At 40.9% G+C, this 237,023-nt stretch overlaps 5 protein-coding genes and 2 long non-coding RNA genes across 7 annotated transcripts; all 7 read left to right on the top strand.

Moving 5' to 3' along the window:
• Positions 1–16,958: 16,958 nt before the first annotated feature.
• On the top strand, positions 16,959–41,208 carry LOC119796603. Its single transcript, XM_038305230.1, has 6 exons — positions 16,959–16,998; positions 19,450–19,719; positions 24,185–24,487; positions 39,546–39,812; positions 40,649–40,897; positions 41,075–41,208. The coding sequence occupies exons 1-6, from the start codon at positions 16,959–16,961 to the stop codon at positions 41,206–41,208; spliced, it is 1,263 nt and encodes a 420-aa protein (XP_038161158.1).
• Positions 41,209–78,526: 37,318 nt separating this feature from the next.
• Positions 78,527–210,239, top strand: LOC119796602 (Fc receptor-like protein 5). The gene is made up of 9 exons (XM_038305229.1): positions 78,527–78,605; positions 188,484–188,735; positions 199,786–200,058; positions 201,597–201,899; positions 204,365–204,631; positions 205,512–205,760; positions 205,938–206,057; positions 207,949–207,999; positions 210,124–210,239. Exons 1-9 carry the CDS (start codon positions 78,527–78,529, stop codon positions 210,237–210,239), a joined length of 1,710 nt encoding a protein of 569 aa, XP_038161157.1.
• LOC119796618 lies at positions 138,216–139,825 on the top strand. Its single transcript, XR_005282494.1, has 3 exons — positions 138,216–138,308; positions 138,512–138,544; positions 139,765–139,825. It is a non-coding gene; the product is annotated as an uncharacterized LOC119796618 (long non-coding RNA).
• LOC119796614 lies at positions 161,034–164,028 on the top strand. Its single transcript, XM_038305243.1, has 7 exons — positions 161,034–161,296; positions 162,465–162,713; positions 162,890–163,006; positions 163,152–163,167; positions 163,254–163,345; positions 163,610–163,660; positions 163,806–164,028. The coding sequence occupies exons 1-7, from the start codon at positions 161,179–161,181 to the stop codon at positions 163,877–163,879; spliced, it is 717 nt and encodes a 238-aa protein (XP_038161171.1). The 5' UTR covers positions 161,034–161,178; the 3' UTR covers positions 163,880–164,028.
• LOC119796611 lies at positions 189,886–192,029 on the top strand. Its single transcript, XM_038305241.1, has 2 exons — positions 189,886–190,178; positions 190,396–192,029. The coding sequence occupies exons 1-2, from the start codon at positions 189,950–189,952 to the stop codon at positions 191,766–191,768; spliced, it is 1,602 nt and encodes a 533-aa protein (XP_038161169.1). The 5' UTR covers positions 189,886–189,949; the 3' UTR covers positions 191,769–192,029.
• Positions 196,523–198,578, top strand: LOC119796615. The gene is made up of 2 exons (XR_005282491.1): positions 196,523–196,658; positions 198,013–198,578. It is a non-coding gene; the product is annotated as an uncharacterized LOC119796615 (long non-coding RNA).
• A 16,288-nt stretch (positions 210,240–226,527) lies between the features above and the next one.
• LOC119796601 lies at positions 226,528–235,821 on the top strand. The gene is made up of 10 exons (XM_038305228.1): positions 226,528–226,552; positions 226,633–226,902; positions 227,752–228,054; positions 229,924–230,190; positions 231,065–231,313; positions 231,491–231,604; positions 234,292–234,342; positions 234,419–234,481; positions 234,562–234,624; positions 235,040–235,821. The coding sequence occupies exons 1-10, from the start codon at positions 226,528–226,530 to the stop codon at positions 235,123–235,125; spliced, it is 1,491 nt and encodes a 496-aa protein (XP_038161156.1). The 3' UTR covers positions 235,126–235,821.
• The last annotated feature ends 1,202 nt before the right edge of the window (positions 235,822–237,023 follow it).

Raw genomic sequence — 237,023 nt, 5'->3', positions numbered from 1 at the left:
GCCCTGCGACAGATTGTTGATCTATCCATAGTGGACCACGCCTTCCGCTTGTAGACCAATTGAGCTGGAGCTGGCTGGTTGGCTGACTAGCTGGCTGGCTGGCTAGCTAATATTAACATATTATTTATAATATTAACATAATTCTCATATGTATGTAGATGTAAAGTGATTGCCCTTGACCCATCCACTCCCACCTCCTCCTCAATCCCCCAACAAACAAAGTTCTATATCTTTCTATTAATAAGACAATTTTATTTTCTCCCTTTGTTTGAAGAGTCAGGATGCGGTTGACTGCTTCACTACAAGTCCTGGAATAACTATCTGTACCATTAGCTCATTTGCGCATGCACATCTAGATACACATTCGGGACCTCGATTTTACAGTATTTTGTAGAAAAGACCTAAGTTACGTTTTTCCTTCCCCCAAAATAGTAAGTGTACTAAAATATAATTTGTTAAAGGTTAATTTTTTATCTATTGTAATTACACTGTCACAAGTGCAGAGCAACCAAATGAACTCTCTCCACTTAGAGAGATTGGGCTGCCAATGTGCAGCGCCCCGGGGGCAGTATGGGTTTAAGGGTCTTTGCTCATGGACCCAGAGTGGCAGTCCGTGGGAGTGGGGCTTGAACTCAAACCCTCAGGATTCTGATCACAATGCCCTAACAATAGGCCGCCACTCCCCAAAGCAGGCCTTAGCATGAAGGGTCTTGCCTGAGGACCCACACTTGTAGCACATTCCCCCCAGCTGGGATTTGAACCTAGGCCTCCTGTTGGCAGGACGAGTCTTACCACTTGAGCTAGCCGGTTATAATCACATTTTCCTTGAAAAAAAAACAACCTTTAAATCCTTTCTGTTTTATCAGTCATCTGTACCCGATTTGCACTGGAAGTGGGAACCTATGCTACTTCATGGAGCTAACATTTTCGGCTTTGAATATAGACTAAATCTAGTCTTTTTGAGTTGTATGTTTTCCTTTTGTGTTAGCATTATGGTATATAGTGTGTAATCTAAAGAAAAAAACAACTAAAATGCAGATAAACATGGTTTAATCATATTTTACCGGACTGCTCTTTGCATGTCTGATGATGACGTCAGACAATCAGTTTAATGGAGAAAATGTAATAAGCATCAAAATTGTCTCAGAAAATTCATAAAACATTTTTAAAGATCCTGAGTTCATTGTTCATTCATTCATTCTAGTTATTAGATCCACCTTATTGTGATGGGGGTTATTATGTTATAAAGGCGCCATTGTATTTTAACTGTTGGTCTTTTTTGTGGTTATTTTTATACAGTAAACGTTTCATCACTCAGGCCAGATCCACCCTCCTTTGGTTAACATTTGAATGGACAGAGACAACTTCTTTGGTTGGTGATTAATAAGTGTTTATAGCCATTGTCTAAATAACTAAATTGGTGGATACAACAGGATTTTAACAGCCAATCCTGGAGTCCAGTCTTTATCTAAAACATTTGTGTTTTTTCCATGAACATTTTAGGCTGGGTAAAATGTCAGTTGTGATTCCAGTTAGCATTGCTTTTGCTCTTCTGATTGTTTTTGTGAACTTGGTGTTGTCATATCACTAGGCATTGATTAAATATAGTCAGGTTTAAAGGGCTGTATTTTATTTTATTTTTGTTCTATTATTATTCTTCTTATGGTGCACGTAAGTGTGCACAACTGCTTGTCCTGCCTTGCTTTCACAGGTCCAACTTTACATCACGTTTTTGTTTACTTTTGGATCTGATAAGTCCAAGGAGCACATTACTTGTACTTGTTAATTCCTATTTTTGGAAGCACAATCCGTACCATTAGGTCATTTGCGCATGTGCATCCTGATATACATTTGGGTCGCCCACGATTTTATTTTGTAAAAAAGACCTAAATTATGTTTTTCCCTACCTCAAAAGTAGTAAGTTTACTAAAATATAAAGTATTAAAGGTTCATTTTTTAATCTATTGTCATTATACTGTCACAAGTACAGAGCAACCAAATTAATACTCTGCACTTAACCCATGCCCAAGGAGATTGGGCTGCCAATGTGCGGCGCCAAGGGAGCAGTGTAGGGTTATAGGGTCTTTGCTCAGGGACCCAGAGTGGCAGTCTGTGGGAGTGGGGCTTGAATTCAGAACCTCAGGATTCTGAGCACAATGCCCTAACCAATAGGCTGCCGCTCCCCAAATCAGGCCTTAGATTGAAGGGTCTTGCCTGAGAACCCACATTTGCAGCTCATTCCCCCCAGCTGGGATACGAACCCAGGTCTCCTGTTGGTAGACAAGTGACTTACCACTTGAGCTAGCCAGTTGCTAATAATGTATTATCTGAGAAAATTAATCTCTTAAAATCCTTTCATTTTTATCAGTCATCTGTGCCCGATCTGCACGGAAATGGGATGTTATGCTACTTCTTGGAGCTTACTTTTTCAGCAATTAATATAAACTGAATCTAGTCTTTTTGAGTTTTATGTTTTACTTTCTTGTTAACATTATGGTATATAGTGTGTAATCTAAAGAAAAAAACAACTAAAATGCAGATAAACATGGTTTAATCATATTTTACCGGACTGCTCTTGGCATGTCTGATGATGACGTCAGACAAGCAGTTTAATGCAGAAAATGTAATAAGCATCAAAATTGTCTCAGTAAATTCATAAAACATTTTTTTAAAGATGTGTATTAGCATTCTTTAGAGTGTTAATGATAGAAATAAATAACTTTACTACCATAATTACATAATTTATGGACACCTGGAGGTAGATCAGTTTGTGCATGCAACAATGAGCTGATTGTAAGTATTATGCTTTCGGGACGGATCAGGTGGTGCCAGAGTGGCTAGCATCGTTAGCTGTTAAATACCTCATTGCCAGCCACATGGTAGCATCTGTTTTTTGAGTTCTCTAACCATTTTGTTCTAACTGGGCCCACCCCGGTACAGGACCTACTGGGCCTTCTGACCTAGCCCATTATGTCCTAGTTTTGTTACAATTTAATAGATTCCTGAGTCATTGTTCATTTTTCACTGTAAAACTGAATAAAACTTCACAGTTTTAATTGTATTACAAATCTGTGCAAAAGGGTTATTCTGGTAATTATGTGCTGTTATTTTAAATGTCATCTTGAATGGATTAAGCTTTAAAACTTGAAAATTCCTCAGAGACTCTGGAACGGACTCTTAAAACCTCTTTCCCCCTTTTTTTTTGCTTTTATTTACTTGCGTTTATTTTCAATAGTGTTTACTGTTTGCATCGCCAGACCTAGTAGTGATGCCAGTCGTCACCAGCTGTTGCGACTTCAGTCGTCTCCAGGTTTGGCGATGCTAGCAGCCATCAGGTGTTGTGATGGAAGTCTCTAACTCGATATGGTGACAGCAGTCACCATCAAGTGTGAACAAGCAAGTTCCCACCTAGTATGGCCACTGCAAGGTTTCACGCTCCTACCCGATGTCAGATGAACTTCATTAACCCCATGAAGCCTTTGGCGCCAGTCCAAATATTACGCACACATGAGTATGCAACAAGGGGGAGTAACTTCAAAACTTTACTTCGGGAAATTTCCTTCCTTGTAGTTATTAAATACAATCTTATTGTGATGGGGGTTATTATGTTATAAAAGTACCATTGTTTTTTAACCAGTGGTCTTTTGTGTGTTTTTGTACAGTAAAGATTTTATCACTCAGGCCTAGGGTTGTCACAATACTAAACTTTTCAACTCGATACCGATACTAAGGAAAATATTCGATACTCAATACCATTTTCAATACCACAAGGATAAAGACTCCAAAATTCTACAGAAATATTTTCATTAATAAATAAAATACAATAAAGGTTGTATGCTGTGCACAATATTAAGCAAGCTTGATAAAAAACTTAGAAAATTAAAATTAAGTATTGCTTCCTTGGCTATGCTTTGCACACATAACAATGACACTGACTGCTTAGGTGCCACTGGTGCTAGCACTGTATCGATACTTTTAAAAACGAGTATTGTATCCGGATACAACGTTTCAGTATCGATAGTTTTTTGAGTATCGATACTTTTGACAACCCTACTCAGGCAAAATCCACCCTCTTTTGGTTAACATTTTAATGGACAGAGACAACTTCTTTGGTTGGTGATTATTAACTGTTGATAGCCATAGTCTAAATTACTTAATTGGTGGATGCAATCGGATACAAGCGGCTGAAATTAGTTTTCTCTGTAGTGTGACTGGGCTCTCCCATAGAGATAGGGTGAGGAGCTCAGTCATCCAGGGAGGACTCAAAGTAGAGCCGCTGCTCCTCCACATGGAGAGGAGCCAGTTGAGGTGGCTCGGGCATCTGATTAGGATGCCTCCTGGACGTCTCCCTGGTGAGGTGTTCCAGACACGTCCCACGGCGAGGAGGGCCAGGGGGACACCCAGGACACGCTGGAGGGACTATGTTTCTCGGCTGGCCTGGGAGTGCCTTGGGATTCCCCCAGAGGAGCTGGCCTAAGTGGCTGGGGAGAGGGACGTCTGGACGTCTGGAAGGATGGATGGTATTAGATTATTTGAGAACAAAATCCATAATCAATTGAGTCTTAAACTGTAGTCTTGTCAAAGAAAACATCAGAGTCAGAATATGAAAAATCAAAGAAAATAAGAATTTATTCAGAGAGGCTCAGGTTGCAGTCACATCTGCTTATTGAATTTCAAAAACTCCCTTTGGGGTTCCCACCATGAAATGTAGGCACTTTAATATAAGTTAAATGACTTTGAGCTTAAACCTTCAACGTGTACAAAATAAATAAAATAAATGAATAAATAAAGACAAAAGTATAACTTGCCATTTCTGTATTACTTATGTCTTTTACTGATTCTTTTATGTATTATGTGTTCATCTAGTTCAGGGGTCGGCAACCCGCGGCTCCGGAGCCGCATGCGGCTCTTTAGCGTTCCTCTTGCGGCTCCCTGGAGCCTTTTCGAAAATTTCTGAAAATCAAGCTTTTTTTTTTCTTTTTTTTTAATATGGTGTGCAGGAGGTAAAACAAAGATTATGTTTTCCAATGCTGTAAACATTTGTATTCAAAGGATAGACCGAATCATTTTCTTTCATTATCAATGCGGAACGATTGCCTGCGTTTTTGCTTGGTAATGAGCAGCGGCGTAGGAAGCGGGGGGGACGGGGGGGACATGTCCCCCCCCAATATAAAAGCCAGGTGGATATGTCCCTTCCAAAAAATTGTACCGCAAAATATTAGATTTTGACTTTTTTTTAACTAGCGTGCTTTTATTTTGAAGGCGCAGCATAGCGTTACGTCACTGTACTCCCCTCCCCTCTCTGAACTGTTGAGCGTTTGAGCACTCAGAAGGGAGGGAAACAGCGACACAGAAGTCAGAAACTTGTGAATGAGGTAAAATGGTCTGTCGGGATGCTGCTATGAATATTGCCTATTTATAACGTCTTGTCAGTTCACTTTCATATATAGAAACTGAATATGTTTGGGTTTAGTCATCTTAGTCTTGTACAGAAGAGGATTAGGGCCAGTAGAAAAAAAAAAAAAAGTTAACTGATAAAAAAAAAAAAAAAATCAGTTTAACATGGGGAAAAAGTCAGAATTCTGACTTTTTTCTCAGAATTCTGACTTTAATCTCAGAATTCTGACTTTTTTCTTCTGACTTTTTTCTCAGAATTCTGACTTTAATCTCATACTTCTGACTTTTTTCTCAAAATTCTGACTTTAATCTCAGAATTCTGACAGATAACAAACATGTTAGCATCAAGCCATAGCCATGTCTGTTTTAGAGACTAGCTCTCTTGTTTTAATGACCTTCTGCTCCTCCATTAATAAGGAGGCACGTAAAAACTTTCCTAATTCTGTAATTTTCCACCAATGTGTCACTGGCCACCTCAAACAGCTCACATCTTTGTCAGTGAAGCTGAGTGCTCCCACATCTCTTCCTTCATGGTGCCCATCTACATTAAGATCCAAAATTCTGAAATTAAAGTCAGAATTCATATTAAACTGAAATAAAATTTAAAAATATCTTTTTTTTTTTTTTTTTTTTTTTTTTTCCAGTGGCCCTAATCCTCTTCCGTAGTCTTGGGATGATCTCTCATCCAATATTTAACTGCTAACTTTCTCTAGACGTTTGCTACGCTAGCCAAAATGTTTTTTTGTTTTTTTTTATATCTCATTTCAGTACAATGCCACCACCAACTAAAAGGCTGAAACAGCAGCAGGACTTACTCAGCTTTTTTAAAAAGAGAAACGTCAGTGTGAGTAACCTGTGTTGCCCTTGTGTTGAAATTAGCCCGGTCTTGGCGTGCGTTTTACAAGGATTTTTAATTTTTTGCGTGGTTTTGTTTCGCCGAAATGGACAGCTGTTATACCTGCCGTGCTCCTGATTGTTAGTTAAAACCACAGGGAGAGTTAATTTTAATTCTTAGCAGCGGCAGCCGCATTGGTTGTGCAGCGGACTGCTGCACAACCACTAATTAACCAACTAATTAACTTCTGCATCTTTATTTCCTCAAATAAACCGCTGGCTCCTCTTTTTATACTATAAACAGGTTAACATTGACAACTCTGTAGTTTTCTCTGTTCTGTACTGCAAACTGGAATTAAAGGCGCCATTTCTACCAAAGGTCTGGACAGACTGGCGACTTGTCTAGGGTGTATCCCGCACCAGCACCTCCCGACCCCACTAAGGGACAGGGTGTACAGAAAATGGAAGGATAGATGGATTTCTACCAAAGGTTTAGAATGCGTTTTTGAACCAGATGCTTCAAAGCGCCCTGTCCATAATTCTTCAACACACTGTCAGCTCCCTCTGTCAGAAAGACTTTAGTTCAGAGTCCATGAGATAATACTCTGAAAGGATTTTAATCGATTAATTTTTTTGCCTCTGCGATTAACTCTGCGCGTAAAGTCTGTAATGTGAAAAATTAAATGTTTAGTTTTATTTAAAATTGGCCATGTTAGGCTCAAGAGCTGTACCTCATTTCTGAAACGATCTCATATGTTTAGGAGCAACAGTGCAGGGACAGCACAAAGGAAACAGGAAAAGGAGAGGATAGTGCAGCTGGGCTAGAGGCAGGAAGTCCGAGTGAGGGAGATACAGGAGTGGAGCAACAGGTAAAATAGAGTAACTCATACCAGTAGATACTTCATGAGAGTCCACAAAAAAAGTTGAAAAATTAAATCTTTTGCTTGTAGTAAGTGTAGTTCAGTGGCATTGAGTGACATTGTAAGTTTTCCTTCTAGGGTGTTCAGACTAGCGACACACAGCTGAGAGACTCTGAAGTCAGTGGAAAGAGAACAGAGCCAAATCAGCCACATCCAAAATTCATAGACCCTCAAGTTCTAGCCAACAGAATTTTACATTTCCAAGAAAAGTGGTACAAGGAATTTCCCTGGCTACATTATGATGCATTGAAAAAGGGCATTTTGTGTTTTTACTGCATGGCAATTTACCAGGACAAACTCACACCATTTGGTGCAAAATCTGAACCCGCCTTTATCACTTCTGGATTTAAAAATTGGAAAAAAGCATTCCAAAAATTTAAAGCACATGAACATAGTCACACACATCGTCATGCTGTTTCTGTGACTACACAAGAAAGTCATCCTATAAATGCCCAATTATCCAGTGCTTTGGCAACTCAGCAAGGTGACAATAGGCACTGTCTGGAGAAAATTGTGAGCTCCATAAAATATTTGGCACGGCAGGGACAAGCTTTGAGAGGGCATGACGATGATGACAGCAATTTGTATCAACTGTTGAAAAATCTGGCAGAAGATGATGCCCTTTTGGCTAAGTGGTTGCTGAGGTCTCAGAAAGACTACCTAAGTCCACAGATACAGAATGAAATCTTGTGTTCTATGAGCAATAGTATTGTCAGTGAAATAGCAAATACAATCAGAAACCTACCAATTTTTGAGTTTGCAATTATTATGGATGGAACACAGGACATTTCTGGGAAAGAACAAGAAAGCATTTGTCTGTGTTACATTGACAATGACATGAAGCCCCATGAAGAGTTTATTGGCTTGTACTCAGTTTCTGAAACAACAGGAAAAAGCCTTGCTGCTGTTGTTAAAGATGTGCTGCTCAGATTAAACTTACTAATGCATGGTTTACGAGGTCAAACTTATGATGGAGCAGCCAATATGTCTGGGAAGCATGCAGGTGCACAGGCACTGATAAAGCAAGAGCAGCCACTAGCACTTTTTGTTCATTGCGGAGCACACTGTACTAATTTAATTGCACAGAAAGCTTGCTTAGCCTCAGTTCTGATCAGAGACGCATTGGATTGGGTGAACCAGCTTGGAGTTCTTTTCTCTCAGTCAGGGAAGTTTAAGGCCATCCATGCAGCAACAGCACATACAGAGAATCCATCGTGCACTGCAATAAAACCCCTCTGTCCCACAAGATGGGCAGTACGGAGCAAAGCAATCAGAGATGTTTTGTCACAGTATGGGTCAGTGCTGGCTAGCTGCAGGAGACGGCTTCTGGTGCCTCAAACACAGCATCCACTGCTAATGGACTGCTGGGGCAGTTTAGGAAAGGTAAAACAGTTTTGGGTCTCATCCTTGCCTCACCTGTGATTGATGAGCTTGAATGCCTGAGCATCTCTTTCCAGAAGAGAACTGAAACCATTGCTGGAATGAGGACTGCTGTGAAAGTTGTTCAGACTTCACTTAAGGCTAAAAGAAATCAAGAAAGTTTCAACACTCTGTTTGAAAAGGCGATGGCTGAGGTTCAGTCTTTGGGTGTTAAACCCATCACGGTTACACAGCGAAGGCCACCACCAAAACGCTTCACTGAAGGAGCTAAGACACCTCAACCTGAATGTGCCAAGGACCACTACAGAGGTGAATTCTTTAAAGTATTGGATGTTGTAGATGCACAGCTCACTGGGCTATTTAACCAGGATGACTTGCTGACTTTGCAAAAGTTGGAAGAGACACTTCTCAGTGGAACGATTGATGCTGCAGTCATTGGGAAATACCCAGAGTTGAATAGAGAGTTACTTTCAGTGCAACTTTCTATGTTTAGACTGAACTACTCATTTAGCAACAGCGCAGAGGCTGCAGGGATCATCGGTGGACTGCCTGGAGAGGTCCGTAGACTTTTTGGGCAAGTGGAAACTCTGGTCAGGTTGCTTTTGGTAGTCCCAGTTTCCTCCTCTGAGGCAGAGAGAAGTTTCAGTGCGCTTCGAAGACTGAAAACGTGGCTCCGGTCTACAATGACTCAAAACAGGCTTAATCATGTTGCTGTCTGTCATGTACATAAAGATAAACTTGATTTACTGGACAAGAAGTCAATTTGCAAGCAATTTGTGGCTGCAAATGAAAGACGGAAAAAACATTTTGGCTCTTTTGCCTAAGCCAGTGTTTGCCATCCTTTTATGTGTCCGGCACATTTTTGGCGACTTAAAAACCCATGGCTGTAAAGTGCAATTGTTCAGAAGCACAGAGGTGTTGATCTCTACCGAGGGTTATGTAGCCTATAAACAAATGAAACAAAATAAAATCAACAATGCTTCGTAAACTGAATATCTCTTTGCTAACTGCTTTTCCAACAGTTAAAGCTCACTGTAGTCAGTGAGATAAAAAGCTTGTCTATTAAATGTGTATTTATTGTTGGTAAATATTTCTTCATTTTTGATTTGGTTTAGTTAGTCATACTGTTCAACAAACTGAATAAGCATATTTTGATTGTATTTTCTTGTTTTACTTAATGTTAAAAGTGTGAATAATTTGTTCACTACATTATCTGTGAGGGCTCTTTCATCTCAGAATTTGTTTAATCAAAGAGATGGCTCTATGGTCAGTCAACCTATATAAATTAGTTTTTGACCAGTATTGCAAGTTTGACAAAATAAAACATATCAAACTTTGCACTTGTGTGGCCTACTGAGTTGTTTTTAATCCAACTGAAATATTTGATTTTCTAGTGCGTATGCAGACACTAAATATGCCAAGGGCTGAAGCCCTTGGAAGACATCACCCACTCACTACCTGACATTCTGAAGTAATTCACTATTCAGATTATGCTAAACCGTCGAAAAAAATGATTTGTTAGGTAAGTTGTGTATCAATTTTGGTCATCATTATTCTCCAGGCTGCTACCGGCTACAAATGCCCAAACTGTCAGTTTCAGTTCAGCAGAAAGAAGCCTTATCGTCCTGATCACTGAAAGATCTCATACCTTATGTTTTCAGTGCTGTAGCTCAATCTTGCAGCACTTCCTTCAGAGGGTCTGACTGCTATAATCTGCTTATTATACCTATGTTTTTTCTGCATGTGTTGATGAATTATTTCAACCAAACAAATAAAGCAACTCTAGTTATAATAGGCATATAATAACTGCTATATTAAAAATTAATTATCTTCAGTGTAACCTCTCAGAAGAAGAAATCTGATTCTACTTAATGCTCAAGTTACAAGTATTTATTTGATGCTGTTAACTTTGGAGTGTTTGGAGCTTTTTTCTTTTTCTGATATTGAAAGCCTGTTTACATCTATCTTTCTGATCTATTATGAAGAAATAGAACTTCCTTTATTTTGATGCTTTAACTTGACACCCTAACAACCTGAACAGAAATAATGTTGAGCATCATAAGTCAACTATTTGTTATCAACTAAAGTAAATAATTTCAGTTTGAGCTGCGTTCTCTTAAACTGCTTTCTAATTATCATTGTGATCTAGAATGTTCCGTGAGTCAAGACCTGCTGGTTATTAACAGACCTATTTAGCCCACCCAGTGCATAAACACAGAGAGAGAGATAACCCACTTGAGGTTGATGGTTTATCATTTAGCTACTGTGCACATAAAAATAGTCTGCTAAAGAAGATATGATGACAATTTTAGAAATGCAGGATTGAAAAGAGGATAACTTTAACAATCCTTGAGGAGAGACGAATTCAGTCGCACCCAACCTATTCTTACCCTTTCTAAAATCTGTCATTGTTTTTTTGTTTTTTGTTTTGATAATCATTTTACAAATGCAAAAATCTTTCTGTAGTCGACAGGAAGTATAACCCACCAATAGCTGCAGTCAAAGCTGCTGCTGTGCAACGAACTTTGATAAAAACAGAAGGAAACCACAGGCTTCATTGTTTAGCATGCAGGTGTCATATATGTGAGATGTAACTTCTCCTTCATTATAGTTAAAATACAGTTGAAGCCTTTCTGATGAGCTGTGCAGCAGGTCTGGATGTAAGGATGAAGAACGTTCTGCTCTGCATGCTGGGCTTTTTCTGTAAGGAAATATCTGTGTTTCTGTTCAGTGATCAAAAACAATATTTTTTTGCATGCTGGACATAGAGTTTATCAATGTTTGATGTGTTTCTCTGCCATCTGGAAGAGAAGAGTTGTTTGTTTATTTTAAAATCATTACTTTAATCATCTATTACCATAGTCTTGTCAAATAAATGCCTTTGATGTTTAGTTTTTATTGATTTTTCATATTTTATCTCTTGACCTTTATTTTTAGAACCAAAACAGTCTAACCTAAATGCTCTCTTTTATAAATATGTTAAAATTTATCTTTTGTTCTTCATTGTAGTGCTCGTTGCTTGTTTTTTTTGTAACCAACTGAAATCTTTCTACATAATTTGAATTGGACTACATTTGATGCATTTTTTCTAGAGATTATTGGACTCAATCAATAACTCTGTATTTTAATTTGTGTTGAGTGTAAAATTCAGAAATTCAGAAATCAATGTACGGTGAATGAGTTTTGTTTCTCTGTTTTTAATTATCTTGACAGATGAGAGTGAAACAGTGGAGGGAACTACTAGAGATATGGCAAAGGAATCTTCCCAAGGACTAAATGGTAGAGTCAGATCTGTGTTTTTAAATGATGTCTACCCCAGGATCTTTTATTACCACATATATCTTAACACTAGATGTCCCGGAGAATTCCAGTTCTCCTGCAAGCCCCCCTCCCCTCTTCAAGTTTGTGTATTCACTCTACCTTCCTCACTGTCCTTGTTGTAATGAAAATAACCTGTGACATGACCAGCCCTTCTACATGAGACTGGATAAAGGCTGAAACAAACTGGCATCAGAACAAGAGCATGCTCCAAACACTTTTCATTACCTGCCCCTGCAACATCAGACCTTTTTGCAGGAATAATTTGATAAGTCATATCTAAATCTTTTATTTAGGCAAACCTATTAAACAACCAGATATCATAGGGGTCCTAGTTCCTGAGCTGAGAACAGGTCATAACTATGCTTTTCCAACAAGGGAAGGCAGAGCCTATTTACATTGTCCATTCACCAACAGACTCATTTATATTGCAAAGCTCACTATGTGAAAGAAAGAACAACTTGGAGAATAATTGTATTTTGTCTGTTCTCGCCTTTTCATGTGATTCAACATTTCTGTAACACGCACTGAAGCTTGGACCCAATATTAGGCAGACAAACAGAAAGTTTTAGAACAGGTTTATTTAAAAAATAACAGAAAGAGGACGATGGAAATTCCTCAGACTGGGTTCTCTGATTTTCTGCTGAGACAGGAAACTCAGGTCAGTGACAAGAATGAAGAGTGGAGAAGACAACAAAAAGTCACTGACCTGGTTGAGAGTTCAGTCCGAAACTCAGAGACGAGAAATCCGGGGGGAGACAGTCCACTTCTTGCGGTTGTTAACGCTTCAGAGAACAGTGTGCGGGGAAGCCGGCGCCACCCGACGCAGAGCGAGCTTCTGTGTCCGTGAGGGATCATGCGAAGCCGAAAACCAGTCCAGTGCAGTGTCAGAAACCAGGTGATCTGAGAGCCGAAGAGGTATCCAGGGAGAATCCAAGCAGAGGTCAGAAAACAGGCAGAATCCAGGCTGTCAGGCCAAAAACCAAACTGAACAGGGCAGACAGGGAAAAAGGCAAAAACAAGAAAAACATGGACAAAAATCTGAGAAGAATTCCCCAGAACAGAACACTTACTTTGACAACTTGGGTAACTCACACAGACACAGGTTGAATAATCTGACGCTGATGGCTGGAAAGCAAACAGCCTACATAGCTGCAGGGACTAGGTGAATCAGATTGGCAGTAATCAGCCACAGGGCCAATTAGGCAGGTGAGTAGGAGCAGAGGAAAAAAAAAACAACCATCAGCGCCAGGATTATGACTATTTCAGCTTAGAGAATGGCAACAGTATGATTTAAGTATAGCAGTAACATTTATTTCACCCAAGGAAAAGCACTACATATGAAGCTACAATTGTCCCATTTAGCAGTTTTTACAAACCCAAGGTGAGTCCTTCCTGCATTTGTGACAGGTATACTTTGTGCAGAGCACACAACGCTCAGTGCTGTGGTACCTGTTGCAGAGATTGCACACCTGGCTTGCTTATAATAACAATGAAAGAAATCTAAAATTTTGGGTTTGGTACGCGTTCCCAAAGTAAGAGTTGTAGTCTGAACTAGTTAAGGTTATCTATGTGTGCTACAAGTTTTGTGGCACTACAATGATCTATAGTGTAATTATTGGCTATTATATGCTTATAATAACGAATAAATCTCCAAAAATACAGTTTGGCCTATCTTCCCAAAGTAACAAAAAAAGAGAATGTTAGAACTGTAAATATACAGTCATATTTATATAACTATTTTTTTGAATGTATTTGTTATTGTTTTCAAGGCTGCACTTTGAAATATGAAATTCTCTAGAGCTGTTCTAAACGAAATTTCTTTTTGTTTACACTTGTGTATACAAAATGACAAAATAAATCTGTCTAAGTCATAAGTAATTATTGGCGTGTATATGCTTATAATAACAATGACAAATCTAAAAAAAAAGAGTACATTTAGAAAACATATTTCCCCAAAGTAAGAGTTGTAGTGTGAACTAGATGAGGTTATCTATTTTTGGAGGCACTACAATGATCTATAGTGTAATTATTGGCTATTATATGCTTATAATAACAAAGAAGAGATCTCCAAAAATACAGTTTGGCCTATCTTCCCAAAGTAAGAGTTTTAGTATGATCCAGATGAGGTTATCTGTGTATCCTACAAGTTTGGAGGCACTGCAATGATCTATAGTGTAGTCATTGCCCATTTTATACTTATTGTAATAATAAAACAGAGGTACTATTTATCACTTAGGCTTTTGGAAATTCCTCAGAAAAGTATTATTTGCAAATCCAATACATGTGATAATAATCCACCTCTCCTTGGTAACGCTTTTGAATGTTCCTCTGATTATTTTGCGATTTGCAGAGCACGCTCCTCCTGCACATTTTTGGAGCGGCGAGCTTCCCATAGGGTCCAATGTAATTCTCCCAGCGTGATAGGATACTCGCTTTTAGGAAACTACGGTTGTAGCTCAGTCTGCCTTGCTCTGGTTGTGGAGATGTGTCTGTTTTGTAGAATAAATTATCCGCAGACCAGTTATTAATCCGGAAAAGCCGAATCTGTGCATATTTTGCAAACTTTACTGCAGTTTCCCGATGCTGTTTTGGCTGCAGCGGAGGAGAGTGAGAGGAGAGATCGCTTGAGTTATACTTCCCCCCAAATAAATAATGGTCATTATTGTATAACTATTGTTGCTTTCTACAGTGTTCCAGCTCATGCAGCTTTTTTTTTTACAGATCGGTTATCATCTGATCGCTACCCTGGTGGCTCAGCTGAAATCATTTCGGTGTTGTTGACACTGATGACCTAGACCTAGTTATATTTTCTCTTTGCCATTTGAAGAAACATAGATCAATCCAAGTGGCAAGATCCTCTAGTTTTTTTTAGAGTTTGAGTAGTCACAGGTGGAAAGTTCATCTTTTATCTTTTCGTTAAGCCCATAAATAACTACATCCATGAGGGCTTCCTTATTCCAGGAAGACTGAAGATACTAGGAAGTCTACAATATACTCTGGCACAGAGCCATCTCCCTGTCTAAATGACAGAACTCCTCTTCAAGGCTCACTACTGGGAACAACTGGGCTGAACATTTCGATTAGTTCTTACCAAAAGGCACTGTAAGAGCTACATAAACTAGGGTTTTTCTGCCATACAGAAGTTCCCCACAGCTTTTCTTTGCCGGCCAGAAGTGAAATAAAACAGTCTACCTTGGGCCTATCTGAACTGTAAGCTGAAGGCTGAATTTCACATTGAGTGAGAAAAGCCTGACACTGTGCGGCATCACCCTTAAACAATTCAGGGGATGACAGACGCGGCTTCTAACCTACAGGTCTGAGAGCAGGTGACGTAGATGTGGAAGCTGTCGTTGGCCGAAGCTGTCGTTGCCCCTCGCTCCGTTGGTCGGAGCGAGGGGCATTCATTTTCCCTCTACGTTCTTCCTGGGTGCAGTGCAGCACTGACTTAATTTGATTCCACTTGCTGTTTGTCCAATAATGGTTTCAATGAGATAGGCCTACAGGTACTGGAGAATCAATTCCCAAGTCACCCTTTTTTTAAGCTATGGCAACTAGCGAAGCCCAGAGTTTTAAGCAGTGAGCCTATAGGCTTCATCCTTAAAGCCTATCCCTGTTTTGTCAAAAGCAGAGCAGAAAGAATTCTATATACATCCGTCTAGATCATAAACCGTTGGGGGTTTCCATTCCTCGGTCAGAACCTGTTATTGTTTCCACTCCTCAGGCAGATTCACTTAGCGCTTCTGCTCAGACACAGATCCCCTATTTTAGCCTGCTCTGTGCCATCCAGAGACCCCTGAACCACAGGAAGGATCTAATGGGGAAACTGAGAACTGTGAGAGCTCCAAAGTGGTGAAACTTCCAAGGCCCCTTTGCAGTCACATCATGCCTAAAAGGCTCCTCTGCGGATGCTCCATGCTTTCAAGGCCCCTCAAGGGGTGCTCTATGCCTCGAAGGGCCCTCTGCGGTCGCTTTGCCTCCGTCTAGGTTCCTGTGGCATCGTTGGTTGGCCCCAAGGTTCCTGTGGTGGGGTTGGTGGCCCCCAGGGTTCCTGCTACAGAGACGCCATCCTCCAGAGGTCCTCCTTCGTTGCTATCCTCCAGATGTCCTCTTTCGTCGCTGTCCTCCACAGGTCCTTCTCCGTCGCCATCTGCACTGCCATTCTCAAGAGGTCCTCCTTCATAGCCGGCCTCTCGGCCGTCCAACGGATGTCTTCCTCAATCGCCAACCTCTTCCTTGCCTCTGGCCTCATGGCAGTCCTCCATAGTCTGTGCCTGGCCTCTGCCCTCATGGCTGTCCTCCAGAGATTGTGCCTTGCCTCCAGGCTCGAGGACAGTCTCCAGAGACTATGCCTCACCTCTGGCCTCATGGCCAGCCTCCAGAGACTGTGCCTCACCTCTGACCTCAAGGCCAGCCTCCAGAGACTGGCCTACGTAGACTCTTTGGCTTTAGGCTTCTTTGTTGCCCATCTCTAGCCTCATAGCTGGCCTCCAGAGACTGTGCTTCACCTCCGGCCTCATGGCCGGGCTCCATAGACTGTTCGTCGATGCCAGCTTTATGGCCTGCCTCCATAGACTTCTTCATCTCCAGCCTAATAGCTGGCCTACATAGAATCTTTGGCTTTAGGCTTCTTTGTTGCCCACCTTTGGTGGTTGTTTTGGACTCTGGTTTTTGTTTTTATTTCCTGCCCTCCTTCCTAGGCCCCTGTCCACCCACCCTGGGTGGGTTGTTTTGTGTTTTGTTTTATTTTGGTTTTTGGATTATGTTTATGTCTGGGCTCAAAGAGCGTCTTGTATCCATCCTTTAGAGGGGTTATTGCTGTGGTTCTTCCCTCTTGAACTCTGAGTTTTTAGTAATAGGTTATCAGCAATTCTGTTTTGTTGATCTTTGGTTTATGTTCCATTATATTCAAGCAGTCTTTAGTTACTCTCTGTTGCCCCCTTGTGCTTTCTTCCATTCCCCTTGACTCCCTTTTTGTTAGTTTGTTTTCTGTTCCTCTTATATTCCTCTTATATACACCACCTATATATATATATATATATATATATATATATATATATATATATATATATATATATATATATCATAGTGGCTAAGATGAATAGGCACATGGCTCAATACATGCACCCTTTCCAAAAGGGAATAGGCAGTAACACCAGAGGAGCCAAGCACCAGCTACTAGGGGATAGAGCAGTCACTCAAGACTGTAAAACCAGGCAGACAAATCTGTGCACTGCCTGGATTGACTATAAGAAAGCCTATGACTCAATGCCACATACATGGATACTGGAATGCTTGGAAATGTACAAGATCAACAGGACTCTAATAGCCTTCATCAAAAACTCAATGAAGCTGTGGAAAACAAGTCTGGAAGCCAATGCAAAGCCAATAGCACAAGTCACCATCAAGTGCGGCATATACCAGGGTGATGCACTATCCCCGCTTCTGTTCTGCATAGGCTTGAACCCCCTCAGCCAGGTCATCACAAAGACTGGCTACGGATACCAATTCCGAAGTGGAACAATCATCAGTCACCTCCTCTACATGGATGACATCAAGCTGTATGCCAGGAGTGAGCAAGACATCGACTCACTGATCCACACTACCAGGATCTACAGCAACGACATTGGGATGTCATTCGGACTGGACAAGTGCGGTCGCATGGTCTCAAAGAGAGGGAAGATGATCAGAACCGAGGGGGTTGAACTACCAGAAGGCCACATTACAGATGTGCAGGACAGCTACAAATACCTTGGGGTGCCACAGGCTAACGGAAACCGCGAGGAGATGGCAAGAAAGACTGCCACAGCTAAATACCTACAAAGAGTAAGGCAGGTCCTGAAAAGTCAGCTTAATTGGAAAAAACAAGATCCAAGCCATCAACACATATGCCCTACCAGTCATCAGATACCCCGCTGGTATTATAAACTGGCCAAAGGAGGAGATAGAGGCTACTGACATCAAGACGAGAAAGCTCCTCACAATGCATGGAGGGTTCCACCCCAAATCCAGCACTCTGACACTGTATACCAAGCGTAGTGGGGGAGGCCGAGGGCTAGTGAGTGTCAAGACCACTGTCCAGGATGAAACAACTAAGATCCAGGAGTACATCAGAAAGATGGCCCCCAAAGACAAATGGCTTGGTGAATACCTTAGGCAGGAGAAAACCGAAAGTGAGGACAAGAAAGAGGAAGGAGAACCATCATGGAGGGACAAGCCGCTGCACGGCGTATACCACAGACAAATAGAAGAAGTGGCTGATATCAAAAAATCCTACTAGTGGCTGGAAAAGGCTGGACTGAAGGACAGCACAGAGGCACTAATCATGGCAGCACAAGAACAGGCACTCAGTACAAGATCAATAGAGGCCAGGGTCTACCACACCAGGCAGGACCCCCGATGCAGACTGTGCAAAGATGCCTCTGAAACAATACAGCACATAACAGCAGGGTGTAAAATACAGGCAGGAAGTGCATACATGGAATGCCACAACCAGGTAGCTGTCATAGTGTACAGGAACATCTGCCATGAGTATGGGCTGGAAGTCCCAAGGTCAAAATGGAAGACACCTCCTAAGGTAGTTGAGAATGACCGAGCTAAGATCCTATGGGACTTCAAGATCCAGACTGACAAACAGGTGATGGCTAATCAACCAGACATTGTGTTGATCGACAAACAGCAGAAGAAGGCAGTAGTGGTAGATGTGGCAATCCCAAGCGACAGTAACATCAAGAAGAAAGAACACGAGAAGCTTGAGAAATACCAAGGGCTGAAGGAGGAGCTAGAAAAGATGTGTAAAGTAAGAGCAGCAGTGGTGCCAGTGGTAATTGGAGCACTGGGGACTGTGACCCCCAAACTGGCAGCAGATTCCAGGTAAAACATCAGAGGTCTCTGTCCAGAACAGCTAAGATACTGCGCAGAACCGTCAAATTCCCAGGCCTCTGGTAGAGGACCCGAGCTTGAGGATGACACATACCACCCCACGAGGGGTGAGAAAACAGTTTATATATATATATATATATATATATATATATATATATATATATATATATATATATATATATATATATATATATATAAAACAGATATATAACTTTCGCTATTGTACCTCTGATGTGGGCTTTTAACGGCAAAGCCAATTTCCAGTCCAGTTTTCCAAAACAGTACAGAACAGTTTACAAAATGTTCTGACTTTACTCACCTTTTTGGGAAAACATTGGATAAAAAATATTTTCCTTAATTGAACAGCAATATTTTTCTGTGAATATTATCGGGAACAAGACGAGCACAAATAACATTGTAAAGCCAGTATTGTTTATAATTTTAAAATAAAAACAACAGATGCTCTTAATTGCGTAATTATGTAAGTCAGATAAACTATAAATTGGATTTACTATACAAAATATGAAAAAATATATGTTGGTCAACAAAAACTTGATCCATTGTTTACATTAATTGTGGCTTTAAAATCTCAAAGGATCATACGTCACATTTATTCTAGTAGCTTAATCCGAGATTTAGTGTGAGAAAACACTTTACTCATTACATTACACGATATATTTTTCACATGTACTTGTTTTTCTTTTTCACTCAATTGCAGAAAAACCAAGAGCCAAACTGACGGCAAAAGAAACGATCATACCAGCAGGGGGCAGTATAACACTGAACTGCTCTGTGTCTAGCTCTGCTGGATGGAAGTTTGACTGGTTCAGACAGGAGGTAGAGGATCATGCGGCTCATTTAATCAGAAACAATGAACCAGATGGAGTCCTCAGAGTCTCAGAGGGAGGTGTGTACAGCTGCAGAGGAGAAAGAGGAAATCCAGATTTCTACACTAAAAACAGCAATAAGGTCTCTGTGTGGAAAACTGGTAAGTTTAGTTTCTGTTCATCATTGAAATAAAAAAATATTTCAAATTTGCTAAGTGGTTGAGTATCTTATTTGGAAACCTAAAATGATTTCATAATGGTGTCAGAAAACTGAACATACAGTACTTAAAATAACAAAAAAAATACATGAAGATAGAAAGACTGTATCAAATCGTTTAATGATTCATGCTGATAACAGATTTAAGATAAAAGTTTGATCCTTTTATTTAATTTTCTAAATATAGTTGTGATGTTTTTCTAGTCCAATACCGTTCACCTCTATTTAATTAAATTATTCATTGTTTTATGTAGGATTTTAGATTTCTGTATTTTATCATTATCTCCTAAATAGCTTGAGTCATAATAAACCTAAAGGAAACAGGTTCTCCAGAAGAACAAAGTCTAATTTTAAGCATATAGGGGAATGAGGGGAATTTTAAGCTTCAATCATTAAAGCCATGGTGCTCTTCTTTGCATTAATTGGAGTATTCATCTCTATTATCATAACATTCCTACACTATTTGTTTTTCTTTATTCCAACTTAAATATTCCTGAAATGATTCATGTCAGCTGTGTGTTTGCTGTCGGTGTGTAGAATTTTATTACCAAAACAAGTTCCTCATGACTATAACAAAGCATTTTTAAAATTCTTACTAAAAGGTGATTTTTCTAATACTCTCAATTTGATAAACTCTGAGGAAAAAGGTTTCAGAAAAGCTGAAATCAGTTACATCTCCTGCTACAAAAATTACTGAAATGTCCTTTTTTAAATATATATATATATATATATATATATATATATATATATATATATATATATATATATATATATATATATATATATATATATATATATAAAAAAAAAAAAACTGTTTTCTCAACCCTCGTGGGGTGGTATGTGTCATCCTCAAGCTCGGGTCCTCTACCAGAGGCCTGGGAGTTTGAGGGTTCTGCGCAGTATCTTAGCTGTTCCTAGGACTGCGCTCTTCTGGACAGAGACTTCTGATGTTTTGCCTGGGATCTGCTGTAGCCACTCTCCCAGTTTGGGGGTCACAGCCCCCAGTGCTCCAATTACCACTGGCACCACTGCTGCTCTTACTTTCCACATCTTTTCTAGCTCCTCTTTGAGCCCTTGGTATTTCTCAAGCTTCTCGTGTTCTTTCTTCTTGATGTTACTGTCGATTGGGATTGCCACATCTATCACTACTGCCTTCTTCTGCTGTTTGTCGATCAACACGATGTCTGGTTGGTTAGCCATCACCTGTTTGTCAGTCTGGATCTTGAAGTCCCATAGGATCTTAGCTCGGTCATTCTCAACTACCTTAGGAGGTGTCTTCCATTTTGACCTTGGGACTTCCAGCCCATACTCATGGCAGATGTTCCTGTACACTATGACAGCTACCTGGTTGTGGCGTTCCATGTATGCACTTCCTGCCTGCATTTTACACCCTGCTGTTATGTGCTGTATTGTTTCAGAGGCATCTTTGCACAGTCTACATCGGGGGTCCTGCCTGGTGTGGTAGACCCTGGCCTCTATTGATCTTGTACTGAGTGCCTGTTCTTGTGCTGCCATGATTAGTGCCTCTGTGCTGTCCTTCAGTCCAGCCTTTTCCAGCCACTGGTAGGATTTTTTGATATCAGCCACTTCTTCTATTTGTCTGTGGTATATGCCGTGCAGTGGCTTGTCCCTCCATGAGGGTTCTCCTTCCTCTTTCTTGTCCTTGCTTTCGGTTTTCTCCTGCCTGAGGTATTCACCAAGCCATTTGTCTTTGGGGGCCATCTTTCTGATGTACTCCTGGGTCTTAGTTGTTTCATCCTGGACAGTGGTCTTGACACTCACTAGCCCTCGGCCTCCCTCGCTACGCTTGGTATACAGTCTCAGGGTGCTGGATTTGGGGTGGAACCCTCCATGCATTGTGAGGAGCTTTCTTGTCTTGATGTCAGTGGCCTCTATCTCCTCCTTTGGCCAGTTTATTATACCAGCGGGGTATCTGATGACTGGTAGGGCATATGTGTTGATGGCTTGGATCTTGTTTTTCCCATTCAGCTGACTTTTCAGGACCTGCCTTACTCTTTGTAGGTATTTAGCTGTGGCAGTCTTTCTTGCCATCTCCTCGTGATTTCCGTTAGCCTGTGGCACCCAAAGGTATTTGTAACTGTCCTGCACATCTGTAATGTGGCCTTCTGGTAGTTCAACCCCCTCGGTTCTGATCATCTTCCCTCTCTTTGAGACCATGCGACCGCACTAGTCCAGTCCGAATGACATCCCAATGTCGTTGCTGTAAATCCTGGTAGTGTGGATCAGTGAGTCGATGTCTCGCTCACTCCTGGCATACAGCTTGATGTCATCCATGTAGAGGAGGTGACTGATGATTGTTCCACTTCGGCATTGGTATCCGTAGCCAGTCTTTGTGATGATCTGGCTGAGAGGGTTCAGGCCTATGCAGAACAGCAGTGGGGATAGCGCATCGCCCTGGTATATGCCAGAGTTGTTTTCCACAGCTTCATTGAGTTCTTGATGAAGGCTTTGGTGTCCTGTTGATCTTGTACATTTCCAAGCATTCCAGTATCCATGTATGTGGCATTGAGTTGTAGGCTTTGTTTTAGTCAATCCAGGCAGTGCACAGATTTGTCTGACTGGTCTTACAGTCTTGAGTGACTGCTCTATCCACTAGTAGCTGGTGCTTGGCTCCTCTGGTGTTACTGCCTATTCCCTTCTGGGAAGGGTGCATGTATTGAGCCATGTGCCTACTCATCTTAGCCGCTATGATGCCTGACAGGAGCTTCCATGTTGTACATAGGCAAGTTATTGGCTGGTAGTTAGATGGGATAGTTCCCTTCTGGGGATCCTTCATGATCAGAATTGTCTGTCCTTGGGTTAACCATTCTGGGTGGGTCCCATCCATCAGCAGTTGGTTCATTTGTGCTGCAAGGCATGCATGAATTGTGGTTAGTTTTTTCAGCCAGTAGGTGTGGATCATGTCAGGGCCTGGTGCTGTCCAGCTCTTCATACCTGCCACTCTTTCTTGGACGTCTGCTGTTGTTACGGTAACTTGTTCTTTTTCTGGGAGATTGCTGTGATCTGTTCTTAGATCCTCTAGCCACTGTGCATTGGTGAGCATGCCTCCTTCTCCCATATGTTCCTCCAGTACTGTTCAGTCTCAGCCCTGGGTGGATCTGATTTTGAATTATTACCCTGTCACTGTGAGTACACTTTGGATGGGTTGGTGGAGAACACCTGGTTTATTCTCCTGGCTTCTACATCTCCCTTGTATCTCTTTAGGTGGGTCGCCAGGGTGGTGAGTCTTTGTTTGGCAGTTTCTAGAGCCTCAGGAATCGACAGCTTGTACTTTGGTAACCTCTTCCCTACACCTTTCTGCAGGTCTGAGAGCTGACTAACCTCTCTTCGTGTTGCCTTGACCTTGGCTTCCAGCCTTCTCCTCCATGGGGGATAATGCTCTGCTTTGTGGCCTGTGATGTTTATCTTATAGCCAAGTATCTCTAGGATAACTGTAGCTGTGGCGTAGGTCAGCTCATCGGTCTCAGTTATGTCTTTAGTAGGGATAGTATGTAGCGCTGCATTTACATCTTCTAGAAGACTTTCAGAGGGTACTCTGTCACTTAGCCTTGGCAGTCCTGGTCATCATACTAGGGGGTCCAGTTTGGTTATGATCGTAGGTCAGCCGCCCTTACGTTTAGTGGGCTTGTTGTTGTTGTTGAGGCTGGGGACCCAATCTCTGAGTGTTGGGATGATGATGATTATATCTCCCTATTGACCTGTTGTCCTGACTCCCCCTTGCCGCAGCATGTCAGTTGTACCTCATCAATTTCTAGTTGTGATAGGAGCTGCCGTTTGCGGATGTTAGAACACTGAGTTAGTAGTTTTTTCTTTGTCAGTGTCGATGATGGATTTTGAAGCTGCCAAATCTCCCATAATCTCTGCATGTAACCTCTCTCACTGGGGTCGCTTGTTTAGTAGCATTTCATCAGTTCCAAGTTTCCTGCTCTAGTCCATCTATGTCTTGTTCCAGTAGCCAATTTGTCATCAAGTTGCCCTGGTTCCCTAGCAGCTGACACGGATGTTGTTAACCCGGGCGACGTCCGAGCCGGTATGGCTCTTGTATTTGCGGTTTCACTCATGCATGAGGTAGGCCACTAAGCACTAAGGGTCCACCTGGATGTCCATGCCGGGAATCGATATATATATATATATATATATATATATATATATATATATATATATATATATATATATATATATATATATATATAGTTATAATACACTTATGTTAACTTATGTTAAACTACCATTGAATTAATGTTGATTAAATGTTGGTATCACAACATTGTTTCTATTTAATTTACTCCAAACCCACATTACATTAATAATGAATTTTAGGATCTAACATTTCAATCAAAGTCACATTCCTCCATCATAGTGCTGATGCTGCCTAATGATTCCAACAGGTGACCTTCTCCCTGTCCTCTCTGTGTCTCCATCATGGCTGAGTCCTGGAGCCTCAGTGACTCTGAGCTGTGAGGTTGAACCTCAGTCTGCCGGATGGAGGTTCTTCTGGTATAAAGCTGTTCCTGAGTTATCATCCAGATCCTACAGCTTAGAGCTGCTGCCTAATATCTCCAGCAGAACTGAACAGAACTCCTACATCCTTCATGGACAAACTCACACAGCAGGATATGTGTGCAGAGGAGGAAGAGGAGATCCAGTAGATTTAACTGCTTACAGTGAAGTTAAGTTTTTCTGGTCTGCAGGTCAGTCTTTTTCTCGTTATGCTATAAATAACTAGGAGCTGTAGTTGTTTGTTTATCCATACATGAACAAAAAGTAACAGAGGGAAGATAATTCTTATATTATCTGTTCCTATAAACACACAACTCAAGTGCTACCCACTGCTCAGTGGACCAAAAAACACTAACTTTTGCTTAGATGCCAATGACATTGGAATTTGTCTTGATGGACGCACACCTCAGTTAGCATTGGTTCTAACAATTTAATATTGTACAGCAAATCTATTCAGTCCTAAATTTAGGGCAAAAACAACAGATATTTGTCTTGTTTTCCAAGTCTTGTTTTATGTCTTAGAATTTCCCATCTTTTACCACTCTTTTGTATAAAGATTTCTTACTGTTTGTATAGAAATGTATTCTAATGGGCCTCTTTTCACATGAAATATTTTTCAAAAAACTAAAGCTAAAATTCTGTTATTTTTATCTTTTGAGCGTCAATACGTGCTGCTCAGTGAAGCAATGGCCAGCAGTGCTGCCTTGCAGCAAGAAGGCTCAGGGTTTGATTCCCAGCCTGGGGTTTTTTTGCATGGAGTTTGCATGTTCTCCTTGAGCCTGCGTGGGTACTCCGGCTTCCTCTCACAGTCCAATAACATGACTTTACCCTGCCTCTCCCCCTTAGACAGCTGGAGATAGGCACCACCACTCTTTGTGACCCATGCTTGGGATAAGCGTGTCAGAAAATGGATGGATTGATGGGAAAAAAAATCTATGAGATTTCACATCATTCCACACCAGGTCACAAAACAAAATCAGCATCATTCAGCATCATTCATCTTATAATTACAGATTTTTCATTCATAATCTCTGTCACCCTTCATATTAATAATTCTATTTGCTCTTTTTTGCAGCAGGAACAAGGGCTCAGTGGAACTGGTATATGTGTTACCCCAGACTAGGGCTGGGCGATAATTCAATAACGATATACATCGATCGATAGACGTGTGGCGCAATAGAAAAAAAGAGGGTCGATAAAAGTTCGATAAAAAAGAAACGCAGTTTTCCTTCCTTCTCACTGTAGCCTAGCATGTAGGTTTATGCTAGTCACTGCTTCCTCCCAACCAATCACAATCGCGGACCCAGGCATGCCCTCACCAAGCGCCGCCCTCTCAAACCACAACACAGAGTACATGAAGATGTCGCAGCAAGGAGAGTCGGAGGAAACTGTTCCAAACAAGGGTTTTTGTAGTTCGGCAGTCTGGCAGTATTTCGGTCATGGCAAGTCGGACAAAAAACAAACCACAATCATCTGTAAAATGTGTCGGGAACCAGTGAAAACGAAGTCTGATAACACAACCAACTTTTTTTTTTTTATCATCTCAGCCGCTCACAGCCGCAGGAGTACAAGCTGTGTAATCCCCGACGCGGCTCTCCTCTGAGGAATCTTCGGGAATTTCGGGAAAAAAAAAATATATATATATATATATATATATATATATATATATATATATATATATATATATATATATTCAGTTCTGGGCAGTTTCCCACATAGTTCTAACAATTGAGAGAAAAATGCTGAGGGGCCAGCAACTTCAAAGTAAAAACTCAGGTTAAAGCAGGAAACGGGGGCGGCGGTGGGGGGGCATTTATTTATTTGTTATATTTATTTTGGTCACTTTTCTGGTCACTTTAGTTTATTCTTTGTCAGTATTTAATAACATAACCCAGGTCTCTTAAGTTATTTTTTTTTTAAACAATTATGTTATGGTTAAAAAAGTTGGTTAAATAAAGATTTAATTCGAAGTCTGTGTTTGTGTTTTTTATTAAAATTATATCATTTAGCAATATTATAAAAAGTCCAGGCAGAGCTGCACATAAAATATGGTTTCAAATCTTTTAAATAATTATCGATATCGATCAATATGCATTTTTTTTTATCGATAAGCTTTTTTTCTATATCGCCCAGCCCTACCCCAGACCTCAGTTCAATAACTGAAATATGGGAGAGTTATTGAGGAGTATAGCATATTCAAGGAGTTACAATCAAACAAGTCCCTAACTTTATATAAAATGCCAATACTTTTGCTGACGTTTCAGTATATGTTTTCCAGTTTAAATTTTTATCTCAAACAACACCAGAAACTAAACTTCCTCACTCTTTTTTACTGTGTCTATCAATTGTAATTTTCACATTATCAATTTTGCTGTGACTCCTGAAAATCATATAGTATGTTTAGTCCCAGTTTAAAGATAACTTATATTTGTTAAACCAATTTTGCACATTTAATATTTCTTCTCCAATTCTTCCCAATAACTCCGACAAATAACTGCCTGATTGAAATATACTGGTGCCATCGACAAACAACAAAACATTTAACCTGTTTTTTGAGTTCCAAGAGTCTTTTTTACTGGCCTCTGGGATTGTCCAAGGTAGGCTAAATGTCAAAACATTCAATGGTGTCCGAGTGGAGTAGCAGCAAAAGCTAAAAATGGTTAATGTTTACAAATGTATTAACAAAATAGCAGTGTGGCACAGCAAAATCTTGAGTAATAAGCAAGATGGTTGAACCCTGTCATGTGGTGAAAGGGGGAGGAACAACACTGGAAATCTACTGGGGAGTGTGAATCACAAAATGGCTGACCCTATCATGTGACCTGGAGGGGAGGGTTGGACTACAAAGGTGGGTGTATCTTAGCTCGTATAACTCATTAAAGGGCCGCTCCTATCACAAAATAAGTAGGTTGGACTACAAAAACGGCAGACAATAGATTTAAGAACTCATAAATGGCCACCCAAACCATGTGATTGCATACAGTTAAACAGAGACAGATCCTCTATTACACTACCCTCAGGAAAGAAAGACAAGAAGAGCAAGATGAAAGAAACACAAAAGTCACTAGCAGCTAGTCACACCACATTCATTCAAACAATTAAACCAGAGCTCTTTTCAAACCCGTTCAAATGAAACATCAGCATAAAGAGTCCCAAAGTTCAAATCAAAGCTTTGCAAAACCTGACTTAACTATCTCACCCAAGCTTGGCATCTCATTTAAAGCATCAGATTGATTAAAGAAAGGTTTTGCTGTGAAATGCTTTGCAGTCCAGGTGAGGGGAAATGGGAAAGCAGCTTCAGATGTCGGCTTCACACAAGTTTGTCTCAAAACTGGGTCGATTCTCGGGAGAATATTAGATCAGTCTGATGCTAACAGCAGAGGAATCTAATGGGCTTTAATCAACTTGATTCTTCAGCAATGTGACATCCCAACAATCTCGTGATTTATGGAGTCAATAAGCGCAAGGCTTCTTGATCTTTGTGAAGGGAATCCAAACTGTTTTTCAGTGATTAATTGATGTTTATCTAAAAAGTTTGTTAATTTTTGAGAAAACCATTTCTCAATGACTTTACAAAACAGTGAGATCAGTTGCACTGATCTGTAATTGTTAAATGCATGCTTGTCCCCATTTTTGAACAAGTTTGTGTTGACAGATTACAAATGAAAATCAATGGTTTAACAATGCAGTCAGTAGTTCTTTCAATAATCGTCATGTCTAGTCCATCACTGTCTATGGAGGTTTTGTATTTCATCTGTTTACAATAGATTTGATATCATATTCGCTTATCTCTCCATTATAAAAGGACTTCATAATTCTGCTTTCCATTTCATATATTTTAATTCCGCTAGTTACATTGATGCAATTTTCAATATTGGCTCCCATGTTAAGTCCCAAGTTAAATTCATTAGCACTAATTTTGCTGTTATTATGCACAACATCATGCTCAGTGAAATGATCTGGTATATTTTCTTGTCTAGAGTCAGGTTTTATTACTTTATTAAATACATTCCATGTTGCTTTCATGTTTCTATAATTTTCTCTCAGTTTTCTGTTATAACAGTCCTTCTCTGCATTTTTTATAATAGTGGTTAATTTATTGTTAAATGCTCTGTATTTGATCTTACTGTCAGGAATCCGTTTTTTATTGGTTTTTATACAGTTAGTTTTTCATTTGGCATGCTCTAAGTATTCCTTTAGTAAACCAAGTTTTTTCATTTTAGAAAGCTTCATTGGACACTCTTTGTTATATGTTTGTTATAAAGTGACAAATGTTTAAAAAAGATCTTTAGGCCTCACTTACATCAGCTGCATAAACCTCATACCAGTCTTGCTTTTAAAGTTCACTTCTAAATCCATTAATCATTTCCTCAGTTGTGACTGAAGTATGTGGACTGATTTAAGCTCTCATGTTTTGCAGGCTAAAAATAAAAAGAAAGTGAAAGCATCTCTAAATTTCTTTGGAAAGATAAACCCCCTCGTATCACCTTAAAGACACTATGGAAAACTAAAGATAGAGGGGGACTACATCTGCCTAACTTCCAAAGCTACTACTTAGCAAATAGACTACAATACATCTCTAAATGGATAAAACATAATCCTTTAGATGAGCTCTGGATAGACACAGAACAGGAAATATGTAGTAATATCATAATTTCAGGTTTGCCGTTTATTAGATCAAATATAAAACAGCATTCATGCTTTAAAAATATTAACATCAGCTCTTCCCTGACAGCATGGTGGGAGTTTCTTAAAATTACAAAGTCATCACTTATCCTATGCAGTCGTACACCCATCTGGAATAATTCTGACATCCTCCAAAATAATAATAGTGGTTGAGTTGGCCCTGGTGAGCTGTTGGCTCGCGGGTCCTGCCCCCCTCTCTGGGGTGCCTATTGTAGCCAGTACTGTAGCTGGCTCCCTGGACTTCCTATCCCCGGACTCCTGCCTCTCCTGCTCCATCACACTGCCACACATGTAGGACCTTGGGGAGGGGGTTGTTACTGGAGGGTCCATTCTTCTGATGACGTCCCCCACCCCAATTTTATTTTGCATTTTAGATCATTTCATTAACAACAGTTTCAGAACACACATCTATGTGGGGCAATGTCTGGGGGGTAAGGACACCTGGGGGGGCTTATTGTTTGGGCCTCGTCTCGCATTTAGACTTTGAGGGTTTTGGGTTGTTGCACTGGCACCAGAAACCTTCCAGAGGGGGGGTGGACTTTGCCGGTCACCCCCTTTGGTACTCCCAGTTTTAATTACATTCGAGAACAACACACCATTTCAGCGGGAGCAGGGAGGATAGGGTCTCTTTCACATCCCTGTTCTCTGGTTGCCACCTGGAGTCTGTGGCCTGGAAGAAGAGCGGGCCACCTGGTCTGTGGTGTAGGCAGGGGTTTGTTGCAGGGCCTCGGTGGCCTGCTGGTGCCAGGGCTGACATTTCTGCTCTCCCCAAAAAGGGGTGGGGGGAGAGGTGGCTAGGGTAAGAAGGGTTAGGAAGGGTTCATGTGAGGACAGGACATGTTGGCCCTGGGGGGCTTGTGCCGGGGGTCGTCTGGTCCAGGTGCTGAATGTGAGTCCGGGTCCGAAGCAGGAACTAGATGGGTTAGTGTGGCGGTGACACCGCTCCCCTCCCCAGGGTTCACCTACTGGGTCATCCGGTAATCCCGGGACCAGGCAAAGGCGCCGCTGGGTCCTCAGTCCTGGGATCATTGGATGTTAAAATGTGCGTCCACACAGAGTCTGTGTGCTGCAAGTGGGGGAAATAGGGTGGGAAGTTATGATTTAGACTGTATATCTTTTATATATATTTTTCTACTTGTCAGGTTTGGGTCTTAACTGCTCCCTCCTGGCCCCTCAGAGCATGTTCGGGGCTCCCGCCGGGGGGCGAGGTGCCCCTCTGGCCTCGTATCCCTGGAGCCCATCGCCAATTCCACTTCGGGGTGGTTGGCTGCCAGCGGAGCCCACAGCCTCGTCCATGCGGCCCCTGGGTGTTGGGATCCTCAGGCTTGCCCATCAGAGGGCGCCGAGGATCCTCTTCTGCTCTTTGTTATTTTCTTTTAAGGACTGGAGTTACTGTTGGGATCTGGAGATTACCCCCTGTCTCCAGCAGAGTGCGCCGTGGGTCTTCTGGAGCTGGAACCTTCCAGCACACCTGATTTCTATCTACTCATCAGGAGACCTCGCCTTTATAAACTCCTGCCAGACCTTGCTTCCACGCCGCAGTGATGATCTTAGTTGGTTAGCTTCCTAAGCCTCTGTTACAGATTGACTCTTGGTTGTCTCTAGTGTGAGATCTGATTCTAATCTCTCCTTTGTCTGTGCCTCACAGGAAACCTGTCTCTGGTCTGAAGCTCAGGAAGAGCTACCTCTCTGGAAACCAGTCTCTGGTCTGAAGCTCAGGAAGAGCTGCCTCACTGGAACCCTGTCTCTGGTCTGAAGCTCTGGGAGAGCTGCATCACAGGAAACCAGTCTCAAGCCTGAAGCTCTAGGAGAGCTTAACTTGCTAATCTGCCCTGGTGAGCCAACCTGAAGGTTCCTATGTGGAACAACTCTGAAGAATCCTATGTGGATATTCCCTGTTGTTCTCTGCAATTAGCTGGAAGCTCACCCTGAAGATTCCTTTGTGAATATTCCCTGTTCTCTGCAATGAGCTGGAAGCTCAGCCTGAGCAATCCTATGTGGATATTCCCTGTTCTCTGCAATGAGCTGGAAGCTCAGATCAAGGTCTGCCATGCTAAGCCTGAAGCTAGACGCTTAGCTTCCAATGAACTCTGCTAATCAACAGTCTCCAGTCCCAGTCAATACTTCAGTGAAACATTCTCAGAACTGTTTATTCTCTCGTGTTCAGAACCTTTAATAAACATTTGAACTTTTTCCCTGCCTCCTCCGTGTGTGTTCTGCATCTTGGGCTTAATTCTGATACCCATCATGACAGAACACTGCGGCCAAACACAAAGCCCAGCAGATCACCTCCGTCGTTGGATTGAGGAACGGGACGCTCAGATCCATGGACATACACAAACCCTCCGTGAGTTACAGCAGAATCAAACACTCGCTAGCTACTTGGATAATGCTAACGCCACGTCAGCGGCACGTCCTGCTCCGAATTCATTTCCGTCTCCTAGGTCACCAACAATGACGTCACTTCCAAGTCAAGATAATAACCTTCCTTTCTGGTCAGAACCCAGCCCGTCGTTTTCTTCACTCAGCCCTTCTGTGCCTGAGAGATTTTCCGGCAATCCAAGTAAGCTCAGGAGATTTCTATTTCAGTGTCAGTTATTTTTTGGATTTCATGAGTCTAGTTTTCTTTATGACAAGGATAGGATAGCTTTTGTCGTTTCTTTTCTGTCCGGGGAAGCCCTTGAATGGGCGGAGACCAGATTTCCGCCTAAAACTAGAGTTAACTATACATACGAAAAATTCCTCCAGGAGTTTGAAAGGACCTTTAATCAGGTCACAAATAAATCCTGTGTTTCGAGTGGACTTTTTGAATCTAAACAGGGTAATAGATCCGTTGCCGAGTTTTCTTCCGAGTTCCAGGGAAAAGCAGCCGTTTCCGGGTGGAACGAGTCTGCACTCAAGACCGCTTATCTCTTAGCTCTGAATGAACCCGTCAGAAACAAGCTTTCATTTTACGCTGAGCCAGCTAACTTGGAGGACCTCATAGAGCTAGCTAGAGGGCTAGATATAGCACTGCAAACCAGATCCAGACCCGTCCAGCATCAGACTCAGGATTCCAGTTCCCTTCTGCGCCAGGTTAGTCTCAGCTCTCATTTACATGATCGTCATATTTCTCCATCCACTAAGAAACTTAAGATAGGTCCAGTATTTTCACCCCGAAGCGTAGGAGCTCCCCTCATCCATGAGTCAGATCTCTGGAATTATTTTTATGGGGATAGAGAGGATATCTTCCCCTTCAAGCCACCACATTCAGCTCCACGCCAGTCAGATCCAGTTCCAGAACCAGAAAATAACCCAGTTAGTCTTAAACCTGACCCCATGCCTGATTTTTTAGCCTCTGAACCAGTAATCCATTCTGGAACTCTTATCTTTCAACCAGTTAATCTTTTGCCTGAATCAGCCGGTAATCCTGTTTGTTTAGCTCCAAAGACCCCTCGGCGTAAGAAACGGCGTCGCCTTAAATCAGCTCCGGCCGTCTAGAGACCCCTGGGTCAGCTCTGTGCCGTCTAGAGACCCCTGAGTCAGCTCTGTGCCATCTAGAAACCCCTGAGTCTGCTCTGTGCCGTCCAGAGACCCCTGAGCCTGCCCTGTGCCATCCAGAGACCCCTGAGCTTAAACTTATGAGGGCTTCAGAATTTGGAGTTGGTGATAATATGCCTCCAAGAGCCTCTCAGCAGGGGCCACAAACCGCCAAGAGCCCTCTACAGACGCTTCAAGCCACCTCAGAGACTGAACATGTGCATCCATCGTTGGCTTCCCCTGTTCCTGAGGTGGAACCACAGTCGGTGGTTTCTCCAGTTCCTGAGGTGGAACCACAGTCGGTGGTCGCCCCTGTTACTGACCGGGAGCCACAGTTGGTGGTCGCCCCTGTTCCTGACCGGGAGCGGCAATCGGCGGGCTCCCCTGTTCCAGATCCGGAGCCGCAATCGGCGGGCTCCCCTGTTCCAGATCCAGAGCCGCAATCGGCGGGCTCCCCTGTTCCAGATCCGGAGCCGCAATCCGCGGGCTCCCCTGTTTCAGATCCGGAGCCGCAATCGGCGGGCTTCCCTGTTCCAAACCCGGAGCCGCAATCGGCGGGCTCCACTGTTCCAGACCCGGAGCCGCAATCGGCGGGCTCCCCTGTTCCAGACCCGGAGCCGCAATTGGCGGGCTCCCCTGTTCTAGACCGGGAGCCGCAATCGGCGGGCTCCCCTGTTCCAGATCCGGAGCCGCAATCGGCGGGCTCCCCTGTTCCAGATCCAGAGCCGCAATCGGCGGGCTCCCCTGTTCCAGACCCGGAGCCGGAATCGGCGGGCTCCACTGTTCCAGACCCGGAGCCGCAATCGGCGGGCTCCCCTGTTCCAGAGCCGGAGCCGCAATCGGCGGGCTCCCCTGTTCTAGACCCGGAGCCGCAATCGGCGGGCTCCCCTGTTCCAGACCCAGAGCCGCAATCGGCGGGCCCCCCTGTTCCAGTCCGAGGGCTGCTGTCGGCGGTCTCCTCAGAGACTGTTCCAGCGCCGCAGTCGGCGGTCTCCTCAGAGCTTCCTCCAGAGCCGCAGTCAGCGGTCGCCACAGAGCCTGTTCCTGAGCCGCCGAAGAGGGGACGGGGTACCCCGTGGGGGTACCTACTGAAGGTTGGGCGTCATCCTCCTGAGAAGCTGCTTCGCCTCCGGCCCCACGGCCGGCCCCCAAAGTGTCGGTTTCGCCTCCGGCCCCGCAGCAGACCCCCGGAGCGTCAGCTTCGCCGCCGACCCTGCGGCAGACCCCCAGAGCGTCAGCTTCGCCTCCGACCCCGCAGCCGGCCACCTAAGACTCTGCTCCGTTGCCGGATCCTCGGCCGGCCTCCAGAACCTCTGCTATGCCTCCGGCCCGGCGGTGGTCCCCCTAAGACGCTGCTTCTTCTCCAGCCCTGCGGTCGGCCTCCTGAGCATCTGTCTCGCTTCCGGCCCAGCGGTAGACCCCCTGAGAATCGGTCTCGCCTCCGTCCCAACGGTCGACCTCCTGAGCATCTGCTTCGCCTCCGGCCCCGCTGCCGGCCCCACGGCAGGCCACCTGAGACTGTGTCCCGCTGCCGGCCCCACGGCAGGCCACCTGAGACTCTGTCCCGCTGCCGATCCCTCGGCCGGCCACCTGAGACTCTGTCCCGCTGCCGGTCCCTCGGCCGGCCACCTGAGACTCAGTCCTGCTGCCGGTCCCACGACCGGCCACCTGAGACGTTGCACAAGAAATTTTCGGGGGTTTTTGTTGTTTTCATCCACCGTAAGTGGATCGTTTTCTGTTCTGGACTCTGTTTTTGTTTTTGCCCTCCTGGCTTGTTTTCCCCTTCGCCCACTCTGGGTGGGTTGTTTTTTGTTTTCTGGACTGTTTTTTGTTGTTCCTGGCCCTCCTTGCCTTAGTGCCCCCTCCGCCCACCCTGGGTGGGTTGTTTTTTGTTTATTTTTTGGACTTTTTCAGGGGGCGTCTGGAATCCGCCCTTGAGGGGGGGGGCTCTGTTGGGATCCTCAGGCTTGCCCATCAGAGGGCGCCGAGGATCCTCTTCTGCTCTTTGTTATTTTCTTTTAAGGACTGGAGTTACTGTTGGGATCTGGAGATTACCCCCTGTCTCCAGCAGAGTGCGCCGTGGGTCTTCTGGAGCTGGAACCTTCCAGCACACCTGATTTCTATCTACTCATCAGGAGACCTCCCCTTTATAAACTCCTGCCAGACCTTGCTTCCACGCCGCAGTGATGATCTTAGTTGGTTAGCTTCCTAAGCCTCTGTTACAGATTGACTCTTGGTTGTCTCTAGTGTGAGATCTGATTCTAATCTCTCCTTTGTCTGTGCCTCACAGGAAACCTGTCTCTGGTCTGAAGCTCAGGAAGAGCTGCCTCACTGGAACCCTGTCTCTGGTCTGAAGCTCTGGGAGAGCTGCATCACAGGAAACCAGTCTCAAGCCTGAAGCTCTAGGAGAGCTTAACCTGCTAATCTGCCCTGGTGAGCCAACCTGAAGGTTCCTATGTGGAACCACTCTGAAGAAACCTATGTGGATATTCCCTGTTGTTCTCTGCAATTAGCTGGAAGCTCACCCTGAAGATTCCTTTGTGAATATTCCCTGTTCTCTGCAATGAGCTGGAAGCTCAGCCTGAGCAATCCTATGTGGATATTCCCTGTTCTCTGCAATGAGCTGGAAGCTCAGATCAAGGTCTGCCATGCTAAGCCTGAAGCTAGACGCTTAGCTTCCAATGAACTCTGCTAATCAACAGTCTCCAGTCCCAGTCAATACTTCAGTGAAACATTCTCAGAACTGTTTATTCTCTCGTGTTCAGAACCTTTAATAAACATTTGAACTTTTTCCCTGCCTCCTCCGTGTGTGTTCTGCATCTTGGGCTTAATTCTGATACCCATCATGACACTGGGGGCTTTAGCATTATGGCAACTGGGATACTTCCACGGTGCCATCTCTCCTCTTCCCTTGGTGGGTAGGCGGATTTCCCGGGTTGGCCCCTCATGGGCGCCTTTGCTCTGGGGATCCCTTTGGGCATCTTGGGTTTGGGGCATCTGGGGGGGTGGGTATTTGGCTTTTCACAAGCACTATTGAGCATTTTTTCTTTGGATACATTTTATGTGCTCTCTCACAAACAACTACAGGTGCTTGGTTCCAGGTACTTAGAGATTCACTTCCATACAGAAAGCCCGTATTCTTATATGTTCATGTCTTATGTGTCCACATAAGCGGATCACTATGGCGATAGCCGTACTGCTCCACTTGTGAAAGCAAAATCTGTTGGGCCCCTTTTTGGCATCAAGACAATTATTCTTATTGCCACATTGCCAGACAGGACGCTGTAAAAAAAAAAAAAAAAAAGGGAAACAGGGAAGTGATTGCTAATGTCAGCTACTAACAAGCCACTTTGGACAATATGATCTACATCGTTTATGAAAATATTGTCAATTAGTGCAATAGAAGAAGTGGTGATTCTGCTTGGATGTGAAATCATTGGATAAAGTGACCATGAAAATAATGCACCAAAGAAATCAGAGGTGACTTTGGATTTATAAGGATTCAAAAAATCTTTACTGAAGTCTGTTCTGGATATCCACTAAACTTTCAAAACTATTCTGAAAAGCATCGACATTTTAATCTTGTGTTCTGTAAATGCACGCAGCAGTCACATTCCTACCCTTCTTCATCTCAATTTCAACAGTCCAAAAATTCCAAAATTCCATCTATAGCAATATACATTGTTTCAGTAACTTTGCATTTCAAAATATTATCAAAAATACAAAGCCACACCTGTCCTAGGCTGTTTGTATAATACAAGTTGTATCGATCTATTTCAAAATTTGAGACTTTCTCATTATTATGCCATGTTTCGAATAGAGCATTTCTTTTATATTGGCAGGCAAGTGTATTCAACTAATCATTAGTGTTACTGGAATTAGCATAAAGGCTTCTAACATTAAAATGAACAAAAGATAAGCCTCTACCACCACATAAATGAAAATGTAAATTAAATTCATCCTCAGTATAATATTTGCAAGTCCTACCAATATCGTTCCACAAGTGGCTATCGGGGTCCAGATCAATGTCAAAGTCATGAATTCTATGTCCCCATAAGTCATTGTTTTCCATTGATGAATATTCCTGAGTAGCCCGCATGCAGCCTTTTACATACCTGACTGGTGTTGTGCCAAGGTAGTTATCCCCGCCAGAATTTGTTTCCCCTCGCCGGGAGCATGTACGGCGTAGGAGCTGATCGAGTTCCCTCCGCATCAATTCCTTAAGGGTAGTACAAATTACAGACACTGTAAGTCATATAAAACACAAAACACTAAATATGACAAAGGGTAAACTAATATTCCTACTGGGTCTAGCCTTAGTGTGTACAGGTACACTCCATTTACTATTTAATTGTTATTATAAGAATATGTTTGACAAAAGTTTTCAATGAGATGAGAACATTCAGACACTTTCATAAAGATACCACTTCTCCTCCAAGATACCACTGGTTATATTTTCAAAGTCGAGATGAAGTTTTCTGCCTAGCTTACTTCATCAAACATATAGTCTGCATTTTTTTTGTAAGTTTGTTGTTTGTTCGTTGGAAACAGGAGGAAAGATTGTGATCCTCTTACACGTGCTTCATACATCACTCTAATACATGCTTTACGACTCTTGACGATGGTCTCACTGTAATTCACAGCAAACTTGAGCTGAATTTTGGCCACCTCCGAGGAATGCTTCCTAGACTCTTTGAGAATGCCATCTCTGTCCATATACCAGAGCCAGTTGACGATCAGCAGACGAGGGTGACGAGGCTTACCGTGGATACAGGCCTCCTGTTACCACCAAAGTCGGTGACATTTCATTAGCCTCTAGCAGGCATTAGCAGAGTTTGGGAACCATTTGGCAACAGTGGCACCACCAAGAGGTGGCCAGGTGCAATGCCCTGGCCACCTCACTCACCAGTGTAAATTGCAGTAGTATCATTTTAGCATTTCATCCTGTTATGCACAGCCAATGACGTAACATGAAAAATCCCACAATAAACTAAGATATGAGTAGGTGTTTACTTAAGTCATTATGATTTCTACAGACAGGTTTGCCACAATAGTAGATTTAAACACTGAAATCATGGCTTTTAGTTTCATTGTGCCACCCCAAGATTTTTAGTGGTCCCATTTGGCCAGCCCTATGAAACATTGCTGTAGGCACCACTGTTTGGGAAGATTCTTCATCAGGTAGCTCAGGTTATTTGGGCCCTTGACCCCTTTTTAAAGTTGATTATGAGAAAGATGTCTCTCTACGATCTTCCAATTCGTTTATGTTTCGGTGCTGATGTTTGATCTGTAGCCATCATTGTTTTCTGAGAATATTAATATGAATGCTTGGTATCGACTGTCATCTTTAACTAAGAATTCAATAAAATTTTAAATATTAATCAGATTTATAATAGTCTTTATCAGACAAATCTTTAAAATTTCAGATCACCGCTTTCTATTTTTATGCATCATATTTTAAAAACAAGTCAGTCTGTTCAGTATTCTTTAAATATACTGTACGTCTAAAACTATTTTACTAAAACAATTTTATCCAGTAAATTGTATTCATACACACCATCATCCAAAATTTTCTTCTTCTTTTTTGATGCTATTCCAGTTTGTTTTTTTTGCAGTTTATTCTAGTTATTGTTTGTTTTGTGGGTTTCCCCCTAAGTCTTCTCTTCAGGAGGTTATATGCATGATCTATTGGGTTAAGATCTGGTGAATGACTGGCATTTCTAAAACTTTCCACTTTTTCCCCTGATGAAGTCCTTTGATTTGTTAGCAGTGTGCTTTGGGTCATTGTCCTGCTGGATTATAAAAAATGCTTCCTGATTAGTTTGGATGCATTTTTCTGAAAATTAGTAGACAGAATGTTTCTGTACATTTCAAGATTCATTGAGCTGATACCATCATCAGTTAGGCCATCAATAAATATTATTGAGCCTTTTCCAGAAGCTGCCATATATAGCATGAAATTAATCTACTATTCATTAAATGACCTCCAACATGCTTCACAGATGAGCTTATATGCTTCAGATCAGTGGCTCATTTTTTCTCTACACTTTGGTAGAGATTAATCTTGGTCTCAATGTGTTGCAGAATTTCCGGGGCTTAACTCTTAATAAATTTCAATCTCACTTTAGACATTGCTTATGAAATTACTACTTAAATTGTCCTTTGCTCAAGGTCCTTTGTATTTGGTGACCTATTCAGCCATTTTAGTTTTAATGTTCCTTCTGTTATAAAAATTTCCCCCTGAGTATGTTCTCATAACCTTTAAATAGCAATTCTTTCATTGTATTTTTTATAAAGCATTGTTAAAGGCTTTACACAATCCAGAGAAAACCCCAATATGATCTGAGTTTCACAAATCCAACACAGATTAAAACAGTAATAAAGAACTTTAGACTCTTGTGGTTGTTTTAAACTTTTTATGTCCAATAAATAAGAAGGCGATGCAGGTTTTATTGATCTGATTTGATTAAAAAGCTAAAAAAAATCTATGAAAACTAAAAAGATTTCGGGTAAATTATTTTCTCTTTAAGCCCTGCACAATCCTGTCCTATGTGTAAAGAGTGGGAAGGGGTGGAAATATAAGGAGGTATGCAATGCCATAGCCATATAGCCATCTCTAGCCAAGCATTGGCCACCCCTGATGCGACTGATTGGTTAGACCTGTGTAGATCCTGGATTATGGGATCCACATATGCCTCTTATCCTTTCTTCAAAGCTTATTATTCAATACATTTTGGACCGGTCCTGTTTGTAGATAAGAACCAAACCACAGAGATGGATGAACATAAAACAGACTGAAGGATGGAGGTATAGAAAATGATCAGCTGCTGCTGTGGAAGGTTGTTCTTTCTGAGTTTCTGCAGGAAGTACAGTCTGAGATTCACTTAAATATTGGATTTAAAGGACAGATATGACAGTTTGATCACTTTGTTTAAATGTCTGCACTCATCTTAATTATTAAAGATGTTCAGAAAATCCATAATAATCCTTCGACCTGTTGTTTCTGTGCTGGACTTTGAGCCTAAATCCTGTGTTGTTTTCCAGATCCTCATCCAGCAGCGTCTCTCTCAGTGAGTCCTGACAGAGTTCAACACTTCAACTCTGACTCTGTGTCTCTGAGCTGTGAGGGAAACTCTGCTGAATGGAGAGTGAAGTGGATTACAGAAACAGGTTTATTGTATGACTGCTTCTACTGGAGGAACATGAGCAGGTCTACATGTACCATCAGCTTACGCTCCTACCATAGTGGAGTGTACTGGTGTGAGTCTGAACCAGGACTCTTCAGCAACATCGTCAACATCACTGTAAAGGGTAGGTTATGATTTATCATGTTTATCTTTCTCTTCTTATTTTCAACATGAACACATTTCAGTGTATTTAATGTTTTTGTACAAATTGTAACCTCTAACTTTAATATTTGTGTTCTTGATAAATTATTTTTCCTTAAATCATCACATCTATATAATTCTATCATCAAGGTTAAACGTTTAAAAACGAAATAATCTTTGCTCAGTTTTAGAGTAATTTCTCATCTATAGCTACTATTCACATTGAGTTTTAGAGAAAAATGTTCCTCAACATTTCTAAATAAGATAGTATAACTGTCCGATATGTTTAATAACATGATCATATTGATGGATCCATAAATGTTTCAGAGCTGCTCTGAACCATCAGTGCTTTAAATTTCAGAGCTGCAGATTTATTCTGATGTTAATCATCATTGTTTATTTCTTATATTTTATATGTTATTTTATTGCTATTTTTATCTTCATAGAAACTTATTCTCACCTAAATCCTGGATTATATTATCTTCTCCAACACAGCTGATTATTTGTTGTCCTCTATTGATCATCTTTCTGAGACCTCTCTCAGATGAACAGTTGATGAAATCTCAATAAAATCTAGAAAATAAAAAGTGAAAAGAACATCCTCAGCCTCCATTAATGTCGCTCTAGGAACCATTCTGTGTTTAATCTGATATCCCAGTGAGGTCACAGGGTGATGCTTTGTGTTGGTAGATCAGTTTATAAATAAAAACTTCTGTTCAAAGTGATCAAACTGAAGGGAAAGGCATATTTTCAAGGTTTTTACAGTTCTAATCCCAGCAATCTCTGATGAAATGTTCATGTTCTCTGATTGTTTTACAGAAGATATTAATGGTATTATCCTGGTGAGCCCTGTCCATCCTGTGACTGAGGGAGATCCTTTTACTCTGAGCTGCAGAGATAAAGAACAAAAACTTCTCTCCAATGTGTTTTTCTATCACAATAACAAACTGATCCACAATGACAGCAGAGAGGAGCTGAAGATCTCTGCAGTGTCAAAGTCAGATGAAGGTTTCTACAAGTGTGAACATTCAGGAAAGGAGTCACCACAGAGCTGGATGGCTGTTAGAGGTGAGAGGATGAAAACATTTGATAGATTTTATTCAGGAAAACCATTCAAGTTTAATCTATGGATAAGGTGAACTCTAATAATGTTAATGTGAATGTGCTGTGGGTTTCTGTCCATGTTTACAATCACATAACATCTGTAGATTAATAACATGGCTTTCTAATATTTATTTTCTCCAGTGCCTCTCACCAGTCCTGTCAGCTCTTCACTTCCTGTGCTGCTGATCGCTGGAATATTTATTGGACTCATTCTCATTATTCTCCTGATTTTTTTGTGTTGCTGCAGATGGTCTAAGGGTGAGACCTTTTCATGAACGATGAATTATTTAACTTATAGCTGCTTTAACTATTGCAACAAAAACAAATAATGAATAATAAAATAAAAAAAATGTTCACAGGTCTATACTGCATCAGGTGAGTTAGTCACATTTTTTATTTTTTTTATCTCACCATCATAAATTAATTCAATTGACTTTTCCTTAACAACCTGTTTGTATCAATTATTAGATCAAGGGTCTCAGAGAGCAGGAGTCAGAGCTACACAAACCAGACTGAAGGTCAGAACTACAGCTTCTTGTTTCAGGGTCAGATCTTCATTTATACCCTATTCTTACAAATTCAGTTTTTTTTTTTCAACCTCAATAGTGTTATCATAGATTGATGTTTCCATTGGTAACTTCGTACTTGTGATTCAGACTCCAGCTGCAGAGTTTGTGTAAGTGTTTAAGGATGCAGCAAAACTTTAAAAAGAAAAAGACACAAGCTAGATAAAAACACTCCATCACTATTTTCCTTAAAGAATCTATTTACACCCTTCCTACAAGACAGTCTAAGACAGACTTTGTAATCACTGCTTATTTATTCCCAGCATGATTCTGATGAAATGCTTATTATAAAGTGATTTTGTGAGCCAGTCATTTTTGTCTGTATGCTCTGATCCAAAACCATGAAGGAGTTCAGCACAGTTCCCAACAGTAACAATAAATATTATTCAACTTTTTACGAAAGGGTAACATGTTTGGCTGAAATGTTCTCTCTGACTTAAGGAGGGTAAAATAAGATGTACACATCCAGTTATAATTGTATTGGTCTTGTAATTTTATGCGACATATATATATTTTTTTCTTCTATATTTTTAAATAATTCTTTTTATAGCTTCTTCCCCAAATATCATGTTATTAATCTGCTGGTGCTGTTTAGACCACTGTGTTCATCTCAAACAAGGTTCTATGAATCAGATTTTCAAGGTTTCAATCATTTGTTGAAAATTACATTGGTTAATTCTCAGTAAATTCTTGATATTTTTATTTTTCTTTCACTATAGGTAATGCTCATCTCTATCACATAGTCAACTCTGCTAAAATGGCTGGAAATGGTAAGCTATATCTTTTAAAGCATACAATTATGTCATTTACAGTCAACTAAATCATAAAAAAAATCTGCATTATTTCAGAAGGAGATGAACCCAGGGAAATTATATACTCTGTCATTAAAATAAAATCCTCTAAGAAAGAGGGTGAGTTTGACATTTCTACAATTTTAAACATGAGAAACTGACTCTGAGTGGTTTTATCCTTCATATTTGATGATCTTTACAGGGAGACATCATAGACCACCAGAGGAGAGCGCTGTTTACTCTGAAGTTAAAATAAGAGCTGCAGGTACAATCTGTCTTTTTGGCAATATTTAATGTCATCATTACTCTAAAACTGATTACATCTCAGCAAAGAGTTCAGTTTATAATCTGTCTTGCTTAATATCTGCAAGCTAATAAGATGTCAGTGTCCTTTAAAAGAAGAATGAGGTGGCCAGATTTCTGAAATCCAGTCTGGGGACATTTCAGGCTCGTAGATAAAAATAAATACATCTCATCAAGATAAAAATTTAGCAACCTGGGACAGAAATGCTTTCATTTGTTTTTAAATATTTATTCATATTTAAACAACAAAACTAAGGAGTCAGCAATGCCTCCCCACACTGTTATTATTTCCTAAAATTAATACAATGAATAAATTAATAGTGTTATTAATAGAAAGCTATAGAACTTTTTCTTTGGGTTGGGGGCGGGGGGAGAGGATTAGGGCGGTCAAGGTTAATAAATATTCATTCTGTTGATATCTACATAACTATGAGAATTAGGTTTTCCTGTGTAAATGTGGATCAAAAATAAGTAGAGGTCAAGCCTGCAGGTAAAGGAAGATTTATGTTTATTACTTTTAACTGACCTAATCAGGGGCATGTGCATCTCAAAGAAGCAGATGGATTTCTCCCAGTAATGCGCAACAGCTCCACTACTTCCTAAACTTCAGCAGCTCCTTTGTTGCCTATCTTTCATTACTGGACAATCTGATTAATCCAGGCATGTCTTGCTGGTTACTGAGGTCCTTTTCTTTCTAGCCCTCTTCTGACTTCTGCCTGCTCTCTGCTTTACTATTCTAAGTTGATTTTTCTATCTTCTCTTCAACTGAAAACTTACAGTTTAAAAGTAAAAAAATAATTATTCTTTCACAGGTTGGTCATTATTAGATGAGATACTGGGGTTATTTTGGAATATACATACATTGTCAGATTGGGTGGAGGTTTTGAGGACCCAAATGCAGAGAGGAGTAGGCACGGATGATTTTGGAGGCTGTTCAGTGGGGCAGTGGGTAGCACTGCTGCCTTGCAGCAAGAAGGCTCTGGGTTTGATTCCCTCCCAGACAATAATGATGGATGGAGTTTGGATGGTTTAATGTAAGTCCAAGGGAAACAGAGGTAAAAATCCAAAGTACAGAAAACCAATATACATCAGGAAAAATACTCGAGGGAAGCAAGAGACTAGGAAGCAACTAAACATCTACAGCACACAAGAAACCAGCCCTGAATGAAGGCTCTGGTGCTCCTTTAAGCCCAGGACTATTTTTATAAAGAAAAAGGTTTTAAAAGTGCAACAGCAGTCTCTGTGGATGCAAGGCCAGGTTGAACCTTGATAGTGTTCCAGCAGAACAGCTTCAATGGCGTGGCTGAACTTGCAGGACTTGCACTGCATTCATTTAATCTGGAAAACAAAGATGACAATTTGCTAGGGATTAGGGAAGCAAAAATGTTAAAAATATTACCAATTTAATGACAATACAAAGAATAGATTGGATATTAAGGTTGACAAGAGTGGAAATGTAATATTCTGTCTGTTTTTTTTTCTTTTAAATAAGTTGTATTGCAATAAGATGATTTAAAATTAGCATATATTATTTAAGGGCACTACTTAACCAACCAACACTTATAACAGTCGAGCTTAAGAAAGTCAACAGTCAGTAAAAAAAAGCAGTCAATAAACCAGTGACACATAAAGGGGAATTGGTCTTTCCTAACCCAACACTATTATCATGATATTAACTCTGATATGAAATAATCCTTATCACATAAATCCTAACCCTGTACCAACCACACGATAACATGCTCACCCTGTTTTATGGGACTTGCACAGACAAGCTAGCGACTAACTTATGCAGCGCTATTAACATCAGTTAGCCGCTAGCTTCCGTGACTATAGAGCTGTTGGTGTTTAAATGTTAAAAATGTGTATGTCGCCTTCTTCATTAAACGACGTGTAGTACTGCACAACACAACTTAGAATAAAATTTGATTCTAACCTAATTTAATTAAAGGTTACTTACCAGTGTGGACTTCAGCTCACGGCAGCACAGCCACAATGAGACTTGAAGTGCTAAGTGTCAACTCGGAAAGTTGGCTTTCCCGCATTTCACAACAAAGAAATAAGAGTTTGCAGAAATGTTGTCCCTTGGATTGAACTCCAACTTAAAGATTTACGTATTACCAACTCACCAAACTGTTTTAAAGTACACAACTGGCTTGTTTTGTTGTGCTAACTATTTTTATTGCCTCAAATGTCTATAATTTATATTTTCAAGTTTAACCAACTTAAATGACTGTTTTAGGCCAAAAAATATAAGTTAGCTTTTTTTGCAGTGAGCCCTGCCATACAACATTCCACTAATTAACATTTGATGTCCCAGATAATTTCAGTTTTCCTGGAAGCCCCCCTCCCCTCTTTAAGTTTGTGTACTCACTCTACCTTGCTAACTGTCCTTGTTGTAATGCAAATAACCTGTGATATGACCAGCCCATGTACATGAGACTGGATAAAGGCTGAAACAAACTGGCATCAGAACAAGAGCATGCTCCAAACACTTTTCATTACCTGCCCCTGCAACATTACACCTTTTTGCAGAATAATTTGATAAGTTATATCTAAATCTTTTATTTAGGCAAATCTATTGCACAACCAGATATCATACGGGTCCTAGTTCCTGATCTGAGAACAGATCATAACCATGCTTTTCCAACAAGGCAAGGCAGAGCCTATTTATATTGTCCAGTCACTAACAGACTCATTTATATTGCAAAGCGTACTATGTGAAAGACAGGTAGAGAATAATTGTATTTTGTCTTGTCTAACCTTTTCACGTCATTCAACATTTCAGCTTAGAGAATGACAAACAGTATGATTTCAGTATAGCAGTAACATTAATTTCACCCAAGGAAAAGCACTACATATGAAGCTACAATTGTCCCATTTAGCAGTTTTTACAAACCCAAGGTGAGTCCTTCCTGCATTTGTGACAGGTATACTTTGTGCAGTTCACACAATGTCTAGTGCTGTGGTTCCTGTTGGAGAGATTGCACACCTGGCCTGCTTTTAATAACAATGAAAAAATCTCAAAAATAGAATTTATAATATTTTCCCAAATTAAGAGTTGTAGTATGAACTAGATGAGGTTATCTACACTGTAAAAAAAAAGCTGTCGTTTTTACAGGAAAACGCTGGCAGCTGTGGTTACCATAGAATTCCTGTAAAAAATACAGCAGTACAGTAGACAAATTAACAGCTCATGTATGTAAAATGATTTACAATGAGTGAAATCACATCTGAATTCCACAAAAAAAATGTTACATTAACAAAAAAAGTGTTAATTTTGCATAATTGTGTTGTATATAAATACCTATTTCCTGTTTTGTTTATGACTAATAATTGCTTATTATACATTAATAAATGGTTAAATTAACAGGAAAATACTAAACAAATAACAATTTAAACTATGCATTTCAAAAGGAAATATCTGTATTTTACACATAAAATCTACTCATAACATACTGTATATTTATGTTTTCATAATAAAGTTATATTGTAAAATTTACTTGTTAACCTGCAAAATAACCTACACCAAAACATGCAAAAATTCATCTTCAGAGAAAAAAAAAAATAGGTAAGACATCGATTTATTGAACAGCCAGCATCAAAAGTTAACAAGTGATGCATTGTTAGTTAACATCAATATACATGTTAAATGTAGACATGCTTATGACACTTAAAAGTTTTTGTTGCATAAAACTAGAATTCAAGTCTGTGGTGAAATCCTTTACTTCTAACTGAAGAAAAGCAAGACAGTGTCATGATGGGTAATCTAGGCAAGCCCAAGATGCAGAACACACACGGAGGAGGCAGGGAAAAAGTTCAAATGTTTAATAAAGTTCTGAAACACGAGGGGATAACAAGTTCAGAGAATATGTCACTGAAGTCTTGACTGGGACTGGAGACTGTTGGTTAGCAGAGTTCATGAGAGGCTAAGCATCTAGCTTCAGGCTTAGCATGGCAGACCTAGATTTGAGCTTCCAGCTCACTGCAGAGAACAACAGGAAATAACCACATAGGATTCTTCAGGCTGAGCTTCCAGCTCATTGCAGAGAACAACAGGGGAATTTCCACATAGGATTCTTCAGGCTGATTCCACATAGGAACCTTCAGGTAAACTCCACATAGAAGTCTTGGCTCACCAGGGCAGATAGCAGGTTAAGCTCTCCTAGAGCTTCAGGCTAGATACAGGTTTCCTGTGATGCAGCTCTCCTAGAGCTGCAGGCCAGAGACAGGTTACCAGTGGGGCAGCTCTTCCAGAGCTTCACGAGGAGACAGGAGGTTAAGCTCATCCAGAGCTTCACGAGGAGACAGGAGGTTAAGCTCATCCAGAGCTTCACGAGGAGACAGGAGGTTAAGCTCATCCAGAGCTTCACGAGGAGACAGGAGGTTAAGCTCATCCAGAGCTTCACGAAGAGACAGGATTCCTGTGAGGCAGAAGCAAGGAAGAGTTAGAATCTGATCTCACACTAGAGATAACCAAGATTCTTCAAGTAACAGAGGCTCAGGTTGCTAACCAACTAAGATCAACACTGCGGCGTGGAAGCAAGGTCTGGCAGGAGCTTATAAAGGGGGGGGGTCTCCTGATGAGTAGATGGAAATCAGGTGTGCTAGAAGGTTCCAGCTCCAGAAGATCCACGGCGCACTCTGCTGGAGACAAAGGGTAATCTCCAGATCCCAACAGCAACTCCAGCCCTAAGGAGAAAATACAAAGAGCAAAAGAGGATCCTCGGCGCCCTCTGGTGGGCAAGCCTGAGGATCCCAACAGAGCCCCCCCCTCAAGGGCGGATTCCAGACGCCCCCTGAAAAAGTCCAAAAAACAAACACAAAATTCAACCCACCCAGGGCGGGCGGAGGGGGCACTAGGGCGAGGAGGGCCAGAACCAACAGAAAAAAAAAAGTCCAAAAAACAACCCACCCAGGGTGGGCGAAGGGGGAAACAGGCCAGGAGGGCAGAAAACAAAATCAGAGTCCAGAACAAAAAACGATCCACTAATGGTGGACGAAAACAAAAGAAACCCCAGAAAATTTCTTGGGCAACGTCTCAGGTGGCCGGTCGTGGGACCGGCAGAGGGACAGAGTCTCAGGGGGCCGGCCGAGGGACCGGCAGCGGGACAGAGTCTCAGGGGGCCGGCTGAGGGACCGACAGCGGGACAGAGTCTCAGGGGGCCGGCCGAGGGACCGGCAGTGGGACAGAGTCTCAGGTGGCCGGCCGAGGGACCGGCAGCGGAGGCGTAGCAGATGCTCAGGAAGCCGACCGTTGGGACGGAGGCGAGGCCGATTCTCAGGGGGCCTACCGCTGGGCCGGAGGTGAGACAGATGCTCAGGAGGCCGACCACGGGGCTGGGGACGAAGCAGCGTCTTAGGGGAACCACCGCCGGGCCGGAGGCATGGCAGAGGTTCTGGAGGCCGGCCGAGGATCCGGTAACGGAGCAGAGTCTTAGGTGGCCGGCTGCGGGGTCGGAGGCAAAGCTGACACTCTGGGAGTCTGCCGCGGGGCCGGAGGCGAAGCCGACGCTCCGGGGGTCTGCCGCGGGGCCGGAGGCGAAGCCGACGCTCCGGGGGTCTGCCGCGGGGCCGGAAGCGAAGCCGACGCTCCGGGGGTCTGCCGCGGGGCTGGAAGCGAAACAGCTTCTCAGGAGGATAACGCCCAAACTTCAGCAGGTACCCCACGGGGTACCCCGTCCCCTCCTCGGCAGCTCAGGAACAGGCTCAGTAGTGACCGCCGACTGCGGCTCTGGAGGAGGCTCTGAGGAGACCGCCGACTGCGGCTCTGGAGGAGGCTCTGAGGAGACCGCCAACTGCGGCTCTGGAACAGGGTCTGGAACAGGAGAGCCCGCCAATTGCGGCTCTCGGTCTGGAACAGGGGAGCCCGCCGATTGCGGCTCCGGGTCTGGAACTGGGGAGCCCGCCGATTGCGGCTCCGGGTCTGGAACTGGAGAGCCCGCCGATTGCGGCTCCGGATCTGGAACAGGGGAGCCCGCCGATTGCGGCTCCCGGTCAGGAACAGGGGAGCCCGCCGATTGCGGCTCCCGGTCAGGAACAGGGAGGACCACTGACCGTGTCCCAGGAACAGGCCCACAGGAGACCGCCACCTGTGGCTCCTGGACAGGAACTGAGGAGCCCGCCGACTGCGGCTCCACATCTGGAACAGGAGAGACCACCGACAGTGGCTCCACATCTGGAACATGAGAAACCACCGACTGTGGTTCCGCCTCAGGAACTGGGGAGGCCACCGACTGTGGCTCCACCTCAGGAACTGGAGACACCACCGGCTGTGGTTCCACCTCAGGAACTGGGGGGACCACCGACTGTGGCTCCACCTCAGGAACTGGAGGGACCACCGACTGTGGTTCCACCTCGGGAACTGGAGAGACCACCGACTGTGGTTCCACCTCAGGAACTGGAGAAACCACCGACTGTGGCTCCACCTCAGGAACTGGAGAAACCACCGACTGTGGTTCCACCTCAGGAACTGGAGAGACCACCGACCGTGGCTCCGTCTCAGGAACAGGGGAAAACACCCATGGAGGCACATGTTCAGTCTCTAACGCAATAGTTACTTTTACTAGTAACTAGTTACTTTTATTGTGGAGTAACTTAGTTAGTAACTCAGTTACTTTTTGGGAGAAGTAACTAGTAACTATAACTAATTACTTTTTCAAAGTAACGTGCCCAACACTGATCATCATACATCTCAACTCCTATGGACTGCAAGTGCTCCACCAGGATGTTTTTGTTTACTGCTGGAAGTTCTGGTAGGACCTCCATGATTGCGACATCTAGGAAGGTTTGCTCTGAGTCATTCATATTTGTCATGAAGAAATGGCACCTTCAAACAGAACAGAAAAATAATGCAAAATATTACATATAACAGAACAGGGACATCATGTAACATTCAATGTCAAACTATTTACAGTCAGAGGTAAACAAGCTACAATGGGCTTTATTGTACGATACCAAAAAATAGAAATCGGGCAAGTCATTAATGTTAACACAGTGCAACCCAAGACTGTCTTTTGTCACAGAATACAGGTGGTATTCTGAAAGGAAGATGCCTTTGTGGATATCCATCAGCACATACACAGATCCATCAGGACATCCACGGACTGGACATGACACAGACCTGCCCTCTCCGATGTGATCACTTAACCCTTTAAAGCCTGATCCAAGAATAAAACAAAACAGAAAATTGCTATTTTTTGGTTTGAATGCCTTATTTGCCCTTTTGACAAAATATGTAAAAAGAAAAAACAGAAATACATTTTTGATATTTATAATTTATTACTATGCGATAAGTCAAGATTAATTTTTGTGTAGTCTTCTACTGCCTGTTATCAAGTATATCTGATTGTGTACAATAGGATTTTGAGCAAAGTTTTTACCATTAAATTATGCAATAGGTGTCAGATGCAAAACAATATGGAGGAGGATTAGGGACAGTGGAAAAGTCAGAATTCTGACTTTAATCTCAGAATTCTGAGAAAAAAGTCAGGATTCTGAGAAAAAAGTCAGAATTCTGACTTTTTTCCCATGTTAAACTGAAATAAAATGTAAAAATCTAGTAACTTTTTTTTTTTTTCAGTGGCCCTAATCCTCTTCCGTAAAAACATTTTAGAAACCGTATGTATCAAATATGATACATTTGGCATTATAGGGTTAAGTGAGACATGAGCTCTTTCACTGTGTGAAGGCCGGGCACATGACGAAACTGCACATTTAAAATCGGCAACAACAGCTTTTGCAGCAGCCTGCGGTGCAGGGACATTGTGCAGACGATAAAAAATGGCCCTTGAAAGCTGAGTAAGTCGTAAAAGTTTGACTACAGTTAGCACCAACACATTTAAATAAACAACGAGGCTCATTTCTATGCACTCTACAGTGTAGTATATAACGTGTCCAATTTCTTCCTGCAGAAGACGCAGGTGATCATTTTAGGATTCTGAGTGTCTGAAAAGCACAGGCTAAGTTATCACAAAATAATCTGGACTAAAATATCAACTACTAGCATATACCTTGTGTTTATCTGTAGAGATTTTCACTTGCTCAAAAAGGTAAGAAAGAAAAAGAAGGACGTTTGAATCTTACCGTGTAAACTTTTGATTTTCTGGTTGAAATGAACAGCCAAAGATCCTCAAAATATATGTTAAATCGTAAAATGTTCGTCTTTAAACGGCCAAAATGATCCAAAGATTGATCCGCTCCTGTAGTCTCTGCTCCGAAGACCGCTTAGCTCTTGCCAGCTCGGAGGCCAACGGCTTCATCAGCCGTCCAATCAGGGATGAGCATTTCGAACTTGAAAACAGTCTCTGTTGCGTCCAAAAATAAAGCTAGAAAAGAGGGATCATCATGCCCAAAGTCCGTCGACCACCCAAATATCCCACCAGAACCCGCTTAAATCAACTGACAAGGTTGAACTGTTTGATCTGTGCGTTCAGGGAGTGTCGGCTTTCTGCAATGACTGAAATTTTTCTTAAACAAAATCTTTAATGTCAGATTTACAAATATTTTTTTCAGAGGACATTTTTATTACATCTGGTACGGAAGAGGATTAGGGCCACTGAAAAAAAAAAAGTTTACTGATTTTAAAATTTTATTTTAATTTAGTATTCTGACTTTAATCTCAGAATTCTGACTTTAAACTCAGAATTCTGACTTTAATCTCAGAATTCTGACTGAATTCTGACAATTAAAAAAGTCAGAATTCTGAGAAAAAAGTCAGAATTCTAAAATTAAGGTCAGAATTCTGACATTAAAGTCAGAATTCAGAGATTAAAGTCAGAATTCTGACTTTTTTCACATACTATACTGAAAGAAAATAAAAAAAATCAGTTAACTTTTTTTTTTCCAGTGGCCCTAATCCTCTTCCGTATTTTAAAACCATTTGAATTACTTTGAAAAATATTTCTTGTGTAAATGTAGCTGGTCATAATAGAGCTCTATGTAATAATGGCATGAAACAACATTTTTACAACATTTGCATGTTAAATTAACAAAATTGTTTTGACATGAGTATTACACTATTTCTTTGTTTAAATTATCAATGGTTTTAGCTTTAACAAATAAATTTGATTATTATCACACAATGTTGCTGTAAATATCACAAAAATCTTCTGTGTAATACTTTACAAAGGCTTGCTGTGATTTAAACAAAAAATATGTGTTTTGGGGTTTACAAACCTATTCTGTCGGGATTTTACATAGCTTTTATGTAAATTTCACGGTCTTTTTTTACAGTGTATGTGTGCTACAAGTTTGGTGGCACTACAATGATCTATAGTGTAATTATTGGTTATTATATGCTTATAATAACAATGAATGAATCTAAAAAAATACAGTTTGGCCTATCTTCACAACGTAAGAAAGAAAATAATGTTAGAACTGTAAATATACAGTCATATGTTTATATAACTATTTTTTATGTATTTATCACTGTTTTCAAAGCTACACTTTAAAATATGAAATTGTCTAGAGCTGTTCTAAACGAAATTTCTTTTTGTTTACACTTGTGTACAAAATGACAAAATAAATCGGTCTAAATCATAAGTAATTATTGGCTTTTATATTCTTATAATAACAATGAAAAATCTAAAAAAAAAATAGAGTTTAGCACATTTTCCCAAAGTAAGAATTGTAGTCTAAACTAGATGAGGTTATCTATGTTTGGAGGCACTGCAGTGATCTATAGTGTAATTATTGGCTATTATATGCTTACAATAACAAAGACAAAATAAAATAATCTATAGTGTAGTCATTGCTCATTTTATACTTATTCTAATAATATAATAGAGGTGCCATTTTTCATTTAGGCTTTAGAAATTCCTCAGAAAAGTATTATTTTTGAATCCAATACATGTGATAATAATGTACCTCTCCTTGGTGACGCTCTTGAATATTCTCTCTGATTATTTTGCAACTTGCAGAGGTCGCTCCTCCTGCACATTTTTGGAGCAGCGAGCTCCCCGTTGAGTCCAATGTAATTCTCTCAGTGCGATAGGAGACTCATTTTGAGGAAATTACGGTTGTAGCTCACTGTCTGCCTTGCTGTGGTTGCAGAGAGTTGTTTGTTTTGTAGAACAAATAATCCGCCGACGAGTTATTAATCCGGAAAAGCAGAATCTGTGACTATATTACCAACTTTACTGCTGTTTCACGATGCTGTCTGCACAGCTGCAGCGAAGGAGAGAGGGGAGAGAGAGGAGAGATTGCGTGAGTTATATTTATCCCCAAATAAATCAGCCAGATGCTCATTATTGTATAAATATTGTTGCTTTCTACAGCGTTCCAGCTCATGCAGCTATTTTCATTGTACAGATCAGTTATCGTGTGATCGCTGCGCTGGTGGCTCCGCTGAAATCATGTTGGTGTTGGCAACACTGATGACGTAGACCTAGTTATATTTAATTACAAATATGATTTTCTTTCCCCCCTGCTCTCAGGTAAAACACTCTCAAAGAGAGAGATTTTAGCTGAAACCAAAACTGAAGGAGGTGGAATGGTTCTCCAGCCACAGCGCTAATGGGGTACTTACATCTGAAAAGGGATTCATGAGTTGATACTGTTTGGGGGACTGGAGGCTGACGATAATTCTTGTATCTCTGGGCTTTATAGTGTTAAGACACACCTGTTCAAAACATAGCTTGATTCTCCATAGGACCTTTTCTTATTGTTGCTAAATTCAAGTGTATAATCAAGTAAAAACGTAAATAGGGGTCAATCAGAACATGCTAAGTTGTGTTGCGTGCAGCACTAAGATATGAGAAGCTAAATCAGTTCTCACAGCTTTTGAATATTTGTGCTACATTGGTGATTGTGATAGAAGATTTAGTTTAATGAATCGATCTGAACAGCATCCAGAAAGCTCTTAAAGTTGCATTTAATGAGAACCATTGGGGTAATGAGAACAACAGATGTGAGAAATATATGAAATTTAAGTCAGATTTGTTCATATTCTAGTAACAGTTATTAAGATTTTATGGATGATATTGATTAGGAAATGCTTATACAATAAAAAATGTATATTGGTTAAAACACACAAAAAAACAAACTGTGTAATAAAGAGTTACAGGGAGAGACAAAGGGCTAGAGAAATTTATACTGTATCACATGTTTAAGGACATTTCATTGTACAAAATGGTAATATTTTTATGTAAACAAAAAAGTTATCTCTGAAAGGTGTAACATCTAATTTCTTCCAGAGTGGAACCCTCAACCTTTTTTTTTATTTTAACTGGGCAAAATCACTTATATTAAAAGTAAACAAATGGAAATGACAACTTAGTGTGTATGCGCAGACATGAAAAATTAGAGGGAACATTAATCATTGGTTTTATTCCCTAGAGCAGCGATTCAAAGAGTAAGGTTCAGGAACCTCCGGGAGGTCAATAAATACCAATGGGGGGTCATGGGAGAGTTTTCCCAGTCAATGTGAGTCACAGCCAGGGTGAGACAGGAGACAGGGGTTCACTCAATCTATGATAGGAAGAGAGAGGTTAGACAGCGCACTGAGAGAGGCGTTAAGCTTACCACAGACCTCGGAAAGCTGACCGGGGAGGTGTGTTGTGCCATGTGCCATGATCATGGTTTTTGGACATTGGGAACCAGTGTCCATATTTCATCTTGACATGATGACCAGAGCAGTGGACGCAGCTTTGGTGAATAACAGATGGGGGACCTCTGTGCCCCCCCTTTTCAGCCAAGGCCTCCACAGGCAAGTTACATGGCAACCCACAGAGGTGTGTCCAACCACCCCCCTCTGTGTGAGGAAAGCACACAGAATTCTGCCTCCTCGCCCATGAAGCTGGGGTCCGCTCCAGCAGGATCTCCGACGAGAGGGAGATCCAAGGCCCAGGGGCAACCAAATCTCCAGAATCATCAATGATAGGTCAGAACCTTTCAGGACCAAACTGCAAAACAGACCTTTGCAACACATTTCTATTGAGTTGTAGAACTTATAGAGCCAGACTGGACGAGAAAGCCTGCCTTGATGTCAGGGACTGAGACAAAGAGGACGCCTTCTGATAGCCACTGAGACAAAGAGACTGCCTAGCTGTAGCATCCCTGCTAAACTCCAGCTGGATGGAAACTCAACCTTTCCAAATGGACATGGACAAAAAGGCGGTTTTGAGGTAGCCAAGGTCCAGATGATCACAGGTTACTCGGATCCCTCAAGCCAGTGACGTCACTCCTCCAGTGACGTCACTCCTCCAGGGCGAGTTTGCTCAGTGGGCATCAGTCATTGGGGGAAAAAGGCGTAGGGGTGGAGCTTCTGATCGTGGTCCTAGCACTGGTCCTAGCACTGGGAAAGGAGTGTGCTCACACCTGTGTCAGAGGAATCTATCTCAACAGTGAATTGTCTTGCAGGATCTGGGTGAATGAGAAAGGGGGCTTGGGAAAACCTTTCCTTCAATGCGGTGAACGCAGAGCCGGCTTCAGGATTCAAGATAAAGGGGGTCTTAGGTGATGTAAGAGTGTGGAGGGGGGCCGCGATCTGACTATAGCCTGTGATGAAGCGACGGTAAAAGTTGGGAAGCCAAGAAAGCGTTGGAATTGCTTCCGTGTCTCCGGTACCAGCCAATAGAGGACTGCCTTGATCTTTTCCGGGTCATATCGGACTCGACCCCCCTCCAGGATGTGACCAAGGAAGGTAACTGAGGACTTGTAGAATTCAATTTTTTCGGCCTTAACGAATAAGCGGTTCTCCAGGAGCCATTGGAGAACCAGCCGCACATGGTGTTGCTCGGAGATATTTTGAGAATTAATACGGTTGTCATCTAGGTAGATGAAGGCAAAAATATTCAGTAAGTTTCCAAGGATGGCATTTACAAGGGCCTGGAAGACTGACAGAGTATTGCACAGGGCATAACCAGCTATTCAAAGTGGCCAAGTGGGGTCTTGAACGGGGTTTTCCGGGGTTTTCCACTCATCCACCTGGCAAATCCGAACTAAGTGGTCTAGAACCATCACTGTTTATGTCATTCATTGTTGTAGTATTTAAAATCATCTGCTTCAAGTGTATTGATTTAACATTTTGTACTAAAAAATATCTCCTCACTGACAGGAAAGTCAAGTCCAGCAGCAGAGGATGCAGAAGTTTATTCTGAAATCAAATACCTACCAATTCTGGAGGACAATGCTGACATGTAGACTGAAGGCTCTGATGTTTTTTTTAATTTATTATATTTCATGTTAAATATAAGAATATCTTCTTCAGTCAGTTAACTTTTTCTCTCTTCTATGAAAAACAATTCTAAAACAGACACTGTATTCCAATATAAAGTACAATAGTCTGGATTGCAGATAAGCTTAATCTTTCTATGGATATTATGTCAAATTTTATAAAGGCTTTATTTTATTTTTCCCATTACCTACTACTGAACTTCTAATTATTAAATTCTAAAAATTTGGTGGATTATAAACTGAATAAGTTGGACCTGTTTTGTTTAATGTTCACTGATGCTACAGTTTAGTATCATGACTTATATAAATAAATAAAACTGAATTTATAAGAAATCAATGCTGTGTGCCAAAACTTGATGTGGAAAACACAATATTTTTTGTCTGGCTTCAAATATAGTTTACAGGGCAATTTTGCTCATTTCAATTCTTTTTTAAATCAGTTCTGTTCTTCCACATTGTTTTCCACCTTATTTATGCTTTGTTAGCTTTAGCTATTCTCTGGATTATTTAACGGCTTGCTTTAGATTGTGACAAAAACCCCAAATATGATTGGCTGATTATTCTTTGTGAACATGTTAATATGGGCGTATGGTTTTAGTATCACTGTTTTGTATTAATGAATCCTGCTGTGTAGAGATATAGAGTGAAAATGAAACCTGTGTTGGACAGTTAAGCTGAAACCTTTCAATCTTAGATTTCCTTTGTTTCTTTGCTATAAAACCTTTAGCTTAACAGTACTATTATCAAGTAGACTTGAAACACACATCTGAATGGAAAGGTTTTTTGGTAAAGTTAAGATACTTTAATCAGCTTTAAAGTATCTCAGTATCTGTGGTATTTCAAGCAATGTATCATAGTGCCTAACATATCAAATAAATAATAAAGATTGTAAAATGAGTTTATGTGCTTTTTTACACGAAATAATCATCTCACAGCTCAACTGCCTCCCAAACAAAAATTGATCTTTGGGCATTGATGGTCATTGATGTGCACTGCAGTTCCATAGCCTACCACTAGAGTCTTGTATTGCAATTATAAATTGATATTGCTTTTAATAAAAGGTCCTTATTTATATTTCTGATGAGCAACACTTACCAAATGTGATACCTTACCTTTGAGTTCTGTGCAATAAAGGCTTAGTTTAAGAAAAAGACATGCTGCTTGAACATATTAGCTTAAAGTTTTAGGAAATAATTTAAAAAGTGGAATAATGGGTGGAAAAAACTTACACAAACATCAGGGTTCTACAATCTCACTTTGGTGGGAATAGAAAAAAAAATGTGTTTGGTTGTTTTACTCTTCTGACAGTCAAACCTAATCCTAAACTAATGAATCCAACATATTAGTGACATACCAGAGCCCATTTGATTTGGAATTAACATTTTAATTGAAAGAAATTAAACTTCAACAGATCTATTAGAAGAATATAGGCACAGATCAGGAGCTCCTAGACTTACTTCCAGCATAAATAAAGAAAAAAACGAAAAAATTATTTCATTTGATTGAAAAATGAATAAACAGAAAAGACAGTGAAGTTCTATTGATTTATAGTTACCAGCTTGAACCGAATCAACTTATGATCAGGTTTTTTCATAAAAAAGGTGAGCATGGATAGACATTTTTCTTGAAATTTTTTCTTGGAAAACCAGTTGATTGCATGGACTCATCAACTCGAAGGAACTCCCTCACACTAAGCATGCTTGTTGCAACAGTGGAGAGGAAAAGCAGGAAGAAACCTCCAGCAGAAACAGGTTCAGTGTGAGCGGCCGTCTGCCGAGGCCGACTGAGTTTAAGGAGACAGAAGCATGTATACTGAAAGAAGCAGAGATACAAAAAGCAACTGTAAAAGGCGGCCCCCGTTCCAGGAAACACACTGCCAGGAAGACAAGGTCTGAGCCAGCTCCCATGTCAGAGGATGAAGAGAGCACATCCAGCCAGTCACAGTCAGAGAAACAGGACTACACTGGAAAACAGGCAGATCTCCAACATCTATAACAAAGGTGTTGATGGCAGCAGCACAGCTGATATTTCTCCCCAGAGTACAGTCACAGCCAAACAGGAACAGAGGAGACGCAGCTACAATGAGAAAAAGCAGAGAGAGCATAACGTTAGAGATTAAACCAACAGATTCTGCAGAATGGGAGAATAAAGATAGAATGAAGCAGAATGATAAAATAGGGGTCCTTCAGAAGTCAAAGCCTATAGTAGTATTAGCTCTAAGTATTAGCTTTATAAAAAAGGAAAGCCAACTGTGATATTAAATTATAGTCTTGATTTAACAGCCAATGAAGAGAAGCTAGAATAGGATAGATATGATATATCTTATTAATTTTCATCAGAACTCTGCCTGCAGCACATTGGATCAGCTAAAGGCTTTTAAATACAGTTTGTGGACTTCCTGATAGTAAAGAATCACAATAGTCCAGGCTTGACATATGCATGGACTAGTTTCACAGCATCACCCTCTGGACAGGATAATTCAAATTCTTGCAATATTCCACAGATGAAAGAAGGAAATTCTAGAATCTTCTTTGATATGGGATTTAAATCACCAATCCTGATCAAAAATAACACCAATGTTTTTTCCTTTACTATCTGAGATCAATTTAATCCAAACCAAATTAAGTGACTCTGGTCCAGAGACTATAACTTCTGTTTTGTCTGCATTCAAGAGCAGAAAGAATCATCTGGGATTTGATGTCTTCAAGGCACACCTGTAATGGGTTAGCTACATAGATTTATAGACAGATATAGCTGAGTATTATCAGCACAATAATTTAAATTAATCCCATTCTGTCTAATAATTATACCAATTGGGAGCATATATATATTAAAGAGAATTGGTCCTAGCACTGATCCCTGTGGTACTCCACAGGTAACCTTTGAGCATGAGGAAGTTTGGTCATTAATGTGAACAAACTGAAATCGATCAGATAGGTATGATTTAAACCAGTCTAGAGCTGTTCCTTTAATTCCTACAAAGTGTTGAAGTCTCTCTAAAACAATTACATAACAATTATTATAATAATGATTATGGATTAAAATTGACAGAACCATCGACACAGATGCTATATTCAATTGATTAAATTAGGATTGTAGGTCTGATTTTATTTCAATTTTCTGGTCCCAATCTGCAGGAGCTGTAGTATTTACAATAACAGAAACTTTTTCCCCCCTTTTTTTCTAATAAAGGTTTAAGTTACAAGTACCCCTTTGATACAGTTAATTTAGAAATATATTATTAAAACCACAGAGAGATGTGAACTATGCTAAATTGATTGATTTAAAAACAAACCAAAAAATAGTTAAAAGGGAAATACAATGTTTTATCCCGACTCTGAGGATATGATAATACTGTTGGGATCTGGAGCTGTACCATCTTCCTCCAGCAGAGTGCGCCGTGGGTCCTCCTGAGCTGAGCCTCCAACACACCTGTGGCACATCTCATCATCAGAGGACCCACTCCTATATAAGCTGACTTCAGACCTTGCCTCAACGCCGCAGTGTTGATCTAGTTTGGAATCCTGTCTCTTCGTGAAGCTCTGGATGAGCTTAACCTGCCTAGCCTGCCCTCGTGAGCCAAACCTGAAGACTCTTCTCTGGATTCCCTTGCAGCTCTTGGCTAAGAGCTGGAAACCCAAATCAAGGTCTGCCCTCAAAGTCAGAAGTAAGACGCTGAAGCAGTTATTGGACTCTGCTGAACAAACAGTCTCTGGACCCAACAGTTTCCTCTCTCAAAGAGAAACTCGGACTCCTTCAAGGTATTCATCAGCAAACTTAAAGACTAATAACCCTTCAGTCCATGTGCTAACTGAACTGTCATCCCTGCAGACTCCAGTGAACCTGCCCCCAGGCCCGAACCAGTTCCTGTGCAATATTCATGTGCTTGTTTTAACAATAAACCTTTTTAAACTTTTCATCAGCCTCCGTGTGTGTTATGCATATTGGGTTTACTCTGTAACCAATCATGACAAATACAGTAGGGGAAATAAGTATTTGACCCCTTGCTGATTGTGCAGGTTTGCCCACTTACAAAGAATGCAACAATCTACAATTTTAATCATATGTACGTTCTAACAGTGAGAGACAGAATCCCAAAGAAAATTCCAGAAATTCACATTGTTAGGTTTATTCTTTATTCATCATGTGCATTATTACTTTGTTAGTCAGATTAGACAGATTAGAAGGCCTTCCTTCACATTGTGGATGTCAGGGTGTGTACGGAGGTCATCTAATCAGGACAGCCTTTGTGTCTTTAAGAATAGGCTACACAGGATATGGGCACATCTTGGAGCCGGTCTGATAGAGGATAGCTATCTGCAACCCTGAAGTATAAAAGCAAGCTGCATGGAGTTCAAGACATGGATGGCGTGTAAGTTTTTGATACGGCCAGCTCAACATCAACATGATGCAACACATAGACAGATGAGCTATAAGAAGCAGATGATGACCTTGTTCGGGGCTCAAACTTTGGCGGACGCTCGCGGACGTGATTTTTTAAAACAACAGCTGTGTAAGCTCTAAGCATTTTTCTCTGTCCTGTAACGACCTGATCTGGAATAAACTCTGTCATTTTTTACTCCTGTTTTTATAGTCTTTTTTATATGGTTTAACCCAGTTTCAGTTAAGAGAAGTAAATAACTTTCTCCCAGGAAAAGAACCGGTGAGAATCCGGTGAGGTTGAGCATCTGCTCTTGATAATGCAAGCGTAGAAGAAGAAATGTGCTGTTTACCTGTGCTGTTTACCTGTGCAAAGAAAGAAACAACGAACGAAAAATGTCTGAGGACTTCAGTGTTGAGGAAGAGCATGAGTTCTTTGCCGAGCTGAATGCGCACTTTCGTCTGGTTTGGTCTGCCGCGGTTTCTGTAGGCTCGTGAACTCGCAGGCGCGCGCTGTTAGGAAATCCTACACACTACTGTTTATGCTCTAAAAACATTTTAAATGACTTTGTTTCGAGTAAATTATGGACGCTACCCACTCAGGACACTTGGAATACATTGGACGAGCAGTATGGAGGAATATTGACACGTTTTTTGTGGACTTTTATGGACCTTTCTGCCTCGGGCACCATAGACCTCCATTATTTGAATGCCAGCAGACAGCAAGAAGCCTCCCAGATCTCCAGATGCATTTGAGATATCAAAAAAAGTACTCCAGAGTGTTGTTCAGCATGGGAGTGAGTAAAAAATGAAGGCTAATCATGTTTTGGGTGTACTATTCCTTTAAGCTCAAAGTTCATCTTCTGTCGTAATTTGACACTTATCCTTAATCCGAACCCATTCGTGCTGCAGATCACTTCATTGCTGTTAAACTCCCTGATTAAAGTTACAGTTAAACAACGAGAAGGTTAAAACAGCAACAGATCTAGTGAAAGAGCAGAAAACAGTAGGAGGTTTCAGAAAGGGTCAGGCATGAGTCACTTAAATGCACCACCAACTTCATTAAGGCCAACTGGTTCCCATGAAGATAAGGTATCTTCTTGGGGTGAGGGTTAGATATAGGATTAAGGTCTGAACTGAGTTTAAAACAGGTTTAGGGTAAGTTATGTATTCTTCAGGCAGCTACAGGCTAAAAATATTTTCCATTCAGCAGGAAGCAACCTTATCTTCCTCATCACTGAATGATATCATACCATAACTTTTTGGTGCTGTAGCTCCGCTTTGCAGCACTTTCTTCACAGTATCTGACTGCTCTTATCTACTCATTACAGCTTAGTTATTCCTGCATGTGTTGATTAAATAATTCACACTATGATGGTTCATTAGATACAAAGAGGAACTTTAAAGTTGCAAACCTCTCTTTCTGTCTATCCTCACAGCCCAAAAACCAAACACAAAAAAAAGCAACTCTAGCTATAATCATTGCTGCTGGACTGAAAATGTAACTGTATTTTAACTGAAAAAAAGGTTTCTACTTAATTTATTAGAAATGTATTACTTAAATCCCAGACAAATGCAAAGGGTGCTAAATGAACTTGATTTAAAAAGAAACAAAAAACTGGATAAAATAGGGAAGTACCATGTTTTAGCCCGACTCTTAGGATACAATAAATCAAAATCATACAGACACAATATAAAACACAAAACAATGACCACTGATCAGAGATTCCTCTGGCCTTTTTCCTGACCCTACCCTGTACTAATCCTGGATGGAGGGAAGGTACTTCTAGAGTTGCAGAAGGAAGTCCAGTCTGTGACTGGCCTCCATCTAGTACTTCTATGTGTGACGACCACCTGAGGTTCAGAGAAAGGCTGGTTCCTAGGAATCACAATAGATCCTCAGTCAGAACAGTGTTGTTCAGGATGGTGAGGGTTAGGGTTAAGTCCACCATCATCTACACCATCTTGAACATGTTAAGCTTCAGGTGGTTTTGACCTCACCAGTAGACCAGCCTATCCACCTACTGCCTGTGTGCAAATTGGTCTTTATCCTGAATCAGAGCAATGACAGTGGTGACATCTGAAGACCTCAGGAGTTTCATGGACAGCTGGTGGGTTCACTTAGGTTCTGTTATTGGTGTTAGAAGGAGAAGAGGAGGGGAGAGAGAACAAACAAGTGGAAAGGTGGTGGTGTGACAGCTCTTGTGCAGCAGAAGATGCTCCCCAGCTTCACCTGCTGCTGCTCCTCAGTCAGGAAGCTGATGGTCCAATGACAGTGAAGGCCGTCAGTATCCCAACTGATGGGGTCAGGATTTGGTTATGGAGTGTTGACCCAAAAGAAGACGCTGGAAGGCAGAGGTGAATTTCTTTAGATTTAGTGAAAGGGAACCTGAATACAAATGCAGGTTATCCAAAAATCCAATAATGAAAACGAGGTCCAAACTAACATGAAACCAGGAGTCCAAAAATCCAAAAGAATCAAACATAAAAACTAGTCAAAATGAACCAGAAACCATGGAGACATCAGGGGAATCACTGTCACAACGAGGAAGACTCAGGAAGATGGATTTGGAGGAAGTTTGACGAAGTAGGCAGTGTTGATGAGGACCCAGCACAGGGGAACTGAAGAGAGAGGGCTTTTAAAGGAGACTGAGACAAAGAGGGGGCTAATGAGGAAACTGGGAGCAGGTGTGCACAGAACAAGAGAGGGAAAGAGCTAGGGAAGAAGGAGAACATAAGAGGGCAGCAGAGAACAACAAATAGAAACCTGGAAGACTGGAAATAACAACAAAATGTTAATTAAATTATTAGGACTATAAAACATGGAGAAAAGAAAACTAAACACTCAAAAGAAAACATAACAGAACCCAGACTAGGACAGTAACTGGAAAAAACAAAAGAACACAGCAATGACCCTGGGTGGTCAAGGATGGTTGCAGGATGGTTGCAGAATGGTGTAGGGCAGGCCCAAGATGACTGCATCATCTGCTACACTTTTTGTTAAATAAAACTGCAGAGGATCCAGAAGGTGTCATGTCCTTCAGATGCTTTAACATCAATAAAAGCTTTCTACATATATTTAAGGATGATAGGTCTGTAGCTTAAGCCCATTATGGAGCTTTTCTTGGGTACCAGGATGATGGTGGAGCTTTTGAAGCTTTTTTCTTTTTCTCATATTGGAAGACCCTGTTCACATCTACCTTTCTGATCGATTATGGATAAATATAAGGGAATTTGTTTTGATGCTTTAGCGTGTAATAAAATAAAGGTGAGCAACTTCAGTCACCTACTTGTTAGTGACTGAAGTAATTCATTTCATGAAGCTACGTTCTCTTCAGCTCCTTTCTGATTATCATTGTGATTCTCAATGTTCCACGAGACATGAACTACTGGTTATTAACAGACTGATTTATCCCATCACAGTGCATAACCAGAAAGAGAAAGATAACCAGTGTTGGGTAAGTTACTTTAAAAATGTAATCCGTTACAGTTACAAGTTACCTTGTTTAAAATGTAATTGTAATGTAACTTTTTGGATTACTTTTAAAAAGTAATTAAACTAATTACTTTTGATTACTTTTTGATTACTTTAAGGTTTTAATGAGTATTGACCCATGTTCAACATTTAATTTTTGAGAACTGAATGTGAACCTTAATAAAGCACTAAGCTGAGAGGGAACTGCTGACAGGCAATCACAGGATGTCCACAAGAAGAGATGCCAGCACCAGGCATGTAAGATTTTCTCAGACTCCTCTCATCGGGCCATACTCTTTTCTGTTCCTCCCCCAGGCTCTACCATTTATGCAGTTTGCAGACTAACACAAGCAGGTTTAGAAACCTCCTTAAAGCTGAAATCTGTAAGTTTTTAAAAATCACTTTTTTGTCATATTGGCTAAAATTGTCCCTATGCCCAGACAGCAGTACATGTGATATGTAACCTGTGAAAAAAACTGCTTCAATTGGTCCCGCCTACTACTTGTATTGCAATCTGGAAAGAATATTTCGGGACGAGACAAAACAACCAATCACAGCCAGAGGAGCGTCTGATGGAGTGTCAATCACAGCTCACACACGCTGAATCCCGTCCCCTCCCTCTCACCGCTGAACCTGCCGCTGCCGCCCAGCTGCTTCAGTCAGGAGGACGCGCGTGGAAGTCATGGCGGAGCGACAGCCACCAGCGAAAGAGAAACTGCCCTTACTGCCCCTGCCGACAACTGCTTACACGGCAAAGACTTCAAAAATGAAGATGTCAATGGAAGAGCTGCCCGCGCATGCGGTAGCCGCGCAGATGCTGTGAGAGGGTTGGAGCTTGGAGGTGGGGCATGAGTGAAGCAGAGAGGGTGGGGGAATGGCGTGAAACCTGTTTTTCTTCAAATTTTCAGTCAAAGTCTGCTCTCTTCTCAATGTAACAGACTGCAGCTTTAAATTTCCAGTGCTGGACGGCTGTCATTTTTGATGCGTTGTTTGAGCTGAAATAGCACCGTCCGCTCGCTTGCTGTTCCTTCACAGGATGGATCATCAGAGTGGCAAATATGATAGAGACAAGTAGCCGTAGCGGGAAACGGCGATACAGGGCTCGAAGCAATAAAATATCATTACATATTTCGCAAAGGTTTTTCTTTATATTTTTACAAAAATTTAACTAACTTTGTAATTCTTAATATTTTCGTAAGTAACTAACTGAATTACATATTTTCTCATTGTAACTGTAACAAATTGCAGTTACTCTTTTTTTGTAATTAAATTACGTAACGTCGTTACATGTAATCCGTTACTCCGCAACACTGAAGTTGATAGTGCATCGTTGAGCTAAGTCAGCAGAAGTAGGTGTGAACAAAAACTTTAGAAATGCAGGAACCAAAAAGCAGCTCTTTAACAATCATTAAGGAAAACAAAGGTTTAATTTCACAAATGCATTTCCGAACTATAATTTGCATTAACCCTTTCTAGAATCTGTCTTTATTTTTCTTATAATCGTTTAAATCTGCATATCACAAAGACTAAAATCTTTCTGCAGTGGACAGGAAGTATAACTCACCAATGGCTGCAGTCAAAGCTGCTGCTGTGGGACGAACTTTGGTAAAAATGGAAGGAAACACACAGGCTGTATTTAGAGGTGTTTATCATACTGGTGTCATATGTGATGTGTAACTTCTCATTCTTCTTTATAGTTCAAATACAGTAGAAGCCTTTCTGATGAGCTGTGCAGCAGGTCTGAATGTGAGGATGAAGAACGCTCTGCTCTGCATGCTGGTCTTTTTCTGTGAGGACATATCCGACTTCAGACTGTTCAGAGATGCAACCGGATTAAGATCAAAAACAATATTTCTGCATGTTGCATATCACCTTAGTGAAATTAAAGAAATGCTTTTGATATTTAGTGTTTATTGATTTTGCATATTTTATCTCTTTACCAGTCTAACCTGAAAACTCTCTGTTATAAACATGTATTTGTTATAATTTAGCTTTTGTTCTTCATTGCAGTGCTTTGGTCTTTCATATCTGCACAATATTATGGTAAGAATCTGTTTTTTTCTGTTCTAGTAACTAACTGACATTTTTGTACACAATTTGAATTTGAATACTTTCATGGTATATTTTCTGGAAATTATCAGCTTGAATCAAACACTCTGTATTTTATTCTGTGCTGAATGTAAAATTCAGAAATTCAGATCTAAACGTTCAGTGCATGAGTTTTCTCATGAGTTTTCCATTTGACCGTCTCAAAACATCAAAATGAAACAGTGGATGAAACTATTACAAATAGTGAAGATTTATCCCCATGAGTCAATGGTATAGTCAGATCAGTGTTTTTAAATCATATCTGCCCTAGGGCCTTCTACTATGACATATAGTCTAAAAGTGAACCGTTATATGAGTAAAAATGTAAAGAAGAAAATGTTTGCCTTTTTGAAATGGTTCAAAAGTTTCCTCTCTTCAGCACCATCTGCTGTCAGAGATCTGAAGGCAGAAAATGGTGTGTACGATAAATGTTATTATTTTTCTTTTTTTACTGTGCAATAGTGTTAATTTTAGCAGCCATTTTTAAATTTAGTTTTAGTTTTAGTCCAGTTTCAGCATCGCTTTTTAGTTTTTATCACATTTAGTCGACATCATCCCATTTTTATTTAGTCTACTTTTAGTCGACTATAAGTCAGAGCATTTTAGTCTTTATTTTAGTCCAAGAAAACAATTTTATTAGTTTAGTTTTAGTCAACAAAAACCGTCAACATTTTAGTCTAGTTTTAGTCAGGACATAATTTTATCCTTTTACTTTTTTGTCAGCAGATAATATTTAACATTTCCTAAAATTATTTCACATTTCCTCATCTTTTTGATAAAAAAACAACAACACAATGTTAAGGAACACATGCAGACATGGAAGATGTTCTGACAATATTTGCATATTTATTTTGAACATTGCTAAGGTTCAAAGACACAAACACAAATGCTTGCATTAAAACAAATAAAATACACCTGACAAAGGAAACAAATAAATTAAATAAAGTGTCTTATGAACTTAACACAAGTGCTGGCTGTTTAAAGCTAGTTCACATAGAATAATAACATAAATAGATTTGAGGTCAATGTTGTGAGAAAAAAAAAACTCCAACTGATAAAACAAAAGTGCTTTCATGCCAGCTAGTTCACATGGTATATAAAGGTACAGTATTAAAGGTGAAACAAGGCATAGCTTGCTAGTCCTGAGAGACAGCTTTGTATTTGGTGTTAGAAATGAAGGAAGCTTGTATAGCTGGTCTGTCATTGTTTCTGGGTGAACCTAACTTTTATATGAGTAAAAATGTAAGGAGGAGGTAAGTTTCTACCTCTGCAATGGTTCAAACGTTTTTGTTGTTTTCAGCACCATCTGCTGTCAGAGATCTGAAGGCAGAAACTGGTGTGTACTATAAATGTTATTATTTTTTTTTTTTTTTACTGTGCAATTTATGAGTTTTGTAATTGGAAATGAATTAGGGGAAAATGGAAAATAAAATGATTTTCTCACACTAAGCTCTTAATTTACCAGACCATAATTTATCTATAGTTTATCTATAATTTATTTTAGTTTATCTATAGCAAACATTTCAGTGGCAAGACAATTCAGTGAGCTGTACGTGAGAAGAAAAAGAAAAGAAAATTAAATTGAAGTGGCATCAAAAATAATTAAGGAGAGTAAAATCTAATCATCTAATCATTAAAATACGAGTTATTTTAAAAAAATAAATAAAAAACAATAATTGCACCAAAAATGTTAAAGCTCCTCTAAACAATAGCTTTTTTAACCTCTCATCTGTATTATCATACAGTATTACTTAGTTCTAACACTAACAGGGAGATTCAGCTGTGTGTGGAAAATGACACTCTAGACTAGAGTCTGATTAATATTGATTATGAATTAAAGTTTTTTCAGATACATACACAGTTTCTGCTTAAGGTGTCAAGGCTTAGAACAGAGAACCCAGTATTAAAGGTAGAGAGACAGTTAGATTTCTCCAAAAGCATATATTTAAAAAAAAAAACTGATTGTCAGTGGGCAGCTAAGGCATCTACGACAGAAACCTCTGCATGAGGGAAACACAGGTTAGAGACCATGTTAATCTGACAAAGCATGATTACAAAAGTGTTAGTTAGTATCTGGTCTTATACTTCATTCCATGCCCAGAGTAAGAGGTGGATTACAACTGAACAGCTGACAACAAAACCTGGCCAACACTGCCCAGATAGTTCCAGGCACTGAATCCTTGAAGACTGTATATCTGGCAGGAGATCAGATCCAAACAGACGGAGGAAGGCAAGGACAATCCAGAGGACAAAGCCAGAGCCGGTGTTGATTAGCTTCACAGGAGTCCGGGCCAGAAGATCAGAGATCTAAAACGTGCCAAAGGGAAATCTTGGTTGGTGTTAGGAAGCAGTTCCAGAGTCGTCAACAGGCAGAATCCATCAGGAGTGTTGGGAGCTGGAGAAATTCAACCTTTCTCCAGCAGAGTCCGCTGTGGATCCTCTGAGGGAGCCTCCTGCACAGCTGCAGCTTGTCAGATCATCAGAGGATCCACTACTTAAGCTGTCTTCAGACCTTGCCTCAACGCCGCAGTGTTGTTCCAGTTGGTCAGCGCTTAAGCCAAGATTCTCTGAGTTATTCCATGACTTTGAATCCAGCTTGGATTCTAACCCCTGTGTCTGTTTTCCAGGAAACCTGTGCCTCCTCTGTGAAAGCTCTGGAAGAGCTAACCTGCCGAGCCGACCCTCTGAGCCAAACCTGAAGATTCACAGAGAACCTCCAAGCAGCTCTGGACTAGAGCTGGGAAACACTAAGCCAAGGTCTGTCCTAATTAGACGCGAGACGCTGAAGCAGCAAACGGACTCTGCTGATGAACTCTTCTCCAGAACCAACAGTGACTCTCCCAAAGCTAACCTCAAGAACCCTCAAGGTATAATCAGTGAACTTCAGAGAATCAAACCTCTGTCGACAACGCTAACTGAACTGTCTCTCACGCAGACTCCGGTGAACCAGAATCCAGGCCCCGAACCTGATCCAGTATTTTCTATGTGCTTGTGCATAAATAAACTATTAAACTTTCATCCTTGTGTCCATCAGTGGTGTTCTGCATTATTGGGTCGCTTTCAGTGAACCCATCATGACAGAACACTGCAGCCAAACTCTAGGCCCAGCAGAACATCTCCGTCAATTATTGGAGGAGCGGGATGCCCAAATCCACAGACAAGTTCAAGCTCTGAGTGAGTTAAACTCCCGCATAGATTTCCAAGATCATGTTGTCCAAAATTTCACCAGTCGTTTGAACAATGCTAACGCTACACTAGTACCACAACCATTTCCGGGTCCAGTTCCACCTCCGAGGTCACCAGCAGTGACGTCATCTGAGTTCCGCCCTTGTCTACCAGAAAGATTTTCTGGTAACATGAAAGATTGCAAAGGATTTTTATTTCAGTGTCGTTTGATTTTTATGAACTCCCCTGGCAGCTTTCCCACAGACTACAAGAAGATAACTTTTATTCTCTCTCAGCTAACAGGAAGAGCCTTGGAGTGGGCTCAGGCAAGATTTGCCACCGACGATAGCTTAAACTGCTATTACTCTGACTTCATCTCTGAATTTAACCAGGTATTCAACCAAGAAACTGACCAAACTATTGATTCCAGAGCTCTTTTCAATCTAAAACAGGGAAACTCTTCGGTGGCTGAATTTTCTATTAACTTCCGGGTTAAAGCGGCAGCTTCCGGATGGAACCAAAGCGCTCTAAAGGGAGCCTTTTTCATGGCATTAAATGAGCACATTAAAGATGAGCTAGCAACCCTCGACGAACCTGCTACCCTCGAAGATTTAATTCGCCTCACCATTAGATTGGATAATAGAATTCGTGCCAGAAACAGTTCAAGGAAACAGGGTACGCTTTCCTCTGCCTCACATAACGTGACTGTGTGTTCTTCCTCTACAGAGCAGCAGCCCATTCAGAGACCTAAGTCCCAGTCTCCATCGTTGCCTTCCCAGGCCTCTCATTCGGGCAAAAGGGATGTCGAACCCATGCAGGTGGGACACACTAGGCTCACTCCAGAGGAGAGGCAAAGGCGACTGCTAAGCAAACTATGTATCTACTGTGGTGAGAGTGGACATTTCATCGCTTCCTGCCCGGCTAAATCAAGAAGCCAGGGCCCGCCAGAGGATCTGAGGAGTCTGGCGGGCCAGATAAACACTACTCTCCTCGACTGTTACTGCCTGCCACACTTTTCTGTGCTAACCAGAGCCTCCCTTTCTCTGCATTCATCGATTCAGGCTGTGAATGTAACCTAATCGATTCTAACCTCGTCCAGCAACTTCAAATTGAAACCATTCCTCTTACTCAGCCCCTCAGTGTTTCCGCTATTGATGGAAGAAGACTCCATCAAGTTACCCATCAAACTCAGCCCCTCGAGCTACTTCTGTCAGGTAACCACCGAGAGACTATAAAATTTTTTGTTTTTCCCTCTGCATGTTCCCCGCTGGTGCTCGGCTTCGAATGGTTGGAGAGGCATAATCCTCACATAAACTGGGCTAAACGTCACCTGGAATCATGGTCCATCTCATGCCACGAAACATGCCTGCGTTCAGCTGCCCCCCTGGTGGGGTCTCCTAGAGGTGGGGGGGAGATGGACTCTCCTGACCTTTCTTCAGTTCCTCCTGAGTACCATGATCTCGCCCCTGTCTTCAGTAAGGTCAGTGCGACGTCCCTACCTCCACACAGACCATACGATTGCGCCATTGAGCTGTTACCTGGTGCTCTCTTACCTAGCAGTAGATTGTATAACATCTCCAAGCCCGAAAGGGAAACAATGGAAAAGTACATCAACGAATCATTAGCAGCTGGAATAATTCGCCCTTCATCTTCTCCATTGGGCGCCGGGTTCTTCTTCGTAGGAAAGAAGGATGGTTCCCTGAGACCCTGTATTGACTATCGAGGTTTGAACCAGATCACTATTAAGAACAAATACCCACTGCCTCTTCTCGCCTCTGCTTTTGAGCCCGTACAGGGAGCTACTGTATTTTCTAAACTGGATTTAAGAAACGCTTATCATCTCCTTAGGATCCGTGAAGGCGACGAGTGGAAAACTGCCTTCAAAACACCCTTGGGCCAATTCGAATACCTGGTTATGCCCTTTGGACTAACCAACGCTCCAGCCTGCTTCCAGGCCCTTGTTAACGATGTTCTAAGAGACTTTCTCAACGTCTTTGTTTTTGTGTACATTGATGACATTCTCATTTACTCCAAGGACCTCGACGAACATAAAAGACATGTCTTGTTTTACAGAGACTGCTGGAGAACAAACTGTTCGTGAAAGCCGAGAAGTGCGAATTTCATCAACCTTCAGTCACCTTTTTGGGGTTTGTCCACCATATTCACTATTGTTGACCGCTTCTCGAAGTCCTGCCATCTTATTCCCCTCAGAAAACTTCCCACGACCTTCCAGACTGCCCAGCTTCTCATTAAGCATGTTTTTCGGTTACACGGCATTCCCCAAGAGATCCTCTCGGACAGAGGCCCGCAATTCATCTCCCAGGTCTGGAAGGCTTTCTGTTCTGCTCTCGGCTGCAAACCTTCTCTCACCTCTGGTTATCACCCCCAATCGAATGGTCAGACTGAACGCATGAATCAGCAATTGGAATCCACCCTTCGCTGCCTTACGTCTAACAACCCCGTGGATTGGAGCCAATTTCTGCCATGGATAGAATACGCCCATAACTCCCTCAGATCTGCATCCACTGGACAATCCCCATTCCAGGTCAGTCTCGGCTATCAACCACCTCTTTTTCCCGCAGACGAGAGAGAGATTTCGGTGCAGTCCGTTAACCATCACATCCGCCGTTGCCAAAGGATCTGGAGGGAAACCATCGCCACTCTCAACCAGTCATCAGAAGCGACTAAGCTCTGATGACTCAAGGGGATGTCTCGAAAGCTCTCCCCTAGACTCATCGGACCCTACAGGATCACTCGAGTCATCAACCCTTCAGCCGTCCGTCTCCAGTTACCTCAGTCCTTCCGGATCCACCCCACCTTCCACGTGTCCCAGATCAAGCCTGTCTCCTCGAGCCCTCTGTGCCCACCGTCCGACTCCCCACCACCCGCCCACTCAACGCCCATTCAACCTTTCTCCAGCAGAGTCCGCTGTGGATCCTCTGAGGGAGCCTCCTGCACAGCTGCAGCTCGTCAGATCATCAGAGGATCCACTACTTAAGCTGTCTTCAGACCTTGCCTCAACGCCGCAGTGTTGTTCCAGTTGGTCAGCGCTTAAGCCAAGATTCTCTGAGTTATTCCATGACTTTGAATCCAGCTTGGATTCTAACCCCTGTGTCTGTTTTCCAGGAAACCTGTGCCTCCTCTGTGAAAGCTCTGGAAGAGCTAACCTGCCGAGCCGACCCTCTGAGCCAAACCTGAAGATTCACAGAGAACCTCCAAGCAGCTCTGGACTAGAGCTGGGAAACCCTAAGCCAAGGTCTGTCCTAATTAGACGCGAGACGCTGAAGCAGCAAACGGACTCTGCTGATGAACTCTTCTCCAGAACCAACAGTGACTCTCCCAAAGCTAACCTCAAGAACCCTCAAGGTATAATCAGTGAACTTCAGAGAATCAAACCTCTGTCGACAACGCTAACTGAACTGTCTCTCACGCAGACTCCGGTGAACCAGAATCCAGGCCCCGAACCTGATCCAGTATTTTCTATGTGCTTGTGCATAAATAAACTATTAAACTTTCATCCTTGTGTCCATCAGTGGTGTTCTGCATTATTGGGTCGCTTTCAGTGAACCCATCATGACAAGGAGTCCAAATACAGGTCAGGCAAACAGATCAGAATAGGAACAGGCAGAATCAGAGGCCCAAAGACAGAACAGGCCAGGATCAGGCAATCAGAAAAAACTATGACTAACAAAAAGACTATCACGAAAGGCTCGAAAAATCTAGCCCTGATGACTGGAGGCAGACAGGTTAAATAGAGACTGAAGCAGGTGATGCAGATGAATTGTGATGAGAAACTGGGTGGAGCAAGGCGGGTGAATGGAATGAACAATCAAGCCAGTCATCAGCACCAAGATCATGACAGGATGAACACAGGACACATGAAAAGTAGGATGGATTTTCATGGAATGAGGGAGCTGGGGGTAAACAGCCACCAGGTTTACCACTTTAGTAGTGGGAAACGGCCTGATAAAATGAGGTTCCAGCCTCCTATTCTCCACCCTCAAAGGCAGGTCTTTGGTGGAGAGCACAACCTTCTGGACTTCCTGGTATTCGGGTGCCAGAGTACTCTGGCGTTTAGCAGCTTTGACTTGACTATCCAACGTAGTGCAAACAGCTCTCCTAGCCCTTCTCCAGGGTCATTGGCACCTAAGAGCAAATAAGCAGGCCAAAAGAACTTCAGAAAACTTTTCCTGAATGGTAAACACTGTAGGCTGAAGCCCAAACAGAGTGGTGCTAGAAGGGGCAAAATTGATAGCATGCTTGAGCCAGGGAAGTTGGATAACCCACTTAGTGTGAGCTAATTCACACAAAATGTGTAACCTCGTTTCTATCTCCCAATTGGCCCTTTCTGTCTGACCATCCTTCTGGGGATGGAAACCTGACACAGGCTAACAATGATCCCCAACAACCTCATGAGTTGGGATTTCTCCCATTTCTTTAGCGGATGGGAGTTTGGGTATTGGAACCAAATGGACCACCTTAGAAAATCTGTTAAGGATAGTGAGGATGATGGTTTTATCTTCAGAAAAGGGTAGCCCAGTAATGAAGTCCATGGCAATATTTGAACATGGTCGGGACGGGATGGATAAAGGTTGAAGAAAACCAGATGGGGGTCTTCTGGATGTTTTGGACTGATTGCAAAGAGGGTAAGCTGCTACAAACTCCAGCACATCTTAGGACAAGGAAGGCCACCAGAATTGTGCACAAATAATGTTTATGGTTTTAGACACTCCAGGATGACAAAACAAATGGGAACCACGACAGAACTCCAAGACCCCTTTTCTTAAAAAAAATTCAGGCACAAACACATAATGATTAAGAAAATCCTCTGGGGTTTGATGATTACAGAGAACATCTCTCACTTCCTTCTCTAAATCAACCATAGTGACAGAGCATCTCACTGACTCAGGTACCACATACTCCTTTGTACCACCGGAACTCTGTTCATCTGACTCAAATGCCCTGGACCAAGCATCAAGTTTAACATCCCTGGTGTGTAAGACAATAAAAAGTTTAAATGCCCAAAAAAGTGCCAACCTTGCCTGTCTGGGGTTAAGTCTCTTAGCCAACTTCTGGTATTCAAAGTCAAAATCACAACATTAATCTTGGACCCCTCCAACCACTGTCTCCATTCCTCCAGAACCAGCTTTATCGTCATAGCTCCCGTTCTCCCACATCATAGTTCCACTCTGCGCTTGAAAGTCCCTTGGAGAAGAAAACACAGGAGTCAATCTTGTTATCCCTGGCTTCTTGGCAAAGGACCACCCCAACTCCAGTACTGGAGGCATTCACCTTCACAATAAATTGTCTTTTTCAATCGTGGAAAACCAAAACAGGTGCAAAAGTAAACACATTTTTGAGTCTCTGAAAGGCTCCATCAGCCTGTCCATTCCAAAAGAACTTAATCTTATCTGAAATGAAGGCATGACGGAGTGCAGGTATCTGACTGTTGGTAATGGTGCTTACATATGGTACTTGGCAATCTGATCAGGGGAAACCACAAAACCCAGGAATGACATAGTTTCAAAATAAAATTGGTATTTCTCTGTTTTAACAAAGAGCTGATTCTGCTAGAGGTGCTAGAAAAGCTCTGACATGCTTCTTATGGTAATCCCAATCCTAAGAGTACATAAGAATGTAATCCAGATATACAAAACACAATGTACCACAATTTCCCTGAGTACCTCATTGACTAAATGTCAGAAAACAGCTGCAGCGTTACTGATGCGGAAAGGCATGACCAAATATTGGTAATGTCTTGTTGGAGTGTTGAATGCTGTTTTTCACTCATCGCCCTTGCGAATACGTACCAAATGGTACGCATTGCGGAGATCCAGTTTTGTAAAGATCTTGCCTAACTGAATCTCGTTTCAAGGACAGGTGATTTGAGGAATAGGGCAGCGGTTCTTAACCTTAATTTAATAAAAACCTCGGAAATCAATGTAGAGTCTGAGAGAACCGTCGTTCTTGCCCTCAAAAAAGAAACCCACACCAGCGGGGGGAGAGGAAGGGTGAATAATCCCTGCCTTCAGAGAATCTGAAATGTATTTCTTCACTGCCTGTGATTCAGGGGCCGATAAGGAATACAACTTCCCCCTAGGGGGTTTAGTACCCAGTGGTAAGTCAATCCCACAATTACAAAGTCTATGCAGAAGAATTGCATTGTTCCTCCATTTATTGAATACCTCCTTTAGGTCATGATACTCCTCAGAGACCTTTGGCAGGTCTGGATAATATTCATCCTCCTCCTTTTCAGCCAACAGCTCTGGTTTAGCAGAACGTAGGCGGGAACCAGAGCAAAAGGTAGCCCAGTCCAAAACCTACATTTGCTGCCAGTCAATATGCAGGTAATGTTTAAGTAACTAAGTTAAACCTTGAACAATAGTGACCTGATGGGAATCAGAAAAGATAGCTGTGTAACATGATTACCCCCCACCACTAGTTCAACTGGTTCAAAATGGCCATCCAAGGCTATTACCTTGTGGGAATCCAGCAATGGAAGAAGCCTTATATCCAGTGGTCTGGCAAAGTCCCCATCCATAAATTCAGAATCAGTACCAGAGTCCACGAATGCAGATAGGTTATGACTGCAGGAATTAACTGACAAAGTTACAGGAAGCAGAAGATCTGAGGAGACAAAATGTTTGGTGTGGTTCAGCAGGATATATTCTGTATATTCCAGTACAGATCCATCTCCCTGAATACTTTTTCCAACTGTTTTTTATAAATTTTGTATGTAGTTTTTTTTTAATGTTTTGTCTCTCTTTCTTAATTTCCTACAAAGTTTCCATGACTCTGCAATCCAACAGGTCCAATTAGAAGAGATAGTAACTCAGATATATGAGATTCAGGGAGGTGGAGGATATCAGTGCATGTAGAACTGGAGAACAACCAGCAGAAGCTCTCAAACATCTAGTAAATCCAGGATCAGCAGAGCTCCTCAATCCTACAGTGGAGAAAACAGCAGCAGGGCTAGAAGAGACTATGAGCTAACAGGGTGGAATGATATCTTCACGGTGTGTTCAAATTAAAGATGAACTATTTGCCTTGAGCAAACAATTTACATGTATTGTAGAGGGCAGTACAAATGGACTGGACAAATTCCAAACTGACCCCTAAACACAACCCCTATGCACTAATCTCTGCTTTTGGTTTTCCTGCGGAGGCTGGGTAGGGTAAGAGGACTGTTCACCCATTAAATCTGAATCAGTGCAGACTCGCTGGAATTTGGTTGTGGGAGAAACACCTTCATTTAAGTCTTAGTTCCACTGGTGTGCTGTATCTCTGCCACACTGACAGAAACCCAGAAGTTATGAAAAAGAAAAATAACTTACTATTTCCAAAAGGGGAATTCTACTTTAAATAGTTGCAATTTACCCTATCAATTTATTTTCCAGAAAGGGGCAAATGCTTGAATTCATGTCAACCCAGTGAACAGTTTTTATGTGTTTGTTTGTGAAACAATGAAGCTGACAGATTTCATCCTGAGTGCAGCTCAGCACTGATTCAATTTTATTCCAACAAACACTTGCTGATTGGCAAATAATGGTTTCAATGAGTAGGCCTACCGGTACTGAAGAATCGACTCCTAAGTTATACTTTTTTTTTTTCAATTTTAAGGGATGAGCCTATAGGCCCTCTCTTAGAACCTATTGCTGTTTGGTTAAAGACAGAGCAGAATGAATTCTATATACATCTGACCAGAGCACAAAAAAATGTTTATAACTCAGAGTTAGACTTAGACAACTATTTCGTTTTGTATCCCTTTCAGACAGTAAATGATGATAATACAATTCTAATAATATGGTCCCTTTTCTGTACTTAAACAGAAACTGAAAGACATGGCATTTCTAAGTTTCCAGATGCCATGTGTGAAAATTACCTAATTTATCTACTTTAAAAATGATATGCAACATGGAACCTCAAGAACATATATAGAGAGAGTTTTGATAGGAGCAACTGAGACTTTGTAGATTATTAATGTTGCTCCCCATAAGGATGTAAACAAGCAATATATTTTGGATTTTTTTTTTTATCAATTCCTGGCATAGAGAGCATGTGCTGCTCCCATGGGAGCAAATGGGACAGTGACATGAAGCATCAGCGACAGGACCAAGCATGTGCATTTTTAGATTATCTGCCAGTCACAGACCTATGAGACATTTCACCTGTTCTGTGATGGCAGCCTTTATCAAAATTAATACATAATTTAACATCACAACGTTAAATGATCTATTAGTCTAAGCAACAATAATATGAGAGTAAAAAGCTTATTTACTGGTGTATTTGCTTCACATTCATTATTAAATGCTATTTTCTACTGAAAGGAATCTAAATATTTTATCTCCTAATTATGTTCAAAATAAAATTTTACATGATGTTAGCCTTTTTCAGACGTCAGTTTTAATGTTTTGAATTCACTATGTTGTTAATATTTCTATTTTTTTGGATTGCTGTAATAATATTTAATTTCTCTTATGCTATTACGTCAATGTACCGATTTACTGATTTCATTTTTTAAGTTAAACAGACTTTTTTGTTCTAAATGTTTCTGTTCTAATCAGATATTTCTTTATGTGAGCAGTTTCCATTAAACCCACTGTGACTCTGCAACACAACTGGTCTCCAATATTCAGAGGAGAGACAGTCACTCTGAGATGTGAGATCCATGGAGGTGGAGGAACTGAGTGGACGTATGAATGGAGAACAACCAAGAGAAACTCTGCAACATTCAGTGAATCCAGGACCATAAGAGCAGACAGTGACTCCTACAGCTGCAGAGGAAGAAGAAACTATGAGTTAACTCAATGGAGTGATTCTTTTTCATTAACTGTTTGTGAGTTATCCCTGTATTTTAGAAAATAGGTGATTATCTGAAATGTTTCAATTAGTTTTATCTAAACATTTTTTTTCTATTAAAACATTCAACTTTGAGCTGTTGCTTTTCGAAATATTTTATTTTATTTGTTTTAAAGTTTATGCTTAAAGTTTAAAGCAAATATTTCATAACATTAAGGATCTTATCAGCTTTGTTAGTGTCTAATATGATCACAACGTTGCTACAGGTGAGCCAGATTATGTTGACCAGTAGAGAACAGTTTAGGAAATGTTCTAACTTTACTCTTTTGTTTTAGATCATCATAGATTAAATCACATTTTTTAATAAAAAAATATTTTTCAGTGAATACTTTCAAGAACACCACATACATAAACACATAAACATTGTAAAGTTAATATTGGCTATACCTGGAAAATGAAAAAATAAAAAAATGCATAGTTGCCTACATAAATATGGTCAACAAAAAGTTGATCAATTGTTTATGTAAAATGTGGTTTTCAATTCTCAGGGGATCATGTATCTGATTTATTCTACTAGCTAAATGCGAGATTTATGGAGTTAAAATACTTCATTAAACAATATTCTTGAGATTTACTTGTTTTTGTTTTTCCCTCAATAGCAGAAAAACCAAGAGCCAAACTGACAGCAGAGGAAACAATCATACCAGCAGGGGGCAGTATAACACTGACCTGCTCTGTGCGCAGCTCTGCTGGATGGAAGTTTGACTGGTTCAGACACAGGTTATGGGATCCTTTAGAACAGTCCATCAGAGATTATGAACCTGATGGATTTCTCAGAGTCTCAGAGGGAGGTATGTACAGCTGCAGAGGAGGAAGAGGAGATCCAGTTTTCTACACTGAAGGCAGCAATAAAGTCTCTGTAAGGAAAACTGGTGAGTTTTGTTTCTGTTCACCATTGAAACAAAAAGTGATTTCAGATTTGTTCAATGATAGGGTATCTTTTTTTTTAAACCTAATAATGGTGTTCAGCGAAAAAAAAAAAAGTATACATTACTTACTGTGTTAAGTATCTTTATGATCCAAAAAGCATGATATTCCTCCTGCTGACAGATTCAAGATAAATGGTTGGTCTTTGATTAACTAAATATAATTGTTATGTTTTTTTTTTTTCTAATCTCACCTATATTGACATAAATTTGTCAAATTTTTTTCTTTCATTAGTTAGTATTTTATATTTCTTTATTTCATCAGTATTTCCTAGTAACTTGAGTCATAATAAAGCTAAAGGAAAGCAGCTTGTACAGAGGAACAAAGTCGAACTTTAAGCTTCAATCATCAAAGCCATGATGCTCTTTCTTTGCATTAGTTGGACTATTTATCTCTAGTTATCTTTTAGTTGTCAGATTTACTGTTTACTAATTAAAATACATGTATGTTAAACTAATATTCAATTAAAATTCATTAGGTTTTGGCATCACAACATTGTTTATATTTAACTGACTCCAAACACATATTACATTAATAATGAATTTTAAGATCTAACATTTCAATCAAAGTCTAATTCCTCCATCATAGTGCTGATGCTGCCTAATGATTGATTTCAACAGGCAGAGGTGTCAAGTAGCGAAGTACAAATACTTCACTACTGTACTTAAGTAAACTTTTTAGGTATCTATACTTTACTCCATTAATTATTTTCTTCCTACTTCTGACTTCTACTCATCACATTTTCACACCAGTATCTGTGTTTTCTATTCCTTACATTTTTAAAACAAACGTTACTCATTACTAGGGGTGTGGGAAATAATCGTTTTGGCGATATATCGTGATCTTCGGCTGCCCAATATAATATCGATCTTTCACTTCTTAGTATCGATTTTCAACAAAAAAAAATGGTTACATAAAACATTGATGGGAAAATGGGGTACCTCTGCACCACCACTCTGGCAGAAAGAGCTGTGGAGCCCTTTAACTGTGTGTGCAGCACCAAATCTGTATTTGAAGCAGTCACAGTGGAAGAAAAACCCCAAACAATATGGATAATAATACCTTATCAATATTTTCTGATGAAAATATACAGCACTTGCTGTTTTATCTCATCATTTGGTTTTGATAGCTCAGGAAAATATGGCAATATATAGTGATACTGCTGTATCGTGATAATATCATATCATGACCCAAGTATCGCAACATGTATCGAATCGCAACACTCATGCCAATACTCACCTCTAGGGTTGGGAATTGAAAAGATTTTCACGATTCCGATTCCCTTTTCGATTCTATGAAACGATTCGATTCTTAATCGATTCTTTTTTCGATTCCAATTTGGGGGAAAAAGGAGAACAAACAGTTTGATTATCAGAATCAACTTTGTTTACTTAACTATTGCACAATCTTACAAACTCAAAAAGATCAAGATGTCCACAGGAAATGTGAAACTGGAGTAACATCTGTGTTTAAATGAAAAATGAATACAAGAACAAACTTAATAACCAACAATGTCTAATAACAAATGATGGGATAATAACCTATTTTAAATAACAAAAAATACTAATTATAAAACAGTAGTAGGGAAAATTAACAGTTCTTTTGCAGAAAGATGAGCATATCTGCTTTTTCTGGAAGGATACGGGATCTTTCAGCGCTTATGGTGTCTCCAGCCGTGGAGAACACCCTCTCAGATGGGGTGGAGGAAGCCTGCACACAGAGGTAGTTTTCAGCCAGTCCAGATAGCAAGGGCAGCGTATCTTGCTTGTTCCACCACCACAGTGTGGCGCTATCCCTGCAGGGGATGGAGGGCAAGCTTTTATAGAGCTGGATTTCCTGATCTACCCTCTGGGCTAAGGAAAGACGGGGCTTTGATTCACAAAGTGACCGCAGCACGTTGTCTTCCTCCTCGAATAGTTCTTCCAACTTGCGTAACTTGCGTAACTTGCGTAAGTTGCGTAACTTACGTAAAAAACGTGACGTAAGTCGTGCTCCCCAGAGCCGGCGCTCTCGGCTCTGGTGCTGCGGGAATCGAAAAAAGAATCATTCAGCGAGCTGCCAAACGATGCCATGGAATCGAAAAATACGGAACCGGTTCTGAACAGGAACCGGTTTTCGATTCCCATCCCTACTCACCTCTACTCATTACTCTTGGCTTCAGTTTTATGTTTATAAATATTTATTTCATGTCATGTGTGCCATCCAATGCAGATCATTGGCGCCATCCACATCTAGTGAAAACGAGTGTAATTGGATGAATCATATAACGCAAACACTCATTGGTTAGCTAAAGGAAATCATCAGAAGCAAGCAGGTGTTCTTCAAACTGCAAATGTGAATTGTCTGTGCCATGTTACAATGTTGGATTCAGAAAAAGATTTTGAAATGTCTGAAAGGTCGGACACAGGCGAGACCAATAAGACCTCCCTCATCCTTGGCCCTATTTCAAAGAATTTTTGGAAATAGTCGAAAAATTTGCTTTCGATTCATATAGTGACATTTGGCTGTTATTTTTTAAAGGTTACTTTATGTCATGTTGGCTTTCAGGGATCTAACCCACATGCAGAACACTCAGAGGCTGGGAAAAAGTTCACAAAGTTTATTGAAGATAAATCACCATAAAGAACAACGATTTCTGGGATAACTGGGTCCGGGTCTGGTCACGACTGGTTTTCACTGCAGAGGAGGGACAGATTCAATTCAATTCAATTCAGTTTATTTATATAGCGCCAAATTCACAACACATGTCATCTCAAGGCACTTTACAGTTCAACCAGATCATACAGTCAAATTGATACAAAGTTTTCTATCTAAGGAAAACCAGTTGATTGCATTGACTCATTGACTCAAATACAATCCCCCACACTAAGCATGCTTGTAGCGACAGTGGAGAGGAAAAACTCCCTTTTAACAGGAAGAAACCTCCAGCAGAACCAGGCTCAGTGTGAGCGGCCATCTGCCGAGGCCGACTGGGGTTCAAGGAGACAGAAGCAGAGATACAAAAAGCAGCTGTAAAAGGCGGCCCCGTCCAGGAAACACACAGCCAGGCAGACGAGCTCCAAGGCAGCTCCCATGCCAGAGGACGAAGAAAGCACATCCACTCAGTCACGGTCAGAGAAACAGGACCACACTGGAAAACAGGCCGATCTCCAACATCTATAAACAAGGGTGTTGATAGAAGCAGCACAGCTGATGTTTCTTTCCAGGATGACGTCACAGCCAAACAGGAACAGACGAGGCAAAGCTACTCTGAGGAAAAGCAGAGAGAGCAGAAGGTTAGAGATTGAACTAACAGATTCTGCAGAATAGGAGAACAGAGAGAGAATGAAGCAGAATGATGAAATGGGGGTCCCCATGTCCTCCAAAAGTCTAAGCCTATAGCAGCATAACTATAGAGATAGCTCAGGATAACCTGAGCCACTCTAACTATAAGCTTTATCAAAAAGGAAAGTTTTAAGCCTAGCCTTAAAAGTAGACAGGGTGTCTGCCTCACGGACTAAAACTGGTAGTTGGTTCCACAGGAGAGGAGCCTGATAACTAAAAGATCTGCCTCCCATTCTACTTTTAGAAATTCTAGGAACCACTAGTAAACCTGCAGATTGAGAGCGAAGTGCTCTGTTAGGAACATAAGGAACAATCAGATCTCTGATATAAGATGGAGCTTGGCCATTTAAGGCTTTATATGTGAGAAGGAAGATTTTAAATTCTATTTGATTCGATTGGTTAGCAGTCTTTCAGTGAACTAGCTGGTTGGGTGTTTGCAGATCTATACCTGATCAGAGATGAGCAGAGCGGTAGAAGGGGGGAACCAGGAGGGTCCAGAGGCTGAAGGCAGGCAGAGATTCAGACAGGCAGGTTGGCTCAGGCATGCTAACCATAACTGGCAAACACTCTGGCATCGGATTGTAGCTCTGCCCCTCCTTAAATGCTGGTCTCCTGATGAGCTAGTGAGCCGCAGGTGTGGTGGTCAGCTTTCGCCCCAGGAGACCTAGAACGCCCTCTGCTGGAGAAAGGTGGACAAACCACCAGATCCCAACAGAACCCCCTCCCTCAACGACCGCCTCCTGGCGGTCCACAAGATGTAGATGGCAGAGACTCACGTTAGTCGTCAATCAAGGTGGGGTCTAAGATGAAGGACCCAGGGAGCCAAGTGTGGTCCTCTGGACCGTAGCCCTCCCAGTCGACCAGGTACTGCCAACCGCGGCCTCGGCGACGGGAGTCCACCATCCGGCGAACGCTGAAGGCAGGGTGACCATCAATGTCCCGGGCGGGTGGAGGGGAGTCAGACACAAAGGACTGGTGAGAACAGGCTTGATTTGGGATACATGGAAGGTCGGGTGGATACGGAGTGAGGGTGGCAGATGCAGGCGGATGGCAGACAGGTTGATGATGGAATCAATCTTGTAGGGACCGATGAACCTAGGGGAGAGTTTACGGGACATGGATCTGAGAGGAATGTCACGAGTAGATAACCAGACCTGTTGACCGGGAGAGTAGATGGGAGCTGGACGTCGCTTGCGATCATAGTATCTCTTATTCTGAGCCGATGTTCGATTTAGTGCTGAAATGGTTTCTTTCCAGAGCCTCTGGCAGCTGCGTATGTGATGGTGAATGGAGGGTACGGAGATTTCTCTTTCATCTTTTGGAAACAGGGGTGGTTGATAGCCTAGCGATACTTGGAATGGAGACAGACCAGTAGCGGATGAAATTTGAGTGTTGTGAGCGTACTCTACCCAGGGGAGGAACTGACTCCAGTCGGTAGGATTGGTGGACGTCAGACAGCGAAGGGTGGATTCCATTTCCTGGTTCATACGTTCAGTCTGCCCGTTGGACTGAGGATGATAACCTGAAGACAACTATACTTTGGTGTTCAGAGCTGAGTAGAAGTGTTTCCATACCTGAGAGGTGAACTGAGGGCCTCTATCAGAGAGGATCTCCTGGGGAATGCCATGGAGTCTGAAAACATGTTTGACCAACAGTTGAGCCGTTTGGAAGGCTGTCGGGAGCTTCCTGAGAGGGACAAGATGACATGTTTTAGAAAAGCGATCTATAATGGTAAGGATTGTTGTCATACCCTTGGAGATTGGCAGGCCGGTAACAAAATCCACAGCAACGTGGGACGAGGGGGCTGATGAGAAGGTTTGTTTCTAGCACAAACTGGACATGCTAGAACGTATTCTTTTATGTCTCTATGAAGGGACGGCCACCAGAAACGACGAGTAATAAGGGCAATAGTTCTGCTCACACTAGGATGGGCAGAAAACTTGGCAGAATGCGGGCCATTTCCAGGGTCAGGTTCTGAAGCTTGGGCTTCTTTAATCAGGTCGGTGATCTCCCAGGAAACGGCTGCCACCGTGCAGCTGGCAGGTAGGACGGATTCAGGAGTTTCGGGCTTGTCAGATGAGTACAGGAGAGAGATAGAATCAGGTTTGACATTCTTTGAACCAGGTCTGTAGGAAATAATCAGATTGAAGCGGGAGAAAAACAGAGACCAACGGGACTGACGGGGATTTGATATTTTAACTGATTGTATGTATGACAGATTCTTGTGGTCGGTCCATACCAATACAGGATGTTCTGCGCCCTCTAGCCAATGCCGCCACTCTTCCAGTGCGAGTTTGATTGCCAGAAGTTCTCTGTCACCGACATCATAATTTTGTTCAGCTGGAGAGAGTCTGCGGGAGAAAAAGGCGCATGGGTGAGTTTTATGATCAGAGTCCGATAGTTGTGATAAAACTGCTCCCACTCCAGAATCAGATGCATCCAACTCCAGTATAAATTGTTTGGAGGGATCAGGTTGGATGATAATGGGTGCGCTGGAAAAAAGAGCCTTGAGCTTTTTTAATGCGAAGTCAGCCTCTTCAGACCAGTGAAACTTTCTCTTAACGCAGGTCAGGCCTGTGAATGGTTGGGCTGTCTGGCTGTAATTTCTGATGAAACGTCTGTAAAAATTAGCAAAGCCCAAAAACCTCTGTAGCTGCTTGCGATTCTCGGGGGTAGGCCAGTCCAAAACTGCCTTAATCTTGTCCTCGGATGGCTTCACCTGCCCGCTCTCGAGCACGAATCCTAGGAAGGTAACAGAGGGTTGGTGAAACTCACATTTTTCAGCCTTGACGAAGAGCTTATTTTCCAGAAGCCTATGGAGAACCAAACGAACATGTTTCTTATGGTCAGACAGATTCTTAGAGTAAATCAGGATATCGTCAATATAGACGAAGACAAAAATGTTGAGGAAATCTCTCAAAACATTGTTAAACAGGGCTTGAAAACAGGCAGGAGCGTTAGTCAGACCAAAGGGCATAACCAGGTACTCGAACTGGCCTAGAGGAGTTTTAAAAGCCGTCTTCCACTCACCTCCCTCTCTGATTCTGAGGAGATTGTGGGCATTTCTTAGATCCAATTTTGAGAAAACTGTGGCCCCTTGAACAGGTTCAAAGGCGGATGCGAGCAGAGGCAGGGGGTATTTGTTCTTAATGGTTATTTGGTTGAGTCCTCTATAATCAATACAGGGCCGGAGAGATCCATCCTTCTTGCCTACGAAGAAAAAAACGGCACCAAGAGGAGATGAGGAGGGCCGAATAATACCGGCGGCTAAGGACTCATTAATATACTTCTCCATGGTTTCTCTTTCAGGCTTGGAGATATTAAAAAGTCGACTACTGGGAAGTGGAGCCCCAGGTAAAAGGTCAATGGCACAATCGTATGGTCTGTGAGGAGGAAGTGACAAAGCACTGACCTTACTGAAGACAGGTGCTAGATCATGGTAGTCAGGAGGTACATTGGATAAATCAGGCGGATTAGCTTCCTGATGACTGGCTGGGGAGTGAACAGACGGAGCTGCAGAGCGGAGACATGAGACATGGCAGGAGGAAGACCAGGACTCGATGTGTTTCTTAGCCCAATTAATGTGTGGGTTATGACGCTCCAGCCACTCATATCCTAGAACTAGAGGAGAACAGGCAGATGGAAAAACGAAAAATGAAACTGTCTCTCTGTGGTTACCGGAGACCTGCAGTTCGAGTGGCTGAGTCTGATGAGTAACTTGAGGTAATCTCTTCCCATCCAGGGCTGAAACTCTGAGAGGACTTTTCAACGGAGAGATCTTGATGTTTAGTTGTTGAACCAGGTTTGAGTCAATTAAGTTTCTCTCACAACTAGAGTCTATGAAGGCGGATAAGGTGAGAGACTGATCCGAGGTAAAAAGAGTAGCAGGTAACAGCAGATGAGGAGATTTTTCAGACTGCAGATGGTCCACCAGACTCCTCATATCCTCTAGCGGACCCCGGCTTTTACCTTAGCTGGGCAGGTTGAGACGAAGTGGCCGGGTTCTCCACAGTACATGCACAGGTTCTCCTTAACTCTCCTTTGCCTCTCTTCTGTCGAGAGTCTGGTGTGACCGATTTGCATGGGCTCGACTTCGGAAACCTCTGTGGGTGGAGAGACATGATGAGTTTTAGAAGAAAAAGCGGAAGCAGGCTGATTTCGGCTCCTAGATCTGGAGTCAGGTTCAGAGGACAAGGAACAAACAGACGTGGCATTGAAGTTGTTTGCAGGGGCAGAAACAGAACAAACGTGAGATCTTACTTTTGATCTTTGTCTGGCTCGCAGCCTATTATCCAGACGAATGGTTAATCTTATTAAATCCTCCAAGGTCGCTGGTTCATCTATAGTAGCCAGTTCAGCCTTTATTGTTTCATTTAGAGCCTTGAAATAAGCGCTTTTAAGCGCGGGTTCATTCCATCCGGAAGCAGTGGCTCTGACCCGGAAGTCAATCGAAAAATCGGCTACAGACCTATTTCCTTGTTTGAGGTCTAATAAACCACGAGATTCAGTACATTGGTCAGAGTCATGGTTAAAAACTATAGAGAATTCCTTTAAGAATTGCTCGAATGTGCAGGAAAAACTGGATTCTGAAAGAAATCGGGCCTCTGCCCAATCAAGGGCTCTTCCAGATAACTGAGATATGATAAAGGCTATTTTTATCTTGTCGTTGGGAAAACTGGCAGGAGAGTGTTCAAGAATCAGCTTACATTGAAAAAGAAATCCTTTGCACTTAGTTGGTAAGCCAGAGAATTTTTCCGGAAGTGAGGGGCGGAATTCCGGAAATGACGGACTGGGTTCTGATCTGAGAGGCGGATTAGCCTCCGGAACCGGAAGTTGAGCTGGCTCCGCTCTGGGAGTAGCTTCGGGGAGATAGCCGGCTAACTCCTGCAAAGTTTGGTTGGTTTGATCAACTCGGATATTAAACTCACGGAGAGCTGTGTCATGGCCTTGGATGAGCGCTCCTTCATGGTCCAAAATCCTCCGAAGTGTGTCTGCTCGGTTTGCTTGTTGGCCAGAGTGTTCTGTCATGTTGGCTTTCAGGGATCTAACCCACATGCAGAACACTCAGAGGCTGGGAAAAAGTTCACAAAGTTTATTGAAGATAAATCACCATAAAGAACAACGATTTCTGGGATAACTGGGTCCGGGTCTGGTCACGACTGGTTTTCACTGCAGAGGAGGGACAGATTGGTTAGCAGTCTTTCAGTGAACTAGCTGGTTGGGTGTTTGCAGGTCTATACCTGATCAAAGATGAGCGGAGCGGTAGAAGGGGGGAGCCAGGAGGGTCCAGAGGCTGAAGGCAGGCAGAGGACTAGGCAGAGGCAGGGCAGAGCAGACAATCTTACTGAGCAGGTTCAGAGCTTCTCCCTCAGCTCTTGCTGAGAGCGGGCAGGCAGGTTTCAGACTGAGTTGGATTTCCAGGATTCTTCTGAGAACAGACAGCTTTGTTTCACGCAAGCAGAGAGGACAAAAGCAGATTAGGTTCAGGTTCGGGCTTCAGGGGAGTCAGAGATTCAGACAGGCAGGTTGGCTCAGGCTTGCTAACCATAACTGGCAAACACTCTGGCATCGGATTGTAGCTCTGCCCCTCCTTAAATGCTGGTCTCCTGATGAGCTCATGAGCCGCAGATGTGGTGGTCAGCTTCAGCCCCAGGAGACCTAGAACGCCCTCTGCTGGAGAAAGGTGGACAGACCTCCAGATCCCAACACTTTATACTTCTGCACTTTAAGTACTTTTTGAAGCACATACTTTTTCACTTTTACTTGAGTAAAGACGTCAAGTTGATACTTCAACTTTTAAGTTGAAATCTTGCAGGAAAAAAAGAAGAAACTAAAAAAAAATCACAAAATCAGAGGTAAAAAAACGCAAGTTGAGACTCCACATAAGAAGAAAATGCTCCTGAGAATTTGTTGAAGTAAAAGTTGTTTTTGAACTGCAGTATCTATACTTCTATTTAAGTAACAAATGTGTGTACTTTTGAAACCACTGCCAACAGGTGACCTTTGCCCTGTCCTCTCTGTGTCTCCATTATGGCTGAGTCCTGGAGCCTTAGTGACTCTGAGCTGTGAGGTTGAACCTCAGTCTGCAGGATGGAGGTTCTTCTGGTATAAAGCTGTTCCTGATTTATCATCCAGATCCTACAGCTTTGAGCTGCTGCCTAACATCACCAACAGAACTCAACTGAACTCTTACATCCTTCATGGACAAAATCACACAGCAGGATATGTGTGCAGAGGAGGAAGAGAAGATCCAGCAGATTTCACTGCTTACAGTGAACCAAAGTTGATCTGGTCTGCAGGTCAGTATTTTCCTCTCTATGCAATAATTAAACAGGAGCCATAGTTATATGTTCAATCTGTAACCATCATTATCTAAGAACATTCATATGAATGCTTTGTATCGACTGTCATGTTTTACAAGGAATTCAAATAACTGTTAGATATGAATCAGATTTATTATAGTATTTACCAGTTAAAGTTAATATGGATTCCTGCTGTACTTTTATCTTACTTAATGTACTTTTGTCTATAGCTGTAGAGTGAGAAAAGGATGTTGTTCAGAGACATCTTTTAAATTTTAATTCATCCTCTTTCATTTTTATTTATTACATTTTTAAAACAAGTCAATCTGATCATTGTTCTTTAAAGATAAGCCTAAAACTACATTACTTAAACAATGATATGCAGTAAAATGTATAAATACACATAAACATCCAAACTGTTGATTCTTCTTCTGTGATGCTATTCCAGGTTTTTACTGCAGCTTCTTTCAGTTCTTGTTTATTTTGGGGGTTTCTCTCTCAGTCTCCTCTTCAGGAGGTGTAATGCATGATCTGTTTGGTGAAGGTCTGGTGATTGACTGGCTTTTCTAAAACCTTCCACTTTCTGCCCTGATGGAGACCTTTCCTTTGTTAGCAGTGTGCTTTGGGTCATTGTCCTGCTGCATGATAAAATTCCTCCAGATTATTTTGGATGAATCTTTTCTTAAAATTAGCTGTCAGAAAGTTTCTGTTCATTTCAGGATTCATTCAGCTGATACCATCATCAGTTACGTCATCAATAAATATTAATGATCCTGTTCCAGAAGCTGCCATGTAGCCCAAAGCATGAAATTAAACCAACACTCATTAAATAATCACCACCGTACTTCACATACGAGCTTATCAGCTTCACATCATAAGTGGCTCATTATTTCTCCACTGTTTTTCCATCACTTTGGTAGAGATTAATCTTGATCTCAGTACATAACATTGTGTTGTAGAACTTTTGGGGCTCATCTATTTATTAATTTCAACTACACTTTAGACATTGCTTATCAAATTACTCGTTAAAATGTCTTTTATTCCATGTCCTGTGTTTTTGGTGACCCATTAAACTCTGTTAGTTTCAATGTTCCTGCTTTAATTAACATTTTTCTCCGAATATGCTCTCATAACCTTTAAACCGCAGTTGTTCCATAAAGTAATTTTAAAGGTTTTCACACAGTCCAGAGAAAACCCCAATATGATCAGAGTCTAAACAATCCACCACAGATTAAAATGATAAAAAAGAACTTAAGACTCTTTGAAGGTTGTTTTAAACTTCATATGTTCAATAAATAAGCAGGTGATACAGGTTTTATTGATCTGATTGGCTTAAAAAGCTCAAAACTATTAAAACTAAACAGATTTAGGGTAAATTATTTTCTGTTTAATCCCTTCACAATCTTGCTCTATGAGTAGAGTAAGCAGGGGTGGAAATAGAGGGGGGTAAGCGATGCCATAACCAGGTAGGTATAGAAAATGATCAGCTGCTGCTGTGGAAGGTTGAGCTTCCTGAGTTTCTGCAGGAAGTACAATCTGAGATTCACTAATATATTGGATTTAAAGGACAGATATCACCAGAGGCATAGCCAGAAAATTTTAATAGGGGTGGTGAGTCAAAAACCAATGTAAACTGAGGGGTGGCCAAAAGCAGATAGTGCCAGAACCTCAGAGTCCATCTACACTGTTCCAACAGGAACGAGCACAGCATCCATATTTTCTAAATAAAGACAAACTATACTTTCCTACAGCCTTTTGATTACAAATAGATGCATATATTTAAACATCCATGCTGTCTAAAAGGTATAATGGACAAAATGTCTGGGGAAATCATATTTTCCATTGTCATTACTTACCCACTTTAATCAAAAATTGTTCTGCATAGCATTAATATGACATGTACTAATATCTACATTAAATGGATTTTGAAGTTATTATTAAAGTAGTTATCTATGATTTCACTGAAAACTCCTTGATGACTAGCAGAGACATCATTTTCTCTTTACCCCATATAACACAAAATTAGGGTCTTAAAAGAGCATGAATTCTGTATATATAAAGTTTGATGTTAGTATTTTGATGCACATAATTAACCACAGCGTTTTAGTTGTCAAGTAGCTATTAATATATGAAAAATGTATATGTTTAATAAGTTTAAACATTCCTCTTTATAGTATTACCGCTGCCACTGTCTGTATTAGAGCGCAAGGAAAAAATGATACGGGTGGCCACAGGGGTGGCCAATGAGTGGCTAAGAGTGGCCATTGCCTCTCCTGGCCCCCCATCTAGCTCCGCCCCTGGATATCACAGTTTGATCACTTTGTTAAAATGTTTGCAGTCATATTTATTATTAAAGATGTTCAAAAAGAAAATCCATAATAATCCTTTGACCTGTTGTTTCTGTGCTCAGCCTAAATCCTGTGTTGTTTTCCAGATCCTCATCCAGCAGCGTCTCTCTCAGTGAGTCCTGACAGAGTTCAACACTTCAACTCTGACTCTGTGTCTCTGAGCTGTGAGGGAAACTCTACTAAATGGATAGTGAAGTGGATTAGAGAAACAGGTTCAATGATTGACTGCTTCCTCTTTGACATCATGAACAGATCTACATGCAGCATCAACTTATACTGGTATGATAGTGGAGTGTACTGGTGTGAGTCTGGATCAGGACACTTCAGCAACACTGTAAACATCACTGTACAGAGTAGGTTATGATTTATCATGTTTTTCTTTCTCTTTCCTTATTTTTAACATTAACACATTTCAGTATATTTAATGTTTAATACGTACTGTAACCTCTAATTTAAATATTTGCTCCTTGATAAAATATTCTCCTTAAATTCTCACATCTATATAATTCTATCATCAAGGTTGTTCAACAAGTTATTTATCAGAAGGTTTAAAAACTAAATTACCATTGTTCAGTTTTAAAGTAAATTTACTTTAACTTTCTACAGTAGAAAGTAAAACTGTCTGATATTAAACTGAATTCATTTAAAATAACATGATCATATTTATGGACCCATTTAATGTTTCAGAGCTGCTCTGAACCATCAGTGCTTTAAATTTCAGAGCTGCAGATTTATTCTGATGTTAATCATCATTGTTTATTTCTTCTATTTTCATCTTCATAGAAAACTATTCTCATATAAATTCTGGACAATAACTATATTATCTCCTCCAATACAGCTGATTATTTGTTGTCCTCTAGTGCGGCGGTTTTCAAAGTGTGAGGCGCGCCTCCCCTGGGGGGCGTCAGAGCACCTTAGGGGAGGCGCGGTGCGAGGGAAAAAAATAAATATGGATTTAGGACCAAGTTGGAACTGTGGGGTGCGCGTTTGGAGCGGGGATCAGTGGAAATGTTTCCCATCTTAGAGGATGTTTTGGCCAGAGCGGGGCTGAAGGTGGAGTTTTTACAGCAGGCTGTCTGCGCGCATTTGGAGGGGATGCGCGAGCAGTTTGGAGAGGAGACAATGACAAACCAGTGGGTGAGAAACCCATTTTCCTTCCCCGTGACACTCAAAGATGGACTTTCAGCAGGAGAGGAAGAGGCTCTGGCTGAGCTGAGCTGTGACATGGACTTGAAACAGAAGATGAGTGACGTGTCACTTGCGCACTTTTGGCTGTCAGTAGGGACTGAATTTCCACAGCTCTCAATGAAGATCTGATCAAAATGTTTTTATTAAGATGTGAAAACACTGTTGGTATCTCAAACATTAAACTCAGAATCTCAGATGTAACGTTTGTTGGAGAAAACAGTTGAAAAGTGAGTTTGGGGTTGTTCTTATCATTAGAAAAATGAAAAAGGGCGTATTTGCCATACAAAGGCCCCGATAAAATAATTAAAATGGGAGGAAATGTTTTAAAATGTTCATGTGTTAAATTTCATTCAGATAGTATCATTTTAAAAGATGAGATGGTTCCAAAATAAAAGCAATTACAAGGTGTTTTTTTTTGGAGGGGGGGGGGGGGGGGGGGGGGCAGCAGGCATAGTGCTCCCTGGAGGGGGGCTCACCCTTTCATGCTTTGAAAACCCCTGCTCTAGTGATCATCTTTCTGAGACCTCTCTCAGAGGAACAGTTGATGAAATCTCAATAAAATCTAGAAAATAAAAGTAAAGAGAACATCCTCAGCCTCCAATAATGTTGCTTGCTATAGGAACCATTCTGTGTTTAATCTGATATCCCAGTGAGGTCACAGGGTGACCATTTTGTGTTGGTAGATCAGTTTATAAATAAAAACTTCTGTTGAAAGTGATCAAACTGAAGGAAAAGGCATCTTTTCAAGGTTTTTACAGTTCTAATCCCAAAAATCTCTGATGAAATGTTCATGTTCTCTGATTGTTTTATAGAAGACATTAATGGTATTATCCTGGTGAGCCCCGTCCATCCTGTGACTGAGGGAGATCCTGTTACTCTGAGCTGCAGAGATAAAGAACAAAAACTTCTCTCCAATGTATTTTTCTATCATAATAACAAACTGATCCACAATGACAGCAGAGAGGAGCTGAAGATCTCTGCAGTGTCAAAGTCAGATGAAGGTTTCTACAAGTGTGAACATTCAGGAAAGGAGTCACCACAGAGCTGGATGGCTGTTGGAGGTGAGAGAATGAAAACATTTGATAGATTTTATTCAGGAAAACCATTCAAGTTTAATCTATGAACAAGGTGAACTCTAATAATGTGAATGTGCTGTGGGTTTCTGTCCATGTTTACAATCACATAACATCTTCAGATTAATAACATGGCTTTCTAAAATTTATTTTCTCCAGTGCCTCTCACCAGTCCTGTCAGCTCTTCACTTCCTGTGCTGCTGATCATTGGACCAGTTATTGGACTCATTCTCATTATTCTCCTGATGTTGTTGTGTTGCTGCAGACGGTCCAAGGGTGAGACAGCCCCTTTTTTTTTTTTTTAGCTCATATTGAATCCGATTCAGTTAAAAGCTTTATTTCCTCAAAAGGTTCTGATTTGTTTTGATGTTTTAACATGAATAAGCAAAGGACAATTTTCACTGCAAATCATTACCTTTCCTTTCTCATCACAGGTTTAAGCTGTATCAGGTGAGTACTAAACATTTGTTCTCTCTCTCTGAACATGCATCAAAAATATATATATTTTTTTAAATTAAGTTTTCTATAATTTTAGTTTGAACCAATCAGAGGGCAGTAATCAAACCTCAGCCGCCAATTATGGAGTGACCCAGACTGATGGTCCTGTTTACAGCTCTTTGCTTCATGGTTAGTAGCAGATTAATCACCCTGATTAGTAATCTGATGTTTCATTACTTTGTAGATTGTTTTCCTTTTTAATAAATCTATAATTATAATTTTTCTATATTCCAGCTCTAATATCCAGTTATTGTCCCACAATACTGTAAACTAAATTAATGAAAAACAGCTAAAGGCAAAAACTATTCCAACCTTTTTGTAGTAAAACATTAAAGTAGTGATAATCTGATTTATTTCCAAATATTAACATTGACCTTGGTTTATTGTCTGTAGAGGACCTTTCCATCTATGAGACAATCCAACCCCTCAGAGCCTCTGGAAATGGTAAAGTTTTTTCTTATAAGCTCAAAGTAAGAACTAAAACTGTTCTAAAATAGAATACAAGAAATGAGATTTTTCTTCTCACTATATTTTCTCTATTTGTGTATTTTCTATTTTATTCATGTGACAGACCCAGCAGAGAGGCCTCATCGTTCGGCGAAGGATTCTAATTAGGCTAATGTTAAACCCCGTAATTAAAGCTGAACATGGAGTTCAGATGGTTAACATCTACATACTGACACTAGACATCAGAGACACAGCTGAGGACTGTTGGATTAATGGCTTGTTTATTCTGCTGTATATCGTCTGAGATAACTTTGGTTTATAATAGTATTGGTTTCCAAATATCAGACCTGCCTTTATAGTCTTTGTTTTAGCAGGAAGCTGTCTTTCACTTGTGCTGATTGTTATTCATCAGGTTAGGGAAATATAACAAAAATAAACTATATTAATCTTTGTTATGTTTAATGCTATTGTTGCAACTTAAAGATGTATGGTTTTTTAGACACCCTTTCTCTGAGTGGCCAAAATATATTGCAAACATTACCAAGCTTCCATCTAAGTTCTAATATTATTTTCTGTCTACATAGATTGACAGAACAGTTATTGACTGCATGGATGATGGTGCTCTCTCTGGTTACATCCTAACATATGGGGATTGCATAGCAGCATCAGGCTTCTATTAGGAAAGTTAAGGTAAACATTAGGGCTCAGCAAGTAGACTATATTAAGCTGAATTGACTCATATCTGGACAAACAATTGCAAAAAAATTCACAAATTATATTACTAACTGTAGTTATGCACTCTACCAGTAGGTGGTGACATGTTCACATGAATTCTCATGAACTGTGGGGATCATTGAAGCAATTTGGCCAAACGGTTCAATGCCTCATGAGGCTTCACCACCATCACTACCAGTTTCGTTTTTAGTGAGTTTCAAAAGGCTCAAACACACATCGACTTTTCAATGGAAGGGACACCTAAAAGCTGAGAGCCATACCAATGAGTGTCATGGCAGTCAAGATGGAAAATATTTACTTTAAGTCGGCTAATTGGCTACCTGCAGCAGCTCCATACAGTCACCATCTCCACACAAACTACAATGTAACAGTGCGCAGCCATACTCATTAAACTCACTTTGAAACTCTCAACTTGAGTCCACTTGGTCTTAGACATACTGCCCAATTAAGAAGTAAGCTGAAGTATTAATAATTTTGTTATTAATATTTTTCAATTTTGAGCTGACAGGAGCTAACAGACTTAAAGGTTTTTGATGCAACATACTTCCAGCTTTATTAACGCTAGCAAAGTCATACAACATGTAGCGTTTAGCCTATGTTAGGGATTGTATGGTCTACATTTGACGTTATTGCTTATCAAAATGATCTGCTCCATCACTCACATATGCATACTTAAGATAACTTTTGCTTGCCATTCCTGTTGCATTACAGTAACGTTACTTTGTTCAAACTAGCATTAACGTTACCGTCTTTCAGTACCCACTTAGACCCCTACCAGTTACCATCTCTCTCTTAAACTTTTAAACGCAGTATGTTATTTGACAAATGGAAGCTTTTTTCATGTTCACAGAACAATAGTTCATAAAATCTATATTTTATGTTGCCATACCTTAAGTTATATAGAATTGATTGCAGCATGCACCTAAAGTGACATGGCAACTGCTCATAAGTGTCCAAAGATTATAGCAACACCAGAGAAACCAAAAAGGAATAGTTATAAATCAAATAAAATATATTAATTTTACCTCTGCTAGCCATACAATATAAATGTTTTCTTGGTCATATAAAAGTCCTACATAATCAGTATGTAGCCTTTGTTTGGAGTTAGATATGTATAGTATAAGCCTACTAAAAGTGCTGCATTGTTTAAATACTGCATACATATAGTTAGGTGGAACATTCTATATTAATAATAATACAGCTTAAGTCACCATTGTTACTAATGCATTTTGGGAAGATATATAAATTATATTGTTCTACACTGAAGCTCCATATTGTTTCAATCAGTAAAACTAGCAAAGCCTGAACATCAGATAAAAAATCTTCCTACTTTAGCTGCATCTTCAAAAATAAAGAAATACATCTCCAAGTATGGCTGCACAATTTTAATTACTTTTCCGCCCAGATCCATAAGGGCTGAGAATCTGTCAGAAATTGTGACTTTCCTGAGAGGTCGAGGTGCATCAGAAGAAACAATCAGCTGGATTGAGTAGAAAAGGTTACAGCTACAAGTACAAGATGAACAGGTTAATTAAGATCACTAGTTTCCCCGCTTTCTTAAGCAACACTAACAGGAATCTTCCAAATACATTTTTTTTGCCATAATTAACCACGTTTTGCAATACTTTTTCTCCAACTAACAGCTATGTTTTATTACTGGCTAGAATAAGAATAGAATAAGAATAAAAAAAGTTTTAAAAGGCTGTACAGTAAAGGACCAAAATGAATCTCAAAATAAATGTGCAACATATTTGGGAGATCAGAAACCCACAAAAGTACGTACTGCACGTAATATCATCGCAGCCCCAGCTCCTGTACAGGGGAGCGGAGGCCCTTGCCTATTCAGCCAGGCCAACAATTACCTTTAACGCCCTCCCTTTGAGACACTTACAGTAGACGGGTATGGGACATTGCAGGATAACAAAAGGGGTGGACAACTTCGTCCATTTCAATTTGCATGTTTTCAAAACAAGAAAAAAGGCTTTGTTGGGCTACTGGATATAACCTCAAACTCAACTCTATTCCTAACATTTTGAATTGGAAAGCTTCCTGGATGGGAAGCCAAACGTTTTCAAAGTCCAGTGGATTGTTTTTACATTTCTTTTTTTTGGAATTAATTTATAACGTTTGGTCTTTGATCACACCAAGCTGATGTTTTACCATGAGGAATTTCACCTGAGGTGCAGCAATCTGTCACAGAAGGAGCTATACATTTCTGAAACAGCATCATTTATATGCTGAGCAACATTGTCTCGCATTGATGTCATTTTGTTACTGTCCTCTTTTCTCCTCCACCTGCACTGTGTTCAGGATGGAGCAGGCCCTCTAGCCTACGTTTATAATAGGGTTTCTTTATTGATTTTTAGTTCATTCATATTAGTATTATTTTCATATTTATTAGCGGGGTTCCAGTTATTATATTCCCTTAAAGAGCATTGAAATCAGAAAAAATGTTTTGCTGTCTGGAAACAATTGTATTTAACAGAATTTTTTAGATTAATTTCTCTTCTCCTATTGGCTTCCTGTTTATTTTCCTGTTACATCTTTATTTAAAAGATATATGTCTTTTCTATTTACAGATTGACCAAGAGGTCATCCTGCTAATGGAAGATGCTCAGCTAGCAAACTATCTTCCATCATACAGAGACAGGATTGCTTTGATCAACTTTTGCGATCATAAAACACAAGCAGGGACTTTTTGAAAAGCTATGGGAGAAGCTCAAGCTTGGAAAGAAAAACCCAACTGGAGAAGAGGAGCCAGAAACTTCGAACAAAATAAAAAAAGCTAGAGTAAAAACATCAACAAGAAATATTGAAATAGGATGGGTTCACAATGATGGCAAAAGAGCAAAACAGGTCAGAGCAAAGCAAGGAGGGGGCACAAGGAAGATCTCTATAAATATTCATGCACAATGTAATAAGATACTAAAAGAAGGAAAGTCACTATTCTTTCCAGGTGGAAAATCCAGCAAAGATCAGGTTTGGGATTTCAAGCCAAATCCTTTTCCCAAGGATGTCACAATTGAAATGTTATACAATACAGTTAAACTCCATTTCTGCTCTTCTATACATCAACTCAACATCAAATCAAAGTTAAGTGAGGAGTCTGATGGTAAGAACCATGCCTGTGCCAAAGCTGCTCCTCAGCCTGATGTACCAGATATTGAGGCCATTGAAGAACCATCAGTGGAAATACAATATTGCCAGGATCCAACAGATGAGGTCCATTTTCTCTGAAGAAGTTCTCACAGATTTTTCAGCAACCTGAGGATATTCTGCGAACTAAAGTCAAGAAACAAGAAAAGTTGTCAGTATCGATTCCATAACCTTTTACAGTGGTTATGGAATTGATAATTATGTTTCTATTGCGGATGACTCTGACCCTGACATCAATTTTGGTCTTCTTTCTGATTACTCAGCAGTGTTGGGCACATTACTTTGAAAAGGTAATTAGTAATAGTTACTAGTTACTTCTCCTAAAAAGTAACTGAGTTACTCAAAAATTAAAGTATCTAGTTACTAGTAAAAGTAACTATTGCATTACTTTTGTGTTTCTCGCCCCCGTAACCCTCACCACCCAGCATTGCAGAGAGTTTTGCATTTATTGCAACTCAAATTACATCCGGGGGAACGGTATCTGATGGGCTTCTAAACCCCGTCAGATAGCGTTCCCCCTGTCTAATATGGGGGAACGGTATCATGAAAAAAAGGTTAATTGTGTAGTAACGTGCAGTAACGGGTTAGTCAGCAGTGGTAACTGCGTTATAGTTACAGTCAAAGTAATTAGTTAGATTACTTGTTACTAAAAAAGGTAATGGCGCTAGAAACACCGTTACTTTCAACGCTGTTACTCCCATCACTGTAACTCAGTAGAGGTAGCGGATCTGGTGTAATCAGAGATGTCTACAGCAGCTTCTGGGCAGAGTTTTACGAACGTGGTAGGCTTGGAACAACTTTTAAAGAGCCTTTTCTTAGGCATGATTTCTGTGCTGCCTCTTGGAAAGCAGTTGGGGGAATTCTTCTGAAAGGATTTCAAATTCGCCAGTCAATTAAACTTACTCCTCCTTTCCTTGAGGAGATATTTTATGGGGAGGTGCCCAGTGACCTGGCGAAAAGCTTTCTGATGTTTGTGAGCACACAAGAATGCATTAGATCATTTTGACTCTGTTGATGATGATAACCATTTTGAAGAGCTTGACAGATATGAATGCAGGAAGAGAGTCACTGCTGCTACTCTTACAGAACTTTTGAATGAAATATCCCAAAAGGCATTTTGAAGAAACCAATGTTCGTCATCCACAGCTGGAAGGAGGTTACACAGCCCCTGATTAATCTAAAATATGGGGAATTGACCAAAATGTATAGTGATTTCAAGGCCACTCTAAAGAGAGTAGTAGAAATATTACATTTTCCTACAGAGATGACATCCAAGCAGACAGAAATGGACAAACACCTGAAAAGATACATCAGGGAGCTTAACAAGGAAAAGCTTGGAAGATGTTTGAGGTTGTGCACCGGCTCTGATTTATTGGTATCTGGAGTTATTAAGGTTTAGTTTACAGTTCAGACCAGTTTCACAAGGAGGCCAATTGGACATACATGTGGGATGCTCCTAGAAGTGTCTGACAGCTATGATACGTTTCCTGACTTCCACAGTGATTTCAGTTCCATTCTAGTAAGCAATGTTTGGGTAATGGATATTCGGTAGGCAGAAGTTATGTCTGAATTCTTTCCTTACAGTTTTTCTCACGAACACATAGAATAATTAAAGGGATTGCTAAGTTCTTTGTTTAAACCCACAATAGGCCAAACACATGCTTGATGAAAAAGCTTGAGCTTTTTTTTTTTATACTCATTCATTCTCAAGGATTATAAAGTTTTCAAAAGTTGAATTTCTTTCGGTCATTTGCAAAGTCATTCTGGAAGGTAGTTTTATAATTAATGACTGCTTTTGTACAATTTAAAAGTTTGTAATAAATATTTTTTAAAGTTTCATAGTTGACTAATATTTTGGGATTTATCTGTGAAAATTATCAGAGAAAGATTTGAAATGTTTGTTCTGTGTTCTTTAGAGGTACTTTCACTCAGACACAATGTTCACTTAGATACCAATTTCAGTTACTTTAAATTAGAATTAAAGATACATACTACTTGTTTCTTAAAATCTATGTAAAACCAGAGGGAAATAGTTTCACAGCTTACAAGGGATTTTTTATTTATCATGTGAACATTTAGATTTTATACTTACAGTACTTTTTTCTAAAGATAAAAACGTGTACTTGGGGGATATTTTCAAATAATGGATTAATATTAAGTTGGTTTATACTATTTTTACAAAATTGAAGGGTGTGAGTTCACCTTTTCAGGCAGAATCAATATAGGAAGGTGATGATTAATGTTACAGTAAGTTTAAGATTTTCCAGTATGTCATTTGTTAGTATTGAATATACAGGTGCTGGTCATAAAATTAGAATATCATGAAAAGGTAGATTGATTTCAGTAATTCCATTTAAAAAGTGAAACTTGTATATTATATTCATACATTACATACAAACTCATATATTTCAGATGTTTATTTTGTTTAATTTTGATGATTACAAATGACAACAAATGAAAATCTCAAATTCATCATATCAGAAAATTAGAATATTACTGAAGACCAATAAAAACAAAGGATTTATAGAAATGTTGGCCAACTGAAAAGTATGAACATGAAAAGTATGAGCATGTACAGCACTCAGTATTTAGTTGGGCCTCCTTTGGCCTGTATTACTGCAGCAATGCGGCGTGGCATGGAGTCGATCAGTCTGTGGCACTGCTCAGGTGTTATGATAGCCCAGGTTGCTCTAATAGTGGCTTTTAGCTCTTCTGAATTGTTGGGTCTGGTGTATTGCATCTTCTTCTTCACAATACCCCATAGATTTTCTATGGGGTTAAGGTCAGGAGAGTTTGCTGGCCAATTAAGAACAGGGATACCATGGTCCTTCAACCAGGTACTGGTAGCTTTGGCACTGTGTGCAGGTGCCAAGTCCTGTTGGAAAATGAAATCTGCATCTCCAAAAAGTTGGTCAGCTGCAGGAAGCATGAAGTGCTCTAAAACTTCCTGGTATGTGGCTGCGTTGACCCTGGACCTCAGAAAACACAATGGACCAACACCAGCAGATGACATGGCACCCCAAACCATCACTGACTGTGGAAATATTACACTGGACTTCAAGCAACGTGGATGAAGTGCCTCTCTTCTTTTCCTCCAGACTCTGGGACCTTGATTTCCAAAGGAAATGCAAAATTTACTTTCATCAGAGAACATGACTTTGGACCACTCACCAGCAGTCCAGTCCTGTTTCTCTTTAGACGCTGTCTGTGGTTCAAGAGTGGCTTGACACAAGGAATGCGACAGCAGAAACCCATGTCTTTCATACGTCTGTGTGTGGTGGTTCTTGAAGCACTCACTCCAGTATGAGAGCTTTCTAGTAGCGTGTATGAGAGCTTTCTAATAGTGTATATGAGAGCGTTCTAATAGTGTATATGAGAGCGTTCTAATAGTGTTTATGAGAGCGTTCTAATAGTGTTTATGAGAGCGTTCTAATAGTGTATATGAGAGCGTTCTAATAGTGTATATGAGAGCGTTCTAATAGTGTATATGAGAGCGTTCTAATAGTGTATATGAGAGCATTCTAGTAGTGTATATGAGAGCATTCTAAAGGTGTATATGAGAGCGTTCTAATAGTGTTTATGAGAGCGTTCTAATAGTGTATATGAGAGCGTTCTAATAGTGTTTATGAGAGCGTTCTAATAGTGTATATGAGAGCTTTCTAATAGTGTATATGAGAGCGTTCTAATAGTGTTTATGAGAGCGTTCTAATAGTGTATATGAGAGCGTTCTAATAGTGTTTATGAGAGCGTTCTAATAGTGTTTATGAGAGCGTTCTAATAGTGTTTATGAGAGCTTTCTAATAGTGTTTATGAGAGCGTTCTAATAGTGTATATGAGAGCTTTCTAATAGTGTATATGAGAGCTTTCTAATAGTGTATATGAGAGCGTTCTAATAGTGTTTATGAGAGCGTTCTAATAGTGTATATGAGAGCTTTCTAATAGTGTATATGAGAGCTTTCTAATAGTGTATATGAGAGCGTTCTAATAGTGTTTATGAGAGCTTTCTAATAGTGTATATGAGAGCGTTCTAATAGTGTTTATGAGAGCGTTCTAATAGTGTTTATGAGAGCGTTCTAATAGTGTATATGAGAGCGTTCTAATAGTGTTTATGAGAGTGTTCTAATAGTGTTTATGAGAGCGTTCTAATAGTGTTTATGAGAGCGTTCTAATAGTGTATATGAGAGCGTTCTAATAGTGTATATGAGAGCATTCTAAAGGTGTATATGAGAGCGTTCTAATAGTGTTTATGAGAGCGTTCTAATAGTGTATATGAGAGCGTTCTAATAGTGTTTATGAGAGCGTTCTAATGGTGTATATGAGAGCGTTCTAATAGTGTTTATGAGAGCGTTCTAATAGTGTTTATGAGAGCGTTCTAATAGTGTTTATGAGAGCGTTCTAATAGTGTATATGAGAGCGTTCTAATAGTGTTTATGAGAGCGTTCTAATAGTGTTTATGAGAGCGTTCTAATAGTGTATATGAGAGCGTTCTAATAGTGTTTATGAGAGCGTTCTAATAGTGTATATGAGAGCTTTCTAATAGTGTATTTGAGAGCTTTCTAATAGTGTATATGAGAGCTTTCTAATAGTGTATATGAGAGCGTTCTAGTGTATATGAGAGCTTTTTAATAGTGTATATGAAAGCTTTCTAGTAGTGTGTATGAAAGGTAAAGCTTTTCACCAGTTTATATGAACAGTTCTCACTACTTTGTATGAGAGCTTTTGAGTAGATTATATAAGAGGACAATGTTTTCACTAGTTTATGTGAGAGCTTTTTACTAGTGTTTGTGTGAGGTTTTCAGTATATTATATGGAAGAGTGTAATTTAATGTGTATATGCAAGTTAATTCTGATTTATGTCCCTGGGGGCACTTCATACTTCCCAGCCATTTTCGTCCATAAGAAGGATGCAAAGCTCAAAACAAGTTTAATTGCAGAGGTGCTGCCCTTTTCGGATGCAGTCCTCCTTGCTAACAGCTATATCCTCCAGAACAGGTTGGAGTTTGTCTTCTGCTGCGTTCAGCTGTGGCATGCTACAGTACACATGAGAATAGGGCGTCCTCCAGGTGTCCCATGGATGGGCCTTGTTCTTATTAAGTGTGTATTCCATGTTTTTACAGCCTTGTCCAGTTCATCCTCTGACAATAAATATTCGATTAAAATGCTTGCCACCAACAAGACCTCTTTACATAATTAAAATGATAATTTATTTTATTTAATGTTTGCAATCTATAGACTGATATGAAATGCAAAAGCCCTCACAATGGGATATGGCAGTTACAAACATAAAATATCTGGAGATATTTTTGCTGGGAGTAAATATTGAATTACTTCATCAAACAAGACGGCTTCTTTTAAAAGGGGAGAAAAGTGAAGAGAGACAAAATTCTGTACTTGAGTTTGTTGTGTTTTTTCCATGTACATTTTAGGCTGGGTAAAATGTCAGTTGTGATTCCAGTTAGCACTGCTTTTGCTGTTCTGATTGTTTTTGTGAACTTGGTGTTGTCATATCACTGGGCATTGATTAACTATAGTCAGGTTGAAAGGGCTGTATTTTATTTTATTTTTGTTCTATTATTCTTCTTATTACGGTGCACTTTTAAATGTGCACAGCTGCTTGTCCTGTCTTGCTTTCACAGGTCCAAGTTTACCTTACATTTTTGTTTAGTTTTGGATCTGATAAGTCCAAGGATCACATTGACTACTTGTTAATTCCTATTTTTGTTGGGATCTGGAGCTGTACCACCTTCCTCCAGCAGAGTGCGCAGTGGGTCCTCCAGAACTGGAACCTTCCAACACACCTGAGGCGCATCTCCTCATCAGAAGACATGCCTATATAACCTGCTTCCAGACCTTGCTTCGAAGCCGCAGTGTTGACCTAGTTTGGTTAGCGACCTGAGCCTTGTACCTGAGAATCTTTACTATCTCATTGATTCAATTCAATTCAGTTTATTTATATAGCGCCAAATTCACAACACATGTCATCTCAAGGCACTTTACAGTTCAACCAGATCATACAGTCAAATTGATACAATCCCTCACACTAAGCATGCTTGTAGCGACAGTGGATAGGAAAAACTCCCTTTTAACAGGAAGAAACCTCCAGCACACTGCAAAAACAATCCAGAAATCAGTAAAAAATGGCTTAAATTAAGTATATTTAGCCTTAATTTGAGCAGGTAAATAAGATGATTTGCCAATGGAATGAGTATTTCTACTCTTAAAATAAGATAGTTAGATAATATTTACTTGAAATAAGACGATAAAATAGTTTTTTCTTATTTTAAAAGGAAATTGTCTTGTTCCATTGGCAAAGTGTCTTACTTACCTCCTCAAATCAAGGAAAAACACACTTATTTTAAGAAAAAATAACTTATTGAGATTTCTATTTTTTGCAGTGCAGAACCAGGCTCAGTGTGAGTGGCCATCTGCCGAGGCCGACTGGGGTTCAAGGAGACGGAAGCAGAGACACAAAAAGCAGCTGTAAAAGGCGGCCCCGTCCAGGAAACACACAGCCAGGCAGACGAGCTCCGAGCCAGCTCCCATTCCAGAGGACGAAGAGAGCACATCCACTCAGTCACGGTCAGAGAAACAGGACCACACTGGAAAACAGGCTGATCTCCAACATCTATAAACAAGGGTGTTGATGGAAGCAGCACAGCTGATGTTTCTTTCCAGGATGACGTCACAGCCAAACAGGAACAGACGAGGCAAAGCTACTCTGAGGAAAAGCAGAGAGAGCAGAAGGTTAGAGATTGAACTAACAGATTCTGCAGAATAGGAGAACAGAGAGAGAATGAAGCAGAATGATGAAATGGGGGTCCCTATGTCCTCCAAAAGTCTAAGCCTATAGCAGCATAACTATAGAGATAGCTCAGGATAAACTGAGCCACCCTAACTATAAGCTTTATCAAAAAGGAAAGTTTTAAGCCTAGCCTTAAAAGTAGACAGGGTGTCTGCCTCACGGACTAAAACTGGTAGTTGGTTCCACAGGAGAGGAGCCTGATGACTAAAAGATCTGTCTCCCATTCTACTTTTATTAATTCTAGGAACCACTAGTAAACCTGCAGATTGAGAGCGAAGTGCTCTGTTAGGAACATAAGGAACAATTAGATCTCTGATATAAGATGGAGCTTGGCCCTTTAAGGCTTTATATGTGAGAAGGAGGATTTTAAATTCTATTCTTGATTTAACAGGAAGCCAATGAAGAGAAGCCAGGATAGGCGAGATATGATCTCTCTTTTTAATTTTCATTAGAACTCTGGCTGCAGCATTTTGGATCAGCTGAAGGCTTTTAACTACAGTTTGTGGACTTGCTGATAGTAAAGAATTACAATAGTCCAGCCTTGAAGTAACAAATGCATGGACTAGTTTCTCAGCATCACCCCTGGACAGGAGAATTCTAATTTTTGCAATGTTCCTCAGATGAAAGAAGGATATTCTAGAAACCTCTTTGATATGGGATTTAAATGACAGGTCCTGATCAAAAACAACACCAAGGTTTTTTACTTTATTATCTGAAATCAGTTTAATCCCATCCAAATGAAGTGACTGGCTAATCAGCTTCTTTTTCAGAGACTCTGGTCCAAAGACTATAACTTCTGTTTTGTCTGCATTCAGAAGCAGAAAGTTAAGAGTCATCCAGGTTTTTATGTCTTCAAGACATGCCTGTAATCTATGTAATGGGTTAGCTTCATCTGGATTTATAGACAGATATAGCTGGGTATCATCAGCATAACAGTGGAAATTAATCCCATGCTGTCTAATAACTCTACCAATTGGGAGCATGTATAAAGTAAAGATAATTGGTCCTAGCACCGATCCCTGTGGTACTCCACAGGTAACCTGTGAGCATGTGGAAGATTTGTCATTAACATGAACAAACTGAATTCGATCAGATAGATAAGATTTAAACCAGTCTAGTGCTGTTCCTTTAATTCCAACAAAATATTCAAGTCTTTCTAAAAGAATATTATGGTCAACTGTATCAAATGCAGCACTAAGATCTAACAGGACGAGCACAGATACAAGTCCATTATCTGAGGCCATGAGAATATCATTAGTGACTTTCACCAGAGCTGTTTCAGTGCTATGATGAGCTCTAAAGCCAGACTGAAACTCTTCAAAAAGTTCATTATGGTGTAAGTGATCGCAAACTTGTTTGGCAACTACTTTCTCAAGAATTTTGGATAAGAAAGGAAGATTGGATATAGGTCTATAATTAACCAAGTCATCTGGGTCAAGAGACGGTTTCTTAAGCAGAGGTTTAATTACAGCAACCTTAAAAGCTTTAGGTACATATCCCTGTAACAGAGATAGATTAATCACATCTAAAATGGAGGAGGAGATCAAAGGGAATACCTCCTTAAATAACCTGGTTGGAACTGGATCTAACATACAAGTTGAAGGCTTAGATGAAGACAATAATTTTGCTAATTCAGAAAGTTCAACTTGATGAGATTAGATTCTAATTCTCCCTTGTTTTGTGCCTCACAGGAAACCTCTCTCTACCTGAGGCTCTGGATGAGCTTAACCTGCTGTGATTGCCCTCGTGAGCCAAACCTGAAGATTCTTCTGTGGATTCCCCTGCAGCTCTTGGATAAGAGCTGGAAACTCAGATTAAGGTCTGCAATCAAAATCAGAAGCAAGACGCTGAAGCAACCCTTGGACTCTGCTGAACTAACAGTCTCTGGACCCATCAAGTGCCCTCTCTCTCAAAGAGAAAACCTGACCACTTCAAGGTATTCATCTGAATATTCCAAGACTCATAACTCTTCAGTTCATTTGCTAATCAAACCATCATCTCTGCAGACTCCAGTGAACCAGTTCCTGACCAGTTCCCGTGCCAGTACTTTATCCTTGTGTTTATTCTCAATAAACTCTGTTAAACTTTTATTCTGCCTCCGTGTGTGTTCTGCATTTTGGGCTAGCTCTGATACCCATCATGACAGAACACTGCGGCCAAACACAAAGCCCAGCAGATCACCTCCGTCTGAGGCTTGAGGAGCAAGACGCCCAGATTCATGGACATGCGCAAACCCTTTGTGAGTTACATACCATGATTGATTATCAAAACCAAATGTTTCAAACACATGCTAGCTACATTGGCAGAGCTAACGCCGCGTCAGCGGCACGTCAAGTTCCGGATCCACTTCTCCCTCCAAGGTCACCAGCCGTGACGTCATTTCCTGAGTTCCGTCCCAGTCTCCCTGAAAAGTTCTCAGGTAATCAGAAGAATTGTAAGGGATTTTTGTTTCAATGTCGTCTTATTTTTGAAAACTCTCCTGGCAGTTTCCCTTCAGATAAGAAAAAGATCATCGTGACAATTTTTGCTTTATACTTAATTAATGATACATTGTAAAGCATATAATTGTATACATTTTGGAAAATAAACTGCTTTAATTTAATCAATATCATTTTGCGGAATAATATTATTGTTTGTAGTGTAACTCTTTATATATTGACCACCAAAAATAATACCTTGCCACCCCTGTTTCAAAAGTCTAGCTCCACCACTGGTATCCCATCTAAAAATAATCAACCTCCAATAGGTGTGTGAAACAAAAATCACATTTTAACTTTTAAACTGTAAGTTTTCATTTCATATATTCTAATGTTTTTGGAAAGGATTGCTATTACATTATGTCTCTGTTATGAATAGAGTAGAGTAGAATAGAGGAGAGAGGAAGAGGATAGAAAGACTGAGAGTGAAGCATCATAGGAACACTGATGGTAAGAGAATGTTCGAGACAAGAGAGAAAAATCGATTTAGAATAGTAAAGCAAGGAGCAGGTAGAAGTCAGAAGAGGGCTAAAAATAAAAGGACCTCAGTAATCAGCTGGACACACTTGGATTAACTAGCTTGTCCAGAAATGAAATAAGTAAACAAAGGAGCTGGCTGAAGTTCAGGAAGTAGTGAAGTTGTTGTGCATTAGTGAGAGAAATTCATCTGCTTCTTTGAGATGCACAAGCCCCTGGTGCGGTCAGTGTGAAACATTAATCATCCTTAACATGCAGGTTTGACCTCTACTTGTTTTTGATCCATGTTAATGCAGGAAAAGCTAATTCTCATGTGTATGTAGATGTGAAGAGAATGAATATTTGTTGCCCTGGACCCATCCACTCCCACCTCCTCCTCATCGTCCCCCCAAAGTTATAGACAAAGTTCTATATTTTAGTAAGTTTACTAAAATACTAAATATAAAGTATTAAAGGTTAATTTTTTAATCTATTGTCATTATACTGTCACAAGTACAGAGCAACCAAATGAACTCTCTGCATTTAACCCATGCCCTCAAGGAGATTGGGCTGCCATTGTGCAGCGCCAAGGGAGCAGTGTGGGGTTATAGGGTCTTTGCTCAGGGAGCCAGAGTGGCAGTCCATGGGAGTGGGGCTTGAACTCAGAACCTCAGGATTCTCAGCACAATGCCCTAACCTATAGGCCGCCACTCCCCAAATCAGGCCTTAGATTGAAGGGTCTTGCCTGAGGACCCACAGTTGCAGCTCATTCCCCCAGGCTGGGATATGAACCCAGGCCTCCCGTTGGCAGGACGGGTGACTTACCACTTGAGCAAGCGAGTTGCTGATAATGTATTCCCTGAGAAAATTAATCTCTTAAAATCCTTTCATTTTTATCAGTAGTCTGTGCCTAATCTGCACTGGAAATGGGGTCCTATTCTACTTCATGGAGCTAACTTTTTTGGCTTTGAATAAATGGAATCTAGTCTTTTTGAGTTTTATGAGGTAGATCAGGTTGTGCATGCGCTAATGAGCTGATGGTATGAATTATGCTTTCAGGACGGATCAGGTGGTTACAGAGAGGCTAGCATCGTTAGCTCTTTAATACCTCATTGTGAGCTACATGGTAGCATCCATTTTGTCAGTTCTCTAACCCTTTGTTTTTAGCCGGAACAGGACCTGCTGGGCATTCTGACCTAGCCCATTATGACCTAGTTTTGTTACAATTTAATAGATTCCTGAGTCACTGTTCATTTTTCACTGTAAACCGAATAAAACTTCACAGTTTTGATTGTATTAAGAATCTCTGTATCAGGGTTACTCTGGTTATTATCTGCTATTATTTTAAAGATCACCTTGAATGGATTAAGCTTTAAAACTTGAAAATTCCTCAGAGACTCTTGAACGGACTCTTAAAACCTCTTTCCCTTTTTTATTTGCTTTTATTTACTTGCGATCATTTTCCATAGTATTTAGTGCTTGTATCGTCAGACATAGTGGTGATGCCAGTCGTCACCAGCTATTGTGAGTTTAGTGGTCTCTAGGTTTGGGGACGCTAGCAGCCATCAGGTCTTGTGATGCAAGTCCCTAACTAGATACTGTATGGTGACAACAGTCACCATCAAGTGTGAACAAGCAAGTTGCCACCTACAGTAGTATGGCCGCTGCAAGGTTTCTCACTCCTACCCGATATCAGATGAACCCATTTTTATACAGTTAACATTTTATCCCTCAGGCCAGATCCACCCTACTTTGGTTAACATTTGAATGGACAGAGATAACTTTTTTTGTTGGTGATTAATAACTGTTTATAGCCATAATCTAAATTTCTAAATTGGTGGATGCAACAGGATTCTAACAGCCAATCGAGCAGCCGAATCTTTATCTAAAACATTTAGAACACTGGTGAGTAAGCAACTTACAGTTACAATAATTGAACCTATAAGCATTAATTGCTTTTACATGCAATTTGAATTACCTATAAATTAGCTGATACTTTCTGTTCAAGTTATTTGAATATATATATAATGCTCGGTCAAAATTGCATAATATCACTATTATTATTTTACGAGGATTGTATTAGATTATTTAAGAACAAAATACATCATCAGTTGAGTCTTAAACTGTAGTATTATCAAATAAAACATCAGAGTCAGAATCTGAATAATCAAAGAAGATAAGAATTTATTCAGAGTCTCCGGTTGCAGTCACATCTGCTAATTTAATTTCAAAAACTCCCTTTTGGGTTCCTACCAAGAAATATCAACGTTTAATTTAAGTAAAATGACTTAAAGCTTTGTGTTCTTCAGCTGACTAATTAGGGCACATTGATTCATATGTAAGCCTACCATGTGTACAAAACAAAAAAGTTTTTATGGTTCTTATTTATTGTGACTCTGAGTTTTCAGTTTTCTGTTATCAGTTGTTTTGTTATTATTTTCCATGATCTTCAAGCATTTTTTAGTTACTCTCTGTTGCCCCCTTGTGATTGTTTTCTTTTCCCTTGGATTCCCTCTTGCCAGTTCCACCCACACCTGCTCCCCATTCAGCTTGTTAGTCCATCCTTTTGTTTGGTTGTCCTTAAATACTCCACCTCTGCAGTCTCTCAGTGCTGGTTCCTTCTTGTTGCTGTATAATCTACTCTGCTCGTCTCTCCTCGGTTCCTCAGATTCGTTTTTCGCCTGATGTCTCCATGATTTTGGTTTGTTTTATATTTTAAGTTGGATTTCTGGATTTCTGCCTCTGCTACCGATTGTCTGCTATTAAACCTCTCAGAACTCATCTCTGCTTCCCTTGTCTCTGCATCTGGGTCCTCAAGCAACCTCACCACCCATTGTTGACAGAAGGAACCACCCAACATGGACCCAGCAGAGTCAAACTTGGCAGGAAGCATGACACACTTCCTGGAGAACTGTCGGTTCACACTGGACAGGATTGCCACTCTCAGCCCTCCCTGGAGACGGGTATGTGCTGCAGCCAACCTAAAAAGGATTTTAACCCCCCAAACAACTCTCCTGTCATCCCTAGGGTTTCTGGACATTTTAGAAGAGGTGGAGTGGAACCACAAGGCGGCTTTAGCCCAGCTATTAAATAAACCTCCTCCACCTCAACCACAATCACCTGCAGCAGCTGCCTGTTCAACCTCTGTTTCTCCCCTGCCAACTGCTCCCTCCAGGCGTAAGCGTTGCCGGGGGAAGAAGTCCACTCCCTCTCCGGAGGGTCAGCCTGACGCCTCCTCTCCCTCTCCGGAGGGTCAGCCTGACGCCTCCACTCCCTCTCCGGCGGGTCAGCCTGACGCCTTCACTCCCTCTCCGGCGGGTCAGCCTAACGCCTCCATTCCCTCTACGGCGGGTCAGCCTGATACCTCCAATCCCTTGGGTCAGCCAGCTGCTAGCCTTAGCTTCTCCCATAACCAGGTCAGTGTCTCCCATAGTCTCAGTCGTCACCTCTATGGCCAACAGCTAACCCCATCTTCTAAAAAACTCAAACCAGGTCCACGTATTACACCCTCTGCAGTTAGAGCTCCCCATATTGAGGAGTTTCAGTTAAGGCACTACTTTTATGGGGAGAGGGAAGATCTTTTTCCTTTCCTGCCACCTGCATCAGCTCCTAGCCAGCCAAATCCCCTAGCTCCAGAATCCATTAGCGGTCCAGTTTCCCTAGCTCCAGAACCCATTAGTGGTCCAGTTTCCCTAGCTCCAGAACCCATTAGCGGTCCAGCTTCAACAGTGCCTGAGCCCATTAGCGGGGCAGCTTACCCAGTGTCTGAGCCCATTAGCAGGGCAGCTTCCCCAGTGCCTGAGCCCATTAGCGGGGCAGCTTCCCCAGTGCCTGAGCCCATTAGCGGGGCAGCTTCCCCAGTGCCTGAGCCCATTAGCGGGGCAGCTTCCCCAGTGCCTGAGCCCATTAGCGGGGCAGCTTCCCCAGTGCCTGAGCCCATTAGCGGGGCAGCTTCCCCAGTGCCTGAGCCCATTAGCGGGGCGTTTAGCCTAGCGCCAGAGACTCATGAGCCCATTAGCGGGCCGTTTAGCCTAGCGCCAGAGACTCCTGAGCCCATTAGCGGGCCGTTTAGCCTAGCGCCAGAGACTCCTGAGCCCATTAGCGGGCCGTTTAGCCTAGCGCCAGAGACTCCTGAGCCCATTAGCGGGCCGTTTAGCCTAGCGCCTGAGAGTCCTGAGACCATTAGCAGGCCGTTTAGCCTAGTGCCTGAGACCCCTGAGCCCACTAGTAAAAGGCTATCTGAAATAAAGCTAAGCGGGCGCTCCAAGCCTCCACGGCCCCTCAGCGGGCGCTCCAAGCCTCCACGGCCCCTCAGCGGGATTTTCCAAGCCTCCACGGCCCCTCAGCGGGATTTTCCAAGCCTCCACGGCCCCTCAGCGGGCGCTCCAAGCCTCCACGGCCCCTCAGCGGGCGCTCCAAGCCTCCACGGCCCCTCAGCGGGCGCTCCAAGCCTCCACGGCCCCTCAGCGGGATTTTCAAGCCTCCACGGCCCCTCAGCGGGCGCTCCAAGCCCCCTCTGAGGCTGCTCCAGTGCCGCAGTCGGCGGCCCCCTCTGAGGCTGCTCCAGTGCCGCAGTCGGCGGCCCCCTCTGAGGCTGCTCCAGTGCCGCAGTCGGCGGCCCCCTCTGAGGCTGTTCCTGTGCCGCAGTCGGCGGCCCCCTCTGAGGCTGTTCCTGTGCCACAGTCGGCGTCCCCCAAGGTTCCTGCAGCTGCGTATGAGACGGCTGTGTCTGAGACGGCGTCCCCCAAGGTTCCTGCAGCTGCGTCTGAGACGGCTGCTTCTGAGACGGCGTCCCCCAAGGTTCCTGGAGCTGTGTCTGAGACGGCGTCCCCCAAGGTTCCTAGAGCTGCGTCTGAGACGGCGTCCCCCAAGGTTCCTGGAGCTGCGTCTGAGACGGCGTCCCTCTCCAAAGGTTCCCCTTCTTCAGAGACGGCGTCGCCGGCGTCCTCCAGAGGCCCACCTTTGTCCTCCAGAGGCCCGCCTTCGTCCCCGCCTCCGGCCCCACGGCCGTCCTCCAGAGGCCCACCTTCGTCCCCGCCTCCGGCCCCACGGCCGTCCTCCAGAGGCCCACCTTCGTCCCCGCCTCCGGCCCCACGGCCGTCCTCCAGAGGCCCACCTTCGTCCTCGCCTCCGGCCCCACGGCCGTCCTCCAGAGGCCCTGTCACCTCGCCTCCGGCCCCACGGCCGTCCTCCAGAGGCCCTGTCACCTCGCCTCCGGCCTCACGGCCGTCCTCCAGAGACTCTGTCACCTCGCCTCCGGCCACACGGCCGGCCTCCAGAGACTCTTTCTCCTCCCCGGCCACACGGGTGAATTCTAGAGACTTTAGGTTGCCCTCGCCCGCCTTTTCTGGGTTGTTTTGTTTTTGGACTCTGTTTTGTTTTTGGTTTCTTGCCCTCCTTCCTGGTTTCCCCCTCCGCCCACTCTGGGTGGGTTGTTTTGTGTTTGGGCTCCAAGAGCGTCTGGTATCTGCCCTTGAGGGGGGGTACTGTTATGGTTCTTATTTTTTGTGACTCTGAGTTTTCAGTTTTCTGTTATCAGTTGTTTTGTTATTATTTTCCATGATCTTCCAAGCATTCTTTAGTTACTCTCTGTTGCCCCCTTGTGATTGTTTTCTGTTCCCTTGGATTCCCTCTTGCCAGTTCCACCCACACCTGCTCCCCATTCAGCTCGTTAGTCCATCCTTTTGTTTGGTTGTTCTTAAATACTCCACCTCTGCAGTCTCTCAGTGCTGGTTCCTTCTTGTTGCTGTATAATCTACTCTGATGGTCTCTCCTCGGTTCCTCAGATTCGTTTTTTCCCTGATGTCTCCATGATTTTGGTTTGTTTTATATTTTAAGTTGGATTTCTGCCTCTGCTACCGATTGTCTGCTATTAAACCTCTCAGAACTCATCTCTGCTTCCCTTGTCTCTGCATCTGGGTCCTCAAGCAACCTCACCACCCATTGTTGACAAAAGTTAAATAAATAAACACAGATGTATAACTCAGCATTTCTGTATTACTTATCATGTCTTTTACTGATTCGTTCATGTATTGTGTGTTTATTCCAGTAGTTTATAGTGTGTGTCTAGTTAACTAAACATAACTAAAAGTTTGAGTCATAACTAATCTTGTACCATTTTGTGGTTTGGGAGTTAAAAAGTTCTGGACCATCTGCTTTAAAGTGGGAAATATGTTGCATTGTCCTTTAACCACCACTAGATGGAAGTGAGAAGTTCAATATTTTAAACATGAAGCTGATAGTTCATCTACTGTCGTAATTTGACACTTATCCTTAATCCGAACCCATTCATGCTGCAGATCACTTCATTGCTGTTAATAAGAATCAGAAATACTTTAATAATCCCAGAGGGAAATTCTTTTTGTTACACGCTCCAGTTACAGTTTTATATAATATATACACACATCCAACTACACAACATAATAAAGATAAAAAGTTAGAATAAAAAGAGATCAAATATATACACATATAGTTCTTCTGTATATATATGTGGGTATATCTATGCATATGTAAAAACGAAATCAAAATAAAGTGAAAATCCAAGGAAAGTGATACATGGCGCTCTGTGGTGCATCTGGGTAGGAGGAGTCTTCTGCTGAAGGAACTCGTCTGCTGGACTAGTGTGTCGTGGAGAGGATGTGAGTCATTGTCTAATATGGACTGAAACCTGGACAGCATCCTCCTCTCTGCCACGGTGGTCAGGGTGTCCAGCTGCTCCCCCACAACATCACCGGCCCTCTTGATCAGTTTGTTCAGTCTGTTGTTTTCAGCGACCCTCAGCCCACTGCCCCAGCATGTGACAGCAAAGAAGAACATGCTAGCAACAACAGACTCATAAAACATCCTCAGCATCATCCCACAGATGTTAAAGGACTTCAGCCTCCTCAGGAAGAATAGTCGGCTTTGGCCCTTTTTGTAGACCGCCTCGGTGTTTCTAGTCCAGTCCAACTTATTGTTAAAGTACACTCCCAGGTACTTATACTCCTCCACAGTGTCAACAGGAACCCCCTGGATGGAAACAGGGGTCACAGGTGTTTTTGTCCTCCTCAGATCCACTATTAGCTCCTTAGTCTTTGTCACGTTGAGCTGCAGGTGGTTCAGCTCACTCCAAGTGACAAAGTTGCCCACCACAGTCCTGTCCCCTGAGGGGCCCCAGTGTTGCTGACCACCCTGTCAGACACTCAATTCTGTAGGCGTACATACTGTGGTCTGCCCGTCAGGTAATCAAGAATCGAGGACACGATGGGGGCCTCCACCTGCATCGCAGTCATCTTCTCACCTAGTAGAGCCGGGCGGATGGTGTTGAAGGAACTGAAGAAATGAAAGAACATGATTCTCACTGTGCTTGCCAGCTTGTCCAGGAGATTGTAGACTCTGCTCAGCAGGAAGATGATGCTGTCCTCAACTTCTAGGCGGGGCTGGTAGGCGAACTGTAGTGGATCAGTGAAGGGCCTGACCATGGGCCTTAGCTGCTCCAGGACTAGCCTCTCAAAGGTCTTCATGATATGGGATGTCAGTGCTACCGGTCTGTAGTCCTGAGGGTCGCTAGGGCGCGACGTCTTTGGCACCGGAACAAGGCAGGACGTCAAAGACGTCGCGCACTGGCGACCCTCAGGATTGCAGACCGGTAGCACTGACATCCCATATCATGAAGACCTTTGAGAGACTACTCCTACTAGTCCCTAGTTAAACTCACGGATATCCCACAGTTAAACAACTAGAAGGTTAAAACAGCAACAGATGCAGTGAAAGAGCAGAAAACAGTAGGAGCTTTCAGAAAGGGTCTGGTATGAGTCACTTAAATGCACCACCAACTTCATTAAGGCCAACTGGTTCCCATGAAGATTAGGTATCTTCTTGGGGTGGGGGTTAGATTTAGGATTGAGGTCTGAACTGAGTTCAGGACAGGTTTAGGGTTATGTATCAGTTTTGGTCATTATTATTCTTCAGGCTGCTACAGGCTACAAATATAATTTTCCGTTCAGCAGAAAGCAGCCTTATTTTCCTCATCTCTGAATGATCTCATACCTTAACTGTGGTGAATGGGCATAGTTTTGATCACGTGGTGTCAGCGGTGATTGGTAAAATCACCTGTTCTGTTCACCTGGTGTTTGTGTCAGAGAGTGGGTGATGGGGGATGTCTACATTTTGCTGACCGCTTTAAGTTTTGGAGTTTATTGTTGCGCCTGATCACGGCTCCAACCTGTGGATTTGTTTGTATGCTGCCTGCATGTTTTTTTTTGAAGATCAATAAAAGGATCTGAACAGCATATTGGACTGGACCTTTTGAGCGCGTCAACAAGGATTCCCCTAATCAGCCGCTCGGCGACTTAGTTGTTTTGACTGTCGCCAACAATTGTCAGCAAAATAAGATAAAGAAACGACAGCAACGGAGCTTCTAGCACACAGGAACGGACGCGAGCCCACACTACACCTACGGAAATGGATAACTTCATAAAGAAGGTGAAGACGATGGGGGTATGTAATCGGCATGTTTGTGCTGTTTAAATCCAGTTTGCTTCTGTTTGGTGAAGCTGTCGTGACACGCCCCCTGCTACGTTTGCTGTTGGACTCTGGCTGCAGGATTTGATGCGCGCGTGTGTGTGTGTGTGGCTCTGCGTAATCTCTGCAAGCTGGTGCTTTGAAGTTTCCTGTGATTTGGATTTTTGGCAACTAAATGACGCAAAATGAGTGGATCATCTACAGTATCTGTTGGTGAAAAACCTGAAAAGGATAAAAGAACTATCATTCTCACTGAGAAGGCTCTTGCAAATAAAATTGAAACTATCCAAACAGAACGGAAAAGGCATGTAAATAAAATGAAAGGTCTAATTGCTTCTCTCAAAGATCTAATGAAAGGTGATGAAAATTATTCACAAGTAAAGTTACAGTTGGATGAGTTAAGGCGCCTCTCTAAGGATGCCAATGCATTGCATGAATCTCTGTTGACTTTAATTCCATCTGATGAACAACATCAGCAAAACACATGGTTCTCAAGCATCACAAAATACAATAAAGGGTTTACTGAGGATGTTGAAATATGGCTTTCTGAAATTAATAAATGCTCAAGCAGGCCATCCTCCGACATGCTACAGTCAGAGAAATCTCCTGTAGGAGGAAAAGTGGAGGTTCAACAGCACATGGAACACAGAAAGTCTGTTAATCTCCAGCATGATAACCAGGAGGATGTGTTGCCATCTGATAGTATTTCAAATCAAGGGAGCAGGTCAAGCTCCAAAGTATCATCCACTGCATCTGCACGTCTTAGGGCTGAAGCTGAAATGGCAGCCTTGCTCACGCGTCAAAATATGCTGAAAGAAAAACATGCTCTGGAAGAACAAGAGGAGCAACTGAGGAAAAGGAAAGAACAGCTTCAACTTGAAGCAGAAATAGCTGCAACTGCTGCAAAAGTAAATGTGCTGAAAACTGGATCTGCAGTGCAAAGCACAGCTTCACAGAAATCCAATGGAATGGAATCATATTTCAAAACAAAAGGAAAAGCTCTTGAGATTCTTAAAGCAGACGCAAAGACTTTTGTTCCACAGACACTTCCAAAGAGAAATACAGTTTTTGGAAATGCAGAGCTGCAAGTAAAAACAATGCAACAGAATGCGACAGGGGAAAAAACTACACCTCTTTTTACGAGGCCTTCCGATCATCTAACAAAGAAACCTTCATATATGCCTCTCCAGGAAGCTGCTCAACCAGTAGCCAATGAAACCCTGTTGTCCATCATGGACAAACAAAATGAATTAACTTGTATGTTAGTACGTCAACAAAGCCTTTCTTCTCTACCTAGAAGAGACATTCAACCTTTTGATGGTGATCCTCTTCACTTCCAGGCTTTTATGCGTACATTTGAACAGGTTATTGAAGCAAAGACTGATAATCCTGACGATTGCCTGCATTATCTTGCACAATACACTAGGGGTCAGCCCTGCCAACTTGTCAAAAGCTGTCAACATACACTATATTGCCAAAAGTATTTGCTCACCCATCCAAATTATTGGAATCAGGTGTTCCAATCACTTCCATGGCCACAGGTGTATAAATTCAAGCACCTAGGCATGCAGACTGTTTTTACAAACATTTGTGAAAGAATGGGTCGCTCTCAGGAGCTCAGTGAATTCCAGCGTGGAACTGTGATAGGATGCCACCTGTGCAACAAATCCAGTCGTGAAATTTCCTCGCTCCTAAATATTCCACAGTCAACTGTCAGCTGTATTATAAGAAAATGGAAGTGTTTGGGAACGACAGCAACTCAGCCACGAAGTGGTAGGCCACGTAAACTGACGGAGCGGGGTCAGCGGATGCTGATGCGCATAGTGCGAAGAGGTCGCCAACTTTCTGCAGAGTCAATCACTACAGACCTCCAAACTTCATGTGGCCTTCAGATTAGCTCAAGAACAGTGCGCAGAGAGCTTCATGGAATGGGTTTCCATGGTCGAGCAGCTGCATCCAAGCCATACATCACCAAGTGCAATGCAAAGCGTCGGATGCGGTGGTGTAAAGCACGCCGCCACTGGACTCTAGAGCAGTGGAGACGCGTTCTCTGGAGTGACGAATCGCGCTTCTCCATCTGGCAATCTGATGGACGGGTCTGGGTTTGGCGGTTGCCAGGAGAACGGTACTTGTCTGACTGCATTGTGCCAAGTGTAAAGTTTGGTGTAGGGGGGATTATGGTGTGGGGTTGTTTTTCAGGAGCTGGGCTTGGCCCCTTAGTTCCAGTGAAAGGAACTCTGAATGCTTCAGCATACCAAGACATTTTGGACAATTCCATGCTCCCAACTTTGTGGGAACAGTTTGGAGCTGGCCCCTTCCTCTTCCAACATGACTGTGCACCAGTGCACAAAGCAAGGTCCATAAAGACATGGATGACAGAGTCTGGTGTGGATGAACTTGACTGGCCTGCACAGAGTCCTGACCTCAACCCGATAGAACACCTTTGGGATGAATTAGAGCGGAGACTGAGAGCCAGGCCTTCTCGTCCAACATCAGTGTGCGACCTCACAAATGCGCTTCTGGAAGAATGGTCAAAAATTCCCATAAACACACTCCTAAACCTTGTGGACAGCCTTCCCAGAAGAGTTGAAGCTGTTCTAGCTGCAAAGGGTGGACCGACGTCATATTGAACCCTATGGATTAGGAACGGGATGTCACTTAAGCTCATATGTGAGTCAAGGCAGGTGAGCAAATACTTTTGGCAATATAGTGTATGTCTGATGGTGCTGGATATATAAAAGCAAAGACTATGTTGTATGAGCATTTTGGGAATGGACATGTCATTGCATCTGCTTATCTGAATAAAATACACTCATGGCCTTTGATTAAATCAGAAGATGGAAAAGCTCTTCAGGCATACTGTTTGTTCTTACTTTGATGTTGCAATGCGATGGAGGATGTTTATGATCTTTCAGAATTAAATACACCTGCCAATATGCTTGCTGTAATTAGAAGATTGCCTTATAAGTTGAAAGATAAATGGCGCACAGCAGCATGCGACATCCAAGAGAAGCAGCATCGCAGAGCTACATTTACTGACATTGTTTTCTTCCTTGAACGTCAAGTTAAAATTATTACAGATCCTGTCTTTGGAAATCTATGTGATGCTCCAACATACTTAACAGTCAAGAATAGTGATGGTGAGAAACGTTCTCCTCGTCTAAGAACTCGAGGGAGTAGCTTTGGTACAACCATATCTGCTGTGGGGAGAAATAATTTTTCAGAGGCTCAAGAACATCAGACTGCTGTGAAGATTTGTTTGTTTTGCAAAGGTGGACACACATTGGATTTATGTTCTCTGTAGCATATCTGTAAAAAACAGTATATTATATTTTAAATTAATGCAAATGGCTCATAACAAATAAGTTCAATAGGCTAGTTCTCAGAATATAGGTACGACTCATGAAACAGCAGACAGAGACTAGAAGTTTGCAGTTGCGAGTGCTTTGTATTTATAGTGAGGAAAATTTTATACATATTTACAACATCATTGAATAATCCGAATGGCCATATAAAATGCGCAGAAAAAGAAAGAAAACAAAACAATAAAGAGGAAAAAGAAAAACAAAATTAATCAATTCCACAATTAATGAAACCACATCCCTTCAGTCCATTCACCCCAAGCTGGGGTTGATTAAAGGTCCCAAGCAAATTCCTCTTTAAAGTGCTTGGTACAGTGCAGGTTGTGGACTGACAAAAGTCAGAGCAAAGTGGAAACAAAATTGTTCGTTGGCTGCAAGGAGCCTCCTACCAGCCTGGCAGGAGATCCAAAGTCTTTGTGCACCCAAAGTGCAATCTTTCTTGGGCTCTAGGCCTGGACCTTCAGCTCGCCATCAACACCTGGCCTGAATAATAAAACAGGACCATTTTCTCAATATATATATATAATCAAAACATTCTAGTGTGCACACAAATTCAGTTAGTGGTACTCTTTGCACTACAAATAATTCCAAACAATTTTCAATCAATATGCATATTCAATAAATATAAAGTTCCATATAAATTACATTCATGAAAAATCCAATAAATATGCACTATATAAATTAGTCAACATGAAATGTAAAAACAACTAATACAAACAAGTGCTCAATAAATATTTAAGGCACCTCATTGTCCACATAGGATTCTTCAAAGCTAGTCTGGACATCTGTTTGTATAATCAGCAATTTAGCAGCTAGACAACAAACAAAGACATAATGAGCTAATATTAAGCCACACAAGAGAAACACTCACCAATTCCATAGTTTGTATGTAACACAAACAGTTTTTTTTCCATGTCATCTCGGCTAAGTAGTTAGCTCCTGCAGCTCTGCTTCTCCCAACATGCCATAGTCTTTCAAACTTCCCCACTCCAACTAATATACCTAACTGATAGGCTGTTGCACATGTGACCCTGATACTCAACAGCAATTGGCTGTGTAGCAATGAGGGGATTGAAGTGAAAAGAAATATACACAGAATGATCACTGCAATCTTTCTCAATTATCTAAACTTGCAAATGAAAAATCACTGGGATTTACACCCGGGTTACACCCTCCCCCCTTAAATCCATGCAACACCGGTGCATGCTATATTATCTGGACACTAGAACATACAGGAGCATCTGAGACAGGCTCAGTGAACATTTCACCATAAGCAGTAGCTAAGCTATGCAAAAGGGTTTGCACTACAGAGATTAATGGGTTGCCTAAAGCAGCATACTGAAGGCGCTTGATTGGTTTTGGCTGTCGACTAGAGCGACGAACTGGCTGTTCAGTTTCTACACTATCACTGGCCTGAGAAACAACTGTAGGTGCTTCAGTGGAATTTGGTAATGTCTCTACTGGGCCATGGAACTCCAAATTTTCTTCAGATGGGCTCACCTCAGGAAGCTGTTCAGGCTCAAGTGAAATTCCTGGGTCTGTTTGATCTTCCAAAGGAACTTCTTCCAGTGCTGGAAATGGATCCATAGCATCAGACAGTAGAGATGACTTTTCCACATCAGGTAAGGGATTCTGTCTTTCCGTTTCATACATTAGAACTCTGTTCATGGGCTGGTTAGGGATTGTACCCTCATCACTGACCTTCACAGTTGGCAAAACTGAAAACCTAGGTGCACTCCACTCCTCTTCCTCATCTGGGCTCCCCTCCAGTTCTTCCACTGGTTCCGGAAGACTGCGGGTCTGAGGCCTACGAGCAGGTGTGGAAACTGGCTGTTCAACTTTGACCTGAGGAAGAAATCCACAAGGGAGAAGAAGGTCACGGTGCAGATTTCGGGTCCCTCCAGCGGGATCAGTTTCTGGTCTTACAATATACACAGGGAGATCACCCACACGACCAATCATCACATAGATGTTCGTCTCCCACTTATCCTCCAGTTTATGCTTGCCTCTGAGCCTCACATTTCTGACCAATACTCGGTCACCTTCTTCAAGACGGGCTGGTTTCACTCTTTGGTCAAAATAGATCTTGTTTCTTCTTGCCATCTTTTCTGCATTTTTGGAAGCTAGCTGAAAACTTTCCTTCAGCCGAGAATGCAAATTCTGCACATATTGAGAGTGTGATTGAGATGATAAATCTCTGACAGGTAAGTTGAAGGCTATGTCAACAGGGAGTCTTGGACAGCGACCAAACATCAACTCATATGGAGTAAAACCTGTAACCTAATTTCGAGTGCAATTATAAGCATGAACAAGTGGCTTGACATACTCTTTCCACCTAGTCTTCTGCTCTGGCTCCAGTGTACCCAACATGCTGAGCAAGGTTCTATTGAACCTCTCAACCGGGTTCCCACGGGGATGGTATGGCGTGGTGTGTGACTTTTTAATGCCAGCAATGTTGCAGAGCTCTTTAATGATATGAGACTCAAAATCAGGCCCTTGGTCTGTGTGCAGCAGTGACGTGCGGTCAGGGGAGGCAGGTGAGGCAGTGCCTCACCAGCCATCATGGAAAGAAAGAAAATATATAATCATAAAGTAATTTAAATTGTTATATTCATCCGGTGGTTTGTACTAAAAAATATTCATTTTTCATGTAGCTTCACCAATTTCGATTTTTATTTGTTCAAAATCGCTGAATTTTCTTATTTTCCCATTCAAATGCTTGGAAGCGATGCCGGTGAGGCAGCAGCGAGCTCTGCCTCACCTTGGATTGCGCAACCCCTGGCTCTGCGCTGGCTGCAAAGCGGAGAGAGCATGTTGCTGTACGGCGTCAATAAAATGGTTTAAACAAATGTAATATGTGAACTTATTTCTAATAATTTGGCTTATGTATATAATGTACAGAGCTTTTTGTCACCAACTGTGTTTGTGTAACGTGTTTCGTGTAATGAGCGATTATAAACGGCAGAGAACAAGTTCGAGGTGAGGCAGGCAGTTCTCTTGCCTCATGGCAGGGGGTGCTCAAGAGACTGAAAACATAAGGCAGGAACAGGACGGATCAAGGAAGGCTTTCTTCCCTGGCAGTGATCTCCATTGAGACAGAGAGACTTTTAAAACTGAAGGAAGATAAGGAGGACTTCTATTCATTTATAAGTAAAGGTAAGACAGTAATAACATTTATTTTGTTTTGTTTTTTAAGGAAATGTGTGTTTTGTGAGCTACAGTTTGTATGTGTAAGGATGCAGAAGTGAAACATAACCTGTAAACTGCTGTCAATCTATGCATCTATTTGCAAATCTGATTCTGATGACGTCAGTGCCTCACCAGCTATGAACCTCACCGCACGTCACTGGTGTGCAGGCGCTCTGGAAATCCATAATGCACAACAAAATTCTCCCACAGACATTTTGCAATGGTTTTTGCCTTTTGATTGGCTGTCAGAAAAGCCATAGCATACTTGGTGAAATGGTCTGTGAGGACAAGAATGTTTTTAGTGTTGCTTTTATCAGGTTCAATTGATAGATAATCCATGCACAGAAGCTCCAGTGGCCGACTGGTCTGAATGTTCACCAATGGTGCAGCTCGTTCTGGCAAAGCTTTCCGGCGAACGCAGCGATTGCAGGTTTTAATCTTGGTTTCAACATCTACAGACATGCGTGGCCAGAAAAATCTAGATCTTACAAGGTCAAGTGTTCTTTCAATCCCCATGTGTCCCATATCATCATGAAGGCTTGAAAGGACAACAGAGCGACATTCCGCTGGCAACACAAGCTGAAATGATAGGACCTCAACATCCTGCCTTCTTCTATAGAGAATGCCATCTTTTAGTTCAAGGCGCTTCCATTCTCTCATCACCAGAGGAAGGTCAGGAAGCTCAGCCCTGGCAGTTGGAGGGATTTTCTCTCCTGTTTCAAGCTGATGAATAACTTCTCTCAAAACAGGATCAGCTCTCTGTTTCTCCCTGATATCATGTAGAGACAGTGATGGAAGCACTGGCAACCCTTGAGACTCATCGATGTACAAATCAGGGAGAACTGTTGGGGTCATACTCATAGTTTCAACCAGAGTAATGTTTCTTTCCAAAGGACCATCAGAACTTTGGCCTCTCAGCAGGCAGCTGTGGCAAATGGTTTTGACCACATCTGGGGTGAGTTCTGTAGCATCCTCTACTTCAGTCATATGTGCAGTGATGAACTGTTGCACCATAGCCCATTCTCTCTGTGGATCAGGTGTCTGGGGGTGTGGTCTCCTGGAGAGGGCATCAGCATCTCTGTTTTGGCTGCCTGCACGGTACTGCAATTTAAAGTCATATGTGGACAATGCAGCAAGCCATCGATGACTAGCAGCATCAAGTTTAGCAGAGGTCAGGATATACGTTAGTGGATTGTTATCGGTAACAACAGTGAAGCTGGAGCCGTAGAGATAGTCATGGAATTTTTCAGTAATGCTCCATTTTAAGGCTAAAAATTCCAATTTATGGGCTGGATACCTAGCTTCACTAGCAGACAACCCACGGCTAGCATATGCTATAACTCGTAGCTTCCCCTCTTGCTCTTGATAAAGAGCAGCTCCAAGCCCAATAGTGCTGGCGTCTGTATGCAGAATGTAAGGTTGACTTGGGTTGGCAAAACCGAGTACTGGGGCTGTCGTCAATCTGTCAATCAATGTATTAAAAGCAGAATGACATTGTGCAGTCCACCTTTCTTTAAAAGGCTGCTTTACATCATGGCTTTTCATTGTGATGGCTGCTTTGCTGCCACGTTTACGGGCAGGAGGGTACCCTTTCGTCAGGTCATTTAAAGGTTTAGCAATAGCAGCATAGCCATTAATGAACCTGCGGTAATACCCTGCAAAACCAAGAAATGATCGCAGTTCTTTTAAAGTCTGAGGAACTGGCCAGGATTTTAAGGCACTAATCTTTTCTGGATCTGTTTCAACCCCATATTCAGAAACTATGTGGCCTAAATAACGCACAGAAGTTTGGAAAAACTTACATTTCTGTGGTGATAATTTAAGACCATAATCTCTAAGTCGATGCAACACTCTTATCAACCTACTCTCATGTTCTTCTAGGGTGTCAGAGAAGATAATCAAATCATCCAAGAAAACCAAAACTTCTTTTAAATGCAAATCTCCCATGCACTTCTCCATAAGACGCTGGAAAGTACTGGGTGCATTAGTCACACCTTGGGGCATTCTGTTGAATTCCCAAAACCCGAGTGGAGTCACAAATGCAGTTTTGGGCTTATCACCTTCTTCCATTTCTATCTGATAGTATCCTGACTTCAGATCAAGAACACTGAACCAACGTGAACCAGTGAGAGCTGAAAATGACTCCTCCAAATTGGGTAATGCATAAGCATCCTTTACAGTTTGTAGGTTCAACTTTCTATAATCTATACAAAGCCGAACACTTCCATCCTTCTTCCGAACAACTACAATCGGTGAAGAGAATGGTGACTCTGATTCTCTTATTACCCCCGTCTCTAGAAGATCTCGCAAATGATTGCGAACAGCTTCAATATCATTTGGATGGATAGGGCGAGCACGATGTTTAAATGGAGTCTCATCATGAAGATGGATGTGATGCTTCACCCGATCAGTACATCCAAAGTCGAGGTCATGATGGGAAAACACTTCTGGTATTTCTTTGAGTTTAGCAATAATGCGTTCTTTCCAATCAGGAGGAATCGGAGAATCTCCAAATTCAAACTGGAGATCAACTTTGTCAGTGTTCCTGACCTGTGCATTACAGCAGGAAACCTCAGCCAGAAGCTGTGGTGATACTGTGACTTCTGCAATAATAGCAGGCGGGTGACAATATTATGCTCTGTTTTGACTCATTTGTGATAACCACTGGGATCTTATGCAGTGTTTGATTTGACAGTGACACCAGACAATTTTTCACACACAATCCTCCTGGCAAGGAAGTGGATGGCTGCTCAACTAATGCCCAATCGCTAACTGGCATTGAGCTGGTACAGGCATAGCCCTCTAGAACCATGGTATGGCCTGCTGGGAAAACAACAGGTGACTCACTATCAAGTGCTACATCACACTGGGCTCTTGATTCTGCTGGTGACGCAACTGAAGCAGCTGAAGAACTGCTTTGTAGCCATGCTTGGCTGGTCTAAAGCTAACACTTTCATCTTTCAGATGTTTGTCATATAATGAATCAAGAGTGTTCATTCCAATCAGTACTTGGGACTGAGTTCCACTTTTAACATCTGGAACCACAAGCGCCAGAGTACAAACATCCAAATCTGTTCCAATAAACTCTTTAGGAAAAATGACTTTCATTTCTATGTAACCCAAGTATGGGACAGCTTGGCCTGCAGCTCCCTCTACTTGTAACAGCTCATTTAATGGTCTCACAGGTTTATGGGAAAAGTACTGATTGTAAAACGAAACTGGTATTGTGGTAACTTGTGATCCTGTATCTAACAGGCATTGAACTTGCTGACCAGCTATTGTTACTTGACCAGTGCATTTTGAGCCAATTAACCCTCGTGGCAATTCTGTAGCCTCATGAGTTACATGAGACAGATTGGTGCATCTTATCGGTGTCTGCTTGGTGGGACTTTGTTGGTCCTCTACAGTTCCCGTTTGCCCCTCAACGAGAACCTGTCTCAGTTTAAAGATGGGGCACTATGAGAGTTCATTTTCTGCCACTTCTTCTGCTTTTCAATTAACTGTTTCTTCTTAGCAGCAACCAGTGTAGGATTAGGAGGATTGTCACACTTAGTCTTTATATGTCCATCTTCCCCACAGTTGTAGCAGTAACCTGGCTTGGGTGGTAAATTAGCATTTTTGTGAGAAGGTTGAGATGCACATTTACTTATCTGTGGGGGCTGACTGAACTTAGAAACATGCGTAGTTTTTGGAAAAACAGACTGTTTCTGGCCGGACTGAGCAGATGTAAGAGCAACCAACTGTTGTTGTACATCAGCTAACTGCTTGGCAAGTTGTTTGGTGATGACAGTCAAATTATCATAAGCACTCTTTTCTTCAACTGATGCATAAGCATGATGTAAATTCACACTAGCTCTTGGTCTACTGGAACCCAGGTGCTGTTTCATACGCTGAGCTTTAGCAGCTTCTCTGTCTTCTTCTGTTCTTAACAACAACAAAAGTTCTGCAAAAGATGGTGGTTTTGACTTGCGCTGCTTAAGCTGGAGCTCAGAGATTAAGATGTTATCCCAGCAACCACGACAGAACTGATTCAGCAGATGCTTTTCAAAATCAGCAGGCAATACTCCGCCTCTCCTTACAGCATTGTTTAAAGTCACTTGCAGGCGTTGTAAATAAACTGATGGCTTTTCACCTGCATCTTGAAACTGCTCCATAAATTTTGCATACAGTTCATCACCATCTTGGACTGTTCCATAGGCAGAGTCAAGGATTTTGAGGTAACTTTCAGGAGGTGCATCTGGTTGAAGATGTTTAACCATGTCTGCAGCTGGTGGTAAAAGACTGTCAAATATCTTTCTAGAACGGTGTAGTTCTGAAACAGCAGGATCCTTTAACAGAAGGTCAACACCAGACCGCCAAGCTTCATAATCCATTTCGTATTGTGGTCTTGGAGTTCGACCAGAAAATGATCTAAGTTTTAATGAAGACATGTGCATTGCATTGTCATCACTTTTCATGATATGCTCAACCACATACCTTTGCACTCCAGGTGGGTTGATATCTAAGAAAGACTTAGGTGGCAAGGGTCCAGAAGGTTGTGATGTGTAGCGTGCTGTGGGATCAGGTTGGACGTGTGGTAGCTCCCCGTCTTCTGCAGTGACATCTTCTGGTTTAATAGGAATAGCACCTTTGGTTGCCATCTGTGATGTGCGAGAAGCAGCTATGGCCGAATCCTCTTCATCTGAAGGTGTCTTCAAAAAAGAGGGTGCTGGACAGAGTTCAGTAATGGATTGGCCCAGTAAAGACACCACGCTCTTGAGGACATCTGTGTAATTCTGACCTGTAAGCTTAGCCATGTGTTTCATTTCATTCAGGTAAGTTTGAGTTTTTATCTTGGTTTCTAACTCAGAACAAACCACTGACAGTTCTTCAATTTCATAAGTAATTTTTTTAGTTTGGCAAAGATAAATGTACGGCAAGATTTCACGCAACCCCTCTAATGCACTCCCTGACGCAAACTCAAAAATTATGCAATTATAAAAATCTGAGTCAGAATCAGTTATAATTTCAGACTTTTCCATTAACCCGTAACCTGTCAGAAAATCAGCAACTTCATTATCAGTTTCTGTGTTTGTTGCATATTTAATCAACAAGGCATTGGGTATTTTAACCCCATATTTCACCAAGATGTCCATAATAGCATCAAAATAGCAAACTGCAATACTTCAGCTCTGTACAAACTGCTCCTGGCTAGCTCGCCATAAATTAATGTAGCATATCTGTAAAAAACAGTATATTATATTTTAAATTAATGCAAATGGCTCATAACAAATAAGTTCAATAGGCTAGTTCTCAGAATATAGGTACGACTCATGAAACAGCAGACAGAGACTAGAAGTTTGCAGTTGCGAGTGCTTTGTATTTATAGTGAGGAAAATTTTATACATATTTACAACATCATTGAATAATCCGAATGGCCATATAAAATGCGCAGAAAAAGAAAGAAAACAAAACAATAAAGAGGAAAAAGAAAAACAAAATTAATCAATTCCACAATTAATGAAACCACATCCCTTCAGTCCATTCACCCCAAGCTGGGGTTGATTAAAGGTCCCAAGCAAATTCCTCTTTAAAGTGCTTGGTACAGTGCAGGTTGTGGACTGACAAAAGTCAGAGCAAAGTGGAAACAAAATTGTTCGTTGGCTGCAAGGAGCCTCCTACCAGCCTGGCAGGAGATACAAAGTCTTTGTGCACCCAAAGTGCAATCTTTCTTGGGCTCTAGGCCTGGACCTTCAGCTCGCCATCAACACCTGGCCTGAATAATAAAACAGGACCATTTTCTCAATATATATATATAATCAAAACATTCAATCAATATGCATATTCAATAAATATAAAGTTCCATATAAATTACATTCATGAAAAATCCAATAAATATGCACTATATAAATGAGTCAACATGAAATGTAAAAACAACTAATACAAACAAGTGCTCAATAAATATTTAAGGCACCTCATTGTCCACATAGGATTCTTCAAAGCTAGTCTGGACATCTGTTTGTATAATCAGCAATTTAGCAGCTAGACAACAAACAAAGACATAATGAGCTAATATTAAGCCACACAAGAGAAACACTCACCAATTCCATAGTTTGTATGTAACACAAACAGTTTTTTTTCCATGTCATCTCGGCTAAGTAGTTAGCTCCTGCAGCTCTGCTTCTCCCAACATGCCATAGTCTTTCAAACTTCCCCACTCCAACTAATATACCTAACTGATAGGCTGTTGCACATGTGACCCTGATACTCAACAGCAATTGGCTGTGTAGCAATGAGGGGATTGAAGTGAAAAGAAATATACACAGAATGATCACTGCAATCTTTCTCAATTATCTAAACTTGCAAATGAAAAATCACTGGGATTTACACCCGGGTTACATCTCTGTTTGGTAATAAACCTCATAATGAGAAGATTTCATATTTTATGAAGAATAATGTCTGTTTTGGTTGCTTGGGCACAGGACACATCAGCAAGGAATGCAGAAATCGCCTTTCATGCAAAATCTGTGGTTTTAGACATCCAAGTATACTTCATATCCACGACAAGAAGAACCGGGCCAAACTTGACACTGAGGCAGACAACACTCCTGTCACAGTCCAGACTAGTGGTCTTACTGGGGCCGGGGAACAAGATTGTAAGCTTTCAATTGTGCCTGTCAAAGTGAAATCAAAGAAAGGTCAAATAATAGTGGAAACCTATGCCTTTCTGGACCAAGGGAGTTCAGCATCCTTTTGTACAGTGGGTCTTATGGACAAGTTGAATCTCACTGGGAGGAAAACAAAGATTCTTTTGCGCACCATGGGACAAGAGAAAGTGATGGACAGCTTTATTGTGCCTGAACTTGAAATTGCTGGATTGGACAGCATTATGTATTGTGACATGCCTGACCTCTTCACTCAGCACAGAATGCCTGTAGACCAAGGTAACATCCCGAAGCAACGCGACTTGGATAAATGGCCACATTTGAAGCGTGTTCATTTGCCTGAGATAAAAGCTCAGGTGGAGCTTCTGATTGGCCTAAACATGCCCAAAGCTTTAGAACCTTTGGAGGTCATCAGAATTGAATGTGATGGACCCTTTGCCATTAAAACGATGCTCGGTTGGACAGTGAATGGGCCACTCGAACAAGAATGCTGTGGAAAACCAAATTGTCTGTCAACAGTTACTACCAATAGGATTTCTGCTATTACATTGGACAAGTTATGGAAGCAACAGTTCAAGATTGACTTCCCTGAGAGCAGCTATGATGAGCATGTGGGGATGTCACAGGAAGACTCTGAGTTTCTGAAGTTAGTTAATAAGACAGCCACCTTAAAGGATGGACATTACAGCATAGCCCTGCCTTTGAAAGACAGAGAAATAAAAATGCCTGATAACCGAGTAATTGCTGAACAACGTGCCTTAAGCTTGAAAAGGAGGTTCATCAGAGATAAAGACTTCCATAAAGACTACACTGCCTTCATGAAAGATCTTCTATTCAGAGATTATGCAAAAAGAGTGCCAATTGCAGACTTGGAGCGACATTATGGGAAGGGCATTTCTCTTAATGCACAGCTCCATGGTGGTTCCTGTACCGCAGTGGGCGGCTCCCTCCATGGTGGTTCCTGTGCCGCAGTGGGCGGCCCCCTCCGAGTCTGTTCCTGTGCCGCAGTGTGCGGCCCCTTCCGAGTCTGTTCCTGTGCCGCAGTGGGCGGCCCCCTCCGAGTCTGTTCCTGTGCCGCAGTGGGCGGCCCCCCTCCGAGTCTGTTCCTGTGCCGCAGTGGGCGGCCCCCTCCGAGTGTGTTCCTGTGCCGCAGTGGGCGGCCCCCTCCGAGTCTGTTCCTGTGCCGCAGTGGGCGGCCCCCGCCGAGTCTGTTCCCGAGCCGCAGTGGGCGGCCCCCTTCCAGGTCCTGGATTAAGACTCCAACCAGCCATCTATGCAGACCCATCACAAAGATATGCCTTCTTCAGGAAAGTTCCGACCAATGAAGACACTTTTGTACCTAGTTTGACTTGACTCTTTGACTTGACCTTAATACTACTTGATGTACATCACAGACTGACTATAAGGCTAAGTGCTGGTAACCTCTGGCCTATGACTGACTAACTACTCTATATGGACAAAAGAAGAAAGGAGGAAATGACGTCTATGGACTCTTTGAACGTACAATGTCTCATTCAGTGTTCTGATATAATGTATATCTCAGCATATGTGTGTTGGATGTGTAATTATTACCTTGTAGTGAAGTAATAATTAGGGGCCGGAATGTGGTGAATGGGCATAGTTTTGATCACGTGGTGTCAGCGGTGATTGGTAAAATCACCTGTTCTGTTCACCTGGTGTTTGTGTCAGAGAGTGGGTGATGGGGGATGTCTACATTTTGCTGACCGCTTTAAGTTTTGGAGTTTATTGTTGCGCCTGATCACGGCTCCAACCTGTGGATTTGTTTGTATGCTGCCTGCATGTTTTTTTTTGAAGATCAATAAAAGGATCTGAACAACATATTGGACTGGACCTTTTGAGCGCGTCAACAAGGATTCCCCTAATCAGCCGCTCGGCGACTTAGTTGTTTTGACTGTCGCCAACATTAACTTTTTGGTGCTGTAGCTCAGCTTTGCAGCACATCGTTCACAGTGTCTGACTGCTCTTATCTGCTCATTACAGCTTAGTTATTTCTGCATGTGTTGATGAAATAATTCACACTATGATCTTTAGACACAAACAGGAACATTGAAGTTGCAAACCTCTCTGTCTACCTGTCCTCACAGCCCAGAAACCAAACACAAAAAATAAGCAACTCTAGCTATAATCATTGCTGCTGGACTGAAAACCTTTTATCTCCAAAATGTAACTGTATTTTAACTGAAAATGGTTTCTACTTGATGTATTAAAAAAAGTATTGTTAAAATCACAGACAAATGCAAAGGGTGCTAAATGGAGTTAATTAAAAAGAAATAAAAAACTTGTAAAATAGGGAAGTACCATGTTTTAGCCTGATACAATCATAGAAAAACATGCGAACACCCTATAAAACACAAAACAGAGGGCTTGATGTGCTCTTAAGTCGAGGAAGATTGATTCTGTGGAGGCAATCGGCGGGAAGCGTCATCCGGCCGATCCTCACAAAAAAGGGGAAAAACACACAGCTCCCAGGCTTCTGTCTCCCCAGTTGGCGCAGCCGCTATGCACGATGGAACACTGCGATCTGTGACTTTTGATGCAGGAAAAACGAAAGCTACTTCCAGTTAGCTTTCTTCTGTTATTTCATGTATAATGAGCCTCCCCTTTTGGGCCGTGACCCACGGAAAAGAGGAAGAAGGTCTGTCGCGGGAACACTTCCTGTCGGAGAGTCGGCTGATTGGTCTGTGCCATGAGTGACGTGGGGGCACTTCCTGCTGGAGTATCAGCTGATTGGTCCATTTGAGTTGGCCTTCTCACATAGTGGGTCGGGTCTGCTTTTTTCTTGTTTTGGCGGGGACTCTTTGTTTTCCTTTGTGGAGAAGAGGAGGGGGATGGTTTCAGATCATCCAACTGATTTTGGCTCCATTTTGTTAATATACTGTATCCCAACATATTCCCCCCTTTTTGCTTTGAAGATTGGGTATCCATCTCAGTCTTTAAAGCTAACTGAGTCCATTAACCCGTATTGCCACAAGATCCTGTTTGGGCCTCCAATGGGTAACTTGGCAGTTCGTTAGAAGTGGGTGCTGGCTCGGGGAGAGCAGGTTGGCGCTCGGCGAGTTTATTTCTAGCTAGCTAACTAATGTCATTACAATGTAACCAAACATTGAGAAGTAGCCATCTGTTGTACATTCACCATACTTTTAGCATTCTTGATTCAGTGTTCATGCTTAAGTAAGAGAAGATAGGAAAGAAGCATGCAGAGAGGACAGAGATAGATGAACAATACTAATTATGATTCATAGCTCTTTCTTTCAGGGGTTCTGAATCTGTGACGCTATGAATCCAGGGGAAAAAGGGTGAAGGTGTCTAGTTTCTAGTTCTTATTGCCTAGCACGCTGTGTGTGCCATCGTCTAAGTAAGACCCATTTTCTGATCTTACATCCTGAGAAATGTTACTGACTTCGCGGCAGGGATGTTTTTCTGAGTGGGGATTGGTCTTCTCTGAAAAGAGTTGGACCAAAATAAAGGTTTTTCCTTAAGAGATCTGAGGGGATTCTGGGGGCTTACCACCTGGACCTTTCTTTTCCACTAAGTGTAATAAGGAAGCTGTGGAAGGTAAGTCCCCGCCTAGTCATGCTGATGGAGGCTTCGGGTCAGGTTTTCCTGGAGGATTTCCATGTTCAGCTGGGTTATGAGAGGGGATGTTGATCTGACGGACCATTTCTGTTAACAACCTACGGAGGTTAGCTTCCATCTCCTTCATGGCTGACTGCTCTAGCTTCTCATCCTGATCTCTCCCTTCACACTCCTTCTTAAGCTTCCTCTGGTCAGGCTGTCTGTCATATCGGCTCATCTCTGATCTGTACCTCGTTTGGAACCCACTGTCCTCTCTATTCTGTGAACTCCTCCAATCCTGGAAAGCTCTCCTTTCTTGTGGGCCGGTATCACGATTGCGTGATCCCTTTTTAAGTCTGGATTTGGAAGGAGGAACCTCTTGTCCCTCCAACTCTAACTTTCTCCCTGATTCTGCCTGAACCTGTAGGACTCTGTGTTCGTTATCTGTACCCTTGCTGGTGCAGACGCGCGTTTCCCATGCAATCTGTGCATATTTCCTTATTTCTTGCATGGTGAGGGTTTTAGTTCGGCAGTACATGGTAACATCATATCTTATGCTGTCGTGAAGATTGTGGAGGAAAAGATATTTTAGTGAGTGGTCTTCCTCCAGCCCAGGGGCGCAGCACCCCTGAAAATATGCGGCTCGCAACCGACGGTAATAATCTATCGGCGATTCATTTCTTTTCTGTTGGATGCCGAGGGCACTTAACATCGCGGAGCCCGGATCAGTGTGCACTGAATATTCCTCTCTTAGTGCTTGACAAAGAGAGGAATAGCGGTCTCGAACAGAGGGCTGGAGGCTCTCTATGAACACATGCACGCTTCTTGAAGTAGTTTTCCAGATTAACTTTAACTTCTCCCGGGCGGAGGGATGGGGTAAGTCTAAAAGACAGTGTTCTACCTCTCTAAGGTAGTCTTCAATGGTGGATTCAGTGTTGCTGGGGTCAAAACGCTCTATGTCGTGGGTGAGGGATTCAAGTTGTAGCATCCGTAATCCATGTTCTGGGACTGGGGCTGGACCGTCTGAATCCTCATCTGAGAGCTCTAGCCAGCTACGGTCACGGTAGGGTGGAAAGCTCTGCTCTGACCTCCTTGGAGGCAGGTGAGACCGCTCATGGTACACTGGTGAGACTGTTGCTCCGTAGCACTTAGGCCATGGCCGTGGCTCAGGGCGGTAACGCTGACCAGTGTCCCACGGTTGGCTGTACAGCTGCCTTTGTGGCAAGGGTGTGTCATAGCAGATCGTGCTTCATGTTTGGTCTGACCTGCTTGTCGCTCTACAACTGGGACCTGGCATGCCGCTCAGGTCCAGCATCCTCTGCGGTCTAAAGCTGCTCTGCTGGGTTGGACTATACATTACACTACCGAACCTTCCCTGCTCCCTCATGCTAGCTCTCTGCTCTGTGGCTGCCAGAGGAGGATCTCCCCTGGTACCCCTTCTATCAACCCTATCCAAAGCAGGGGTAGGTTCGCTTTCTTCTCTCTTCTGGGAACCTTCTGTTCTTTCTTCTGATCCTTCGTCTGATCCTTCATCTGACCCTTCGTCCTGCGGGCAGGGAGCAACGCCCCTTTGCCATTCTTTCAGGACGTTGGAGGTCGCCATCCTATTCTCTTCTGCCTTCCTTGCCCTTTCTTCAGCTTCTAAACACAGTTCTTCGGCTTCTAGACGCAGTTCTTCGGCCTTCAGGTGCAGTTCTGTTTCTAACTGGGACTTTCTCTGGTACAGCATTGCAAGTTGACCAAACACGTTTGCAATAAGCATATCTTTCCCTGGCTTCCTAGTTGACTCAATTAGTTTCTGAATCTCTCTGTCACAAGCCTCTAGATCAAGACTACCAAGCGCTCTGTGTTCGTCTTCTGACAATGAAATCACTGAGCTTATTAAGTTCTGGGCTTCCATTTCGATGGAGGCCGCAGAAGCTTCCACTGCTTGCTGATCCTGATCCCTTTCCATTTAATTCGTTAGGGGAAAAACGAAGCAGGAAACACAGCACACTGGCTAGAAATTGCTAACCTTGTTAGCACTACAAGCACTAAACAAACGCACTCCGTTTACTGTAGGTTTGTTACCTATACGGCAGTTGTAGAACATGCGGATAAAAAAAACGATACGCAGGTTGCTTTCATCTTGCGACCTCCTCTTTAATTTGACAGGTTGCCGATTTGCTTTTAAATCTGTGGGTTTCTAACGTTTGAATCACTCACCTTTCAGTAAGATTGGCTGGGTTTGATAGTGTGTATATGTATATTGATGTGTGCGTGTGTATGTATATATGTGTAGAACACTGTTAATAAACAACTTTTGCACACAAAATGGATAATGCAGTGTTAGAAAACCTGGCAGAAGTGGTAAAAGGTGGCAGCAGCTGCACAATTAAACCTGAGGTTTTGTTTCTTTATTCCTGCAGTTTAAGTTTAACCACTCTCCAATTGTTAAAACACTGTTTGTCCACAGTACAGAGAGCAATAGTGAAACAGCATAAAAGAAAGAAAAATAAGAAAAAAAAAACAAGTCACGCCTTCTCTACACCATTCAGTTGCAATTTCAGAAGCAACCACCAGGGGGAGACAAGGTACCTTCGCCTGGGAATTTTCAAACTGTGGTTGCAATAACCCGCCTACGCCACCAGATGGCGCCAAAGAGAACACTACACAATTTGGATCTCAAAACACTGGACCAGCTGAGTAGTTGTAATTACACAAGCTACCACTAGGGGGAGATGACAATCTCTGCCAACGTGGCCTACACTGACCCAGTCGCTGTGACTTTAAGAACTCTTTGTGCTGTACCAATCCACAATTTGATCTCACGGCTTCAGAATAGCAGCAACCAACAAACAACGCAGCCGAAGTCCCAAATCACCAATTCTCTATAGGATTATAAGTCTGAGATTCAATTAACTGGGGTTAAATCTACTCAAACCCACTGGACTCCGCCGCTGCAACACCACAAATACACCCGGTCTATTTTCAGCAGTAGTAGTGTTTTTAGCTATTTAATTAAAAGCAGTCTGGATGATTTATCTGTTATTCATATAACGGAAGTTTCAGTCTCAGGCCCACCCAGGGACGCAACTATGTTGTGCAAAATAATGTCCTGCAAGTAATGAATAGATGGTTAACTAGAACTGGAGTTATAGTTAATTATTTATCCTATTCAAAATCTAAGGCAAAATCAATTTAGTGTACTTAGGTGGATAATTGTAGCCTTGAATTATCTACTTACCGGGTTGCGGATTCACCTCTGGAGGGTTCCTGGACCGGCTGTTAAAATCCAGGTATCCACCAGTCTAGTGTCCCAGGTTAAGTTATCAGCAAAGCTATTACATTTTTAATAAAAAACCTTCTATCTCTGTTTATTCGCACTATTACCAAAAGGCGTGGATCCAACCTGAGTGATAAACCCTCCGTTATGTGAACGGCCAAAACCACTACAGATTAACCAATGATGTCTTTATTCGAATAATTCAGGATTACAGAAAACCTAACATCTATGCAAAACACTACACGCTACTAGAAAAATAAACACGAGGTAGATTAAAATGACTAGTTTAACGAAATTGAAAATAAGGAATAAAGCGAGATAGAAAACAAAGAAATAAAACCATAAGAGTCCGTTTACTGGCGTCTGAGATTGTCCAAAATACAGATATTAATACATTCGCTAATGTCCGTTAGCAGCAGGTATGATGATGACAGTGCAATTACTCATGTAAAATGAATACATCCAGCTTAATATTGGTAAAATTGTTAAAAATGTATTAACAATAGCAGCAGAAGTCGTTTAGCAAAACACATTAACAGACAATGTAGCTGTGTGTGTGAAGGAATGTAGCTAAATGAGGGACTCCCCCCCTTTCTCCACGTGGTGAGAGGAACAAAGAAAAATGGGGGAGGAACAGTCTGTAATCAAGATGGCTCCGACCGCATGGCCGAACGCGTGGCCGATCCTGACAAAAAGGGGAAAAACACACAGCTCCCAGGCTTCTGTCTCCCCAGTTGGCGCAGCCACTATGCACGATGGAACACCGCGATCCGTGACTTTTGACACAGGAAAAACGAAAGCTACTTCCAGTTAGCTTTCTTCTGTTATTTCACGTGAAATGAGCCTCCCCTTTTGGGCCGTGACCCACGGAAAAGAGGAAGAAGGTTTTTAAAGCATGAGTGACGCGGCAGCACTTCCTGTCGGAGTGTCGGCTGATTGGTCTGTGCCATTAGTGACGTGGGGGCACTTCCTGCTGGAGTATCGGCTGATTGGTCCATTTGAGGTGGCTGCCTCCCACAGTGGGCCAGGTCTTCTTTGTTCTTGTTTTGGCGGGAACTCTTTGTTCTCCTTTGTGGAGAAGAGGAGGGGGGCTGTTTCAGATCATCCAACTGATTTTGGCTCCATTTTGTTAATATATCCCAACACCAGTCTCACTTGAGTTGCTGGTCAGTCAGGAAGCTGATGTTCCACTGACAGGTGAAGGCCATCACTTTGAGCTGAGTGAACTTCTGTTGGATATCTGAGTTGATGGGGTTGAAGGCTGAGCTGATCCAGGAACAGGATCCTGGTGGATGACCCTGGGGGGTCAAGGTGTTGCAGGATGATCCAAAGTTGACTGCATCATCTGCTGACTTTTCGTTCAATTATTAAACTGCAGGGGATCCAGGAGGTGGCCTGTCATGTCCTTCAGATGCTTTCACATCAATAAAAGCTTTCTACATATATTTAAGGGTGACAGGTCTGTAGATTAACCCCATTATAAAGTTTTTCTTGGGTACCAGGATGATGGTGGAGCTTTTGAAGCTTTTTTTCTTTTTCTTATGTTAGAAGACTCTGTTTACATCTAGCTTTCTGATCTATTATGGATAAATAGAACTTCATTTATGTTGGTGCTTTAACTTGTAATAAAATAAAGGTGAGCAGGTCACCTACTTGTTACCAACTGAAGTAATTCATTTCAATTGGAGCTGCGTTCTCTTCAACTTCTTTCTGATTATCATTGTGATCATCAATGTTCCATGAGTCATGAACTAATGATTATTAACAGATCGCTTTAGCCTATCCCAGTGCATAAGCACAGAGCGAAAGATAACCTACCAGAGGTTGATAGTTTATCATTGAGCTGCTGTGCAGATAAAAATAAGTCAGCTGAAGTAGGTGTGAACAACAATTTAAGAAATGCAGGAACCAAAAGAGCAGATCTTTAACAATCATTAAGGAAAACATAGGTTTAATTGCACAAATGCATTCCCAAACTGTGATTTGTATTAACCCTTTCTAAAATCTGTCTTTGTTTTTCTTATAATCATTTAAATTTGCACATCACAAAGACTAAAATCTTTCTGCAGTGGACAGGAAGTATCACCCACAAATGGCTGCAGTCAAAGCTGCTGCTGTGGGACAAAGTTTGAAATGAAAGGAAATACACACCCCGTATTTAGAGGTGTTTATTAGCATGCAAGTGTCATCTCTAACTTCTTCTTCATTATAGTTCAAATACAGTTGAAGCCTTTCTGATGAGCTGTGCAGCAGGTCTGGATGTGAGGATGAAGAACGCTCTGCTCTGCATGCTGGGCTTTTTCTGTAAGGACATATCTGACTTTCTGTTCAGAGATGAAAAACAATCATTTCTGCATGTTGCATGTCACCTTAGTGTGATTAAAGAAATGCTTTTGAAATTTAGTGTTTATTCATTTTGCATATTTTATCTCTTTACTAGTCTAACCTGAAAATTCTCTGTTATTAACATGTATTTGTTATAATTTAGCTTTTGTTCTTCATTGCAGCGCTCTGGTCTTTCATATCTGCACGGTATTATGGTGAGAATCTGTTTTTTTCTTCTGTTTTAGTAACGAACTGACATTTTCCTACACAATTTGAATTTGAATACATTCATTGTATTTTTTCTGAAAATGATCAGATTAAATCAACAACTTTGTATTTTAATCTGTGCTGAATGTAAAATTCAGAAGGTCAGATCTAAACCTACAGTGCATGTGTTTTCTCATGAGTTCTCCATTTGATCGTCTCAACACATCAAAGTGAAACAGTGGATGAAACTACTGCAAATAGTAAAGATTCATCCCCAGGAGTAAACGGTATAGTCAGATCAGTGTTTTTAAATCATATCTGCCCTAGGACCTTCTACTATGCATCGGCGTAGGAAGCGTCCCCCCCAATATTGAAGCCAGGTGGATATGTCCCCCCCAAAAAAATTGTACCGCAAAATATTGGATTTTGACATTTTTTTAACTAGCGTGCTTTTATTTTGAAGGCGCAGCATAGCGTTACGTCACTGTACTCCCCCTCCCCTCTCTGAACTGCTGAGTGTTTGAGCACTCAAAAGTGAGGGAAACAGCGACACAGAAGTCAGAAACTTGTGAATGAGTTAAAATGGTCTGTCGGGACTGTTGCTATGAATATTGCTTATTTATAACATCTTGTTGTCAGTTCACTTTCATATATAGAAACTGAATCTTTCTGGTTTAGTCATCTTAGTCTTGGGATGATCTTCTGAACTTCTGCACCTTTATTTCCTCAAATAAACCGCTGGCTCCTCCTTTTAGGCTATAAATAAATTGACACAACATTGACAACTCTGTAGTTTTCTCTGTTCTGTACTGCAAACTGGAATTAAAGGCGCCATTTCTACCAAAGTTCTGGACAGACTGGCGACCTGTCTAGGGTGTACCACGCACCAGCACCTCCCGACCCCACTAAGGGACAAGGGTGTACAGAAAATGGAAGGATAGATAGATTTCTACCAAAGGTTTAGAATGCGTTTTTGAACCAGATGCTTCGAAGCGCCTTGTCCATAATTCTTCAACACACTGTCAGCTCCCTGTCAGAAAGACTTCAGTTCAGAGTCCATGAGATAATACTCTGAAAGGATTTTAATCGATTGATTTTATTTGCCTCTGCGAATAACTCTGCGCGTAAAGTCTGAAATATGACAAATAAAATGTTTTGTTTGATTAAAAATTGGCCATGTTAGGCTCAAGAGCTGTACCTCATTTCTGAAACCATCTCATATGTTTAGGAGCAACAATGCAGGGACAGCACAAAGGAGACAGGAAAAGGAGAGGATAGTGCAACTGGGCTAGAGGCAGGAAGGCCGAGTGAGGGAGAGAGCAACAGGTAAGATAGAGTAACTCATTCCAGTAGATACTTCATGAGAGTCCACAAAAAAGTAGAAAATTTTATATTTTGCTTGTAATAAGTGTAGTTCAGGGGCATTAAGTGACATTGTAACTTTTCCTTCTAGGGAGTTCAGACTAGGGACACACAGCTGAGAGACTCTGAAGTCAGTGGACAGAGAACAGAGCCAAATCAGCCACATCCAAAATTCATAGACCCTCAAGCTCTAGCCAACAGAACTTTACATTTCCAAGAAAAGTGGTACAAGGAATTTCCCTGGCTACATCATGATGCAGTGAAAAGGGGCATTTAAAGCACACTGTAGTCAGTCAGTTAAAAAGCTTGTCTATTAAATGTGTATTTATTGTTGCTAAATATTTCTTCATTTTTGATTTGGTGTAATTAGTCATACAGTTCGACAAACTGAATAAGCATATTTTGATTGATTTTCTTTTCTTCTTTTACTTAATGTTAAAAGTGTGAATAATTTGTTCACTACATTATCTGTGAGGGCTCTTTCATCTCAAAATTTTGTTTAATCAAAGAGATGGTTCTATGGTCAGCCAACCTATATAAATTCATTTTTGACCATTATTGCAAGTTTGACAAAATAAAACATATCAAACTTTGCACTTGAGTGGCCTACTGAATTTTTTTTAATCCAACTGAAATATTTGATTTTCTGGTGCGTATAAGGACACTAAACATGCCAAGGGCTGAAGCCCTTGAAAGACATCTCCCTTTGCTTAATAAGACTCCAGTCATTTTGTTAGGTGATATGCTCACATCTTATGAACAAATGCATTATGTAAATTTTAAATGCATTATTTTTGCAAGACACATTTATAAAGGAATAAAGTAAAAGATTAAATAGCCTTTTTTTAAGTAGCGTACTTAAGATATATTTCTGTTCAATATTTACGGATCTCAGATTTCTGACATGTGTCCCCCCCAATTGTAAACTTATTCCTACGCCCTTGCTACTATGACATATATTCTAAAACTGAACCTTTATGTGAATAAAATGTAAAGAAGAAAATGTTTCTGCCTCTTTGCAATGGTTAAAAAGTTTCTCTCTTAAGCACCATCTGCTGTCAGAGATCTGAAGGCAGAAACTGGTGTGTAGAATAAATGTTATGTAAATGTTGTAAAATCAAATTATTTTCTCGTAGTCTAAAACTGAACCTAACCTTTGAATGAATGAAAATGTAAGGGGGAGGAAAATGTTTTTACCTCATTTCAATGGTTCAAACGGTTTTGTTCTCTTCAGCACCATCTGCTGTCAGAGATCTGTAGGCAGAAACTGGTGTGTACTATAAAGGTTATTTTCCTTTTTTTACTGTGCAATTTATGAATTTTGTAGTTGGAAATGAATTAGGGGAAGATGGAAAATCAAATTATTTTCTCACACCAAGCTCTTAATTGACCACTCACCAACATTTATTGCATCCATAATTTATCTATAGTTTATCTATAATTTATCTAAGTTTATCTGTAGAGAACATTTCATTGGCAAGACAATTCAATGAGCAGTACGCGAGAAGAAAAAAAAAAGAAAATTAAATTGAAGTGGCATCAAAAATAATTAAAGAGAGTAAAATCTAATCATCTGATCATTAAAATAAGAGTTATTTAAAAAAAACAAAATAAAAAGTTTTAAAAAATGAAACAAAAATTTAACTGAAAATGTTACTAATCGTGTTAGAAAACACAGCCAAAGCTCCTCTAAATAATAGCTTTTTTATCTCTCATCAGTATTATCATTTAGTATTACTTATTACTAACACTAACAGGGAGAATCAGCTGCTGGTGGAAAATTACACTCTAGACTAGAGTCTGATTAGTATGATTGTGAATTTAAGTTTTTTCAGATACATACAGTTTCTGCGTAAGGTGTCAAGGCTCAGAACAGAGGACCCAATATTAAAGGTAGACAGACAGATTTCTCCAAAAGCATATATTTAAAAAAAAAAAAAAAAAACTGATTGGCAGTGGGCAGCTAGGGCGGATTAACATGATAAGTGACCATGTTAATCTGGCGGAGCATGATTACAAAGGTGTTAGTTACTATCTGGTCTTATAGTTAATTCCATGCCCAGAGTAAGAGGTGGATTACAACCAAACAGCTGACAACACGACTTGGCCAGCGCTGCCCAGAGTTCCAGGAACTGAAAGCCTTGAAGACTGTATATCTGGCAGGAGATCAGATCCAAGCAGACGGAGGAAGGCAAGACAATCCAGAGGACAAAGCCATAGCCTGTGTTGATTAGCTTCACAGGAATCCTGGCCAGAAGATCAGAGATCTTAATGGTGCCAAAGAGAAATCCAGGTCAGTGAAGGAAGCAGTTCCAGAGTCGTCAACAATCAGAATCCATCAGTAGTCCGAATACAGGTCAGGCAAACAGATCAGAATAGGAACAGGCAGAATCAGAGGTCCAAAGACAGAACATGCCGGGATCAGGCAATCAGAAAACACTATGACTCGCAAGAAGACTATCACAAAAGGCTCGAATAATCTAGCCCTGATGACTGGAAGTAGACAGGTTTAATAGAGACTGAAGCAGGTGACACAGATGAAAGGTGATCAGAAGCTGGGTGGAGCAAGGCAGGTGAATGGAATGAATGATCAAGTCAGTCATGGCACATGGGACACATGGGAAGTAGGATGGATTTTTTAATGGAATCAGGAAGCTGGGGGTAAACAGCCACCAGGTTTACCACTTTTGTAGTGGGAAACGGCCTGATAAAATGAGGTTCCAGCTTCCTATTCTCCACCCTCAAAGGTGGGTCTTTAGTGGAGAGCTCAGACATCTGGACTTCCCGGCAATGAGTTGCCAGAGTACTCTGGCGTTTAGCAGCCTCGGCTTGACTATCCAACTTACTGCAAACAGCTCTAACCCTAACCCTTCTCCAGGCTCAGTGGCACCTAAGAGCAGATAACCAGGCCAACAGAACTTCAGAAACCTTTTTCTGTATGGTAAACACTGGAGGATGAAGCCCAAACAAAGAGAGTCCAGTGGTGCTAGAAGTGGCAGAATTGATAGCATGCTTGTCCCAGGGAAGTTGGCTGACTTAGATATGTCAATGATAGTGTGGATGACGGTGCTACCTTCAGAAAAAGGTAACCTGGGACGGGTTGATAAAGGTTGCAGAAAACCAGTTGGGGGTCTTCTGGGTGTTTTGGACTGATTGCAAAGGGGTAAGCTGCTACAAACTCCTGCACATCTGAGGACAGGGAAGGCCACCAGAATTGTGCCCAAATAATGTTGATGGTTTTAGACAATCCAGGAAGACAAAAAAAGTGGGAACCGTGACAGAACTCCAAGACACCTTTTCTCAAAAATTGCAGGCACAAACACACAGAGATTAAGAAGATCCTCCGGGTTTCATGATTACAGAGCTTATTTCTCACTTCCTTCTCTAAATCAACCATAGTGACAGAACATCTCACAGACTCAGGTACCTCATACTCCTCTGTACCACCAGAGCTCTGTTCAACTGGTTCAAATGACCTGGACCAAGCATCAAGTTTAACATCACTTGTCTGTAGACAATGACAAGTTTAAGTGCCCAAAAAAGTGCCAACCTTGCTAGTCTGGGGTTAAGTCTCTTAGCCAACTTCTGGTATTCAAAGTCAAAATCACAACATTAATCTTGGACCCCTCCAACCACTGTCTCCATTCCTCCAGAACCAGCTTTATCGCCGTAGCTCCCGATCCCCCACATCATTGTTCCACTCTGCGCTTGAAAGTCTCTTGGAGAAGAAGACACAGGAGTTAATCTTGTTATCCCTGGCTTCTTGGCTGAGGACCACCCCAACTCCAGTACTATAGGCATTGACCTCCAGAATAAATTGTCTTTCTTGATCGTGAGAAGACAAAACAGGTGCAAAAGCCTGTTCATTTCAACAGAACTTAATCTTATCTGAAGTGAAGGCATGAAGGGGTGCAGTTATCTGACTTATGTTTCTGATTAACTTTCTGTAGAAATTAGCAAACCATGGTCCATGGCAATCTGATCAGGGGAAACCACAAAACCCAGGAATGACATAGTTTCAACATGAAATTCACATTTCTCAGCTTTAAGAAACAGCTGATTCTGCTAGAGGTGCAATAGAAAAGCTCTGAGAGTACATAGGAATGTAATCCAGATATACAAAAACACAATATACCACAATGTCCCCATTGACTAAATGTCAGAAAGCAGCTGCAGCGTTACTGAGGCTGAAAGGCATGACCAAATATTCGTAATGACCTGTTGGAGTGTTGAATGCTGTCTCCCACTCATTGCCTTCGCGAATACATACCAAATGGTACGCATTGCAGAGATCTAGTTTTGTAAAGATCTTGTTTTCATAAAACCTCGAAAATCAATGTAGAGTCTGAGAGAACCGTCCTTCCTGCCCTCAAAAAAAAAAAAAAAACACACCAGCAGGGGGAGAAGAAGGGCGAATAATCCCTGCCTTCAGAGAATCTTAAATATATTTCTTTACTGCCTGTGATTCAGGGGCCGATAACGAATACAACTCCCCCATAGGGGGTTTAGTACCTGGTGGTAAGTCAATCCCACAATTATAAGGTCTATGCGGAAGAAATGCGTTGTTCCTGCATTTATAGAATACCTCCTTGAGGTCATGATACTCCTCAGAGACGTTTGGCAGGTCTGGATAATATTCATCCTCCTCCTTTTCAGCCAACAGCTCTGGTTTAGCAGAATGTAGGTGGGAACATGAACAAGATGTAGCCCAGTCAAAAACCTCCACTCTCTGCCAGTCAATGTGGGTAATGTTTGAGTAACTAAATTTAATCTTGAACAATATGGACCTGAGGGGAATCAATAATCAGAAAAGTTAGCTGTTCAACATGGTTAACCCCCACCACTTGTTCAACTGGTTCAAATAGCCATCCAAGGCTATTACCTTGTGGGAATCCATCAATGGATAGAAGCCTTATACCCAGTGGTCTGGCAAAGTCCCCATCCATAAGTTCATTATCTTCACCAGAGTCCACGAATGGAGACAGATTATGACTGCAGGAATTAACAATGTTACAGGAAGCAGAAGATCTCAGGGGACAAAAAGTTTGGTGTGGTTCAGCAGGATATATTCTATATATTTCAGTACAGATCCATCTCCCTGTATTAGTGACAGAAGTCCTCTAGAAGCCTCCCGTCTGGAGAGAACTAGGCAGAAAAACCGGATTACATATTTTAAAAAGGCACTACTAGCTACATGAACTAGAAACTAAATATATCTTTAAGAAAGAGGCAAATGCTGGATTTCATGTCAGCCCAGTGAACAATTTTTGTTTGTTTGGGAAACACTGGAGCTGACAGATTTCATCCTGAGTGCAGCTAAACACTGACTCAATTTTTTTCCAACAAACACTTGCTGTTTGGCAAAAAAAAAGTTTAAATGATTAGGACTACTGGTACTGGAGAATCGACTCCTAAGTCATACTTTTTTTTCAAGCTATGGAAACCAGTGAGGCCCAGAATTTTAAGGGATAAGCCTATAGGCCCTTTCTTTGAACCTATTGCTGTTGGGTTAAAGTCAGAGCAGAATGGATTCTATATACATCTGACCAGAACACAAAAACATTTTTATAACTTAGAGTTAGACTTAGACAACTATTTTGCTTTGTATCCCTTTCAGTCAGTAAATGATGATAATAAAATTATATTAATATAGTCCCATTTTGGTACTTAAACAGAAACAGAAGGGCATGGCATTTTTAAGTTTCCAGATGCTATGTGCAACAAAATAACCTAATTTATCTACTTTAAAAAAAATCTGCAACATGGGACCCCGTTAACTTATATAGAGAGAGTTTTGATAGGAGCACATGAGACTGTGTAGATTATAAATAGTGCTCCTCATAAACAGACAAGCAATATATAAATATACATATATTTTTTATCAATTTCTGGCATAGAGAACATGTGCTGCTCCCATGGGAGCAAATGGCACATTGACATGAAGCATCAGCCACAGGACCAAACAGGTGCATTTTTAGATTTTGGGCCAGTCACACACCTGAGATATTTCACCTGTTCTGTGATGGCAGCCTTTATCAAGATTAATAAATAATTTAACATCGCAATGTTAAATTATTTATTAGTCTTGGCAACAACAATGTGACAGTAAAAAGCCTCTTTACTGGTGTATTTTCTCAAATTCATTATCCAATGCTATATTCTCCTGAAAAGAAGTATAATATTTTATCACATAATTATATGTTATATGGCAGCGTTTTTCAGACCTCAGTTTTAATGTTTTGAATTCACTATGTAGTTAATATTTCTATTTTTTTGGATTGCTGTAATGATATTTATTTTTTCTTATTAGGTCAATGTACCGATTTACTGATTTCATTTTTTAAGTTAAACAGACTTTTTTGTTCTAAATGTTTCTGTTCTAACCAGATATTTCTTTATGTGAGCAGTTTCCATTAAAACTACTGTGACTCTGCAACACAAGTGGCTTCCAATATTCAGAGGAGAGACAGTCACTCTGAGATGTGAGATCCATGGAGGTGGAGGAACTGAGTGGACGTATGAATGGAGAACAACCAGCAGATACTCTGAAACATTCAGTGAATCCAGCAACATAACAGCAAACAGTGACTCCTACAGCTGCAGAGGAAGAGGAAAATATGAGCTAACTCAATGGAGTGATTCTTTTTCATTAACTGTTTGTGAGTTACCCTGTATTTCAGAAAATAGGTGATTATTTGAAATGTATCAATTAGTTTTATCTATCTAGTTTTTCTATTAAAACATTCAACTTTGAGCTGTTGTTTTTCGAAATATTTTTGTGTATTTGTTATAAAGTTTATGCTTAAAGTTTGAATTAAATATTTTGTAGCAGTATTTTGTATATTTTGTAGCAGATAGCAGAAATATTTGTAGCAGAAATATTTTGTAGCAGATATTACTGGTTGTTCCAGTAATATCTATTACTGGAACAACCCACACCGACTGGATTCAAAGAAAGACACCTTTTTCTGGAAAAGTGAGTCCTGTTGCCTTTATTCCCTTTTTCAAATCAGAGACACAAATTTCCCTCTTAGCCTGAACTAACCACAGTATCTTCCCCTTCACTTTTCAGTTCCGGATCGCCAGTGTTCAAAGCAGCACTGGACTCCTCTCTACCAACTCACAATAAACCTGTTAAACCTTCCCCTGGTCTCTCTGTTTGGTTTTCTGCATGTGGGTCAGATCTTTGGATTAAATCATGACAGAACACTCTGGCCAAACTGTTGACCCCGCAGAAGCCATTCAGAGAGCCATTAACCGGCAGCAAGCTGCTTTGTCCAGACACGACAACACCCTGGTTGAACTGGTCAATCAGCAGACTGAATTGAATTGCCGAGTAACCGACCTAACCGAGGCTGTCCGTTTTTCTCTCCAGGCTACGGGCCCAGCCGGTGAGCTAGCCCTGCATCAAGCTAACCAAGCCGTTTTTGCTTCCCCCCATTCTGAGTGTCAGCTGGCTAAGCCTCTCAGGTCTAATGGAGATCCCAAGAAGTTCTGTGGATTCCTCATGCAATGTGTAGTTCAGTTCAACCATGCACCGAGTAAGTTTCACCTGGATTCTACAAAGATCTCTTATATTATCTCTCATCTTACTGACCGAGCTCTGGATTGGGCAGAGGTAAGATTTTCCTCATCCTCTAATTATGGCTGCACTTATGATCAAATGATCAAGGAATTCAAACTAACTTTTAACCAAGATTCTGACAAGACTCTAATCTCTCGTGAGCTACTAAAATTAAAACAGGGACACAGATCAGTGTCTGATTTCGCTATTGATTTCCGCATTATGGCTTCTGCTTCAGGTTGGGAAAAACCACCCTTAAGGGGGTTTTCTCTAACGCACTAAATGACTCAATTAAGGACGAACTAGCCACCCCCAATGAACCTGAAACTCTCGAAGAGCTGGTCAATCTCTGTGCTTGTTGCCCGTTTTAAGGAAAGAGGTTGTAGAACAGCCCCTTCAAAACCTCAGATAACTAACAGTAACTCCACTGACAATCCAACCAACCCTTCTCCACCTGAACCTATGCAGATTGGCAGCGTTCGTTTAAGCCCTGAGCAAAAGCAGCACCATATGCTGGCTAAACTTTGTCTGTACTGTGGAGAAGCAGGTCACTTTGTTGCCACATGTCCTCTTTTGGGAAAAGCCAGGGTCCACCAGTAGAGCGGGGGCTACTGGTGTACCAGAAGATACCCCCCTCCTCACCATGTCTACTCCGCCCCACATCCCTGTTGATAAATAAGAGATCCATCTCTTTATCAGCTCTAATTGATTCTGGTTGTGAACAGAATCTTATTGTATTAACACTGCCTTCGCTCAACAGATGGGGATTAATCTTATCCCTCTACAGAACCCCCTTCGTGTTTTTGCCTTGGATGACAGAGACCTGCCTCAGATAACCCACCCGACTATTCCAACTAACTGTTTCTGGGAATCACATTGAAAACATTTCTTACTACGTTTTCCCCACAGCCAACTCTGCTTTAACTTTGGGTTTCGATTGGCTCCAGTGTCATAATCCCACCATTAATTGGACAAGCAGACATGTTGATTCTTGGCCTGTTTATTGTCACTCTTAGTGTCTTAGATCTGCTGTTCCCCCAGTTGTACTACCACCAGAGTTAAGTGAGGCAGATGCCATTGATCTCTCTTTCGTTCCTGCCACCTACCACCACTTCTCCCAGGTATTTAGCAAATACAAAGCCTGTTCTCTGCCTCCCCACAGACCATATGACTGTGCCATTTACCTGCTTCCTGGAGTCCCCTTGCCCAGCAGTCGTATTTTCAATATTTCAAAGCCAGAAAGGGAGGCAATGGAGAAATATATTAAGGAGTCCTTGGCAACCGGCACCATCTGCCCCTCATCTTCACCTCTTGGAGCAGGATTCTTCTTTGTGGGGAAAAAGGATGGCTCACTTCGGCCCTGTATAGACTACAGAGGTTTGAATCTAATAACTGTTAAAAACAAATAACCATTGCCCCTGCTGTCATTAGCTTTTGAACCCGTTCAAGGAGCCACTGTCTTCACAAAACTGGACCTCAGAAACGCATACCGCCTGCTCTGAATAATGGAGGGAGACGAGTGGAAAACCACCTTAAAAACTCCAATTGATTACTTTGGGTATCTGGTCATGCCTTTTGGTTTAACTAACGCTCCTGCTGGTTTCCAGGCCCTGGTCAATGACGTTCTGAGGGATTTTTTGAATATTTTTGTTTTTGTATACATTGATGATATCCTCATTTTTTCCAAGAACCTTTCAGAGCACAAGATCCATGTCCGCCAAGTCCTACAGCATCTGCTTGAGAACAAGCTTTTTGTCAAGGCTGAGAAATGTGAGTTCCACAAACCTTTAGTTTCCTTCCTTGGATTCGTCCTTAAGGGCGGACAGGTAAGACCCACTAAGAAAAAAATTAAGGCTGTTCAGGACTGGTCCACACCTGAGACCCAAAAGCAGCTTCAACGTTTTCTGGGTTTTGATAGTTTTTACCGCAGGTTTATTATTTAAGCCTGTCAGGGCGCTGGGACTGAAAAAATTTCTTTTGATCTTCATGAATTGGAATTACAGCTTGAACTCCATCGTCTGGATCTCAGACAATGGGAATTGGATCATGAGTTTCAGCTGTGTAAATTGGAAACTGAAGCAAATAAAGAAGTTCGCTTGAAGGAGCTTGAGGTGAGCAGCTCGACTGCCCCGTGGGGTTCTAACTTTGATATAAGCAAGTGCATTTGTTTGATACCACCCTTTTCCGAAAAGGATGTGGACATGTATTTTGTCCTGTTTGAGAGATTGGCTACATCATTACAATGGCCAAAACACTTTCGGCCATTATTATTGCAGTGCGTATTTACGGGGAAAGCTCAGCAGGTTTATGCTTCACTTCCGTCTGTCGTCAGTGTGAATTATGATTCAGTGAAATCAGCTGTTCTCAAAGCATATGAACTAGTGCCGGAAGCATATAGGCAAAAGTTCTGCGGTCTTGTTAAAGCTGAAGGTCAGAGTTATGTAGAATTTGCCCATGATAAGGAGGCCCTCTTTGATCGTTGGTGTCTGGCACTGGGCGTGGAAAATTTCAGTCAGTTACGTGATCTGATCCTGCTGGAAGAATTTAAGAACTGCTTAACAAAGCAGATTTTAACATAAATAAATGAACAGAAGGTTGTTGAAATTTCCAAGGCGGCTGTATTGGCGGATGAGTATGTTTTGATTCATAAAAATGTATTTGATAGGCAGCCTTGTGTGCCGCTGCGTAGTGCCCCGCCTCCTGCAAAGCCCAACGTTGAGGTGGAACGCCGCTTTGAAAGTGGAGTTGGTAGGGGGCCAGTTTGCGCTCACTGCAATAAGCGTGGTCATATTATGGCCAACTGTTTTTTGCTTAACAAGAAGCCTTTTTCAGCTACAGCGGCCACGGCAGCTAAGTCACCCCCAGTTTTAGTTTCCTGCGAGCCGGGGAACGTAGAGCTGGGAATTTATGCACCTTTTCTCATGACAGGGAGTGTCTCCATAGTGGGTGGAGAAAGAGTACCTGTAACAATCTTGAGGGACACGGCAGCTTCTAGATCTATTATTCTTGATAGCGTTCTGTCGTTAAATCATGAGACTTTTTTAAATTCACATGAGTTGGTGCAAGGTCTTGGGATGGATTTTTTACGTATCCCTCTTTATCGAATCTGTTTGAATTCGAAGTTGGTTTCTGGTGAGGTGGTGGTGGCCGCAAGTCCAGTTTTCCCAATTAAAGGGGTTGATTTTCTTCTGGGAAACGATTTGGCCGGGGCTAAAATTCTGATTAATCCGGAAGTCACGGCAGTTCCAGTGGTTTCAGATGCATCAGATGAGTTGCAGAGAGGATATCCAAAGGTGTTCCCCGTGTGTGCGGTTACCAGAGATGGGAAGTAACGAAGTACAAATACTTAGTTACTGTACTCAAGTAGATTTTTCTGATATTTTTACTTTACTTTACTACTTATTTTTATGGCGACTTTTTACTTCTACTCCTTACATTTTTACACAAATATCTGTACTTTCTACTCCTTACATTTTTAAAAATTGTCTCGTTACTTTAGTTTTGAATAATTTCAATGGAGTTACCGTTATTATTTTTCACGTCATCAATACCAAATTCAATCTAATTGGATGGGAATCTACGTTGCATTTGACGCACCGCTACCAGATGAATCGACAGATTCGGCGGTATTCATTGGCGGCAAATCATTGCAGCTTGGTGGCGGTGGCGTTAGCATAGTAGCATGGACGACGAGATGATTGAAAATGAGATGACTGAAAACCACAGAAATTTCGTCTTGCCATCTTAAGTCTTGCTCATGACAATCCTATTGCTGGTCACATGGGGGTGACCATAACATATGACCGCATTTTGCTGCAATTTTTTTGGCCGGGATTAAAAAAAGATGTGAGGAAATATTGTAAAACCTGCGGGGTGTGCCAAATTTCCGGGAAGCCTAATCAAACAATTGCACCGCATCCTTTACATCCTATTCCTGCTGTGGATGCACCTTTTAACCGTGTTTTGGTGGATTGTGTTAGCCCTTTTCCAAGAACCAAATCTGGTCATAAGTTTTTGCTAACAGTGATGTGTGCATCAACCCGGTTTCCATAAGCTATACCATTGCGCAAAATAACTGCGCCGTCAGTGGTGTCTGCCTTGGGGAAATTTTTCTCCTTGTTTGGTTTGCCAAGAGTAGTGCAGACGGATCAGGGATCCAACTTTATGTCACGCATCTTTAAGCAAGTTTTGAAACAGCTTGACATCACACATTGCAGTTCCAGTGCTTATCACCCGGAGAGCCAGGGCGCACTGGAGCAGTTTCATCAGACCTTAAAGAGCATGCTCCGTGCATACTGCCTGGAGTTTGACAGAAACTGGGATGAAGGAGTTCATCTGCTGCTTTTTGCAGCACGTGAGGTGGTGCAGGAATCACTCGGCTTTAGCCCAGCAGATCTTGTTTTTGCCCATTCTGTCCATGGCCCATTGAAATTGTTAAAAGAGAAGTGGATGGGCACTGATTCACAGAACGTTATTGACTACGTTAGTGCATTTCGCTTTCGTCTTCATCGGGCATGTGAATTGGCTAGAGAAAATCTTCAAGCCGCTCAAAGCAAAATGAAGGGCTGGTTTGATATTAAGACTAGTAACAGGCAATTTCAACCGGGAGATAAAGTTTTGGTGTTTTTGCCTGTTGAAGGTGCTAGTCTGCAGGCGCGCTACAGCGGACCGTACGTGATTATACTGTACGTAAAGTGAGTGACACAGATTACATAATTTCTACTCCTGACCGTGTGCACTGCAGCCGCTTGTGTCACATAAACATGCTGAAAGAATATCATGAATGAGGTGAAAACCACTCTGTTGCCTTGAGTTTATCTTCTGGTGACATGCCCCTACCTACAGATCCACCCGCGGCACAGTCGGTTGAGGCGAGTTCCTCGAAGGAGCTGTCCAGTCCTGAATCCGTTGTTGACCACCCAGGTGAGGCTATGCAGCAGGGTCGATTAAAAAATTCTGAGATGCTGGTTAACTTGGGTGCTTGTTTGTCGCATTTGTCTGATGATCAACAACAGAACATGGTGGACCTTATTCATTCATACCATGGTTTGTTTTCAGATGTGCCCTCCCAAACTCATGTGTTGGAACATGATATAAATGTCAGTGATTCTTCCCCTATTAAGCAGCATCCCTATAGGGTGAATCCAGATAAAAGAAAATGCCTACAAAATCAAATTGAATACAGGTTGGTAAATGGCATTGCTGAGCCCAGTTGTAGTGTGTGAAGTTCACCGCGCTTGCTGGCAGTTAAGTCGGATGGGTCTGACCGCTTTTTCACTGATTTTAGAAAGGTTAACCGAGTCACAAAACCAGATTACCACCCACTTCCTCGGATGGAGGATTGTGTAGATCGGGTAGGCTCCGCAGTGTTTGTGACAAAGTTAGATCTTCTGAAAGGCTATTGGCAGGTCCCGCTGACAGAGCGAGCCAAGGAAATCACTGCATTTGTGACTCCAGATGCATTCTTGCAGTACACCGTGATGCCATTTGGCGTGCTTAACGCGCCGGCAACTTTTCAGCGTCTGGTAAACAAGGTTTTGTCTGGTGTGAAGGGGTGTGAGGCTTATTTAGATGACATTGTCATTTCTTCAGATTCTTGGGAGGAACATCTAGAACAGGTAAAAACTGTGTTTCAGAAATTAAATGAAGCCCATCTAACTGTTAATCTCACAAAATGTGAGTGTGGTCGTGCCACTGTGGTTTATTTGGGTAAAATGGTGGGTAATGGACACGTGAGACCGGTGGGTTCAAAAATAGAGGCTATTTCAGCATTTCCTATTCCTTCCTCACAACGTGAGTTACAGCGCTTTCTTGGAATGGCTGGGTATTACAGGAGTTTCTGTAAGAACTTTTCCGCCGTCGCTTCTCCTCTCACTGACTTGATGAGTCCAAAGGTTCGATTCAAGTGGTCACTGGAGTGCCAACATGCATTTGAATGCGTCAAAGCACTCCTGTGTAATGCGCCGGTGCTTGCCGCACCAGTGTACACGGTCCCCTTTAAACTGGCAGTGGATGCCAGTGATACAGGAGCTGGTGCAGTTCTTTTGCAAGACAGCTCAGATGGGATAAAACACCCTGTGTGTTATTTCTCAAAGAAATTTAATAGGCACCAAAAGGTGTACTCTACAAGAGAAAAGGAGGCACTGGCGCTGATTATGGCTTTGAAGCACTTCGAGGTCTACGTGGGCTCCTTTAGTGGAGCCCACCAATTGTGGTTTACACTGATCATAACCCGCTCGTCTTTATTCAACAAATGCGTAACTCCAATCAACGGCTGATGCGGTGGGCCCTTTATCTTCAGTCCTTCTGTTTAGATGTAAAGCATATAAAGGGTAAGGATAGCATCTTGGCTGACACTCTCATTCCTACTACTGATGCTGCATGGTGACCCAAAGTTCCCATGCAGCTTTTAGGGGTGGAGGCGTGACGGGCTCCTGTCACTGTTGTGAATGAATCCCTGTTTAATTGCTGTTTTCTTCTTGCAGTTGATTGGCTGGGGAGAGTTTAAAGGGATCAAGCCCCACCCACCAGGGGAAGCGAGGAAGTTTGGGAGAACTCCTGGTTGGTGGCGTGTCTCCAAGCCTCGCTCCCGCTCCTTCGATGTGTGTTTCTGTTTGTTAACTTTCCCTCGGGTTGTTAGGTCTGGGGATCGTTGGCCAAGCTGAGGTTTTCCGGTTTTTGGTAGTAGGGTGAGTGATCCGGCAAGGCAGGGTGAGGGGAGCGGCCCGAATCCGACGGTCAACTGCTGGCTGGTTCGTGAATGCTCCCACCCTTTTGTTTATTTGCCACGATTCCCCAGTACCTCTATCTCCAGCCACAGTCTGAATAAAACCTTTTGTTTGTGTATCTTGGTCTGGACTTCGTATGTTGTGTGCCCTGTGCGGGCCGTAACAGCAACTACAGCCAAACTGCTCTTCCTCTGATTGCCCTTACTTCCACCAAGGTTCCCTTTGTTTGGTCCCCAGAGGCTGAGGCAGCTTTTGTCCGTTTAAAGATACTCTTCGCTAATGCTCCTGTTCTCATCCAGCCAGATCTCTCCAGACAGTTTGTGGTGTAGGTTGATGCCTTAGATTCTGGAGTTGGACCCATTCCCTCCCAAGTTTCCAGTACGGATGATAAGTTACACCCTTGTGCCTTTTTCTCTTGCAGAATGGTGGCCACCATCCTAACCATCATAGACAATTTCTCCAAGGCCTGCCATCTTGTTCCTCTGAGAAAACTCCCTACAGCTATGCAAACAGCCCAGCCTCTGGTCATGCATGTTTTTCGTCTCCATGAAATCCCATGGCTCTACGGGCCAAGGTCTCTCTCACTTCTGGTTACCACCCCCAATTCAAAGGCCAGGTGGAGCATATGAATCAAGTGTTGGAAGCCAACCTCAGATGTCCCACTGCTACTGATCCCTCTGAGTGGAGTCAATTCCTTCCGTGGGTAGAATACGGACACGACACTAGCATCTCCTCTGCTACTGGACTATCCCCTTTCGAGGCTTTGATTGGGTACCAGCCACCCCTCTTTCCGGCCGAAGAGGCAGCCATTGCCGTACCCTCCGTTCAGCACCACATCTACCATTGCCAGACCTTCTGGAACCGGGCCTTGACGGCTCTGGGAGGGACCTCCGAGCAAAACCAGAGACGGGCCAATCACAGTAGGAGGATTTACCCTTCCTATCGCCTGGGCCAGAAGCTCTGTCTCTCAACCTGTGACATCCCCCTCAAATCCATGTCTCGCAAGTTGTCCCCCAGATTCATTGGCCTATATGAGATAGAGAGGACCATAGGGGAATCTGCCATCCATCTCCCTTCCTCTCTCCGTATTCATCTCACCTTCCACGTTTCTCAAGTTAAGCCTGTCTCATTGAGCCCCTTGTGCCCACCCGCTGAGCCCTCTCCCCCCTTGGACATTGATGGCCACCCTGCCTACACCGTCCGTCGCATTGTTGATGCTCGTCCCTGTGGGCGTGGGTGGCAATACCTCGTCGATTGGGAGGGTTAGGGTCCCTGGGTCCTTGGATCATTTATTTTGGACCCCTCTCTCATTACGGACTTCCGCCTCTCTCAGCCCTCTGCTTCTTCTGGACCGCTGGGTGGCGGTCATTGTGGGGGGGTACTGTTAGGAATCCAGTTTGTGTGGGTTGTGTTTTTTGTTTGTTTTCCTCCACCACCAGGTGGTGCCTCGTTCTCGTTGGCCTTCTCACACACCTGCGGATGGTTGCCTCATTACCGGAGGACTCTTAAGACAGAGTGTTTGCCAGTTTTGGGAAGTCATCCTGCAAACCGGATGTTTTGGACCTTTTCCCCGCTGGAAGGATTCTCTGAGTGTCAAACTGAGCTGAGGATTCAAACTGGTGGTTTGAATCAACTTTTTCCCCAAGGTTTGTTTCGGCTTCTCTCTGAGCTGGGGATTCGTCTCCACAAGAAACCGTTCAAGTACCGCAAGAAATATAAGTGGCAGTCAGCACCTCTGTACCTCAAGGAAACACCTCAACCTGGTTAAACCCTGTCTGTCCTCCAATGAACAAGTCTATTACTGGAACAACCCAAACCAACTGGATTCAAAGAAAGACACCTTTTTCTGGAAATGTGAGTCCTGCTGCCTTTATTCCCTTTTTCAAATCAGAGACACAAATTTCCCACTGAGCCTGAACTAACCGCTTCCCCTTCACTTTTCAGTTCAAGATCGCCAGTGTTCAGAGCAGCACTGGACTCCTCTCTACCAACTCACAATAAACCTGTTAAACCTTACCCTGGTCTCTCTGTTTGGTTTCGTGCATGTGGGTCAGATCTTTGGATAAATTATGACAAAAACATTCATATGAATACTTTGTATCGACTGTCATGTTTTACTAAAAATTCAAATACACGTTAGATATGAATTACATTTACTATAGTTTTTACCAGGTAAAGTTAATATGCACTGGAAAAAGTGTAGCACAGAGTTGTTCATTCAAGCTAATAACTACCATTGAATACAATGTAAAATAATTGACTTGGTTGTGAAAGTCTATTTTTTTGCATTCTGAGGTGTCAATTTTGATTCAGACTGAATTAATAACAATTCTGAAGGGAAGAAAGCAAATATTTTGGTTCCTCTCAAAACGTGATTGAGTCACGTGACTCAATCTGAGTCACGTGAGAAGAAGTTGGGGAGAAGTGCTTGGAGAGCTTCGTCCATTTTGGCATGGGGAAGAAGGAATGATTAACGTCCTAGCGCCTCATCAAAGAATAAACCTGCGGTAAGTACTAAACTAAGCTGATGTAAACGTGTCTTAACAAGCCTACAATTGTATTAATGCAAAAGACTGAGTTAATGTCACCTGGTTAGCAAGCTGAAAGTCCCACCTAAATGTGGGTATCCCAGTAAATGCTTTCTTTTTCGCCGGGTTAAATGTGGTGTAATTTCTGAACTTACACGTATTTTACGAGAAATATAATTATGTGTACATTGTTCGGTTGTAGCTGGAATTAATCAAGGTAGGCATAATTCGTTACCAATCAATAGCTTCCACCACGGTTAGCTCGGTTACACTGTGAACTTTACTAGCTTAACCCATGTAAAGCCATGTTAGCAATTAGTTAGTCTAGTGCAGGGGTCGGCAACCCGAGGCTCTGCGGCTCTGAGTGGCTTGGGAAAATAAATTACTAAAAAAAACTAAGTATTTAATTTAAGTCAGTGTTTCCCGCAGCCCTATCTTGGTGAGGCGGTAGCTTGAGTTTGGCGAGGCCTCGCCAAACTCACGCTACCGCCTCGCCAACGTTCCAAAATAAAAAATAAAAAAAAACCCAAACCCCTGAAGTTTTAATTCATTGCCAGGCCCAGACATTAAGACAGAATCTGTCTCCGCCAGTCACGTGACATTTGTTGCTAAGACGCCATTTTAGGTGGAAAAGGCGTAGTGTACCGCGCCTGAGGTAAACAGATGAGTAATTTTCTTTGATCATCCGAGGAGACGTGTGTGGGGGGGGGGGATGACGTCTTCGTCGTCATCATCATCGGTGAACTATATCTGAAAAGGTAATTAGTTAATTAAAACTGATAATAGAAAATTAATATCTGCCTCGTGTGCGCTGACAAATTAAGATAGGATTTAGTTTTATGTATTTAATTCGACCCCCCGCTCGACAGTTATCCGCGCAAAACTGGTTCCGGCCGACAACTCACCGCCTCGCCTAAGCTAATTCCTGCGGGAAACACTAAGTGCATTTTATTTGTGTTAGTTCTTTAATATTTTAGTCATAAATTGGAAGATTATTGTGATCTTCACATATTAGAATTAATATGTTATTGTTTTTTCGTCGTTAAAAAAAAACGTCATACTCGCATTTGAAAGAGACATTCAGACATTGTGTTATTTTTTCAAGAATTCAAAATGTGTTCATTAGATAAAATTTTCTTTTCTCTGTAGCACTTTGTTGATTTCATAAGCAACCCACTTTTCTTGTTTATACAAAGTATAAAGGTAAGAAAAAACAATATAAACAGTTTCTAAAGTCTAAAAAAAATAAAACAAAAATACTACTTGTTCTTCTTCCTCAAAAACTTCTTTTTTACAGACTTAAATACTTCTAAAGACGAGGGAAAAAATATTGATACATTAAAATATCCCAATATCTTTATATGCTGATATATTGCCATTTAAAAACACCATATCAATCTCTTTTACTAATGAAATATTGATATATGTCATCGTTATGCTACGAAATCCCCAGAAAATTCACAAAATTTCACCATATTTTTATATGTTGATATATTGACGCGGTATCGATCTATTTTACTAACAAAATCTCACAAGAATTTGCAAAATATCACGAGAGTTTGTAACAGAACGATGAAATTTCATGAGATTTATGAATATATGAAATCATATTTCATATATTTTGCCTCAGGTCTCCCAGAAAGATCAAGCCGAGCAGGAGCTGGAGAGGACCATCATGGCAGTCTTCGTCTTCAGAGAGAATTCAAGCCTTCTACCGCAGCCCGAAGACGTTGGGATTGTCATTGATGGTGTGGAAGTCCTCAATGAGCTGCCTTCTGTTGCAGCTGGAGTGGCAATGCTCTTTCGACTTTGCTATGCTCTTAACATGAAGTATCCACAGGGTTTCAGGTTCACCTTTGAGGCCCTTCAGAAGATCCTGATGGAGCTTGGTTCCAACAAGAGGACTTCCAATATTCGCAAACTCAGCGGTGAACTCAAAACTGCACAGTAGTGTATATTTGTGTGTGCTCAATGTGTGCATGTAGTTGCCACTTGCATCTATTTAAGAGGTAGACCACCTCACAGCACTTTGTTATACAGGCTCACGGGGTCACTTTCATGGAGTGCTTTTGTTGAAATTTTAGTTCTTTCATGATGTTTAGAGATGCAACATTCCTTCAAGTTCAGATGTGTTTGAACAGTTCAACAGTGGATGCTTTCTGTCCATTTAATTTTGCTTGATAAGCCATATTGTCTTTATTTCATTGCTCTGATGTAGAGCAACAATGACATGTTTATATTTGTTTGTCTGAACATGCAACTTTTTTTTGGTCCTTTTTTACTTGAGGAATAAATGGCTTAGAAAAAAACTGTTGCTGGAGTGTGTTAAGTGTGATGTGAGTGATGCAAATTGTTTATGAAACCAAGTTTATGAAATATGAAAAAAAAAAGACTTTCATGGTGCCAATGAATTAACTGGTGTTAATGCCTGAATATTAGTTTGGTGCAAGGTATATATATTTGATGGGTTCAATTTCAATATATTAGTTTGGTTCCAAAACTAAAATGTAAATAATTCAACTTGGATAAAGGTGAAGAATTAATATTGGGTCAAGTAAAGTAATATGGTTGGAGTCAATATTAAATAGTCATGTTGTACCAAACCACTTTATTTAGATTCTGTGAAGTCAAATATATTAGATGCAACAAATGGACATCAATTTTTTTAATTTAAGCTGGGCCACACTTTTTCCAGTGTGGATTCTTGCTATACTTATCCTATACTGTCTATAGGCGAATAGTGAGAAAATGATGTTGCTCAAAGACATCTGTTAAATTTCAGATCATCCTCTTTCATTTTTATTTAGTACATTTAAAACAAGTCTGTCTGATCAATGTTCTAAGATAAGCCTGAAACTACATTACTAAACTGACGATATCCAGTAAAATGTATTGATACACATCAACATCCAAACTGTTGATTCTTCTTCTGTGATGCTATTCCAGGTTTTTACTGCAGCTTCTTTCAGTTGTTGGTTATTTATGGGGTTTCTCTCTCAGTTTCCTCTTCAGGAGGTGAATGCATGATCTGTTTGGTGAAGGTCTGGTGATTGACTGGCCTTTCTAAAACCTTCCACTTCTGCTTTGTGAGCAGCGTGCTTTGGGTCATTGTCCTGCTGCACGATAAAATTCCTCCAGATTAGTTTGGATGCATTTTTCTGAAGATGAGAAGACAGAATGTTTCTGTTCATTTCAGGATTCATTCAGCTGATATTCAGTAACGTCATCAATAAATATTAATGAGCCCTTTCCAGAAGCTGCCATGTTCGCCCAAAGCATGAAATTAAACCAGTACTCATGAAATAATCACCACCGTGCTTCACAGATGAGCTTCTAAGTTTCAGCTCTAAAGTGGCTCACTTTTTCTCCACACAGTTTTTCCATCACTTTGGTAGAGATTACTCCTGGTCTCATCATTCCATAAGATTGTGTTACAGAACTTTTGGGGCTCATCTCTTTATAAATTTAGATGTCACTTTAGAAATTGCTTATAAAATGACTCCTTAAATTGTCTTTTACTCCATGTCCTGTGTTTTTGGTCAGCTATTAAACCCTTTTAGTTTAAATATTCCTGCATTAATTAACCTTTATTTTCCGAATATGTTCACATAACCTTTAAACCACAATTGTTCCACAAAGTAATTTTATAGGTTTTCACACAGTTCAGAGAAAACTCCAATATGATCAGAGTCTAGACAGTCCACCACGAATCAAAATGATAATAGAGAATTTAAGACTCTTTGAAGGTTGTTTTCAATAAATAAGCAGGTGATACAGGTTTTACTGATCTGATTTGCTTAAAAAGTTTAAAACTAATAAAACTAAAAAGATTTAGGGTACATTTTCTTTTTAATCCCTGCACAATCTTTCTCTATGAGTAAAGAGTAACCAGGAGTGGAAATAGAAAGCGAAGCCATAGCCACATAGGCATCCCCAGCCAATCATTGACTAGACCTGTGTAGATCCTGGATTGAGGGAAGATCAGGATGATCCTCTCTGCAAACCTCATTATTCATTACAGTTTGGACCGGTCCTGTTTGTTGATAAGAACCAAACCACAGAGATGGATGAACATAAAACAGACTCAAGGATGGAGGTATAGAAAATGATCAGCTGCTGCTGTGGAAGGTTGAGCTTCCTGAGTTTCTGCAAGAAGGACAGTCTGAGATCACAGTTTGATCACTTTGTTAAAATTTTTTTCACTCACATATTTCTCATATTTATTATCAAAAATGTTCAAAAAGTAAATCCATATTAATCCTTTTGACCTGTTGTTTCTGTGCTCAGCCTAAATCATTTGTTGTTTTCCAGATCCTCATCCAGCAGCGTCTCTCTCAGTGAGTCCTGACAGAGTTCAACACTTCATCTCTGACTCTGTGTCTCTGAGCTGTGAGGGAAACTCTGCTGAATGGAGAGTGAAATTGATTACAGAAACAGGTTTACTGTTTGACTGCTTCAGCATGGGGAACATGAACAGATCTACATGTGGCATCAATATGGACTGGTATCATAGTGGAGTGTACTGGTGTGAGTCTGGATCAGAACACTTCAGCAACGCCGTCAACATCACTGTGCAGGGTAGGTTATGATTTATCATGTTTTTTTTCTCTCTTTCCTTATTTTCAACATTAACACATTTCAGTATATTTAATGTTTAATACATACTGTAACCTCTAACTGAAATATTTGCTGCTTGATAAATTATTCTCCTCAAATCCTCACATCTATATAATTTTATCATCAAGGTTGTTCAACAAGTTATTATTAGACATTTTAAAAATAACCTTTGTTCAGTTTTAAAGTAATTTCTCAGCTATAGCTAATATTATCATCAATTGTTAATTGAAAATGCTCTTTAACTTTTCTACAGTAGAAAGTAAAACTGACCCATAAGAGCTTCGTTATTATTGGTTGTCCTCTAGTGATCATCTTTCTGAGACCTCTCTCAGAGGAACGGTTGATGAAATCTCAATAAAATCTAGAAAATAAAAGTGAACAGAACATCCTCAGCCTCCAATAATGTCGCTCTAGGAGCCATTCTGTGTTTAATCTGATATCCCAGTGAGGTCACAGGGTGACGCTTTTGTGTTGGTAGATCAGTTTATAAATTAAAAACTTCTGTTTAAAGTGATCAAACTGAAGGGAAAGGCATCTTTTCAAGGTTTTTACAGTTGTAATGATTACAACCATGACATGAAATTTTCATATCCTTCAACAGGGATGTTCTTCTGGCAAACGGGTAGATAAATAAGGATCTCACCGAATTTGGTGGAAGCTGCATCTTGCTCGTAACGTTCGCCATCGTCCCTCTAATTGTCTGCACCTGCCCATTGCGTGCAGAAGCCTGTTAAAGGGCAGTATTTTCAGCGCCCCAAGATCATAAATTTCTGAGATGCTGATTGGCCATTAAATTCACCTAGCAATAGTACATGATTGGCAGATTCTCTGCACATGTGGGGCAGTCTGATCAGCGCCCCAAGAAAGAGACGGTAGGAGTCTGTCTGTGGAAATCCACAAATGAATGACAGTAGGTAGGGAAATGTAGTTTATATAATTTGTTTTGCTTGTAGGTACACACTCTAGAGAGTAAAACTGACATTTATGAGTTAATTTGTAAAAATATATTTTACGTTTCTCTCTTCTTATCAGGGAGGGCGGTGCCCCAGCGCCCCCTATGGGCCAGCCGCCACTGTTGTAATCCCATCAATCTCTGATGAAATGTTCATGTTCTCTGATTGTTTTATAGAAGATATTAATGGTATTATCCTGGTGAGCCCCGTCCATCCTGTGACTGAGGGAGATCCTGTTACTCTGAGCTGCAGAGATAAAGAACAAAAACTTCTCTCCAATGTGTTTTTCTATCACAATAACAAACTGATCCACAATGACGGCAGAGAGGACCTGAACATCTCTACAGTGTCAAAGTCAGATGAAGGTTTCTACAAGTGTGAACATTCAGGAAAGAAGTCACCACAGAGCTGGATGGCTGTTAGAGGTGAGAGGATGAAAACATTTGATAGATTTTATTCAGGAAAACCATTAAACTTTAATCAATGAACAAGGTGAACTCTAATAATGTCAATGTGAATGTGCTGTGGGTTTCTGTCCATGTTTGCATCACATAACATCTGCAGATTAATAACATGGCTTTCTAATATTTATTTTCTCCAGTTCCTCTCACCAGTCCTGTCAGCTCTTCACTTCCTGTGCTGCTGATCGTTGGAGCAGTTATTGGACTCATTCTCATTATTCTCCTGATGTTGTTGTGGTGCTGCAGACGGTCTAAGGGTGAGACCTTTTTCTGCTCATATCAGATCAGATTCAGTTTAAAGCTTTATTTGCTCAAAAGTTTCAGATTTGTTTTGATGTTTTAACATGAATAAGCAAAGGATAATTTTTACTGCAAGTCATTACATCTCCTTTCTCATCACAGGTTTAAGCTGTATCAGGTGAGCACTAAACATGTGTTCTCTCTCTCTGAACATGCATCAAAAATATATATATTTTTTTTTAATTAAGTTTTCTATTATTTTAGTTTGAACCAATCAGAGGGCAGTAATGAAACCTCAGCCACCAATCCTGGAGTGACCCAGACTGATGGTCCCATTTACAGCTCTTTGCTTCATGGTTAGTAGCAGATTACTTATCCTGGTTAGTAATCTGATGTTTCATTACTTTGTAGATTACATACCTTTTTAATCAATCTATAATTATCATTTTTCTATATTCCAGCTCTAATATCCAGTTATTGTTAGACAATACTGTAAACTAAATTAATGAAAAATAGCTAAACGCAAAAACTATTCTAACCTTTTTGTAGTAAAACATTAAAGTAGTGATAATCTGATTTATTTCCAAATATTAACCTTGACCTTGGTTTATTGTCTGTAGAGGACCTTTCCATCTATGAGACAATCCAACCCCTCAGAGCCTCTGGACATGGTAAAGAATATTATTATAATCTCAAAGAAAGAACTAAAACTTTTTAAGAAGGAAAGTTATTCTAAAATAGAATACAAGAAATAAGATTTTTCTTCTCTTATATATTTTCTCTATTTGTGTATTTTCTATTTTATTGTTGTGACAGTCCCAGCAGAGAGGCCTCATCTTCCTGCGAAGGATTCTGATTATCCTAAAGTTAAACCCGATAATTACAGCTGAACATGGAGTTCAGATGGTTAACATCTACATACTCACTCTAGACATCAGCAGAAAGCGTCCCCATCAGAGACACAGCTGAGAACTGTTGGATTATTGGCTTGTTTATTCTGCTGTTTCTTGCCTGAGATATCTTTGATTTATAATAGTACTGGTTTTCAAATATCAGACCTGTCTCTATAGTAATTGTTTTAGCAGGAATCTGTCTTTTACTTGTGCTGATTATTATTTATCAGGTTACGGAAATATAACAAAAATAAACTATATTAATCTTTGATATGTTTAATGCTATTGTTGCAACTTAAAGATGTATGGTTTTTTAGACACCCTTTCTCTGAGTGGCCAAAATATATTGCAAACATTACCAAGCTTCCATCTAAGTTCTAATATAATTTTCTGTCTATACAGATTGACAGAACAGTTATTGACTGCATGGATGATGGTGCTCTCTCTGGTTACATCCTAACATATGGAGATTTCACAGCAGCATCAGGCTTCTATTAGGAAAGTTAAGGTAAACATTAGGGCTCAACAAGTCGACTATATTAATCTGAATTGACTCATATTTGAACAAACAATTGCAAAAAAATTCACAAATTATATTACTAACTGTTGTTATGCACTCTACCAGTAGGTGTTGACATGTTCACACGAATTCACATGAACTGTGGGGATCATTGAAGCAATTTGGCCAAACGGTTCAATACTCATGAGGCTTCATCACAATCACTACCAGTTTCATTTTTAGCGAGTTTCAAAAGGCTCAAACACACATCAACTTTTTAACAGAAGGGACACCTATAAGCCGAGAGCTTTACCAATGAGTGTCATGGCAGTCAAGATGGAAAATATTTACTTTAAGTCGGCTAATTGCCTACCTGCAGCAGCTCTATACAGTCACCATCTCCACATAAACTACAATGTAACAGTGCGCAGCCATACTGATTAAGCTCATTTTGAAACTCCCATGGAAAAAAATAGTGCGAGATTTCAGACTTAAAAGGATTTTAACAACACAATTCAAACAATAGAATCAATTATTGATGTAAAACAAAGTCAATTAAAAATCACTATTAAGGTAAAAACAAGTGTCAGCTGAAAATCAGTAATGAGCTTGCTAAATTGTAGTTGTCCATCTGAAACAGTACATCAAATTTTGTACTTTTTGTTTTAGAATTTTTGTTTTTTACAAACTGTAACCCACAAGAAGGGTCACTCCAATTACACCTGATAATAGCAGATGGTAAGTATGTTAATCACTTCGATGACTGATACCAACACTACACAAGTATAAAGAAAGTGGGGCCTGATCAGAAGATTTTAAATTCACGGGAGCCTTGGTGTAAGCAACAACAGAGGAGAGCACACAATGTCCCTTCATTGGCTGCCCATCCAACACAGAATACATTACAAACTTTGCCTCCTCACTCACCAGTGCATACATGGAACTGCCCCTGCTTACCTCAAGGAACTCCTCACACCGCCTCCAGAACCCTCCGCTCCACCACCTCCACCCAATGACTGCACCAGCCAAGAGTCAAGCTCTGCACAATGGGAGATAGGGCCTTCCAGGCAGTTGCCCCACAACTCTGGAATGGCCTCCCAGAGTCTCTTAGGGTCCCACAGAGTGTGGAGGCGTTCAAGAAAGGCCTCAAGACATTTTTATTCAAAATGGCCTTTGAACATTAGTTAGTATTTTATCTGTGTGGTTTTATCATTATTTTACTGTTTTGTTTTTACTACGTATGTTATTTTATTCTAATGTCTCGTTTTAACTATGTATGCTGTTTTTATTGTACGGTTTTGTTTTAACTATGAATTTTGTAGCACTTTGAGATTTTTTTTAAATGTAAAGTGCAATACAAATAAAATGTATTATTATTATTATTATTATTATTATTATTATTATGTCTATAAGAAAGGGTAGAATTTAATATAGTGAACAATTGTGGATCCACATTTACAAATAACCAAAATTGCGTGCTTTAAAAAAAAAAGAAAAAAAGAAAAAACAGAAATAAATAATCATCATTTCAATGTTTCTGTCAAATGTTCACTCAATGCCCCACGGCTAGCGACCGGTCGGGTCACCATCAATCAGTTCACTCAGTCCTCTGGGCTGGGGCTCGCCAGCCAAGTTCTGAAGAGGAGGATCTTGGGGTGTCTGGGTACTACAGACCAAAAGTGCACCAAAACGGGAGGGGAAGAAAAAAAACCTGACCGATGCTCTGATGCTACATGAAGCTACGCTGGGAAGCTTGCGATTTTCAAGATTCTTCAACAAATTGGACAACATTTTCCAGGCTATTAGTGAAAACAACCGTCAGCTGTGAGCTCTCTGAGCAAAATCTCAGAACAGCAGTTAAAGGGGCTGTGATGTTATGAGCCGGAAAGCTCTTGAACTCCAATACCCAGCATGCAACAGGGCGCGTGACGTCACGGGTTGGAGGTCAGAGCGGGCGGCGGTTAGGAATGTAGCTTGCTACTGAATGGTTCTGTGAAGTTCGAAATAAATATACAGAACAAGCATACACGCCTCTTCTCTTATATAGAAACGAAGAACAAATCAGGGGCGGGACAATCAATCTTATCGGCTGATGTGAAATCAGCGTGTGCCAGCTATTGGTTGTTTAATCTGTCGCTGAAAACAATTGCTAAAGGTATATGTCAAAGTTTTTAAAGATTTTTAGCAGTTTTTATCTATATTTATGAACATATTTATCAACTTATTTTTAATTAAGAAATGAAATCCATATATTTTAAGTAGAACAAGTATTATTGAAGAAGATATTAAATTAAGATCTATATATATATATATATATATATATATATATATATATATATATATATATATTTTTTTTTTTTTTTTTTTTTTTTTTTTTAATTGTGGTTTTAACACTGGGTTACACTAAAAAAAACAGGATCTCCTGTTTACCAGACAGGACGGTTCTTCTGATTTATGTTATTCTGTGCTTTCTTGTTCAGTGGTTTCTTTTCCATTTTGTGTTATATTTATAAAGTCTTGTATTTTTTTAATTGCTCTCTGTGGCCCTGTTGTGTCAGTCCCCTTCTCCTAGTTCCCTTCATGATTTTTCAGTCCACACCTGCTCCTAATCTGCTGATTAGCCTGATCTTTGTTCAGTCTCCCATTTATACTCCTCTTCAGTTTTGTCATTGCTTGGCACGTCATGTTTCCACTGTTTTTGGTTTCTAGGATTTTGTTATTGGGTTTTGTTTCTGTTGCCCTTTTTACTTAATTAAACTTGCAAAACTCATCTCTGCCTCCCTCATCTCTGCATTTGGTTGACACCCTTGTTCTTGTTTCCCCACATAGCAATGATTTTGTTTAGAAGGACATTTGATCAATAGTTGCTTAGTTTAAAAATTTCCAAAAACAAGTTTACAACTAACTTTAATATCATCTCATTTCAGCAGATGTATTTTTGTTATGACTGTACACCTACTTTGACAAGCTGAAAAAGTTGTTAGTTGAAACATGAATTAATAAACATCTGTTACTCAACAATTTGGTGTATTTATTTGTATAATTCTTACTATTTGAAATATAGAAAATACCTATATATGTATATATTTGATGTCGTAATTAAAAAATGTAACAACTGCAATGGAAAAAGAGGAATCAAATTCTTTAACATTGGAAGATGTCAGCCAAAGTTGAAAGGGTTAAATCATAGCAACGTCGCACCACAGTGCTTGTGCTTAGGATTACCTATGAGTATTACTACTTCAATCACTAGTCTCTTGTCTGGCTCTGCTGTCTGTATACAGCAGAGTATTAGGGACAGCCTAGAGATTTATTTTATATTTCGATAACAAAGTTGTAACATTATGAAAATGAAGTCATAAAAGTACGGGAATAAATTCATAACATTAGGAGAATAAAGTTGCTACGATAATAGTTATACAATTACGTGAATAAAGTCAATATTACAAGAATAAAGTCATAATATTACAAGAATAAAGCCGTTAAATTACGAGAATAAAGTCTTAATATTACGAGAATAAAGTCTTAAAATTCCAAGAATAAAGTCATAATATTATGAGAATAAAGTCGTAGAATTATGACAATAAAATCATAATTTATGAGAATAAAGTAAAATTTACGAGAATAAAGTCGTTATGTTACTAGAAAAAAGTAAAAATTACAAGAATAAAGTCGTAATATCATGAGAATAAAGGTGTAATATTACGAGAATAAAGTAATAATATTATGAGAATAAAGTCGTAATATTATGAAAATAAAATCTTAATATTATGAGAATAAAATCGTTACCAGAATTAAGTCCACAACTTCTTTCAGAAGGAAAGCTTTGAGCATCCTCCCACAACAATATGATGGACGACCACCACCACCTAAAACAGCAACTTGAGTCCACTTTGTCTTAGACATACTGCCCAATTAACAAGTAAGCTGAAGTATTAATAATTTTGTTATTAATATTTTATAATTTTGAGTTGACAGGAGCTAACAGACTTAAAGGTTTTTGATGCAACATACTTCCAGCTTTATTAACCTCAGCAAAGTCATATAACATGTAGCGTTTAGCCTATTTCAGGGATTATATGGTCTACGTTTGTCGTTATTGCTTGTCGAAATGATCCGCTCCATTACTCGCATATGCATACTTAAGATAACTTTTGCTTGCCATTCCTGTTGTATTACAGTAACGTTACTTTGTTCAAACTAATGTTACCATCTTTCAGTACCCACTTAAATTAGACCCTACCAGTTACCATCTCTCTCTTCCCTAGGGAGGGGAGGACCGGAGTCGTTGAGATTAAAAAAGAAATACAGAAAGGCTAAACAAAGACCGAAATACTGTCGTCTCAAGTTCCAGGTTTTTTAAACTTTTAAACGCAGTATGTTATTTGACAAATGGAAGCTCACAGAACAATAGTTCATAAAATCTATATTTTATGTTGCCATACCTCAAGTTATATAGAATTGATTACAGCATGCACCTAAAGTGACATGGCAACTGCTCATAAGTGTCCAAAGATTATAGCAACACCAGAGAAACCAAAAAGGAATAGGTATAAATCAAATGAAATATTTTAATTTTACCTCTGGTAGCCATAAAATATAAATTTTTTCTTGGTCATATAAAAGTCGTACGTAATCAGTATGCAGCCTTTGCTGGGAGTAGGTTAGATATGTATAGTATAAGCCTACCAAAAGTGCTGCATTGTTTAAGTACTGCATACATATAGTTAGGTATAACATTCTATATTAATTATAATACAGCTTAAGTCACCATTGTTACTAATGCATTTTGGGAAGATATATATATTATATTGTTCTACACTGAAGCTCCATATTGTTTTAATCAGTAAAACTAGCAATTCCAAAACCTCAACATCCGATAAAAAATCTTCCTACTTTAGCTGCATTTTCAAAAATAAATAAATACATCTCCAAGTACGGCTGGACAATTTTAATAACTTTTTCCCCCCAGATCCATAAGGGCTGAGAATCTGTCAGAAATTGTGACTTTCCTGAGAGGTCGAGGTGCATCTGAAGAAACAATCAGCTGGATTGAGTAGAAAAAGTTACAGCTACAAGTACAAGATGAACAGGTTAATTAAGATCATTAGTTTCTCCGCTTTCTTAAGCAACACTAACAGGAATCTTCCAAATACATTTTTTTTGCCATTTTTTTGATAAAATACAGATTAATTATACATTCAAACAAATTTTGCATGTTTTTTCATCTTGCTATTTCACTTTCAATGTAAAGCTTCTTTAACAGCTCTTCTAATGTCAGTGTTGTCATGGAGGACATTAGTATTGTTAGTATTTCTTAATTAAATCTAAAGAAACAGAACATTTTCATTGCAGTTTCGCAAAACTATTCCTCAAACTAATAGCTATGTTTTATTACTGGCTAGAATAAGAATAAGAATAGAATAAGAATCAAAAAAGTTTTAATAGGCTGTACAGTAAAGGACCAAAATGAATCTCATAATAAATGCTGTGCATCAAAATGGCACACTTAAATTAGGTGTGCAACATATTTGGGAGATCAGAAACCCACAAAAGTACGTACTGCACGTAATATCATCGCAGCCCCAGCTCCTGTACAGGGGAGCGGAGGCCCTTGCCTATTCAGCCAGGCCAACAATTCCCTTTAACGACCTCCCTTTGAGACACTTAGATGGGTACGGGATATTGCAGGCTAACAAAAGAAGCCAAAGGACACCCATTCCAAAGGGGTGGACAACTTGGTCCATTTCAATTTGAATGTTTTCAAAACAAGAAAAAAGGCTTTGTTGGGCTACTGGATATAACCTCAAACTCAATTCTATTCCTGACATTTTAAATTGGAAAGCTTCCTGGATGGGAAGCCAAACGTTTTAAAAGTCCAGTGGATTGTTTTAACATTTCTTTTTTTTGGAATTAATTTATAACGTTTGGTCTTTGATCACACCAAGCTGATGTTTTACCCTGAGGAATTTCAGAGCATCAGGCTCGGTCAAGCTTTTTTTTTTATTTTGATTTATTTATTGAGAAAACTGGCATTATGGTAGTTCTATGACACTGTCACAACAGGGCGCTTGGTGTACATAACCTTTTTCTCATGATCAAAATGTTCATGTTCTTTTGTAGGCATCTAATTAGGTTATATACCGTAAAGTCTGACAGCATTGTGTTCGTGCTCCTATTTGCACCTGAGGTGCAGCAGTCTGTCACAGAAGGAGCTATACATTTCTGAAACAGCATCATTTATATGCTGAGCAACATTGTCTCGCATTGATGTCATTTTGTTACTGTCCTCTTTTCTCCTCCACCTGCACTGTGTTCAGGATGGAGCAGGCCCTCTTAGCCTACGTTTATAATAGGGTTTCTTTATTGATTTTTAGTTCATTCATATTAGTATTATTTTCATATTTATTAGCGGGGTTCCCGTTATTATATTCCCTTACAGAGCATTGAAATCAGAAAAAATGTTTTGCTGTCTGGAAACAATTGTATTTAACAGAATTTTTTAGATTAATTTCTCTCCTCCTATTGGCTTCCTGTTTATTTTCCTGTTACATCTTTATTTAAAAGATATATGTATTTCCTATTTACAGATTGACCAAGAGGTCATCCTGCTAATGGAAGATGCTCAGCTAGCAAACTATCTTCCATCATACAGAGACAGGATTGCTTTGATCAACTTTTGCAATCATCAAACACAAGCAGGGACTTTTTGAAAAGCTAAGGGATAAGCTCAAGCTTGGAAAGAAAAACCCAACTGGAGAAGAGGAGCCAGAAACTTCGAACAAAACCAAAAAGGCTAGAGTAAAAACATCAACAAGAAATATTGAAATAGGATGGGTTCACAATGATGGCAAAAGAGCAAAACAGGTCAGAGCAAAGCAAGGAGGGGGCACAAGGAAGATCTCTATAAACATTCATGCAGGATGTGCTGAGATAATAAAAGAAGGAAAGTCACTATTCTTTCCAGGTGGAAAATCCAGCAAAGCTCATGAATGTGATTTTGAATTTGAGGTTTTGGATTTCAAGCAAAATCTTTTTCACAAGGATGTCACCATTGAAATGTTACATGTATACAATACAGTTAAACTCCATTTCTGCTCTTCTATACATCAACTCAACATTAAATCAAAGTTAAGTGAGGAGCTGGTAACAGCTATGCCTGTGCTAAAACCGTTCCTCAGCCTGATGTACCAGATATTGAGGCCATTGAAGAACCAGCAGTGGAAATACATTATTGCCAGGATCCAACAGATTAGGTCCATTTTCTCTGAAGAAGTTCTCACAGAGTTTTTAGCAACCAGAGTATATTCTGCGAACTCAAGTGAACTCAAGTCAAGAAACAAGAACAGTTGTCATCATCGATTCCATAACCTTTTACAGTGGTAATAATTATGTTTCTATTGCGGATGACTCTGACATCAATTTTGGTCTTCTTTCTGATTACCGCGCCGCATCAACCAATCAGAGAAGCAGATCTGGGAGCTGACAGCGAGACAGACAGCGCTCTGATGACATATGATATTAGATGAAAAAGGCTGGATGGATGCGTGGCTGAGGCAGGTGTATCTGAGAAGACTAGGTGGTTTTTTCCACGCATCACCATCGCTGCGTGCCCATCTCACAGCCGATGTGAAAAAAAGGTGAATCAAATGAACGCTGTGCTCGCCGTTATCCCGGGGGTCTGACAAAGGAACTTCCACCGCTCGACATCGGTTTGAAGCGGCCGTTCAAAGTAAGGCTGCAAGCGGCGTGGGAGCGATGGATGACAGACGGAGACCACAGTTTCAGGATAATGGGAAGGCAGCGCCGGGCAAGTTACGCCAACGTTTGCGGATGGATTGTAGATGCTTGGACTAATACGTGTCTGCTGGCTCTGTTGTTCAAGCTTTTGCAAAAGCCGGCATTATTTCTGAGGAGCCGCGCTGCACGGAAAGTGACTCTGACAGCGAAGAAGGGGAAACTGGCATGTCTGATTTAGCGCAGCTGTTTAATTCAGAAACAGAGGATGATGACTTTGATGGGTTTGATTAATACTTTGTAATAAATACATGAATAAAGCACAATCATACTCAGTTTTGCTCCCGCTCTATTTTTCTACCTGAAAGCTTAATTCAACAGCAGCCTCTGGGCCGCGTCTCCTCCTCTTCAGCGCGGTGGCTGGCAGGTGTTTTTTCATCTAAATAATCTAAATCTTGCAGCTATATTTGCTGTGATCAGTGGGAATAAAGTAGTTTTAATATGTTTTTAAGTGAGAAAGTCCACCTGAAAACTTAATAATTGCAGTCAGTTCATCCAGATTATCTATTTCTGTCGGAGGCGCTCAGACCCCCACATACCAGCGGTGCACCGACAGTAAATCCCTTCAACAGCAGCCTCACCGCGGCTGCTGGCAGGTGTTTTTCATCTAAATAATTGAAACTGCAGGCACCAGGATACCGGCAATAAAAGCGAACATATTCCGTCGGCAGGTTTCAGGATTTTAAGTTAATTTAGGAGTGATCACAGCGCTGTGTCATCTGCGATGTGTCTGTCTCACGGCCAGCTGCCAGGTTTGATTAATTTGTAATAAATACATGAATAAAGCACAGTCATACTCAGTTTTGCCCCCGCTGTATTTTTAAAAACGCAGTAGAGGTATTTAAAGGTAGTAGAGGACATGTACCTGTATATAAAAAACGCGCCCTATAGTCCGGTGCGCCTTATGTGTGTGTTAAATACAGAAATGGGACACATAACTGAGAGTGCGCCTTTTAGTCCGGTGCGCCTTATGGTCGTGAAAATACGGTACTCAGCAGTGTTGGGCACATTACTTTGAAAAGGTAATTAGTAATAGTTTCTAGTTACTTCTCCTAAAAAGTAACTGAGTTACTCAAAAATAAAAGTAACTAGTTACTAGAAACAGTAACTATTGCATTACTTTTGCGTTTCTCGCCCCCGTAACCCTCACCACCCAGCCCCTCAGAGAGTTTTGCATTTATTGCAACTCAAATTACATCAGGGGGGAACGGTATCTGATGGGCTTCTAAACCCCGTCAGATAGCGTTCCCCCTGTCTAACATGGGGGAACGCTATCATGAAAAAAAGATTAATTGTGTGACCTGAGTAACGTGCAGTAACGGGTTAGTCGGCAGTGGTAATTGCGTTATAGTTACAGTCAAAGTAATTAGTTAGATAACTCGTTACTAAAAAAGGTAATGGCAGTAGAAACACTGTTACTTTCAACGCCGTTACTCCCATCACTGTAACTCAGTAGAGAAGGGTAGCGGATCTGGTGTAATCAGAGATGTCTACAGCAGCTTTTTGGCAGAGTTTTACGAACGTGGTAGGCTTGGAACAACTTTGAACAACTAATTCGCCAGTCAATTAAACTTACTCCTCCTTTCCTTGAGGAGATATTTTATGGGGAGATGCAAAGTGACCTGACGAGAAGCTTTGTGATGTTTATGAGCACACAAGAATGCATTAGATCATTTTGACTCTGTTGATGATGATAACCATTTTGAAGTGCTTGACAGATATGAATGCAGGAAGAGAGTCACTGCTGCTGCTCTTACAGAACTTTTTAATGAAATATCCCACAAGGAACTTTGAAGAAACCAATGTTCGTCATCCACAGTTGGAAGGAGGTCACACAGCCACTGATTAATCTAAAAGATAGGAAATTGACCAAAATGTATAGTGATTTCCAGCCCACTCCGAAGAGAGTAGTAGAAAAGCTTAGAAGATTTTTGAGGTTATGCACTGGCTCTGATTTATTGGTATCTGGAGTTGTTAAGGTTTAGTTTACAGTTCAGACCAGTTTCATAAGGAGGCCAATTGGACATACATGTGGGATGCTCCTAGAAGTGTCTGACAGCTATGATACGTTTCCTGACTTCCACAGTGATTTCAGTTCCATTCTAGTAAGCAATGTTTGGGTAATGGATATTCTGTAGACAGAAGTTATGTCTGAATTCTTTCCTTACAGTTTTTCTCACAAACACATAGAATAATTAAAGGGATTGCTAAGTTCTTTGTTTAAACCCACAATAGGCCAAACACATGCTTGATGAAAAAGCTTGAGCTTTTTTTTTAATACTCATTCATTGCCAAGGATTAGAAAGTTTTCAAAAGTTGTGTTTTCTATCGGTCATTTGCTAAGTTATTCTGGAAGGAAGTTTTATAATTAATGACTGCTTTTGTACACTTTAAAAGTTAGTAATAAATATTTTTTAAAATTTCATAGTTGACTAATTTTTTGTGATTTATCTGTGAAAATGATCAGAGAAAGATTTGAAATGTTTGTTCTGTGTTCTTTAAAGGTACTTTCACTCAGACACAATGTTCACTTAAAAACCAATTTCAGTCACTTTAAATAAGAATTAAAGATACTTACTACTTGTATCTTAAAATCTATGTCAAACCAGAGGGAAATAGATTCACAGCTTACAAGGGATTTTTTATTTATCATGTGAACATTTAGATTTTATACTTACAGTACTTTTTTCTAATGATAAAAACGTGTACTAGGGGGATATTTTCAAATAATGGATTAATATTAAGTTGGTTTATACTATTTTTACAAAATTGAAGTGTGTCAGTTCACCTTTTCAGGCAGAATCAATATGGGAAGGTGATGATTAATGTTACAGTAAGTTTAAGATTTCCCAGTATCTCATTTGTTAGTATTGAATACAGTTCTGCTGCAGCGTATGCATCTGTAGAAGCTTCCCAGCCATTTTTGTCCATAATAATGATGCAAAGCTCAAAAAAAGTTTCATTGCAGGGGTGCTGCACTTTTGGGGTGCAGTCCTCCTTGCAAACAGCTATATCCTCAGGTTGGAGTTTGTCTTCTGCTGCGTACGCCATCAATAGATTCCTGAGTTGTTGTTCGTTTTTCACTGTAAAACCGAATAAAACTTCACAATTTTAATTGTATTAAGAACCTCTGCAAAAGGGTTATTCTGGTTATTATGTGCTGTTATTTTAAATGTCATCTTGAATGGATTAAGCTTTAAAACTTGAAAATTCCTCTGAGACTCTGGAACGGACTCTTAAAACCTCTTTCCCCTTTTTATTTGCTTTTATTTACTTGCCCTTATTTTCAATAGTGTTTAGTGTTTGCATCGTCAGACCTAGTGACAATTCCAGTCGTCACCACCTGTTGCGACTTCAGTGGTCTCTAGGTTTGGCGACACTGGCAGCCATCAGGTCTTGTGATGCAAGTCTCTAACTAGATATGGTGACAGCAGTCACCATCAAGTGTGAACAAGCAAGTTGCCACCTTGTGTGGCCGCTGCAAGGCTTCATGCTCCTACCCGATGTCAGATGAACTTAACTAACCCCATGAAGCCTTTAATGCCAGTTCAAATATTACGCACACATGAGTATGCACCAAGGAGGAGTTACCTCAAAACTTTACTTCTGGAAATTTCCTTCCTTCTAGTTATTAGATACAATCATATTGTGATGGGGGTTATTATGTTATAAAAGTACCATTGATTTTTAACCAGTGGTCTTTTGTTTGTTTTTATACAGTAAACATTTTATCACTCAGGCCAGATCCACCCTCCTTTGATTAACATTTTAATGGACAGAGACAACTTCTTTGGTTGGTGATTAATAACTGTTGATAGCCATAGTCTAAATTACTAAATTGGGGGATGCAACTGGATACAAGCAGCTGAAATGAGTTTTCTCTGTAGTGTGTCTGGGCTCTCCCTTCGAGAAAAGGTGACGAGCTCAGTCATCTAGGGAGGACTCAAAGTAGAGCCACTGGTCCACATGGAGAGGAGCCAGTTGAGGTGGCTCGGGCATCTGATTAGGATGCCTCCTGGACGTCTCCTTGGTGAGGTGTTCCAGGCACGTCCCACCACGAGGAGGGCCAGGGGGACACCCAGGACACGCTGGAGGGACTATGTTTCTCGGCTGGCCTGGGAGTGCCTTGGGATTCCCCCGGAAGAGCTGGCCTAAGTGGCTGGGGAGAGGGACGTATGGATGGATGGATGGATGGATGGATGGATGGATGGATGGATGGATGGATGGATGGATGGATGGATGGATGGATGGATGGATGGATGGATGGATGGATGGATGGATGGATGGATGGATGGATGGTATTTTATTATTTGAGAACAAAATCCATAATCATTTGAGTCTTAAACTATAGTCTTGTCAAAGAAAACATCAGAGTCAGAATCTGAAAAATCAAAGAAAATAAGAATTAATCAGAGAGGCTCAGGTTGCAGTCACATCTGCAAATTGAACTTCAAAAACTCCCTTTGGGGTTCCCACCAAGAAATGTCAGCACTTTAATTTGAGATAAATGAATTAGAGCTTAAGCCTTCAACGTGTACAAAATAAATAAAATAAATAAATAAAGACAGATGTATAACTTGGCATTTCTGTATTACTTATCATGTCTTTTACTGATTCTTTTATGTATTATGTGTTTATTCCAGTAGTTTGTAGTGTTTGTCTAGTTCAGGGGTCGGAGATCCCACTGCTCCGGAGCCACATGCGGCTCTTTAGGGTTCCTCTTGCGGCTCCCTGGAGCCTTTTCAAAAATTTCTGAAAATCGAGGGGTTTTTTTCTTTTGTTTTTATATGGTGTGCAGGAGGTCAAACAAAAAATAATTATGTTTTCCAATGCTGTAAACATTTGTATAATAAATAAAGGCAAGCTATATATGCAGCCAACAACCAAGCTGGGAGGGAGAGAAAATTGTGATTGCAGAACTTCTGGATAAATTAGAGAGCAAATGAAGATTTGTAATTCATTACAAATCTGAGATCATGATCTCAGAATGTTGGACCCAGAATTCAAGGCGAGACAGGCAGTGGGAAAGTTCAAAGCGTTTATTAAACAAACAGGTGCACGGGTCTGCTTGTCTGCTGCGGGGCGGATCTCTACAGGGATAGGAGAATACAGGTCAGTGACTGGAGGTGGAGCTTAACACGACTTGGAGCAAAGTCACTGACCTGTTTCAAAGTTCAGTCCGTTTGCGGAGAACTAAGCAGAATCCAGGAGGGATGTTTGACCACAGTTGCGGCGGGCAACGCCCCCAGAGTTCCTAGAGAGCGAGCGGAGCGAGTGCCAGCCAACACCAAGCAGCAACAAAGTCCACAAGGGAAATCCAAGGCCGAAGTCAGAAGACAGTTCCAGGTTCAGAAGCCGGTAGAATCCAGGACCAGATGCAACAAACAGAGCAGACAGGGGCAAGACAAAACTTGAGATCCACAGGGCAGAAAACTGGTCATAATCAGGAAAACAGACAGACTACAGATTGGTAGGGAACGTCTCACAAAAACACACAAATAACCTGGCGCTGATGGGAGGCAAACACACAACCTAAATAGTAGAGGAACCAGGTGGAAATGATCGGCAATAATCAGCCGTAGAACCAATTAGACAGGGGAGCAAGGAGGAAAGGAAAAAACCAAACGATCAGCACCAAGATCATGACAAGATTTAAGAAGTGGATTACATCTCCAAACTCCACTACTGCTGCTAGTTCTGTTGCAAGGATGGAAAACCGTCCACAGATCAAACAGGAAGAGCTCTGATGCAGGGATGGGAACTTTCTTCAATTTTTTCCCCAAATCCTAAAAATATAAATCACACCATGGAACGCTGGGATAGGGGATTTCAGGGTTAGAGAGCTCTGCTCTGATGGAGGTCAGTTCCTGCTTGGTTCCTCATGAGTCATGACTCAATCAACTCCTCCCAACAGAAACACGTCCACCATAAAGAGATTCCTTGATCCTGTTTCTATAATTTCATCAATGCAACAAAACCACGTGGTGAAGGGCGGTTAAGCGGTGAAGCGCGATGGAAGCCTTCACTGCTCCTCCCTCACCTCATCTTGCTATGTGACATTTGCTCGAGGATAAAGATTTAATCATGAATGCTTATTATATATTTAAGCCCAATTGTCATTTTCTATAGTGGGATTATACACTCTTATACATACGAGGCATGTATAAGACTTTTACATTTTTGCGGCTCTAGACAGATTTATTTTTTGTTTTTTTGGTCCAATATGGCTCTTTGAGCAGTTTGGCTTGCCGACCCCTGGTCTAGTTGATTAAACATAACTAAAAGTTTTGTTGCATTGTCCTTTAACCACCACTAGATGGAAGTGGAAAGTTCAATATTTTAAACATGAAGCTCATAGTTGGTCTTCTGTCGTAATTTGACACTTATCTTTAATCCGAATCCATTCATGCTGCAGATCACTTCATTGCTGTTAAAAAAAAGCAACTCTAGCTATAATCATTGCTGCTGGACTGAAAACCTTTTATCTACAAAATGTAACTGTATTTTAACTGAAAAAAGGTTTCTACCTAATGTATTAGAAATGTATTATTAAAATCACACACAAATGCAAGGGGTGCTAAATGGAGTTGATTTAAATAGAAACAAAAAACTGGATAAAATAGGGAAGTACCATGTTTTAGCCTAATACAATCAGGCAACAATGCAAAAACATGCAAACCCTATAAAACATCAAACAATGAACACTGATCAGAGATTCCACTGGCCTTTTTCCTGACCCTACCCTGTACTAATCCTGGATGGAGGGAAGGTACTTCTAGAGTTGCAGCAGAAAGTCCAGTCTGTGACTGGCCTTCATTTGGTTCTTCTATGTGTGAGGACCACCTGAGGTCCAGAGAAAGGCTGGTTCCTAGGAACTACAATAGATCCTCAGTCAGAACAGTGTTGTACAGGATGGTGACGGGAGGTAGTGAGGGGGAAGTTCTCCTGAAGTCCACCACCATCTCCACCATCTGTAACATGTTAAGCTCCAGGTGGTTGACCTCACCAGTAGACCAGCCTATCCACCTACTGCCTGTATGCAGACAGGTTATCATCCTGGATCAGAGCAATGACAGTGGTGACATCTGCAGACCTCAGGAGTTTCATGGACAGCTGGTGGGTTCACTGAGGTTCTGTTATTGGTGTTAGAAGGAGAGGAGGGGAGAGAGAGCAAACTCCTGGAAAGGTGGTGGTGTGACAGCTCTTGTGCAGCAGAAGATGCTCCCCAGCCTCACCTGCTGCTGCTGCTCAGTCAGGAAGCTGATGGTCCACTGACAGTGAAGGCCATCAGTATCCTAACTGATGGGGTTGAAGGCTGAGCTGATCCAGGATCAGGATCCTGGTGGATGACCCTGGGTGGTCAAGGATGGTTACAGGATGGTGTAGGCCCTGCAACCATCCTGAATGCATCATCTGCTGAACTTTTTGTTAAATAAAAACTGCAGAGGATCCAGGAGGTGGCCTGTCATGTCCTTCAGATGCTTTAACATCAATAAAAGCTTTCTACATATATTTAAGGGTGACGTGTCTGTAGATTAACCCCATTATAAAGTTTTTCTTGGGTACCAGGATGATGGTGGAGCTTTTGAAGCTTTTTTCTTTTTCTCATGTTGGAGGACTCTGTTTACATCTACCTTTCTGATCTATTATGGATAAATAGAACTTAATTTATTTTGATGCTTTAACATGTAATAAAATAAAGGTGAGCAACTTAATTCAACTACTTGTTAGTGACTGAAGTAATTCATTTCAGTTGGAGCTGAATTGAATTCAGCTCCTTTCTGATTATCATTGTGATCCTCAATGTTCCATGAGTCATAAACTACTGGTTATTAACAGACCGATTTAGCCCATCACAGTGCATAACTACAAAGAGAAAGATGGTCCACTTGAGGTTAACAGTGCATCATTGAGCTACTGTGCAGATAAAAATAAGTCAGCTGAAAAAGGTGTGAACAATAACTTTAGAAATGCAGGAACCAAAAGAGCAGATTTTTAACAATCATTGAGAAAAACAAAGGTTTAATTGCACAAATTCATTCCCGAACTATAATTTGCATTAACCCTTTCTAAAATCTGTCTTTGTTTTTCTATTAATCGTTTGAATCTGCATATCACAAAGACTAAAATCTTTCTGCAGTGGACAGGAAGTATAACCCACCAATGGCTGCAGTCAAAGCTGCTGCTGTGGGACGAACTTTGGTAAAAACGGAAGGAAACACACAGGCTGTATTTAGAGGTGTTTTGCATGCTGGTGTCATATGTGATGTGTAACTTCTCCTTCTTTATTATAGTTCAAATACAGTAGAAGCCTTTCTGATGAGCTGTGCAGCAGGTCTGGATGTGAGGATGAAGAACGCTCTACTCTGCATGCTGGTCTTTTTCTGTAAGGACATATCTGACTTTCTGTTCAGAGATCAAAAACAATATTTCTGCATGTTGCATGTCACCTTAGTGTGATTAAAGAAATGCTTTTTATATTTAGTGTTTATTAATTTTGCATATTTTATCTCTTTACCTTTCTAACCTAAAAACTCTCTGTTATTAACATGTATTTGTTATAATTTAGCTTTTGTTCTTCATTGCAGTGCTCTGGTCTTTCATCTCTGCACAATATTATGGTGAGAATCTGTTTTTTTTTTTCTGTTCTAGTAAATTACTGAAATTTTTCTAAAAAATTTGAATTTGAATACTTTCATTTTATATTTTCTGGAAATGATCAGATTAAATCAACAACTCTGTATTTTATTCTGTGCTGAATGTAAAATTCAGAAATTCAAATCTAAACATACAGTGCATGAGTTTTCTCATGAGTTCTCCATTTGATCGTCTCAAAGCATCAAAGTGAAACAGTGGATGAAACTACTACAAATAGTGAAGAATCATCCCCATGAGTAAATGGTATAGTCAGATCAGTGTTTTTAAATATTATCTGCCCTAGGGCCTTCTACTATGACATATAGTCTAAAAGTTAACCTTTATATGAGTAAAAATGTAAAAAGAAAATATTTCTGCCTCTTTGCAATGGCTCAAAAGTTTCTCTCTTCAGCACCATCTGCTGTCAGAGATCTGAAGGCAGAAACTGGTTTGTATGTTAAATGTTATTATTTTTCTTTTTTGCTGTGCAATTTATGAGATTTGTAGTTGGAAAATCTAATTATTTTCTCATAGTCTAAAACTGAAACTAACCTTTATATGAGTGAAAATGCAAGGAGGAGCTAAGTTTCTACCTCTTTGCAACAGTTCAAACGTTTTTGTTCTCTTCAGCACCATCTGCGATCTGAAGGCAGAAACTGGTGTGTACTATAAAGGTTATTTTCCTTTTTTTACTGTGCAATTTATCAGTTTTGAAGTTGAAAATGAATTAGGGGAAGATGGAAAATCAAATGATTTTCTCACACCAAGCTCTTAATACCAGTCCATAATTTATCTATAGTTTAAAATACAAGTTATTAAAAAAAAAAAAAAAAATGTAATAAAAAACAAAAATCGCACCGAAAATGTTAAAGCTCCTCTAAACAATAGCTTCTTTAACCTCTCATCTTTATTATCATAAAGTATTACTTAGTTCTAAAACTAACAGGGAGACTCAGCTATTGGTGGAAAATGACACTTTAGACTAGAGTCTGATTAATATTGATTATGAATTAAAGTTTTTTTCAGATACATACACAGTTTCTGCTTAAGGTGTCAAGGCTCAGAACAGAGGACCCAGTGTTAAAGGTAGACAGACAGATTTCTCCAAAAGCATGTATTTAAAAAAACTGATTGTCAGTGGGCAGCTAGGGCGTCTAAGGCAGAAACCTCTGGATGAGGGAAACACAGGTTAGTGACCATGTTAATCTGGCGAAGCATGATTACAAATGTTTTAGTTACTATCTGGTCTTATAGTTAATTCCATGCCCAGAGTAAGAGGTGGATTACAACCGAACAGCTGACAACACGACGTGGCCAACACTGTCCAGAGAGTTCCAGGCACTGAAGCCTTGAAGACTGCATATCTGGCAGGAGATCAGATCCAAGCAGACGGAGGAAGGCAGGACAATCCAGAGGACAAAGCCAGAGCCTGTGTTGATTAGCTTCGCAGAAGTCCGGGCCGGATGATCAAAGATCTGAAAGGTGCCAAAGGGAAATCTAGGTTGGTGTTAGAAAGCAGTTCCAGAGTCGTCAACAGGCAGAATCCATCATGAGTCCGAATACAGGTCAGGCAAACAAATCAGAATAGCAAAAGGCAGAATCAGAGGTCCAAAGACAGAACAGGCCAGGATCAGGCAATCAGAACATGACTTGCAAGAAGACTATCACGAAAGGCTTGAATAATCTAGCCCTGATGACTGGAAGCAGACAGGTTAAATAGAGACGGTAGCAGGTGACACAGATGAATGGCAATGAGAAACTGGGCGGAGCAAGGCAGGTGAATGGAATGAACAATCAAGCCAGTCATCAGCACCAAGATCATGACAGGTTTAACACGGGACACATGAAAAGTAGGATGGACTTTCATGGAATGAGGGAGCTAGGGGTAAACAGCCACCAGATTTCCCACTTTAGTAGTGGGAAACGGCCTGATAAAATGAGGTTGCAGCTTCCAAAGGCAGGTGTTTGGTGTAGAGCCCAGACTTCTGGACTTCCCGGCAATGAGTTGCCAGAGTACTCTGGCGTTTAGCAGCCTCGGCTTGACTATCCAACTTACTGCAAACAGCTCTCCTAGCCCTTCTCCAGGCTCAGTGGCACCTAAGAGCAGATAACCAGGCCAACAGAACTTCAGAAACCTTTTTCTGTATGGTAAACACCGGAGGATGAAGCCCAAACAGAGAGAGTCCAGTCGTGCTAGAAGGGGCAGAATTGATAGCATGCTTGAGCCAGGGAAGTTGGCTGACCCACTTAGTGTGAGCTAATTCACACAAAATGTGTAACCTCATTTCTATCTCCCTTCTGGGGATGGAAACCTGACACAGGCTAACAATGATCCCCAACAACCTGACGAGTTAGCATTTCTCCCATTTCTTTAGCGGATGGGAGTTTGGGCATTGGAACCAAATGGACCATCTTAGAAAATCTGTCAATGATACTGAGGATGATTGTGTTATCTTCAGAAAAGGGTAACCCAGTAATGAAATCCATGGCAATATTAGAACATGTTCAGCACGGGATGGATAAAGGTCGCAGAAAACCAGATGAGGGTCTTCTAAATGTTTTGGACTGATTGCAAAGTGGGTAAGCTCCAACAAACTCCACCACATCTGAGGACAGGGAAGGCCACCAGAATTGTGCCCAAATAATGTTGATGGTTTTAGACATTTCAGGATGACAAAACAAATGGGAACCATGACAGAACTCCAAGACCACTTTTTTCAAAAAATTCGGGCACAATCATTAACAAAATCCTCTGGGGTTTGATGATTACAGAGAACATCTCTCACTTCCTTCTCTAAATCAACCATAGTGACAGAACATCTCACTGACTAAGGTATCACATACTTCTCTGTACCACCGGAACTCTGTTCATCTGACTCAAACGCTCTGGACCAAGCATCACGTTTAATATCCCTGGTTTGTAAGACAATGAAAAGTTTAAATGCCCAAAAAAGTGCCAACCTTGCCTGTCTGGGGATAAGTCGCTTAGCCAACTTCTGGTATTCAAAGTCCAAAACACAGAAATAATCTTGGACCCCTCCAACCACTGTCTCCATTCCTCCAGAACCAGCTTTATCGCCGTAGCTCCTGATGCCCCACATCATAGTTCCACTCTGGGCTTGAAAGTCCCTTGGAGAAGAAGGCACAGGGGTGAATCTTAATGTCCCTTGCTTCTTGGCTGAGGACCACCCCAACTCCAGTACTGGAGGCATTCACCTCCACAATAAATTGTCTTTTCGATTGTGGGAAACCAAAACAGGTGCAAAAGTAAACAAAGTTTTGAGTCTCTGAAAGGCTCCATCAGCATGTTCATTCCAAAAGAACTTAATCTTATCTGAAATGAAGGCATGAAGGGGTGCAGCTATCTGACTGTAGTTTCTGTTTAACTTTCTGTAGAAATTAGCAAACCCCAAGAACCTCTGCAGTTGCTTTCTATCTTTAGGAACAGGCTAGTTGGTATTGGGGCTCACATATGGTCCATGGCAATCTGATCAGGGGAAACCACAAAACCCAGGAATGACATAGTATCAACATGAAATTGATATTTCTCAGCTTTAACAATGAGCTGATTCTGCTAGAGGTGCAATAGAAAAGCTCTGACGTGCTTCTTATGGGAATCCAAATCGTGAGAGTAAATAAGAATGTAATCCAGATAAAAAAAAAACACAATGTACCACAATATCCCTGAGTACCTCATTTACTAAAACAGCTGCGGCGTTACTGAGGCTGAAAGGCATGACCAAATATTCGTAACAACCTGTTGGAGTGTTGAATGATGTCTTCCACTCATCGCCCTCGCGAATACATACCAAATAGTACACATTGTAGATCAACTGGTTCAAAATGGCCATCCAAGGCTATTACCTTGTGGGAATCCAGTGATGGAAGAAGCCTTATACCCAGTGGTCTGGCAAAGTCCCCATCCATAAATTCAGTATCAGTACCAGAGTCCACAAATGCAGACAGGTTATGACTGCAGGAATTAACTGACAAAGTTACAGGAAGCAGAAGATCAAAGGACACAAAAAGTTTGGTGTGGTTAAGCAGGATATATTCTGTATATTCCAGTATAGATCCATCTCCCTGTATAAGTGACAGAAGTCCTCTAGAAGCCTCCCTTCTGGGAAAAACAGGGCAGAACTAGAACTTAAATGAACTAGAATTATTTTGCTATTCAGATGTTCCCCACAACTTTTACCCCGTTTACACTACCCTTAAAAAACTGAGCCGAGACCGGTCCGAGCTCAGTAACTGAGATAACTTGTCGTGTGTGAACGAAAACAACCTGAACTGAACCGAGATAAACATAACCGGACCGCGCTAACTGCAGACCAGTTCCCGAGGTGGGTTCGGCTCGGTTTTTTCCTGGCTCGGTTCTCTGATAACAAGAGCGCATGAGCAGAACGCGTCATCGCCGACTGGCTGAACATGCCGATTCACACTCCATTCCAGAAAGTCGGCTTCCCAAAAGCCGACTTTCTCAAGTACATCCGCGCAAGGTTGCCGTCTTCGCCTGACCCACCGCAAACACGGAAGTACAGCAATAATAATCAAGCATAACTTTCTGAATGTGACGGGCGCCGCCATTTTGATTTGCTTGATTCCCTCCTCCTTCGTCTTCTTCTTCTTGGGTTTTACGGCGGTTGACAAACAGCGTTTGGTGCATTACCGCCACCAGCTGCTTGAGTCCCTCCTTCAATTCTAGCAGTAATACCGCACATCGTCACTAGGAGGCGAGGAGTCGAGGCGTCGAGATAACCGAGATAAGTGTGACGTGTGAACGGTCGTCAAAACTGAGCTTGGCCTGGTTACCGATCCAAGCTCGGACCGGTCTCGGCCTGGATCGGTTTTTCAAGGGTAGTGTAAATGGGGCTTTTGCTTTATTGGCTAAGCCCAACATTGATCAGAGTCAGTCTTAAACAGTTCAGGGGAAACAGACAATTTTGACAATCTGATCTGACAACAGGTGACATAGATGCTGATGCTGTCATGTGGAAGCAGTGGTGTCCTGATTACGCAAATGTGTTCCTGTATGTCTGATTCGAGTTGAGATATACATTCTTCTACGTCCAAACGCTACTTTCTTCCAATGGCCAGATTATTCTGTCAATCAATCAAGCCAGTCATCAGCACTAAGATCATAACAGACAGAGTGAAGGAATGGGAAAATAACTGTTTGTTTAACTAAAATATTCAGAAAAAGTACAACATTTTCTCAGAGATTTAAAGCAAAAATTTTGCATGATCAACATAGTTGAATAAGTCCATTAAATATAAACAAGATTTCTGAACTTTTTCCAACTGTTTTTTATTAATTTTGTATTTAGTTTTTATTTTTATGTTTTGACTCTCCTTCTTAATTTCCTATAGCCTGACGTAGTCCTACTCAATTCTAGTCAGAATATGAGTCTGATACTGCTCCATAGAGCTGTTATTATGGGGCGTGTTTCGAACGAACCAGGAAAAAAATGCCTCTGCACTCAATTGGATAGATCTACAACCAATAAGAGCAACGGAGTGCGTGACATATGTTAAGCGACGCATAGTTGTTGTCAACAAAAATCAAAGAGTGCAGTTGCACGCCTAGAATAAGAAGATGAGCCTTGATCGCGTTTCTCTGTTCCTCTTTTAAAATTAATTTGCTGTCGATATCTTCTAGAACAGACCTAATAGCAGAATCTACTCACCCAAACTCTCCAGCGGCAGCCATTGTTGTTGCCACCCAAGCGCACTTTGGTGACGTTGTTGATTACGTTACTCTTGATCATCTGTCCATCATCGTATAAAGCCCGCCCTGACAATTTGATTGGCCCGCAGGATATTGTGTGAGCATACTCGCGCTACTATTGAGCAATGCCAGACCGAACTTCCCGACCTCAAAGGTTGTGGGCGGGACTAGGTTCGGAATGGCACCCAGGCTAAATTTCCTACAAAGTTTACATGACTCTGCAATCCAACAGGTCCAAATATTCAGAGAAGAGACAGTAACTCAGAGATATGAGATTCAGGGAGGTGAAGGATATTAGTTGATGTATAAATGGAGAACAACCAGCAGAAACTCTCAAACTTCTAGTAAATACAGGATCAGCAGAGTTCCTCATTACTACAGTGGAGAAACAGCAGCAGGGCTAGAAGAGACTATGAGCTAACAGGGTGGAATGATACCTTCAAGGTGTGTTCAAATTAAAGATGAACTTTTTGCCATGAGCAAACAAATTACATGTATTTTGGGGCGCAGTACAAATAGACTGGACAAATTCCAAACTGACCCCTAAACACAACCCCTATGCACTAATCTCTGCTTTCGGTTTTCCCGCGAAAGGCTGGGTAGGATAAGAGGACTGCTCACCCATTAAATCTGCATCAGTGCAGACTCGCTGGAATTTGGTTGTGGGAGAAACACCTTCATTTAAGAGTTAGTTCCACTGGTGTGCCGTATCTCTGCCACACTGACAGAAACCCACAAGTTATGAAAAAGAAAAATACGTTACTATTTCCAAAAGGGGAATTCTTCTTTAAATAGTTGCATTTTACCCTATCAATTTATTTTCAAGAAAGGGGCAAATGCTTGAATTCATGTTTGTATGTGTTTGTTTCGCAAACAATGGAGCTGAAAGATTTCATCCTGAGTGCAGCTCAGCACTGACTCAATTTTATTCCAACAAACACTTGTTGATTCGCAAAAAATGCTTTCAATGAGTAGGCCTACCGGTACTGGGGATTGACTCCTAAGCTATACTTTTTTTTTTTCACTTTTAAGGGATAAGCCTATAGGCCCTCTCTTAGAACCTATTGCTGTTGGGTTAAAGGCAGAGCAGAATGGATTCTATATACATCTGACCAGAGCACAAAAATTTTTTTATAACTCAGAGTTAGATATAATAATATAGTCCCATTTCTAAAATTAAACAGAAACAGAAGGGCATGGTATTTTTAAGTTTCCAGCTTCTATGTGTAAAAAAAATGACCTAATTTATCTACTTTAAAAATGATATGCAACATGGAACCTCAAGAACGTATATAGAGAGAGTTTTGATAGGAGCAACTGAGACTTTGTAGATTATTAATGTTGCTCCCCATAAGGATGTAAACAAGCAATATATTTTGGATTTTTATTTTTTTTATTAATTTCTGACATAGAGAGCATGTGCTGCTCCCATGGGAGAAAATGGGACAGTGACATGAAGCATCAGCGACAGGACCAAGAAGGTGCATTTTCAAATGATTTTCCAGTCACAGACCTATGAGATATTTTCACCTGTTCTGTGATGGCAGCCTGTAAATTAATATATAATTTAACATCACAACGTTAAATTATTTATTAGTCTAAGCAATAAATATGACAGTAAAAATCTTCTTTACTGGTGTATTTGCTTCAGATTCATTATTAAATTCTATTTTCTACTAAAAGGAAGCATAATATTTTATCTCCTAATTATGTTCAAACTAATATTTTACATGATGTCAGCCTTTTTCAGAAATCAGTTTTAATGTTTTGAATTCACTATGTTATTAATATTTCTTTTTTTTTAAATTGCTGTAATAATATGAAATTTCTCATATGCTATTAGGTCAATGTACCGATTTATTGATTTAATTTGTTAAGTTAAACAGACTTTTTTGTTCTAAATGTTTCTGTTCTAATCAGATATTTCTTCATGTTAGTAGTTTCCATTAAACCCACTGTGACTCTGCAACACAACTGGTCTCCAATATTCAGAGGAGAGAAAGTCACTCTGAGATGTGAGATCCATGGAGGTGGAGGAACTGAGTGGACGTATGAATGGAGACCAACCAGCAGAAACTCTGAAACATTCAGTGAATCCAGGACCATAAGAGCAGACAGTAACTCCTACAGCTGCAGAGGAAGAAGAGACCATGAGTCAACTCAATGGAGTGATTCTTTTTCATTAACTGTTTGTGAGTTATCCCTCTATTTTAGAAAATAGGTGATTGTTTGAAATGTTTCAATTAGTTTTATCTAACCATCTTTTCTATTAAAACATTCAACTTCACTGTATTCCCCAACAGTGCTATACACTCAATACAATTGCAGAGCTGTACTCAAAGCTGCCATATTGTTCAGGCACCACAAATGTTTTAAGTTCACTCAACTGGTTACCCAGTTATTGATTATTTTGACAAGATGAACTCTTAGTATATGAGTAGAACTGACCCCCAAACTCATTCCTTTTAAGAGTGGATTGAATTTACGTCTGACGTAATAATGACGTGCCAGTTCATTGGATAGGTTCATATCAACATGGCAATTAACCTAACAAACCAATATAAAAAAATACAAAAAATCCTATCCCAAATGAATGGTGGATGAACTATATGGAACCCCGAATGATTCATAATTAAATAAATAAATAAAAATTATGAAATAAATGCAATTTTGATAAATAACAAACAAATATATAATATGGTCATGAAATAAAAACAAGGTAATGTTATTATGAAATATATATGTGTTATTTATCAAAATGGTATTTATTTTATAAACTTTTTAATTTATTTAATTATGAATCATTCGGGGTTCCATAGAACTAGTCTATGATCGATTGTGGTCAATGTAATCTGTTACAATTTGACATCGTACGACTAGTTGTTTGCAAGGACTGCTGTGCACTCGGATGTAGGCAGGCAACAACATTGAGGAGATCATCAACAACATCAGGCTGCAAACCGTAGCCTCTCTGCACAAAAGGTAAAAACGCGCTTGTAGGCTACTTTGTTTATTTATTTGTTTGTCGTCTTCCAGCGGGCAGACCTCAGCTGTTTTTGCGAGTTAACTAAAGTTCGTTGTCTCAGCTGTGAGCCAGCTAGCCTTTTGCGCTACTTTAGTGGAAAACAGGACAGACAAACCGTATGGTTTTAGCACTACCAAATATCTTTTATCACCCGTTTCTGGTGTTAAGCCTACTACTTTGGCCGCGAAAGTTATAGCCAGCCAGACGCCGAAGCAATGTTTCATAACTTGAGCCTATGATAGGAAGCCAAGTAATCGGTCTCCGCCAGGTGACGTCATTGTTTACCTCGGGCGCGGTGCATCGTGGGAAAGCCACCATATTAGGCGGAAAGTCGAGTTAACCCACACGCGGCTGTTCTTTCGGCACAATTATTAACCTGAAATGGCCCGATCGTGTTGTGTGAGAGGCTGCCAGTCCCGGCATGGCAGATCGGGGGACGAAGGAATCCGTTTTTTCCGTTTTCCAACCTGGAAACGATCACACGGACCTCAATTGGAGGAAATAACAAAGAGACGTCGCATGGCCTGGCTTTCAGCAGTGAGGAGAAAGGATCTCATTTTCAACAAAACATTCCCCCACATGTGTGTTTGTTCTCGGCACTTTCATAAAGGTAACATAAACTTTTAATATTACTTAAAAAACGTCAGAAAATGCATTACTTGTGTTTTATTATTATTCATAATCACCATTATTCTAACTTATTATTTTTTATTATTTCAAAAACAAATTTAAACACCCATATTAAATTAATTAATTAATTTGATATAAGACATAGCCTTATCCAGTATGAACTTGCTTTCTAAATCAAACCTAACATGTGGTTTCAGGTGAGCCAGCTTATGAGATGATGGAGAGTGACCCAGACTGGGCCCCATCCTTACATCTTGGACACACGTTTATCAAACCAACAGACCCTGGTCGCTCTGCCAGACGAAGGGCACGGGAGCAGACACGGAAACAGACCCTTCAGTCAGCAGAGACAGGCATACACCAGGATGTAAACACTGACGGGCTACAGACCGAGGAGACATGTGATGCTGAAGAAGGAAATGGTCAGCTGGAGGTTGGAAAGGATGGAGAAAAAAACCCTCAGCAGGAGATCAGAGAGGATGGAGAAGAAAACCAAGAACACCCTCAGCAGGAGATTGGAGAAGAAAACCCTCAGCTGATCACAAACAAGGAGGTGCAGAACCCCACTGAAACTGTGACTCAGCCTGAATGTGACCTGTGTGTGCTCAGGCGTGCAGAGGTCAACCGCCTGACAGAAGAGAATATAGAACTGCGACGCAAACTTAATGAGAACATGATATCCGATAGTTTCTTTGGAGCTGATGATGAAAAAGTAAAGTATTACACTGGTCTGCCAAACCTTGCAACCTTCCTGGCGCTCTTTAATTTTTTATTGCCACTCATGTCATATCAAAAGAAATGTCTTACTCCTTTTCAGATGCTCCTATTCACACTCATGCGCTTAAGATTGGATTTGCCTCTGCAGCACCTTGCTTATCTGTTTCATATTTCTCCTAGGACTGCACAAAGAACATTTCATGATATGGTTTCATGTCTTTATGCAAATTTGAGGCGTGCTATTATATGGCCAGACAGAGACACTCTCCGCAAAGTAATGCCACATCAGTTCAAGGAGGCCTTTGGAAACAGAGTAGCAGTGATTATTGACTGCTTTGAGATATTTACAGAAAAACCATCAAACCTAAAAGCGCGTGCCCAAATGTTCTCCAGCTACAAGCACAATCACACCATGAAATATTTAATAGGTGTGACACCCAAAGGAGCCATTTGTTTTTTGTCCAAAGGCTGGGGAGGTCGTACAAGCGACAAACACATCACGCTGAACAGTGGCTTCCTTGACAATTTGTTGCCTGGGGATCTGGTCTTGGCTGACAGAGGTTTTGACATACAGGAGTGTGTGGGCATGCTGTGTGCTGAAGTTAAACTCCCAGCATTCACCAAAGGCCACTGTCAGTTAGCAGCTAGAGATGTGGAGGAAACTAGGAAAATAGCACATTTGAGAATCCATGTTGAACGGGTGATTGGAAATGTATGTCAAAAGTACAAAATCTTAAATGGAACTATTCCTATTTCAATGGTTTTACCCTGTGCTGGAGAAGAGGTCACATTCTTGGATAAGGTCGTCACTGTGTGCTGTGCCCTGACAAATCATTGTCCAACTGTGGTGTAGATACAGAAATCACCCAAGATGTAAATGCATTTTGATTTTTTTTACTTGTGCATAAGGAAGGCTTGTACACACTGTAAACTTTCTTTTTTAGCACAATAAACTTTTTTCAACAAAACTTGTAAACATTAGCATAATAGAAATATCCCCACAACCTGCAAATATCAACCTGTAAACATTCTTTTGTAGCATCATAAAAAATTGTCAAACACTGAAAACTTGTAAACATTCTTTTTAGAATAATAAAAGTCTTCTAAAACCTTCTAAAACTGTAAATATTCCTTTTTTTTTGGTAGCATAAAGAACATGGGTCATTGAGAAAAATATTAAGTTGAACTGTTTTTATGTGTGCATTTAACTGTCAAGTGATCAGTGCAAAAGGTAAACACAAGGAATAGCTTAACATACTGGTAACATATGTAAAGTGAAGAGGTAGTAGTATAAGGTGCTCAGCTACATTTGTCTGGTGAACACAAACAACACTGCAAAAAAAAAAAAAAAAAAAGTTTAAGTTTTTAAATTTGAGCACTTCCAGTGTCAAGTGATCAGTGCAAAAGTAAACACAAGCAATAGCTTAACATACTGGTAACATATGTAAACACACAAACATCACTGCAAAACACATTTAAATTAACAAAGACAGTTTAAGTTTTTGAATTCGAGCACTGAGGGCAAAGCCAAAAATCAGACTGAGCATCTTTGAGGTGTAGGCCAACACAACTCAAATGAAACCAAACGATGGGGCAGTTTTCATTGTCACAGGCCACCATGTCATCTTTGGCCTCCGGTCCATGGCACAAACACCATAGCTTGTCAGCTGCTACAATGTTGTTTGCTTTTTCAGCCAGAGGTTTTGCAGCCTTGCAAGGTCTTTTCCTTACAGGATCAGAGCTGTCTGTCAGCGGTGCTCGTTGTGCATCACGTGCGAAGAAGTGGCTGACCAGTTCAGGGAGACACACACGCTCAAAGAACTGCTGTGCCTTTTCAAGGAGTGCATTCCACAGCTTGGGGTCAGGTGCCACACGTAACACGACAATGTCTTTCAGGGTCCACACTACAAAGTCACAATATGCTGCATTAGCAACAAAAATTTGGGTCTGCACTTGTTTGTAGTATGGATGCTCCTTCTTAAGCTGCAGCTTTACCATCCACCATTTCCAAACAGAAATTTTTATCACCACTCCTGCATGCCTCCAGAATGGTATTGTCTCGGTACTTGAATGGGCACTTTATCTCGACACAGCCTTTTCCGCAGCAGGTGCACAGTACAATTGCATCAGGTGATGCTCCAACCTGGGGAAACTTGGGGTTGATAATGAACCCAGACTGGCTTAGCTCAAAGTCACAGTGTTGGTTTTCCATTTTCTGTTTGTACTGTGTTTGCCCTCTCTGTTCATTTTGTCTCCCCCATACAGTGGCAGCACAATGATTGGTTGCACCGCTGTTTGTGCCACATACTGCTTTGACGGTTGAAACTGCAGGGTTGTCCAAATCTGACCGAAAGACTGCGTGCATGGTTGATGCTGTTACCCTTCCTGTGCGAAACCGATACCATGTTGAGGATCTGTGCTGTGATCTACTATGCAATTCTATGTAGTGGGCCTGGTCCTGTGAAATGTCTGCCTTTTTTAACAAAGTTTTGCAGTGCAACCGTAACGCAGACAAATCACTGCAATCCATTTTTTTATCACGCAGTCGGGACAATGAATCTGGTGCAGGACATGGCTGTAATGTGTCTGCAAATGAATCACAAAATCCTGGTACACAAGACAAAACAGCAGCTTTAGGTGAGGCTTTCTGCAGTTCACAAAGATATGCGCTCCACTGGTCCTGTGTGCTGGTGTTGCCTGTGCAGGTGCTTGTGACAGTTCTGAGCGCTGGCATGTGTTCGGCCTGACCATCCAAGAGTTGGTCTAGGCTTTTCCGTTTAGCTTTTGATGATGTAAAATCGATCTTGTGTCCCACCTCCGCTCCCACTTTGTTTATGTTGTTCGGTATCATCCAGTATGCAGGCTCTCCTGTAACAGTTGTTTTCTCCCTGCATCTGATAGTGGCCTCCAACTTGAACAGCATGGCAGCTACATGCGTACAGGTCTCTGCTATCCCAGCCATACATGTACAGTGAGCAGATGATATGGCTCCTGATCGGTCAATGATGGCCCAGGGTTTCAGTGGTGTGTCGTTTAGTCTTTGGGAGTGCATGACCTACAAGGAACATAACACAGATACAAACGTTTTAGTGGGATGGGAGTCTTACATATGTTCAGGCAGGGGGGGATTTAGCATTAGGCAATACTAGGCAGGTGCCTAGGGCCCCAAGTTCCTGGGGCCCCCATAACATGTATGTTTAATACAGCTATTCCTGACTTGTGCACTTTAATTATGTTTTTGATATAAATGCTTTCGCTAAAAGGACAGCAGCAAACCATTTGAAAAAAAATGATACAATGAGCGGTTTTGTACTTGAGCGACTTTACAGGCTCTTCTAGCACTTTAATATCAAAAAAGGGCCTAGCGCCAAATCTTGCAAAATTTTTCTGCTACTGGAGACTTTGGCGACCACATTCATAGGGCCCCCTGCCTGTCTTTGCCTAGGGCCCCCATTTTTCTAAATCCGCCCCTGTTTTCAGGCTTATGTTAACTGTACAGACTTATCTTGGACAGGCTGCTATGTAAACGTGGGCATAAAAAAAAAAAATATTTTGATTACTGAACATCATTTAGGAGCTTGCTTGAGAAGCGCTGAGGGAGCTTACCTTTGCAGTAACAACTGTGTTGTTGCACATCTGTGGTCGGTAGGAAAACAGATCCTGAACCCAGCCATTTGTGAACTGTCCGTGTGCTTCCAGTGATTTATATGCCTTGAATTCCTCGCACGTGTAGGCACTGACGCCAAACACTAGGTAAGTGGTTATGTCCACTGATGAGGTCGGAGGCAGTGAAGAGACGTCGGAGCTCCAGTCTTTGCTCCGGAGATCATAGGGATCTATGCCGTTAATATCCGACAGTTTGGCCAAGTAACGGTCCCTGGCCTCGTTGTTAAGTTTTTCCCGGTACGGTAGTTTCGCATTCTGCTTACTTTTTTCCATGTAGTCGGCGAAAAAAACTCAATCCTTTAGTCCTTTTGTTTGGCTGTGCTGCGGCTGTTTACACTACGCCTTCTCCACTCAAAATGGCGTCTTAGCAACAAATGTCACGTGACTGACGGAGACCGATATCCAAACTTGCCGACAATAGCCTAGCTTAGCATGATCACTGTCAATGTGTCTGATTCTGATAGGCAGTGTTGGGCAAGCTACTTGTCCAGTGTAGTGAGCTAAGCTATCAGTTACTCAACAATAAATTAAGCTTCACTACACAAAAGCTACCACCTAAAGAATTATAGCAAGCTAAGTTACACTAATATGTTAACAGTAGCTTTGTGACCAATTTTCTTTTTGCATTTTCAGATTTGTGCAGAATTCCATCGAATAACAAATATAAATTTAAAGAGTACATTTTATTCTGCATTTGATAAGTACATGCCATGGCTAATTACGATGTACCGTGAGAAAGCGGCCCGCACTGGCAAAACTTCTGAATTGCTAAGAAACATCTTCAGGACCTATGATCTCCTTGTATGTAACATTTCCTACCTCATGACAATTTGTACTATAGTATTATTTAATATATGCATATGATTAATATTCTGCTTATTCTGCAATTTTTTCTTCCCATTACCCATCACTGCAAAAAATATAAATCTCAATAAGTTATTTTTTCTTAAAATAAGTGTGTTTTTCCTTGATTTGAGGAGGTAAGTAAGACACTTTGCCAATGGAACAAGACAATTTCCTTTTAAAATAAGAAAAAACTATTTTATCGTCTTATTTCAAGTAAATATTATCTAACTATCTTATTTTAAGAGTGAAAATACTCATTCCATTGGCAAATCATCTTATTTACCTGCTCAAATTAAGGCTAAATATACTTAATTTAAGCCATTTTTTACTTATTTCTGGATTGTTTTTGCAGTGCAATCCCTCTGTCTTCTAGGAAGACGTTGATGTTAACAGCAGACGCACAATTGCTCTGCAGGCACTTCCCATCTTCCTGCGTGAAGATGCTGCTGGATTTTTTAAGACCTGGAATGTAAGTTTATGATTCAACTAGGGCTGCAACAACAAATCGATAAAATTGATAAAAATCGACTTTTAAAAGCGTTGGCAACGAATTTCATCATCGATTAGTTGTGTCGCGCGATTAACAGCTACATTTCTCATGTAAGTTTGCGTAGTTTTAACACAAACATTTATTTTTCATATTGCACCAGTACAGTTAATGAGCAACCTGTACTTGTGTGCTTGTTTGTTCTGTCTAAAATGTTTATTTTGGAATAAAGAGGTTAGTATAAAAAATATTTTTTGTCCGATTCATCGATTAATCGAAAAAATAATCGGCCGATTCATCGATTTTTAAAATAATCGTTAGTTGTAGCCCTAGATTCAACTGTGTGTACTCTTTTACTCTTTCTTTTTCTTAGTTTGTGTATCTCTATAAATATATATTTTTTCTATTTAACCCTCTGTTACTGCCAAAAGACAACAACCACAACCCTCTTCCTAGCCACCAGAAAAGCTATTAAATCATACTGTACTACAGTAATTCTCCAAGAATGTCATATTTGGGAATTTTACCTGAACTTTTCATTCACTGGTATTTCATATTAAATACACATGTAGTGTTTTTCATTGATTGCTCTACTCATTAACTAATTACTGTCATGGTCAAGACATTGACCTGCCAGACCTCTCGGATACAACTGTAGCTGTTCTCACTGTCTCGAATGATACAGTCTCCCTTGTGAAGTTTGGTCCTGCAATACATTCTATAGTTCTTGAGGGAGAGATTGTGGTATGTGATATACTATAGCACAGTTAACAGAGACATTCATTTTTCTTTTTGGCTTGATTTATGCACTACATCTACAGTATCCCAAGAAATTGACATATACACTATATTGCCAAAAGTATTTGCTCACCCATCCAAATTATTGGAATCAGGTGTTCCAATCACTTCCATGGCCACAGGTGTATAAATTCAAGCACCTAGGCATGCAGACTGTTTTTACAAACATTTGTGAAAGAATGGGTCGCTCTCAGGAGCTCAGTGAATTCCAGCGTGGAACTGTGATAGGATGCCACCTGTGCAACAAATCCAGTCGTGAAATTTCCTCGCTCCTAAATATTCCACAGTCAACTGTCAGCTGTATTATAAGAAAATGGAAGTGTTTGGGAACGACAGCAACTCAGCCACGAAGTGGTAGGCCACGTAAACTGACGGAGCGGGGTCAGCGGATGCTGACGCGCATAGTGCGAAGAGGTCGCCAACTTTCTGCAGAGTCAATCACTACAGACCTCCAAACTTCATGTAGCTCAAGAACAGTGCGCAGAGAGCTTCATGGAATGGGTTTCCATGGGCGAGCAGCTGCATCCAAGCCATACATCACCAAGTGCAATGCAAAGCGTCGGATGCGGTGGTGTAAAGCACGCCGCCACTGGACTCTAGAGCAGTGGAGACGCGTTCTCTGGAGTGACGAATCGCGCTTCTCCATCTGGCAATCTGATGGACGGGTCTGGGTTTGGCGGTTGCCAGGAGAACGGTACTTGTCTGACTGCATTGTGCCAAGTGTAAAGTTTGGTGGAGGGGGGATTATGGTGTGGGGTTGTTTTTCAGGAGCTGGGCTTGGCCCCTTAGTTCCAGTGAAAGGAACTCTGAATGCTTCAGCATACCAAGACATTTTGGACAATTCCATGCTCCCAACTTTGTGGGAACAGTTTGGAGCTGGCCCCTTCCTCTTCCAACATGACTGTGCACCAGTGCACAAAGCAAGGTCCATAAAGACATGGATGACAGAGTCTGGTGTGGATGAACTTGACTGGCCTGCACAGAGTCCTGACCTCAACCCGATAGAACACCTTTGGGATGAATTAGAGCGGAGACTGAGAGCCAGGCCTTCTCGTCCAACATCAGTGTGCGACCTCACAAATGCGCTTCTGGAAGAATGGTCAAAAATTCCCATAAACACACTCCTAAACCTTGTGGACAGCCTTCCCAGAAGAGTTGAAGCTGTTCTAGCTGCAAAGGGTGGACCGACGTCATATTGAACCCTATGGATTAGGAACGGGATGTCACTTAAGCTCATATGTGAGTCAAGGCAGGTGAGCAAATACTTTTGGCAATATAGTGTACATTCTATTTTATTCAGAAAGTTGTAATGGGTTTGGATGACCTGAAGCGGTTACCTCCGAGACTGCTTAGCCTTAAAAATTATCTGATGATGGATGAGTAAGCAGTCTGCTTAAAATATGTCGTTGTTACTACCAGCATGGTGATACTCAAGCAACCATTTCGTCTTTGTTTTTTTGTTTTCGCTTTTTTATTTATGTTGGCCTATTATTGTTGGCCTATTATTTTTGGATCGGCCTATTATGTTGGCCAATTTTTCGTTTTTTGTGGATACAGAGAAGCCGATGTTTCAGAAGGCAGCTTTGAACAGACCTGCAGATTTGTAATTGTTTTTGACTTGATCATTTCAGTGTTTGGCTTGAGGTCCCAGAGTTTCGTACGGAAATGCTTTGGTCTACCTTGAAGTCACTGGGAACTAAAAGATCTTTTACGGTTTTATTTGCTGAATAAATAAAACCGTATTTATTCAGCATTTTGATTGAAAATGTGGTTGTTATTTATTTTATTTTCTGTATTAACCCCATTGCTGGGGACATTGTTCTGAATTCTAATGGAATTCATAAATAAATGGAATCTGCAGTAAAATTGTCTTTTGAATATTTTTTTATTTGAATCATACAAATAAAATATATTTGATTTTGAGAAAAATTGCTAACATATACAGGCAATAAAATGTGTTTAAATACAGTTAAGTCAACTTAAAAATATAAAAGGCTGAATTGACAATGTTTAGGTCTGAGAAACTGAATGAGTCATGGTGATAACATGAATATATTATTAGGGGTGATAACTTAAAAAAAATCAACTCCGTGTCCAGTGTCAGTTTTGTTAGTTTTAACATTAGTTTCAAAATGATCAGGTTCATTAAACTTATAAAAAATTTAAGTATTGATTACTTAAAATGTTAGTTTGTGAAATTATTATGTTTCAGTTCATCAACTTCCTCAAAATAAATGAGTGTGAATAACTTTTCTAGTTTAGAGTAGTAATTACTTAAAATGTTTGTTTGTTGAAATTATTTGTTTTAATGTTGTTCATTTGACCAAAGATTTTAAGTGTAAAGAGCTTGTCTAACTAATGTAGTAATTACTTAAAACATCTTTTTCTCACATTATTCTTTTTAATTTTATCCTTGTCCTCAAAGATTTTGAGCACTAACAAAAGTCTCATTTTAAGTAGAAATGACTTAAAATATTCTTTAACATAGCTAAATATTTTGAGGTAATCAGTTTCATCAAATATTTTGAGTTCATTGAACCTGTTGGGGTTTACAGTGTTTGAGCTGTTGTTTTTCGGAATATTTAATTTATTTATTTATTTTTTCAAGTTTATGCTTAAAGTTTAAAGTAAATATTTCATAGCATTAAGGATCTTATCAGCTTTGTTAGTGTCTAATATGATCACAACGTTGCTACAGGTGAGCCAGATTATGTTGACCACTAGAGAACAGTTTAGGAAATGTTCTAACTTGACTCTTTTGTTTTAGATCACCATAGATTAAATCATATTTTTTTAATTGAAAAATAGAATACTTTCAAGAACACCACAAAGACATAAACATTGTAAAGTTAATATTGGCTATACCTGGAAAAAAAAAAAAAAAATGTATAAATGCCTATATAGATATGGTAAGTAAAAAGTTTATCCAACGTTTATTTAAAATGTGGTTTTAAATTCTCAGGGGATCAAATATCTGATTTATTCTACTAGCTGAATGCGAGATTTATGGAGTTAAAACACTTCATTAAACAATATTCTGGAGATTTACTTGTTTTTGTTTTTCCTTCAATAGCAGAAAAACCAAGAGCCAATCTGACAGCAGAGGAAACCATCATACCAGCAGGGGGCAGTATAACACTGACCTGCTCTGTGCCCAGCTCTGCTGGATGGAAGTTTTACTGGTTCAGACAGAAGTCAATGTCTCAAACAGCTCACTCCATCAGAAACAAGGAACCTGATAGATTCCTCAGAGTCTCAGAGGGAGGTAGATACAGCTGCAGAGGAGGAAGAGGAGATCCAGTTTTCTACACTGAAAGCAGCAATAAAGTCTCTGTAAGGAAAACTGGTGAGTTTAGTTTCTGTTCACTATTGAAACAAAAAGTGATTTCAGATTTGTTAAATGGTGGGGTATCTTTTTTTGAAACCTAATAATGGTGTTGGAAAAAAAAAACAAAGCATACATTACTTACTGTGTTAAGTATCTTTATGATCCAGACAGCATGATATTCCTGCTGCTTACAGATTCAAGATAAATGGTTGGTCCTTAATTGATTAATATAGTTGTAATGTTTTTTTTCTAATCCAATACCTCTCACCTATCTTGACTTAAATTTGTCATTTTTATTTTATTTAGTATTTTATATTTCTTTATTTCATCAGTATTTCCTAGTAACTTGAGTCATAATAAAGCTAAAGGAAAGCAGCTTGTACAGAGGAACAAAGTCTAACTTTAAGCTTCAATCATCAAAGCCATGATGCTCTTTCTTTGCATTAGTTGGACTATTTATCTCTAGTTATCTTTTAGTTGTCAGATATACTGTTTACTAATTATAATAAATGTATGTTAAACTACCATTCAATTAAAATTCATTAGGTTTTGGTATCACAACATTGTTTGTATTTAATTGACTCCAAACACACATTACATTAATAATGAATTTTAAGATCTAACATTTCAATCAAAGTCTAATTCCTCCATCATAGTGCTGATGCTGCCTAATGATTGATTTCAACAGGCAGAGGTGTCAATTAACAAAGTACAAATACTTCACTACTGTACTTAAGTACACTTTTTAGGTATCTATACTTTACTCCATTACTTATTTTTCTTCCTACTTCTGAATTCTACTCATTACATTTTCACACAAGTATCTGTACTTTCTATTCCTTACATTTTTAAAACAAACGTTAATCATTTCTCTTGGCTTCGGTTTAATGTTTATAAATATTTATTTCACGTCATGTGCGCCATCCAATGCAGATCATTGGCGCCATCCACATCTAGTGAAAACTAGTGTAACTGGATGAGTCATATAACACAAACACTCATTGGTTAGCTAGAGGAAATCATCAGAAGCAAGCAGGTGTTCTTCAAACTGCAAATGTTAATTGTCTATGCCATGCTACAATGTCAGAATCAGAAAAAGATTTTGAAATGTCTGAAAGGTCGGACACAGGTGAGAGCGTATCGGGAAATGGAGACGGAGACCAACAAGACCTCCCTCATCCTTGGCCCTATCTCAAAGAAATTTTTCGAAATAGTCGAAAAATTTAGTTTTCAATTCATATAGTGGCATCTGACTGTTTTTTAAAGGTTACTTTATACTTCTACGCTTTAAGTAGTTTTGAAGCACATACTTTTTCACTTTTACTTGAGTAAAGAGGTCAAGTTGATACTTCAACTTTTAAGTTGAAATGCAGAAAAAAAGAAGAAACTAAAAAAAAAATCACAAAATCAGAGGTAAAAAAAAACGCAAGGTGAGACTCCACATAAGAAAAAAATGCTCCTGAGAATTTGTTGAAGTAAAAGTTGTTTTTGAACTGCAGTATCTATACTTCTATTTAAGTACCGTAACAAATGTGTTTTGACACCACTGCCAACAGGTGACCTTCTCCCTGTCCTCTCTGTGTCTCCATCATGGCTGAGTCCTGGAGCCTCAGTGACTCTGAGCTGTGAGGTTGAACCTCAGTCTGCAGGATGGAGGTTCTTCTGGTATAAAGCTGTTCCTGATTTATCATTCAAATCCTACAGCTTTAAGCTGCTGCCTGACATCACCACTAGAACTGAACTGAACTCCTACATTCTTCATGGACAAAATCACACAGCACGATATGTGTGCAGAGCAGGAAGAGAAGATCCAGCAGATTTCACTGCTTACAGTGAACCAAAGTTTGTCTGGTCTGCAGGTCAGTATTTTCCTCTCTATGCTATAAGTAAGCAGGAGCCATAGTTATATGTTCAATCTGTAACCATCATTGTTGTCTAAGAACATTCATATGAATGCTTTGTATCTACTGTCATGTTTTACTAAGAATTTAAATAAATGTTAGATATGAATCAGATTTATTATAGTTTTTATCAAATAAAGTTAATATGGATTCCTGCTGTACTTTTATCTAACTTAATGTACTTTTGTCTATAGCTGTAGAGTGAGAAAAGGATGTTGTTCAAAGACATCTGTAAAAGTTTAGATCATCCTCTTTTATTTTTATTTATTACATTTTAAAACAAGTCAATCTGATAATTGTTCTTTAAAGATAAGCCTAAAACTGCATTACTAAACTAATGATATCCAGTAAAATGTATTAATACACATCAACATCTAAACTGTTGATTCTTCTTCATTGATGCTATTCCAGGTTTTTACTGCAGCTTCTTTCAGTTCTTGTTTATTTTGGGGGGTTCTCTCTCAGTCTTCTCTTCAGGAGGTGAAATGCATGATCTGTTGGGTGAAGGTCTGGTGATTGACTGGTCTTTCTAAAACCTTCCACTTTTTCCCCTGATGGAGTCCTTTGCTTTGTTAGCAGTGTGCTTTGGGTCATTGTCCTGCTGCATGATAAAATTCCTCCAGATTACTTTTGATGCATTTTTCTAAAAAGTAATTTCAGGATTCATTCAGCTGATACCATCATCAGTTATTTCATCAATAAATACAGTATTAATGATCCAGTTCCAGAAGCTGCCATGTAGCCCAAAGCATGAAATCAAACCAATACTCATTAAATAATCACCACCATGCTTGATGAGCCTTTAAGCTTCAGATCATCAGTGGCACAGTTTTTATCCACTGTTTTTCCATCACTTTGGTAGAGATTAGTCTTGATCTCAGTACATAAGTTGGTGTTGCAGAACTTTCTGGGCTCATCTATTTATAAATTTCAATGTCACTTTAGACATTTCTTATCAAATTACTCCTTATAATGTCTTTTACTCCATGGCCTGTGTTTTTCGTGACCCATTAAATCCTGTTAGTTTGAATGTTCCTGCTTTAATTAACCTTTATTTTCTGAATATGCTCTCATAACCTTTAAACCGCAGTTGTTCTATGAAGTCATTTTAAAGGTTTTAACACAGTCCAGAGGAAACCCCAATATGATCAGTCTAAACAATCCACCACAGATTAAAATGATAAAAAAGAACTTAAGACTCTTTAAAGGTTGTTTTAAACTTCATATGTTCAATAAATAAGCAGATGATACAGGTTTTACAAGAGTTGGCAGGAGCGGAAATAGAGGGGGGTAAGCGATGCCATAGCCACATAGCCATCCCCAGCCAATCATTGACTAGACCTGTGTTGATCCTGGATGGAGGGAAGATCAGCATGATCCTCTCTGCAAACTTTATTATTCATTACAGTTTGGACCAGTCCTGTTTGTAGATAAGAACCAAACCACAGAGATGGATGAGTATAAAACAGACTGAAGGATGGAGGTATAGAAAATGATCAGCTGCTGCTGTGGAAGGTTGAGCTTCCTGAGTTTCTGCAGGAAGTACAGTCTGAGATTCACTAATATATTGGATTTAAAGGACAGATATCACCAGAGGCGTAGTCAGAAAATTTTAATAGGGGTGGTGAGTCAAAAATCAATGTAAACTGAGGGGTGGCCAAAAGCAGATAGACGCCAGAACCTCAGGGTCCATCTACACTGTTCCAACAGGAACGAGCACAACATCCATATTTTCTAAATAAAGACAAACTATTCTTTCCTACAGCCTTTTGATTACAAATAGATGCATATATTTAAACATCCATGCTGTCTAAAAGGTATAATGGACAAAATGTCTGGGGAAAACATATTTTCCATTGTCATTACTTACCCACTTTAATCAAAAATTGTTCTGCATAGCATTAATATGACATGTACTAATATCTACATTAAATTGATTTTGAAGTTATTATTAAAGTAGTTATTTATGATTTCACTGAAAACTCCTTGATGACTAGCAGAGACATCATTTTCTCTTTACCCCATATAACACGAAATTAGGGTCTTAAAAGAGCCTGAATCCTGTTTATATAAACTTTGATGTTAGTATTTTGATGCGCATAATTAACCACAGCATTTTAGTTGTCAAGTAACTATTAATATATGATATATGAGAAATTATAAGGCATAATAAGGATAAACATACCTCGTGATAGTATTACTTCTGCCACTGTCTGTATTAGAGGGCGAAATAAATGATAGGGGTAGCCAATGAGTGGCTAAGGGTAGCCATGGCCTCCCTTGGCCCCCCATCTAGCTCCGCCCCTGGATATCACAGTTTGATCACATTGTCAAAATGTTTGCAGTCATATTTATTAAAAATCCATAATGATCCTTTTACCTGTTGTTTCTGTGCTCAGCCTAAATCCTGTGTTGTTTTCCAGATCCTCATCCAGCAGCGTCTCTCTCAGTGAGTCCTGACAGAGTTCAACACTTCAGATCTGACTCTGTGTCTCTGAGCTGTGAGGGAAACTCTACTAAATGGATAGTGAAGTGGATTAGAGAAACAGGTTTACTGTTAGACTGCTCCCTCTGGGACATCATGAACAGATCTACCTGTAGCATGAGCTTGTACTGGTATCATAGTGGAGTGTACTGGTGTGAGTCTGGATCAGGACACTTCAGCAACGCCGTCAACATCACTGTACAGAGTAGGTGATGATTTATCATGTTTTTCTTTCTCTTTCCTAATTTTCAACATTAACACATTTCAGTATATTTAATGTTTAATACGTACTGTAACCTCTAACTGAAATATTTGCTCCTTGATAAATCACTCTCCCTAAATCAACACATCTTTATAATTCTATCATCAAGGTTGTTGAACAACCTTGATGATAGAATTATGCAGTTATTAAGAAAGTTTAAAAAATAAATAACCTTTGTTCAGTTTTAAAGTAATTTTTCATCTATAGCTAATATTATTATTATTTATTTGTAAAAAAAAATGTTCACTTAACTTTTCTACAGTAGAAAGTAAAACTGTCTGATATTTTACATTAAACTGAATTAATTTAAAATAACATAATCATATTAATGGATCCATAAATATTTCAGAGCTGCTCTGAACCATCAGTGCTTTAAATTTCAGAGCTGCAGATTTATTCTGATGTTAATCATCATTGTTTATTTCTTCTATTTTCATCTTCATAAAAACTATTCTTATCTAAATTCTGGTCAATAACTATGTTATCTCCTCCAACACAGTTGATTATTTGTTGTCCTCTAGTGATCATCTTTCTGAGACCTCTCTCAGAGGAAAAGTTGATGAAATCTCAATAAAATCTAGAAAATAAAAGTGAAGAGAACATCCTCAGCCTCCAATAATGTCGCTCTAGGAACCATTCTGTGTTTAATCTGATATCCCAGTGAGGTCACAGGGTGACCCTTTTGTTTTGGTAGATCAGTTTAAAAACAAAAACTTCTGTTCAAAGTGATCAAACTGAAGGGAAAGGCATCTTTTCAAGGATTTTACAGTTCTTATCCCAGCAATCTCTGATGAAATGTTCATGTTCTCTGATTGTTTTATAGAAGATATTAATGGTATTATCCTGGTGAGCCCCGTCCATCCTGTGACTGAGGGAGATCCTGTTACTCTGAGCTGCAGAGATAAAGAACAAAAACTTCTCTCCAATGTGTTTTTCTATCACGATAACAAACTGATCCACAATGACGGCAGAGAGGAGCTGAAGATCTCTGCAGTGTCAAAGTCAGATGAAGGTTTCTACAAGTGTGAACATTCAGGAAAGGAGTCACCACAGAGCTGGATGGCTGTTAGAGGTGAGAGGATGAAAACATTTGATAGATTTTATTCAGGAAAACCATTAAACTTTAATCAATGAACAAGGTGAACTCTAATAATGTTAATGTGAATGTGCTGTGGGTTTCTGTCCATGTTTACAATCACATAACATCTGCAGATTAATAACACGGCTTTCTAATATTTATTTTCTCCAGTTCCTCTCACCAGTCCTGTCAGCTCTTCACTTCCTGTGCTGCTGATTGTTGGACCAGTTATTGGAGTCATTCTCATTATTCTCCTGATGTTGTTGTTGTGGTGCTGCAGACGGTCTATGGGTGAGACCTTTTCATGAACACTGAAATATTTATTTAACTTATTCCTGGTTTAACTATTGCAACACAGACATTGATTCATTTTCTGTGGAAAAAAAACTGGCAGATAAATAATGAATAATAAAATATTTCACAGATCTGTGCTGCATCAGGTGAGTTCACCATATTTTGATTTTCTTTCTCCCCATCATATTTTTATTTCATTGACTTTTCCTTAATAACCTGTTTGTATCAATTATTAGATCAGGGGTCTCAGAGAGCAGGAGTCAGAGCTACACAAACCAGATTGAAGGTCAGAACTACAGCTTCTCGCTTTTTTCAACCTCAGTATTGTTATCAGTATGTTTGCATTGGGGACTTCCTGCTGGTGTTAAATGAGGTTATGTCCCCTTGAAGGCAGTTGCGCCGCGGGACTTCCCTTCCGGTTCTTTTCCCTGGAGCAAGTTATTTACAACTCTTAACTCAAACTGGGCAAAATCATATAAAAAAGGACTATAAAAGCAGGATTAAAAAAATAACAGAGTTTATTCCAGATCAGGTCGTTACAGGACAGAGAAAATGCTTGGAGCTTGCACAGCTGTGGGCTCAAACATCACGTCCGCAAGCGTCCGGCAAAGATTGAGCCCCAAACAAGGTCATCTTCTCCTTCTTATAGCTCATGAGTCTATGTGTTGGATCATGTGGATGTTTAGCTGTCCGTACCAGAAACTGACACGCCATCCATGCCCTGACCTCTATGCATCTTGCCTCTATGCTCAAGAAATACAGATAGCTTCCCTCTATCAGTCCGGCTCCAAGATGTTCCCATATCCTGTGTATCTTTAAAAGACAAGAAGGCTGTCCTATTTAGATGACCCACTTACACAAAGTGACATCCACAATGTGAAGGAAGGCCTTCTACTCTCTCTAATCTGGCTAACAAAGTAACAGTGCACATGATGTATAAAAGAATAAACCTAACACTGGTGATCAAGGCTCCAGCTGTAGGGGTTGTGCAAATGTTCAAGGATACAGCAACATCAAAAAAACTTTTGAAAAAACACAAGCTAGATTAAAAACATACAATTACAAATAACTATTTTGTGTAAAGAATCTATTTAAACCCCTCCTTCAATACAGGGAAGAAGGTGTTGGGTAAAATCCAAACTTGTGACCTCTCAAAGACTCAACAGGCGACCAATTTAATCCTCATCTCCCCAGGTTGTCCGGCCAGGACATGGATAACAGGCGCTAATTGCACTCATGCCACTCTTTATTGAAGTTGTGCTGATTAGGATGAGAATTGTTCTTTGAGATTTTGAGTATGGTTTATGCCTTTTAACCAAGTTTCATAAACTATTATAGAATGGTGATGGATTCAAAGTGTTAAGAAACAAAAAAAACATTAAAACCTTATGAAAAATTACAGTTCTAAAGAGAGTTTGTAGTTATAACCTTTTTAGTACCAGCATGATTCTGATGAAATGCTCATTATAAAGTGATTTGATGTTAGATTTTGTGAGCCAGTCATTTTTGTCTGTTGCTCTGATCCAAAACCATGAAGGAGTTCTGCCCATTTCCCAATAGTAACAATAAATATTACTCTATTTCTACCGAAGGGAAACATGTTTGGCTGAACTGTTTAGTCTGATTTAAGGAGGGTAAAATAAGATGTACACATCCAGTTATGATTGTATTGGTCTCGTAATTTTATGGGACATATATACATATTTTTTCTCTTGCAGATTTTTGAATCATTATTTTTTTTGCTTTGTTGTTAATCTGCTGGTGCTGTTTAGATCACTATGTTAATGTTAAGTTCTATATATTAGTTTTTAATGGTTTAGGTAAATTGTTGAAAATCTGTTAAATTTCGGTAAATTCATGAAAATTTTTGGTCTTTTATTCACTATAGGTGACGCTCATCTCTATGATATAATCAACTCTGCTGAAGTTGCTGGAAATGGTAAAGTTTATGTTTTAAAGCATACAATCATGTCATTTACAGTCAAGTAAATAATAAAAATGTTTCCATTATTTCAGCAGGAGAAGAACTCAGAGATGTTACATACTCTGTCATTGAAATAAAATCCTCTAAGAAAGAGAGTGAGTCCCACATTTCTACAATGTAAAACATGAGAAACTGACTGAGTGGTTTTATCCCTCATATTGGATGATCTTTACAGGTAGACATCATAGGCCACCAGAGGAGGGCGCTGTTTACTGTGACGTGAAAACAGGATCTGCAGGTACTGTCAATTTCATGTCATCATTACACTAAAGCTTATTACACCTCAGCATAGAGTTCAGTTCATCATCATCTCTATTAGTTAATACCTACAAGCCAACTAATAAGAGGTCACTGTCCTTTAAAGAAAGTTCAGCAAATGTTGTTATTCAGCGCATCCAAACCCAACACATGTGCATATAGATGGAAGTAATTATATGCATTTTTAGAGGGTCGTGGGTCTGCTATTGCCCTGTTTTTTTCTTTTGCTTTGTGCAACCATGAAAACACACCGGCCTCACCGTAGCCCCAATGGTAAAATTGGTCTATAAACGCCAAAAAAACTGAATTTATAAGAAATTAATGCTGTGTGACATAATAAATCGATGTGGAATACAATATTTTGCGACAGAGTTTACAGAATAACTTTGCTCCTTTTGATTTTTATTTTAAATCAGTGATGTTCTTATTGTTTTCCATAGTATACTTTGTAAGCTTTAGCTGTCCTCTGGATTATTTAACTGCTTGCTTTAAATAATGACACACTGTTTGGTCGCTTAAATTCTATTAATGATTCCTGCAGTGTAGAGTTATAGAGTGACAATAAAACCTTTCAATCTTAGATTTCCTTCTTTTCTATAAAACCTTCACCTTCCAATATGTTAATTACACTTGAGAAACACATCTGGATGGAAAAGTATTGTGATTTTGTTCTTTAAAACGTAAGGCATCATAATCAGATTTAAAGTATAATGCTCCATCTCAGAGTAGCAGCAGCTGTTTAAGCAAAAAAAAAAAAGTTGGATATATCCTGTTGCCTAACATTTCAAATAAATAAATAAATAACAATTTCAAATGAGTTTATGTTTTTTTTTTTTTTTTTTTTTTTCAAAAATAATCATCTTACAGCCCAACTTCATCCCATACAGTAGAGAGAGAGAAAAAAAAGTCATATATGGATCTATGAACATTGAGGGTCATTGATGTGTGCTGCAGTTCCACATTCTACCACTAGATGTTTGTATTGCAATTACTATACTATTACTATATTTTAATTACTATCTGGCCAAAAAAAAAGTCGCCACCAAAAAAAAGGTCACTCACTCCACTACTTTGTTGGACCGCCTTTAGCTTTCATTACGGCACGCATTCGCTGCTTCATTGTTTCGATAAGCTTCTGCAATGTCAAAAGATTTATTTCCATCTAGTGTTGCATTCATTTTTCACCAAGATCTTACATTGATGATGGTAGAGTTTCTACAATATCTTTAGATGTTTTCTCTGCTTGATGCATGCCAGTGATTTGACCCTTCTCAAACAGACTAACATATTTTCCACGACCACGGGATGTGTCTTTCGACATGGTTGTTCAGGAAATGAGAAGCAAGACATTGCACCAGTTGGGGTTAAATAACGTGTTGCCAGCTGAAAGATAATCGCCCATGCAGTAATTATCCAATAGGAGGCTCGTACCTATTTGCTTAGTTGAATCCAGGTGGCGACTTTTTTTTTGGCCAGGCCGTGTATTTCTTGTTTGACAAGTTATATCACCTAAACATGGTTTATTTTATGATGATTTGCAATTACTAAATTTAATTCTTTAAGTTTCAAGGTTTATAATCATTGTTGTTTCATAATCATTTATTAACATTGTCCACTGATTTTTTTTTAAATATATTCACAATTTAGTTTTTATATTTTTTTACATATATTCACAATTTAGTTTTTAGATTTTTTTTTACATATATTCACATTTTAGTTTTTAGATTCTTTTTTTACATATATTCACAATTTAGTTTTTAGATGTTTTTTTTACATATATTCACTGTTGGGATCTGGAGTTGTTCCACCTTTCCCCAGCAGAGTGCGCCGTGGGTTCTCTGGGCTGGAGCTCACCAGCACACCTGGAGCTCGTCAGTCCATTAGAGGACCCTCTACTTAAGCAGATGCCAGACCTTTCTTCGACGCCGCAGTGTTAGCTAAGTTTGGTTAGCGAACCTGAGCCTCCTTGTCTTTTGATTTTGTCCCCTAGAGAAAACTGAATTCTAACCAGCCTTTGTCTTGTTGCTCCTAGGAAAACCTGTCTCTCGTGTGAAGCTCTGGGAGAGCTTAACCTGAATCTGCCTGCCTGCCCTAGAGAGCCAAAACTGAAGATCTCACTTTGGAATCCACCTGCTGCTCTCGGAAGGAGAGCTAACCCCTCAATCCAAGGTCTGATCCAACAGTCAGAAGTTAGACGCTGCACCTGCTGAGCACTCTGTCAAACCAACAGTCTCTTGACCCAACCGGTTCCCCCCCTCTGAGAAGAAAGCCTGAAACTCTCCAAGGTATAGTCTGCAACAATCTGAAAATTAAACAACGCTTCCAATCCACCTGGTTAACCAAACTGTCATCTCTGCAGACGCCTGAGAATCTAGCCCGGACCTGTTTCCTGAACGCAGTCTTATTTTGTGCAAACATTTAATAAACTCTGTTAAACTTTTCATCTGTCTCCTGGTAGTGTTCTGCATGTGGGTTTGATTCAGAACCAATCATGACATTCACAATTTTAGCTTTTTAGATTTTTTACATTTATTCAAAATTAGTTTTTAGTTTTAGGATGAGACCCTTTTATAATCAAAAGGGCGAAACTGTTGTTGGAAAATTTTTTTTTGTTCTTTCTTTCTCAGTATATGCTATGCACTCCCCCAAAAAATGTTTTTTCTCAGCTGTTTGTCTCACTTGCAAGGCCACCAAATGTCTGAGTGAGAGATGGTTATAGACAAGACATACCTTTTTCCCATACCAAAACCACATACTTTTTCAAGGTAACTGTTTAACCAAAGTATCTGTTATTGTTTTGACTCTGCCTTAAAAGCAAGGGAACAACTTTGTCTAAGTTAGAACTGGGCAGGCCATCATGCTGTAAATGTGAATATCTTTTTCTCCTTTACTTTGCAAAGTAAATAAAGTGCCGACTGAGTAAATCCATCGATCTCCTTTATTTAACTGTACTAAACAGTTGAAAACCTTTTTTCACACGACAGAGAGGCTAGTATTGTTAGCTCTTAAATACCTCATTGCCAGCCACATGGTAGCATCTGTTTTTTGAGTTCTCTAACCCTTTTGTTCTAACTGGGCCCACCCCAAGAACAGGACCTGCTGGGCCTTCTGACCTAGCCCATTATGTCCTAGTTTTGTTACAATTTATTAGATTCCTGAGTCATTGTTAATTTTTCACTGTAAACTGAAATTAGAAACTTCATAGTTTTAATTGTATTAAAAATCTTTGCAAAAGGGTCATTCTGGTTATTATCTGCTGTTATTTTAAAGGTCACCTTGAATAGATTAAGCTTTAAAACTTGAAAATTCCTCAGACACTCTGGAACAGACTCTTTAAACCTCTTTCCCCTTTTTTTTTGCTTTTATTTACTTGCCCTTATTTCAATAGTGTTTAGTGTTTGCATGATCAGACCTAGTGGTGATGCCAGTCGTCACAGCTGTTGTGACTTTAGTCGTCCCTAGGTTTGGTGACGCTAGTAGCCATCAGGTCATGTGATGCAAGTCCCTGACTAGATATGGTGACAGCACTCACCATCAAGTGTGAACAAGCAAGTTGCCACCTACTATGGCTGCTGCAAAGTTTCTTGCTCCTTCCCAATATCAGATGAACCCAACTAACCCCATGAAGCCTTTGGTGCCAGTCCAAATATTACGCACACATGAGTATGCAGCAAGGGGGAGTTACCTCAAAACTTTACTTCGGGAAATTTCCTTCCTTCTACTTATTAGAAACAATCATATTGTGATGGGGGTTATTATGCTATAAAGGTACCATTGTTTTTTAACCAGTGCCAGTTGAGGTGGCTCGGGCATCTGATTAGGATGCCTCCTGGACGTCTCCTTAGTGAGGTGTTCCAGGCACATCCCACCGCGAGGAGGGCCAGGGGGACACCCAGGACACGCTGGAGGGACTATGTTTCTTGGCTGGCCTGGGAGTGCCTTGGGATTCCCTCGGAGGAGCTGGCCCTAGTGGCTGGGGAGAGGGACGTCTGAGCCTCCCCTACTGAAGCTGCTATCTGGCCCCGGATAACTGGAAGAGGAGGGATGGATGTATTGTATTAGATTATTTGAGAACAAAATCCATAATCAATTGAGTCCTAAACTGTAGTCTTGTCAAAGAAAACTTCAGAATCAGAATCTGAATAATCAAAGAAAATAATGATTTATTCAGAGAGGCTCAGGTTGCAGTCACGTCTGCTAATTGAATTTCAAAACCTTCCTTTGGGGTTTCCACCAAGAAATGTCAGCACTTTAATTTAAGTTAAATGACTTAAAGCTTAAGCCTATAACGTGTACAAAACAAAACAAACAAAAAAATAAAATGAATAAACATAGATGTATAACTTGGTATTTCTGTATTACTAATCATGTCTTTTACTGATTCTTTTATGTATTATGTGTTTATTCCAGTAGTTTGTACTATTTGTCTAGTTGATTAAACATAACTACAAGTTTGGGTCATCAGTAATCTGTCACCATTATGTGATTTGGGAGTTAAAAAGTTCTGCTTTAAAGTGGGAAATCTGCTGCACTGTACTTTATCCACCACAAGATGGAAGTGAAAAGTTAAATATTTTAAACATGAAGCTCAAAGTTCATCTCCTGTTGTAATTTAACACTTATCCTTAATTTGACCCCATTCATGCTGCAGATCACTTTATTGCTGTTAATCTGCCTGATATCCCACCGTTAAACAACTAGAAGCTTAAAACTCCAACTTCATTAAGACCAACTGGTTCCCATGAAGTTCAGTTATCTTCTTGGGGTGGGGATTAGATTTAGAAATAGGGTCTGAACTGAGTTTAGGACAGGTTTAGGGTAGGTCATGTATCAGTTTTGGTCATTATTATTCTTCAGGCAGCTACAGGCTACAAATTATTTTTCCGTTCAGCAGAAAGCAGCCTTATCTTCCTCATCACTGAATGATCTCAAACCTTAACCTTTCGGTGCTGTAGCTCAGCTTTGCAGAACTTCCTTCACAGTGTCTGACTGCTCTTATCTGCTCATTACAGCTTAGTTATTTCTGCATGTGTTAATGAAATAATTCACACTATGATGTTTCATTAGATACAAAGAGGAACTCTAAAGTTGCAAACCTCTCTGTCTGCCTGTCCTCACAGCCCAGAAACCAAACACAAAAGAAGCAACTATAATCATTGCTGCTGGACTGAAAACCTTTTATCTGTATTAGAAACGTATTATTAAAATCACAGACAAATGCAAAATCAGAATGATATAAAATCATACAAACACACTATAAAACACCAAACAATGAACACTGATCAGAGATTCCACTGGCCTTTTTCCTGACCCTACCCTGTACTAATACTGGATGGAGGGAAGGTACTTCTAGAGTTGCAGCAGGAAGTCCAGTCTGTGACTGGCCTTCATCTGGGGCTTCTATGTGTGAGGACCACCTGAGGTCCAGAGAAAGGCTGGTTCCTAGGAACCACAATAGATCTTTAGTCAGAACAGTGTTGTTCAGGATGGTGAGGGGAGGTAGTGAGGGGGAAGTTCTCCTGAAGTCCAAAATCATCTCTATCATCTTGAACATGTTAAGCTCCAGGTGGTTTTGACCTCACCAGTAGACCAGCCTATCCACCTACTGCCTGTATACAGACTGGTCATCATCCTGGATCACACCAATGACAGTGGGGACATCTGCAGACCTGAAGAGTTTCATGGACAGCTGGTGGGTTCACAGAGGTTCTGTCATTGGTGTTAGAAGGAGAAGAGGAGGGGAGAGAGAAAAAAACACCTGGAAAGGTGGTGGTGTGACAGCTCTTGTGCAGCAGAAGATGCTCCCCAGCCTCACCTGCTTCTGCTGGTCAGTCAGGAAGCTGATGGTCCACTGATAGTGAAGGCTGTCAGCATCCTAACTGATGGGGTTGAAGGCTGAGCTTATTCAGAATCAGGATCCTGGTGGATGACCCTGGGTGGTCAAGGATGGTTGCAGAATGGTGTAGGCACAAGATGACTGCATCAACTGCTGAACTTTTTGCTAAATAAAAACTGCAGAGGATCCAGGAGGTGGCCTGTCATGTCCTTCAGATGCTTTAACATCAATACAAGCTTTCTACATATATTTAAGGGTGACATGTCTGTAGATTAACCCCATTATGGAGCTTTGCTTGGGTACCAGGATGATGGTGGAGCTTTTGAAGCTTTTTTCTTTTTCTCATGTTGGAAGACTCTTTTTACATCCAGCTTTCTGATCTCTATTGGATAAATAGAACTTCATTTATTTTGATGCTTTAACATCTAATAAAATAAGGGTGAGCAACTTAAGTCACCTACTTGTTAGTGACTGAAGTAATTCATTTCATTTGGAGCTGAATTGAATTCAGCTCCTTTCTGATTATCATTGTGATCCTCAATGTTCCATGAGTCACGAACTACTGTTTATTAACAGACCAATTTAGCCCATCACAGTGCATAAACACAAAGACAAAGATGACCCACTTGAGGTTGATAGTGCATGGTTGAGCTGCTGTGCAGATAAAAATAAGTCAGCTGAACAATAACTTTAGAAATGCAGGAACCAAAAAAGCTGATCTTTAATACTCTTTGAGGAAAAAATAGGTTTAATTGCACAAATACATTCCCGAACTATGATTTGCATTAACCCTTTCTAAAATCTGTCTTTGTTTTTCTTATAATCGTTTAAATCTGCATATCACAAAGACTAAAATCTTTCTGCAGTGGACAGGAAGTATAACCCACCAATGGCTGCAGTCAAAGCTGTTGCTGTGGGATGAACTTTGGTAAAAACGGAAGGAAACACACAGGCTTTATTTAGAGGTGTTTAGCATGCTGGTATCATATGTAATGTCTAACTTCTCCTTCTTCAAGTTCAAATACAGTAGAAGCCTTTCTGATGAGCTGTGCAGCAGGTCTGGATGTGAGGATGAAGAACGCTCTGCTCTGCATGCTGGTCTTTTTCTGTAAGGATATAGCTGACTTTCTGTTCAGAGATCAAAAACAATATTTCTGCATGTTGCATGTCACCTTAGTGTGATCAAAGAAATGCTTTTAATATTTAGTGATTATTAATTTTGTATATTTTATCTTTTTACCAGTCTAACCTGAAAACTCTCTGTTATTAACATGTATTTGTTATAATTTAGCTTTTGTTCTTCATTGCAGTGCTCTGGTCTTTCATATCTGCATGGGATGATGGTAAGAATCTGTTTTTTTCCCGTTATAGTAACTAACTGACATTTTTGTACACAATTTGAATTTGAACACATTCATTATATTTTTTCTGGAAATTATCAGATTAAATCAACAACTCTGTATTTTATTCTGTGCGGAAGGTAAAATTCAGAAATTCAGATCTAAACATTCAGTGCATGAGTTTTCTCATGAGTTTTCTATTTGGTTGTCTCAACAGATCAAAATGAAACAGTGGATGAAACTACAACAAATAGTGAAGATTCATCCCCAGGAGTAAATGGTATAGTCAGATCAGTGTTTTTAAATAATATCTGCCCTAGGGCCTTCTACTATGACATATAGTCTAAAAGTGAACCTTTATATGAGTAAAAATGTAAAGAAGAAAATGTTTCTGCCTCTTTGCAATGGTTCAAAAGTTTCTCTCTTCAGCACCATCTGGTGTCAGAGATCTGAACGCAGAAACTGGTTTGTACGATAAATTTTATTTATTTTTTTTTATTTATTTTTTTTTTACTGTGCAATTTATGAGAGTTGTAGTTGGAAAATCAAATTATTTTCTCATAGTCTAAAACTGAACCTAACCTTTATATGAGTGAAAATGTAAAGAGGATAATGTTTCTACCTCTTTGCAACAGTTCAAACGTTTTCTTTCTCTTCAGCACCATGTCAGAGATCTGAAGGCAGAAACTGGTGTGTACTATAAATGTTATTTTCCTTTTTTTACTGTGCAATTTATGAGTTTTGTAGTTGGAAATGAATTAGGGGAAGATGGAAAATCAAATGATTTTCTCACACCATCCATCCATCCATCCATCCATCTTCCTCTGCTTATCCGGGGTCGGGTCGCGGGGGCAGCAGCTTAAGAAGGGAGGCCCAGACTTCCCTCTCCCCAGCCACTTCTTCCAGCTCTTCAGGAGGAACCCCAAGGCGTTCCCAGGCCAGCCGAGAAACATAGTCTCTCCAGCGTGTCCTGGGTGTTCCCCGGGGCCTCCCCCCGGTGGGACGTGCCTGGAACACCTCACCAGGGAGGCGTCCAGGAGGCATCCTAAACAGATGCCCAAGCCACCTCAACTGGCTGATCTCGACTTGGAGGAGCAGCGGCTCTACTCTGAGTCCCTCCCGGATGATCGAGCTTCTCACCCTATCTCTAAGGGAGAGCCCAGCCACCCTACGGAGGAAACCCATTTCGGCCGCTTGTATCCGCGATCTGGTTCTTTCGGTCATGACCCAGAGTTCATGACCATAGATGAGGGTAGGAACGTAGATCGACCGGTAAATCGAGAGCTTCGCTTTTTGACTCAGCTCTCTCTTCACCACAACGGACCGGTACAGCGCCCGCTTCACGGCAGACGCTGCACCAATCCGCCTGTCGATCCCAAGATACTTAAACTCCTCCACTTGGGGCAGGACACCCCCCCTGACCCGGAGAAGGCACTCTACCCTTTTCCGGCTCAAGACCATTGCCTCGGATTTGGAGGCACTGATCCCCATCTCGGCCGCTTCACACTCGGCTGCGAACCGATCCAGCGAGAGCTGCAGATCACGACCTGATGAAGCCAATAGGACCACATCATCTTCAAAAAGCAGAGACGCAATCCTAAGGCCACCAAAACGGATCCCCTCAACACCTTGGCTGTGCCTAGAAATTCTGTCCATGAAGGTAATGAACAGAATCGGTGACAAAGGGCAGCCCTGGCGGAGTCCAACTCTCACAGGAAACGAGCCCGACTTACTGCCGGCAATGCGGACCAGACTCTGACACCGGTCATACAGGGACCTGACAGCCGGTATGAAAGGGCCTGGCACCCCGTATTCCCGGAGAACCCCCCACAGGGCCCCCCGAGGGACACGGTTGAGCGCCTTCTCCAAGTCCACAAAGCACATGTAGACTGGTTGGGCGAACTCCCATGCACCCTCCAGGACCCTGCTGAGGGTGTAGAGCTGGTCCAGCATTCCACGACCAGGACGGAAACCACACTGCTCTTCCTGAATCCGAGGTTCGACTATCCAACGGACCCTCCTCTCCAGCACCCCCGAATAGACCTTGCCGGGGAGGCTTAAGAGTGTGACTCCCCTGTAATTGGAGCACACCCTCCGGTCCCCCTTTTTGAACAGGGGGACCACCACCCCAGTCTGCCAATCCAGGGGGACTGCCCCCGATGTCCATGCAATGTTGAAGAGTCGTGTCAGCCAACACAACCCTACAACATCCAGGACCTTGAGGAACTCCGGGCGGATCTCATCCACCCCCGGGGCCCTGCCACCGAGGAGCTTTTTAACCACCTCGGCGACCTCGCCCACAGAGATTTGAGAGCCCAGTCCAGAGTCCCCAGGCCCAGCTTCCTCAATGGAAGACATGTTGGTGGGATTGAGGAGGTCTTCGAAGTATTCCGCCCACCGACCCACAACGTCCCGAGTCGAGGTCAGCGGCACACCATCCCCACTATAAACAGTGTTGGTGCTGCACTGCTTCCCCCTCCTGAGACGCCGGATGGCGGACCAGAATCGCTTCGGAGCCATACGGAAGTCTTTCTCCATGGCCTCTCCAAACTCCTCCCACACCCGAGTTTTTGCCTCAGCAACCATTCGAGCCGCATGCCGCTTCGCCCGCCGGTACCCATCAGCTGATTCCGGAGTCCCACAGGCCAAAAAGGCCCGATAGGCCTCCTTCTTCAACCTGACAGCATCCCTCACCGGAGGTGTCCACCAACGGGTTCGAGGGTTGCCGCCACGACAGGCACCGACAACCTTGCGGCCGCAGCTCAGTTAATCTGCCTCGACAATGGAGGAATGGAACATGGTCCACTTGGACTCAATGTCCCCCACCTCCCCCGGGATGTGTTCGAAGTTCTGCCGGAGATGGGAGTTAAAGCCCCGCCTAACAGGTGACTCCGCCAGACGTTCCCAGCAGACCCTCACAACACGTTTGGGCCTGCTAGGTCTGACCGGCATCCTCCCCCACCACCGGAGCCAACTCACCACCAGGTAGTGGTCAGTGGAAAGCTCAGCACCTCTCTTCACCCGAGTGTCCAAGACATCACCGCAAGTCCGATGAAACGATGACAAAGTCGATCATTGAACTGCAGCCTAGGGTGTCCTGGTGCCATGTGCACATATGGACACCCTTATGCTTGAACATGGTGTTCGTTATGGACAATCCATGACGAGCACAGAAGTCCAACAACAGAACACCACTCGAGTTCAGGGCGGCCATTCCTCCCAACCACGCCCCTCCAGGTCTCACTGTCATTGCCCACGTGAGCGTTGAAGTCTCCCAGCAGAACAAGGGAATCCCCAGGAGGGGCACCCTCCAGTACCCCCTCTAAGGACTCCAAGAAGGGTGGGTAATCTGAACTGTTGTTCGGCCCGTAAGCACAGACAACAGTCAGAACCCGTCCCCCCACCGGAGGGAGGCTACCCTCTCGTTCACCGGGGTAAACCCCAACGTACAGGCACCGAGATGGGGGGCAACAAGTATGCCCACTCCTGCCCGGCGCCTCTCACCGTGGGCAACTCCAGAGTGGAAGTATGTCCAGCCCCTCTCAAGGAGACTGGTTCCAGAACCAGAACCATGCATTGAGGTGAGACCGACTATTTCTAGCCGGAACCTCTCAGCCTCACACACTAGATCTGTCTCTTTTCCCACCAGCGAGGTGACATTCCACGTCCCAAGAGCCAGCTTCTGCAGCCGAGGATCGGACCGCCAGGGTCCCCTCCCCCGGCCGCCACCCAACACACATTGCACACGACCCCTATGGCCCCTCTCACGGGTGGTGGGCCCATGTAAGGGGGGACCCATGTTTCCTCTTCGGGCTGAGCCCGGCCGGGCCCCATGGGTAAAAGCCCGGCCACCAGGCGCTCGCCATCGTGCCCCCCCTCCAGGCCTGGCTCCAGAGTGGGGCCCCGGTGACCCGCGTCCGGGTGAGGGAGCGCTGAATCCAAATATTTTGCTCATCATAGGGGTCTTTGGGCTGCGCTTTGTCTGGTTCCTCACCTAGGACCTATCTGCCTTGGGTGACCCTGCCAGGGGCATAAAGCCCCAGACAGCATAGCTCCCAGGATCATTGGGACACTCAAACCTCTCCACCACGATAAGGTGGCAGCCCTCACACTAAGCTCTTAATTTACCAGTCCATAATTTATCTATAGTTTATCTATAATTTATCGTAGTTTATTTATATCAGACATTTCAGTGGCAAGACAATTCAATGAGCTGTACGTGAGAAGAAAAAAAAAAGAAAATTAAATTGAAGTGGCCTCAAAAATAATTAAAGAGAGTAAAATTTGATCATCTAATCATTAAAATATGAGTTATTTAAAAAAATGAATAAAAACATTTTAAAAAAATGAAACAAAAATTGCACCAAAAATGTTAAAGCTCCCCTAAACAATAGCTTTTTTAACCTTTCATCTGTATTATCATACAGTATTACTTAGTTCTAACACTAACAGGCATGGCCAAATAATCGGCATGACCTGTTGGAATGTTGAATGCTGTCTTCCACTCATCGCCCTCGAGAATACGTACCAAATACTGCGCATTGTGGATCAACTGGTTCAATTGGCCGTCCAAGGTTATTACCTTGTGGGAATCCAGTGATGGAAGAAGCCTTATACCCAGTGGTCTGGCACAGTCCCCATCCATTAATTCAGTATCAGCACCAGAGTCCACGAATGCAGACAGGTTATGACTTCAGGGATTATTTTGGAGATTTACTTGTTTTTGTTTTTCCCTCAATAGCAGAAAAACCAAGAGCCAAACTGACAGCAAAGGAATCAATCATACAAGGGCAGTATAACACTGACCTGCTCTGTGCCCAGCTCTGCTGAATGGAAGTTTGACTGGTTCAGACAGGAGTCATGGTATCATGCAGATCAGTCCATCAGAATCAATGAACCTGATGGATTCCTCAGAGTCTCAGAGGGAGGTCTATACAGCTGCAGAGGAGGAAGAGGAGATCCAGTTTTCTACACTGAAATCAGCAATAAAGTCTATGTATGGAAATCTGGTGAGTTTAGTTTCTGTTTATCATTGAAACAAAAAGTGATTTCAGATTTGGCAAATGGTGGAGTATCTTTTTTTGAAATCTAATAATGGTGTTGGGGGAAAAAAGCATACATTACTTACTGTGTTAAGTATCTTTATGATCCAATCAGCATGATAATCCTTCTGCTTGTACAGAGGAACAAAGTCTAACTTTAAGCTTCAATCATCAAAGCCATGATGCTCTTTATTTGCATTAGTTGGACTATTTATCTCTAGCTATCTTTTAGTTGTCAGGTTTACTGTTTACTAATTATAATACCATCCATCCATCCATCCATCCATCTTCCTCCGCTTATCCGGGGTCAGGTCGCGGGGGCAGCAGCTTAAGAAGGGAGGCCCAGACTTCCCTCTCCCCAGCCACTTCTTCCAGCTCTTCAGGAGGAACCCCAAGGCGTTCCCAGGCCAGCCGAGAAACATAGTCTCTCCAGCGTGTCCTGGGTCTTCCCCGGGGCCTCCCCCCGGTGGGACGTGCCCGGAACACCTCACCAGGGAGGCGTCCAGGAGGCATCCTAAACAGATGCCCAAGCCACCTCAACTGGCTCCTCTCGACGTGGTTAATTATGGTTAATTATAATACATGTATGTTAAACTACCATTCAATTAAAATTCATTAGGTTTTGGTATCACAACATTGTTTATATTTAATTGACTCCAAACACACGTTACATTAATAATGAATTTTAAGATCTAACATTTCAATCAAAGTCTAATTCCTCCATCATAGTGCTGATGCTGCCTAATGATTGATTCCAACAGGCAGAGGTGTCAAGTAGCGAAGTGCAAATACTTCACTGCTGTACTTAAACAAATTAAAGTTGGAACCATGACAGAACTCCAAGATCCCTTTTCTCAAGAAAATCGTCTGGGGTTTGATGATTACAGAGAACATCTCTCACTTCCTTCTCTAAATCAACCATAGTGACAGAACATCTCACTGACTAAGGTACCACATACTCCTTTGTACCACCAGAGCTCTGTTCATCTGACTCAAACGCCCTGGACCAAGCATCAAGTTTAACATCCCTGGTTTGCAAGACAATGAAAAGTTTAAATGCCCAAAAAAGTGGCAACCTTGCCTGTCTGGGATTAAGTCTCTTAGCCAACTTCTGGTATTCAAGGTCCAAATCACGAAATTGATCTTGGACCCCTCCAACCACAGTCTCCATTCCTCCAGAATGTTGGGATCTGGAGAAGTTCCATCTGTCTCCACCAGAGTTCGCTGTGGATCCTCCTGAGCTGAGCCTTCGACACACCTAAAGCCCATCTTCTCATCAGGAGGATCCTCTACTATTTAAGCAGCCCTCAGACCTCGCATCAACGCCGCAGTGTTTATCCAGTTTGGTTAGCACCTGAGCCTCACTACCTCTGTGAAATCTTTGTTGCTTCTAGTCTCCTAGTTGGATTCTAATTCCCTTTTTGTCTCTGCTTACAGGAAACCTGTTTTTGCCTTGTAAGCTCTGGATGAGCTTAACCTGTCGAGCCTGCCCTCTGAGCCAAACCTGAAGACCTTCCTCTGGATTCTCATGCTGCTCTGGACTAAGAGCTGGAAAACCAAGGTCTGTCCAAACACTAGATGCAAGACGCTGAAGCTGAAACTGAACCCTGCTGAATCAAACAGTCTCTGGACCCAACAGTGCCTCTCTCAAAGCCAAACCCGGATTCTTCAAGGTAGATCTCAGAAGATAACAATTCCACATTCATCTGCTACGTGGCTAACTGAACTGTCTCCCCTACAGTCTCCTGTGAACCAGTTCCCTAGACGTGAACCAGTGCCTGACTCATTTCCATGTGTTTTTGTCAATAAACTCATTTGAACCTTTTCCCTGTTTCCCGTGGTGTTCTGCATATTGGACCCCTCCAACCACTGTCTCCATTCCTCCAGAACCAGCTTTATCGCCGTAGCTCCCGATCCCCCACATCATAGTTCCACTCTGCGCTTGAAAGTCCCTTGGAGAAGAAGGCACAGGAGTCAATCTTGTTATCCCTGGCTTCTTGGCTGAGGACCACCCCAACTCCAGTACTGGAGGCCTTCACCTTTACAATAAATTGTCTTTTTCAATCATGGGAAACCAAAACAGGTGAAAAGGAAACAAAGTTTTGAGTGTCTGAAAGGTTCCATCAGCATGTTCATTCCAAAAGAACTTAATCTTATCTGAATTAAAGGCCTTAAGGGGTGCAGCTATCTGACTGTAGTTTCTGTTAAACTTTCTGTAGAAATTAGCAAACCCCAAGAACCTTTGCAGTTGCTTGCTATCTTTGGGAACAGGCCAGTTGGTAATGGTGCTTACATATGGTACTTGGCAATCTGATCAGGGGAAACCACAAAACCCAGGAATGACATAGTTTTAACATGAAATTGATATTTTTCAGCTTTAACAAAGAGCTGATTCTGCTAGAGGTGCAATAGAACAGCTCTTACGTTCTTCTTATGGGAATCCAAATCCTGAGAGTAAATAAGAATGTAATCCAGATATACAAAAACACAATGTACCACAATGTCCCTGAGTACCTCATTGACTAAATGTCAGAAAACAGCTGCAGCCTTACTGAGGATCAACTGGTTCAAAATTGCCATCCGAGGCTATTACCTTATGGGAATCCAGTGATGGAAGAAGCCTTATACCCAGTGGTCTGGCAAAGTCCCCATCCATAAATTCAGTATCAGCACCAGAGTCCATGAATGCAGACAGGTTATGACTTCAGGAATTAACTGACAAAGTTACAGGTAGCAGAAGATCTCAGGAGATAAAAAGTTTGATGTGGTTCAGCAGGATATATTCTGTATATTCCAGTACAGATCCATCTCCCTGAATATTTGACAGAAGTCCTCTAGAAGCCTCCCTTCCGGGAAGAACTGGGCAGAACTAGAACTGACATGAACTAGAATTGTTTTGCCATTCAGATGTTCCCCACAACTTCGCTTTATTGGCTAAGCCCGACATTGATCAGAGTCAGCCTTAAACAGTTCAGGGGGAAACAGACAATCTTGACAATCTGATCTGACAACAGGTGCCATAGACGCTGACGCTGTCGTGTGGGAGCAGTGGTGTCCTGATTACGCAAATGTGTTAGGATTTCCTGTATGCCTGATTTGACTTGAGATATACATTCTTCTACGTCCAAACGCTACTCTCTTCCAATGGCCAGATTATTCTGTCAATACATTAAGCCAGTCATCAGCACTAAGATCATAACAGACAGAGTGAAGGAATGGGAAAATAACTGTTTGTTTAACTAAAATATTCAGAAAAACTACAACATTTTCTCAGAGGTTTAAAGCAAACATTTTGCATGATCAACATAGTTGATCTGTTTAAGGTAAACAAGATATGTGAACTTTTTCCAACTGTTTTTTATTAATTTTGTATTTAGTTTTTATTTTTATGTTTTGACTCTCTTCCTTAATTTCCTACAGTTTCCATGACTCTGCAATCAAACAGGTACAAATATTCAGAGAAGAAATAGTACCTCAGAGATATGAGAGTCAGGGAGGTGGAGGATATCAGTGCATGTATAACTGGAGAACAATAAGCAGAAACTCTCAAACATCTAGTAAATACAGGATCAGCAGAGCTCCTCCATCCTAAAGTGGAGAAAACAGCAGCAGGGCTAGAAGAGACTATGAGCTAACAGGGTGGAATGATACCTTCAAGGTGTGTTCAAATTAAAGAGGAACTTTTTGCCATGAGCAAACAATTTACATGTATTGTAGAGGGCAATACAAATGGACTGGACAAATTCCAAACTGACCCCTAAACACAACCCCTATGCACTAATCTCTGCTTTTGGTTTTCCTGCGGAGGCTGGGTAGGATAAGAGGACTGCTCACCCATTAAATCTGCATCAGTGCAGACTCGCTGGAATTTGGTTGTGGGAGAAACACCTTCATTTAAGTCTTAGTTCCATTGGTTTGCTGTATCTCTGCCACACTGACAGAAACCCACAAGTTATGAAAAAGAAAAATATGTTACTATTTCCAAAAGGGGAATTCTTCTTTAAATAGTTGCATTTTACCCTATCAATTTATTTTCCAGAAAGGGGCAAATGCTTGAATTCATGTCAACCCAGTGAACAGTTTTTATGTGTTTGTTTCGCAAACAATGAAATTGACAGATTTCATCCTGAGTGCAGCTCAGCACTGACTCAATTTTATTCCAACAAACACTTGCTGGTTGGCTAATAATGGTTTCGTTTAGTAGGCCTACTGGTACTGGGGATTGACTCCTAAGTCATACTTTCACATTTTCAATTTTAAGGGATAAGCCTATAGGCCCTTTCTTAGAACCTATTGCTGTTGGGTCAAAGGCAGAGCAGAATGGATTCTATATACATCTGATCAGAGCACAAAGAAATGTTTATAACTCAGAGTTATAGACTTAGACAACTATTTAGTTTTGTATCCCTTTCAGACAGTAAATAAAATTCTAATAATATAGTCCAATTTCTGTACTTAAACAGAAACAGAAGGGCATGGCATTTTTAAGTTTCCAGCTGCTATGTGTAACAAAATAACCTAATTTATCTCCTTTAAAAATAATATGTAACATGGAACCTCAAGAACGTATATAGAGAGAGTTTGTATATGAGCAACTGAGACTTTGCAGATTATTAATGTTGCTCCCCATAAGGATGTGAACAAGCAATATATTTTGGATTTTTATTTTTTATCAATTCCTGGCATAGAGAGCATGTGCTGCTCCCATGGGAGCAAATGGGACAGTGACATGAAGCATCAGCGACAGGACCAAGCAGGTGCATTTTTTAGATTATCTGCCAGTCACACACCTATGAGAGATTTCACCTGCTCTGTGATGGCAGCCTTTATCAAGATTATTACATAATTTAACATCACAACGTTAAATTATTCATTAGTCTAAGCAACAATAACATGACAGTAAAAACCTTTTTTACTGGTGTATTTGCTTCACATTCATTATTAAATGCTATTTTCTTCTGAAAGGAAGCATAATATTTTATCTCCTAATTATGTTCAAACTAATATTTTACATGATGTCAGCCTTTTTCAGAGGTCAGTTTTAATGTTTTGAATTCACTATGTTATTAATATTTCTATTTTTATCATTGCTGTAATAATGTTTAATTTCTCTTATGCTATTAGGTCAATGTACAGATTTATTTATTTAATTTGTTAAGTTAAACAGACTTTTTTGTTCTAAATGTTTCTGTTCTAACCAGATATTTCTTTATGTGAGCAGTTTCCATTAAACCCACTGTGACTCTGCAACACAACTGGTCTCCAATATTCAGAGGAGAGACAGTCACTCTGAGATGTGAGATCCATGGAGGTGGAGGAACTAAGTGGACGTATGAATGGAGAACAACCAGCAGATACTCTGCAATATTCAATGAATCCAGGACCATAACAGCAGACAGTGACTCCTACAGCTGCAGAGGAAGAAGAAACTATGAGTTAACTCAATGGAGTAATTATTTTTCCTTAACTGTTGGTGAGTTATCCTTCTATTTTAGAAATAAGTGATTATTTGAAATGTTTCAATTTGTTTCATTTAACCATGTTTTTTCTATTAAAACATTCAAATTTGAGCTGTTGTTTTTCCAAATATTTTAGTGTATTTGTTTTCAAGTTAATGCTTAAAGTATGAATTAAATATTTCATAACATTAAGGATCTTATCAGCTTTGTTAGTGTCTAATATGATCACAACGTTGCCACAGGTGAGCTATATTATTTTGACCAGTGCAGAACAGTTTAGGAAATGTTCTAACTTTACTCTTTTGTTTTAGATAATATTGCATTTTAAAAAAAATTTCTTCATTGAACAATATTTTTCAGTGAATACTTTCAAGAACAACATGAACATATAAACATTGTAAAGTTACAACTGGCTATACTTGGAAAATAAAAAAAAAATGTTTTAGTTGCGCCAGATAAATATGAAAAAAAAAGAATAAAAATATGTAGGTCACTAAAAAGTTGATCCATTATTTATGTCAAATGTGGCTTTAAATTCTCAGCGGATCATGCATCTGATTTATTCTACTATCTGTATGTGAGATTTATGGTGATAAAAAACTTCAATAAACAATATTCTGGAGATTTACCTGTTTTTGTTTTTTCCTCATTAGCAGAAAAACCAAGAGCCAAACTGACAGCAAAGGAAACAATCATACCAGCAGGGGGCAGTATAACACTGACCTGCTCTGTGCCCAGCTCTGCTGGATGGAAGTTTGACTGGTTCAGACCGTCATGGCATCATGCAGCTCAGTCCAACAGAAAAAATGAGGCAGATGGAGTCCTCAGAGTCTCAGAGGGAGGTATATACAGCTGCAGAGGAGGAAGAGGAGATCCAGTTTTCTACACTGAAAGCAGCAATGAAGTCTATGTAAGGAAAACTGGTGAGTTTAATTTCTTTTCACCCATCCATCCATCCATCCATCCATCCATCCATCCATCCATCCATTATCTGACACACTTGTCCCAAGTGGGGTCGCAAAGGGTGCTGGTGCCTATCTCCAGCAGTTAATGGGCGAGAGGCAGGGTACACCCTGGACAGGTCACCAGTCCATCGCAGGTTTCTTTTCACCATTAAAACAAAAATTGATTTCAGATTTGTTAAATGGTGGAGTAGCTTTTTTTTTAATTTAAATAATGATATAATATTGTCAGGAAAAAAAAAAAAAGCATACGTTACTTACTGTGTTAAGTATCTTTAAGTATGTTTATTATCCAAACAACATGAAATCTCCTCCTGCTGACAGATTCAAGATAAATGGTTGGTCCTTAAATTACGAAATATTGTTGTAATGCTTTTTCTGATCCAATTCCTCTCACTTATATTGACTTACGTTTGTTATATATATTTTTTTTCATTTAGGATCTTATATTTCTTTATTTTGTCAGTATCTCCTAATAACTTGAATCATAATAAAGCTAAAGGAAAGCAGGTTCTGCAGTGGAATAAAGCTTCAATCATCAAAGCATTGATGCTCTTTCTTTGCATTAGTTGGACTATTTATCTCTGGTTATCTTTTAGTTATCAGATTTACTGTTCACTAATTATAATAGATGTGTATTAAACTACTATTTAATTAACGTTTATTACGTTTTGGTATCACAACATTGTTTATATTTAATTGACTCCAAACCCACATTACATTAATAATGAATTTTAAGATCTAACATTTCAATCAAAGTCTAATTCCTCCATCATAGTGCTGATGCTGCCTAATGATTGATTTCAACAGGTGACCTTCTCCCTGTCCTCTCTGTGTCTCCATCATGGCTGAGTCCTGGAGCCTCAGTGACTCTGAGCTGTGAGGTTGAACCTCAGTCTGCAGGATGGAGGTTCTTCTGGTATAAAGCTGTTCCTGATGTACCATCCAGATCCTACAGCTTTAAGCTGCTGCCTGACATCACCAACAGAACTGAACTGAACTCCTCCATCCTTCATGGACAAAATCACACAGCAGGATATGTGTGCGGAGCAGGAAGAGAAGATCCAGCAGATTTCACTGCTTACAGTGAATTAAAGTTTGTCTGGTCTGCAGGTCAGTATTTTCCTCTCTATGCTATAATTAAGCAGGAGCCATAGTTTTATGTTCAATCTGTAACCATCATTGTTATCTAAGAACATTCATATGAATGCTTTGTATCTACTGTCATGTTTTACTAAGAATTCAAATAAATGTTAGATTTGAATCAGATTTATTATAGTTTTTACCCGATAAAGTTAACATGGATTCTTGCTGTTCTTATCTTATACTGTCTATAGCTGTAGAGTGAGAAAATTATGTTGTTTAAAGACATCTGTTAAATTTCAGATCATCTTCTTTAATTTTAATTTATTGCATTTTAAATCAAGTCAGTCTGATTATTGTTCTTTAAAGATAAGCCTAAAACTACATTACTAAACTAATGATATCCAGTAAAATGTATTAATAAACATCAACATCCAAACTGTTGATTCTTCTTCTGTGATGCTATTCCAGGTTTTTACTGCAGCTTCTTTCAGTTCTTGTTTATTTTGGGGGGTTCTCTCTCATTCTCCTCTTCAGGAGGTGAAATGCATGATCTGTCGGGTGAAGGTCTGGTGATTGACTGGCCTTTCTAAAACCTTCCACTTTTCCCCTGATTGAGTCCTTTGCTTTGTTAGCAGTGTGCTTTGGGTCATTGTCCTGCTGCATGATAAAATTCCTCCAGATTAGTTTGGATGCATTTTTCTGAAGATGAGAAGAAAGGATGTTTCTGTTCATTTCAGAATTCATTCACCTGATACCATCATCAGTTATGTCACCAATAAATATTAATCATCCTGTTCCAAAAGCTGCCATGTAGCCCAAAGCATGAAATTAAACCAATACTCATTAAATAATCACCACCCTGCTTCACAGATGAGCTTCTAAGCTTCAGATCATAAGTGGCTCATTTTTCTCCACAATGTTTTTCCATCACTTTGGTAGAGATTTATCTTGGTCTCATCAGTCCATAAGATTGTGTTGCAGAACTTTTGGGGCTCATCTCTTTATAAATTTCAATGTCACTTTAGACATTGCTTATCAAATTACTCCTTAAATTGGCCTTTACTCCAAGTCCTGTGTTTTTGGTGATCTATTAAACCCTGTTAGTTTGAATGTTCCTGTTTTCATTAAAATTTTTCTCCGAGTATGTTCTCATAACCTTTACACCACAGTTGTTCCATAAAGTCATTTTAAAGGTTTTCACACAGTACAGAGAAAACCGCAATATGATCAGAGTCTAAACAATCCACCACAGATTAAAATGATAAAAAAAGAACTTAAGACTCTTTGAAGGTTGTTTTAAACTTCATATGTTCAATAAATAAGCAGGTGATACAGGTTTTATTGATCTGATTTGCTTAAAAAGCTCAAAGCTATTAAAACTAAACAGATTTAGGGTAAATTATTTTCTGTTTAATCCCTGCACAATCTTGCTCTATGAGTAAAGAGTAAGCAGGGGTGGAAATAGAGGGGGGTAAGCGATGCCATAGCCACATAGGTATCCCCAGCCAATCATTGACTAGACCTGTGTAGATCCTGGATGGAGGGAAGATCAGCATGATCCTCTCTGCAAACCTCATTATTCATTACACTTTGGACCGGTCCTGTTTGTAGATAAGAACCAAACCACAGAGATGGATGAACATAAAACAGACTGAAGGATGGAGGTATAGAAAATGATCAGCTGCTGCTGTGGAAGGTTGAGCTTCCTGAGTTTCTGCAGGAAGTACAGTCTTAGATTCACTAATATTGGATTAAAAGAACGGATATCCCAGTTTGGTCACTTTGTTTAAATGTTTGCACTTATATTTATTATTAAAGACGTTCAAAAAGAAAATCCATAATAATCCTTTTACCTGTTGTTTCTGTGCTCAGCCTAAATCCTGTGTTGTTTTCCAGATCCTCATCCAGCAGCGTCTCTCTCAGTGAGTCCTGACAGAGTTCAACACTTCAACTCTGACTCTGTGTCTCTGAGCTGTGAGGGAAACTCTGCTGAATGGATAGTGAAGTGGATTACAGAAGCAGGTTCACTGTTTGACTGCTCCCTCTGGGACATCATGAACAGATCTACATGTAGCATCAGTTTACACTCGTATCATAGTGGAGTGTACTGGTGTGAGTCTGGATCAGGACACTTCAGCAACACTGTAAACATCACTGTACAGAGTAGGTTATGATTTATCATGTTTTTCTTTCTCTTTCCTTATTTTCAACATTAACACATTTCAGTATATTTAATGATTAATACGTACTGTAACCTCTAACTGAAATATTTGCTCCTTGATAAATTATTCTCCTTAAATCCTCACATCTATATTAACTATATTATTATTTATTATATCATCAAGGTTGTTCAACAAGTTATTATTCAAAAAGTTTAAAAACTAAATAACTTTTGTTCAGTTTTAAAGTTATTTCTCATCTATAGCTACTATTCTCATAATTTTTTTATAAAAAATCTTCCATAACTTTTTTACAGTAGAAAGTAAAACTGTTTGATATTTTTCAATGAACTGAATTAATTTAAAATAACATGATCATATTAATGGACCCATAAATGTTTCAGAGCTGCTCTGAACCATCAGTGTTTTTAATTTCAGAGCTGCAGATTTATTCTGATGTTAATCATTATTGTTTATTTCTTCTATTTTCATCTTCATAAAAACTATTCTTATCTAAATTCTGGACAATAACTATGTTATCTCCTCCAACACAGTTGATTATTTGTTGTCCTCTAGTGATCATCTTTCTGAGACCTCTCTCAGAGGAACAGTTGATGAATTCTCAATAAAATCTAGAAAATAAAAGTGAAGAGAACATCCTCAGCCTCCAATAATGTCGCTCTAGGAACCATTCTGTGTTTAATCTGATATCTCAGTGAGGTCACAGGGTGACCCTTTTGTGTTGGTAGATCAGTTTATAAATAAAAACTTCTGTTCAAAGTGATCAAACTGAAGGGAAAGGCATCTTTTCAAGGTTTTTACAGTTCTAATCCCAACAATCTCTGATGAAATGTTCATGTTCTCTCATTGTTTTATAGAAGATATTAATGGTATTATCCTGGTGAGCCCCGTCCATCCTGTGACTGAGGGAGATCCTGTTACTCTGAGCTGCAGAGATAAAGAACAAAAACTTCTCTCCAATGTGTTTTTCTATCACAATAACAAACTGATCCACAATGACGGCAGAGAGGAGCTGAACATCTCTGCAGTGTCAAAGTCAGATGAAGGTTTCTACAAGTGTGAACATTCAGGAAAGAAGTCACCACAGAGCTGGATGGCTGTTAGAGGTGAGAGGATGAAAACATTTGATAGATTTTATTCAGGAAAGCCATTAAACTTTAATCTATGAACAAGGTGAACTCTAATAATGTTAATGTGAATGTGCTGTGGGTTTCTGTCCATGTTTACAATCACATAACATCTTCAGATTAATAACATGGCTTTCTAATATTTATTTTCTCCAGTTCCTCTCACCAGTCCTGTCAGCTCTTCACTTCCTGTGCTGCTGATTGTTGGACCAGTTATTGGACTCATTCTCATTATTCTCCTGATCTTGTGTTGCTGCAGATGGTCTAAGGGTGAGACCTTTTCATGAATATTAAATCAACTAACTTATAGCTGCTTTAACTATTGCAACACCCAAATCGGCCTCAGCAGATGGCCGCTCACACTGAGCCTGGTTCTGCTGGAGGTTTCTTCCTGTTAAAAGGTAGTTTTTCCTCTCCACAGTTGCTACAAGCATGCTTAGTGTGAGGGATTTGTGTTTGCGTCAATGAGTCGATGCAATCAACTGGTTTTCCTTAGATAGAAAACTTTGAATCAATCTGACTGTATGATCTGGTTGAACTGTAAAGTGCCTTGAGATGATTTGTGTTGTGAATTGCGCTAGAAAAATAAACTGAATTGAATTGCAACACAGACATTGATTTTTTTTGCTGTGAAGAAAAAAAACTGGCAGGATAAATAATGAATAATAAAATATTTCACAGACTCCATTACTTATTATTCTTCCAACTTCTGACTTCTAATCATGAAATTTTCACACAAGTATCTGTACTTTCTATGCCTTATATTTTTAAAACAAACCTTACTCGTAACTCTTGGCTTTGGTTTTATGTTTATAAATATTTATTTAATGTAATGTGTACCATCCAATGCAGATCATTGGCTCCATCCACATCTAGTGAAAACTAGTGTCATTGAAAGAGTCATATCAGAATCAGAAATACTTTTATAATCCCAGAGGGAAATTATAACGCAAACACTCATTGGTTAGCTAAAGGAAATCATCAGAAGCTAGCAGGTGTTCTTCAAACTGCAAACATGAATTGTCTATGCCACGCTACAATGTAGGATTCAGAAAAAGATGCTGAAATGTCTGAAAGGTCGGACACAGGCGAGAGCGTATCGGGAGACCAACAAGACCTCCCTTATCCTTGGCCCTATCTCAAAGAATTTTTCAAAATAGCTGACAATTGGGCTTTCAATTCATATAGTGGCATCTGGCTGTTTTTTTTTTTTGTTTTGTTTTTTTTTAAGGTTACTTTATACTTTGATGCTTTAAGTAGTTTTTGAAGCACATACTTTTTCACTTTTACTTGAGTAAAGAGGTCAAGTTGATACTTCAACTTCTACCAGAGTGTTTTTAAACTATAGTATCTATACTTCTATGTAAGTAACACGTGTCTACTTTTGACACCACTGGATGTTTGCATTGGGGACTTCCGGCTGGTGGTCAAGGCTCCAGCTGTAGAGGTTGCACAAATGTTCAAGGATACAGAAATATCAAGATAACTTAAAAAAAAAAAAAAGCCAGATAAAAACACAGTTACAAATAATTATTTTGTATAAAGAATCTATTTACACCCTTCTTAAAATATTGTGAAGAAGGTGTTGGGGTTAAAATCCAAACTTATGACCTCTCAAAGACTCAACAGGCAATTTAATCCTCAATCTCCCCAGGTTGTCCAGCCAGAACATGGATAACAGGCGCCAATTGCAGTCATGAAGCTCATTGTGCTGATTAGGATAAGAATTGTTCTTTGAGCTTATGAGTATGGTTTATGCCTTTTAACCAAGTTTCATAAACTATTATAGGATGGCGATGCGTTCAAAGTGTTTAGAAACAAAAACATCAAAACTTTATGAACAAAAACAGTTCTAAAGAGAGTTTCTAATTACTGCCTTTTTATTATCAGCATGATTCTGAGGAAATGCTCATTATAAAGTGATTTGATGTTAGATTTTGTGAGCCAGTCATTTTTGTCTGTATGCTCTGATCCAAAAGCATGAAGGAGTTCAGCCCAGTTCCCAACAGTAACATAAATATTACTCTATTTCTACCAAAGAGAACATGTTTGGCTGAACTGTTTAGTCTGATTTAAGGAAGGTAAAATAAGATGTAAACATCCTGTTCTCCTATTCTGCAGAATCTGTTAGTTCAATCTCTAACCTTCTGCTCTCTCTGCTTTTCCTCAGAGTAGCTTTGCCTCGTCTGTTCCTGTTTGGCTGTGACGTCATCCTGGAAAAAAACATCAGCTGTGCTGCTTCTATCAACACCCTTGTTAATAGATGTTGGAGATCGGCCTGTTTTCCAGTGTGGTCCTGTTTCTCTGACCGTGACTGAGTGGATGTGCTCTCTTCGTCCTCTGGCATGGGAGCTGCCTTGGAGCTCGTCTGCCTGGCTGTGTGTTTCCTGGACGGGGCCGCCTTTTACAGCTGCTTTTTGTATCTCTGCTTCTGTCTCCTTGAACCCCAGTCGGCCTCGGCAGATGGCCGCTCACACTGAGCCTGGTTCTGCTGGAGGTTTCTTCCTGTTAAAAGGGAGTTTTTCCTCTCCACTGTCGCTACAAGCATGCTTAGTGTGGGGGATTGTATTTGAGTCAATGAGTCAATGCAATCAACTGGTTTTCCTTAGATAGAAAACTTTGTATCAATTTGACTGTATGATCTGGTTGAACTGTAAAGTGCCTTGAGATGACATGTGTTGTGAATTTGACTCTATATAAATAAACTGAATTGAATTGAATTGAATTATGATTGTATTGGTCTTGCAATTTTATGGGACATATATACATATTTTTTATATTGCAGATTTTTGAATCATTATTTTTAGAGCTTTGTTGTTAATCTGCTGGTGCTGTTTAGATCACTATATTAATGTTAAAGTTCTATATATCACTTTTACAAGGTTTAAGTAAATTGTTGAAAATTTGTAAATTTTCTTTAAATTCATGATATTTTTTGGTATTTTTATTCATTTTAGGTGATGCTCATATCTATGATATAATCAGCTCTGCTGAAGCTGCTGGAAATGGTAAAGTTTATCTTTTAAAGCATACAATCATGTAATTTACAGTCAAGTAACTCAGAAAAATGTTGCATTATTTCAGCAGGAGAAGAACTCAGAGATCATACATACTCTCTCATTGAAATAAAATCCTCTAAGAAAGAGAGTGAGTCCCACATTTCTACAATGTAAAACATGAGAAACTGACTGAGTGGTTTTATCCCTCATATTGGATGATCTTTACAGGTAGACATCATAGGCCACCAGAGGAGGGCGCCGTTTACTCTGAAGGGAAAACAGGAGCTGCAGGTACAGTCAATTTCATGTCATCATTACACTAAAGCTGATTACACCTCAGCATAGAGTTCAGTTCATCATTATCTCTCTTAGTTGATATCTGCAAGACAACTAATAAAACGTCAGTGTCCTTTAAAGAAGGTTCAGCAAATTTTATTTTTCAGCGCATCCAAAGCCACTACATGTGCATATAGAGTGAAGTAATTATATGTATTTTTAGAGGGTCATCAGTCTGCTATTGCCCTGTTTATTTGTTTTTCTTTTGCTTTGTGCCACCATGAAAAATCACTGGCCTCACTCTAGCCCCACTGGTAAAATAGGTCTTGAACCGCCACTGTTCTGCATTTAATGTTGCAGTATTTAAAATCGTCTGCTTTGAGTGTATTGATTTGACATTTTCTATTAAGAAATATCTTCTCATTGACAGGAAAGTCAAGTCCAGCAGCAGAGGATGCAGTAGTTTATTCTGAGATCAGATCAGTACCAGCTCTGCAGGACAATGCTGACATGTAGGCCGGAGGCTCTGATATATATTTTTCCTCTAATATGCCATCCATCCATCTTCTTTCGCTTATCCGGGGTCGGGTCACGGGGGTAGCAGCTTCAGTAGGGAGACACAGACATCCCTCTGCCCATCCATTTTGGTGAGCTCCTCTGGGGGAATCCCAAGGCCCTCCCAGGCCAGCCGAGAAAAATAGTCCCTCCAGCGTGTCCTGGGTCTCCCCCTGGGCCTTCTGCCGATGGGACGTGCCTGGAACACCTTACCAGGGAGACATCCAGGATGCCTCCTAACCACATGCCCGAGCCACCTCAACTGGCTCCTCTTGATGTGGAGGAGCGGCGGCTCTACTCTGAGTCCCCCCCGGACGGTTTAACTCCTCACCCTCTCTCTAAGGGAGAGCCAGGACACACTACAAAGAAAACTAATTTCAGCCACTTGTATCCGGGATCTCATTCTTTCGGTCATGACCCAAAGCTCATGACCATAGATGAGGGTAGGAACGTAGATCGACTGCTAAATCAAGAGCTTTGCTTTTTGGCTCAGCTCTCTCTTCACCACAACAGACCGGTACAGGGGCCCCCTTCAAAGCAGATGTCGCACCAATCCGCCTGTCGATCTCCCGCTCCATCTTCCCCTCATTCGTGAACAAGACCCCAAGATACTTAAACTCCTCAACTAGGGGCTGTACATCCTCCCCAACCCGGAGAAGGCACTCTACCCTTTTCCGGCTCAAGACCATGGTCTCGATTTGGAGGTACTGATCCTCATCCCGGCTGCTTCACACTCGGCTGCAAACCGCTCCAGTGAGAGCTGTAGATCACGCCCTGATGAAGCCAACAGGACCACATCATCTGAGAATAACAGAGATGCAATCCTGAGGCCACCAAGACAGATCCCCTCAACACCTTGGCTGCGCCTAGTAATTCTGTCCATTAAGTTATGAACAGAATCGGTGACAAAGGGCAACCTTGGCGGAGTCCAACCCTCACCAGAAACGAGACTGACTTACTGCCGGCAATGCTGACCAGGCTCTGACACTGGTCATACAGAGACCTAGGAGCCACTATTAAAAGGCCTGGTGCTCCATACTCCCGGAGTACCCCCCCACAGGACCCCCCGAGGGACACGGTCGAATGTCTTCTCCAGATCCACAAAACACATGTAGACTTTTTGGGCAAACTCCCATGCACCCTCTAGAATCCTGCTGAGGGTATCGGGCTGATCCAGTGTTCCACGGCCAGGACAAAAACCAAACTGCTCCTCCTGAATCCGGGATTCGAACATTCCGAGGGACCCTCCTTTCCAGAACCCTGGAATGGACCTTACCAGGGAGTCTAAGAGTGTGATTCCTCTGTAGTTGGAACACACCCTTCGGTCCCCTTTTTTAAATAGAGGGACCACCACCCCAGTCTGCCAATTCAGGGGAACTGCCCCTGATGTCCACACAATGTTGCAGAGCTGCGTTAGCCAACACAGCCCCAAAACATCCAGAGCCTTAAGGTACTCAAGGCGAATCTCATCCACCCCTGGAGCCTTGCCACCGAGGAGCTTTTTAACCACCTCAGTGACTTCAGCAACAGAGATGGGAGAACCCGACCCGGAGCCCCCAGGCTCTGCTTCCTCAATGGTCTTCGAAGTACTCCGCCCACTGACGTAAGACGTCCCGAGTTGAGGTCAGGAGCACACCACCCTGCTCCTGACCTCGTTGGTAGTGTTGGTACTGCACCGCTCAGGCTCCTTCAGGCTCCTTCCCCACCAGAGAGGCAACATTCCATGACCCAAGAGCCAGCTTCTTCAGCAGAGGGTCAGAACGCCAGGGTCCCCGCCCTCGACCGCTACCCATCACACCCTTTATTATGTTACATGTTAAATATAAGAATAATTCTTTCAATCTGTCAGCTTTTCTTTA

The sequence above is a fragment of the Cyprinodon tularosa genome, unplaced genomic scaffold, assembly GCF_016077235.1.
Source record: "Cyprinodon tularosa strain WSP-4 unplaced genomic scaffold, ASM1607723v1 ctg553, whole genome shotgun sequence".
Classification (NCBI taxonomy): domain Eukaryota; kingdom Metazoa; phylum Chordata; class Actinopteri; order Cyprinodontiformes; family Cyprinodontidae; genus Cyprinodon; species Cyprinodon tularosa.
The sequence above is the reverse complement of the archived record's forward strand: the minus strand, read 5'-3'. Positions and strand labels throughout refer to the sequence as shown.

What these genes read in the sequence shown, in the direction of transcription:
- LOC119796614 (XM_038305243.1), top strand. Translation starts at nt 161,179, where the DNA reads ATGGGGAACATGAACAGATCTACATGTGGCATCAATATGGACTGGTAT. An exon ending in CGTCAACATCACTGTGCAGG is followed by an intron (nt 161,297 to 162,464) that starts GTAGGTTATGAT and finishes ATTGTTTTATAG; the next exon opens with AAGATATTAATGGTATTATC. An exon ending in CCTCAGAGCCTCTGGACATG is followed by an intron (nt 163,661 to 163,805) that starts GTAAAGAATATT and finishes TTGTTGTGACAG; the next exon opens with TCCCAGCAGAGAGGCCTCAT.
- LOC119796611 (XM_038305241.1), top strand. Translation starts at nt 189,950, where the DNA reads ATGGCCCGATCGTGTTGTGTGAGAGGCTGCCAGTCCCGGCATGGCAGA. An exon ending in TTCTCGGCACTTTCATAAAG is followed by an intron (nt 190,179 to 190,395) that starts GTAACATAAACT and finishes ATGTGGTTTCAG; the next exon opens with GTGAGCCAGCTTATGAGATG.
- LOC119796601 (XM_038305228.1), top strand. Translation starts at nt 226,528, where the DNA reads ATGCATCTGATTTATTCTACTATCT. An exon ending in TGTAAACATCACTGTACAGA is followed by an intron (nt 230,191 to 231,064) that starts GTAGGTTATGAT and finishes ATTGTTTTATAG; the next exon opens with AAGATATTAATGGTATTATC. An exon ending in AAAATCCTCTAAGAAAGAGA is followed by an intron (nt 234,482 to 234,561) that starts GTGAGTCCCACA and finishes TGATCTTTACAG; the next exon opens with GTAGACATCATAGGCCACCA.
- LOC119796602 (XM_038305229.1), top strand. Translation starts at nt 78,527, where the DNA reads ATGTACAGCTGCAGAGGAGGAAGAGGAGATCCAGTTTTCTACACTGAA. An exon ending in AAAGTTTGTCTGGTCTGCAG is followed by an intron (nt 201,900 to 204,364) that starts GTCAGTATTTTC and finishes GTTGTTTTCCAG; the next exon opens with ATCCTCATCCAGCAGCGTCT. An exon ending in TGCTGAAGTTGCTGGAAATG is followed by an intron (nt 208,000 to 210,123) that starts GTAAAGTTTATG and finishes TTTCCCCAGCAG; the next exon opens with AGTGCGCCGTGGGTTCTCTG.
- LOC119796603 (XM_038305230.1), top strand. Translation starts at nt 16,959, where the DNA reads ATGGCTCAATACATGCACCCTTTCCAAAAGGGAATAGGCA. An exon ending in GGTCTCTGTGTGGAAAACTG is followed by an intron (nt 19,720 to 24,184) that starts GTAAGTTTAGTT and finishes TGATTCCAACAG; the next exon opens with GTGACCTTCTCCCTGTCCTC. An exon ending in TAAGTTTTTCTGGTCTGCAG is followed by an intron (nt 24,488 to 39,545) that starts GTCAGTCTTTTT and finishes GTTGTTTTCCAG; the next exon opens with ATCCTCATCCAGCAGCGTCT.